The sequence below is a fragment of the Melopsittacus undulatus genome, chromosome 7 (assembly GCF_012275295.1).
Source record: "Melopsittacus undulatus isolate bMelUnd1 chromosome 7, bMelUnd1.mat.Z, whole genome shotgun sequence".
Taxonomy (NCBI): Eukaryota; Metazoa; Chordata; class Aves; order Psittaciformes; family Psittaculidae; genus Melopsittacus; species Melopsittacus undulatus.
In genome coordinates this window covers 52303540-52591897 of record NC_047533.1, presented here as the reverse complement: position 1 = coordinate 52591897, position 288358 = coordinate 52303540, and the positions used below count along the sequence as shown (strand labels likewise).

Genomic DNA, 288358 nt, shown 5'->3' with positions numbered 1-288358 from the left:
CTTGTTATTTCCCTTGTCATTATTATTATTGGTGGTAACGGTAGTGATTTGTGTTATACCTTAGTTACTGGACTACTCTTATCTCAACTCATGGGAGTTACATTCTTTCGATTCTCCTCCCCATCCCTCTGGGAGAGGGGCAAGGAAGCGAGGGGACTGAGAGAGTGGCTGCGTGGTTCTGTCTTTCCAGCTGGGCTTAAACCTTAACAGATGATAGACCAGCTCAGCATCTACAGCCTTCTCCTAGCTCAACTCCCAGTGGCAGGCAAAGGGGCAGTTAGTTTTAACATATTTTGACTGTCAGGGAGATGAGTGCCCAGGTTCAGGCATGCATCTGTCCTTCCAGCCTCCACTCTGGAAGATGGGAAATTCCGTTTCTGTAATTGGATCTGTACCACACCACCTGGCTCTCAGCTCTGTGCACAGCCCACATGCAGTATAGCTCCCAGTAGAATTATAGGCTGCAGGGCTGATCTCAGTTGCCTCTCGCCCAGTGCTCCCACAGATTCTCACCTCACTCTGTTCCTGTCTCTTTGGCCACCTCCTTCTCCCCCCACTGCTCAGAAAGTGGGGAGCACCTTGTAACTCTCATTTGACAGAAGAGAGAAACTTGACCTCAGAAATGCAAGCAGACAAAAGGTTGCTCCCAACCAATAACAAGGTATAACACACTATTTTGGTGAATGGAATTCAAGTGAAGATTACGAGGGAGAGATGACATGACTTACCTGGCTGGAAATTATTTAATTTACTTGCACATTATACTGACATTACTATGAAAGGAACCAATGATTGAAAATAATAAAGAATTGTATTAAATACACCAGGTAAATAGAAACAATGGGATCTCTGATCAACATTGGGAAAATATTAGTAAAGGATACTGATATTTTTTTAATGGAAAAATACTAGAATTTTACTAGAATTAGGAATTTATCGATTATTTAACCTCATTACCACTATGGTGTCCAAGGGAAATAAATTCAAATAATCTGATATGGATTTTTTTGAATATAAATACATCACACAAAATTGGCTAAGGTAAAGAAGTGCAAATGGTAAAACTACTAGTTAAAAATTCAGTTTGAGACACAGCGAATAGGCATAGCTAGTAACAACATTACAGGAAATAATAAGAGATTTCAAGGGTTAGTTTTGACAGCTAAGGTTAATATTGCAGCTACTCCAAGAACTTAATCTACAAATTCTACAGGTTCTAACATCACTGATTATTATCCTCATTTGATAAAATATATGAACTGAAATAATAAAAATTAGGTGTGGGATTTAGTTTCTATTTAAATCAAGGTAAAGTCTCCAGGTGACTTTAAATTAAGCAAGAAATGGAAGTGTTCCACAATAGGTTTAAACAAAACAAGGAATAAACTCCAAACCTTTGAGATAAGCTCTGCTCCCCATTTGTCCCATTTATTTAAAGAGGTAAGTTCTCAGCGAAGCTCTCTGTTTTCAATTTGCCCACAAACATTCATGGAGTTTAGCAGGAGTAGAATCCGGTTCAGCTTCCCAGTCAAACGAGACCCTTTGTATTCTGCCCTGCGCCTGGGACTTGCAGATGCTATTGGAAAACAAACAGAAAAAATAGGTGACTACACTATCATCCATAATGGAGGGCTAAGACATAAAAGAAGCCTAAGCAGCTACCAAAGAAAACAATAAATCTTACTCCAGTCAGCAACAAGGACAGCTTTTCAAAACACTCGTGAGTCAGTGGTCCGTTTTCTTTCACAGTTACATAAACCACAGTGATTTAATCCCATGCCATTAAGTGAAAATCTTTTTATATTTTCCCCTTTTTTTTTCTCCTGAGGGAATGGTAAAAATTAAGTTGTTTTGGTGGATGTTGAGGAATATCCAAGATTTATACCATCTTATTTTTTCATAATCAAAACACGATGATGCTTATCATAGTTAATTAGCAGTATTTAATATTTAATATTTGTTATAAGATTAAAAGCTTTTATTCTAATTTATATTTCCATTTATATTCTGCAACTGTATTAGAAAAAGCCTAACATTCCCCAGTAATTTACTTGTTATCAAGAACTCTCTGTCTTCCACTTGGGGAAAAAATTAGGGAGAATTTTTATGGCTGTGAAAGAATTCTTTCCCAAGTTGACACAACTGATTACCACATCTAGGTCTCACTGTTTTCATCAGTATTTATGAGGTGAAAGACGTTAAGTGAAACTCTAATGTATTTTTACATTCCTACGTTATCATCTTTATGCAGTTTCACTTTAAGTAAAAAAAAACAAGCTGTCTCTCAAGGAGGAGCTGTTGCTATTGGTACACTGCTTGAGGTATTAATTGTGAGTATAGTAAAGGCCTTTTCTTTGTTAGGAATTGTACATCTTGCTCTCACTAACAGTTGTTAAATAAGTGATTTTCAGCTCAAGGAGAGCAAGTGAAAGCAATTTAACTAAGCCAGCTGCTCTATGGTAAAATCCACTCATGTGGCTCAACTATGACAAGGATAAAAATAACTACATCAGTTCTGAATAGTCATGAGACTTGGATCTGAGTTTGGACTTGTCTGAGACAGGACATGATTGGATTTTTATTGGAGGTATAGTGCTGTGGTAAACTGCAGAGGTTTCCCACCTCTCACTACCTGCAAATTAACTTCTCTAGAAAAAGGATGCAGGGGAGGGTTGAAACTCAGAGAACTTGCACCAAAAAAGAAACAGGAAAATCCTGATCTTTTTCTTCTCCAAGCTGAGTGTAACCTTTTTTCTTTTCACGACAGTACAGCAGAGCTGTGTACTTATGATCTTCTTTTGCGGCAAACAAAAGAAGATTTTCAGTGTTTGCCCTCCTCTTGTGTTTGCAATGGGTAATTTAATCCACAAATACAAGCATGTGTGGGTGGGAAAAACTAGTTTGCAAGACTCAAATTGTTACATGTCAGAAATCCAATGGAGTACATATTCTAAAAGCAGATTTACTTTAGACATTAAAGGAAGAAAATACAGTGGGGGGATGTATATAATGTAATGATTAAAAAAGTTGACCAGTAGTGTTAACCATGTTTGAATAATTTAAATAAGTATTACAAATGCAGCACCCCACCTATAAATAAAAAATAGTGGAGTCGTTATTTCATTAGTTGTTTTGTAAGCACTTCAAGGTTGTTTTACCACATGTGGTGAGAAGTGAAATACAGGATTTGGCGAGTATATTTAAATTTCGAGATGGCATTATTGATAGACATATTTTCCCAAGAAAAGGACAAGGAAAAACAGTGAAAAGTTTAAGCAAGAGAAATTCTGCCTGCACGAGTGGTGAAATACAATTCGCATAAATGATGATCAGGCACTGCATTAGGGGCCCAGAGAAGCTGTGGAATCTCCACCCTTGGGTATATTCAAAACTCAGCTAGCCTAGGTGCCAAGCAATTCCCATGTACTTTTAAGTTTGCTCTGGATAGCCTGGGAAGTTAGACTGGAGGCTTAAAAAAATCATAATCTAACAAAGTATGTAAAAAATATTAATTTTTACATTTGGAAGGACAGCTGGAAGTTTCTGACATGCACACACACTGTAATTTCTCAGCCCTATCCAAGAGACTGACAAATTACATTAAATAATAAATGGAAAATATAATTTTTATAGTTGGAAATATATCCATACAAAGTAAAATAATAGCAAAGATAAGTGTGGCAAAAACTGCCCTGGATACCTTAGTTGTCATTACCTAGGTATTTGCATAGAAGTTCAGTATATTGATTCACAGACTAACAAGAATACAGACCTGAGGAAACACGAAGCAGTTTACTAAATTCCAATGTTTTTCATTCATCTGTTCTAATTCACAATTATGATCACAAAAGTCACATGAAAAGACATAACTACTGGCAAGAGAAATCATTTTAAAGTAAAGCCAAGTAAACTAACAGTAAACAAGCTTTCAGATCTTTCCACAGACCCTGAATGAAGTCTTACAAATTTGTCACTGTGTCAAGCAGAAAAAATCTACAGCATGCAAACTCTCATTCCTGTGATTTTCCTAGGAAAGTAGTATTTCAGCAGAAGCACAGAATGGACTCAACCAGAACATCTGCAGAACTTCAGTTCTCAAGATCTTCATCTATATAAAGAAGTGAGTTTTTTAAAGACATTTCAGAAAATCAAGCTGATGGGCTATTTGCTGTTACCAGTAACTGCAATAGACCCAGCTGTAAGCTAAGGGAAACCTTCTGGAGACTGGCGTACTATAATAATATTACAACTCCATCTACCCGAGATGTTTGGAAAAAAAGACAAGCATCATTAGAAATCAGTGGAGACTACTCCTATCACATGGTAAAAGAGCACAAGCTTGAATAGACCAAGTTAAACCCTGTTCAATTCACCCATAAACTGTTTTCCAGACTTCAGATGCCAGAGACTACCATCAGAGTAGGAACTTGCATTTAGAAAGAGCTTTCTTACTTTCAATAATAATTCCACAGCCACAAAAATAAACATGAGCAGGTAAATAGAATGGTTCTGCAATAGCAACCTCAAGCTTCCAAAACCTAAAATGTGTGTGAAAAAAGGAGAGCTGCTAAGTGAATTGATTATTCATTTATATGGCAGTATGTTTTGTTTTGTGACTAATACCTATGTTAACTGTATTATTGAGATGCATGCAGCATTTTCATAACTGTTTACAGATGTAGGTCCAAGATAGACAGACATGTTCTCTTGGCACAAAATATAAATCTGACTTCAGTGAGAACTTTCTCTCCTAGCGCTCTCTTTCATTTTCTATTGGAGATGAAGAGTGATGAATTATTGAAATATTTCATTGGAATTTATATTGACAACCTATATTAAAGGAGGAGAACAAAAAAGAATTAATTTAATCTCAATTTTGACGTTGATTTCCTGAGGAAATCACAAAACCTGCATCAAAATTATAAAGCAAAAAAGAGGGAGCAGTTACACATACTTGATAAATGGTACCATGAAGAGCTCTGTACTTGCAAAGCACAAACAGCCTCTGGCATTAGTGGAAATCAAATGCAGAGATCTTGGTTTCTCTTTTCATTCTACTATCTAGTTGTATAGCAGTACCTAGCAGATGGGTTTCAAATTCCAGCTATGATTGCATGTTAGCTGTTAAAAATTAATTGTAGTGTACATTTTACAGGAGGTAATGAAAAGAGGAGAGGGGGAAGATAAGCTATTTAGAGATCATACCCATGATCAATATTCATGTGACAAATGTTCATCTGAGTTATCTAATACCCTCCATCAAGTTCCTTTGAGAAATAAATCTTTACTTCATATAAACATATGCAAGGTATTTTGAAATGAAACTATTTCCTGTTCCTATGCAAAGAAATTAAAACAGGAAAAAAACATCCTGATTTGACAGCAGGTGTAAGTGGTAAGCGATTTTTCTAATAAGCAAAAAAAGTAGAAGTCAGTGCAGCAGAAGTCAAAATCAGGTTTCTTCAAAAACTATCTGGAAAACTGTTACATGCATGTATGTGTTTTATTACTTTGCTACTTAAGACACTGGATGTCTTATAAATGTACTGCATTAGGAGTCCATAAAAATATTTATCTGTGTTATAGAAGGTGCCAACCCTTGGAGGCCTTAGACAGAAATTTTACTGTCAGCTTTCCAGAATCTTGACACATATGAATACAGCAAACCAAAGGAAAAAGCAACAGCTGAGTTTTCTGTTGCTGGTGTCTCCAAGACAGAGCAGTTTAATGATTCATCATTGAATACTACCTTGCAAAATGTCAGTAAGAGCAGAGATGACTCAATGCACTAGCAGTCCCATAATTCTCCTTTAACTCCCCCCCCCATTAAAATTTTACATCTGCTTGGTGTCTCCTCTCTTACCGCTCCCCCAGGACCCCACAGCCCCAGTCTAAGGGTCTGCAGTCATAGACGTACCAGAGCATAAGTACACCAAAAACTGTGTCCAAGATCACTGAAACTGCAGTAAATATTCTCATTACATTTGTTACAATTTAGAGCTCCAAGTCCACCCCTTTAGAAGTTTTTATTAGGGAAAAGACTTTACTTGCATAGCGATAGCTTCACTCAGCATCCTACTATTCCAACAGTGGGCAACAGCAAACACCTAAGAAAGACTGTAAGAAAGCAAACATTTATTCTTCTTCATATAGTCAATCAGTCACAATTGCTCTGTGGTGCAAGAAATTCATAGAATCGTAGAATGGTTTGGGTTAGAAAGGGCCTTAAAGATCATTGAGTAATCTCTATAAGTTCTGGGGTTTGAGGTAATATTTTTGTGATTAACAGCTCTTTTTCATCTACAAAGCTTTCCAATTGTTTTTCTGCATCCATGTAAACATTGTAAACATTGACCTTTGCAATGCATTGAGGCAGAGCTCTCCAGTTTCACGATACAAAGAAAAATGTCTTTTTTCTTATGTCTTCATAATTTCGTTTTATAGCCCTGATGTACTGAAAGCAAACTAATACTTGAATCACAAGCATTAAAATAATCATTCCCTCTTCATCTTTTCCATGCATTGCTATCATTATTTCCCTTCTGTCTTCCCTTTTCTAGACAGAAAATTCCTAGCCTTTTGCTCATACTTGCTCTCTCTCAGTGCTTGAATGGTCTTTGCATCCCAGACACAGAGTGAGGAGGTCCTATTTGTGTTTCAGCATAGGATCCTTAGTTTAGGTGGTTTGCTCAGAGGAAATCAGGCACAATTTCACTAGTACTCTCTCCTTTTGTTGGAGGTATACCTAGATATGTAACTGTTGGTGGCTTGCTCAAAAAATGTTTCCTGATTAATCAGACACTAGCCTGCAGGCATCTTCAGGGCTTGTCAGTGAATAACTTTACTTGCCATGCAGTGTAAAATGTAACTTTTCTGCACAGACAGGACCAGCATTTATGAGCATCAGATGACCAGTCTAGTGACAAACTTCTTATGATTGTTCCTTTTGTGGAGCTAACATCTTCCGAGACCAGTGGAGAAGGAAATTGCTCAGAATGATGTTTGCTCCTAACCACAAAGGAACTAGGCAATACTAATTTGCAAATAAAGCTCTCCTCTCTACCTTTTTGCAAACCAGCATGCAAGCTTCCCTGCAGGAAGTTCAAACTGAGGAATCCATGCTCATGTACTCAGCAGGACCTACCTCCTAGATGATTCAAAAGCGGCTATCCTAGCAGTGGGAGAGGAAAGAGTCTGACAACTAATGGAAATATTCACTTCCTCTAACAGTTCAGCTTTTGCCAGCCTAAGTATGTTTTCTTATCAATAACAATTTTCAATGAAAAATGCAGCTCACAGTGAATATTCTTTACTACTGGCTAGGTTGAAAAGCTGCAGACGGAATGTACCCATCACATTCAGATGGATCTCTCAGTTCTCTATCACTGATTTGCCCTTGAAAAATCAATTCACTCTGTAAGGGTTTTATTCCAGTTTCCCACTGGATCTTTAATGGACACTTGACAGCTCTTTAGGCATTCAGACATCATTAGAGAAACATCTATACTCCTTTCCACTGTCCCCCAATCTTTCTTCCCTTTTGAATTACCTGACTAGAAATTTATTTTTAGTGTTTTGAAGGATTAGAATCACAGAATCCCAAGGGTTGGAAGGGACCTTGAAAGATCATCTAGTCCAACCCCCCTGCAAGAGCAGGGTAACCTAGAGTACATCACACAGGAACTTGTCCAGGTGGGCCTTGAATATCTCCAACGTAGGAGACTCCACAACCCCCCTGGGCAACCTGTTCCAGTGCTCTGTCACTCTTACAGTAAAGAAGTTCTTCCTGATGTTAATGTGGAACCTTCTATGCACCAGTTTACACCCATTGCCCCTTGTCCTACCGCTGGATATCACTGAAAAAAGCCTAGCTCCATCATCCTGACACCCACCCTTTACATATTTGTAAACACTGATGAGGTCACCCCTCAGTCTCCTCCAAGCTAAAGAGACCCAGCTCCCTCAGCCTCTTGTCATACGGGAGGTGTTCCACTCCCTTCATCATCTTTGTGGCTCTGCGCTGGACTCTTTCAAGCAATTCCCTGTCCTTCCTGAACTGAGGGGCCCAGAACTGGATGCAATATTCCAGATGCGACCTCACCAAGGCACAGTAGAGGGGCAGGAGAACCTCTCTTGACCTACTAACCACACCCTTTCTTATGCACCCTAGGATGCCATTTGCCTTCTTGGCCACAAGGGCACATTGCTGGCTCATGGTCATCCTCCTGTCCACCAGGACCCCCAGGTCCCTTTCCCCTTCACTACTGTCCAGCAGGTCAACCCCCAACCTGTACTGGTACATGGGGTTGTTCTTCCCCAGATGCAAGAATCTACACTTGCCCTGTTGAATTTCATCACGTTTCTCCCTGCCCAATTCTCCAGCCTGTCCAGGTCTCGCTGAATGGCAACACAGCCTTCTGGTGTGTCAGCCACTCCTCCCAGTTTAGTGTCATCAGCGAACTTGCTGAGGGCACACTCAGTTCCCTCATCCAGGTTGTTTATGAAAATATTAAACAGCACATCACAATCTCTACTCCAGCACACAGCAGTAAGGAGATGGTGGGAGTGTAGAATGCCAGATCAGATTAGTGATTACTCTAAACCACCATCCTTTCTCTGTTTAACATCAGATTTTTACCTGTGTGAAACCTTGGAACCTTCCTTGCCTGCAGAGGAATTCTTTCTTCTTTATCTGCTAACTAGAAAGTGATGGTATACCTTAAGCAAAAGCTACCTACAACAAACAAAGAATATTTTCACCCTGAACTCTGTTAGCTTTCCAGTAATGCACTGATTTTCAAATACATGTTTTTCTATGCAGTAGCACTGCAGAGACAGATTTTGGGTAGACCATCTTCTTGGCATACCAGACACCAGAATTTAGGGCTTCCTTGAAACTTCTTCAATTGTCCAAAATTGGAATTTGATCTACACACTTTTCACTCTAGATATTAATTAAATTTAAATTTAAGAGTTTTGTATAGAAAGAGAATATAGGGGTTTCTGATGATTAAGTAATACTACCACTAAGCTATTAAAAATAAGTGAATCTCCTGTTCGAATAAATGCTGACCTAACAGTAGGAAACAGTAAAATTTCTCTCTTAAAACAAAGGTATATGGAGGCAATAGCTGTTTCAACAATACATCCCTTTTAAAAAAATTCAGTCTGGTTGTCATTGAAAATGAAGCAGAGCACAGCCAGTTCTGTTTGACTACCCTATAAAAACTGTTCATCTTTTCAATTTCAAAAAGAAACAGAAGCTTTGCAGACACACAACACAGTTCACACTAAGGAATATGAGATTTTAGTCCAAAACTTATAGTCTATCCATTTGCTCCACTGAGTGCCCCATTTCTATCCCCAGTAACCATTCATTTCAGCTCACTTACTGTTTAGCTCAGTTAATTTCTGTAAAAAAAGGTCATATTCTCTTAAGAAACCAAGAAGACCATTTGCTGGTAAGATCACAAATCTGATTTTAATACATCACAACATTTCAGGAAGGACCACAAGAGTTAACTTAAGAGTTTACCAACTTTATTTTCTTCCCTGAAAGTCCTGGGGACATAATGCCACAAGCTTTCCTTACTGTAGCAATACAGCTGGAATTGATGAAAAATAAAGTTATGAAGTACAACAAAGTAAGGATTGCCTGTGAAATAATTCTGCCAAAGATTACAGGCCTAAGAAGAAATTAGTTCTCCTAGGAAACTGACTACATCAGATGCATCTAAATTTATCTGGAAAGCAGAATGTTCTTTTCATGACAAGAATTCATAGGCATTCATCAGAGTTATGCTATTTTATTAAAAATAAGGTACAGTATCCCTCAAGCAATATCAAGGTCCTATGAACCAGCAGCTTTATTCAAAGTCCAGAAATTTCAATATCTTTATTACCCAAATGTGCACATTGAAGCAAAGCTATCTTTGTTTTATCTACAGCCTCATTCTTCCCAGAAAATTCTGTCCTTTTGTATGAGACCATTTACTGAAAAACAGGTCTCTCACTGTCTTACGAACTCAGTGATCACACCCAGGAACCCCAGTGGTATTTCTTAGGAGGTAAAGGGGAAGATCTGCAATGGTTAGGATCACTTACTAGCTTTAAATAAAATAACAGCTTTAAATATAAAGAGATGCAGTGAGAAAAGTGGACCAACCATAAAATGTCAGATGAAATATCTGCCTGTCTCAGTGTACTGTACTTGGTAATGGTGAGTTGATTCCTAAGGACAAGTAGAAAGAAAATGAGAGGAACATATTTCCCAGAATTGCCTCACAGCTTTCAGTTCTTTGTTTTGAAATTTCCTGAACCACAGTGGGCATCCATTCATAATAGCCCTAGGTCATTTTTTCTTCTATTAATGTATCAAATCAGTATTGAACACCAGCAAACTTTTAGCATCTGCAACAGCTTGCGGCAAGGAATTACATAGATTAGCTCTGTAGTTTGGGAGGTTTTCTTTTTACTTTGTTTATTTTCAACCTGCCATAAGCAATTTCAGTACATACACATCACTGTTAGAGTAGCAATGGAGAATAGTCCTGATGGCTTAGGGTTTTGTCTGCCAGAATTCTTAAACTTCATCCTTCATTCATGCACTCTTGAATTCACTGAACAGATTACTTAAGAGTCTTTGAACCTAAATTATCTAATGTAACAGATACTGGGATAATCTGCTTCCTTAGACAAGGAAATTCCTCTCAATAGATTAATTACTTTGAAATCTCTGTCATTTTTGCAAAACTTTAATTATCTGAAACTGTTCAGTAACCACCATTACATCTACATAATTGAGGTTTAACTGTAATTAGCTGTTGCTCTAACAAGAAGATTGGTTGGAGCAATTAGAGCAGTCTTTCTTGGTTTTGATCTTTACCACTTTTAAATCTTTCCCAATACTAGTAGTATTCACTTGACAATTATTTCCCGGAAGAACAAAGTCAGCTAATTATTTCCATTGTTACTATTTGGTGCTTTTTTCACCTTTTCTCTTGAATCTACATTTAACTTCTAAACTTTCATGGGAAAGTCCATTCCTTTAATCAAGTGAATTAATTACACATACCTCCCAGTGAGTTGCTTTCCTCTAATTTAAAATTTGACTACACAGCTGTGTAACACTACACTGGTCATTTAGTCTATCGTGGTATTTAGGTGAATCACACAGCAGCACTGCTGCCTTAACAATCTAAAGTTAAGCCAGGCAAGACTGTATTTTTAATATAAAATAAATCTCTCTCTGCAAATCTTACTTTGATAAGATAGCCCAATTACCAATATATGGCACATATATTAGCAATATATATATACACACACATATACTGTTTGTATGGAAACTGTACATGCTGGGATAAGCAATTTGGTTTGGGAAAAAAAGGGGAAATCACAGTAGGAAATTGGAGTAAAGAATGTAAGAAAAATAAAAAACTGTTCCAGTCTCAATGGCCTCAGTTCTTGAAGGAAGGATCTGGAAATAACCAAGTACAGAGTTAAAAGCATTGCTGTTTAGTGTACCAGTGTTGGGGTTTAATCCCAGCCAGCCACTAAGTACCACACAGCCGCTCATTCACTCCCCACCCATACCACCCCCGGAATGGGAAGGAGAACTGGGAAAAGAAAAGGTAAAACTCGTGGATTGAGATAAAAACAATTTAATAATGGAAACAAAATAAAATATAACAATACAGGCAGCCCAGGGAGGTTTTGGAGCCTCCCTCTCTGGAGACGTTCAAAACCCGTCTGGATGTGTTCTCGTGCAACCTGCTCTAGGTGGCCCTGCCTTGGCAGGGGTGTTGAACTAGATAATCTCCAGAGATCCCTTCCAACCCTCACGATTCCGTGAATAATACCAATTCAAAATACAAATACAAATGAAAAAAAAACATATAACAAGAAGAGAGAAAGGAATAAAACTCAAGAAAAACAAGTGATGAACAATACAATTGCTTACCACCCACTGATGCCCAGCCAGTCCCCAAGCAGCAATCAGCCCCTTATGGCCAAATTTCCCCAAATATTGGAGTAGAGGAGCACAACAGCATTCCAGATGAAAGTATGTAAAACCCACAAATGAACTACCTGAAAATGGTACATGCAAGAGCATCTAGAAAGGACATGAATGAGCATTTAACTTTGTCACAGTCAAGTGATACACTTAAGTCTTAAATTCATATATCCATCTCTGATCTCAGTGTCTTTGAAATTCCTAAGCTTTGTTACTCCTCTGATAGTTGCTCTGAACTATCCCATCAGTGCTAAACAAAGAAGAGGTCCCTACCTTAAAAGCTTTTGCACAAGTCTCTTTGAGAACATATTATAAGTACATTTTTTTATACATTTCTGCTGCCCTAGATTTTCTTCATTACAGCTGTTTTTCATGTAAGCCTCTTCCTAGTAGCATATGTGAGGTTTTTATATGGCATCACTAAGAGCCTCCTCAGCTATATAATTTACTTTTTTTTTGCCAATATTCACCTTGCAATTTTCTTATAACGTCATACTTTCTTAAAATAACCATTTTATTATCTGCTTCAACTAGTGCAAGCATCTCTCAGTCTAGTACTACCCATAGATTTCATTACACTATTATCAATACCCTCGCTGATTGCTTAAACAAGGAGACATTTAATAAAAGTGTTCCTAATACCAATTTCCAGACAGATTGCTGTTATTCATTGCCTATAACATTCACAGTTCTGGCTAGCTTAAGATATATTACTGCAACCCTATTCAAACTAGTTCAGACTCACTTTCAGCTAAGATTTTATGGGAAAATCAATCCACTTTCAAGCAGCTTATATTTTTGTCTCTACCTTCTCTCTACATTTTATATTTCTATCCAGAAACAATCACATTTCGATTGGCAAGATCAATCCTATTTATAAGAAGAAGATGCATAACAGTGTTTATTTTAATCTACAGAGGTACTATGAAACATACCTATTAATATTTCTCACATGCTGAATCACAGTGAAACTTAATACCACAAAAATGTCTTCCAGAAGCCATAATTTCTATTTAGATTTTGAAAGGTCCTGCCTGACCCTAAAGTTAGACCAACTTAACCAAAAATCAGCCTGAAAGCTGACTTGGTTGAATCATTATATATTAATGGCAAACAGTCTTACGTATCTATTTCAAATAAACTGCAATTTCACATGTATCTCCTAACAAGTAAACTGATCCAAAACAGATTTAAACCACAGTAGGTGTCTCATATGACTTTGAACGCATTTCATTACAATACTTTAAAGTCAATGTAGTTGTAATAAAGTTACAAGCTACTCTTTCTCCTTTCTTTTCTCTGTCCTACATAATTAAATATCTAGGCCTTCCCTTCCTTGAACCATGGGGATTGAAGTTATCATGGCAATGGGGTTTGAACAGTGAGTACAGATCACTTCAGTTACATCTTCTACCCTTATCTCTAACCCTACAACCTACCCCTTAGCCTAGTCCCTTACTATATTTCTCTTCACTAGTCTCTAAAGCAAGCCCCTACCTTGAAAATCCTAAACCCTATCTGCTTGCATTAACCTCCTAACCCAAAACTGTTCGACCACTGGGAGGCAGATGCAGTGCAAGGACTGAGGTCATGGGGAAAAGAGAAATCCCTGCTGCTCCAATTAATTCCTAGCAATGGTGCATACCAACCTTATGCAAAATGCCCTTATTCCCTTCGGATGTATGAACATGGTGTAGGATTCAGGCCACATCTTCCCAAGGTCAGTGAAAGACTTTTCTTACATTACAGTTACAGCAGGATCTTTGCACTTAAATTTCTCGAAATAAAGTGGAGACCTCATAGCAGCCTTCCAGTATCTGAAGGGGGCCTACAGGGATGCTGGTGAGGGACTATTCATTAGGGACTGTAGTGACAGGACAACGGGTAACGGGTTGAAACTTAAGCAGTAGAGGTTTAGATTGAACATAAGGAAGAAATTCTTTACTGTAAGGGTGGTGAGGCACTGGAATGGGTTGCCCAGGGAGGTTGTGAATGCTCCATCCCTGGCGGTGTTCAAGACCAGGCTGGATGAAGTCTTGGGTGATATGGTTTAGTGTGAGGAGTCCCTGCCCATGGCAGGGGGGTTGGAACTAGGTGATCTTAAGGTCCTTTCCAACCCTAACTATTCTATGATTCTATCCAGTTCCCTTAGCCTTCCATCTGTCACATATTTTCTCTACTTATTCCATGTTTAATGGAAAAGAAGGCACGATTGAATTCTGTGTTGCTTCAGTGATTGCACTGCAGAAAAACTGATATGTTTGGGAAACAACTGCTAACCCCACAATGACACATCCATCTTACAGCAATTAAGACAGATGTGGATGAAGTTGTCTGTACCGTAATTTTATACATTAAATTTATAGAGCATTTTTTAAACTGTATTTAGTCTATATAGGATCTGACTTGTGTTGTGAAATGGTGATGAAGCACTAGTTGTTCTTTCCAAACCCATGCATTCGCTTCAGTGCTAAATATACTTTTTTCCCCTTGAAAGGGACTTGAACTTCAAAGCATAATTTCAAAATAGAACTAAGGTAATGAACAATGCAACAGATTGAGGACTGTGTTTCTCCCCCTCTACTCCAGTTTCATGAGACCCAAGCTGGAGTTCTGCATCCAGTTCTGGGGCCCCCAACATAAGAAGGATGTGGACCTGTTGGAGTCCAGAGGAGGCCACAATGATGATCAGAAAGCTGAAGCAACTCTTCTATGAAGACAGGCTGAGAGAGTTGGGCTTGTTCAGCCTGGAGAAGAGAAGGTTCAGGGGAGACCTTAGAGCAATCTTCCAAAATATAAAGGTGGCCTACAAGAAATCTGGAGAGGGACTTTTTATAAGATCAAGTAGTGATAGAACAAGGGGAATGGCTTTAAAATGAAAAAAGGTAGATTTAGATTAAATATTAGGAAAAACCCCTACAGAATTCAAATAAGAAATCCTTTCCCTATTTCTGTGTTTCCCAATTTGTATTTTAAGAGGAAGATACATTTTAAGATGGAGATGAGCACATATTCAGATTAGATATTAGGAAGAAATTCTTCACTGTGAGGATGGTAAGACACTGGAACAGGTTGCCCAGAGAAGTTGTGGCTGCCCCTTCCCTGGAAGTGTTCAAAGTAAGGCTGGATGGGGTTTTGAGCCCTCTGGTGTGGTGGAAAGTATCCCTGCCTATGGCAATGGAGCTGGATCTAGATGATGTTTAAAGCCATTTACAACCCAAACTGTTCTATGAGGCTATGAATTATTGCAAAAATAGCAGTGACTGTGTCATGTAGAAAGATGCTATACAGACACTATGCTCATAGAAAGTAGCAATGTTTTAAAACATGTAAGAACTTGCATGAAAATACACTTTATCTCAATACACAATGTGATCTAGGCAGTGACTTGGACTATTTAATCAGAAAAGTTTGTGCTTTGATGTATTGCAAAGACTTTCTGCAGTATGAAAGCCAGCTAACATTAATAACTACACAGTTTCTATGTATGCTTCAGATATCATATCTTGTTTGTTCAGAACAAGAAGAATAGGAACCTTTTCCTAAACCATAAGGAATCGAATAGAGTGGGTATTATCAGTGTGTGCCTTCAAACAAAATATTAGACCCAGGCTTAATAATGAACAGGTTGTTTAATGCATGAAATTTCTACTTTCTATTGACATTCAGTGAATAAGCAAATAGTGTATCAGTAGGGAGGATGGAAAGAGGAAGAAAATATAGAAGTAATAATAGTAATTTTTCTACAATCCTAAGAAACTTAAAAATTTTAGAATTCCAAGCCAGGCACAATTTATAGCTATGAATCAGATGTAAATTACATATACAACATTGATTGTAGTGGAGATGCTTTGATTCAAAATACTCGAACATCTCATTAAAAGAAAGAAGTCACAAATTTCTATATTTCTTCCATCAGTATCTCACAAAATTCCTTTTTCCTCTGTGAAGATAGACAAAGACACTTTAGGAAGATACTTATGTTAAAGGAGTGATAAATAGAGAGATAAATAAGTCATAGTCAGTCTAAGAAATTCTCAAGACACCATATTCCTGCTGCAAGAGCCATGGTTTAAATTAATAAATACTGCTGTACAATAACCAGATGGTTCTGCAAGAGAAATGAGAAAAATAAATCATTGCACTCTCTAGAGGACTAAGACACCAAATAATTACTCCAATGAATTAGTTAAATTAATGAGTTGTAAGTATGTCCTCCCCTGCCAACTCCACTTGGAAAATCCACCAAATCCTCCTGTTAATGAAGGAGAAGCCCTAAAGAGAAAACTGCAGCAGCACAGCACTATTTCTGCCATAATAACACCCCGTTTTCCTACACCCAGTCCTATTCAAAGACTGACCCCCCTCTGAAAACACTCTGCATTCTAAAATATATATAAATTTTAGGCCTAATCCTACAGACATTCAACAGGTGCATTTGCTAGCTTCAATGTGACATTAATAAAAAAGATTATGCTTGTGCACATGTGCTCGTAGTATTGTGTCCTCGCTAGTGAAATCAGGTCACTTTTATAGCATGTAATGATTAGTCCCAATTTTGAATCTTATGAGAATTGCAGGGGTTGAAAGGTAGAGTTGCAGATGTTTCACAGAACATGGCTTGGGAAAATATGTCATTTTGCTTAAGTTGTGTACTGAAAATCTCTAACATCTCATGATCTCATGATGCAGAACAAAGCCTTGAAATCTGGCAGCATTTGTGACTTGCTACAGATACTTAGGGCCACAAGTCCCACATGCCCCATAGACAAGATAGAATTTGATAACAATTATATCCAGAGATTGTAGCAGGACCATTCAGGTGCATCTAGATGCTCAGGAGAAGGACAGACAAAGTTAATCAGAACTTAAAGGTTAATCAGTCCTTGACCGCCTGGTCATTACAAAAGTCAGTGCCAGTAAGAATTTAGTGTTGGGGTTTTTTTCAGAGCATTACAAGGAGCATCAAAATGCTGAAGCATACTTAGAGTAAAAAGGATGTTGTAAACGGCTCACAAGGAAGTATCAGTTAACACTACCTTTAAATATGCCTTTGGCTATACTTACAGAAGTTCCACAAATTAGTTAGATTTTAACAGCAATATGGAGTATCATCAAAATATTAACATCTACTAGATACTGATCATAGCAGGAATTTTCAATTGCCATAATTACTCAAGCAAAGACCATTAGTGCTGCTTCCTCCCAGCTAAAACATCAGAGCACCTTTTACTCAGCTTCATTTGCTTCAGACTCTAATATGTGCCAGCATCTTAATTAATCTTAATGAATTTATCTTTTGTCCAATTTCAAATTGTTGTTTATTTCCAGAAATTAATGCCATAATCTCAGAATAGCAATGCAGGCAGCTACATATAGCCTGCTAAAGGTAAAGGGGGGGATATTCAAAGGAACTACAAACACAGAAATTTCATTCTTTTACAGTCTCTCTGGGCAATCTGTCAGCTACTCACTCTTTTTCCCCTTTATATCAGGTCAGTTTTAGATCCTAAGATAGTTCTGTTTCTTGAAGTCTTAAAGGCATAAAGATATAATTAGTTTGTTTCATGGACTGATAAACTTGCTTGAATCAAAACTGCAATTTGTTTGAACTCCGGTAAGGAATTTGTTTGAACTTCGGTAAGGCCGAAAAAATTTTCTGTAAAAAACCTTTTTCTCGCTCTGCTGGTGCTTTCTGCTTCAGACACAGCCATGTAAATACATTTTGAACTCTTCCGCAAGTGAAACCTATAGGGAAATTACTCTGTATACAAAATGTTCCAGCCTTGACACTTGCTAGGGTTCACTTGCACTCTTACTTAAAAAAAACCCCTAGTGCAGCTGGAGTCCAGGTCAGAAGCAGAAAAACGGGATTACTGAATAATGGCACTCATTTCTTCTTCCCCTTCTAACATGAAATCATTTCTTCAAAGAATCTTTTTTTATTTCTTTGGTTTGACACCTAAAGTCAAGCCCCAGTAGCAAGAAATGCGTGAAATGTCAGAAATTGCTCCTAGTCTTTCATAGGTTGTCAGAGCAACTGGCTTTTTCACCAAGTACAGCCATGATGAAACAAACTTGTTTTGTTCGCTCAAAACAAAAGATGTGCCATGGAGATATATTTGATATCAGACACAAAAACTGTAGCTTTACTTGCCGAATCATCTCTGAATGCACCCAGAGAGATGTGGGAGTTCAGACTCACTCAGGACAACCAAGCTCTGGATCCTCCACCTTAAAACATCATCAAAACCCCTGACTGAGTAACAAAAGCAGGCCTGTTGGTTTGCAGCTGTTGCAAATACTCCCATCCCTCTCCTGGTCTCATAGGTGGTTCACCTGCACGTAAGTTTCTTGTCAGATGGTACAAGGCAGCAAACATCCCATGAGGAAGAATCTAATGATTCCAAGCTACAAGATTCAGAGCAATCTAAATTCCCCATCTGTGCCAGGTCAGTGAAAATGTCAGTGCTCTGAAAAGGAAGTGCAGAGTTCTTGATACAATTAAAAGACCCTATGAAGATTCAGACTCTCTACAAGACTTTTGCTAAGTTTTGGGTTTGCGGTTACTTTCCACCCCCCAAAGGAGAAAAACACTCTAATGAGAGACAGATGCTGAATGTTTTCCCACTGAATAATGCAGCATTTTAAGTCTCTGTGACTGTATGATATATAATAGGCATACCATAAGTAACACAGGTCTGATAAACTGTATCTTTCATGATGTATTTTTTCTCCATGTTCACTCTAAGCCCTGCCTTTAATTTTGTTGCAGAAATATGCAATAACTTGTTTAATCAACTCTTACCAGCTCTTTTTCTTTCTGTTCAGTCAATTCTGTTCCAGTTCTAAGGAATAAACAATTGAAAAGGTGTATTGCCCAAATATACCAGAACAAATTCTCTTTATGTCTAAGGGTAACCATTCTCTTTCATGACTCCCAACACATATTAAATCATTAGCCCTTTGCATTTGCAACCTCTCCCCTCCCAGGCAACACTCGTTTCTGCTACCTGGAGAACAGAAAGCTCTGCCAAGGCCCTATAGCAGCCCTGTAGACAGCTTAAAGCAGGCCTACAAGAAAGGTGGGACTCTTTATAAGATCAAGTAGTGATAAGACAAAGGGGAATGGCTTCAAACTGAAAGACGGTAGATTTAGGTTAGATATTGGGAAGAAATTTTTCCCTGTGAGGGTGGTGAGACCCTGGCACAGATTGCCCAGAGAAGCTGTGGACACCTCATCCCTGGCAGTGTTCAAGGCCAGGCTCAATAAGGCTTTAAGCAACCTTGTCTAGTGGAAAATGTCCCTGCCCTTGGTAGGAAGACTGGAATTAGATGATGTTTAAGGTCCTCTGTAACCCAAACCATTCTATGATTCTATGGTATTTAATCAGTCATTGAATAAAATACAGAGATGAGCACTGCAGTTATCTATCTGAACACAGATGATTCACAAATGCTCTCACCACTGGTTTTGCTGTTTCTTCAGTCCTTTAGTGGACACTACCCAACTGCAACCCAGTAGTGCCAAGTCCAGAACACCCTTATGATCCAGACATTTAGGAAGTTGGAGACAGATTCGATTTACTACAGCATCCAGTAAGATACAGGATTTCACAGCAGCTGCACACTTTGTAGATGAGAACTCTTATCCAGCTGGCTACTATTTCATCAGCAGTAACAGAAACATGACTGAAAAGCAGAAATTCCCTTACAAAATAGAGGCATTATTTATGATTAACATTGACCCTTAGGATAACACTCTGGGTTGTAGATCCAAGTAGAAAAGAGCATTTCTCTGATGTTCTGTGGGAGTTGTATAATTCTTACAGACACATACATTTCTACATACTTGCCACTTACAGCACTTAAAGTTATGCACTCCCTGCTGTTATTAACAGTTCTCTAGAGCTATATCTATTTTTAACCACAAATCACATTTGCATCTAATGCAAATCACTTTTGTATCATATAGATGCTTTTGCTGACCCTTGAGATAGTGTCATGGAAATGCACAGGATGTCTTCAAAATCCCATGGGTAGTAATTTTTGGATGAGCTACAATAGGAGTGTCATAGTCTAGAGCAGATGAAATAACAACCTCATCTTAACCAATACAAAGAGCACTAGAATTGCAGTAATTTTTGGTATGGAAACTACTTCTAAATCTAGCAAATTTAATATCAAAGTAATATAATTCAAGGCATCATAGAACTTTACAGACAGTCAGTAGACACTCACTTTAAAAAGCTCAATCTATTGCCTTTTTACCTTCAAAAATAAGTAGATAAAATTCAGACACAGATGCATTCATAAATTCAAGTGTCACTACACTAAACTTTCATAGCATCTTAAAAAGAGAAGGGGTAAATCAAATTTAGATACCCTCTGAATGCAAAGAAAAAATGTTCCCATTCAGGGGATATCTGCATTCAATATTTTTTTGAGAATAAAAACCTTAGCTAAGCACCATCATAAGTAGAATAACAAAATATAAAACAAACTGAGCAGGCAGATCTCAGCACCCAGGGAGAGACACTTTTGATGCAGTATTTGCAGAAAAATCCCTAGTGTAAGAAAGAATTCAGTTGATGAATTGTGTTTATGTCATTTAGTTTTTCTCTTCAAAAATTGACAAAATGTGTCACCATCAGACAAAACCAGCTAGTGCAGATGAGCATCTAGTTCATGCAGAGAATAAGATCTCCAGTAGCAGAAGGTATGGCAGTACATAGTGATGTACATATCACATTCTTATTCTAGGAACTACTACAATATTAGCCTCCATACTTTTCTTTGAAAAGAAATCAAAACACATGAAGAGATGGTCCCCACATAGCAGTTTTAATAGAATACACCAGGAATAGTGCTAATGCATTTTCCTGGTAGTCCGGTTTTCCTACTCTCTGTTGACTTCAAAGAACTTTTCGGATAAAAGTATTGAAGAGAAATAGCTGTCCAAGGTCAGTGGACAATCAAATGGTAAGGTTTTCAGTATAACCCTGGGCTCCTAGCTTCATCTTGTTAACAAATTTTGGGACACTCTATTCTAATTACATACTTGTTTCATATGGATATTTTGTCATCTTGTCATGGAATAGAATCATATATTGTTTTAGGTTGGAGGGGACCTTAAAGATCATCTAGTTTCAACCTCCCTGCCATGTCCCTCTTCTCAAACATCATGCTGCTCAGTAGATGCCCGTTTACCTTCCTGGCAGCTCCTATGTTGATCAGAGTTTTCCACTGGAGTTATTCATCACTCCTTGCCTCCAGAGCAGAGCTATGGACCCAACACAGCTTGTTTCTGCTAAAACTAGAAGGAAAACTTATCCTGATCTTTGCCAGAATAGAAGTTGGATACAAATTAAGAAACAGTTACTCTTCTGCTACAGTTCATCCCAAAGGAACTACATGAAAAATGGTAATGAACAGAAAAGAAACTAGGTCATATAATAAAAGTGTACTCATGAGCATAGTAAGGCTCTCAGAAATGAGAAACACAACTGATTAGAATTATTTTTCTTTTCTCTTATACCTCACAGCCATCTTCTAAGCGATCCATATAGTTTTCCACAAGGCTGTGGTGTAGAGTGCCAACAGTTACACAGGACACATCCTTGAATCACTTCCAGGTGCTTTATTAACTCCTTTGTAGCACTGGCAGCTGCCTTTGTATTCTCCTTCGAGGTCCAAGTTTCTTTTTCAAGTCCTTATTTACAAACAACTTTTCAGTCAATCAGCTCAAGGAATGAAAGCTGTGAGAAGCATGTCACTTCAGCTGCAGCAGCAGCATAGAATTGTAGAATAGTTGGGTTGGAAAAGACCTTAAGATCATCTGGTTCTAACCCCCCTGCCATGGGCAGGGACACCTCACTCTAAACCATATCACCCAAGGCTTCATCCAACCTGGTCTTGAACACTGACAGGGATGGAGCATTCACAACTTCCCTGGGCAATCAATTCCAGTGCCTCACCACCCTAACAGTAAAGAAGTTCTTCCTTATATCCAATCTAAACTTCCCCTGTTTAAGTTTTAATCCATTACCCCTTGTCCTATCACTATAGTTCCTAATGAAGAGTCCCTCCCCAGCATCCTTAAAGGTCCCCTTCAGATACTGGAAGGCTGTAACTTTTTTTTTTTTTCTATTGGCCAACAGTGGCAGGGATGGAAATTAATTTAAATCTGGCTTATTTCTTGAACAAAAAAAAAGGGGGGGGGGGGGGGGAAGGGGTATTTTGTTGTTGTTTCCACTTCCATTTGAAGTTTCCAAATCCTGCTTTCAGTATTTGTTGTTAGTTGTGTTTCTCTAAAAAAAATCTTACACACAAACTTCTGCAAGTAATTGTGTTTGCACAGATCCTCACCCCACAAACAAAACACATGCACTTATCTTTGTTGTTGAAATACAGGCTAATTCTAACAATGACTTTCATAACTTGAAACTGTAAGCATGACAAACACGATGAACAGATACCATCATTTCATCACACTGAAGGAAAAGACCTTTATGAAGACCTTCTTCAACTCCCTTTCTCTCTTCAAACTAGGCAATTTTATCAAAAATGTATACAACTGTGTTTGGTTGCTACAGTTGGCAGTTTAGCCTGACTTCATTTAACTTGCTACTGAATACTAAATATTCTTTTCTGTGCTCCGTACTCATTGCTCTTTTCCATTGCCCTCTATTTCTCCCTAATTATGTATCTGTGGAAACAGACACCAAAAATGCAGATCCCATTCGATTCTGTGCTATTTTGTATTTAGCCTGTAATGTTTTGCTTCGAATGCAAGCCACAAACCTTTTCTTCGAATACAAATGTGTCTTCTGGAATCATTCCTCTTGAACATGGATGGGGCCAAAATCACAGAAAAAGCAATCAATGACTGCTAAAACTCTAAGGTTCTGTTATCTTGACTGGACATACAAATTGATAGGTGCTAAACCAGCAAAGCAATTGTTTTATAGAAATTTTGAAAGACTGTATGTTCTCATAAAAGTCCTTTAAAATTGACTGCAATTTCTTATCAACCAACGTTATTTTATAATTAAAATCTGACACCTAAAATCAGTGGTTTTATTTTTATTTCCTGCAATTTCCTGTGGATTAAATGAAGAATATCTGAAAGCCTTACATATTGTCAAGCCTTTTATGGTCCAGAAATCAAGGGGGATTAGTTTTTCTTCCTGGTCTTTGTTTAAGAGAAAACTGAAGTAAAAACCCACACTTTACAAAGCATGAGAGAGAGAAAAATTGATTCAGACATTGCATAGATCGCAGCATTGGTATTTTATCCGTTTCATGTCACTGTATAGAGAAGCGGAGAGAAAGCTGAGGAGAAATAAATAAACTGTATAAGAATCCATCCAAATAAATTTCCTAACAGCATTGCCAGCAGCTTGAATCAACCTGGAAAACACAGATCTTTCTCTCTAGTCTCTCAGTTGTTTTCTAACATGAAGCTGTTCCAGGCAGCAGCACAGAAAATGTGAACAATGGGAAGTCATCTCTTTTGAACTGTCAAAAAGAAGGCCTATGCTGCTGGTTGAGCTGAGTACGAATTACAGAAAATGGCTTCAAAGGCAGTATCAAGACTTATTCAGAAAATGCAGCTTAAAAGGTATTGAGGCTCGGGCTCAGATTTACCACAGGAAGTTGATTATTAGTTCAACCTCTGACTCACAGGCAGCAACTGTCTATACAACAAAGCATGCCAGAGAAACCAAGTGAGATGAGTAACTTCAGACAAGCATGACAGTTGTTACCATGTGCGCACAAAGACTCTTCCGTGTCCCCACTGCTCCCTGTGCAACACATCTGTATCTCTCGTTCAGTCCTGCAAGCTTAACAACACTTCCTGTGCTCACTAATACAGTTGTACTTGAGTGAAACATGCAGATGAGTAGTCTTAATACTCTTCTATGGCAACACCATGAAGGGAAAAGACAGCTAGTGCTCTTGAAACACAAGCCTAAATCACAAATATTTTGCATGGTTTTACCACAGGGTTTAATGAATGCTACTTAACTTTCCTGTTAATGAATGAAGCTAAGAGACATCTGATTGTTGGCACATTTACAAAGGGAAATTAATGCCTTCAAAGAAAACAGAAACAAATTACAAAGCGCAGTAATATATAGCAAACATTAGTGCAAAGGTGTTGTACATAAGGGACTGGTAATGTCAGAGAAGCAGTCTGCTAGCTTTTAGGAGAACAAATACAAGAGATGTGAACACAGCAGTTTTGCACTTCCTGGTGACATCTATCAGAAAGCAGCACATAAGGACATCTTCTTTAAAACTTCTGTAATCCAGCACTGTGATTACAATGCTTATGTACAATTCTGAAACACTAGGGATATGGAGTGATACAGAAAAATACATAATAAGTAATGTCCAACTGGGCTTATACTAGCAATATCTGCTCCAAGCAGTGCAAATAAAATGAATGATTTAAGAACTTAGTATTTTCTTCTTTGCTAAAGTCAGTTTCCTCAAATATTCCACATCATTGTTCATTTTTAGTCACCCATCTCTGTCACTGAGAAAAGTTTTTCAGTACTGGTGTTTGCATTTCAGCACATCTTAAAGGTATCTTAAGCCATGATGCTTCAGATGATTCTGTGTTACAGACTGTTCTGTACTATTACAACTAGTTCAAGAGACAAAGCTCTGTAAGAGTAAGTTTCCATGGCAGTAAATATTTCTCACAAGAGGAACAGCTGAGAAATGGGATTATACATCCTCCATTTGAAAGGCAGTCTGTCTTACCCCATTTGAAAAGATCTCCCTATAAACTACGGTCTTTGCATTCAAACAACATCAAAGGACAAGCAATGAAATTGTGAAAATCATTCTGAATTCTGTTGCTGTCCTAGCCGGCTTGTACATTTCTGAGCACAGCTAATTAGACATCAAGCAAGACTTTATTTGGAGTGAAATTAGCTATTTCTGCTTTCTATTTTTCTCCACTCTCAGCCAGCTAAATATCTTCATTTCGTCATATTTGGGGAAAAAGTTATTGCCATTTTCTTATGGCAAAGGGAATAACCAGCTTCACTAACTTTTATTAAAAGCTTACTTTGACCAATATTAATAAGAGTTTGTGGGGATGACGCTGGAAAGGAGTCCTAAATTAATTCTGCTTCTTTTACAGAGGCTTGCTTTAATCGAGAGTAGCTACACAGTAAGCTCTGTCCTTTGTGCTTCTATACATCCACTAGCTGCTTCTTTGGAGCCAAGTGCCTTTACATTTTCTCATCTCTCCCCTTTCTCTCCAGTCAGCACCAGTCTTTCTGGTTTCTGCAAGGAGCTGACAGTATTTCCTTTAGCAAAGAGGCATTGCACACAAGGTGTTATAAAAGCAGTGATGAACCCTCTCAGACTGCACAATTTATTCATGGACTTTCATATCAGACACTCCAAAAGGAAGGACTAGGATGCATTTCCCCAAGACATAAAAACAGACTAACAAAACCAACACATTTAATCACCCAAAATGCAGCATTCTCTTACTGAAAGTACAATTCTTTACCTCAGTTTAGATATCTTAGAGATTATCTGAATGACTGTCCTCAAACAACTGCTTTACTCACAGCTCAGATACAAACATGGTCTCCCAAGCATTTCCTTCCATGGTTTTGTTACTTTCCACTGGACTAGCTGGGCTGATAAAGTGCTCACTGTTCTCCAACTGCCACTCTAAATCAACATCAAATGCCTTAAACGAATGCCATTATTGAATTGCAAATACTTTCATTCTCCTTAATGATAGTGTCTGTGCTTAACTAAAAAATTACCACTTTTATTAATTTTTGCAAGTAAATAATTTCCATCTTCAACGTTTTCCATTGATTTCCCCAACACCTCTTGCAAAATGTCAGCATTCTTCTTCAATGACAGTATATATTTTATTAGTGTTTGACATCTTATCATTATACCATGTAATTTATTGGTTTCTAAAAAAAGAAATGGTATTGACCTTTAAGAATTAGATGTGACAGACATAAATGTAAACAGCCTCCTGCCTTTCTGAAGCAAATGTTCATTTTCCCCCTTGTGATTTAAGTTGTCTTCAGTTTTCTCTTATGTCAGTGTAATTCTCAGACATTTCATCCCAAGAGAGTGACATTCAGCTATGCAACAAAGGTGTTTCTGGCACAGACTTTATTTTTCAGATACAAGGTAGATTAGAAGATCAGATTAATCATAAGCTTGATTATCATAGATTCATTTAGGTTGAACACCACCTTTAAGATTAAGTCCAGCCATTAACCAGCACTGCCAAGTCCACCACTAAACCACATCCCTAAGCACCACATCTACACATCTTTTAAATACCTCCAGGGGATAATGGCTCAATCCCTTCCCTGGGCAGCATGTTCCAATGCTTGACAACCTTTTCAGTGAAGAAATTTTTCCTAGTATCCAAAATTAAACCTCCCCTATCACAACTTGATGATATTTCCTTTTGCCCCATTGCTTGTTACTTGGGAGACTGGTGTCCACCTCATTACAACCTCCCTTCAGGTAGTTGTAGAGAGTTATAAGGTCCCCCCGAGCCCTCTGTTCTCCAGACTAAACAACCCCAGTTCTCTCAGCCACTCCCCGTAAGACTTGTGCTCTAGACCCTTCACCAGCTTTGTTGTTCTCCTTTGGGTACACTCCAGCTTTTCAAGACTTAACATCACAGAACTGAAGTAAGATCTCCACTGGACCACTTGCTTAATGAAATCAACGGTAAAGATCAACAAGCTTTAAAAAATATATATGTATACAGTGACACCATTCCATGGGAACTGGAGCTATTGCTGGTAGTGATTTATGATAAAACACATTCTAAGAGTATATGATTCCACTAGAGACACAAGATGCAGAGTTTATGCAGCAAAGAATTTATTTCAGCTTTCTGTGATGGGAGATGGTTCCTGGATTAGCTGATTAATTGCATTAACAAAGTTACATGCAAAAAGAAAAAAACCTGTGGGGTGCAGAACATTCTGACAGGGAAGATGTGTGCAAAGGTGACAACATTAGCATATCAATATGGTTTTGTCAGTCATATAAACCTGGAACATTGGGCTGCACTTTGCTTTAAAAAAGATCAATTTGCTCTTCGCAAATAAGAGGTGACAGCAGTGAAAAACACAGTTCACTCCTGCACACTGACGGCACTTGGGGTAAGCGAGATGCAACTGGGTGAAGAAAATCTTCAAGTAAAAATATCAACCTGCTATTTTCTAACCTTAAGGTTTCCAGCTGCCTGTAAAGAGATGGCGGGAGCTGGGTAGCATGCAAAGAAACACAACCTCTAGTGTACAGCCACAAGAAATTTCAGTAGGTATTTGGTCCTGAATCAAGACAAAAACATCAACATAGAGCTTGAGATTGATTTTTTCCCAAGTGGAAATTTTCAAAAGTTTAGTTGTTTTGTTTTTTACTAAATAAAAATTACTTGCTGTGTTTCACAAAAGAAACCACTTTCATAGTCCTCAAGTCAAATGCTTTCATTTGAGATTTGGAGACGTGAGAAGCAACTAGAATCTGTGGTAATGGAGGCCAAATAAAATCCTGCCAATGAAAGACAGGGATCTAAACAAAGCTGCTCTGTATTGACAGATAAAACTTCAATATTTTTAGGTCTCACTATTGATGCCTGACAAAATGTATCATCATACAAGTGTAAATATAACCACAGACAAAAATCAGTGTGATTTTCAGTCCTTGCTCCTCCCACTCTTGCTTGCAAAAAAATTGTTTCAACTTCCAATTATCTTCAGTCCTCTTTTTCAATCTCCTGTTTCCCTGCTACTTATTGATTTGTCTTTTACCCCTTTGTCCTTCCTTTGGATTTCTTCTCTTCAGCTTTCTGTATTTTTGTCCCAAATGGAAGTTGGCTTTAATGTCTGCCCTTGCCTACCAACCCAGCTCCAGCCTCCAATTACCCTTTCCTTCCCACACACTACATCAGTCAAAAACAAGAACACGAGGCAACAACTGCTTAGCAGCAGGGCACACTAGTTCAGCTTTCTGGGATAGCATTATTTCATTAGGGCACTGCTTGAATTCACCTGAAGTACATAAGCCAGACCAGGATCTCCCTATCTTTATCATCCATAAAAGAATATGTATGCTCTATAGGAAGAGTGATGAAGGACTCTTTCTCCACCAGAATAATCTGGAAATAAATCCATTAAATAACACTCTGAACACATTAAGTCAGCCACAAGAAATCAGTTTCTTTAACCTACAAATGCTACCTCTCCACACATTCCTACCACTACAAATCTTACTTGACAAAATTAAATTATTTGGACAATTTAGCAAGGTAACAAACATTTTATCAACACTCACCATCTGTATTGGTTTTAAAAGAGCAAAAGATTTATAAAACAAGCTCAATCCCAAGAGCTTGCTACGTGCATGAGAACAAATTGTTTCCTGATGATAGCCTGAAGGGGATATGTGAGAATTAAAAGATTTATCTTTTTCTCTGCCTGCCTCAGAAAAGCCAAGGAAGACTCATATTTTAATTCTAAATACCCCAGATCTCTGGATTATTTTCATAGTATTTTTCGTAGCTACTTTCTTATTAGAGCCATTGCACTGGGGATGCATATGTGTGTGGAAAAAAAACAGGCTATGAGCCATTTCCTTTGTGGTTTATATAGACAGAAAAGGGTTTTCACATTATTTTTTTTTTCAAAGGTCCAGTAAACCTAGAAAGTATTTTTAATGAGGTTCCTACCTGGTGCCAATCCTAAACAAATGGTAAACTTTAAAGAGAACAATGTTGTTGACAGACTAATACAGTCAGAGAAATTGTCAGATGATCAACTATTATCATTATGGATGCAATAACACATTATGGGTGTAGGTATAGCACCCCAGTTTGGCTTGGCTAGAGTTAATTTTCTTCATAGTAGCTAGTACGGGGCTGACTTGGATCTGTGCTGAAAGCAGTGTTGATAACACAGCAATGTTTTAGCTATTGCTGAGTGGTGCTTACACAGGGTCAAAGCCTTTTTTGCTTGACAAACTGCCCTGCCAGAGAGTAGGCTGAGGGTGCACAAGAAGCTGGGAGGAGACACAGCCAGGACAGCTGACCACAACCCCCAATAACACAGAGTGATATTCCATACCATATGATGTAATACTCAGCAATAAAAGTTGGGAAAGAAGAAAGGAGTAGGGTGGGGATGTCCAGAATGAGAGTATTTGTTTTCCCAACTAACCATTACATGTGATGGAGCCCTGCTCTCCTGGAGGTGGCTGAACACATGCCTTCCAATGGAAAATATGAATGAATCTCTTTGTTTTGCTTTGCTTACACACACAGCTTTTGCTCTATCCATTAAACTGTCTTTACTTCAATCCATGAGTTTTCTCATTTTTTTTCCTCAAATTCTCTCCCTCATCCCACCACAGGGGGAGTGAATGAGCAGTGTGGTTCTTAACTGCCTATGGGGGTTAAACTACGACAAGCCCATAACAGAATGTATATAAGGTTAAGGTAACCTAAAGAAAAGAATAAATGCCAAGTTTCCTCATGAAAAACTGCAATTAATCCTTTCAAGGAGTTCGTGTCAAAAATAAGTCTCAGCTAATGAACAACAAATATGAGACATTGCTACTCAAGTAGTGTGGAAGATACAGCAAAACTAGGATGTGTCGGCAGGAGCTGCATTAGAGGGTAATAGCAACAGTCCTTCCTTAGATGTACCCTCCCACCTAACCACATTAAACAATTTTGCTACCAATATTATATTCAGTTAATGTTCTATGTGCACTTTGTGTTAGGGACTGCAATAAAGAATTAAAAGAGGAAAAAGAATAATAACAGGAAAGATGACTAACCATACTACCCAAGAAAATGTTTTTATAGCACATCCCATTTCATTCTGCCTTTACCTTCTCTCTGCATACGATTATCAGGTAGAAGTACCACTTGGATCAATTCACTTAATTTTTAAAGACAAAAACCTTATAATGTCTTTTCCTCTCAAAGCCCTAGCTGACCAGGAAAGCAAATGAGTACTTTCCACTGAACTGTGCCCTACAAATTACATTTTGACACCAGCACCTCTCTTACCAACTATTCAACTACTTCAATCATAACCTATGCACAGCAGCTAAAAAACAGAGGGCCAGCCTCTGCTCATGACAATGGAAACTAAGTGTATTTAGCTTTTCAGAAGGATCAAAAATTCAAACTGTCAACAGCTGATGAAGTCCTCCTGGTTCTTCATCAGAGTTTTCTCACACAAAATATTTAGTGAATATTATGTATAATTCAGAATATTCTCATTTCTATGTAGTGTTAATTTCTCATTACTCATCCCTAGACCTGCCCATTTTCACTTTATTCTAAAAGTAGCTAACAGTGAAGTTGCACTTCAGCATCATACTCCAGAAGAAAATGTGTCTTTGGCTCTGATTGTCCCCAACCCTCCTGCCCCCTCTTGCTATGATGAAAGGCACATACAGTATTCCTGGCTTTGTCCAACCCCTTTACTAGAACAACCTTACTCACATGCATGTGAAGTTGCCTGCTATCCTAGCGAGTCATTTTCAGTTGGCACCAGGAAGAAGACTTGTGCATTTATAACCAGAAACCAAGTTCAAACTGAATCTTCCAGCTGTGTTTAAGCCACACAAATAAAAATAAACTCAAAATCCAGGCTGACATTACCGTGACAGCAGAACAATGCTAACCAGCACCTATAATAAAGAGGACAATGCTGAGCATCTTTAAATTGCAAAATTCTCCTGCTGTAGCCAAAGCTTTGCATGACTGACTGAAAAACAGGAGCTGTGGAAAACTAAAAACTGCTCCTAAAGGATCCTCTCTTCTAGCTGGCAGCTGGAAGGATGGAGGGAACAAGGTCATTAGGGTAAGCCTAATCAAGCAAGAAAATTGAAAAACAAAAGCAAACTTAGTGCCCTCAGTGCTATAAACAAAAAAATGAAAAAGGAACCATCGAGGACAGATCTTGTGAAACAGAGCTTCTGTACATAACAATGATGCAGCTAGCAATCACGCTAATTAGAGATGCTGTGCAGATTGCTATTTTACTACAGATCCCTACTGGTACACTACTGCTGATATTCTCTGTCTCTCTTTCCCATCCCACACAAAAGAATTTAGTGGAAGAGTGACATCAGTTGAAAACTTCAAGTACACCAGAAGACCTATAGAAGATTAAATCATAGTCTCATAAATAGCTGAGAATAGGGTAATTTCTAAATCTACTTTGTAATCAAGATGCTAAATCAAAAACTTAGCTTCTACTCAGCTCAGAAAGAAAGGTTTTGCTAGAACTGTGAAAAAATAACTTCAAGCTATAGAAAGGAAGAACTACAGACAATCACAGCTACTTTTCTGATCAGACTTTGGATATTTCTTTCACATTTCTCAGTGTGTCTGTGAAGCTTAGAGAACTTCTAATAACAGCAAGTTTAAGCACGGCTGACTGTACAAGCACAAAGGAGCTATCAGTGGAAAGGCAAAAGAAAACAGCAAATAACAGATAATCAGAAAGCAGTCACTCTGAAATTCAGTACAGTCTCAACCAGAGGAAAATGACACTCCTACTGCAAATATGCATAACCTGGAATGGCCAAAAGCTAGCATAAGAAACCACATATCTGTATTGGTTTTAGAAGAAAATGCCAGAATTTTTGCCTTCTACAACCACCTCATTTTTCTATAAGAGACTGAGAAAAGACATAGATCTTTGTCTTTTGTACTACTTTTTTGCATAAGTTTCACCACAGTCAGGTAAGTTTTGCTACTTAGAAGTTATTAACATAAATGCTTTCACTAAAGTTGCTGTGAAACTTATTTGAGGAACTGAATGCTGATGACCTTCAGCTGAACAATCAGTAAGTGTATAATCAATACAAATGTTGACGGAGAAGCACAGCTGACTTCACTGTCCAAGCAGATTTCCTCTCTAGGCGAAAGCCAATTAGTGGCTGCTTAACCTCTTTCCTTAAATAAAATGGTAGCAAGACAGGTGCTAAAGGGTAGGTCAAAATATTTCTTTGCTGCAGTGTTTTTTAAGTAGGAGGATGTGGTTTTGCTCCAATTGATTGCACCAGACTGCTCCTTTAGGGTTTCAATAAGAACGAAAGCCAGAGCACAGACAATTTATTCTAGTAATCACCAAAAGGAATCATAAATGTTCCCTACAGAAGGCTGATACAGTTTCCCATCATTTTGCCTATGCTGGTTAGTGTTCTACTTCTTAAAACTAAACAGCTCCAGATATTCACCCACCTCTTCCAGATTTGAATACCTGCAGCAACACAGCAAATAACATCCAGTTGACTGAGCAAGTGACTAGTGAAAAACCTAAGTTGTTGCTAAAGGACATTATTTTTCTTTTCACACACAGAGGGATGAGGAAAAGCACACTATAAAAAGTTCGCTACAGGAGTGGAATAGTTCCTCAGTCTCCTCAGGGTACCCCTGAAGACAGGACACTTTTGTCACATACTGTGTTGGTGGTCTGGCTGACATACCACAGACTACAAAAAGCTTTCTGATTTTTGTTTAAAGTCTGAAGAACATAATTTACCTATAGCTTTGCCTGTATAAAGTGTTGATTACTACTGACTTCTCACTGTGACTAGGAATGCATTGAGAACAATTTTCCTTGGCAGCACTGTAAAGGATTAGGGAAGGACACACAGGACTGGTTTCTCCAGAGCACCCAGTGTGCAACAACAAGCAGTTTTCCAGGACAGAGAGCTAGATCAAACTTCATTCCTGTGAGAAGAGAAACAAGAAATCAGACTCCTGCTCTCAAAGTCAAAATACAGCCCCTAGTTTGCAGCATCAGGTCAGATTACCACACACTGAACATTTTTCAGGGGAACTCACCACTGAGACAGAATTTACAACACATGACTAGGACACGATTGCGTGAACTGTACAGAGTAAGTAGTTAAAACACAGATCCTTCATGTTTCCATACAGGGTAAGTTACTAGACGTGCTAACAGTATGCTGTTCCTCTACGTTTGCAGTCTGCTGCACTATTGGTAGTACTGTGTGCAAGAAATAAGGTCCCAGCCTAGCCTGGGAATGTGCAAAACACATCAGCTTAGTAACTGAATAGAGTCTGAGGCTCCTAGTTTGGGCACAAGGGTGGAAAAGTATAGGGCACAGGGCTGAGTTTGTGCTTTCTGTCTCACAGCCATATGACAATCTTGAGTGAAGCTCTTAGAGTCAATAGCTGAATGTCCAAGTCTTTGCTATAACTAGACAATTCAGTAGTCCTCACTCACTGGAACACCCATCCGAATCCTTTCAACACTCAGACTCACAGAGATTTTCTTCACCACAGTTAATTCAATTTCTTGGATTTTGTCTCTGATTTAGATCATTTATTACAAGTCAGACTTCTTTGCTCAGGTAAGGGATTATCTCAGTCTATCTCACTGGTCTATTTTAGACAACACTGATATAACAAGAAGCCCTAGCTATTAAGCCTCTGGCCAGCACCCCTGTGATTTTACCAGAGGAGAGCACCTGAATCACTCAACTGCTTAGTCCTTACTACCTTCCCAAAGTCCCCTTCACACACATCCAAAAGACAGAGAAATATATCCCACAGTTTGTTAGAGAGCTAACTTACAGCGTGGTTCAACTCACTCAGCACTACTATTGCTTCTGCTGACTCTGTTTCTTACTATGAGACCTCTTGAGAACAAGGCACAAAGCCTGTTGGGGAAACAGCATGTGAACTACCATTCCCTTCTTCAGATGTGCCCTCAGGGAGAGGATTAAAGATGATGCAGACGGAAGATTTTGGTCTTGAAATGGAACTGTGGGATTAACTCCAGTTTTTCCTGTGATGAGAACCTGTAGCACGTGGGTAGGTTCCACACATGCTATAGCAAAGTGTGGTTTTCAGCAGAGATTCTCAGCCTGGGATGGGCTGCTGCCTGGGATCATGGCAGGTGGTAAGAACTGAGAAGCATACAGAAACAGCCACAGTTGGCATCATTCAAACTAAAAGTGCCATGAAGACCTGACAATTAAAGTGCAGGCACTATTTCCACTGGGTAAATACAGCAGGAAAGAAATGGCACACAAGAATATTTGATTTTTGCATGAAGCCTTTGTTTAAAAAAATGTAGACGTGTCATTGTCAATAGGGGTATTGTATAGCTCCACTCCTGTGATACAGCTGAAATATCTGCTGATGACAAGTAGTAGCTCTAAACTGTTAAAGCATGGAGCAGATCAGCATTAAACCACATTTTCTCCCCAAAGACTGCATCTTATTGAATAACAAAGATTCTTTAGCTGAAATCCCTTGCAATCAGCTCTTGCATAAAACATGCATCCTCAATGCCAGCTGTTGTTAACATGTTAATGAGAAAATTGATTTCTTGCATGTGAAATCATCAGGTGTTACATTTCCTCATGTACCCCCTTCTACCAGCATAAAAATCACCACATATAAAAATATTGTTTGCTCAAAATAATAATAGTATGAAGTGTAGAATTAATGCAAATAACTAAAAAAGAAGTAAAATTCTCTTCTCACCCTAATTTTTTTCAAAGACACAATGAAAACAAACCCTTATCATTTTAGACGTATTTAAGGACATCTATGTTTAGGGCTGCATAGTGTTTCAACAAAAAACAGTGTCTGATGGACATGAAAATGCCTTTACAGGCATGTAAGAAAAAGTCAAATTATAATTTTATAAATGTTTCTTGATGTCGGTTGTGGTTTAAGGTGGGCTTAAACCACAGAAATGTCAATTACATGTTACAGATTGAAAAGTGAAATTGGAGAGTAACAGGATGCATTTATCTATCTGAAAGGAGTCACTATTCCAAACCTGTAGTTAACAGAATGGTTAAAAAGAAAGTGTGTACTAAATAATAGAGAGCAGCAAAAAAAGTAGATCTGAATTCCTCTGGAACTCAGGAAACAGCTTAAACCAAAAGCAGTCTCAGCCCTGGGATATTCAACTAATTAGCCCTGCAAGGACAGGGCAAAAATACTATTTTAAAACTTAACAAAGGCAATATAAAACAAATCTCTCAACATAAACAGGATGAGAATTCATTTTCCCTGTGGTGCTCTCCACAGCTCCTGAAAGTGCCTGCTGCTGTCAATGAATGAAATAAAAGGGGAGGAGGGAGAACAAAGAGGTGCTATCTTACCAGCTGATGAAGCTTATTGCTCCACTCCCTTCATGACGCTGGGAACTCACAAGCCTATAAAATGTGCCTTGGCTCTCAGTCAGCTTTTCTTTCAGCAAAATCAAAAGCAAGAGGTGGCTGTACAGAGGAGCAATAGGATGCTGCTCTACCCAGAGGTTACTCTCCAGTCTCAGCTGGTACAGCATTTCTAACAGTTGAACAGAGTGGCCAAAGCTTTTCCAGCAGGTTTCTCATTCCCACTGCCTGCTGTGCTGCTTCACTTCCTTTTTTCTTTCTTTCTTCTTCTTACCTGTTTGTGGTGATTTCGGTGGGCTGCAAGAGGGGGCTGGGAGAGGCACATCATTTCTGGAACTGAGGAGAGGAACATCCAAGATGACTTCTGTCCCTACAACCAATGGGAACATGAGCATGAGCAGCAGGTGGAACATGAGCCTTGCTGCAGTGGGTGATCCCTGGGGAGAGGAATTGGGAGCATCAGCTGGAAATGCTTCTTCCCCTGTAGCATCCTCAGCAGCCAACTTCTCCAACCAGTTTGTGCAACCCTTTTGGCGCATTGCCCTGTGGTCTCTGGCTTATGGTGGTGTGGTGGCAGTGGCTGTTTTTGGAAATCTCATTGTTATCTGGATTATCCTGGCTCACAAGCGCATGAGAACAGTGACCAATTACTTCCTGGTAAACCTGGCCTTCTCAGATGCCTCCATGGCTGCTTTCAATACTCTCATCAACTTCATCTACGCGCTGCATAGTGAATGGTACTTTGGAGAGGCTTACTGCCGCTTCCACAACTTCTTCCCAATCACAGCTGTCTTCGCCAGCATCTACTCCATGACAGCAATAGCTGTGGACAGGTGAGAAAAGAAAGGAAAAGTCTGGGGGTGAAATGTCGAGTTCAAATTCTCTGCTGAAATAAAAATACAGAGAAAAGGATCATAGAGTAACAAGAGGCAGAGCTCTCAATAGGTCACTGATTGTGCTCCTCTATACTTCTGTAAGTTCTCTCCCTAACACAGTTTTTCTCCCTGTCTTTGGTCTTTCTCCTTTAGCCTTTCATTGTTTTCACTCTCACATTTTCTTTTACATTTCCTCTCTGTTTGACTTCAGTGGCTCTTTGTGCTCCATCTTTTAATACTAATTCAGTAAGAGCAGCCATTGCTCAGGGTTTTGCTTTCCCACCTGTGAAAACAGTATCTGTCCCTCAGTCAATGTCATCTAGTTCATACTGATAAGTAGTTGTAGGGATTGTGTGTGAAAGGAGAGGATTTCAAACTTCCTTCCTCTTTGTATTTTTGCAGCTGGCAGAAGCACTTACCTCCTCCTCAAAAATCACTTCAGACTCTGTTTTTAATAGTTCTTCCTACAGACAGCTCTGAGTTACTTGGTTCCTCTTGATTTTAAATAATGAGACCATTTACATTGCCATCTGTGCATATCCAGAGGTCTGGTAAGAGCATGGTTTCAAAGTGCTTGATTTTTTCCTGATTACTTCCAGCAAAGGAAGCCTCTGTGACTGTGAAAAAAAAACAGGACAGGAAAAAAATTCACCTTTGTGCTCTTGACAATAACAGACTAGGGCAGCTATCGTCTGATTTTGAACAGAGGTGTTTTGATGCACCACATTTCTCAGAAGGTGATGTGAGTCTTCCCTGGGAAATTTCTTTATGATAATTTTCACATTTGCTGTACTGGAGAGGTGACTTACCCCATGCTTTAGAACTCAAATGAATTCCCAGATTTTCATTCAGAAATACAGATCATGTTGTACTTCAGATCTTTTATTCCTTTTAGCAATACAGTCTAATCACTCATAAAATTCTTTCCTACATATCCAAATCACATTTTGCATCTTGCCTGAACTGACTTGGCAAAACTGCAGCACTTTCTGCAGTTGGTAGTTAAGATTAATGGTTATATTAGGTTAAGATTTAGTGATGGTAGTTAAGATTTTTATAAGGTTCAGTCCACCTTCTGAAACGTTATTTCTCATTTCCAGGTGCAAAGATTGGGAAACATGTTATTGTATCTCTTGTCTATGCTGCGGACAAGTTCATAATAATGCTTTTGCGTTGGTCCTTCAGAAAGATAAAAGGTTTTTAAACTGATGTTGAGGATTTAGCTGTTATTGCTGCAGTTACCTGGATGCTCTGAGTAAGGTTTTTCATTCTTCTGGCAAAAACATCCAGAGAGGTGTAGTAATTACCACCTTGAAAGTTCATTAATTTATGCTAGGAAACTGGAAACAAAGATAAACACAGTTCCCTGGGAATCCAAAGGGTGCATTTCCAGAGTAAAGAATAGCTCTGCTCCACACTGACTGAAGTGCAGTGGTCATATACAAATACATTAGAAACGTTTTCCTTGGTTTAGCAATGTGACACACTGACACTCAGAAGTGAGTCAATTATTGCTGTTGCTCACTTTGATCTATTTCTTGTCTGACATTCCCCTGAAAAAATCACGATTTCCACCCCTCCACATCTTCCAAGCTCACCTGCCCCCAGAGGCATATAAAAATCTTCCCTTGGGGAAGCAGTGAGCAATGCCACAGCTGTGCTCAGGAGAGCTCTCTAGTACCAAGGAATGTCTTGTAAAACAAAGGGCAATCTAACCCTCCTTCTCTAGTCAAACTGCTATTCCTTTTCTTTTCATACCAAATCACACCTGATGCATTCAGCACCTTTAACCATTTCCTGCCTACTACTGCAGAACAGTTCTGCAGATTCAAGAGGAAAACTGTGGGTCTAAGTGAATCCCAAAGAAAGTCCTTAGATGTACAGTCTGCTGTATTCCAAGGCACACATCTACTGGGTGGATGTTTTTTAACCTTTGGTTCCCATTTCTGTGAAAGTTCAGCCAGTGCTTCAGACAGGTCCCTGTGCTTTAGTTTTGACCTAGTAAACCCATTCTTAAACATTCATGTTCATCTAGAATGAAAACAAAAACAAACAAAGAAAAAAAAAGCAAAAAAAAAGCCAACAAATTAGGAAAAAAAATCACTGAGGGAACAGAAATGATGGGATTGTAGGAGATGATTTACTAGTGTAATTTGTTAACATCCCAAAACTGAAAACTCATGGGTTGCAACTCCAACTCACTAAAAAGTATGCCATTATATGTTCCATTGATCATTTTAGAACATCCAAACATTCACAAAGTATGAACGAGTCACTGTGATTCTAGACATCACTGAGCGGAGGTCACAGGTAGTACATGTTTCCTTTCACATTATATAGGCCAAACTGTGTGCACTGGGCTGACACTGATTTCCATGGAGTAAGTGGTTCCCGCAGTGGAGTGTGCTATTCTGGAGATGAGGATGAAAGTATCCGAGACTGCTGCATGACCACCTGGTCATTGAACATAGACTCAAATTTATGTGGATTATTCAGTTCTGACCACCCCTTCCTGGTGGTCTTTTTCCTCTGCCTTCTGTTTTTTTTTCCAACAGGCTGTTTGCAGTCTACTGCAGAGATGCCACAGGTAGCTTTAATCAAACTGGCCCAAGTATCAAGCTGTAAAGATTTTACACTACTGCTTCAGAGGCATTTATTCATTCATTCCACCTTCTGTAGCTCATGCTGCACAGTACCACAGTTACACTGCTTCCAGTGCGACAGTTCCTTTAGTTACTTCATGGAGATAAGCTTTTAAAACAGTCTAAGATAAACTGAATAAGAGATAGTTCTGGAACCAATATGCCCTTGCTACTGGTAATTATCTGAAAGGGTCATATGTCTTACCTCTGTCTGTGACTACTTGCTGTGGTACAGTCCTTGGACATATTAAAGGCAGTAACTTAGGCAGAATTTATGCCATCTGGACCTGGCTATTGAAGACCCACTGTCCCTTTCTACCAGTTCTTAACATGCAAAAGAGATAGTTCATGTATGCTGGCTCTTAATTTCCATTCCCAAGATTGCCTCATTATATAACCAGCTGTGTGCATAGGCATAGAAATTCTCTGCAAATATATGATGGTAAAAGTTCAGAGATGCAGGAATATAGCATAAAATAAGATGCCTTCAGTAGAGTACTTAGTGCCTCTTTATGCATTTTTTTCCTGTTTTTTAGCACATCTACAGTGTGACTTTTTCAGTTATTGTTCTATCAGCAATTTCATAAAGATTTCCTTACTTCAACAAATTAACTCCTTGTAAAAGCAACTGCTCTGGAATTATACAAGGTATTCCAACAGTGCCAGTGATTTGCTGCTGATCCTATTTAAATCTTACCACTTCTTTTCTTCCTAGTATGCAAGAAAACTTTTGGTCTTTGAAGAGGCATTGCATATATATTATATTTATTTATACACCAAAGTTATTGAAAAGAGTTACACACATATGCCAGTATTTCATACAAATGCAAATAATATTACATTTATGATACACTAATATTCTGCATTACTGCAAAACAGCCTATATGGCTTACTGCTGCTCAGAATGGATCAATATAATAACATCAAAAAACACATAAAATCTTTTTTTTTTAACAAATTATTATGAAAGAATCAAATGATGGATTTAACCTAATTCTTTCTAAAGTTCAGATTCTGCCAAATGCTACCCACCTTAGTCCTATACTTCACAAAATTTCCAGCCCATTTTTCAGTTCAGCTACTTGCAGAGTCAGGGTTATTGCAGTAGAATGATAAAATAAAGTCCAATATTAAGAACTAAGAGAATTTCACTTTCATGCACTTTTTTTAGTCACAGAACTTTCCTCACATGCTGTGTTGATGTAAACTCTGGAATTGTTACAGTTTTCTGCCATTAATACTGAAAGTTCAATAATTAACTTCAAATCACGACGTTATCTAAGTAAATCATTTTTTAAAACTTAATCATGTGCCAGAGTCCAATTATGATTTCAATAATAACTTAATCTTTTCCCCCATTTTCTGGTCCTTCTGATAGAATGATTTTTTTTTACCTCCAGGCAGATACAGGACTTTATTCTGTACTTGTCTAGTCCAATAGAGCTGTTATGAAACTTTCTACTTGTATTTATTCCAGAGAACTATGTCTGCAACTCTGTTTTTAAAAGTTATTCAAATTAGAGCTAAAAGACAGATATATAAGCACTCTTACCTCTGATATCTTAGTCAGCTCACTTAAGTATGGCTACACAGAATCACATTGCTGACATGGATAACATGTTGATATCAGGATGGATGTTTTTAAAAATTTTATTTAAAAATTGAATAATCAATTTGCAGCACAATGAGATTCCGAATCAAACAGCCACAGGCCCAGCTTTCTCCTTCCCAACACCCCTACACTCACTTTGCTGGACACCAGACTCACAATCCCATTAACCTTCACTAATGAAAGATTATATAATTAGAGAATCTCCATGTTTCAGAATATGATTGATTCTTGTAATTAGCAGTCTCTGTTTCCTTTTGGTTGCCCTCCTCCTTTCTTCTTAATAACCTTCCTCATGCTTTTATATTTTCCCATTTTTAAACAAAACACTACCACAGCACCTACTGGGGGCTTTTACTGTTTCTGCAGAGATGCTAAAAGCAGTCATAATAAAGAGAATATTCAAAGAACAGTAACATTTAAGCCTGACCATAGCCACTGTTAAGGATGAACTCAAAAGCTCCATGTTTACTTTGGGCTTCCTCTTAAAGATGTTCCGTAAAGCAGTCATTAATGTTGATGAAGAATATATTTTATGTCTGCACAGAAACCACTGATATCTTCTGTTATTATTGTATTGCCTGCTATCAGAGCCTAATTTCTTTCAGCATGTCATCATTATTACCATGAATCAACTGAGTGTATAATCTTGAAGTTGATTTTTTCAGTCAAGTACGGAGTTTCAAATCATACAATTCTATATTATTCCTTAATACATTTGTTTTACTTGACTTGATTTTAAACTATATTTAACATTCAGTTTTCTGCTTGCACAATCTCCTTTTTATGAACCTTGGTATTACAGTGTTAACTTTCCTCCTACCAAGTTTCTGGTATGCCTATTACACCAATATCCTTGTTCAAAACTTGTCATTCTAATTTCCCACCTGATTTCTTAGACTTCTAATATGTCTACAGAAGCCTACGTATACTGGGTCAGTTTTCTATTTTTCTGTGACATTGTTCAGTTACAGATGGCTGTTAATCCCTCTATACACTCTTTAGGCTCCTGCATAAGTAGTATAATACAAGCTTGTAAAAAAAGCAGTTAAAAGGCATAGGCATGTGGTTTCAATTTATTAAATTCATCATATGCACACACTCAGATCCTCAAAATATCACTTAGGCTCTTCATTCTCTTCAAGTGTATGCTGCACGAGCAGTTATTAATGTCATAAAGTAGTACCTCAAGCCCTGTGAATGAATCTGTTACTGAAATTTTCAAGTAGGCAATTGGGCCGTTGAAAAATGGATTATTTTCCCCGTAGAATACATTTTGATATCTTTCTCTGCATGAGTTCCTGTTCCTGGAACAAATTGCTCAAGGCTTTCATGTCCCATAAAGATTTTAAACTGACACTCCTGCCAAACTATGCATGACCATCTTTAATCTAGAATAACATTATCTGAATTGGGAGTTACCTGTTCTGTCTGCTCAGAAACACTGAAGTATAGGGAAACGTGTAATTGAAAAAATGATCTCAAATATGTCTGGCAGGTTAGGATATGGAGGTCTATGACCTACCCTAGGTCATAGGGTAGAGGCATCAGCAAAAAAACCCACAAAAGATATACACCAGTACTTGCAATCTTGTATATGTGCTTTGTACCAAGTGTTTTGTGCTTGGCTCATCAGTGAAAAGAGGTTGAAGCAATGGCAGGCAGGAAACCTGCATTGCTCCACCAGCTGCTATCCCCTGCACAGTGGTGAGCCCAGATGGAACTGCAGCCTTTGGCCCTTCTCTCATTCCCCTTCCCTCAAATTCTCCTGTCTCAAAATAAATGGTTTCCATGTAAATGAGATAATTTGCACTGAAAACTGGAGCAAGATAGGTATTAGCAGAGGAAAAACAAAAACAAAAAGCTAGGTAAGTTTCTTTTTAGGTTTCTTGTGCTTTATAGGGTATTTTGCCCAGAGAGAACTCCTCAAATCTGAGAATATTTTCATCTGAAGAAATGGATGAAGGGAGCTTCTGTAAACTCACTGTCCTTTTTTTTTTACAGGATGCCATTTTATTGTTAGTTAGTTTTACCTGCCTCTGGTGTCCCATAACTACACAAAACACTACCTGCCCTACTCCAGACTAAAGCTCAATACAGCTTTTTTTCTAAAGTAATGGATGACTTCATAATCATAACTTAATGAATCAGCCTTGGTCACTGTGCACTATGAAGGGAAAAATGCAAAGTATGGTTTTAAAATTATTGCTATTATATTATTACCTTGCCAGTCAAACTACAGAATTCAAATAGAAAATCCTTTCCCTATTTCTCTGTTTTCTAATTTGTATTTTAAGATAGAGATATATTTTAAGATGAAGATGGGGGTAGATTCAAATTAGATATTAGGAAGAAATTCACTGTGAGGGTGGTGAGGTACTTGCACAGGTTGCCCAGAGAAGGTGTGGATGCCCCATCCCTGGAAGTGCTCAAGGCCAGGTTGGATGGGGCTTTGAGTAACCTGGTCTGATGGGAAGTGTCCCTGCCCATGGCAGTGGGGTTGGAACTAGGTGAGCTTTAATGTCCCTTCCAACACAAACCCTTCCATAAGTCTATGAAGCACATCATATTTCTGAATTCCAGTATCTAGGCTGCCCTCTGAAAATTACTAGTCCCCAGAACGAGAGATAAAATGTTGAACAGGAGAGCATGAAGGGTTCAAATATCAAGAGGTGAAACATAAAGGACTCTACGCCTTGGGGGTCTAAAATGATTTTGTAGGTTTGACAATTCTCTTTCTTTCTGAGAAAAGAGGTGAAATAGTTTCTGCAGAACATCCTGATGCAATGACTACAAGATTCAGGCTGTGAGAGACACAGGAAAAATAATTCATTTGCTGCTGTGGTACAAACTTCTAATAATCAAGATAAAACAGATAATCTTTTTGTAGTCTGCAGTACTTTTCAAGGTTAGTCAAGGGTTGGGTATTTTCAGGTTTGGGGTTGATTGGTTTGTTTTAATATTATTGTGTATATGCCTGTATTTCTGACTGATTCACCAGCCAGGAGAGAAATTTCCTTCATCCACATATTTGTGTTTACCTAAACTAAAATTATTGAAAATAACTGCAGAAACAAGAAGGAAACCACTCAGATGACAGTGCCAAAAATATAGGCAATCACAGAGCAGAGTGAGTTGTAGTCTGTGCTCTGGAATTAAACAAGGTATTCCAACAGTGACAGTGAGTAGCTGCTAATCCTATTCACATTTTAGTAGTGTCTGTGTGGATAGAGATGGTTTCACAGACACTGCATTGATATTGGTCATTGATAGCCAAGATAGATCATATTCAAAGAGTAGTAGGAGGAGGAAAAGCCCTTCTATTGGGAAGTCAGAGCATTACTTTGAGACAGACCAAAGAAAATGTTATCCCTTTTCTATTAATATGCATGGGTATTGAAAACATTGTATAAAATCAATTACATATTTACAAAAAATTTAGCCCGTTATCAGTTACCAAAATGTTCCTCAATTAGAAAGCATTGCACTGCTTATGAGAACTCAGCTGTACTGAAGAATTTCAATATTCCTGTTTCAAGGCTTTTGTTAGGAGGTACCCAAAAGCAAGGCCTTGGAGGCTAGTCTTGATTTCAGAAAAGCTGCACTGTTATCTCTGCTCAGAGCAGGACAGCCATTCACCAAGAACAGCATATGTGCCACTAGAAAAATCAAGGCCAAGTTATCCTTCTGGAACATTGCCCATTGATCTCTCATATGTACAATGTGTTTATCTATCATGCTGTCCTACACTCTTCCTTCAAGCGGTCAGTTTTAAGGTGATCACGGAGTAACAGCAACACTGTTCACCGTAGATCCTTCTAGCCACCAAAACGAGTCTTATTCAACAGTCCTACAAAAATGCCATAACCCCTCTTCCTGAAGAGAATGTCAGTCTAAATAAATTAACACAGACCATTCCCACAAGAAAAGATGGAACCTTGTACTAGTTAGTAGAAGATAAAGTTTAAAGAATGCCAAAGTTAAAGATTTGGTTTTCACCATACAAAAAATGTCTCTAAAATCTCACAGTTCATTCCATCCTCTTCAGCCTACTGTATCTATCTTATAGAAACCTTTTGTAGGATTTTTCCACAACAATGTTTTAAATAAGGGCAGGGAAACAGCAATTTCCCTACCCATGTTTCTTAATTACCGGTTGATTCCAAATACAAAGTTTCAAAACCAGCTTCTGTTTTGAGGGAATAACAGCATCTGTGCATTCCCAAAGGAAGTGCACTCTGCTTTCTGCTGTTGATGAGCCACTTATAAGCAAGCATTATGATTCTCTCTCAGTCTCTTCCTTCGTCAAGTCCTAATTTCCTGTTACAGTCTGGGGCTGAATTGATTACCTTTTCCCCCATTTTAGTTTATAAACACACTGTAAACAGGTGAAACAAACCACTTAGAATGATTAAAGTGTTCCAACTTTGTCTCCAGATGGGCATTTATAGGATCCAATTTTGAACATCATTTTTGTTGTAAAATGTCTTACATATTTTTGCTACAATTTTCTAAATAATGTGTTAAGAAGAGAATTTTTTCCTGCCTGTATTAGTCAGTGTATGCTGTTTCACAAAAAGAGAAATCAGGATTTTTTTAAAAATCTTTTCTACTGTCAGGACCATAATATGTAAACTTCAGAAGCTTTTATAGGACCAGTTATTTGCCTTTTATGTTATTTGTAAACTGTAACAGAGCTACATGCTGTCATCATAACTACTGTCTTAAACAGTTTACCAATGTTATTCAAATGAGGACTGTCTCTATTATCGTCTCAGAAAAAAACAGATTTTCTTGATTTGATGAGCCCAAGAAACAAGTAATAAACAGTAAATTGCAGACTGAGGAGTTCTGAAGGAAACTAGATCTATTCTGACACAGGCAGGTAAGAAAACAGTCTTGAAGGAAAGAATGTTGCAGCAAGCACACCATGATCCACTGCCATTACATCTTGCAGCCTGACTGATACCTCATTAAGTTCACTAGAAAGATTATCGCTGACTTTGGCAGTAATAAGCTAGGGACAAAAGATTAACAAAATACAAAGCTGGAAGAAAAACAGTGACAGTGAATCACAAGAAACAAAATAATGTGCTAATGATCCTTGTGATGAAACTAAAGTGCTGCCTGAAAAGGCTTTAGAGTAATGCATAGAACATGGTGCAAATGTTGAATAATCCACACTCTTGCAAGTGTCGGTTTGAATCTCTACCTAGAATCACAGAATCATAGAATAGTTAGGGTTGGAAGGGACCTTAAGATCACCTAGTTCCAACCCCCCACCATGGGCAAGGATGCCTCACAGAAGGTCATGTTGCCCAAGGTTCTGTCCAACCTGGCCTTGAACACTGCCAGGGATAGAGCAACCTGCACATATTTACATTTCTAAATTTCTAAATGTGCGTATTTCATTTTATAATTATTTTCCAAGTGTTAATCTTTATGCTGGATGGGGTGATGCTGGCTTCTACTTTTTATGATAAAGAAGCATAATGAGTAAATTCTTTTTAGTCATTACACTTTAGAATGAGTATTGATGTTTTACTGTGTGGAACAAGCTATCTGTGGCATTATCAGCAGCTCCCACTGGAGTAAGGAAGCATTAGAGATTCAATCCTGAAATCAAATGACTTCAGTGAGAGTTCACAGTGCTTTGTTCAGCAGAGTCCCATTTCTCCAGATGGTGACTGACTGAACAGTAAACACCCAAAGACTGCAAAGTCAAGTGGCACAGTACCCCACTGAATAATGTTTGTGTGGCTACAGAACGCTTTTCCGTGGTGTAACAAATCTTCAGTTGCTTGTAACCATTATAAATCCTCCTTCAGCTCAAATGCCTACCATCTTTTAGAGTGCTTAGAGTAAGAGGTGTAGGGAGGTCCAAGGTCTGTGTATAAATATCACAGAACACAGTAAACATACAAGGGCCTCAGCACTGCCACTTTCACTGACTTTATGTCTGCTTTCTTTGCTTCTATTAATTTCTCATTATTCTTGTTTAATTTCAATTCCTATTTTTGCATTTGGCAAACTGTTTCCCAGTCTCAATTCTTCTGCTCCGTATCCTGTATCTCATCATTCTCCCCTTCATTCCTGGCCTACTCACACAATCCTTTTTTTTCTACAACATGTTCAGCACCATTTAGCACACAATTCAGACAGCATGTCTGCTGCCCCCCCTTGTGACTGGCATTTTGCCATACAAAATCTATTAAAGGATATCAAACAGATTAAGGAAATGAGCCCTAATGACAGAGCTACACCATGAAAAATTACAGACAGTTGTCAGCTGTAGGTAATTGGAATATACAGGGGCAATATCCTGTATCATACATACATATTACCCCATACTTAACCTCCTCACCTCACTAATTTTTCTGAGCAACACCTACACATGGAACTTCTAGCCTGTGCTGGCAAGAGCTTTCATTCCTGATGGAAACATCCTGGCCAAAATGGACAGATATCAAAGACAAGGGCCAACTGGAAAAAATTGCTACTGCTCCTTCAGGTTAAGCCTAAAGAGACAAGCAAACAACTTACCAGCCTTAGGTACCAGTAATGGCAAGATGACTTTTCCAGCAAACAAAATCATAGTCAGGAGTAGGTCTGCCTCCTTTGCAAGTGACAATTAACAGTGCAGGAAGGATTCAATTCTCTTCTAAGCTTCTTTTGAGTGCAAAGATTAACAACCACAAACAGCTCAGCCATGGAGGTGTTTTTTAACCTGCAGCTGAGAGTCATTCCGCATTTCCACTGTCCTTAATTATGGCAGTGATGGCTTCTCTAGGAAATTGCTACCAAACTTAGATGACAAATTTGAGTGTTACAACTGCAGCTATGAAGCGGTATTGTACTATGTGAATTTAGCAATTTTGTTTTCAAGAAAAGCCACTTAGTTAGATACTTCATTGTAATCGTTAGTGAACTGGCACATCAGAATAAATTAAGTCTCTTAGCAAAGGCTTGGTAATAGAGAGTTGCCAAAGCTTTCTGATCAGCTAAGTTTTTCCTGCACAAAGGAATTACTGAGGAAGAGGTCAAGGCTTCTCCACTTCCTCCCCATTGGTTTGCTGGAATGACTGACTGCTATGTTTTTGCAATCTATCTTGTGCAAAAGCTGGACTGTTGGCTTATCACTCAAATTTCAGCAAGTAAGACAAGTAGCCTGCTTTTCATCTGATCCTTGTATTTGACTTACTCAGGCAGCCAATAGTTAAAAATTTCCATCAGTACAGCTGTAGGAGTCATTTCACACAAACAACCCACATTTTTAAAGGGCAGTTACCAGACAGGAAGATAAACCAACGGAATTTTATCTTAGCCAAAGGGAATTGCTGCTGGTGCCTATTGGGAATAAGAATAATGTGACTGTAATAGAAATCTGACAACAGCACATAAAAGAATGTGAAGAAAACTAGCAATTGAAAGGAATCATACTAGGCTAGAAGAAGGTGCCTTAGGAGTCCCACAGGCACGTGAAAATGATGAATTATGGGTTATCACATACTACAGGTAAAGATCATTTGCCATTTTGGACAGCATCAAGCAGCCAACACTCAAGCTAGCTCAATTGAAAGACATGACTCATGACTACCAACTTATATTCATTACCAAGTTGCATTTGTTTTTTTGGAGGAGAAGCAAACTAGCGGATAGAAGGCACCTATCCAGCTAGAGTTTATATTCATGAGATCTGCTGCTTTCTCAGGCCAAGACGCCCAGCACTCAAAACTATGCCATAGTTAATATATAATACCGACAGTACTGATTTAGCTGTAAAAAAATTCCAACTAACCAACCAAACAAAAAAGCAGGTAAAGGAGAAGGGAACTAATTACACTGTGGTTAAAAATACCAAAGTGTAGTAAAAGCAATGGAAAATTAATAGTTATTTTAGATTACTATTTCTGCCAGCATTTGGATGCTTTAAGATATTAGCACAGTTCTCATGTCTATTAGAGGTTGAGAATCTCTAAGATGGTAGATGTTGGGTTTATCACATATTTGGTGGTTAACTAAAATGGAATTATTTTTGATAAACCAAATATGTTTTCTGCAATTACTTATCTCTCAATATGAAATGTCAAAAAAGTAGGAATATCCTGAATTAGATTTGTTTTCCATAGCAGGTAAACATGGATGTAGAGATTACTTGTACAAATTTTTATCAGGAGTGTTATCTTATAAATATTATAGCTATTGTCTTGTAGCTAATGTCTGTACAGAAAAATCCTGGGTAAGTCTGTCTAGAACACTGTGTGCACTGTAACAATTAGGACATGTTGCACCCTCCTTCATTTTAAATGACTGCTACTCTTCAGATTGCAGCAGAACACAACTTACTCATCCTCAAAAAGGATTAATTAAAATCACTGGTAGCTTTTCCATTGATTTCAAAGGATTTCAATTCAAATCCTGCATGGATTTGGAAACACAGACCCAAGCAGTAATCTAGCAGTGTAAGAAGGTTTCTCATAATCTAAAGCCAAGGTACAAGATGAGAACACAAAAAGTAAAAATTGTGAATGGCTTTGGAATCTTTTGTCTATGAATGTTGATATGACAAACACAGACAAGAAAAATACTTATCACATATTGTGTCACTTTGCAATAATATCTGCTAATTTATACTTAACTTGCCTACAAAATAATTCATTCTCTGTGAGTGTAAATTAAGCTGATTGTATAACTTCTAAGCCCCACAGCAACAACTAAATTCTCAACAATGGCACAAAATCTACAAAACCTAATAACACAAAGTGCTTTTTTTGCTTTTTTTCCTACAGTCCTGCCATAAAATGGCTATTACTGCCTATGTAATTTTCCATACAGAAAATAGTCCCGAATTCATCCTGATCCATCTTTATATGAGGTAGAAATGCAGGGAAGGAGTAGATGACAAGCCATAGTACAACTTTTACTTACTGCAATTCCTTTATAAGGTATAAATGACACAAGGAGGGCAGCAATACTGGAAATTTCTGGGAATATTTTCTCTGCACATGTAGGCTGGAACAGGTGTGGTTTGTCTTTCTAACTGTATTTAAAACCTGTAACAGACAGGGACAGGGGCAGTTACCAGGCATGGAGACTGAAGGACATTTATAATCACTGGCATACTCCAATAATCTCATCAAAGATGATCAGATAACTGGACATGTAGTGTGAAAGAGAGTGAAAGTGTACAGACCGTAATGATTGTTTGGCAACGAGTTTGCTTCTTCCAGAATTAGTACTAATTCCCATGGCTGATGATAAAATGTTGAAACTGATCCAGACATTTTCCTAGAAATTTGGCAAATTCTCATTGGAAATTATTTTCTTGTTGGTAAAACATTCAAGCTGGTTTTCATACTCACCCCAGTTTCCTACTTGCTTCAGGTGTTTTCATAATAATATAGCAAACAAAATAAAACAAAACAAAACCAGAAGGAAACACAGAGAATAATATTTTGTTAGTTTCCTTCTGACCTCCCTGGTTATTCCTGAGCTGCTTCTAATTCATTGCTATTCTAATTCTGATTTTAGAAAAGCAATGGCTTGGAAACACAGTGTAGAATATCAATGTTACCAATGACTGCAGAAGGGCAGATCTTCATTCAGATTTAGTTTCCAGAATAAACACAGATTCACTGAATACTTCCATGGAAATTTCTTGATTTAAATTGCTGATCCATTAACAGCTACATTAACTCACAGTCAGCATGGAATCAATCACGAATAAAAGGATTTTTTAATGTACTCTGGGAGCCCCCTGGATCTGAAGCAAAATATTAATGTAAAAACCATTTTCTTGTGTTGTTTTGGAAAACATTAGGATGTCAGATTAAAGAATATGTAGTTAGTTATTTAGTGTGCTTTATAAAGTAACAGAATATGGGCACAAATATAGCCAAAATCATCCTAGTTTTATGGAAGTATAAAAATTTCTTTAAATGTAATTCTGGCTGATACTTATCCGTATTCCCCTAATACTGGAGGAAATTTTGAATAGTGCTACCATTTAATTAACATAATTAATTATTCTGTAAGTCATTATTTGGTCATTGTTATATAAAACAAAATTATGTAATCAGGGAAGTTGGGGAATAGTATCTTAATTCAGTGCTTAGCCAAGAAATCAAAGCAGTAGTCTTGCTAAGAAAAATGTGAAAATGCAATACGGAGTATATAACATACAAAATTTCTCTCTTATTCCTTGCATATATAACAGAGATTGAAAGACAGAAAACAAGATCTGTTTTTCTTTTACTGTCTCGTTGCCTTCCTGATACCCTTTTTCCTAAGCTTTTAAACTGTAATTAGAGTAAAATTTTAAATTAATTTTTGCATGTTCTTCTAAAATTGCCAAACATGGATTGCCCATACAATTATAGAGCTGCAAAAAGAATGCTATCCTACCTGAGATCACAGGAACTGAGAAGGCACGGGAGATGTTTTAATGCTTTATATATCTATTTCTCTTGGTGCTTTTCTCATTTCTACATTACCCAAGGAAATGCTCATATGGCTCCTCTCTCCATCTCTGTATGAATTAGTTGCAGTCGGGGGCTCTTTGGCAAATGTTCCAAAATCAGTCTGTGTTTACTGAAATGGATGCATGTGGACTTATCAAGTTCCTGTAGCTTTTCAACAGATGACTAACAATCCTGACAGCTTGACTGTAAATTTTTTAATTAGAGATAAACCCTGTATTATAGCAGAGTAACAGAGGATCCAGCTGTATTGTTGCTTTTCAATCAGGTTGTGTAATAACAGGATTAACTCTTTGAGAGTTGCTCTGCTGGTATACATTTGCTTAACCAGGTGTCCCACAGCTTTAAAATAAAATTCTATGAACATTCTTCCAGCCTTCATAGGGGCTGAAAAACTCACAAAGTACAATGCCATCAGAAATCCAGGAAGACAAATATCTCTGCTTTTATCCTTCTCCCAACCCTAAGTTTTGGCTGATTCTAGATACATCCTGATCTCTGAAGGTTTCTTATACACAGGTTTTTGCTTTCTTTTACAGATACATGGCCATTATTGACCCCTTGAAACCTAGGCTCTCTGCAACTGCTACCAAGGTGGTCATTGGGAGCATATGGACTTTGGCTTTCCTGTTGGCCTTTCCACAGTGCCTATACTCCATAACCAAGGTGATGCCTGGGAGAACTCTTTGCTATGTAGCGTGGCCTGGTGGTCCAAAACAGCACTTTACGTAAGCTTTTGTTCTTTTAAACTTGTGCATGGTGGTGTCTACACTTGCAATGAACTTGGCAAAAGTTGTAGAGTATCATGCAGATACTCTGCATGCAGAATAACTAATAGAATTGATCACTGAAAAATGTAGAACAAGTTTTAGAATGTAGAAAGATAGAATATTGTAAGTGATAAGTGGAACACATTTATTCTCTTCCACTTCTATGTGTTCTTCATCCCATGCTTCATGTTTACCATCACTGCTTTACTTAAGATGGCTACTTCTACACAGACAGAAATAGTCAGAAATGGGGATAGAGTAAGCAATTCAAAGCAACCTTCCTTTTCATCCTAGATAGGAAAAAAAGTATTTCCAGCCTCTCCTTGTCATAATCAGATTTTTTTTCCTCTGGATCTCTTTGTGAGAGGGCTGGATTTCCCCACTTTGTTCTGTTACATTATCACAATTACTTATCTTGGATAGCAGTCCAAGTAAGAAAACTGTAAAACCTGTAACTGGTTCCAGTTTCTGAAAGTGTAGAGTAACAGTTAAATTGAATCTATCCTATTTTACTTCTGGCAGAATTATGAATAAGTGGTTACCTAGCCATAGAAACACTCTGCCCTTTCATGTCATTACTGCCATTTAAGATGAACTCTGTGTTCAAGGCTGAAAGCCTGTGTGATCATCCAGAATCAAATTTTACTTTTTGCCCTCTTTCAGGCAAGTGAAAGGGCCCACCCAGGTCACATATATAATTTGTATCGCTTTAGGAGGAACCTACAAATCTTTCTCTTTAGGGCAGGAAGATCACTCTCAGTGACGGCTGGGGATTCTTCACTGTTCATTCACTAGGATTTTATCTGAGGATGGCATTCAACCAGGAAGCAAGAGCAGTTACCTTTTTTCCCCTAGTGCTTATATCAGCAGAGATGACTATGTTGCACATAAGCAGCAGATATTTCCTATGTGCAACAGATCTGCTATATGAAATACTGTCCTTTCTTTTCTGGGATAGAGTTAATCTTTTTTCTAGTAGCTGGAGCAGCGCTGTGTCTCAGCTCTAGTCTGAGAGCAATGCTGATAAAACACCTATATTTTAGCTGTTGCTAACTAGTACTTACCATCATCAAGGACTTTTCAGTCTCTCATGCTCTGCCAGTGAGGAGGGGCACAAGAAGCTGGAAGGAAGCAGAGACAGGACACCTGACCCAAACTAGCCAAACAGGTATTCCATACCACAGCACTTCATGCCCAGTGTATAAACTGGGTGAGTTGGCCAGAAGTGAGTGAGTGGCTTGTGTAGTTAAACCAGCTGTGGTTAAACCACAACAAGTACGTTGAATAACACAGAGCCTTTGCATAAGTATACCATTTAGATACTCATTTTCCTCTTTCATTTATGGTCCAGAGTGCAAAATGCCTAACTTGTCCTTAGGATACTTGACTGTGCAATAATTAAAAATCACTTCAGCTAGTTATGGACAAACATACCTTATTTTTCAGTCACTGATCATGATAACTTTAGAGTCCTTCTTAATTTATGATAGTGCAAATTCAAAATCAGTTCTAGAAACCCCATCAAGCTCTTGCATTAAAATGTAAACGAGTTTGCAGTGTAATTCAAGACTTTCACAAAGACAGTGAAAACACCAGTGACTAGCTGGTCAATATAAAACATGCTTTGTGCTACAGTAGCACTCTTGTTTTCTAGCAGCCCAATCCATTGGTATAGCTTCTCCGAAAGCACTTATCAGCTTTATGGTTTTTATTGCAGGTATCATGTTATTGTGATTGTCCTGGTCTACTGCTTTCCACTGCTTGTCATGGGCATCACTTATTCCATAGTGGGAATTACTCTCTGGGGAGGAGAAATACCAGGCGACACATCCAACAAATATCACGAGCAGCTCAAAGCTAAGAGAAAGGTACTGTTCCATTAAAACTCATTAAGTGAACCCTGATAAAATCATCTGTGATTGTGTTGCAAAGTATCACAGTATATACCTTCAGAAACACCAAGTCACTTGAAATAGAGTAATGAGAGGTCTACTTTTATAAAAAAAAATATTAAGTTTGACAAATTGCCTTCCGTGTTCATTAGCTGGTGGGTTTTTTTGTAACCTTTGTTCACCATTAAGTAAAGGTTTGATTTTAATATTTTATTCCACATATAGCAGCATATACTGTGTCTGATATGTGGAAACTAAGCCCAAATATTCAGTCTTTACAGAGCCAAAATACTGAGTTTTGAACAATGGACTAGTGAACCTGTAGCTCATTTTTAGCCAGAGTCTCATCCTACTGAAAGGAAAGTGAATCTTGCTGTAATTTTTAGTAGATTAAGGCCCATTCAGCTTTGAGATGAGTGCTGACTGGCCTGCTTATATTAGATATTTTAGGTTTTAAATCAATAACCTTTGGTGGGAAATAGAAATTATTTTTAACCAGTTACTTTCTTTCAATATTTTTCACTGTAAGTCTTACCTAATCTAACAAGACTGTGGATTGCTTATGAACTGATTATTTGACTATTTCCAGTTCAGTTTTCATGATGTTACAGTGCCATTAAAGTTTCTTTCTTACAATGTTCTTTTTCTTAAAATAACTTTCTTCTTTATTAAGATGGCCGCTGTGGTTTTTATTCCTGACAATTTTTCATACTAAAATGCATTTAACCTTTCATATTTGAAAAATTGCTATGTGAACATGGACTTCTAACTCACAATGATGAACACGTTTTCTGTTGCTCGGTTTGCTTCCTCACACTGAATATGTTTGAACACTGGTGTAGGCTAAGACGCTGTAGCAATAGCAGATTTCAGCATATTGGGTTCTGAAACAAGAGGGATCTTCTACAAATACTGGAAGACACTGATGTTTTCATTTCTTACAGGACACTGTCAGCCAAATTAAAGTGTTTTTAACCCACATATTACATAGAAAAAGTTGTTACGGCAGAGGATGTATGAAGGGAAAGATTAGGATCATTTCTCATTCATACAACTTCAGATTCATAAGAGATAAGTGCAAAATCTTTATGGCGAGTTTCAGTTGTCAGAATGGTAGACATGCCTAGACAGCTTTGCAGTATGATGTGCAATGCCTCCTATGAAACCAAAGGTGTTATTTATTTTCGCTTTTACATAGCTCTTTTTAAGAGGACAATATGCTAGCCTCTCTTAAGTAAAATGCAGTTGGACTAGAATTATCACCACTATTGCTTTCTAACACCTTAAAGATTTTTAAGAATGTGAACAGATAGAAGATAATGAAAAATCAGCATGACTTTTCATGTGCTTTACATATTTGTCTCAAAATTAACTTATTGACCAATTTCCAGAAATGCTAAAGCATGTTAAGAGATCAGCATTTTCTCTTTAACATAATACATAGAAGTCCAACATTATTGTTACAGTCTTTGCCATGCCTGTTGTCACTTACCTGAAAGTGTATTTTCAAAGTTACAAAATTACCTTTCCTAAAGAGCATAAGCAGGAAAACATTTCACTCATCCACTAAGTGTGCTATCACCAATACTGTCCTTCCAGTCAGTGAAGAACTGGCAAGAGACAGGGAGTAGCATCCTTAATTAAAGGATGAGAGTACTGGAATGCATGCCTTCAACACATGGAACAAGGGGATTAAATTATGGGCAGATATATTGTAACTGCATCAGTGACTTTATTGGTAGAGCTCCATGACAGCTCTTGAGTTCCACTGCTGTGCTCTCCAGCAGGATTTATGAAATACCTGGTATTTGGAAAGATGATAGACTGCAATCCAAATAAAGCTATCATCCTGCCTGCCTCTGATAATAGAGCTATTGCTTTTCCTTTATTCAAACAAAGAAATCATCTGGGGTTTTTTGTTATTTAGCATGCAGATATCAAGACATATGGAAAGTCTGTGCACTTGTAATGAAGGAGAAATATAAAATAGCTGACTGTATGTTTCATCTTATGCAATGACACAGTACAGAGGATGTTTGGTTAGGATTGTTTGAAATGGTATTTAATGTTAGAGAAGGTAGTGAACGGGAGAAAAGAAGAAACAATATTTGCCAATAGAAGATTTGAAGCTTGAGAAAGTTGTTAGTAGTTTGATAGACAGTCTCATTACTCCTGATGTGTGACTCCATATGCACCCTGCATGCTTCTGAGATCAACATCAAAGAGGAGAGGATTCAAAGAGTTTCACCATACACACTACAGGTTGGGCAACACAAAGTCATACTTCATATCTTTAAGGGTCAAAGACTTGAAATTTTTAGAGATTCACGACTGCCAGAGACTAATGCCAATACTTTTTTATTTTTTGTGAAAGATCAAACATCCCGGGAACTGACCCACTTAAAGTTGCTTGACATCAGTCTTTTGAACTTCTGAACTTTCACTGCATGTGGGGACTTTGCAGGTATTACCCCTTCTTCTTAAAGCTCCTGGCATGAGGCTCACTGATGTCCAGCTGAACATCATTTATTTTTCTTCAGTTCTAATTTTCAATTATAGTTTCAATACTGTCATATTTGACTAAAGTATCCATAGGTGGTTTATAACATTACCATCAGATTTTACTAGGCCATAGTGTTCTCTATATTCACTGCAAATAATTAGACTTGCTCACAGATGTTGTCTCCACCTTCTCTTTTTTTTAACATCTAATCTGTTCCAACCCCTCTTCCAACTTTACTTAGCCTGTAAGATGGAATAATCATGTACTGTAAATAAAATCAATAAGTTATTGTTGTCTTTGTCAAGAGATGCAGTTCTGATACAACTGTTTTCTGAAACGTACATATGTTCTGAAACAGCATGCACATGCCATTGCCTTGTCCCAAAATGGAGAATACAGAAGAACAAAAAATACTCTTTCAAATTCTATTTCTTTTCTTTACAGTTCCCCTTACCTCTATTAACTTTATGATAATAGATCACTGTGCACCTTTTTCAGCAATTTTCATTCCTCCATGCATAAGCTTCTGTCTGCATTTGTTGCTTCTGCTAACACAGCTTGAGGTGTCATTTCAATTTCTTACTGTGATAATGATTTATTAAAGGCCAAATTTTTCTAATGTCAAAATAGTTTTTCAAATTTTCTTGTAATTGGTACTGAAAAAACCCTGTATATTTTCTAGTGACTCACAGTATTACAGGACTCACTAAGGAGATGGTCAAGGTTTACCAGCTTAAGTACATAAGGAAATTTTCAAAGTTTTATATATATATATATTTTTTTTACAGCAGAAGTAGACATTCCATATTGATTTGCAGTCAAATGCATCTATCTAATCCATTAATGTATGTTAGTATATGCAACACAGTGGAGGAGAAAAAGTAGATAACTTTAGATTTCCATCTGAAAAGAAAATACTATTCAAAACAATATGGGACTGTAGGAATAATGATATCATGGGAGCTACTTTTGAATATGAATTTGAAATACCACACACTGTGAGAAGCCAACTCAAGTAAGACAGCAGGACACGCTTTTCCAAGTCAGGGTCAGAACAGCCATATGTAAATTCAAAAATCACTCAAAATTACTGTGTGAAAAAAGCTTTTACTAGATAAACAGAAATATCCAGGAGAACTCTTTCAGAACCACAAGTATTACAAAAAGGCATCCAAACAATTTTAAATAATTTTCTGAAATACTTACATAAAACATTTCCCTTCTTTCACAAATTATGGAAGTAAGCAACGGGACAGGATGTGAGCAAATGGTCTCTCTAAGAACTGCTGCATGAACACTTCACATGTAGCTACTTACATGTATTTTCTCTTAATGTTATCTTATTCCCAGCACAAGGACCAGCATTCCAATCTCCAATAACTTACATATGCTATATTCCATTTTCAAAATGGCATTATGGAGTCAAACTGTTCAATATAACGGAAAGTCAGTATAGCTTGACTATCCTAAATTCCATTAAAAACACAAGCTGCAATCAACTACTCTACATACGTTTGTACTACAGACTTCAAGGGACAGCCAGATCTTCACAGCTGACACCCTAGTCTATACTGAATCCCCACCTATGTATGTATTTTAAAAGTCAGACAGTAATAAACATAGCATTTTTTGGCCTTTATTCAGGTAATGGTCTACCAAGGCTGCACATCTAAATATACACTTCTCCATGTTATGTATGCATAGAGAACCAAACCCTGGAGCACACAGAAACAGGGGGAAAGCATCTGATTTGCAGTTCATCCAGATCAGCCATGTAACAGCAGACTATGGAAGAGACTTACATTGTCACAGACCTTGCTCACCACTTGACTATGCATGGCGTATGAATATTTCCACCTTGTAGATTCATTTGTGCTTGTGCTTCAGGGACAAAAATGACTGCTGTGGTGATGTAGGAGCACTTTGCTTACATACTGACAAGATGCCCACTCCAGAACTGTGCAAACATACACAGAGGCACATGTGATCCCCTCAGGAAGGTACCCCTTCCCTTTGATTTGGGGAATTAAGCCTTATTTTGTTAGTCCTTAGTTCGGCAAATCCCAGATTTTTTTTTCTAAGTATGCTCTTGCTTAGGACAGTGTAAAACAATCCCTAAAGCTAGCTCAGTACCAATCCAGCAGTTTCTATCTCATCTGTGATACATTAAATGAGGACAGTCTCAAGACTGTCACTGTCGGAGCTGTGTTCCATGCACCATTAGAAAAGCATCACTTTAAAAAGCCAGTAGCTGAGACTGCTCATGAAAAATGTCACTATTGTTTTGATCTGGGGGGGATCCCACATTTTAGCATTTGTAAGACAGCAATCTGATTCAAAGCTGCTCCATACTAGAACAGAATACCTTTTTCAGCATTACAGCTTAAATAACAAAGTAAGTGATTGTGGATTCGCTCTGTAGCAAGGGATTATGCAAACTGAAATGAAAAGTAGTTTCTTTATCCTAAGCAACTGAGAAAAAGAAAGTATAAGTTGGAAGAATAACATTATTTGTTGAGCATTGGAATTGATAAGTACCTTACATGACTGAAAGACTTCCAAGCTGTTTAACACTTTCTCATTCTAAATGTGCATCTCTTTCAGCTGTTAAGAATCTTTCAGCCATTAAGAATCTATCTTTTCTCTGGGCTAAAATAGCACAGAAAATCCTTGAGCTTGTCAAAATTATATGAAAACCTGCAGCACTTGGCATCTTAGAAATCAGTCCTTTCTCCATACTAGTAGAGACCTTTGAATCTTAATTTTCTTGCAAAAGATTGTTTACTCCAAATAAGCATTGTAGAGAAGCAGAAGACATAGTGATGTTTCCCTTCACTCTAGTGTTTAGTGTACAAGTACCATGTATGTCCCAGGATTGGGAAGTGGATTTACTGATTGCATCCTTACAACGGAAGAATGCTTCTTACTCAGGAAGGGTTTGAAGGAATGGGCAAGACTACAAAGCACATAAATCAATTTTTTTATAGACATCATTTTTCTTAGACATAGGCAGAAGTACATCAATATCAGCAGAACAGGGTGATGAAAATAAAACCACTTTGATTTTCCATCATATTCCAACTATAGCCTCAAGACCCACCTAAAGGTTGCATGACTGAGAGACTCAGTACAACTCATTTTAACCAAAGTCCCAGAACAGAGGAAAAACTCTTTCCTCTGCCTATGCTGCCCGTAATACACAAAAGGAGGTTGAGCAGAACAGCACAGGAAAATGGTGCCATTGGGATACTGACAGATGATGTTCACTGTAATAATAAATTTTTGAAAACTCCATGGTAAAATGATGGCAGAAACAGAGTTAGACATTAAGCACTACTGAATTCAGTCATTTTCTGGTTTGCTTGCTTTAAAAATATTTCCTAACCCCCAAAAGCAAACCCTTATTAATGAATTCTATGCAACACAGAGGATTGAAAAATGATGATATCTCAAAAAAGAAAACAGAACAGGGTTACTAAAAAGATATAAAATCAAAGAACTTTGTATTGTCAGAGCTACAGGTCTATGCACTCTACCCCGCATGAAAAAAAAAAACAAAACAAAGCAAAACAAAACCAAAAACCATTGAGGCGCTTTTTTAAACTCTGCAGCTGAGCAAGCAGTTATGCAGCAAGAGTCATTGGAGACTTTTGTGTGAAATATCACAGTGTACTGGCAAAAGACAATAAGGCTTCTGCAGCAAATTTGTACTTGGGCTTTTTCACTTATTTTCCCTGTGCCCTAATTGAGCCTAATAATTTACTGGCATTCACACATCAGGATTTATACCAAGTAAAATAAAGGTGCCCTGGGTTTATAGACCTTGAAGGAAATTTCTGTTCATGGTTATTGATATCATCCAGAAATGAAACTTAATGGAAAGATTAGAGGTACAGACAAGAATTGCAAGAACTGTAAGGTATGGCGTTGCACAGTAAGTGTGCCTGTCTCTGAAAGAGGAAAGGAAATTGGGAATAATCTTCCTCCTTTTTATATTCCTGTTATCCTTCTTTTCCTCTATTTCTGCCAACATATATTCATTCTTAGTGGATGAAACAAAGACAGACTAGTGCTTTTTCATTCCAATCATTACTTCTGTGGATAACTTCAAATTTAATTGTAACTGCCCTGTGTTTCAAATGATTTTATGCCACACAGACTTGTGACATCACACATATTTTTCTAATATCAGTGAGTGCATTGTACTTTCTGCAACCTTTTTTGCTGAAAAAATAGTGCTTTTTTCTTCCAGAAAAATACACTTTATACCTTCAATGCTACAGAACTGATGGACAGGGGTAGAGCAGCTAATGTCATCTACCTCGGCTTGTGTAAAGCATTCGACACTGTCCCACACAACATCCTTATCTCTGAATTGGAGAGACATCAATTTGATAGATGGACCACTTGGTGGATAAAGAACTGGCTGGATGGCCGCACGCAAAGAGTTGTGGTCAATGGCTCAATGTCCGGCTGGAAACCAGTAACAAGTGGTGTCCCCCAAGGTTCGGTGTTGGGACCGGTCTTGTTCAACACCTTTGTCGCTGACATGGACAGTGGTATTGAGTGCGCCCTCAGCAAGTTTGCCAATGACACCAAGCTGTGTGGTTCGGTTGATACGCTGGAGGGAAGGAATGCCATCCAGAGGGACCTTGACACATTTGTGAGGTGGGCTGATGCCAACCTCATGAAGTTTAACCATGCCAAGTGCAAGGTCCTACACCTGGGTCAGAGCAATCCCAGGCACAGCTACAGGTTGGGCAAAATGGAAATTCATGGTAGTCCTGCGGAGAAGGACTTGGGGGTGTTGGTCAATGACAAAATGAACATGAGCCAGATTCAGTGTGCGCTTACAGCCCAGAAAGCCAACCGTATCCTGGGCTGCATCAAAAAGAGCGTGACCAGCAGGTTGAAGGAGGTGATCCTGCCCCTCTACTCTACTCTTGTGAGACCTCACCTGGAGAATTGTGTGCAGTTCTGGTGTCCTCAACATAAAAAGGACATGGAACTGTTGGAATAAGTCCAGAGGAGGCCACAAGGATGATCAGGGGACTGGAGCACCTTCCGTATGAAGATAGGCTGAGAAAGTTGGGTCTGTTCAGCCTGGAGAAGGCTGCGTGGAGACCTCATAGCAGCCTTCCAGTATCTGAAGGAGGCCTATAAGAATGCTGAGGATGGACTATTCATTAGAGACTGTAGTGATAGGACAAGGGGTGATGGGTTAAAACTTAAACAGAGGAAGTTTAGATTGGATCTAAGGAAGAAGTTCTTTACTGTAAGGGTGGTGAGGTACTGGAATGGGTTGCCCAGGGAGGCTGTGAATGCTCCATCCCTGGTGGTGTTCAAGGCCAGGTTGGGCAGAGCCTTGGGTAATATGATTTAGAGTGAGGTGTCCCTGCCCGTGGCAGGGGGGTTGGAACTTGATGATCTTGAGGTCCTTTCCAACCTTAACTATTCTATGATTCTATATTACCGTTCACTTCAGTGAAACTAAGACAGATAAATTCTTATCTGAGAGAAAAATTATAGCTCAAATGTTTAGTTATTTTTTGTTATTTATGAAAAACACCTGTAAAAGTAATGATTAAGAAAGCAGTGTGCTTCACTGTCTGTCATGCCAGTGACCTGTTACTTCACAAATCAAATGAAACACTGATGGCCATCTAATGTCATATTTTGCTTGTTGTCTAGTTTAACTATTTGCTTCAGGAATTTCTGCTTTCTGGATGATGGTGACGTTATATTTAATCATGGATTTCTAGACAAACAGCATAAGCAAATTTCATGCTGATCGCAACGTTTTTAAAGATGAGTGTTTTCTTTAAAATGAAAAAGTAGCCTCTCAGAAAAAGATGTGATTTTTGTGAGGGTGATTTGGCATTTTTTATTTCAAAACTTAATTAAAAAAAAGTTAAAACATTTAAAATAAGAATTGAATTGTCTGAAATTTTGACAAAAAGAAAAAAATTGTTAAGGATTTTCTTTGTGTCATACTGTAGTTATTTTGGGATTTCTGTTTCCCCGAAGAAAACCTGAAATATTTAGTAGTAATTTAACCTAAAACTTAGTTCATTTTGTGTTTTAATTTTTGAATGCAGCAGTTGAAATAAAAAAGCTATTATTTGTATAGGCTGTGAAGGTTTATTAGCTTTAGGAGACCTTTAACTAGGCTTTTCAAGTACTACTTGTCCTACCCTTCAGTATAACACAGAAAGCTAGCCAAAAGGAATTTGGATGTAGGAAAGAGACAAGCAACTTTCTTTTGAAAATGTAGTTAACAAAATTTAGTATGCCGAACTGGCAACCTGCTCTCTCACTGTGATTTCTACCAGTTCTAGGGCATGACTGGCACAGTATTCAACCAGATTAAACTGCATTTATTGCTGGAAAGCTCTTACTGTTTTAGTTCCCAAGCACTGCATGGATGAAACGTGCACTGTAAATATGGATTTCTGTGATTACACTTTGAAAACTTCCAGACAAAAATCCTTCTATTTAGTATCTATGATATTCCAGTGATAAATAATTGTAGGAATAATTTCACACTCACAGCTGGTACTTCAAGACTTGCTAATTAGATATGAAGACAAGTAATTAGACTTTCAGGCATTCTGAAATTACAAAAATCCTTAATGATGTTGAAGTAATACTTATCATTCCTGGCAGGTATAAAAACACAGCAACAAATACACTTGTAAGTCAATGGACAGAGAGCTTAAGTATTGTGGTATAACTATGGAGTTAAGTCTTCTACCCATACAATGTATGCAAGGCACAGGTGTAAATCCCAGCAGAAGAACCATGGAAGCTATGTCCAAAGGAGTAGAAAAGACATGCCATTGAATGATCCACTGTGATTTGCCAGCATTTTTTCATGGTATCATTTCAGCTACAGAATTTAATCCAGAAATGTCTATTCACATACAGTCACAACTTCTTCTTTACCCCCCAAAAAACTATTATATAAAGTCCTATGTACATCTATATATGTCTAGATATAGACATACAGACATACACTCAGCAAAGGTGAAACTGATATTATGTTTTGGCGTGTTGCCTTTCCTTATAATCTTCCTTCTGCAACGATTTACAGTTAACTGATGAAAAGTACTTTAGAAGAACTAAATATCAATAATGTTGGGGTTTGTGTGAACAGATGCCCCTTTTGCATTTTCAAGTGATGATACGTAGCAGTAAGTATTCTCTTGTACAGTACAGACCCAGCCAGCAGGAAAGCTTGTAAACTGGTGCCAGATATTAAGTGAAAAGTTGCTTTATGTTTCCCACAGGAAGATGTAATATGGATGCACCATAAAATTTATATGTAAAATATGTAAAATTATTTAATTATGTTACTTGAAATTTTATAAAAATATCAACCTAAGACATGTAGGTATGGCAAATGTCATCTTTTTTTCCTTTTTTTCCATTTTTTCCTGGCAAAACTACAAGCAGTAGGAAACAGTACCTTGTGCAGAGAAATAAAAACAAAACAGCTATTGATAGCAATCCCTATTGCTCTCCAGTATTGACAGTACAAATGAAAAAGAGACATCCCAGCACAGATCTGTCATTTCTGGTTTCATTTTACTCACAAAACAAACAAAAAGTCTGTTGTGTAAATGTGTGACATATTGGTTGAAAATGGCAGATAAGCTAGTATTTGGCATAGCTGAAGAGGGAAAGACAGGAGTGAAAGTTTTATGTGACTTGGAATTTCTTGTGTTTCAAGCACAAAACAGAGCTCCTTTTGATTTGTGCTTAATGGAAACTACGATAGCTAACAGATGTTACAATGCCTGCAGAAAACAACAAATAACAATTGCCAGCCAAGGAAACTGCTACCTCTGAAATTAAAATGGATACTGCAGTTGCTCATTTCCTACAACCTTGTATTTACTCAAATCACATCTAATAAATGGGGATAAGCCATATACTTGCAGACAACAACACCAAAAAATATCAGGGTCAATAAAGGCCAAAATGAGGTGTCCCAAAAACCCTGTAACCTTATCTCATGGTTAGGTATACAGAATAAAGTAGTATTTTAGATGCCAAATACAAGTAAGGGAATACATTTTCTTGGAAGAATCAATACAAATGAAGTTATGAGAAATTTTCATGTTATTTTTCTTAGGAAAAGGAGGATCTCCAGCTAAGGAAAAAAAAAAGAAAGAAAGAAAATAAAAAGAAATTTAGGAGAGTCAGATTAAAAGGGAAAATTATGTAAAAGCATATTCATTCTTTGCTTTAACTAACTTTAATCAAATGCAAGAAAATCATTAATGGATGTTGAAATGCTAGTCCAAATAAAACAAAATCTAATGTATATTATTAAATAGCATTATTATATCCTTCTTTCAGGTGGTAAAAATGATGATTGTGGTTGTGCTGACATTTGCCATCTGCTGGCTGCCGTACCACATTTACTTCATAGTTACTGGAATCTACCAACAATTAAATCGATGGAAATACATTCAGCAAATCTATTTGGCCAGCTTTTGGCTCGCCATGAGCTCTACAATGTACAATCCCATTATCTACTGCTGTCTTAATAAGAGGTAAGAGCTGGTTATGAAACAGTTGGTATGCATAACTTTAACGAGAATATAAATGGTTTAAGTGGGATAAAAGACAAAAAAATAATTTACTTGAATAATTTTCAGTGAGTGTGTGTCATGGTTTAAACCAAGTCCACACACAGCTCGTTCACTCACTCCCCCGCCTTCGCTCCCCTAACTCCCGGAGAGTTAGGAAGGAGAATCCAAAGAATGTAGCCCCCACGGGTTGAAATAAGAACAGTTTAATAGCTAAGGTATAACACAAATCACTACTACTACAAATAATAACTATAAAGCAAACAACAAGTGAAGAGAATACAACACCTCACCAGCCACCCACCCATAACTCACCCCACCCTGCCAAACCGAGCACCGACCGATACCTCCTCCATCCCCCCAGAGCTCCCGCCCTTCTGGGTTTCTCCCGGTTACATCCTGGGTATGACGTGCTATGGTATGGAATACCTCTTTGGCTAGCCTGGGTCAGGTGTCCTGTCTCTCCTTCCTCTTGGCCTCCCCTCCTCCCTGGCAGAGCATGAGCTCAGAAAAGTCATTGGACAAACATCTGAGTAGTAACTCAAAACATGCTTGCTATCAGCAACCATTCCCAGCCCAAAAGTCAAAACACAGCACTGCACCAGCTACCAAGAAGGAGAAAAAATGACTGCTACTGCTGAACCCAGGACAGAAAACAAAGCACAAGAAAACCCCTGTCCTTTAGTTTTTTACTTGAGATGAACCCCAAGAACCAAATGTCCAGTTCCAGTAGTTACATTAGTCTAATTTCAGAGCAAAATTCAGTATTCAGAAACCAACCCTTAATGTTTCCATATGCAAAATTTAAAATCTATAGCAGTTTAATAAATTTTGCTTGCAAAACATTAAAATAAAGAAGACAACCATTAGTGATATACAGTGGAATCTGTATGTTCACTAACTAATCATAGCCACAAATTTGTTTTGCAGTACTGGAAGAGTATAATATAAAACGTGGTTTACTGTGTATTTTAATGCTTCACCATTAGATGTCTACTGAGCTCTGAGGTCTGTAACAGGCAACTAAAACAAATATTACCTCATACTGAATTACAGTACTGTTTGATAGAAACACATTTTGCTCTGAATTTCAAAGGCATTGCTGTTGAGTTTGGTGAGATACTTGGCAGTTTGAGACTATTGGATTGCCAAATGAACTCATGCTTTTCATTTCAGCTTGTAGGACCGGGATCTAAACAAATGTCACCCTAGCCATATTATTTTTCAGTATTACTTCTCATAATGGAGTCAGAGTTTAATTCAGTATTGAATAATTTAAACACTATTAGAAATCTCTTTTGAATGAACAGCCAGTGTCAAGTTTAATTGCTGACAAGTTTTACACCAATTTTGTTGAATATTTATAAAACCCCACTAAGGATCATGCAATACCTGTGAAAAGAAGGAGTCTAACTGAAAATGAAGTGACCAAATCCTGCCAAGCTTTTATTGATGGAAAAACACTGGAGTTTGCCTCCTTGATCAGAATAGCTTAAAATGCCTAACATTCATTGTCTTAAAATGTCAAGGTAATGCTCAATTTCATACAATCATCTTCTCCTTTTGATGATTACAGCTGTTTAAAGAAGATAAAAAGTTCTAGTATGCCAGAATGATACCCTAACTCAAATGGCAAATTTTCTATTAACTTCAACAGAAACCAGAATTCTCTGGATGTCCAATGTCTGCAAAATCAAAGGCGAGGAAAGATCATGCCTCATGTTTTCTCGGTTACTACCATAAAACCCTTAAAACGTTGTCATTTTGTTCAAAAGCTTTTTATGCTGAATCATAAAAGATGTTATTCAGAAAAAAATGAATGTCTCATATGGCTTGTATTGACACTTGTACTTTAGTACAACTTGTGTTTTACTACAAAACTAAACATCTGGATGAAAGAATATAATCAACAAATATTTCATAATTTTGAGATACATTAAAGGTCATCTTGTACAGAATGTAATGCAAGGAGGAAATACTGGTGAAAGTTTTCTTATAATTAAGCTCAATATTGAAATCAAGAACCTATTCATGCAGCAGGAAAATACAGTCTGTTGTTGGGAGTCAGATCAGTTCGTGCAGTATTGTTAACTCTGCTGGATCTAATATGAGACAGAGTTACAACACCTATCCCCAGCTTCATCTTCCAGGCTAATTGGGGTATTATGTATCTAGAGAAAGAGGGCATTATTTCAAGATGAAGAAAAAACATGCCCTGAATAAGAAAGAAAAGGTGAGACAAAAAATAATAAAGTCTAAAGATGTTTAGGTTTTACAGTTTCCTTCACTAAACCCATCTCCATCAGAGTTTCTTTCAGTGTTTTGTTCAAATTCCATAATCCCATCTGAACAGAGAAATCCTAAATAGCAAGTTACCTGCTCGTTTGTCACCATGTGACAGCTCTGTGACAAACCTGAAAAAAAATAAGAGGAAGAAAGTTATTTCTGTGAGATTATTCGAATTTCACTGAAAACAATCTAAATTTTTTATCTGTAGTCATCACTGTGGTAGCTTTACCATTGCTCCAAAAAGCTTATAGGCACAATAAACAACACAGCTGATCATTGAAACGGAAATGAGAGAAGCAAGACAAAGTGAGAAAGTCTGATGAGTTTTAGGTCTAGGTGAAAAGGTGCTTTTTTGGAAGTTACACGTAAATATACAGCAAATTGCTTATCTAACATTTAACTTCTATTCTGGAAACGCATACACACAAAAAGTAGCAGTAGTCCTTATAGTAAATATGTCCCTCTGAATTGAAAGAACACTATTTGGATATTGCAAGCACTAATGTGCTAAACCCTCAAAATTCCCATTTGTACATTGTTCACGTTCAGGTTTCAACTTTCTATGATCTTGTTTGGTTATTACAAATAATTTTCCAAATATGTGATATGAACAATTAGTCATTACATCATTCCCATTTAAGCACCTCTGTTAGAAAGGGAAACACAGAAGGGATATTGGAATCTGGAAGCTGGGATTGTATTTTACAGAAAAGAATACTGTAAAGTTTCTTGCTGAAAGTAATGAAAATACAGGTGCAGATTTCTTCACAGCTCAAATCAAAACAATTTCTGTGAAGACAGTGCTATGAAAGCTGGTGCTTGCTAATTTAGGAACAGACAAAGGAAGGGAAATTTGAGTACAAGGAAAACACCAATGTTAAAATGTAGGGAAAGTATATTGGAATTCCAAAATGGAAAGGAGCTGTTACCGCTAGCTTTTTATACCTCACCCAGACTTTAGTCAAGGAAAATCCCACTAAGCTCACCACCAAGAGGATTAGGCACAAGATTGTTAGCCAAGTCAGTGTCCTATCAGCACAATACATATTTTCAGATGAAGGCTTGTGCCTGGCTCACAACATAGGCTTTCACCAAACATCTTTCCTCCCAGGTTCCGAGCTGGCTTCAAACAAGCTTTCCGTTGGTGCCCCTTCATTGAGATGTCCAGCTATGACGAGCTAGAGCTCAATGCAGCTAGATTTCATCCCACCCAGCAAAGTAGCCTATATGCTGTGTCTAGAATGGAGTCCAGCATGACAATGGTGTTTGACACCAGTGATGGAGACAACACCCATGCCAGCCGTAAGAAAAGAGCAGCTCCAAAGGACACAAGTTTCAATGGCTGTTCACGGAAGAATTCCAAGACTGTCTCCACAGCTGCAAGTCTCATCAGTTCACTGCACACATCAGCAGATGATTATTCCTGAGCATTTCATGGTGACAGCTGCTAGAAGGGCAGCACTGGACAATGCTTTCCTACTTCGGGACTAGATATTCATGCCACAGGAAAGCAAACATAATTCTACTGACAAAACCTAGCTATAAATACAGTGAGATTTTTTCAGCATCACTTTTCTGCTTTGGAGAGAAGGAGGAACTTGAATACATATGTATGCATCAGTTTGAAAACATACGCTTATACACGGTAATGTTGGTAGCAATTACCTGAAACAAGCCAATGGCATAACATACATTGTTTCAAATGTATCTGACCTGTGGCATTTATGTTTCTCTTACTGTAATGTAACAGACTCCTTATTAAAGCTGAAATGCATCATGGTTTCTACTGAGTTTATTCATCCCACACAAGATTACATGAGATCTGATAAAATATTTCTTTATAATGAAGACATAATGAGCCCCAAGTCTATTCTTTATTTTTTGTTTTATAATTAAGCCCTATTCCCAGGCAAATAAAGAAAAGGGCATTCACATGAACAAAGTTCAGCTCTGTCTGCAACAGGAAAATTTTTCAAATATAGATGAAAAATTTCTTTTTTTTAAAGCAGAAAATCTCTAAGGGACTAAGTTAAAGTCTACCCAAGTTTCTATATTAGTGAATATTAGATTCCAATGGAAGGTGTGCTTCCAGGAGGATTCATTGCTTAGATGAATGTCTTGCATCTTAGTGATAAGTTATATAAGTACTAAGAACTTTCTCTAATGACCCTAACAGGACCTTTGTGATTGACTTTAGAAAAGGCAAAAGATTTTAAACTGGACATTCACATATAAGCAAAATACCACTGTGGCAATAAGCTCTTCTCTGCAGAAGATACAGTAACATATTTCACTATGAAACACCTTTGCCAGCAAAAAAAATATATGGGCTGTTTTCCAAAATTTTCCATGTAAATTTATCTTCTGCCTGCATTTGAAAATATGTTGGGCATTTTTACACAGACACTTTCGCACCCAATTTAGGGAAAAACTACAATTACTGTTGCAAAGAAAGCTGAATTTACTACAAAAGTGACCAGAGAGCAGCCTTTGTTCCAGATATATGGCTATGTCAGTTGCATCAATCAGCTGGTTGTTTGAATGCTTGTTCTCAGTTAATAAAAACTGAAGCAAAAGTGTGTCTTCCTGAGATGGCCAGACAAGCACAGATGAGTGTATACATGACTTGGTCCAAGACAGTATCAAAGCTGAGCAACTAACAAAGAAGTTTGAACAGAGAAAGGCTTGAACTGGGCTTAGCTCACCTTCTTTCCCAGCAACAGGCAATGCCCAGCATTGTGAGCATATGTTATGAGACTAGTAACAATAGTCATGTTTGTATTGTGATTCATCTGTATAGTCAATTGCTATATTCTGCTAAGTATAATTTGAATTTGTACTGTGATTTCAGTGCCCTGCTGTATCACTCGGCTGTATCAAAACCCTGTGCAAGATGAAACATCCTCAAATGAGTAAATCTAGAATTTAACATTGAACTCTCCATGTGTGAAATAACCAAAGAACCTGGTCATAGAGTATTGTACTCTGTTAAGAATGTATCATGATTCCAGACTCACAGTTTTCCTGTCCAAGTCCTGATCTTAAATTCTCTGAAGCAAAGAGCTCTATTCATCAACGGCTTTACTTTTAAATTTAAAATCTTCACAGGTGTTTAACAACTCTGCTGAGAAGATTCAGGATAGCCACACCAAAAAAAAATAATGAACCTAGGCATATTAACCTGATGGTGATGTATTACAAACATGTGCTGTTAATTTCTTTGTCTGCTCATGTACAACTTTTGAGGAACACATATGTATAGTTGTTACATAAACTGTCTTTTCTAACTATGGCTATTACAAAATCAGTGTTGATAAACGTCAATACATGAATGCATGTTTGAACAATATGATTGTAATGAGATGAATTTACTGTTTCTAAATGTAGAGCATGACTCTTTAAAAGCTATATAAAAATATATATCACAAATATACAAAACATGCTTGTTTTGTATATACAAAACATGATACTTGGTTGACAAATATTGAGGAAACAATAGCAGCTTCTTCACATCTATGCCTTTAACTAGTGAAACAATTTCACTTCACTAAGTATTTTTGGATACTACCTCCTAGAGAAATGATCTATTGATAATCTCACAGTACATTGTGGTGTAGTGGTCTCAAAAACACCCTTAACATTCCTGTAGTTCTCCTCTGAAGTTATAGGATATTCCTGTACAACAAATGAAGAAATCTGTGCTTTTAATCACAGCATTGCTTTAGCAAAACATTATGATGATACACGGAGCAAATCCATCCCTCTGTCTCACCCTCAAAAAGCAGGAGTGGTTACAGTTAAACAAGTAGCCTCTAAAATGTTTATCTGATTAAAAGACCTCATGGCTCCCTGAACTGCCATTTTGCTATGATGTTCCCTTGATATAGGTAGGACAGGTTTAACTTTCACGTCTCCACAGATAGGATGTTCAGTGTAAGTTTTCACTGGCATTCCCCTGAGATTGGCTAAAGTTTTAAAAAAAAGGGGGGGGGGCTAAATATGACTACATTTAAACACAGATATTCAAAAGGTGGCTACATTAAACACAGCAGTAAACAAGAACCTCCTATTTCATAGAATCATAGAATAGTAAAGGTTGGAAAGGAACTTAAGATCATCTAGTTCCACCCCCCCTGCCATGGGCAGGGACACCTCACACTAAACCATGTCACCCAAGGCTTCGTCCAACCTGGCCTTGAACACCACCAGGGATGGAGCATTCACAACTTCCCTGAGCAACCCATTCCAATGCCTCACCACCCTTACAGTAAAGAATTTCTTCCTTAGATCCAATCTAAACTTCCCCTTTTGAAGTTTGAACCCGCTACCCCTTGTCCTATCACTATAGTCCCTAATGAATAGTTCATCCCCAGCATCCTTACAGGCCCCCTTCAGATACTGGAAGGCTGCTATGAGGTCTCCACGCAGCCTTCTCTTCTCCAGGCTGAACAGACCCAACTTTCTCAGCCTGTCTTCATACGGAAGGTGCTCCAGTCCCCTGATCATCCTCGTGGCCCTCCTCTGGACTTGTTCTAACAGTTCCATGTCCTTTGAATGCTGAGGACACCAGAACTGCACACAATACTCCAAGTGAGGTCTCACGAGAGCAGAGTAGAGGGGCAGGATCACCTCCTTCAACCTGCTGGTCACACTATTTCACCAATATAAGTTTCAAAACACAGATCTTCAAAACTCATTTAATTAATAGAGATTTATAACACCTTTGTCTCAAGTCTTCCATATAAAAGCATGATGTTGAGAGGAAAACTGAACTCAGAGTTTGGAGTAAGCTTAGGATGCTCATACAAGATGCATTCAGTAGATTGCAGCCTGTGGCTGCTTGTCAGGAATCCCTTCACATCCTCCCTTCCAGTGCAAGTCTTATTATCAAGGTTGTGAGGCACTGGCAGGACTGCATGGCATGAGCTATTTGTGGCATTTTTATGTCTGGCTACTAAATGTGACAATTGAGGTAGTTCGTTGACCAATACTAACATACATTTACAAAAATAACATTCAAAAAGAGCTAGTGTAGAAAAGGAGAGCAACACACAAGTTTTTAGAAGTTGCCTTTTTATCTAGATAAAAACAGTCAGATATTTTGGATGTAAATATTTCTTCTTTAATAACAGTGAATTCCTTTTGCAGCAGTAAATAAGAACATCTTATTTCACCAATACAAATTTAAAAACCTGAAAGGCTGTTCTCTCTAAGAACCATGGGGTTTATAAAAACACTTTTTCCTGTTGCATTTATATCAAGAGTTCTGAAGATGCCTTAGCTCATGTAGAAATTTAAACCTGCTGTATAGCTTCCCCTAGATCAAAATGAGTTTTAAACTTAGAGTCCCCATTCATATGTGCTGTTTGTACATATAGTTACAAATGATGCAGGTGATAGTGCTTAGGATACACCACTGTTTACAAATGCTGTGTGAGTTCCTTGTATTAAATAATGCATTCAGTTCAATTTAAATCCTCCTGTTCATGAGCAGGTTCAAGTGATTCTGCATTAGTTATTCAAAATGATTTGTGAGTGCAGTCAGAGATAATTCTTCATCAGTCAATGAGCAGTTGCTGTGGGTATTTAAATTCAGATTGTTTCAGATAGTTTAATATATCACATGGTATACAGTTACTGGCTAATTGGTTTCATCTTTCTAACTATAAAACTGAAATGTGCATATTGGATTACAACTGGAATCACTTTTCCCAAAGCAAATGGTTACATTTACAAATACCAAACCTGCCTGTTATGAGTATTCTGTAACACAGCCTCTGGAATCACTATTTCTGAGTTTCCCAGCAGTAAGTTTTTCACTGCAATATCTGTGATGCAAACAAAAAGGGACACCAGGGCCAGCCACATGAATAATATTTCCAAAGCACACTTACTTTGAAAATTCATGTGTCCCAGCCTGCTTCAAATTTATGTTTTAGATTAAAAAACTGATCATTTAATCAATAGACATTCACCAACAGAAAGCTACAAATCTGTTAACACTTGAAATAGCAGCTCTTCTATACCACTGCCTACAAATTCATATACAAATGAAAGTGACAACAGATCAAGTCTGTAGATCTTGTAGATGTATAGTACTAGATGTAGTCTTGTAGACGTATACTTTCTGTGTGTAGTATACACATGAAGACTTCAGGCAAGCTCCTTCCTGAGTGCAAGGGAAAACTTCCTGCAGAGCATCTCCAGATTGACAGAAGTTCTGCCAGATGAGGTCTGACAAGCTAAGGACAGGGAAAGGTTCCAGCATCAAAGAACTCCACAGAGTACCCCAGCCAGCAGCTCTTTCCAGTCTGCGATACTGAAATATACCTCCTGGACATTAACTAAAAAATTTAAGGCAACCAGCCACACTTTGAAGATCTCTACAGTAGGGAACGAAGGAAGCTCTGTATTCAGAAGTGTGTTAATATGTTCACAGTGTTCATTCATTTGGTTTGAGTTTGGAAACTTAAAAACACTTATGCAAAGATATTACCAATGAGATAGGTAAGGCTACCCACTTGGAGAAGTTCTCCTGGAGTTTGACATCCACAAGGCAGAAAGGAAGTGATCTTCACTTTTCCTCCCATAACCTGCATCCCAGCACCCTCGGGGCTACTAACCGATGATACTGCTGTTAGCCAACCAACTAGTATGTATGGGGCAGCAGGACCAGTACTGGCAGAGGAAAAAGACAACAAGCCGAACAGCGTGTCCCTGGGTCCAAAATTAATTTTCACAGCTTGTTAGACATGTAACTCCCTTAAAACTAACAGGATGTTAGTGGGTATAGTTATATCTATTCATTGTGAACTAGTATTGCATAAACCAGACTTTATTTCTCCCCACAGCAGACATTTATAAGTCTTTTTCCCCAATAGATCCTGTGGTTCCTCAATAGTTTTCCCATATTAATCTAAGATTCTGGCTCCTAATCCCCTCCTTCTGGTCTGAATCTGAGGCAAAACACAGGTGGGACTGAGGGAACCAAAGTTTTCTCAGTAGGAACCCTCTGAAGTAGCCTCCATTTAGCACAAAATTTAGCTCAGCTTGCTCTGTGTCAGTCTCTCACATAGTCTGATTAGAGCTCCCTGCCTTCTGGCAAAGCTGAATGGTTTCAGGAGACTGTAGATGTTCCCTCATCACAAAAGAGATCAGGCCTCAAAATACTCTGGTGCCACTAGTCAAACATCTTAGCCCCTCCTCACAAGCACAGATCAGGCATCACAGAAAGATGAATTAAGCTTTCACCAAAGAAACTACAGGCCATCAGTCAGAGGATGTTGTGCATTTGACTTCTCAGTCACCATGGCAGCTTATCAAACTGCACATAAAAATGGGTAACTAGTGGCAATACCTATGATCAGCTTGGCTATAGGTTGCAATGACATTTATAGCTGCGTAACATTGTCCAAGGAAGGGATCTAACTGCTTTACATCCCAAAGAAGAAAGAGTAGTATCTCCCACCGGGATAGCAAATTTAACAACTTGTCCTGGGTCCAGCAGTAGCAGTCATTTTTCTCCTTCTTGGTAGCTGGTGCAGTGCTGTGTTTTGACTTTCGGGCTGGGAATGGTTGCTGATAGCAAGTATGTTTTGAATTACTGCTCAAATGTTTGGTTTGTCCAAGGCCTTTTCTGAGCTCATGCTCTGCCAGGGAGGAGGGGAGGCCAAGAGGAAGGAGAGACAGGACACCTGACCCAGGCTAGCCAAAGAGGTATTCCATACCATAGCACATCATGCCCAGGATGTAACCGGGAGAGACCCAGAAGGGCGGGAGCTCTGGGGGGATGGAGGAGGTATCGGTCGGTGCTCGGTTTGGCAGGGTGGGGTGAGTTATGGGTGGGTGGCTGGTGAGGTGTTGTATTCTCTTCACTTGTTATTGGCTTTATCATTATTGTTTGTAGTAGTAGTAGCAGTAGTGATTTATGCTATACCTTAGCTATTAAACTGTGCTTATCTCAACCCGTGGGGGCTACATTCTTTGGCTTCTCCTTCCTAACTCTCCGGGAGTTGGGGGAGCGAGGGGGGGGAGTGAGTGAACGAGCTGTGTGTGGACTTGGTTTAAACCACGACACAACTATTCAGGTAAATGATTTGAAAAGACATAATTTGAAGTGTAGTTTTGCAGCTTACTCTTCTATTCTGCATTCTCTTGGGTTAATTGTGCTGGCACCTTCTATACCTTGTACGGTATATAAAAAGTATCATCAAACAGCTAAGGCATACGTATGTGAAGTTTGACTCTGTCCCTGAAAGGCTAAAAAATGATTGAGTAGCAAACCACCATAATGCATTTTGTCTTTGGAAAAAAAAAGTCTCTGTCACTCAGAGTAGCTAAAGATTAATTAAAATACAACAACCTGAGATCAGTATTTGTCTCTTCCAGTAGAAAAGGTTGTCAGTAACACTTTTTCAATAGCATTTAAGTAAACAAGGTTGGATGGGTCAATCTGGTCTAGTGGAAATGCCTCCCATGGCAGGGGAATTGGAGTTAGATGGTCTTTAAGGTCCTTTCCAACCCAAACCATTCTCTGATTCTATGAAACAGTATAAAAAATAATCACAGAGTATCAAGAACTATATCTCAACCCTGGAAAAATATGTGGGAATGAAAAAACAGCTGAATATCAATTAATTTCCTGAAAAAAAATCTTATTTGAACATGCTAAATATCTGACCAAATTGTCCAGCTTCAGAGTCCAGATTTAGTAGAGTTGTAAGTGATTTAGACTGATAAACAGAATTTATCAGAGTTCCACTAATACTTTTTCCAAATCTGGAAAAATAATTGTCCTAGTTCTTATGTGTTGTTTGATTGGTTATCTGAACACTGACTTCACAAACCACAGAATGTTTTGAATTCTGGCACAAATTGTAAGTCTGAAAGATTATATCAGGAGCACGTTTTCATGACCACATCATGCAAACAACAACCCACGACAAACATCAAACACTGAGTTGTTGAATTGGGTTGAAAACAACAGTGTGCGATTATGTATAAATGGGAAATGTTTCCAAATAAACGTTTTGCTTCTTTTGGTTTGTTTTTTTTTAAAGCATGAACAACTGAAGAAAACAGAAAATTACTACCAAACAAATCCAACAGACTAATAAAGAGCTTCTAATGTGTTCTTTTAAGGTATTTCCTTTTCAAACAGTCTAAGCACTGGTACCCTGTATTCCCAAGTAACAGGGTGGCTGACGAGGAAATTATCTTTCATTGTCTGTAAGCAAGGCTGGCTGTCCTACAAGGCTAACATGATTAAGTTATGACAGTTTTCATGCATGCAAAGAAGAGATGTCTTTCTAAAAGACATCTCAAAGATCTAACTTTCCACCTGGCCAGATCCCTCTTGCAGATGACACTATGTCACACAGTACAACACTGGGATCAACTCGAAGTCTCCCTGCTACAGATTTATACAAGGCATAATGTCACATGTCAGCTCAGAAGGATTTAACCAATTTGCTATATAACCTGACTATGTGTGCTCCATTATTTATTATTTTTTTAAATATTGGTATAAGTACATTCCAGACATGATGAGCATCAGTGTATCAGCTACCCTGCTATTAGAGGCTATATAAAAGCTAGTGAAAATACAAAAATAACTTACAATATATTCAGTTTCTGACTACATGCCCATAGGCATGAATCAAAAGGTTGAGTTGTGAGTGAAAGCCAGCAAATGAAAGGGCACTTATAGTTCACAACAACAGAAGTTTTTTTTTTAAAACTATTACATTTACATTTAACATTTACATTTTAGACCCCCTTGGCCCTGCCTGTTCCAAAGGAGATGGTTAAACTCCTCACACACCCTACCCATCTCCACTTGTCCTGCCATAACAAGATCTTTGGGCAACCTCTCATTTTTTCAACTCAAAAGCAACCTGACCCTGAGGCCATGAGAGAGTCACAATACAACCTGACAGGTTTCCCAGTGTGGCTGCGCCTCTGCAAGCTCTGACACAGAGCACTCTACAACTCATCTTGATGAAGACCTAGAAACCCGAATGAGACAGCAGTAATAGGTTCTAACTCTAATCACTTTCTACTAGATAATTCCATTTGCCTTGCCTGCCACAGTGACATACCAAGGTATGTGTTACATAGAAATTCTTTGAAATAGAACAAATAATCCACATATACACACACAGGTTCTGAGAAAGGAGAAAAACCTTGAACTAAATCTGTGAGTTCCACCTCTAGAAAAGAACTTTCCCAATGTGCCTTGACCTCACAGTGGTAGCTTTAGGGCCCATTCACACAGCTGAGATCCGTGCAAGAATTTGAGAGTTTGCAACAATCAGAGTACTGTCAGGACAGCCACCAAAAGACAGAACCTGGGCTAAAGCCCCCCACACCTTGAGACTCAATCCCCACCTGTAGAAAACTGCCGAGATATTAGGCAAGAATATTTCACTGACTCAAGGAAAAATTTTAAACAAGTACACTTTTGTATGTCTTTATGTATATGTGCACATGTATAAATTGTTATAGCAACTGTAGTAAATTCTATTAACTAACTTTATAAGATCCACCTTAAAACTTCTGCTACATCATACTTATAACTATTTCGATGAATGCTGTTGACCAAATCTGAGACTAAGACTAGATCCAGCAGCACATAGGCTTCATCAATTTAGAAAGCAAGGGGGTCTATTCTGAACATCTTGACTCAACAGGATGATTTCATTATTCGCTATATTTCATCCATTAAATATAAATAATTGCCCTAGTTTGAGACTAAGATTGGATTCAGCCATACCTAGGCTACAACAGGAGTCCAGAAAGTAAGGGTGTCCAGTACGAATCTCGTGACTCAACAGGATGGTCTCCCTTACCCTTTGTGCCTTCAGTCTGTTTCAATCATCTTTAGCTCAATTTTACCTCAATTTTCTTTCATATTCCTCATCCATATAAAAAGTAATAGAGTTAACCTTGCCATCTAATTCTGTTAAGTTGTGCCTTTATAAATCATATTAAAACTGCTCTGGCTAATAGCTTTGAATGGTCCTTCTTTGAGTGACCCTAAACTACTAATTTCACAACAATGATCTTCAGCCCAAAATGCATGTTTCTGTTCTACTGAGAAATTTGGCTTGGAGACTAATAACTGCAGAAGGTCCTTTATTCTTCTGAGTCCTCTGAGGAGGAGATACAGGAGCTTGCAGGTCATGTACCAAAACCTTCAGGAGCCTGTGGCTTTAGAGGTAATTGAAAACAGAAACCAAATTTAATTCCTCTTACCCAGGTCATCATGTGTTTCTGGATATATTAGGACAGGCCTTGATGTTTTAATTGACAAAGCATTGTTAGCATTACTTCTATATTTCCAATCACTGCCAGAATAATTAGGAGTTAAGGTCAAACACTAAATTAACTTTGTCATATCAAGGCTGCGAACCCTGCAAGGCTCAAAGCTCTTGTCTGAAAGTAAGGGTAGAGAAAAATGGAATAGAATAGATAGGAATAAGAAGCTATATTTCCCTGCCAGGCATTAATTCGAAATTTTGGAAAGCGTTGCAACTGGAGGTGTTGGGGAACACCAAAAGTAGCAAGTCTAACATACTGTTCAGGCTACAGAGCAAGGAGCCTGGACATTGACATGCTGCAGAGTGAGAAAACATGAAGTAAAGAACCAGACTGCACCACAGCTGACCCTCAGCTGGAGCTACTTTTTGTCTCCCTGGAAGAGACCCAGCAAGCATACTGTTCAAAGACCTTTAAAAAAATAAGTAAAAGTGAGAAAAGGGATAGAAAAGAATATGAAAATAAAAGGGTATTAATCTAGCTTACACTGAGAGAAAGCAGTCAGCCTCTAAGCTACAGAAATCATTAGATGTATGTTCTTAAAGCTCAGCATTTTCCTCGATGAACATACCAGAAAAGCTTTTAATGGGAAATAGATGGGATCTGGAGGGTGGGAGCTATGTATCAGGACCAAAGTTAACTTCTTTCAAATTGCTTTCCCACAAATGCCAATAAAGTGTAGGCGGGGGAAGGTTGGGTTTGGTTTTTTTTAATGCCCCCTCCAGGTCATCTATGGCCTTAAGTATCCACACATGTCTGTATCCTTCTAAAATGGAAAAGCAATAGGAACCCCAAAAATGCTGAACAGAGGTACTTCTTTTTGTATATCAAACTGTGTGCCTGCAGAAGACACTGGGTAAACACGACACTGACAACTGTGTAAGGAACTGGTACGTCTCATCACATAGATGGTAGTATGATAAAATAAATACTTGTTTTATAATCATAATACAAGCATCATATTTAATTTTCTTACATTAGTAGCATAATGCTGCATAATGCTTACTATGTAGCAAGACTCACTGTGCTACATACCTCATAGAGCAGAAAACAAAAGCTCCTGTTTCAAAGAGCTTACAATTTAAATATAATACAAGAAATGATGGCAGATCAAAATAGGTTTGATTAGAAAAGGCTTTCAAAATGTCTCCTGGCTCTCTCCTTGGAAAAGTACAATGCCTTTCTTTCCCTTGCAAGGTTAACATTGAATCACAAGACGATCTGTGAGAAAGTATCTGGGACCAAGTACCATATTCCTTTCACTTGCATGCAACAAAGTTAATTAAATTACACAGGGTTCACTCTGCTGTAACTGAGAAAATATACTCAAGAGATTTTCATTATTGTTTCATTTGTATTCACTCAGGTAGAAAGAAGAAAACATAAAGCATTATTTTTCTTAGTTTTGCTCCTGCAACATCCTTTTACACAAAGATTAAAAATTTGTTAAAATTACAGAGCTACAAATGACAAGAGTTTTTGAAAGAGACAAAAGAAGAAAGCACTGCTAAAGAGAGTTTAGGTATTTCCACTTAGCTATTCAGATGATTTAATTTACTGATTGTAAGAGGAAAGACTTTTCCTGATGTGCAACAGTGGGTGTTTGTAGAGAAATTTTATAACTATTAGAAATGTAACAGCCAGGGTTTGTTCTCAAAACCTTGTGACATTTCGAAAGTTAGATGTGCATTAAGGAATCAAATCCTTAGCTGTGGGTCTTGGCTACTGATAGAAATATTTTGGCTTTACTTCATCCTGCCTAAGCCCCTTGGAACTACTAGCTCTTAATGCACTTGTTACCTTTTTGACAGGGATTTTATGACTTTCTCAAGTGATTTTTGTTCTACAACTGTCTATTTTTATCCTTCACTATGTATTAATGCCAGCATCATACATGGAAATATTGACTATGAGGCAACACAGACACAATCCTAATATTTCATAATCAGAAAACCTGCTTCTTAACTGCATTAAAGAATTTATAACAGGCAAAATCACTTACATAGAAAAAAATAATTCAAAAAGTTGAATGGATACACAAGCAAGAGATCTGCTTTTTATATACTTTGAAAGTTATTAATATGTATTATTCTGCAATTGGCCTACAATGTTTTGAGTTTAGGATGCCATTGATGTTATTAAGAAGATACAGACTTTCTCAAAGTAACCCTGATACCACAGCTGACATGGGAGGGCACTTCAGTGGGCTGAGTGATGTGAACTTCCTTTAGCTGAACTTAACAGAAATCCTCACCATTACAGTTGGAACTCCCTAGCCCCTCCTCAACTGAGAAACCAAAGGCTGAAACAAACAATCTAAACCATCATGCAGTCTCTGGATTTGAGCCATTTAGTTCATACCAAGGAAGGTCTTTTCACACTACAGAAGAGCTTTGTTCTCTGAAGTACTGAGAAGCTTCGATTCCTGACAAAGTCAAGGGTGATGCTTGAAAAGTTATGATCTTCAAGTGTTATAAATTGTGACTTTATGAGATGAAGATGAAAAGAAAATATTTCAGACCAATCTACTTTTACCTCTATTTTGCAAATATGGGGCAAATGCACAGAAAGCAAGCTATCACCTCCATGGCTTGGCTATAGACGGGAAAGTCATAATATAGTTGCTTTAAGCTCTGTAAACAGGTTCCAGATCCATGTGTCAGAAAATGGATTCAAGGAACCATCCTTTATCCTCATCTACACAAATGCTCCTTTGTAAAAATATCTAAATAGAAAGGGGGCTGAGTGAGAGCTTCTATTTAAATATATACTAAAGCCTAAAAAATGGCTTGCCTGGAGGACCATAATATAACTGGAACATTCTGTTTCAGAGGAAGAAAAAATAAATACCATATGTGATAAAACCACTATCACCACAGTAACACAGATAAACAAGTCATCTAATGCTACAAACTGGAACAGTACTCCTGTCTGAAGCATGTGAGCCTTTCTAATTTGTCTTATCAGATAGCCATGAAAGCCTCATGAAAGTAAAGTACATCTTTTTAGAGACAGCAAAAGAAATTGATTTAACAATAAAATACCCATTGAAAACCACCGGTCAGATTATCCATTAAGATTAATGTTCTTAGCTTCTCTGGGATGGAAAGGATGAGCTTCTGAAATAGGCTTATTATTTTCAAAGCAACACTTTGGGGCCATTAAGAAAATCAGTGATTTTAATGATGGAGAAATCTATTATTTCAAAGAGTATGAAAAGGTCAGAGAAGTATAAGTAGGTGGTAAGAAGACTACACTACTCAGAAACCTTTCGGATTTTTATTCCAGCTTCCATTGACCTAAGTCATCAATCAAAAATGTTGGCAAGATGAAAACCCCTTCCTTCAAAAAATATTTTAAAAGTGCTTAGCCAAAAAGAAAAGCCTCACTTGCTACCATTGAATATTTTAGTATTTCTTATAAAATATAAAAATTTCTAAAATAAAACTAACTTTGAGCAAAGAAAATTTTACATTTTACAACATAAATACCTATTTTACACATTTCAAAACTTATTTTCAACATTTCAAAATTTGAATATTTAGGAGAAATTGGTTTTCTCAAAATATTTGCCATAAAACTTCTGACCTCTAACTGAAGGAAGAAAGAAAAAAATTAATCTGAAATTCCTGTAACATCTAAAATTTCAACTGATTATATAAATTCAGCTTCTTCACCTCTTCAACTGCTTAAAGCTCTCCTTAATTAAAAATTATTATTTTTCAAGAGGCACTTTACCTATATCATATGGAAGCATAGAGTTGTGAAGTTCATTAGTAGAAAGAAAACTAGAAGAACTTCACTTTCAAACAGGAAAGCTGTAAGTATCTGAAAAGCTTGCATGAAGGAAAGTCTGCACTAGAAAGTATCGTAAGGGGATTGACTGAACTGAAATAAAATCATATTAATTTTTGCATAACATGATCTTACATAATAAAATCTGAGCTATTTTGTGGCGGGGAGGAGGGAATACACCTCCCTATTCCTACTCAGGATTGATGTGGATGGTTTTATTATGCATGTTCCTGAGGTCTCTGTTCCCCCTTATGTGAGCAGTTTAATGCTACCAATTAGCACTATTAGTATATTGTGGGGTTTGTGAAATTTAGTGTCATTCCGGTGTAAGAGAAGACAATTTTTGGGTGAGGCCATACTGAAGTGTGTCTTGTGGCTTCCAGGCCCTGGGTGGCAGGATGCCCTTCATCTGCCATGTCCCTCTGTATTTCATAGTATTTTTATAAGACAAAGTATATAGATGGTAACTTAGATGGTTTTCAGGAAGTTTTTCTACTCCTCAACTGAGAAACCAAAGGCTGAAACAAACAATCAGATTCCTAATCTGCATTTTAGTTTTATTTTAATCCCAGCTTTCTCTCAAGATCACAGATAGGAAAGAGCAAAACAAGATGTCCCATACCTATGTCTGCACCTGAAAGTGTTTGAGCAGCTAACCAAATAATAATGTCTTTAAAAATCAGGAACATATAAGTACATGTAATGGAAACCATTATATCACACAAGACAAGGCAGAAAACTATCTTAATCAGAATGCAAAACTTAGGAAAGCAGGCTAGTACAATGCACATTCTCTGGATAACTTGGGTACTGAAATGGGTGAATCACAGACACAAAAGGAAAAAGCTCTCCAACAAAAGTATCACTGGAAATTATTCTTAGGCAAATATCTTACAAAATGCACACATACCATCATTACAAGAAGTACAGAAATCACTCACTTCCCCATGTACCCAAGAGTCATTTAACACCTGTATGTCAGGGACATACTCCTCTATCTAATCAACATCAGAGAAACCACTTATTCAGCCTTTGCTATTCCCTTGTGATTGCTAGTGTTCACCATTAAGGCCATGCATTATTTCACAACCAAACAAAAGCCAAAGTCATCATCATTAAAGAATATTATGTAGCGGAACATCTTACAATTACAATGCAACCAAAAGAACAAGAAAAAACATAGCATCAAATCACAAACCAGCTTAGAGAAGTACAAAATACAAGCAGTCAGAGACCTAGACTCCTCATGTTTTTAAGAAAGCTTCAACTCATCTACTAGCATCTACATCTTACTAGAAGAACATCTTCCTTCTTCCCACTACCACCAAAATATTTTAGCCTCAGTAAATCTGGGACAAAAGTTAAGAACAATTTATAAAAGCTGATCCCTTTCTCCTTTGGAGCTGGTGCAACATATGGAATCTTTAAACTAGTGTTCTAAGTTAAAATTACCTTCCTCAGGCAAATGCAACAGTTTCATAGGGTTTCAAGCAGAAAGTTCAGTAACACCCATTAGAAGTTTTGATAAAAGTTTTGTTGTAGCAAGTAAATTACTTTCCCATAGCATTTGATTAAAGTAGAACAGGAAACATCAAAACTCAGAGACTTCTTCTGAAGTGTACGTTACTTTCACAGGCATCTCTAGGCTTAAGCATACAAGATGAAAGACAAAAAAATCTGACACACATTGATTCACAGAGCAAAAGGAAATACAAACCTTGTAGGTGAGGTGGAGTGTCGTGATCAACTCAGCTACTCGTTCACCCTCTGCACTTCGTCCCTCTACCAAATAAATGCTGTCATGCTCCACGGGAAAGTATACATTGTCAGGCTCCCTAGCAGTTACAGACACTGCAATGCACTACAGGTGACCACAGTGCTGGTTTTCTAACACAGAAATATGTTCAAATCAGGTAAAAAAAAAATCCTTAATAATCTCTTTTTCAATTCAGTTCTATCCAATCTGGTTGTATTGGTTCACTACATTTTTCTTTTTTGATATGTAAGCTACAAACAAAATCGAAATGTAATAAGGACTTTTCACACATACTATATCAAAATGAAAAAAGCAGAATTAATATAATGATTAAGTCATTGATTCATGGAAATATATTAATTATAGAGCCGCTACATCTCCCAGCTGATAGCTCTGCTAGGAAAAAAGGGGGGGAAAAAAAGTTTTTACAACTTGTTTTATAATATTTTTCCTATCATACTTTAAAAAAATTAGAACCAGCAGTTTCCTGCATTTGCCTTTGGAAATTCTTGATGCCCATGAATCTGTTTGTCAGAAGATCTTTTCCATTAGTAAAAAAGTTGCCTTTTCTTAAATTGAATAAAACTGATCTTAGCTATAACCCATTCTGTTCCATTTACGTAAGACCTTTTAGTGACTAATCCTACTCCAATTCATATTTACCACCTCCTAAAATAATTTCCACTAGGTTATTATATTTTGCTTCTTTTTAAACTCAGTACTGTTTATTTGTCTCTTGCCTACTTCTAGCATCACCTTCTAGCTCCAGTTAAGAGATGTAATTAAATATGTAGTTGTAAGTCAAGATGAAGCTTGCACAGGAAGAATAGACAGTTACTTTGCTGTTCTATCTTATGACACTTCCAAGGAAAACACAGATTTTCCTTGGCTTTTTAAGTTGGTCTATTTCATTACACCTTATATTTATACAGATATTCATAGGCTTTTACAGCAACAGGCCTTCCTAAAAACAGAAATTCAGATTTTAAATGTGCGTTTTCTATTTGAATATCAAATAACTAACTTTCAGGTTTCTTCTTATTGTTTAATTTTACTTTTCTCCTCATGTATTTGTAAAGATCCTTACTCTCTCTAGGTTCTTTGTGCAACAGCAAATCACTGTCTAAGTTTGCTTGGCACTACCAAGTTAAAGAAAGCAAAAAAGTAATGGAGCATGAACAATTCTATGTACTGCTCTTCTGAGGCATGATCATTTGCTAGAGAAGTAGTCATAGCACAGTCTCTAAAACAGACAAGAATGCATGACAAAAAATATTGCAATAATTTAGTGTTCCTAAGACAGTCAGCCAAACATGGACACCCCTTCACCTTCTTTAAGTGTCCACCATTCATGGGGCATTCAGTTTTGCAGAACTCATGATAGGGAAGTCTGTCATTATACAGATTGCTTTGAAGGGAATGAAGCTGTCTGATGTCCTTAAATGCTTAGGAACTTGTGTGAAATATACTATGAGTCAGGGTGTCTTGCAAACTTATTGTATCAATTACTTATTTCTGGTTTTTTAATTAATCTCTTAAGTTTAATTTTAATTCCTATAAAAATGCATATCCATGTAATTGGTTATTTTCTAAAAAGCTGAAAATGCCTTTGCAAATTCACAAATAAACTGTGTTCACAGTGATAAAGGTATTTTATAATCAAACATGGCACAGATTATTAGATACGTCATCAAGCTGTTATTATTTTGCAACAGATGAACCAAACATTAGCAGATTTGACAATGATTTACTCACTGAGATGTCTTTAATTATTAATGTGATAGATTTCAAGCTGTCATCAATGGCTGCTAAACCATTCAGAAATCAGCATCAGGCACTGAACTTCAAAGTGAGTCCTGCTGTTCAATGATTACCACCTCTGGAAAATTTCTATTTTTAGATACTAAACTTACCATCAGTTTAACATAACTTGCAGCAACTGAAAGCTTTTCCTGAGTTCCTAATTTCATTACTTCCTAGACAGAGGCTAGAGTAAACATGCACTATTGTAAAAAGCAGAAACTAAAATACCAGTGTCCAGGACTGTCATTCTCTTGTGATAAAAAAAATTTGAAGTAAATTAACATTGCAGAGCAATGCAGAGGTACTACTGCATCAGTACACACCAAGCTGTGTGGTGCAGTCAACATGCTGGAGGGAAGGGATGTGATCTAGAGGGAGCTTGACAGGCTCAAGAGGTGGAGCAGCACAAACTTCATGAAGTTCAACAAGGCCAAGTGCAAGGTCCTGCACATGGGTCAGGGCAATCCCAAGCACACTACAAGCTGGGAGGAGACTGGAATGAGAGCAGCCCTGAGAAGGACTTGGGATGTTGGCTGACAAGAAGCCCATTATGAGCTGTCAGTGTGTACTCGCAGCCCAGCAAGCCAACTGTACTATGGCCTGCATCAAAAGGAGCATGGACAGCATGCTCAGGGAGGTGATCCTAACCCTCTACTTTGCTCTCGTGAGACCCCACCTGGAGTACTGAATCCATTTCTGGGACCCCACCACAAGAGTGATGTGGGCCTGCTCAGGTGAGTCCACTGGCCACTAATAGGATCAGATCACTGAAGCATCTCTTCCATGAAGACAGGCTGAGAGAGTTGGGCTTATTCAGCCTGCAGAAGAGAAGGTTCAGGGGAGATCCTGTAGCAGTCTTCCAATACCAAAATGGGGCCTACAGGAAATCTGGAGAGGGAATTTTTACAAGGGCATATAGTGACAGGACAAGAGGGAATTGCTTTAAGCTGGCAAAGAGAAGATTTAAATTACACATTAGTTAAAAATTCATCACTGTGAGGGTGGGGAGATACCGGAACAGGTTGTCCAGAGAAGCTGTGGATGCCCTGTCCCTGAAAGTGTCCAAGGCCAGGCTGGATGGGGCATTGAACAACCTGGTCTAACGGAAGGCGTCCCTGACTGTGAGTCAGGTAGCCTGGAACTATATGATCTTTAAGGTCCCTTCCAAAAGTAACTGCATGTGTAAAGCCCTACCTGGTTTGCTACCAGGTGCAACTATTAACTCTCCGTTCAGCACCTGGCCTCCACAGGGCTTATACATCTGCAAGAACATTGTATGAAGAAAAGTTAACAGGTTTAGAGCACAGGCAGAACTACATTGAGATCAAGAACTACAGATCAGAAACTAGCAGTGGAGAAAAGGGTAAAACAGTTTGAGAAATGGGACTGAAATGGATATCACTGGTGAATGGTACCACATGAGGCAGTGTCTCATATATATACAGCAACTTCACATGCCACTTGGCTTCTCAAATTTTACCTTATTTACTTTTCTCAAAAAGCAGTTTGGAAACTGGTGACACTTCTGACTTCCTTTGAACAAACTTATTTGACATATTAGAGCAGTGAACTGAGCCTGTGCCCTTGTCTTAGGCTTTCATTTCTTTACAAAACCTCAGGAACTACTATACTTGGCCTATTCCATGTATTCTGCCTATATTTTTCTTCTGTGCTTTACAGCTTAGTCTCTGGATTAGAGAGCCTAGAGAACCACAGAGTTCTTTTACCTCCTATATTTTGATAGAAGTAATTACACTGCAGAATAATGCATGCTGAAAGAGTAAATACTGGTATACTGGTATATCATTGTTCTGAATTAATACAGACATTATAGCAAAGACAGCTGCTCATCAATTTTTCTGGAAACAGATTCTCAAAGAAAAACAGCAAATAAATTCCTTTAGATGTCTCCTGCATAATGCACAGGAGAAAATGCTATAAAGTATCTCCATGAGAATAAATTATTTCAATAACTTAAGGCCACTTTTTTGGGAAAATACATTTTCATGGACTAAAAGAGGAGCAAGCTCATTCTTGTTCTTGTTCCAGAATTTCCATGTACATAACAGTTTAAAAACAGAACAAATACATTAACTTGAGGAAAGTTTCTCCAGGACATGCTATTTTCCAAGCACAGCGGTAAAAAGGCAGAATTTCATTGCAATATTTTATCATTTAAATGACAAAAAAATCAGAACCTCCACCAGGCTGTTGAGAGGTATAGCTTGAAATATTTAAGTCAAATTGATGTAAAAAATTACATCTGCCTTTAGACTCATCATAGCACAGAACAAAGGGCTAGGGGTTTCTCACAAATTCTACATATACAGAAACTTCACTAACAAAATCCTTTTGATTTCACCAGTTGCTACATCAAGTGTTTCAGAAAAGGGACTAAAGGGTAATTGCAAAAAGAAAACCCACACAGATCTTTTTGCTATGGATTACAGAAAAGCTACTGGCAACAAATCTGACAAAATTTCACATGAAGTAATTGAATATAGCAAAAAATAACTGAAAAGAAAGATGCACCTTAAGAAGATGCCCCATAGTATTATATATGGTTAGTGAGATTAGTTTTCTGTCTGCATGCTGCAATACTAAAAAGTCCTCCTCTGAGTGATTCTTTTAATATGCTGTTCCCCTTTGTTCTTTTCATCAGTAGAAGAGATTGAAGTTACAAAAGAAAGTTTCATATCTATCTTACCCATAAATCATTTTATCTCTCTGTACACCACACAAGGAGGGTAAATATGAAACCACTGCTACAACAGAAATTAAGTTTAATATTGCAGTTACTTCTTTGGAGCCACTGTAGCAATGATAGAACACTGCTACCTAGTCTCCAGCACTGGGTGGGGCTACCTGGTGAGGGGTCTTCATGAATTAATATCCTGTCAGCACTAGCTCTACCTTCAGCTTCCATTCATATCCATGTAAAGAACATGTCAGAATAGACAGTGCTTTGACCCAGACCCTTTTCTGGTGTATATGACCAATCATATTCTTAATTTAGAAGGGCTCTACTGCTTTACAGTAAGAGTGATTTTAGCCTTTTTGCTTTAAACAATATTAAAGTATTGTTCAAAGTCTGAGAATAGTGACAGTTGCAAAGGAAAGTCTCCTATGTCAGTTCTCCCTCTTTCAGTGACTGCAGCAGGACTAGGAGCAAGCCCTAGCTTCCATAAGCTGCTTCCTGACCCACAGCCTTTTCTCCGAGCATTCTCTAACATCAGCCATCAATGGAAGACCATGCTTTCTTCATCAGACTCAGCCTGGCTGCAAAATACAGGCATCTGCAGGCATGTTTGGGATGAATTCCACAGTACAGACATCCAGCACTTGTTTAAATAGAAATTAAACAGATGGTTAAACATGACAGTTTTGGATGTGCTCACAGATGTATTTGGATACATTAGCAGATCATAGTTTACAGGTGTCATACACACATGTACATATTATTGATGAATTATGGACTTGAAATATTTCTAATTTTACCTCCATTTTTTCCAGTATCACATTTAAGGTATTTGGCATCATATAGTGTGATAATATATCAACTATTACTTCTCTTCATGTCTGTGTTTGCCTCTTAGCATTGATTTCTCTCACAACATGGAACTTGACACATTGTTTGCTTTGTTGTGTGCTTGTTTTTAGTTGGGCACAACAGATTTCAGATAAACTTTGAGAAGAAAACCACTGAACTTTCATATCAGTTCCTGTTATAAATGACTGGTTTTATCTTTCTTCAAAGTGTTTGAACTCTAAGTGAATTCATTAAAACATTTTAAAACCACTGAATTAGCCTACAGATTTTCTAAATGTCATTAATATTTAGATCATAATTAGTAATACAATTTTAAAATATATATTATACCCTGCTAAGATAATCTAAGTACTAAGACACATAAACAAGTTATCATGAAACAGAAACTTGCCATGTGTCAGATGGTCCATCTAGACCTTATCTGCCTCTGTGCATCTATTGGGCATACAGTAAAATAATTTGAGGTAGATTTTTCTGCAATGAAAAAATGCTGGAGGACTCCATGGGTGATCCCTACAACCTATTTTAAATGTGAAGTTAAAAAGTATACCACTGTACAAGACTAGCTGTCCTAGCAATTTTCTAAAGAGAAAATACAATTAATTCAATTTTATTCAATCCAATAGCTCCAGTAAAGACCAGACTTTATTCATAAAGCCTCATTCTTATTAATTCTTGTTTGAATTTTAGACCAATACTTTTCCTTCTGTTTGATGTATCTTCTTTGTTTTCCTGAGACAACTGAGATTTGATACTTTTTCTGAAGGCCATTAAGACAGACTTGATGTTAGGAATAGTAATTATTCTTATTTAGGGATTAAAGACTACTACTGCTAAGAAGCTGCTGCTAGGTCCCCTGTTCTCCTTTGCTCTTTAGCACAATACCTAGAACACTTGCATCTTACACTACTATCGCAAGGTTTTACTGGTCAGTGCTTGAATGCATAGGTACATGATGCATAAGTGTTTTTACTTTAATCGGGAGTGTGCTTTTGAAACAAGTCTTTTAGTCATGCCACTCCTACCAGCCAACACTTTGGATCACACCCCAAATGTCTTAGTTTTATCTCCCAGAGGAGATTAACCTAAAGACACACTAAAGACTAGCAGATATTCTACCAGCAAAATTAGATTAGACATACTGCAAGGAAACCCCCTCCTCCTTAAAAACAAAGCAGGAAAATCAGGTCCTCAGCAGTGTGTCTCTGCAAATCTCCCACTAATGCAGACATAAGCAATGTCTGCTGAATGGCAGTCTACTTCTTGAAAGCAGCGACCAATATTACCTTAAATTTCTTTCGCTTCCAGAAAATTGTCTATCATCCGACATTTCCATAAATTATGCAACCAAAAATAATTAGGGTAGAAATTAACATACAGACAGATTGGAGATAAATCCAGTTGCTTTTAGGCAGAACCGTTGTAATACTCCTGAAAAAGGATTATTGAACAGTCCTTTCAAACTTCTGACTGTGTAATATTGCATTATGGCAACTCCTGCACTGCGTAAGTACATCTTACTGCAGTTTTACATGGTCTTGAGGTGTTTATGAAATCTAGAAAGGCGGGTGACAAGCAAAGTATAGTCCGGCAGGATTGTAAAGATAGTAGCCTGACAGTCAACTTTATGGTGGAAAGCAGGAAAGGGTTCATATTGCTACAGACAAGTAAGGTTGAGCAGAAGTTACAATGAAAAGGATATCCAAGATGAGTATCTGTTAAGAAAAAGTAGACTTCAGAGTGGCTGCAGCATAGTACTTTAAAAATATTTTACCAATCTGACAAATAATGCCAGGCATTCAGGCACATGAGCCCTAACATCGTTCCTGAAAAATAGATTTTAAAAAACCCAAGTAATGAACTTGTTTGTCTGCTACATAAGAGTTAAGTGCTGGTTTTCAGTCAGGGATGAATTCCATTCCTCAAAATGTAATTCTTCTAACATGCAATACTTTGTTATATTGTGCTGATCTCTACTTAATTTTTAATAATAAAATGACAAAACAAGTAATTTACAGAGATTTTACATGTACTTGTGCTAGGTACAGACATTTTGCTGTAACATGATCTGGTATTTGGCTCACATAATAAATTTATGATGGCGTTACAACAGGTGTCAATTACAATAAAATCAAATGTTGCAGTATTAGTGAAAGCAAACTTCCTTTTAGAAGGAAAAGAATGTCCTTACTACTATTGATTTTTTTTCATTTCATACCTGAAGATTGTGACCTGATTTTAAAAAATCATAATAAATTCTCTGTATATTGAAGTATTTCGGAGCCTCACTCATGTCATTCATTCAGTACATGTTACAGTACCAGAATACTGTTTACAGTAGCAAACTCGGAGAGAGATAGAGAGAGAGAGAAGGAGCTCTACAGAGGTCTTTTTTCTGCATGGAGAATGGCTGAGGAAACAACTGCATTTCCAGAATGATGCCACACCACAGGTTTCTTCAATGCAAGGCTGGATGGAAAGATTCACAAACAAAATACCCTATTCCATGACAACTTTAGGGGAACTCGACACTAAAAGAGGGAGTGAAAGTTTTCCCTTGGCTTGGCTAATGAAAATTCATGATTTGCAATCTAAGAGACCATCTTTTTGTGACACTTGTTTACAACTGCATGTAGTGATAAAAATAGCTAAAGGCTAGACCAAATAGAAGAACGGGGTGGTTATGCTGTGTGCCTAAGCCACAATTCTCCTCACAGGAAAATTCTGTAACAGAGTTTCTACATACTGCCTCCCACTCACAGGTGTTTGATGAAGGAACGTGCAATGCAAGGCACTTTGAATTGACAAATAAATTCAAACCCCCCTTTTCCATTTATTTTAAGATTATCTGAAGTACTAAAAGAGACTAGCTTTGCCATTCACACATACATATTTTGTAATTCTTACTCATTGTGTCACATTTAAAATGAGATTGTCCAACTGACTGAGCAGGAACAACATTCTCTAGATTTTGTCAGCTTCCCATCTCAATCAGTATATGACAAAAAATAACAATAACCACCTGTGAAGAAAGTGTTACCCTCAGAATCACAGAAGATGAGCAATCAGTTGTAAAGAATTTCTTTGCAACTGAACATATCTTTTTCTGAGGTTTATTTTCAGCTTGAAATCACACAAAATAATACAGTCTGCCTCTAACTGGAAGAGATCAGATGTACTAATGCATGCAAAAATTAGCACAGTTTGATTTATTCCTGTGTACCAGAAAACAACAAACTCACATGGTTCTAAATAGTTATTCTGCCACTGGGACAAACAACTATTAGTAAGGGTGCTTTCTTCAAATCTGCAAACCTATAAATATATTTATCGTACTATTAAACAGCAGGTGACGTTGAGCTCTAAAGTTTGAGCCTGTCATTAAATACCTCCTGCTTGCACTTCCTCTCATCTTCTGCAAGAGATATCACCTTGCAGATCAAAACAGACCTAGAAGAAGACCTTCTCTCTTACAAGCTCATCTGCTTCCCATGCTCCAAGGAAGCATTTATTAGAACAAAACACAAAAGAGAACCATAAGGCCAACACTATTATTCTTTTTAATTTACCAATGCCTCTAGCTTCTGGGATTTTACAAAATTCAGTCTTGCCTATCTGCAAATAGCAGATATTAAACTAGCTATGTATGTCATCCATGCAGGAAGTTTCCTGACAACATGCTTGCTGCTTTCACAGTATCTCCATAAGTTGCAGAGCCTTCTAAAAGCTGATTGATTTTAGAGGAAACTGAAGGCAGAATAGAAGTATCTTAAAAAGTGTTTATTTGGGATTTCATAGCCACAGATTTTTATTTGCTTTAAAACTACCTCAGTGTTCATTCATCTCCTGTGAAGGACTGAACTGGTGACAGACAAATCTGATTCGCCATAGCACTTACATGATACTGAAGATCAAGAGAACCACACGCTTTACATTAAATGAGTAAGGTGGGTTAGGATAGACATGTCCCACATCTGGGAAATGTGTAGCATCACAGTGGCATTCTTACATAGACATTAACAAATCACAGGAAATTCAGACTCTAAGAACCACTTGCTTCCCTCACAGTCCCTGCAGGAGGTTCATCTTTGTGTCTGTTCAGTTGGAAATACGTCCACCTCCATAGCCAGGTGATCTCCCAAACCTTACAGCTAAGTACCCACTGTTACCAGACAATATTTGAACTTCAGTAAATTAGAGACCATCTTCAATTAACATAATCTCATTACCAATAAAAACATTGCTGCATTACTTTAAGAAATAACAAAGAAGCAGCTTTGTGGACAAACCTTTTTCAGGATTCTGTGAGTATGCAATCTGGCCACAAAACAAAAGAAAATGTCTAAAGTTTGTAAAACATTTGGTACAGCAACGTAAACAGCACAATCTCCAACATGTAGTGCACTAAATCTCCAGCAACTATCCACTGACGTATAATCAAACCAATATAATGACTATCTATTCCACACAATATAAATTTTTACTTTAAAAAAGCCTGTTGTTACACTGCATTAACAGTAATTATAGACACAAAGTAAAAGTACTTCTATGTCCTATTAAGGACTCTGTCCACATTAAGACTGCATCTTCCCAAATAGCTTCCCCCACATTCCCAAACATTATGTCTTTATTTAACAATGGACATCTGTATTTGGGCACTGAGGCATTCACTGTTCATCTGTACTGATGGAAAAACATCCATCAATATTTGTGAGAACATTACTATCAGCCTCTCCACCAGCAGTAAACCATTGCTGTTGACAACAGCCATATGATATTAGCTTCCAGAAGACAATTTCAATTGTTTTCCCTTCATACAACTTAGACTTTTGGAAACAAAGAATTTCCTAACCAGACAACCTTGAGATAAGTATAATATTTTCTGAAAATTATATTTAGCATTTTCTCTTCTTTTTCTCTTCTGTGACAGGCACAGCAGCTACTCCAAATACAGTGACATGCATTACAGCTCCTACAACTCCAGCAACATGTACTTCGGTTGCTCTAACACCAGCAACTGGCACTGCAGATACTCCAACCCCAGCAACAGCCACTGCAGGTACTCCAACTCCAGACACAGGCATTGAAGCTGCTACAAACACAGAGACAAACACTGCAGATACTCCAACTCCAGCAACAGGCACAGCAGCTGCTTCAACCCCAGCAACTGGCACTGCAGCTACTCCAACTCCAGTGAAAACCACTGCAACTATGCCAACTCCAGCAAAAACCACTGCAACTATGCAGTGGTTTTTAACCACTATGCAGTGGTTTTAACTCCAGCATATAGCACTGCAGCTACTCCAACTACAGCAACAGGCACTCTGGCTATTACAACTCCACTGACAGGTACTGACGCTTCCACAACCCCAGCAACAAACACTAGAGATACTCCACCTCGAGTGACAGGCACTGCAGCTACTATAACCACAGCAACAGGCCCTGCCCTCAGTGACAGCCACTGCGGCTACTCCAACTCCAGTGACTGGCACTGCAGCTTATCGAACCCCACCAACAGGCACTGAAGCTACTCCAACTCCAGCAACTGGCAGTGCAGCTACTCCAAATCCAGGGACAGACACTGTAGCTACTCCAACCCCAGCAACAGGCACTGCAGCTACTCCAGCTCCAGTAACTGGCAATGCAGCTTCTCGAGCCAAAGTGACAGACACTGCAGCTACTCCAACCTCAAGTGACAGGCACTGCAGCTACTCCAACCCCAGCAACAGGCACTGCAGCTACTCCAACTTCAGCAACAAGCACTGCAGCTACTCCAACCCCAACAACAGGCACTGCAGCTTCTCGAGCTCCAGCAAAGGGCACTCCAGCAACTCCAGCTCCATCAACAGGCACTGCAGCTACTCCAACCCGAGTGACAGACACTGCACCTACTCCAACCTCAGCGACATGCATTGGAGCTACTCCAACTCCAGCGACAGACATTGCAGCTACTCCAACTCCAGTGACAGGCACTGCAGCTTCTAGAACTCCAACAACAGTCACTTCAGCTACACCAACCCCATCAACTGACACTACAGCTACTCCAACCCCAGCAATAGGCACTGCAGCTACTCCAAACTCAAGCGATAGGCACTGCAGCTACTCCAACCCCAGTGACTGGCACTGCAGCTTCCCGAACCGCAGCGACAGGCCCTCCAGCTACTCCAACTCCAGTGACAGGCACTGTAGGTACTCCAACCCCATTAACTGGTACTGCAGCTATTTCAACCTCAGCATCAGGCACTGCAGCTACTCAAATCACAGCAACAGGCACTGCAGCTGCTCCAGCTTCAGTGACAGGTACTACAGCTACTCCAACCTACTACCTACTCCAAGCTACTTCAGAGACAGGCACTGCAGCTATTCGAACTCCAGCAAGAGATACTGCAGCTACTCCAACCCCACTGACTTGCACTCCAGCTACTCCAACTCCAGTTACAGGCATTGCAGCTACTCCAACCCATGTGACAAGCACTGCGGCTACTCCAACTTCATCAACAGGCACTGCAGCTCCTGCAACCCCAGCGACAGGCACTGCAGCTACTCCAACTCCAGTTACATTCACTGCAGCAGCCCCAACTCCAGCAACAGGCACTGCGGCCACTACACACAAGTCATGTGGCAGAAACTGGTATGAAGTACACCATCATCATACGCGAACAGACTGGAAATACTGGAGAAATGTAGAGGCACCAGTGGTGTATGAATTCTTTTGCCAACTTCAGCAACAATCACAGCTTTCGAACTCTTCTATTCACATGTAGGTCAAACCCGCAACATAAAAATACCTTGTCAATATTGAAGATGGATGTAAGAAAAACAATAACTCAGGAGGCATCCTGGAGAAAATGCACCATATTATTATGCACTAAAACTATTGCTCACTCAACTTAAGCTACTCTCTTTACTATCAGAAGATCTAGCACATTTCATCCTCCATTGTAATGGAAGATGGTCTCAAATACCAGAACTTCAAATCTAGAGTTTCCAAAGTATTCTGAGAACAAATGATATGAATGTAAGGACAAGGTACATTTCCTTTGTTTGTGTTTTCAAATGCCTCCACCGTGCTCTCTACAGAGATTCAAATAATTGATTAACTGACTTTTCTGAAGAGAAATCTCTACATATATCTGGTAAACACAACACTTTTCACATCATGTTGGATTTACAATGTCATTTTAAAAATGCTAAGACAGTAATGGGTGCAGAACTTAAAGCAAGAATGTAGAATATTTCTACTGCATTTTTATATTAAAATAAATGCACAGATTTTTCATGTGATATTTCTATTTGAAGCAGACATTTTATATTCTTGCTGTTGCTTTAATTTAAAAAGTAAAATCGTATTCAGAAAAGAGGTTAAAACAATATTAGAAAACAAATCACGTTAAGAGGGCATAGCTTTACAAAGTATGTTACAGTTATGGAAATTCAGCCTGATACTCCAGCTCTTCGTCCCCAAAGAAAGTAAAGAAAGCAGCAGTTTAAAATTATGTCATAGGTGAGAGGGCACATTAATGTAACTTCTGCAGAGCTGCTCCTCACTGCTGGGTGAAAAAGTACTGCGGCAGATTCTACTTGGAAAGCTTTTATTACATTTGCAATATTCTGTCAGTATTTGTTACCTGTGTATTCCACTGTGCTGAGTGCCAGTTTCCAGAACTTCTAAAAAAAGAGGATTCCCATGGATTTCTAATCTTGTTTATTGAATAACAAACCCCAAGGACTTTCACATGGCATTTACTGCAGTGAATAAAGTATCCTTCCCAAAAACCTAAGCAATTTTTCAAATCTATAGTCTACAGAATTTTGAGGAATGTTTGACTAAGATTTAGCCCTCAAAAACTATGAATATTAAGCCAGGTTTCTTTATTCAGTCATAAAAAAAAACCACACAACAAAACTACAATATTTCTTTTCTTAGCCTTCAGCAGCCTCGTATGCAAAGATCTCTGGAGCTCACCTGAACAAGGAGGCCTTGTCACCACTATGGCATTGGCCGTTTTTCAGTAAATTTGGCTCTGAAGAAGAAAATCATTAGATTGTTTCTACAATCCTAATTAGAAAAGAGACTTAAGCTATCTATTGTGTTAAATGAAATATTTGACAGTACATTTGTCTTTTACTAGCTTATGCACTTATTTGACACTATTCCTGACACATACTAATGTAAATTCTCAGATAAATTTCTTCAGTAGTTTCAATTGAGAACATTTCAATTATTAGTTTATGCAACCTCCCCTATTTCTGATATGATCATTATCTTATATGACCAGACTTAATGTTCATATAGCATACAGATGTAATATGACAAGTCTTTATAGGGAATGCATTATGCCCTGAGTTAAGTCCAAATAAAATTCATTAATTCCACCTGCTAAAGATGTTTTCTGTTCATTCTGGCAATGAAGGTTTTAAATAATCATTCTCTGAATTATTTTTGTTGTGTGACAGGCATGTTATCAATACCAAGTGATGAACAGAAAATTATGGTCTATGTTGACTCATTTTTTCGTGACAAATTCACAGAGACTTGTCCTGAGTTCTAGGAATTACTTAAATACTAGTTTATAGAAAAGAGCAAATAAAATTCAAGTTTTCAAGTCAATGATAACGCATTAATTTGAAGATTATTCTTTGCTTTTTGGAGGGAATGTTCATGGTGATATTGCTGGGGGGAAGTTACACTAATAAGCCAATATATTACCCATACTAATTTTAAGGCTTGAACCTTGTGGACAATTTTTTGTATTTGCCCATTTGCTTCTGCAGTAGCCAGATCACCTGTCTTAAGTTATTTTAGCCCTGTTTCATGCTTGAGAAAACAGAAACTACCACATATTTAAATAAATAAATAAATACTCTATCCTATTTCATTCCCAGATTGATTTTGCATCCTCAAAGACAAAATAAACTTCTAAATCTCCCAAAGTAATACGAAATAGATCCGAGTTCAAATTTCAGACACAAAGGAGAAAAAGCAGTAACAGTTGTATCTCCTTTCATAAGGTCCGTTATTATAGTTAGCTTGAATTTTCAATTTGCATATTCTAACAGAATGTGTCAAGATAAAGGCAAGACTGGTTCTAGTCCTTGATCAATTGCTATTGACGGATGCAAAGCCAATAGGAAAAAGGCTGAAAATAAAAAGTGAACTCACAACAGTTTCACAAAAAAGCCCACCTCTTTGCTGACATTCATGAGAAGAGTCTGCTGAGAAGTTATTTTGTTACTAGTGTATATTTCAACAGGCAAACTACTTTCTTGTCTTTGCTGTCGAAGAAACCTACAAACAAAAATTAAAAGGGAATGTAGGGATCAAAGCCAGTGCCATGCAGATAGTAGTGCAGGAAAAGGAATACTGGCAAGCACTCAGTAGACATAACTGCCTAAACAGTGGCCCTCTAGGATCCATTTAAACCCCTGTTAATGGCAACAGGGTTGCAGTTAGATCAATGTACTACTTTCTAGTGCTGCAGATTTTTTTTTTTTCACCTCCCTGTATTTGCCAGGCATTCAAGACAGTAGAGTGTGCTAGTCTACATTAAACTTGGTGTTACTATCAGAGGTAGGAAACTAAACACTACCTCCTTGGTCATCCAGGACTCTCTGGATAACAGCTGTCTTGCACTCCACTCCTCCATTCTTTTTATCCAAATATACACATGAAAAAAAACTTCATTCAAGTGTCCCTGCAGAAGCAGCAAGAAATAGTTCAGATGCACTTCCATTTGGTATAGAAACTATATTAATAGAATTCATTTTCTGATACCACAGGTGTGATGTGGAGGGAACATTTATCAGACAGGAATTTGTTTTAAGCCTGAAAGGTCATATTTGGAAAGAACTCGGTGACTTTGAACTTATACATCTTCCTCTCTGCCTTCTCTTTGCAAAGGCTGTTTTCCTTCAGTCATATCAGTAGTCTTTGAAAAGTCAGTATAGGGGGCTTGGGGTTGGTTTGTTTTTTGTTGGGTTTTTTTTTTAATTTAGCAACTTTAGACTTGTTTTTAGATTATTAACTTTGTTAGGAGTTTTTAGGCTTTGTGTTATCTTTCACCATTGTGGCTGAATTTTAATTTTGAAAGAGTTTTCTATGAAGTTATTTTTCAATAAAATCCTACTCAATGCCTTTGACATGCGTAAGTTCTGTACTAATTTAAATAGCACATACAGCACTTATCTTCTGTTCAGATCTACACACAGACACTAATACAAACCTTTAGCTATAGAGACATTAAATATAGTTTATATACTAAGCTTTCTTTGTATTTACAGAGGCAGTTAGATGAATTTTCACAGATTAAGTTTATTACATATTGTCACAATAGCTCCTAATGAATTTCAGGCAGGGAGGAGGGCAGGATATGACATAGTAAATAGATATTAAGACACAAAGCTTTGTTTTAAACAAGCATTCAAATTTGAACACTAATGACAAGCCTCTTGGCTTCTAAGGATTTCACTAACAGGGTTGCAAACAATGGTGTCCCAGCACCCACTCTTTGTAGATCAGGTAACAAACAAAAGGTCTATCTATCCTTTCACAACTATTTCAGGCAAGGGTCAATGAAGACATGACCCCAGATATCATCACATGAGATGACAAATGAAGACTTATTTACAATTGTGCATCTGTTATGAACTCTCAAGAACAGTGGATTATTCATAAGTCTCTCACTTAAACACTAACTCAAGCTTTTTCTTCATCATAAACCATGAAAGTAAGAAATGTTATTTCCCTGGTGCTTTATTTGGAGTGCTGGAAGAAAACACTCCTTAGCTATATTATAAGTCTGCAATCTGATCAATCCTCTACTTTCCTGTAAGTTAGTAGCAATTAAAAAGTCATATTGATACTAAAGTCTGGCAAATCTGAGGCTATAAATCAGCATTTCGTATCATGCAGCTATTACTGAATAGTTTACAGATTCCACCAGAGCATGTTACACCAGTGACTCACATTTTGAAGATCTATGCATTATCACAAGGATTATACAGTTGTTTAAATAAAACCTGTTTATTACAAAATACCCACTTATGTGCCATAGGATGTAATACTTTGTTTAGCAATAACTATTTTGTCCTTTTTTTTTCCCTCTCCCCAGACAATTCTGCACTCAAGCACTTCTTTACTTCAGCTGGAATAGACAGCTGTTCTTAATGCACAACAGAACTATGCTATTTTCAACACATGGACAAGCTTCCAACCCTCTCTTCACGCCCCAAAAAGAAAAGCACCTTCATAGGCATGTGTGAAATTTCTCCTAGACACAATGTCACTCAAACTGCCTCAAAGGAGAAAAATTATGCCCATAATGTCAATAACCATGAGAAGGAAAGGAAAATTAAGCTTTCTTGAGACAGTACAAATGATGAAAAAAGTTATTTGAATGTTCCCAAAAATCTTAACAGCAACAACAAAAAAAAGTGTTAGAGAGAGACTGAGAAGTGGATCATGGTCTTCTAACCCCCAAAACAACAAAAATGTTAAAGTTAGGTAAAAAGCATGCATATTTCCCTTGTTTTTTCAAAATAGTTCAAGAATATTAACCAGAAGTGGACTTTCAAGTTTTAATGCTAGGAAAATACATGTGCTACAGCTTTTTCTGCATTAAAAAAGAAATGGGCAAATAGATACAGAGAAACAAACCAGCAGAAAAAACTTGTTAGAATCATTGTGCTTGTACTTGGTGCCATGCTGGCGCATTTAAGGATTTGGGGTTTTTTCACTTTAAAGTAAATACTAATAGTAGTTTGAAATTAGATCAAGACTAAGTGAATATTCAGAACTCAGGCAAAATTCTTACCACAGAATGCTCAGGTGTGAGAAATACCAGCACTTCTCTCATTTTAATTTCATATTCTTCTAAATCACTTATCTTTTATAGATGTCCTACCTCAAACTGTCAGCACCGTATTACAGCAATAACAAAGTGACTTATAGCTGACCTGTTATCTCTGAAGTTCCAGAATGACACAGAAGCGCTGAAAAATGGAAGTTATTATATCCAACCCTCTTATGTGAGAACAGATCAGACTTCTACAAATTATCTATTAATTCTTTCTTTTTTTTCAATAAACCAATCATCATCTTATTTATCTGTTCATAAATCAGTTCATGACTGTTTAGCATTTTTTGAGTATATGAGGAAAAGGTCAATTGAGTAATAATAGGAAAAATTATTTAAAATATGTATCACACATGGCACAAAACTGGTTGGTTGAAGAAGATAAGCAGCAACTGGGTAAAAATACAGTTTTTTCATTTTTAAAGGAGGAATTAATCTATAGATGCAAAAGGCAGAAAACCGTATTTCAACTCTGAATCAAAATGACAAATCTGTATTATCTCTGTGTTGATAACAACTTTGACTACTGAATTTTAGGTATTTAAATAGCATCTTAATATAACGTAACTTCAATCATACCTTGTGCTGTTGACATGAGCAGTTCTCTGCACAACAGCATAACAAACACAATACAACTTCATTTTGCAAGGATTTTTCTAGGTGCCTAGTCACAATTTGTTTCTCTTTTTGACATGTAATTCTTTATAGGTTACATGAAATGCATTTGAGAAAAAGTTAGGTGCCATAAGTTCACATGGTTTAAAAAACTAAAGTTATATTAGGAACAAGCCCAGACTAAAATAATACTTTTTGTTTAAATTTTCATGCACATATTCATCTGATCAGTTTCCCTAATGCTCAATATATACAGAGAGAGAGACAGAGAGGTAACTCGAAGAAATTTCTCTGACACTCTCAGAAAGGGCTTTACTTGTGAAAACCATTATTTTGCAAACTTGGCATACAACAGCAATGTTCCTGCATGACTGTATTTGCCAGGCCTTTAGCTGCCTTATTACCCAGCTGGACCTTTTGGATGGTAGAACTTTATGGTTTTCCTAAAGAGTTAATTACTGTGGTACTGCTAATTGAATTACCAAATCCCCAGGCATTCCACAAAACTGGTCTGTTTTCACCACTGTATTCAATTAACCCTCTAATAATATCTTCTATATGGATTATTATTATTTCTATTTTGCAATTCCCTGTATTATCTTACTTTACCATCCCATTCCAATAATTTTTCACCCTATTATCAGTACTGGTACTAGTGCTGTCATTTATAAACACAAGAGAAATAAAATTAATTCTCGGTCTCCCACTGAGACTGCTGCTTATTTTCCAGTGTTAATTACCAGTTTGTCGTTTCAAAGACATCTTTAGGAGATGACAGTCATGACTGTGACTTGCTATAGAAATAAGTTGTCTAGAAGTTTATCACAACTGAATTCTGCACTTTATGCAAGTATAACCAGTTGAAATTAATAATTAGCTCTTCATGCACAGAAACACAGTTAGAGCTTAAGAGAAGGCAAAGCCAAAAAAGCAAACCTTAGCTCTCACCACAAACCATGAAATGTAACATCACACAGTTTTTTTGAATGAGCATTGGTATCCTGTAACACTAGTGCTTCAAGGCTACCTATTATATTACTACTTTCAAGTAGCTTCTCCATTCCCCCAAAATTAAGTGTTCTAGCCCTTAAGTACCAGGTCAAATTGCAATATTATGCTGTTTGTGTCTTCAAACTGAAGTTCACACAGAATGTACATTGCATTGGAGTCTTTTGTCCGATTGCTCTCCAGAGCAATATTCATGCTAATTTTAAGTGTAAAGCCTGAATTTTCTGTTAGAACAAAAGTCACAAAAGGTAATACCCTCTCCACTAAGTAATCTGCAATTAGTCCAAACATAATCAGTGTCTCTATTAAAAGATTCTAATCAAATATACCAGACATTGTGCCATTATATTTCAATAGAACATTAGTTCCATCAAGATATTTACTTATACTTCTTTGGAGAAGAGATTCAGAGCAGCCCTGCAGAGAAGGACTTGGGGGTGTTGGTCAATGAGAAAATAACATGAGCCGGCTTCAGTGTGTGCTCGCAGCCCAGAAAGCCAACCGTATCCTGGGCTGCATCAAAAGGAGCGTGACCAGCAGGTCAAAGGAGGTGATCCTGCCCCTCTACTCTGCTCACGTGAGACCTCACTTGGAGTATTGTGTGCAGTTCTGGTGTCCTCAACATAAAAAGGACATGGAACTGTTGGAACAAGTCCAGAGGAGGGCCACGAGGATAATCAGGGGACTGGAGCACTTCCCAAATGAAGACAGGCTGAGAAAGTTGGGGCTGTTCTGCCTGGAGAAGAGAAGGCTGCATGGAGACCTCATAGCAGCCTTCCAGTATCTGAAGTGGGGCTATAAGGGTGCTGGAGAGGGACTATGCGTTAGGGACTGTAGTGATAGGACAAGGGGTAACAGGTTAAAACTTAAACAGCAGAAGTTTAGATTGGATATAAGGAAGAAATTCTTTACTGTTAGGGTGGTGAGGCACTGGAATGGGTTGCCCAGGGAGGCTGTGAATGCTCCATCCCTGGCAATGTTCAAGGCCAGGTTGGACAGAGCCTTGGGTGACATGGTTTAGTGGGAGGTGTCCCTGCCCATAGCAGGGGGTTTGGAACTGGACGATCTTAAGGTCCTTTCCAACCTTAACTATTCTATGATTCTATACACAACATGCAGAAATAAACATAGGCCAAGCTGCTAGACCTATCATTGACAGAATGATTGCTTCAATTATCAGTTTAGTCCACAGGCCACATAGCTTCTGGCTAAAAGTTTGTTTTCACTACATCTCTGTGTCTGTAATTTAATCCAGTCAGTATTTATTGCTACACTTCCACTGGGAAAATTAGCTTACACTACATCAACAAAATTTGTAGAGAGTCAGTTTATTAAAATAGACTGGGACTGGAGTTAGTAAATTGTCTTGCAACATTTCCCACAAAATACTACTCTGCAGTGCAGAAGAGAAGTCTTCTTTACCTTTAATTACTAGTTCATGGGGTTAAATTGCTACCTGCTTTTTCTGTTTGCCTGTCCATTAGGAGAAAGCATATCTTCTTCACTCAAATGAAGTCAACAACATGACTGTCAGCATTACAACACTCCTATATAGTTAGTGTGCAGCAGCAGTCCACCAACCTTCAGAATTTCTTGTTACCATTTGGAAAGTCTTTGAGCACCTTGGCACTCCAGAAACAGGTGCATTTGAGCTTTCTCCTCATATACGGTTTTGCGCATATTGACACCAATAATTTAATGGACTCTGTATCAAGACAGACTGTGATATGCCCAGAAGATAACAGGACCTTGAGGAAGAAAATTGCATACACAGGTTAAGAGGGACACAAGTCTGTGATTTAAACTTCCTCTATTGCTTCAGACTTGCTTTCTGTCTTAAAGTCACTTCAGATTTTATCCAGGATTCACTGCAATATTTAAAAGCTAAAATTCAAACATGAAAGTGAAATGCTTCAGAGAACTAAAGACAGCCAAGACAAACAGAAATCATTCCATACACAGCTTTGATCTTTGTCACACTGAAATTCACTTGCCCTGTGCACACAGAAATCCATGTGAGGTAAGCAGAAGAGCTTACCCTCCAAAAGACAGCTTCGTGTCATCAGCTTGAACTATAGCAAAGAATCCCATCTCCTTTCCCTCAGTCTTGTCACGCACTCAGGGTCCTGAATGGCTGAATGACCCTCATCCAACAGAGGAACAGTCTCCTCCTCTTGTCTTTCAGAATCTAGTTCAAACATCTTCAAGGCATAGTTTGTTAGTGCTAATATAATAATCTATGGAGAATGCACAGTAATTTAAAAGCTACCCTCATACATGTACATTCTCAAAAATAAGTGTTATACAGCAATTTCTCCTTCTCTTGAAGCTTATTCCAATATCAAATTCTATAGGGATTTGCAAACTTCTTATTGAGTGTGCGTATTTGTGAGCATCTATATTTTTCTACCTCTTACAAAGTTTTTAACCAAGATTAAACTTTTCATCAAATATCTAGACAGAGAGGGGTCCCTGGCTATTTAGGTAATCAATATTAATGGAAGAAACATATTTAAAATACAATGAGAATCTGTCTCATTTCCTGTTGTTTGTCATATATACATTCTCCCACATCACCAGCAGTGGGAGAGACTAAACATATCAGGGAGTGAAAACTGTTCATATCTTTGTCAATGTATAAATGCAGAATGCATTATTTTAATATTTTTAATAGAACAATATGCATTATCTAAAGAAAATTCTGAGTCTTATATGCATTCTAATGCAAACACAGGAAATTGCAATTAGAGCCTGTGAAAAACTGTACATGGACAAATAACAGTATGGTTCCTATAAAGAATTCATAATGCTATGTGTCAATTCTGCAATTATTTATGCACAGCCATAACTCAAAGAACACTGACTGAATAATAATTCCAACATCTGTTTCTGCAATCAAACCCAAAGTATTTGATGACAGACAACAAGTTGCTATACCATCCAGCGAGGGAAAAATTATTTCCCAATCTTTTCTGAACTGAAGCACATTAATAAAATCACCTTTAAAACACTTTCATGATTATTTCCCAAGAGACCACAAAGTATCCATGTACCCAGAGTTTGATTTAGAAGGATTCTACTAGCTAGCACTCTTCCAAATGCAATCACAGAATTCTCTAGCATAGAAGCTAATTATACAAAATATTGGTAATTGTGACCCTTATGCTACTGATTGTCAAAAGGAGTTCTACTTAATTTATATTTTACTGGAACCTCATGCTCACATGAGCAATGAAGGAACAAAGACAACTTGTTACAACTGTGACTATGAAAAGAGAACCAAAGCACCCCCAGTTACTCAGCCAAAGGCAAGCTCTGCTTTCCAAGACATGATACTTCATGGGGAATTTGTTTGCTGACACTGTAAACACAGTCAAGTCTTTCCAGTACTACAGCCTCTGTGTGTTGCATTTGATGTTCTGATGTTAAAGTCTATCAGACCTTATAATGAAGAAAGGGCTTTCCAGAGGAATCTTTTTGTACTGCCTTTTTTTTTTGTAGGTATTTTTTGAGCTGCCACCTTCTTTGAACAGAAGTCTATGATAACGCAGTAATTAGCATAACAGTATAATTAGTAATAATAGTATAAGTTCTTGCTAAGAACCACCAAAGTATTCACTGTGTGATCCCTCCTGATTAAACAAACCAACTAAACAGAAAGATCCTCCTTTTCTGTAGTGATTTCCATCAGGAAATTCCAGCCTCAACAATGACAGATGTGTCACAATGTAAAGAGTCTCTGCAGCTATGGACTTTAGTGACTTTAACAAGAAAATCATTAATCAGACTATTTATTGCTCTATTTACAGACAGCCAAAAAATAATGTAATCACTACTCTGCAGAGCAGGCTTTTTCAGCAAGACCATTTTAGTGCTAGCATGGTCACATCATAACAACTATGGCCAGTCAATTTCCATAACTTTTTAAATGCATAAATTCTTTAGCACCTTTCATGGGGAATTGTGTCAGTGGATTGATTCTGTGCCTGATGATGTCTGAAACAACTCACAAAATTCTATAGTATGCAATTACCCAGCAGGCTCCATATACAGAAACTACATGCTTACTTCTGTGCTACAGGTTGGTTTATATTGTCAGTCACAAGGGTTTCAATTTAAGCTAATTCATCCCTTCTTCCTCCAACATTTCATCACCAACCCCATACCCATCACCTGCTTTACCCTTTCAAAATAGAGTTTACACAAAGCCCTAAGTCAACCTATCATGTTTAGGTATTTCCCTGCTTTCCCTGTGTCATGGTTTAAAACTAAGGTATAACACAAATCGCTACTGCTACCACAAATAATAATAATGATAGAGGAAATAAACAAGGGAAGAGAATACAATACCACCCACCAAAATGAGCCCGACCCTGAAAGAGAGAGCGAGCCCTTCCGGAAAACTCCCAGTTACCTCCCTGGGCATGACGTGCTATGGTATGGAATACCTCTTTGGTTAGTTTGGATCAGGTGTCCTGTCTCTGCATCCTCCCGGCCTCCCCTCCTCCCTGGCAGAGCATGAGACTCACAAAGTCCTTGACCAGAGTAAACATTTGAGCAGTAACTAAAAACATAGGTGCTATCAGCACCATTCCCAGGCCAAAAGTCAAAACACAGCACTGCACCAGCTACCAAGGAGAAAAAATGACTGCTACTGCTGAACTCAGGACACACTGTTCTCTCCCAAGTCAGGATCCTCAATTGTGCAAAGCCATTTGCTATGATTTTATCCAAATTAATTCAAAATACCTTTTTTTTTGTCCCACTAAACACACAACAGAAATACCCAAAAAAATAAGACTTCCAGACTTTCATTTTCAAGTGTGACACATTTGAAATACAAGCTAACGCAATTTCTATTGCAAGACAAAGCTAGTTTGTGTACATAAGGACCCATCAAAGATTTTTTTTATCTTTTTTATACTATAGTTGCTTTTTGCATACATTAGTCTGCTACTCTTCCAGTATTTACAAATTACCTCTTTTCAATAAAAGTAAATGAAAGAAAGATAAGGAATCAGGGATGGAGCACTATCAAACATATGAAGACAGTATTTTAAGGGCACGTTTTTTGTACAAAATAAGAGAACAGTGAAAGGCAAACAGCTTGCTTCAGAGTTGTTAAGTGCCTTGACAACACAACACACTAGGTCTCCCCTTTGTCTTCTAGCTCCTTGTTTAGCAACTCCAACCTACAGACGGATACAGAAACACATCAATGTGCAGTGTGATCACTGTAGGACTGCTCTGGTCAGTAAAGAGTATCCTAGAGCCATGACTTCATGACTCTGATGCTTCTGAACTCAAAAGAGCTTTGCCCTTTCTCACAGCCTGTCCTGCACCACGATCTACAGTTGAGTGAATCCAGTCTATGTATTACTGGGAAGATAATTAAGCACAATTCTATGCTTATCCAAACGTTGCTGTGACTGACAGGCTTGTATACATCAGACACAGGGCTGAGATCTTCCAGTGCCTGTGGTTAAAAGCCAACAGATGTACTAGCAGCACGCCAGTGTAATTCTGTTGAGGACAGCATTATTATGTACAGAGCATGGAATTTTAGGGCACTCAGCCTAGCTTTCTGAGGGAAAACAGATCCTGACTAAGGATCTGTTGATGAAAGAACAGAAAGTCATGGGAGCCCATTCTCATACACTTTCTAGCCTCAAACTGGAAAAATCTTTATGCATTTAAATAGAAACATCTTCAGCTCAAAGTATAAAAACATGCCAAAATATGCTGAGGAGAATGGAAAGAGAAAGCAGAACGTGAACTATGTTAAAATAATTACACCCAAAATCATCAAAAGCATGATCTTTTCATAACACAGCAAAATTTACCACATAAAAATAGTTTGGCTTTTTTTTCCAAAGGATGCGCTTGAAAGCTTTTGAAATTAAACATGTTTACAGATAAAAAGTGTCAGAAAGCCAAAGCAGAAGGGTTATAAAAGACTAGCAGAGTAAAGCTATATATGTATGCAATGGAGTAAAGTTTTACTAAGTACAGCTAATGGAATCTCATTAATTTATCTCACAATATTATGATTTTTGCAGTAGGGAAACAGAAACCCCTACCAGGTCTGCTTGTTTCACAGAACTCCTTGTTCAGTTCAGAATAGTTTTCTATTGCTAGTTAATTACTCCATCCAAAAATTTTCCAGAAATGTTAAATTCTCAAGATAGTCCCTCTCTTCCAGGAAGACAAGAAAGCAAGAACTGTGGTAATTAGTTATATTCCATGACATTTTATTGCACTTAAAATTAATGCCTTGCAAGTTAAAATACCTTAACTGCCAGAAAATCAGACCAAGGTCAGCTCCAATTTTTGCCTGCTATCCAACCTCTCTTAGTGTGAGCAATTAGAAACAGTTAAGAGTTCTATCCTTTCTCACTAAGTTAATGAGAGATTATACAAAGCCACAAAAATTGTAACTGAAAAATACTCCAGTACTAACATTGCTAATTAATCACAAAGACCTACATAAAACTTTATGTGTAAGCATTTTATATTATTTTATGGATAAACATTTTATGTATTAACATTGTTTTATCCATGAATGAATACAAATAAATACATCAAATATATATCCATATAGCTGCCTATTGGTACACCACATCACTAATATACCACTATGCACACTATTCAGCGCATACTCTGGAACAACCAACGCAAAGTTCCAACCAAGTATCTGCCATAATCTGATTGCTGTATTGATCAAGCTGAATTGAAGCTTGAAAATGTGACGGAAAAATTTAACTGCTAGTTTTCAAACTTTTGAGTTTCTTGCATATTTGTTAAAGTCCTGTTTATTAAAGATGTGTTAGGTAGTCACTCAAACATGGCAATGAAATATGCAAAAAAACCCTGAGCATCAGAGTAGATGAACCCTGCTTTGACATACCAAGAGTCAAGCAGCCGGCTCTAGCTTAGGAGACATCTTGCAAAGGAATAATCATTTGCTTTTATTTAGTTCAAAGCCTGATAAGTTTGATAAATAGCTGATGCAATTTCCATTTCTAACACAAAGTAAAGCTAAATTGGAAAAATCAAAAGCCAATTTTGCGCATTAACTTTATGTTCAGGCTTCAAAGTATAATACAATCTGAAGCTGACAGTGCTTATTTGACATACTTTTAATGTGTCCAGGGGAGCACAGAAAGATAAATCAGTATATTGATTTTTCAATGTGTTAGATACCTGTCTGCTCCTAAGAACTTAGTTTCATGTGGCATTTTAGCAGCTTGAAAGCAGTGAACTGTTCTCCTATCCTTCTGTATCCCAGGTTACCCAACAAAGACAACATGCAGTTAAAGATTACTAACTTTCCATGAGCCTGGATCAAAGCTTACAAAAGTTTCACAATATCTTAGTGCAGACTCCACAGAGAAGTCTCTAGGAAGCCAGAAAACAGCAATAAAATTGTTTTCCTAAGTCCCTGATAGTCAAGCACATCAGCACTTGAAGGAACAGAGGATGCAGTAAGTTAAACTTGGTGGGTAAGGAGAAATATCCGAGCCAGTTCAAAACAGCTACTGACATCCCCCCTGCTTTCAGTGGCATGCAATGACATTTTTAAGAACCAGAGCTGTCATACCAATCAGATTTTGGTAAAAGGCATTCACAGCTGCTTTCTAAAGGATTTAGCTCAAGGTTCTCAAGACCCTTTCTCACAGGCTCTTTCATATTACACTTCTAAGTTTATATACTGATCCATACTCATTAACAGGAGGGATGAGAAAGCAGCTAGTATGTAATCACCAGCACTAACTTGCAACACTGCTATGTTTCTAGGCAACCTAGTGCCATCAATACAGTTTAGTGACACTTTTTACCCTGTGTGAAGTCCAAAGCCATACAGGTATGTGAAAGCAGCAAGCAACAGAATACATTTGTTTTACTCAGTTATGTGTATAGATAGGAGCAAAACAAAATACTGACAAATTAACAGGGCTCTAGTCTACAGACAAAAAGGACCTGTTTTGGGTTTGCATGTGTTCTTTTGATAAATTGTATATCTAAATTTGCAGATTTGATCAAACATCCTACCAGCTTTACGCAAGGTAATTTGTCAAGTACAGAACCTGAAAGCTGGCGGGAGATAAAAGCACACTAGCATTATTTGGTATTTTACTGCTCTACTGAGAAAACTCATTTGGTATCTTCCTTAATCACTGGGTCTCTTCAGGAGACTAATCCTGGAAAACAAAACATTCCTTTTCAGAGTTTGGTGGAGGTGGGAAACAGAGGGCAGAGACTGGATGATAGGCATGTTACTTAGCAAGGGTTTTTTACCCTAAGGTCCAGCAATAACCAGATCCTAGTTTGCTAGTGATGAGGAAATTGTGGATACTTTTTTCTTCCCTTTCTCTTCCCCAGGATGTTATGTCAATAATTTACATGCTATAAATATGTAACTGTCAAGTAATTTGAGGAAATCTTATCTACTCTTTCTAGGATGTTGATTGAACTGTCCACTGGTGAGGCTTTTATAGCATCAACATTTGTGACATCCAACCAGACAGTAAGCAAATGCTGCCATTGGTGTACGTTATTTAGAAGCTGGGTGAAGGACAGAGCTTCCAACATTCATTTAGTTTTAGACTTGCTTTTAAGTTACAAAACTCATTCAGCCACATTTTTAAATCAAGAACCAGATTTAATTTTCTACAGATATTCACCATGCTTAGGGATTCAAATCTTCCATATAAATAAAGATCAAGATTTGCTACCCTAAATACACTTTCACATAAAGTAAATGGGCAGAGCCAAACGTCAGAGAAACACAGAACACTGAATACAGTGAAGTTATGAGTGGGCAGTACGGGCAAACATTCTAATTGGCTAAAAATCCAGACTTAATTAAAACAGTATATGAAAACTAAAAGGCTGCTATACAGCTCATAGCAAGCCCAGAATTCACCCATGTAACTAAACCCTGTTATATTTTTTGTTGAGTATATTAACTGAAAATTGAATACTTCAGACAGGCTGATTTGTGCTGTTTGAATTTTGGGAGTCATACAAGTTATTCACTATGTTGAATTATTTTTCACTCTATCCCCCAAAGTCATTAGCAGAAAAACATTTCAAGAAAGAATTTAAAAGGTCCTTTTTAGAGATGAAATTAAAGTTTCATCCACACAAGTATTTGATAAATAGAAAGTAATGAACTATTATTTAACTTCATCACAAGTGTCAGAGGCTTAAAATAACAATGTTTAATTAAGCTGATGTGTGCCCCAAGTCTTCTCCCAGGAAGCTGGTGAATCACACCAGATCTCCTTTATTGTCAAATATATTCACAAAATTATCTGAACACATCTGTTAAAAATAGAAGAATGGTACAAAGTCTCCTGCTGTTAATTCAGATTGATTACTTGTTAAACATATTTAATTGAAGCAGAAGGGAGGTTAATGGATGTTTACATTAGGATACATAAAATAATGGAGAAAAAGCAGTTGTGGCATTTAATAACAAGGTGAGGGACTGTTTGAACAGCAAAGTTTAAACATTTCAAATAAAATACATGAAATGACTGTAAGAAAACTAACGGTTCCCTTTAATTGTTTTATACCTGTGTACCTACTGATTGAACAGATTTTGGTGCTTGAATAATATAAGCCAGGCATGGTGGACACTTTATTATTTCTGATAGGTAAATTATATTCTCCCATCACTGAACAATGACTGCTTCTAAACCCTTATCACTTCACTTTACTGCCTGTATACTAGACAAAATTCACACTTCTGAAAGTACGGTGCATCTACCTAGACAAAATGTTTTCTACAAATTTTGCCTCCTGTATACATTGTCCTTACCTTGAATCTCAGAGCCAGAAGGAATCTAGCCAGCTTAAAGAGTGTGAACCTGAAATGATAGAGCCAGACTAGGTCTTTTTCAATGTTTTAAACTAACCATGATTTTGCCTTTTAAACAACTCTGCAACTTCCTGGGCTAGGCCTCAGAAGCCTACCAGGAAAATCTCTCTTGTAACTGTTATTTATCCAGAAAGCCCTGATTCAGGAAATCCATTTTAGGAACAGAGCTATTGCTACTGCACCTCCAACCTCTTTCACGAATGGTACCTCCACAAGTGAAATTATTATCACCTTTAATTGTTGAAATTTAGGCATGGTGTTTTTCTGTATTTGGGGATATTATTAGCCAAATCTGTCTTCCTTTCCTGAAAGATAATCAACTTGTTGATTAGTAAAAACATCCATCAGCTTCACACTTTAATTCTATCTGCTCATCTCCAAACTCTTGTTCCTTCACTTTGGAATTAAAACAGGTAGAGGAAGTTGGAAGAGGAAAAGATAGCAAGACAGCATCAAGAAATATCAAGAAACAAACACCACAAGAGAGATTTTCAGCTATCAAAAGCATGTAGTTTCACAGACTGCAGAAGAACTGTTCCGATTAAAACCAGTCAAGAATAGCCTTATAATTACAATTTCATCCATTTAGAAAGTCAGTATAATAACTACATCTGTCCCTCTCATCATCTTTATCCAATATAAAAAATAGAAATTCTTTACAGTAACAAATGGGGTTCACTTAAACACAGTATATTCAAACAGTGACACATTCAGAAGTGGGTTGTTGTTTTTTTTTGCTACAAAATTTCTCTTTGTCTTGTAATTCAGACAGTAACTTCTGTATAATTAAACTAGAATGAAAATTGGCAAGCCATCAGAATGACTTTTCTGTTAGCACAGGATCAAAACACTAAAAATCTCAAACAAATGCAAAGCTAATTTGTGACTTTATTGCATTTGTTACAGGAGGAGAAGAGAGATAAGACTCAATAACTTAGTTCTCCCTAGCAGGAAATTCATTAATAATCTTTCATTCCTCTCCTCACCCACACCAGGTGAATGAGTTAATTTGCTCAGAGCTCATAGACTCTGTGAGCTCTCAAAGTCATTGAAAAGCAAGTTCCATTTTCAGGAGGAAGAGCTGGAATAGAAGATAAATGATAAGTAAATGAAATTATTGCACATACTTAGAGGAAATGAACAGTGTATCAGCTGCTTATGCAGGATACACCTATGTGCCAGCTTCAAAAAAAAAACCCAAAAAACCTACCATCACAACTGAAAAAGGGAACAAATAAGACCTAGGAAAGTAACAAAACTTCTGGAAGAGATCCATAATTTCAGGAAATACATTGTTTCTGAGAAGTAACTCAAAAATCTACATTTTTATATACCTGGCAACTTTTACCATTACTGTTTCTTGATTCCTATTAAATTTGGATTTCTGTGTTTTCATAATACAGACTGAAACCTTGTAAGAATCTTAATCCTAAGAAATCTAAAACTCAAAAATTAATACCTTTATTTAAAAACATTTTTTCCTCCCCATTTTTGTTGCACCTTAGTGTTAAGCAAATTAAGAGAAAGGCAAAATAAACTGGACCTGATTTTTTTAAGGCAATCTCACAATAAGCTAGTAGTTTTATTACCATATTTAATTATTCAAAGTTAACTTTCTGATCACAAAATTATTGAATAAATATGCAGAGCAAAAGGTTGATTAAGAATACATGGCAAAAATTGCTGAATTAATCATCAGAGATCAATACAAGGCCTATATATCATTTAAATGACATCAAACTCTGGATTATGTACTAAAGGAAGTTTGGAGTCAGAGCTATTCCAAGATCTTAGGCTGAGAAAATACCTCTTTTATAATGGGTACTAAATTCACAGACCTAGTAATGAAACCAACTGGATTATATTTTAATATCCATAGCCAGAAGAATGTTAACAAGATGTGTCTTTATGCTCAGGGAAGCAAATCCAAAGTCAATGGTACATAATTAAACCTGTTTGTTAGCTCAGAATTCCAAAGCCATGATACTCTTTTGAATACCAGTAATGAACCAACTAAACCTATTCACCCAAGTTTTTGATGTTTGTTTCAAAGCAGTAAAGCCATACATCACAACACTGAATAGTGTTTATTAAATCTCAGCCTAAAATACAAATTACCATGAGTTCTCAAAGAGAGTGGAAATGCCACATGAGTAAGAATATTAAGCTGGATAATATTTTTCCTGTTATGATTTATTTTTAATCTATAAATACACTACCTTGTAAGTGTAAGAGGCTTGGGCAATTTTTTTTTGTTCATTAAAACTTGAAGCATTATTGCTTCACAATTATTTATATCTCTGCAAAAAGTGTTTAGGGTTTTTTTAATATATAAAGTTAGTATGTCCTTCCCCAGAATATCATTAATGAAAACCCATAATGCAGATTCCTAACAGACAGGAGTTTGAGCCATAACTGTCTGACCAAGGTACAGCGAATTTCATTGGTTAACTCCACAACAGAATTTGGCCCTCTGAATAAAATCAAAATCATGGTCACTTCAGGAAGAAAACCACTATCTGATTAATAGATGGTGTTTAGACCTGGATTATTTAAAGAGAAATTTCAAGCTCTACTGAAAATTATTTTAATACCCTGACTTTTTGTTCCCCATGTTTTCTTCTTACAGTTATTAATGTATTCTGGAAAACTACTCTTTGGCTGTGAAGCATTAGCTCTAACTGTTTTCATCTTTTCATTGACTGTACTGAAATCTCAAGGAATCACTCATGTCTGTGCTCCAAGATCATGGGTTTGCTTTATAAAAGAGGAGGAAAGAAAACAAACAAACAACTAGGAAAAAAGGTAGCAGAATTTTGTAGTCTCCTCAGACAGAGTCAGTTCCTTTATTCAAGATGCAGCGGAATATAATTTCAGTCTTAGCCTGAAGGAAGTTGAATTTAGGCCTTTCACCTCCAGAGTTCCACATAGGCTGGTATAAAGGGTATATGCTCCTACCAGCTGTTCTTTAGAAAACAAGACCTACTTGTTTCTTTGGACAGTGAGTGAAGAGAGGGGAATTTGCTTTCTCTTTCAGGAGAAGATCTACAAATTTGGACTCTGAAATAGATAATAGTGAGTCCCTTTCAGTTCTGAGAAGGGTGACTAAAACCTGAAGAGATGCACAATTTATAGCATATCATATTTCATAACATATTCATAGCGTATCATGACATTCCACCTCATTCCATTAAGCAGTCTGCTCAATGCATGGACTGTCATGTCTTTTTAACTTCCAAACATTTTACCTTATGCATTTAAGCCTAAGCATCGAAGAGTTCTCAGTTTCCCTCCAGACAGCTAAAAATAAAATGCTATAGCCCTTGAGCTTTACATACTTAAAGGCACTTTTAAAGATACTCTTACAGTTTCTTACATGGGCACAATATTTTTTCATATTTTGAAAAAGTAATACAAATAAATTTATGTTTTAATATGGATGCTTTGAACACTTATTAACATTGACAGCTAAAGAAGCCATTTACATCAACAAAACAGAAGAGGGAAGCAAGTTTCAAATGCAGGTGAGCAAAACATTGTTCACAATGGTTAGACAGATACTTGGCTAAGAAAACACAGACTAACAGAATCTATTCTACTACCAAAATTCACAGCATATTTTCTATGAAAAACTTAATATGTAAAACAGGATGGAAACTGTTGCACAAAAAAATATAGTGATATAGCAAACTTACTAATATAAATATGTGGAAACCTATCTAAGGCACACTTCATAAATACTCCTCTTTACTTCACCTAAATATAGTGATTTGATTGCTGATGCAAATTTTTGCCTTGTTTTTGTTATGCTTTTCATAGATAGAAAAAAAACGTGGAGACTAAGTGACCAAGCAAAAACAGAATCCTTAGCCAAAATAATATAAAGGAAAACAAAGGAGAGTAATCCTAGAATAAGGCCGTTTAAAGGAATTTTTACATCTCTGGAAAAAGGAAATGGGACAGTTATCTGCAACAGATGAGACTGAACCTAAGAGTCCAATAACAATGAAGCTTCATTCCGCGCCCCCTTCCCTCCCCTCGCCCCTTATGCTTTGAGTATTATTTCAAATGAAGAATGCAATCTGCATTATGAAGTCAGTAGACATAAATTAAACACAGTGTTTCTGAGCACACTGCTATCTTCAAACAAGTCAATTATTACATATCACACAATCAAAATAGCATAATGTAGGACAACTTGCTTGGACATTGTTGAATAAACATGGCATGAAAACTTCTGGTTTTTAAGACTGATACTCAGTGGCATGGATTTTCTAACATGACTGCAGTATAAACATAGATTTTTGAGCAGAATCTCCTACTTTTTGAGTCTAACATGGCAAGTTCCTCCTGTAAAGAATTTAAGTGTGAACCTACATGTATGACTAATCCTAGTGAAATACTGAAACTTCTTCTGTATATCCCTAAGTTACACAAAAACTCCTAGCTATTTCCAGAGTCCCTAATGAAAACAATGCTATCTACACTTCTGAAGAATTTTGATTTTGTGATATTTATTTTCTAAGTATTAGATACATAGCAAAGGAGATTCTCATTTAGTCCTTCTAATCATTTGGAAGGACTGAGTGTCAGGCTTGATTCTCTATTTCCTCATGTTTTGTATAGTTTTGTAAACCACTACTCAAGCATTATACCCTGTTTTACACTGCTGCTGCAGACTAGAGCATTTACCACAATAGGCTAAAAAATAATCAAATCCATTCTCTCCACAGCAAGAAATGTTATAAAATACACAGCTAAGGAAAAAAAATAGTAACTGACTGAAATTTATAATGCTTTTGAAGTGATTGCACTTGCTCAGCTTCATATAGGAATAATAGCATTACATTTAATCATTGTAAATTGAATGAAGCATCTAGTAAATATAAAAGTTTGTATCACTCAGAAACGCAATATAGGCTACAGATCTGTAAAGTGAAAATTGAACCTCCCTTTTATTAATTACAATCTTTGCTCCATTTTAACTGCCACTTAAATAATAACATAAGTAAAATCCACAAGAATTTCTACATTGAACAAAACCTCTCCTCCCTTTAACCCCTTATCCTCCAAGAAAGCAGCACTTCAGAAGCAGTGAAAAAAAAAAAAAAAAAACCAAGCCTGTAAGATTTACCAAGACTGTAATGAGCCAGAGAAAATGAGGGTGTTTGAAGCTCATTCCACCACACTACCGCCACTAGTGGTATCACTATTGCAGCAATCAAAGATTCTAAACTATTGCTGTTTTTTCCACAGTTGGAACATCACAGTCATCAAGATCCATACAGCTCTGAGCAGTGAATTTAGGGATCTTCAACATGAACCACTGAAACAGGTTCAATGAAAATAGTACACAAACACATAATTATGTGTAGTGAGAGGAGAAAAGAGAAGGCACTATCCCACACACACATTCAGATTTCAATGTGTAACAGTTGACAAAAAAATGGAACAGAAGCCTGCATAGATACAAAACAGGCTCACATGAACTCTTTATCGCAGCTGTAACGTGCTAGCCAGGATCATCAATGCTTTTTTATTTCACTCTATCAAGTGTCACAGCACAAGGCCTCTGAAATCCACAGTTGTGATGTAACAGGCTTGTAGGAAATCGATAGTTCTGACCAACACCACAAAGAACCTATGCTGATACTGGTTAAACACAGCCTGTATTTAAAAGATGCACAGCTGCACCAGAAACCACTCATCATGATGTTCACTGCAATTTCTAGTCAGTCACAGTGTTCAAAAAGAGAAATACCATCACCTTCAGTGACAGAAATCATCATCATAAAGACATTGCATTCCAGTATCTGAAAAAATATCAACTTCAATTTCCTGCAATTCTCCTGATAAAAATCTTCACCACGTTGCTCTAATAACACAGTTTGAACAAAAGCTTTGTTTAAAATATAGCTTTCGCACTTGGATTATCAGGGGATGTAAAATTTTTACTGCCTTTGAATTTTGCTGGTCCAGATCAGCATTGCTGCCACTGCAAAGTTACATAGTTATATGTCTACTGAACATTATCCTGCAACTCAAGGTGATTTTTTGAACTCGGAGGACATAAAATACAGAATTCACACTTCAGGATGCAAACTCACGCTTGGCCTTAACCACAGCAGCTCTCTGCTGTAAGTCAGGCCTAAAATAAGTTTGTCTCACAGCATATAACCTGGTCTATGTCAAAAAATTATAATGAAGTGACAAAGAACCTAACCCTACTTTCACTGAAGTAAGTAGCAAAACTCTGACTTCAATAAGTGTAAAAGCCAGCACTAGTTCTCCAGAAATTATTATTATTCTCTTCAGAGAACCATATGCATTTCCTATCAGCCCCCTGCAGAAGGATGACGGTCTCTCAGCTTTCCAATAATACTGGCTCACAAAGAAACATCTCAGACTGCCAGCACTAATCTAACATCTATGACCACCTGAGGGATACACTTTGACTTCAGCATACAAACTGAAGAAGATAAAAAGAATCCAACCTTATAGAGGAAGAAAGAGGCATACCAGCAGTAATGACTCACTGATAACCTTGTAACTACCAAAAGTCACTGCCATATTTTGCAGAGATTTTTTAGGAGCATCTATTCATAATAGATGATTATAGTATAACAAAGATAACTGCACTAGGGGAGGTTTAGGTTGGATATTAGGAAAAATTTCTTCACCAAAAGGGTGATCAGGCATTGGAACAGGCTGCCCAGGGAAGTGGTGGAATCACCATCCTTGGAAGTGTTCAAAAACTGTGTAGATGAGGCCCCCAGTGATAAGGTTTAGTGGTGTCTTTGCACCCCTGGGGTAATAGTTAGACTGATGATCTTCATGGTCTTTTCCAACCTAGTTGATTCTGTAATTCCTCTCTGGACAATAAACACCTAAGATTCACCGAATATTTGCTTTTATGCATACAAGCAGTTAAATATTTAGTAGGAAATTGCTATTAGAAATTACATGAAAAGAAGAACTTCAATCAAATGGAAAACTATATGTTGAAAGTGATGCAGAAATACATTTAGATCCTCTCTGTGTTAAAAACGAAAAAAAAAAGGGGGGGAGAAAAAACTGTGTGGCTTTTTTGGAAGTGCAAGAGAAATGAATGTCACTGGTATCTGAACAGAAAAAAATATATTAAAAAGTAGTTATTTAGTTAACAGTCTTTCCATGAGAATTAACAAAGGTAACAAGACAGAACCTGTGCTTTTCAAGTACCTTTCCTCTTAAAGTCTTTTAGAAGCAGTCAGGGCAAGCATTAAGTACTTAATTCATAGATACAGCGTGAAGAAAAAGCTAGCAACCATCCTCATATGCTCAGGCATAATATGCAGTCTAAGACCTATGCCACACCAAATCAAATATCTATCAGTCTTGCCTTCCTCTTAAGTACCAGCCACTTGCCAGAAGAAGCTCCACACAGAAAGCAATAGCCTCTTATTCCTACTGGGATTCAGTTAAAGTTGCCTTGCCAGCTAAAGAGTATCATGACCTCAGCAGTTACAGGTGCTAATTACTGGTCTGGTGATGAAGGCATTCTTTAGGAAGACACACATGGAACATGAATCTGAGCTTCCCAATTCAATAGTTGTTTGCATAAAAATCAACAGAGCACAGAAGTATTACCAGTTGAAATGGGAAGCTCTATTCAGATTGCCTGTCATTTCCTTCCCAGTGTAAGCATGTTCAAAATTCTCCAATGAAACTGTATAGAAATGAAACAGATGACCTGTTCTACATGCAACACCTTTGGATCTCCACTTGGAAATCAGCAAGAGGCAAGAGTTCTAAATATATAAATATATATATCCTCCTTTGGAAAGAGAAAACATTAATACTTTAGTCACTGTTCAGCTAATTAACCCATGCTACTGACAGTGTTCATGAGAGTAAGATTCTGCAGCAGTATTGCATATATCCATTTCCTATTTTTCTTTATCAAAAAGAGATCATCACAGCACCTTGTTGAAACATTCTTTTGCAGAGGTGTGTTTTGTCCTGAACCATTGTGTTTTACGTGTGTCCTAGCTTACATAATTGCAACATAGGTGTCTCTAGTTTTCTTTGTTGAACAAGATTGAAAAAATAAAGCAGTTGCCCTTTCTTGAGCAGCTGCTTCACAGAACATCACTGGCAGAAAGACAACTTAATTCCATACCATTTTCATAGAAGAGAATTACTAAACAAACCAAGCTTTTCCTCCAAATATGAAATATGGGTATCAAATGAAAAGGAATTTACAAGCAATTTGCAAGTACTGTACCGCCCTCTGCAGTCAATGTGTAAGTGCTGCAAATACATCTGCAAGAAAGACTTGCACACGTTCCTTGCAAAGATCAGTAGGACAATAATAAAACCTTCACCAGTTGAAAGCCAACAGAAGTAACATTTGTATGATATTGATTTACTTGTTAGAAACATAGTAACAGAATACATAATCTTTTTAATTCTTCATATAAATGTCCTGTCTAGTAAAGGATGTGGAAATGTATGTTCTGCTTCTGTTTCAGAATGGATCAGATTCCTCAGTGATACTTCTGGCACTTTTGGAACTTCACAGTTTGTAATGTCCCATATGAGAATGTTTTCCGGTTACTTCTAGTAAATATCCAAAATAAACTGCTTTTGTTAAGTTACATTAACTGATCTATCAATGACAAAGAAGTATATTTTACAGTTGAGCAGCATCTTTTCTCCCTTCTTAGAAACCTTATCCCAAAGGCACTACCACTGTCACCTATGGGCTCAGACTCAGAAAGTGGCAAGTCTGTCTTGGATCTAGCTGGCATTGGCTCTATCAGACCCGGGGAAACTTCTAGCATCTTCTCACAGAAACTACCCCTGTAGGTCCCCCACTACCCAAACCTTGCAATGCGAAACTTCTTCACGCAGACACTCTAAGACAGCATTATCTTCCCTGTTAAACGGACAGAGAACACTTGACAGTAGCATGGCCACCTGTAGGTATTTGCTAAAATGCAACTCCTTAAAATGCCTTTGTTTGTTTGTTTTAAAGCTCACCTGCTCTATAAATTTGTTTCATAACTTCCTTGTTGAATACTAGGTATGTGTTTAACTGTAAACGTTCTTCATTGACTTAATTAAGAGCAATTAAGGAGAGCAAATTTTACACATATGATAAGTCCTCTGGATATTAACACAACTTCAAATATCCAAGTAGCACGTAACACATGATAAGACTACAAAAGAATACAACAGTGTGTTACCATATTTCTATAAAACAAATCTGTAAGAAAATTAATAGAAATTAGCAGGTTCTTCCTCTGTAATATGACAGCTGTCCTTCACATTTTAGTGTTTTAATACCGTTGCAAACAGAAGTCACTCAAATTAAAGCCTAACACTGATATTACTGTATGACAAAACTTCTCCTTCAGAACACCTTTCATTCCAACTTCATTTACATCTGCTTTTTTAACTTGGATCTGGGAATACAATTTTTTTAAGTAATTATCAGGTTTTACAGTATTTTTTCTTCTCATAAAAGCTTTGTACCTTATGGCGACACTGTGATACATCACCACTAACACGTGGAAGATTAAACTGCACTTTCTACTGCACACCATGAAAGCAACGAAAGTAAATAAACATCACTTATTCCTTTATAAACCCAAAATTAAGCTTTTGAGGATGCACTCTTCTGCTGTCACTGGGCAACTGAACGACTCTTGTGCCACAAACATTCAAGATGGCGCACTAACAGCACCTCGTGGATGGGAGGTCGAGGTGACAGGGAACAAGCAGGGCTTGAAAACCCCTCTAGAAAGAGCTTTAACAGCTCGGACTGTGCCTGGGAAAAGCGAGCCCGGGAGGAGAGCCCCCAGGCTCTGCGGGCATGTCTCCCACAGCGACAGGCCCTCCGGGGCGCCTCTGACCTCCTGCCCGGCGCTGAGGAAAGCTGAGGGAGGGTCGGTGGCCCCTCAGAAATACGCTCTTTCGCCCGCTAACTGCTGTGCCTCAGCGTGCGGCGACAAGAAGAGAACACCATCGGGCCTACCAGCTAACAGCGGATGACAGGAGGCATTCCCAACGCACGGGGAAACGGCGCGGCAACTCCCAGTATCGGACCATCCCATCCGCCCCGCTCCGACGGGCGTCCTAAGCAACCGCGACCGGTTTACCTTAGCGACGCCCCGCCCCGCGGGCAACAGCCGTTTCTGCGCGACAAGTGGAGTTGACCGCGGCCGAGGGGCTGTTGCGTGCCCCAGGCTCGACCCGTACGCTGCTGGACCAGGCCATGGCCGAGCCTCCGGAGGAACCCTCGCGGCAGGCTGTTCCGCAGCCACATGAGCCTTACAGTCTTTATCAGCCAGGATACAGTCCGTACGATGATCAGATACCCGATCCCACACAGCAAATGCTGGCAATTCAGAATGCAAAAGCCTTTTTACTGAAGAGCAGCACATCATCTGGCCTGAACTTGTAAGTCTGAAAGAGAGACTCAACTGAAACGGGTAGGAAGTATGAGTGGAGAGAAAAGTAGTGTTGGTAAAAGGGCAAAGGGTTATATGTTAAGAAGGGGAGGGATAGCAGGGGGTACATATAGCATGGACTATAAATGCAGTAATTCCTACTATGTGACATTTCTGTGTATTCAACATCTTTCAGAATCAAAATTCCTAAGAGAATCTGTAGAGTTCGAAGGTTTTGATTAAGAGCAAATTTAAATTCAGCTCCAGAGGCAGGTGCAGTATATACCAAAAATGAAAGATGGGACTACTCCTATTATATTATAGTCAGGCCAGTTTCAAGTCTAAATTCCCATAATGCTCCATGTTCCACTCTCATCTGACTATTCCAACAATTTCCCCAAAGCTCCAGGTGATTAGCTTCTACTTTCAATCTTAAAAATAAAATATTCTAAGACTTTTGTATAGTAGGCTGATAATATTTACATTTATATGACAGATATGATCATCTTGCTAATATGCTAACAAAGATCCTGGATGAACAGCCCACAAATGTAGTAGACATAATTGAGAATATCAGCAGGGATGTGAAATGGACTCAGTTTCGGAAAAAAATGGACACTCTTCGAGATGAACATGAGATTCTTCCAACATTTGAAGCTGCAGAAAAGCGTAAAGCTTTGTTCCTCAAGGCAAATGGAGAAGAAGAAATAGAAGAAGATGAGATAGTGAGTTATTATCAGAGAAAAATACATACCATATATACCAGGGAATGAATGGGAGGAAGGCGGGAAGGGAAAGGAGGAAGGGAGGAAGTTCTGGTCTCCTTTTGTAGTATTGCCTCTCACAGTTGTATACATAATTGCAGCCACAGTACCATGTACCCTCTTCATAGCTGAGCTGGTCCCATGTCTAAGTGTGAAAAAGAAAACCCATCTGGTTACTTAGTTGGGTCTTTTTCCTGTAGTAAGTCTAATACCCTGAACCTTGAAAACCATAGATGTTCTAGAGAGGAACAGAAAGTAAAGTTTACATTATCTCCCACATGCCAGTTCAGCATGGAATATTGCATCTAATTTCTTTACCTAAAGTGACCATAATTCTGGTACTCCAGTTTGAGAATATTGTGCACAGCTGCTACTGTAAAATAGAGAATGGAGAATTTTGTGATCCTTCCAGCACCAGCTGTGATTCCAGTCTGTCCTTCTCCAACTAAAAAAAAAATATTATGGTTGTAATGAAGGACGACTAGAATTGAAAGGCCACTTCTTACAACAGGGGATTTTTCAGCATGCAGTTGCTTACATGCAGAAGCATTTGTATACAATAAAAAATTGAATTCATTCTTAAAAAAAAACAAGGGAAACTAATCAACAAAATATTGATCTTCACATGAAGTTACCACTATATACTCAAATGAATTACCATCACAGAATACAAACAGTAACAACATCAAAACAGTCTTTCATCTTTTCTGTAGCCTATTACTTATTTTACAGTAAGCTTATACAATGGTAAAAATGGAACATGTAGGGCATTTCAGAAAGGAATTTTGAATTTTTCATACTCTGGTCTATCTTGCTTTGGTGTAAGAAACCTGGAAAGGCTGAAGAAATTCCACACGAAGCTAACTTTACTTATTCCAAATTTGAAGACTTCTACTTGTTCTAGTTGTTCTAGTGAACAACTTAAACTATCTTTGTGTGATACAGTCACCTACCCACATGAAAAGAGAGCAGGGTGAGAAAGTGAATGGAAATAATGAAATCATTATTGGCCTAGTTTTCCTTCTACTGAAGAAAGCTGGAGTCTTATAAAGGGCCTTAGTAAGAGTGAGCAGGTGCCAGTATTTTAAAAAATTTAAACCGTATGTCAAGGTTTTCAAAAGAACAATATTCACTCCAGATAGATATTGCTGGTCTGGTGTCTAAATATATAAAATATATATTATACTTTCCCCAAATGAATCTGTGACAAACACAAGGAAAAACAATAACACTGTTTGCAGGCATCAAGGCCTCTTACATAGTGGACATGCCGCATCACTGAAGTCCTTTGCAGATCCTATGTAGGAATTCCTACTTGCCTTATTTTGCAGCAATTAGAAATTTGAAATCTTGTATTCTAAAAGCTGAAGCTCATCTGTATTCTTTTTTACGTTTAAAATGGCATTTAAGGTTGGTTTTTTTTTAATTATAGTGGAAGATGTAGTGAATTAATGTCTGTGAAGCACCTTGAGAGTATAAGTGGCGCTACAGGAAAGTGAAGTGTAACATTCAGTGGATAAACTGTTGATTTTTCAAATAGATAACTATACTCTTCTTCAGTTCTAACTCCAGATCTTCCTTCCCAGGGAGAGACCAGTCTACCTAATGTGATGGAAACAGCCTTTTATTTTGAACAGGCTGGAATAGGCTTGAGCAAAGATGAATCCTATCACATATTCCTTGCTCTTAAAAAACTAATTAGTGTTCAGCCAGTGCCCCAGACCTGTCGCTTCTGGGGAAAAATTTTGGGTCTGGAGATGAACTATATTATAGCTGAAGTACAGTACGATGAGGGGGCAGAAGAGGAGGAAACAGAAGAGGAAGAAGCTATTGAGGAAGAAGGTATGACTGAGTTCGAAGATGAAGAGGAGGAAAAAGAAAAAGATGAACCACCAAAGTCCACATATAAGCCCCCACCTACAATCCCAAAAGAAGAAAATGGAACTGGGGCTAATAAATATGTCTACTTTGTTTGTAATGAGCCAGGCAATCCCTGGGTGAAGTTGCCTCCAGTGACACCAGCCCAGATTGTCTGTGCCAGGAAAATCAAGAAGTTCTTCACTGGTAGACTGGATGCTCCCATCGTGAGCTTTCCTCCTTTCCCTGGAAATGAGGCCAATTACCTGCGTGCACAGATAGCTCGGATCTCAGCAGGAACCCAGATCTCTCCAATTGGATTTTACCACTTTTCAGAAGAGGAAGGAGACGAAGACGAGGAAGGAGGAAGAGATACATATGAAGAAAACCCTGATTATGAGCCTATTCCTGTGGCTGAAATGGTGGATTCTCTTTCTAGCTGGGTACACCATGTACAGAGTATTCTAACGCAGGTATGTTCAGGAATAGTTCATTCACACTGTGGTGTTCATAGGGTTTCAGAAGGCAAACACACTCCTCACCTGCACATTTGAACTATTCACCAGAAATGGTATTGGACTAAAATATTTTTTTTAAAGAAAATACCTTTGATGTAGTATATAACATGTTGCACATATTTACATTTAGCATCTATTTTTATGTATATATACTTAAGAAGCTTCTAGGTGTGTTCTTGAGATCAAAATCTACCTTTAGATAACAATATGAAATTAAGCCTTGATAGATAACAATAACTTCTGGTGATACATATTAGGTTTTCCCTTTTGAAGTCCTTACTTGACAAAAATGTTTTAAATTCTCTGTTCTTGGGTAGGATGCTAAAACGCAGGCAGTTTATGATTGTATGCTAAATGGAACTTACTTGATGTTTTCTTTTGGTTTAGTTTTCATTGCTTATTTTCTGCTGTGAAACATACGAATTAAACATGCAAATAAAAGCCAGCTGATACCAGGCTAGTGCTGGAAAGAGGTATTACTAATTTGATTACCATTGCGAGGTAAATTGCTGGCCAGTCTACCAATTCAAGAATGCTAGTGTGAAATAACAGCAAATAGTAGGAAAGAAGGTTTAAAATTATTACCAGAAAAACAATAGCTGTAGAAGAAAAAATAAATACATGCATTAGAATCTTACGATAACATTTTGTTATGTTCCTCTGACTAGTAGCTAGATAACAAGGCAAACTTTAAAAAGAAGTGTCAAAGTTCTTAAGCCTCTTAGTTTGCAATAACTGGTAATGTAGCAGGATATAAACCAAATGGGCAAGAAACTAAGACTACAACATAGCAAAAACTGATTGCAGGTATACGATCATTCTGGAATAGTGAACATGAATGAGGGAGAAATGAGGGATATAGGGAACACTCTGCCAAGAGGATGCAATATTCTGCTAACAATATACCAGTGTTGGAATATATATACTTCTTTTCTTCTCCCCCTCCCTTAACTATGAGTGCTTGTGTCTGAGCAAATTGTTTTAACTGGCTTGCATTCTTTGAATGACTGATATATGTATTTATTATTTTTTCATATCAATTACAGGGTCGCTGTGTTTGGCTTAATCCTCTTCAAAAATCAGAGGAAGAAGAAGTAGAAGAAGAAGATGAGGAGAATGCAGACGAGCCGGATGATGTACAGCAAGAAATAGGACCACCTCTTCTCACTCCACTCTCTGAAGATGAAGGTATTCTTCATGGAATATGAAGTTTGTGATGGAGAGCAACTAGGAATGTTGTCATTTAGGTAGTAAATATTTGAAGTTACAGGACTGACACTTCATGGAGAAATACAGTTTGCCCCTTGAGGGTAAGCACATTCTTTTACAAAATTGATTAAAAGCAAAATGGCTATCAGTATTGACATTAAAACTGAAATAATTGGGTTTACTAGTTAACAATCTGGTTGTGAATAAAGGGAACAAGTACTCCACACTTGTCAAGCTACTGCGAGTTCAAGACAGTTCAGTACATTGAGTACAGGCAGCTCTTTTTCCATCATCTTTTTAGGTGAAAAAGTGTGTGTGTATGTGTAAATAAATAAATATATGTGTACACATGTGTGTAGATACACAAATAAGAATTTAGATCCTGTAGCATATTACTGCAGTAAATCATGGAAACATGGAAAGCTGAGTATTAGATTACATCAACAGTAAATTAATTTCTTACTCTCCATTTGTTGATCAAGGTGTAATATAATTTATCCGTAAGTTATGAAAAAGTCATTAACAAAAGACTGCTACTGAATTGCAGAAGCATGATCTTTTCTATAAGTTAGTAATCCATTGTACTACCTACCCAAACATTCAAACAGCCTGTTTCTATACAGCACCTATGTTTATTGTTTCAGACTTCCAGCTCTTCTAACATGCAAATTAATATAACCCTTGCATGAATTCTGTGAAAGTCTTGTAGCTCAGTCTTAAATATTTTGTAGAGGCGTCAATTTATTCATAGACTGTGTGTTTGGCTGCCTCCAGGAATTCAAAACATCCCTGCTTGGACAGGTCAGACTTCTACAAACCTGATCCCAGAGTACGCTGTTGCAGTCCTCCAGTCTAACCGATGGCCTGGAGCATATGCCTTTGCGTCTGGCAAGTGAGTAGCTACTTGGTATGGTCACAACACAAACTGTATATGCTAAACATAGACACCTGTCTAATGAAGCCAAAGCTACTTTATTATTAATTCATTGACTGAATTCTAAGTATTCCAGAGACTGGTGGGGAAGGCAACTTAAATATGCACAGCAACAGTGAATATGTATTTAAGACTGAACTGAATAATTGTTGGAAAGGCTAGGATGCAGTTAATGGATGTAAGTGTCCAGCTAGCACAGCCCTCGATTCAAAACCTTATACTTGAGTCTCTGGTACTTTTTATAAAAACAGCTACATTCTGTGGTTCTAATGTTTGCTTGTGGTGCAGTCATGACCTCCACATGCTTTTAAATGGGTGCTGGAGCTGGTGTCGCGAACACTGCTATGTTACCAATGTGGAGTTGTGCAGTGCAGCAAAGTGATATACACCCTTCATCATTTTAGCATTTAGAGATTTTTAAGTGAAACATGTATTAATCAACAGTCACAGCAGTTAAAAAAGGAGGTGCTGTCTTTTAAATACTCCTGTTACAGAATAGCTGCACTAGGGTGACTTTTTGCAGAGCATGGAAGCCTGACAATACCTCCACTGATTTTTTTTTGTCAGGGGTAGAATGTGTCACCTTTAACTTTTCTTTCTCAGGAAATTCGATAACATCTACTTTGGCTGGGGTCACAAATACAGCCCAGAGAACCACAATCCCACCCTACCGCCACCAGTGCAAGCAGAATACGTCAGCGGGCCAGAAATCATGGAGACAAGTGACCCCACTCTGGAAGAGGAGCTGGCTTTCAAGGCTGCACAGGAAGCAGCCTTATCTGCAGCTGAGGAGGAGGAGAAGGAAGAATCTGAGGACGATGAAGAGGAGGATGAAGATTATTAAGATACGGGAGGGAAAGTTTTTTTTTAACAGTTTAAACTTGAATAGTAATTTAATAAATTAGTCATTAATTAGTTGATGCTAAAAGCGTGTTCTGTATTCTGGAGGCTCTCCCTTGAGCCACCTTCCCCTTGATCTTACTTCAACCAAAAAAAAAGAAATAAACTTAATTTCCCAACAGTGTCACTTACACGTGTGAACGTGTATTATTTAAGTTCAGTAAATAGCGTATTAACCAACCGGCGCACATCACGGACCGCCGTGCAAACCATTGCCGCCCTGGCCGGCACCACCTCAGGCCGCCCTGCGGGGGGAAGCGTTTCCCCAAGCCATCCCTCGGAAGCTGTTGGCTGTGGTACGCTCCGCCGCAGCGTCTGTCCCGCGAGGGCCAATAGGAAGCGGCTGCGGTAGAGGTTTAAACTGTGCGGCGGTTAAGTCGCTTCGTTACTGCACTGAGTGCCGGCGCTCGGGAGAGGAGTGGTGGTTTCTCTGTCGCTCCACAGAGGTCCCGGCGATGGCGGACGAGGGAGCTGTGACGGTCTGTGTGCGTGTGCGGCCGCTTATCGCCAGGTGAGGCCTTGTCCGGGCGATAGGGCCGCACTTGATTCCCAGCCTGAGGGGAGACTGTAGTGCTGCATGAGGCCTCCATGTCCCTCGGGTTCCCCCGCGTTGCGGCTCCTCCATCGCCTTCAGCAGGTCTCCCGGGAGTGCAGCTGCAGCCTTGCGAAAAGGGGAGGTGGGGGCGAAGTGTGGTGTTCCTCCCCGAGGAAGAAGGGGAAAGACAGAACAGGCAGGGCTGTCGGAGCTTTGGGTGGGTGGTGATCGCAGAAAAGTGGTGCACCCGCCGGGTAGGAGTAGAGCCCTCAGGTAACGGAATATTTATTTGCTTTAGGGAAAATGCCTTAGAAGATAAAGTGTCACTCCACTGGAAAAGTGAAAATAATACTATTTCAGAAGTGAATGGGACAAAAGTATTCAGTTATGGTAAGAATATGAAAGCAGTTACTTTGGTGTTTACATGGACTTCTGTTACTGTGCCACTTGAATGTATTAAGTTTAATGATGCTGGCTTTTTGCAATGTCTATCAACTTTTTTTATTTTGCAATTTTAAAGAAGTGCCATCTGGGCAAGTAGGATTTCTGGTTTTGTTAGTAACAGGAAAATGCTTTTAAAAGCAGCTTCCTGATGGAACCCTGGTTCGTGCTGTAGAGTGGCTTTGAAACACATGAGCTGTGTTTGTTTCATATGAATTCCAGTTACAAATGGACTAGACTAGGACTAGTCCAGAGCATTTAGGGAGAAAGGCCTTTGGGACCCCAGGATGCAGAAGTGTATAGTGTGGATGCTAGGTTGTCATAACTACCTCACTTTGAGTCTCTTCCTACTGATCCACTCTACCCTTCATCAGGGATATTAGTAATAGGACCGGGGTGATGGGCCTTCAACAAGGGAAGTTCAGGTTAGATGTAAAGAAGAAGTTCTTTACTGTGAGGGTGGTGAGGCACTGGCACAGGTTGCCCAAAGAAGTGGTAAATGCTCCATCCCTGGCAGTGTTCAAGGCCAGCTTTGGACAGAGCCTTGGGTGACATGGTTTAGTGTGAGGCATTGCTGTCTGTGTCAGGGGGTTGGAAGTAGATGACCTTAAGGTCCTTTCCAACCCAAATCATTCTGTGAATGTAGCTACTGCAGGGATTTTTGCCAAAATACAGATTTAATAAAATCATGCTCCAGGCTAGGAGTTTAACAATTAGCCTGTCTTGTCAGGCTTACAATTCTCATAGATAAACTAGCTGTAACATTATTTTAGGATTAAATGGGATGGCTATTTAACTATGTCTGTCATTTTTAAGGGTTTGTTTTTGACTTGTCTGTTCATCATATCTTTTTTTATTCCAAGCTTAATATTTTTGTAAGAAAAAAAAAGCCTGCATTAGAAGTGTTGCAGTTTATGTTTGAGTCCTCCTATAAACAGTCTGATGCTTATTTATTGAATCTGAAGTCAGCAATACTAAGTAAGATGGCAGCTTGGTTTTGACTTGCAATACAACGTATTCATATGCTTGATGTTTTGGGATTTTGTTTTGTTTTTTTTTTTAAGATCGTGTGTTTCACTCAAGTGACAGCACTGAGCAGTTATATGAAGGTGTAGCTGTTCCAATTATACAGTCAGCTGTGCAAGGGTATAATGGTAAGTTTTAAAACTGTGTTCAGTTCCTGATTTTAATATATTTCATGGTTAATTAGTTAAATTTAATAATCTGTTCTAGGCACAATTTTTGCTTATGGACAGACAGCTTCAGGGAAGACATACACAATGATGGGAAATGAAGATTCTGTAGGCATTATTCCTAAGGCAATTCAACATGTTTTCAAAGTTATCTGTGAGGTGAGTAATTCCATTACATTGAAGTGGCTGGAAGGACTAGTAATATTTGTAATGGTTATGTAAAAGTTAATTTCAGTATCGAGCTTGTGAAGGATATGGATTTACATTGGCCTATATATTGCAGTTGCTTTGTTAACCTGGCAAAGATGAGTAGTTAAAAAAAAATTATAATGGGACTCTCTTAGTTGGAATCAAATCAGAACAAAACACAGCTGGGTTGTTAAATTTGTAAATGTCATGGTTTAAGCCCAGCTAGTAACTCAGAGACATACAGCTGTCTGCATACTCCCCACCTTCCTGTGCTCTCCAGGACAGATGGGGAGGAGAACTGAAGGAATGTAAATCCCATGGGTTGAGATAAGAACAGCTGAGTAACTAAAGTATAATACAAAACCACTACTACCACTAATAATAAGGGAAATAACAAGGGGGGGGGGGGGGGGGAATATAAACCTAAAAAGGGAAAGAAAATATCCAACAATAAGTGCAAGTGATGCACAATGCAGTTGCTCACCACCTGATAACCAGCCTGACCTGAGCAGCAATCTGCCCTTCCTGGTGACTCCCCCCAGTTTACATACTAGACATGATGTGCTGTGGTATGGAATACCCCTTTGGCTTGTTTGGGTCAGGTGTCCTGTCTCTGCTCCTTCCTGTCTTCTTGTGCCCCTCCTCACTGGCATAGTGTCCTGGGTTCAGCAGTAGCCATCATTTTTTTCTCCTTGGTAGCTGGTGCAGTGCTGTGTTTTGACTTCCAGGCTGGGAACAGTGCTGATAACAAGTATGTTTTGAGTTACTGCTCAAATGTTTGGTTTGTCCAAGGACTTTCTGAGCCTCATGCTCTGCCAGGGAGGAGGGGAGGCTGGGAGGAAGCAGAGACAGGACACCTGATCCAAGCTAGCCGAAGAGGTATTCCATACCACAGCATGTCATGCCTAGGATGTAACTGAGGGTGATCCAGAAGGGCTAGTGCTCTGGGGGTTGGAGGAGGTATTGGTCGATGCTCGGTCGGGCAGGGTGGGGTGAGTTATGGGTCAGCGGCTGGTGAGGTGTCGTATTCCCTTCACTTGTTATTTCTTTTGTCATTATTATTATTATTGGTGGTAGCAGTAGTGATCTGTGTTATACCTTAGTTATTAAACTGTTCTTATCTCAACCCGTGAGAGCTACATTCTTTGGGTTCTCCTTCCTAACTCTCTGGGAGTTGGGGGAGCAAGGAGGGGGAGTGAGTGCACGGGCTGTGCGGCTTGGTTTAAACCATGACACATAGCATGAGAGTCTGAAAAGTCCTTGATTAGGGTAAGCATTACTTAACACACCAGTGTTTTAACTGTTGCTATCAGCATTGATTTTGGACTAAAGATGAAACATAGCACTGCACCAGCTACTAAGAAGAAGAAAAGTAACTGTTACAGCTGCACCCAGGACAAAAGACTAGGTATACATAAAAGAAAGGGCCTAAGGCGAAGGAAATTAGATATGGAAAGGGCATTTAAGCAAGATAACTGTCACCCTTCTAGTAGAACATTTACTTTTTATAATCTACAAAATGTGATATACCATTTATCCAGTCGCAAAGAGGTGGAATGGAATAAAACTGATTTTGCATTGATGCTAATGTGCATGTGGAATGATATCCAAACATATACCTTAAAGGTAAGAATATTTGCATTAAAAGGTGATTGTTAGTTAGCCTGTTTGGGGTTTTCGTTTGTTTGGTTTGGGTTTTTTTTTTAATTCTTTATTTTTTCTTTTAACATCAGATTCCAAATAGAGAATTCTTGCTAAGGGTTTCTTACATGGAAATCTACAATGAAACCATTACAGATTTGCTTTGTGATAAAAGGAAAAAGAAGCCTCTGGGAATTCGTGAGGATGTTAGTGTAAGTGCATATAATGTAGTATAAGTATGGTATGTACTTGGAGTAAAAGTAGTTTAAAACAAAAACCTTCAGAGGTGTGTAAAACTTGTTTGTGTCAGATTGTGTAATTGTTATCTTCAGAATTAGTAGGACACTTGATTTAGTAGAACAACGGTGAATTTGGGCTTACTGTTCTTGGTTTCTCTATAACTGTTTGCAAAAGTAGACTTAATCCCTTAAGTTTTTCAGGAGTATACTATAAAATCACAAAATGGTTTAGGTTGGAAAGGACCTTAAGGTCATCTACTTCCAACCCCCCTGACATGGGCAGCAGTGCCTCACACTAAAGCCTTCACCCAACACTCTGTCCAATCTGTCCTTGAACACTGCCAGGGATGGAGCATTTACCACTTCTTTGGGCAACCTGTGCCAGTGTCTCACCACCGTCACAGTAAAGAACTTCTTCCTGCAGCAAATTATAAAATCTGGTGGTCTGGGGAGGCAGGGAGTGTTTTCGCTTTGGGGATTTTTAGGTCTTCCAGTGTCCTGAATGGTCAATACTTTTGGAATTTGGAAGAAGGGAGATTTTTCAGTTGTGTGATTATGGCCTTATAACATTTACTGAGGAAACATACTTCTGGTTTCCCTCAGAAAATTACCAGAAGGGTGTTTCTCTTAGGAGTTGAATGTTTAGGAAGCTTTCTAGATCTTTGTTTGATTCTTGTCCCTAAAGGGGCTACAGTTTTGATAAAGGTGTAAACTTGCCCTATCCCCTGTGACCAGAGTAAAGACATTCAACTAATAATGCTTCCTTAAAAGGAAGCAAACTGAAATAAACACCATAATAATTGCTGGTGATCTTAATATATTGAAGTGAGTTTTAGAGTTCAGTAGAATTTATTACTGTGTTTTTTCTTAAGAGGAATACATATGTAGAAGATCTCATCGAAGAGGTGGTGGTTGCTCCAGAACAAGTAATGGAATGGATCAGAAAAGGAGAAAGTAAGTTGCTTAGCCAATGTCAGCTGATATCTTAGAAAAGCATTGATGAACTGGGTATATGTAGAATCATAGAGGATCTCTTTGAGATTATATTCAGAGATCAGTGTTGTCAGATAGGTTTGGAATTGTGCTTTTTGTCCATTATCTCCAGTGTATCAGGATGTAAGCAGCAATATTGTTATTTTTTGACAGAAAATCGCCATTACGGAGAAACAAAAATGAATGAACACAGCAGCCGTTCTCACACTATCTTCAGAATGGTAAAAACTGTTTCATTATTAGGAGGGGTGTTAATATTTTTCAAGTGGCTTAAACTTTATTGCACCATCATCTTCTAGATCATTGAAAGCAGAGAACGAAGTGACCTTGCAAATGCAAACTGTGATGGAGCAGTGATGGTATCCCATTTGGTAAGCAGTATTCCAAGAAGTTATTTAATGGGCATTAACTTATTAAGTAGGCAATTTACCATAGCTGCATTTTTGAGAAAATAATACTGCTTTATGACATTACAAGCACACTTTGTTGTTAACTTTAAGCAGACATTTCTTAAGTAGAAATCATGTTTTTGATTTGTGTAAAGGGAGACTCATGGGGTGTTATCTAGAGGCTATGTTCCCACCAAAGGGAATTGTGATATGGGAATATTTCCTAGACAATTCATGCTGGACAGGGGGATGTTATTCCTTTCCCAGGAGCATAAGGAGCTATTGTTGGAGTGCTCTTGCCTTTGTTAAATACAGCTTCTGACCATTGATGAGCCCAGTGGAAGAACCTGTAAAGTGGATAACCTCAAAGTTTCTTTTCTCCTCAGACTTAGTGGTTAAAAGAACATATGGCCTATAGCTGCAATGGCCAGAAGATTAATTTTATTTTTTTTCCCAAAAATAGCTCCACTTAGCACTAATCTCTTTGGATTTGAATAATAAAATTATGCTTTATTACTGATATATGAAATAGCCTAAACTGGGAGGAGTATACTGCTTATCTCTGGAGTGTTTTGGTTTCTGAAGCCTTCTCTATACAGTTCCCTTGGTTCTTAGGGAAGCCAAATCAGATGATTGGAGGAATGAAATCAAAATGAAAGCATTTGAGCTTGCTAGAATCTGCATGAGCACTCTTATTTAGCATTGGGAATAGCATTAAGTCAATCAAATGTGTTGTAGAAATAGCTTTCTGTTCTGGCTTCATGTAGAAAAGCTCTGGGATCTGAATGTAAACACTGCATGCAGTATCTCAGCAATTTACTGCCCACTTCTGTTTGTTTTTTCTCACTGCAGTGCATGGGATCTGTTCTTACACCACGCTCTGCTCTGTCTCTCTTCCAACTGACTTTATAGTAACCTCTACTAACAGCAGAGAGAGAGGTTGAAGGTTTTTTTGGCCTTTTTGGTTTGTTTGGTGGAGTTAGGAAAGGATTTTACCCTTCTGAAACAGAAACCAATTAAAGTGAGGAGTACATGCTCAGGCAAATCTTTATGGGATGTTATAAAGATCTAATTGACTTTAAACTAGATTTTGGAGGCATTTCATCTGTTATTGAATTTCTCCTTTCCTTATCTCCACAATGACAGGCAAGGAGAGATGTACAGCTGATTCAGGACAGGGTGCTAGATAATAATTTCTAGTCTCTCTTTCTCATGAAAGATTGGACCAGAGGATCTGTGATTCTATGAAGCTTTCTATGGCTTGAGTTTGTAGTTAACACTTCTGTATTAAGCAACTGTATTTATCTTTTTGTCGCTGGAGTGGGGGGAATTGCACTGCAAGACTGGAAAACTGTCAGGTATAATAGAATTAACACAAACTCCTTCCATGCCCTTATGTACCTTGAAAGTTCTAGTTGGTATGTATTTAGTAGCTTTGGATTGCTTCCAGTAATGACAGGCCTCTTTCTTTTTTCTAAGTGTAACTTCAGTTTTTGAAATTCGTAACAAAGATTTACAGTTATGAGGATCTAAAACTAAATTGCCTCAGAATTAACCTGTGAAATACTTATTGAATTTGCAGAACTTGGTAGATCTGGCAGGAAGTGAAAGAGCTAGTCAAACAGGATCTGAAGGTGAGTGTTAAATGGGGCTCTTTTGAAGACCTCTTCTGCTTACCCTTGTGAGCTTGACTGTTAACAATGACAGCATAAAGCCGCACAAAGATGCGTTTATCAGAAGAAAATTATCTGAGAGAACACAAGTTAATATTCTCTTGCAAGAAATAATTAACCCAAAAAATTTTATCTAAGGCTGGTTTTTTTTATACTTACACATGTTAATACAGGTATTTGCAAAACTTAAACAGGAAACAAAATTAAAGTTCTTATGGCCCCAGCTACTTACTACACAAGAAGTATTAACATTTGGGAAAGATTGTTGTCTTATTCTAATGCACTTCAGCTATTATAAAGGATTTGATACTGGCTGCTTCTGGGCCATAGTGCATTGTGGCACTTGAGATTTAGCACTTGGATAACCCTTTTAAGCCTAAAGCTTGACAGGTTGAAAACGTATCTATCTTTTAAATAAAGTATAAAAAAACCCTGCTGTGTGATACCTAGGTGTCCGACTGAAAGAAGGCTGCAATATAAACCGGAGCTTGTTCATTCTGGGCCAAGTAATCAAAAAACTTTGTGATGACCCTTCTGGGTAAGCACTTGTGTTTGTATTGCTGTTTTAATATAAGTAGCTAACGAAATGAGAAATTAAAATCCTTTATGTGTAATCCTGGTTTATGCAGGTAATTATTTCAAATAACCCATTATCTCTAGAAAAGATAATTACTGTGTTTCTTTCTATGAAAAAATAGTTGTTTTTTTTTCTCTTTCATCAGCTTCATAAATTACAGAGACAGCAAATTGACTCGAATTCTGCAGAACTCCCTTGGAGGAAATGCAAAGACGGTCATTATTTGTACAATTACTCCTGTTTCTTTGGATGAAACTCTCAGTACTCTTCAGGTAAAACTTATCACCTCTACTGTTATTCAGACTCAGGGCTTCATTGTAGACAGGTTGAACAGGTGGAAGATGTAATCTGCTGGATTGTAGTCACTTGAATCTTCTAAAGGTTCTGTGTGGACTTGGAACTTGAAATGTTTGTTTTGTATACAGCATCTTTTCCTAGTTGTCATCTTGTGCTAGGTTGTCTTACTACAGCTTTCTGGCAGTTGATTTCTCTTCTGGGCAAGAGAATCTCTGTTTTCTCATTCACCTTTTCCAAACACAGTTAGAAGTGCAAGTCTTTACTAACACAAGATGTTAGGCAGATCCTACAGGAAAGGACCTATACAATTACCTACAGTAATTGACCTATTCATGAATCATTTAGGTAGGATTGTCTGTCTTTTTGATGGCCTTTTGAGCTTTTTATTAGATAAAAAAACTTTGTATATTTTTGCTTAATTGTTAGGCCTCACTTTTTAGGTATTAATGTCAAGCAAAGAGAGCTTTCTTTTTCAAAGCTTAGAATAAATAAAAAAAGTAAATGTAAATATTTAATATTATATTAATATAAGTGTCCTTTATTTATATGTTTCTCATTATTAGAGAAACTGTCCTCTTAATTCTATTGGGAACTGAGACACAGCAAGTCTGATATATTTGTTCTTTTAACTATTGCCCATAATATCCCTCCAGTTTGCGAATACGGCCAAAAGAATGAAGAATACTCCCAAAGTCAATGAAGTGCTTAATGATGATGCCCTCCTGAAGAGATATCGCAAAGAAATTCTGGATTTGAAAAAGCAGCTGGAAGAAGTATGTAATAAATGTATTAGTCTGTCCTTAGTACTGATAGCTATTTTAAAACATTGTATTTTAAAACTAAACCAGTTAAATTTGGAGTGATAGGTAAACTGGTTTGAGTTGTCTGTCATTTTAATTTAGAGAATAGAAATTGAAAAGACAGTGTGAATTTTAGAACAACTGATGATGAGAGTCAACATATCTTTGTGAAATCTAACACTGACTGAGAACTAATTAAATTGCTTTAGTATTGCCACAGATCAAAAGGAATAATTAATTGCAATATAAGAAGTTACTGTATGTCAGTTAAAGATTCCAACTTAATTCATGTTTTTCCCTGTTACTGATGTTTAGCTTTAATTTGAGTTGCAGGATGTTGCAACTGTCTAACACCATGGGCAAAACAGGTGTCATGCATAGACACAACTATTTATAAAATCAGCAATAGTAACTTCCCACCAAACAGTGCTCTCATGTGGTCATCTTTTGCAAAAAACTGTGTAGTTGAGCAATCTTGCAAATATTGTTTAGAGCATAGATCATAAAAGATGAAGGAAAATCACAAAAAAACGTACTGGTTTGGTGAATTAGATTGTCAAAATATTATTACACATTGTCATATAATTACAGATTTAAAAATAGCTGTAGAAAAAGCTTAAGGAAAAATAACTCTCCTCTTATACCACAAGTAAGTTCTTCTTAAAAATAAGCTTGCACCTAGAAGTGTTTATTGTCTTCTGTACTCAGGTATTCTCCTCATTACCTACTATATTAGAAGAGTTTGGGAAATCCCATATGACCTTTGAATTACCCTATTGTTAGCTTAAAATAAAAATAACCTAGCTACTATAATGTAGTTCTTTTATAACAGCATAGATTTTCAGTACGTCACATTTTAAGATAAGACATGCATTAGAATAGTTTACTATTATTTGACAGTTGAATGATAGTTCTCTACCTTTAGGCTTCTGGCCCCATGAGAAGGTCATCTTAAACTATGTTGTGCTTGAAAGAATTGGGGTTTTTTTTGTTGTTGTTGTCCTTAGAAAATCTCAGGTTTGTATTATTTTCTGAAGTTTGACCTCTTTTAATACTAAGTCTACAGGTAAATTGTTAGTTTCATTGTTAAAAATAGCTCTTCCAAACTTAAAAGAATGTGTGTAGTTTTGTTTAAGTGTTAGTAATTGTGTATCTTCTGTAGGAGTACTTTTGGCTTTTAAGATACCAGTTTGATTAATAATCTTTTTATGGAAGGTGTCTTCGAAGACTCAAATTCATGCAATGGAAAAAGACCAGTTGGCCCAGCTGTTGGAAGAAAAAAACTCTCTTCAAAAAGTACAGGAAGATAGGATAAGAAACTTAACTGAGATGCTGGTGACTTCTGCCTCCTTTTCCTCAAAAGAAAAGACTAAAGTAAGCACCTGTTCTAGATTTTATTTACCTGAAATACTATGCAAAAAGTAGCATTAAATATGTAGTTGTATTGACAATGAAGAATAAGTTTGATATTAAATTTTTACATAATTTTCCTTATTTTTAAATTAGTAACTTTTTAAAGTCACTGCTGAGTATCAGTTCAATGTTGCCTTGCAGTGAACAGACTATAGATTGTTTTTTGCAGTTTCTTAAAAATTAAACTACAGAATAGATTGCAAGCAACAATCTAGTTAGCTGCTGCTACTGTTATAGAACTAGGCTGATGCAACATCTGTTCTCTAAACGCCTTGTATCACTTTTCTGTAAATATTTTTTTTTAAAGGCCAAGAGAAAGAGAAGAGTTACTTGGGCTCCTGGTAAAATAAACCAGGCAAATGTGAGCTATTTTGAAGACTTTGAAAAAACAAGGCTGAGTGAAACAAAAAAAGTTAAAATGTCTGTGTCATCACTAACAGACATGGAGGATTGTAAGTATCTTCAGGAAAAAATAAGGAAACTTTGCAAAGCAGCTTTGAAGTGAGAAATAATACCTTTTTAATAAATGAGTTAAAAAGCAGATTTGTATTATTAGCAACTTAAAGCTGCATTTAGTTGCCATTATACTGCTGAAATCGCTTTGTAACTCTTAAAACTGGGCTCACGTTTAGCCCATAAGGAAACCTATCAGCCAGCAAAGAATGCTGCCTAAAAGGGAGCTTGTTTTAGCACAATACTGGTAGTTCTTGCCTGGGATTAATTGGGAGCATGAGTCTTGCTATTCCAGATGAAATAATTTCCAAAGGGAGTAAGTCTGATAGCACCCTCTCCCCCTTCTGGATATTGAGCTTTTTTTAATTTCTTAAAACCGAGAGTAACAGGTGTGAGGTAAAAGCATCTACAACTATTCCTGCCATGCAGTAGTCAAAGTTGTTCTTTAACACAGGCTGTCCATCTAAACCACATTCTCTCCCCAGGAGAGGGTTTTTCTATATGAAGTGGTGGTGCTTTTTAAACCTTGCAGGATACTGTTGAGTGGTTCTTTCCTTGACAACAAAATATTTTCCCTAGTCTGTAATTAAGTAGATATACTGCATTTGGTTTAGTAGTCATTAACTTATTTTAAAGTGGTCAGCATAAGTATGTACTGGACTTCAGTTGTGTTCCCTTTCATAAGGGAAAGTTAAGAGATTCATGAGTCCTGTGCAGTGTGCTACATCTTTGCCATTGAATGATTGTTTCCAATCTGGTAAAATTCATGGATAAATTATTGATGTCCAGTTTAAAATCTACTGCTGTATTATTTTTTAATACATCTTCTTTTTCAGCTTTGTTAGAGAATTCTGTACATGACAACCAATATCTAATGGCTCCTGATCAAATTTCAGATGTAGAATGGACTGCTGGACCTAACATGAATTGGGTAATGTAATATGTTTCGATTGTCTAATACATTGTATGCATATGACATACTTCCCAGTCAGATCAGCCTTACTCTTCTATAGAACATCAATATTCTTCTGTATGTCTGAAGAATTATAACTGGTTAGAAAGTCTCTTGGTCATCTCTGAAGCTGGGGAATGGTTCTATGATTGCATAGTTTTGTGGCAAATGATCCAGTAAGCATTGGTATTTATTTAAACAGGACTACCCATGAAAAGACAAGTGACAAAGAATACTAAACTTGCTCGATCTCATAGATCAGTTAACTGAGAGCAATTCTTTTTCTAGACTCAGAGACACTTTGAAGAATCTGTAGAGCTCTGTGAAGCATTAGCACTGGAAAAGGTAAGTCTGTTCTGTGTTGTCTAGAAATAAGACTGATTAATTCCAACAACTTCTAAAGTTTCTTGTGCTTCTTCAGGATGTTGCTTTAAATGAGATCAATATCCTGCAAGCTAACTTTAACAACCTAGTATTGGAAAATGAGCAGTTAAAATCAGAAATAAATGAATTGAAGGAGAAACTCAAGGAAAAAGTAGAACTGGATGAATTTGAAGCACTGGAAAACCAAACACAGAAAGTTCATGAGGTAAGGTGCATTGAAATAGAGGTAAGAATTCCTCTGTGCTCAAATGTTTTCTAGAGTTTATTCAGTGTACATATCTTGGATCTTGATTTACAGATGGTGTTTATACCTACATTCAGCAATAGAATAAGCGAAGACAGGGCTCAAACTGTATTTACTCAGAGTGTAAAATTCAGACTTAAATTTTTTTAAAGTTTCTAACTGAAGCCTGGTTAAACACATTTGTGTGTGCGTACATATCAATTGTTTTCATATGTGTATGGTCTGAATTTCACTCAATTTCTGTAGAAGACAGTTGTTTTGCTGCATATAAATGTTTTGGAACTGATCTGAAGTTACTGTACTGTTGCTAAACCATACTTCACATTTTGTGTGGCAAACATCTTGGTTTACAATCAAAGATAGCTCTGGCTTTTGGTAATCCTTTGAACTATGTGGGTATTGACTTCTAACATTGTTTAATTTTGTAATGAAAACAATAAAAATTATAGTGAGAATAGTAATGTCTGTGAAAAATTGAAACATTGAATTTTCTGCCAGGAAGCCAGAGAAAATAAAGCTACCTACTGGATGACTTCCAGGAAACACTGAAATACTTTCAGTTCCCTTCACATTGTAGTGTTCTTAGCGGAGAAGTTCCTTGTCTGTCCAAGTGTTTTATGCTCTGATTCTGTAACCTAAAATGTCTTACTTGTTAAGTTTTAGCTGCACAAGGACTAGACTGTGAAATTAGTCATAGAAAAAACCAACAGCAAAACCACACCAAAAAACCCCAACCCAACCAGTCAAAACTGTCAGACCAGCTTGAGGTATTGAGGCATGGATATATTAATCTGTTTCTTTCCTGATGCCTTCTCTGCAGATTACATGTACATACAAGTCTGTTCAATTTCCTCTGAATATGAAACTAAGTTTGAAGCTGAAGTTACATTGTTTTGCACTGTTGACTCAGGTTACAATCTAGTAAAATCATCTCCAGCTTTCATTGTGTTCCCTACAAATATTCATGGATCTTAAACAAAATGGATCCATAATAGATATTTTGATCTAGCTTGTACTTAAGATTCTTTTTAGAAGACCCTCTGTATGGTAGACTAATTGTGTTATCTTCCTTATCTGCAAAGATTCATTAAACATTTGTTGATACCTATGCAGCAAATTAATCACAGCAATACTGAAAGGTCACATATTTCACTAAAAACATTAGCTAAAATCCATCAATTTAAATCACCACAGATACATGTAAATTATGATTCTGAATGATGACATTGATTTCTGACAGTAGTATTGTACCATATATTCTAAAACAATTCCCTGGTTTAAAGATTACATATTGGGTTTTCTTCTCACTGTATTCTGAACTGCATAAAAATACTCACAGGTGTGTGCTTGTTTTAAAATTTTTTTTCACTGATCTTGGAATTACAGATTGCGTTTTCACCTTGCCCATGCTTGTGACTTGTAGATGTGTGCTTATGGTAGAGCTTCTCTAAAGAAGACCAAAAGAAAGGAGTTCCTCAATTTTACACATGCTTTTCTATCCAGTCTTCTACTTTGCCTCCTTTCAGGGGATGGCACTGAATGGTTTTGTGCCTTGCTTTACCTGAGGTTTAGCACCTGCTCATTTTCTTAGTGAGCAATTTAAATCACAAATATCTGCACTGTGGCATAAAAAGCTGCTTAACATTACTAGAATTTCAAGTGTTACAGCTGTACAATTTCTGCATTGATTCACTCTTGCTTCTCAAGCTGTTACAGATTAAAATGCACTTGAATCCTTTTTGATACGAGGAAGCTGAAACAGAGCTTTGCATCTTGTCTATCTGAAAGAATGCATACCAGCTTGCTTTGTAACTGTTTAAATGGATATGCATGTGTATATATGATTTGCCTACTATTAGAAAACACAAGACAGACCTTGCTTATTTTCGTGGTGTTGGCAAATAAAACTAATGGTGTGGGTGCTTACTAACATTCTCTGCAATTTTGCTTCCATTTGCTCCACAGATGCAACTAATGCATGAAAATACCAAGTTAAAGAGTCTAGTTTCAAATGCTGAAGTGTACAATGAGGAACTTGAGGTGAGCCTGTCCATGAATTTACATGCAATAAGACTTGTATGAAATGTGCTTGGTTAGTTTATTTTTTAAACACTGTGTCTGCTGAGGACAACCTAGGAATCAGTGGGCTTTGGTTAGTCTTACCAGCCATATGAGGGATATGTCTAAAACCCATGAATGCTTACTATGAACAAAGCATTTCTTTGTTAAATTCTTATCTGAAAAACCAAACTGGGCACTAGAATCTTTCTTCTGCTTTTCTTTTTCTCCAACTTTTAGGCAGAAATTAAGTCCAAATCGGAACTGCTGGAAGAAAGAGATAACAAAATAAATGCATTACAAAAGCGTGTGGAAGAATTACAAAAAGCAGGAGCAGAAAAGGACACATGTTTTTCAGTGGTAAATTTGAGTTTTCTGGGTTGAGAGGTGGTTTTGGTTTTGTTGAAGGTGGGTTAATTTGGGTGTAACCTTAGATATAATTAAAATCTGCTTCCCTATACATCAGGAAAACTTTTTACACAGCTAAAAATGCTAATTACTACATTATCATACAGTTGTATTCTGGTGAAATAAAGCTATGGGAAATTCTGCTCTTTATCCCATCTCAAATGAGCCTGCTACTGTTCCTTTTAGAGTAAACTTCCCACGTTTTCTAAACCTGTATTTACATTTTAAATGCATTATAATGAGCACCTTTGCTTTATTATGTCGGTATATTTTTTGATATGTGTGTTTTTGTTTTTCAGGAAGATTCTGATAAGCTAACAGAGGAAATCCAGCAGCTGAAAAAATCTCTCTTAGATAGTGAAAGCGTAGCCTTGGATGCCAAAAGAGAATCTGCTTTTCTCAGAACTGAAAACTTGGAGCTGAAGGAAAAGATGGCAAGTACTACTTAAACAGCATTTATAGCTGTACAAAATGCTGTTAATGGCCTATCTGCTCCCAGACTGGTAAAGAAGGCAACCAATAAAGACCAAATGTTATAGAATATTTAGAGAAAGCAAAGAACTCATGGTTCAAGTAATGTTTTTATTATGGAATTCATGGAAAATGGGTCTTCAGAAGAAAGGTAAAAAGAAAATACAGACTTATTCCACAGGAGTAGGTGGTTAGCTTTTGGTGTACTGAAAGAGTACAAATGAACAGACTTCAGAGACTTACTGGGACATAAGACTCCAAATCTAATTTTACCATTAGGGTAAAATAAAAAAAGAGAAAGAAATACGAAGTCTGAGAAGTATGACTTGAAGACTTGCTTTGAGGAAGTAAAGACAAAATTGTAGACATAATTATGACCCTGACCTCTGAAATAAGGCATGTTTTTCTATAAGACTCTTGACAAGAATGTAGTTGTTAAATTGTGGCTTATTCTACCATAAATATCAAGGCCAGAGTTGTTCAAGGTGACAACAGGAAATGTAACAGGTGCAGTATTTAAATGTTAAACAGGTTGACTTTCATTTTGTGTATGAATTGCATTTTTTTTTCTTAAAGAATGAACTTTCAAAGAATTACAAGCAAATGCAGAAGGATGTTGAATTCTATCAAAGCCAAATAGAAGCAGGAAAAGCCAGCTACAAAAAAATGCAAGCTGACTTTCAGAAAGAGCTGCAGTCTGTATTTCAAGAAAACACCAGGCTAACTTTGTTGATGGAGGGTAAAGTTCCAAAAGGTACTATTCTAGTTGGTGCCTTTATTCTTCTCCCCTCTCTTCCCTTTTTTCTGCAATGGCAGGGGAATAGATAAGACTTTAACTTGTCTTTTCAAATACCTGGAGCTTCTGTCGGTATGAGAATACTGAGTATCTGGTGTTGCCAGCACATTGTAACTGCTTTAGCAGTTTCTTGAACTATTTGGAAAACATCAACTTAATGCTTTTTATTTTGCATAAAGACAGTCAAGTTAATAAGGGTTGTCAGGGAGAATCTGAAATAGACTGGATGACAACCTAACAACTGTGACGGAATTCAAGCCAGTGGTTTCATCTTTCAATTGCTGGCCAATGTAAAACACCCTTTCCTAGAATTGTATCAATATGATGTCCAGAATGCATTATGAACTTTGACTTTTAAACATGCTTTTCTTCTCTTGCACTCTTACTAATCTCAACTTGTTAATTCTCTAGATCTGTGCTCTCTTCAGGAGGTAGAAAAAAAGGCAGCTGACTTAAAAGGAGAACTAGAAGAAGCATTGAAAGAGAATGTCCTTTTACAAAAACAAGTAAATGAGCTATCAGAATTTCGGTATCTACCAAATACTGTTGAGATACAGCAGAAAGAGGTAAACAGTCTTTTTCCTTGTTTTTATAGTGTACTTGGCTGGTAACATATCAATGGATACCTACTGGGTATAAAGATTTAAAGCTAAAAGTTGTCTTGAATCAGATAACTGAGGTTTTGTAACTAAGCTGAGTAAACTGTTCCTCAGGCATTTAATATTTTCAGCTGGGAATAAATTCAAAATCACATGTTTAGTCATGAAGTCCACTATAATTAATCAGAAATTTCTAGTCCAGCATTTGCTTGCCTACTTACCATGGTTACCACTGATAACTGTGTATATGTATAATGGTGTTTGATCCTGGTTTCCTGATCTAAAACTGAATTTTTGTCTAACTGGGCAAAGGAAAAATTTCAAGAGCTATTAGGAGAAATGCTACTGGAGAAGCAAGGGATTTAGCTTGGAAATCCTGGGAAACTTTTAAGGAAACTTGTGGTTTACTGGTGAGTCAAGGCTTGGTAGACGAAGTTTGCTCTACATGTCTTAGAAAATGTTTGCAAATGTATTAAGTTTCTCTATCCTTAAAGACCTGCTACTAAGTATGTGCAAGGAAAATTATCCAGGGCAAGTAATCTCACAAACTCATGAATGCTTTGCAGAATGTTCCAAACATTTCCAGTGGTCTTCCAATGTTGAACAAAGCTTAATTACATGTTAACAGCTTTCTTCATGATACAGAGTTTATAAAGTATTAATACATATGAATATTCAGCCAGGAGTATCAGTCCAGACCTAGCTCCAACACAGGAAAAGTACTTAGAGCACCTAAACAGCTGGAGGAGAGGTTTCAAGGCTTTGGCAGGGGCTTATCTGTCCTGCTTCTCTTTGAAGGATAGTTTGTGAGGCAGCTCCCTCCCAGTAGAACAAAACCCAATATACAGTGCTGTGTGTTTGCCTGTGCTTTATTTTGTATATCTGCACATGTACATATTTTTATTTTGCAGCTATGACAAAAATTGACTTAGAAATGCTATTTAATATTATTTTTCTGTTGGCAGATTCTTGAGAAATGTGAGGAGGTACGCGTATTAAAATTGGAAAGAGAAAAGTTGCTCTCCGAAGTAGCTGATAATGAAATTAGACTTAAACATATGACTGAAGAAATTGGAAAATCAAAAGATGATCTAGCAGCTGCACAACTTAAATATGTAAAGTCTGATCAGGAATACGTAGCACTTAAACAGCTCCATGAAGAACTAGAGCAAAAATACGCAGCTGCATCAGAAAACAATAAACACATGGAGCTCCAAATAGACACTTTATCTAAAGAAGCACAAGAGTCTAAAGTAACCTTGGATGAAGTGAAATTAGAGGTCAGTGTCACCTTGCTCGGTTTTACAGATTAAGACATGAGGAATCTGTTAATGGTATAAAAAAACCCGAACTTTGGAGAAGTAGTCTTGAAGCTATAAATAACATTAGAATGTAAATTACTCTAGCATGAGTGGGTATTACTTACTCTATGCCTGGTGTGTATAAGGTTGCAGGATTATGCAGCTCAGTGGTCTCTTTCTTCCTAGGCAAAAAAAGTATATGTTCTATGTTCTCCTTCTTTATTTCACCTTTTTATTTCTTCTTTTCCTGTTCTTAAATTATATCTTTATGCAATATTTTTTCAGATACGCTGCTACGGCTATCTAAAGTCATAGAAACAAAGGTTCCTCATCAGGAACTGGAGTCCATTTAGAACAGACCAAAATAAACTGAGGAACATCCTTACATAAAATGGCAATTAGAAGGAGAGGGAGGGGGAACAAAACCCAAAACTTTAAGGAAAAAAGGGAACTGTATATAGAAACAGGATGCATATTTTGACAAGGCTTTGGCACTGATATGGCTGTCATATTCCAGCTATGGATTTGATAATTCCTAAGCTATACTACTTTGTGCATGGTGTTATGTTTTAGCAAGACTTCTGTTGTTAAACATTTGTTTATGTGATTTCTCTCTGTGTAATGTAGGCAAGAATATAAGCAGTGAACTTAACTTGCCTGTTGAAAGCTAGCATCTCTCACCCTTTCTATGCTAATATAAGATTCTGTGAGGACATGTACACATTATGCAGTTTTGCGCTACAATGAAAGTATATTCGCTCTTCCTTTGCAAACTAAAGCTCTCTAGAAAAATGAAGGAACTGGAAGAAAAGACAGTGGAGCACAAGCAGCTTCTTGAGGTAAAAGAAGATTTCATTCAGACTCAGCAGAAGTTGAATAAAATGGAGCAATTAAAAGAGCAAGAAAAGATTATGGAGTTGAAACTGAAAGCCAGGGACTCAGAGATCCAGGCAGTTCTTCAGCAGCTTGCTGCATGTCAGGAGGAAATAAAAGTTCTAACCCAGGAAAGAGATGACTTGAAGCAAAAAAAGGAGTCTCTCCAAGCTGAGGCATACCAACTCAAAGAGGATATCAAGGACACTGTTTCAATGGTAGGAATTCTGCCTTTATAGAAATCAACCATACGTGTTAAGGGGAAGAGTGTAAGAACAAGTATAAACTATACTGAAATATGTTGGGAAGTTATTTTTTGCATGGTTTGCTGTTTGTGTTTTTTAACCAGTGTGCTTATTAATGTTGAAAAATATTTGTTTTTCTTTTCTGGATTTTTTTTTTCCTTAAAGAACATTCTGGCACATGAGGAACTGAGAAATACACAGAGTGTTCTCAAGGAGTCCCAGGACACTGTCAAGAATCTGGAAAAAACTGTTTCTGAAAAACAGGCTCAAATTCTGAGTGTCGAAGAGGCACTAGGGAAAACCATTAAAGAACTTGAAATACAGGTAAGATATCAATTCAAAGTATAAACTATACTGAACTGTGTTGGGAAGTTAGATTTGCGTGATTTGCTGTTTGTGTTTTTTAACCAGTGTGCTTACTAATGTTGAAAAATATTTAATTTTTTTCTTTTTTTTTTCCCCTGTTCTTAAAGAGCACTCTGGCACATGAAGAACTGAAAAATACACAGAGTGTTCTTAAGGAGTCCCAGGACACTGTCAAGAAACTGGAAAAAACTGTTTCTGAAAAACAGGCTCAAATTCTGAGTGTCGAAGAGGCACTAGGGAAAACCATTAAAGAACTTGAAATACAGGTAAGACACTAATTCAAAATAAAAATGCTTTTAATATGTTTTCTAATATTAAAACCAAACTCAGTCTGCCTATAGTCTCTTATGCTTGTCCTTCAGAAAATTTCTAGAGCTTTGGAAAGTGGACAATAAATTAATACTGTCTGATCCAAATCTTTACCAATTGCTAATCAATTTCTGTAGGGCTTCAAGCTGTAATGTATACTCTAATAAATCTTTGTTTAAGAAGCGTGCCCCATGGTTGTTCCTTTCATTGGTTGCATTAGATGACAAATGGAAAAAGATGAAGATTATGTAGGGTAGGAATAAGGCTAATGGTTTATAATGCTCAGTCCCAATGAGAAGTGTAACACATGATTGTAAATGGCATCTCTGTTCCCAATACACAGCAGAAGGCTGATCCACCTCGTTTTGTGCCTGTTTGTTCAAAAACTGACGAAGAAGGGTGCTGAGAATATTGTGTGTTAAACAGTTGCTGTAGTAGCACAGTTTCTCTGGTGGGAGAATCTGTAGTATGTGAGAATGTTTTTCCTGAAGTATATCAGCTGCCAGGCCCAGTAAATCAATGGTTATAAATTCAGCATTTGTATGCTTTGGAACAGATGCATAAAAATAATCCAATAGGTGTTTCTTCTTTGGTTGCTTCCCCTCAGACTTTTTCCAGATAAAATCTGCCCAACATGGCAGAAGAAGACCGGTCAAAGGTTAGCACTTGGAACAAACTGACAAAGGCAAAAGACCTAGTCCTGAAGTTTTTCTAGATTAGTTACAGTGATTTGTTAAAAATAGTGTAGTAAAGTATATTAGACATTTGCATTTAATTTTGGTTTTGAATTGATGGAAATACTGTTTTTGCACATTTTTTGTAGATATCACAAATGACAGAAGAAATAAAAATCATCACATCAGAGAGAGACCAGCTTGCTAAGGAAAAATTTGTAAATAACCATAGAGAAAGTGATGAGCTTCAGGTGCAAAAGGAACAAACACTCACAGAAAATAATTCACTGCAGGATAAACTGGACAGTTTACATCAGAAACAAGAAGGAGAAGTAACTTTGGTAATTATGTTAAAGCTGCAGTGGTTACTGATGCTTACTTAGACATCAGCTTGAGTGAAAATAACTTGCAAAACAAAACTGGAGAAAGGGTCCTGCTACTTGACTACAGGCCATTAACACTAGTATTGTTTGTTTGGAATGTATCCCACCTATATTGTTTTGTTTGGACAGCTAGTAGTAGAAAGACAAATGCTTTTGTAAATTCCGTTTCAGCTTGATACGGAATGGTGATATTCTGAGTTGATCTGCACAGATGTAGCTCCGTAAGTAGTTAAAACTAAAATTAAATAGCTAAACTAAAAATTGCTCACCTAGAAAAAGTGGTTCTGCTTTTCCAAAGCATAGCTAGACCTGACTGTTTTCCAGGTAGTGAAAGGGATACTGCAGCCAACCTTTTCTGCAGTTGGGTATGATGATTGTATATGTTATGTATGTGCATAAAGTGTTTGTACATAGTACACTTTGAAGAAAATGAAGTAGGTGTGTATTTTAGTGTGTATGGGAGAGTAGACAAATGTCAAGAAAATAATTGGTTTGGCACCATTATCTACTAGTAAGACAAAAACTGATTAGGGCTCTGTAGCTTGTGGGGGGGGGGGTGTTGGGGTTTTTGTTTTGGGTTTGGAGGGTTTTCTTGTGTTTTCTTCTTCTGCCTACCTCTTGCCCCCAGGCTTAAACTATAGCCATGAAATTCTATTTCTGGTTAACTTGTTTCAGAAATTCTTATTTCAAATGTGTGCTTTTATTTCTCATTTCAAGAACCTGGAATTGTGTGTTGAATTCAGTCGAATCTTATTATTCTGGAAGAAGAATCTCAGACATTGCTTCTGCTCATTTTACATGATCCACCTGTCAAGGGCGAGAGGTGTTTTCGCTTTAAAACTACTTCCCCAAATGTGTTGACTTCTATCTCTCTATAAAATAGATACCACAGATTGAAGAAAAACCTATTGAGCAAGAATTGTTTCTTCTGAGAGAAGAGCTGAGACAGGCACAAAAGAAATTGCATGAAATGGAGGAAGCAAAAGCTGATGAATGTCCAAGAGAATCTGAACAAATGGGGAGAACAGATTTGAATCCAAAAGTGCATGAGTGTCAGGAGCTGAGCATTCTGTCAGAAAGAGATAATCTTAAAATGCAACTGGAGAATCTCCAAAATGAGAGTGACCAACTAAGAGAAACTATACTGCAGATGACTAGTAGGGTAAGATAAATAGTCCTATTCCTTGAGGATAATAGCCTTAGTAAACTTCAGTCTTAAATTTTGGAAGTGTTGTTCTGGTTTTAATGTACTTTTAACTGTGTTGTGTCCAAAGAATTCAGAAATGAAGGAAGAATTGAGATGCGCTCAAAACTCTCTTGCGGAGTTGAAAGAAAGTCTTTCAGAGAAAGAAAATCAACTCTTGAAAGCACAAGAGGTGTTGAAGGAAACAACCGATGAACTCCAGCAGAAGGTCAGATGCAGTTTTGTCAAATAAACTACAATTCTCCCAGGATTGGTAACACATGTCCTCTGCAGGCCACAGTTTTTAGAGGTTTGGTAAAGGCAATAATGAAACACAATTAAAAGTTTTTTCCCTTCTTTCCCTGCACCCCCTGCCTGCACTGTGCTGCTTCTCAAAAGGATCTCATAAAAACAGAGGCAGTGAAAAGATCATCAACTGCAATTTGACTTGCAAGCTACAGCCTTTTACTTATTACTAAGCATGCGTTAATGCTGAATGACAGAATACTCTTACCAGTACTGGCCTTTTGACCTCAATGCATTTTCCAAGTCTTAAACTCTTTAAATTCTCATACTGTATTACGTATGTAATTCTGAAGGTACTTGAGCAACTAAAAGGCAGTTTAGCTTATTCTTTGATTTGCTGCAGTATTATAAACTTCTTATCTACTTATTATTTTCATGCCTGAAACTATTAGGCTTGATTTTCACAAGCATTAATGTTTATCTGCTGTGGATACAGCATTGGAGTAATTTTTATGGAATTGTAATATAAACATGTTCACTTTTATCTACCAGTGAAAAGTGAGACAGAAGCACTGAAATTTTATTGACTTAAGCACAATTTACATTTTCCTATGTTTACTGTAGCAGTTATCTAATGGAGGTGTCTTCTGTAATCCAGTTATAATAGCTCTATGTACAGACAGTGCTTGTGAAATACAATCCAGTAACACTTCTTAAATTAGAACCTGATTACTAGAACAACAAAATTTAACAAATTAGTTTAGAGAAAAGAAAATCCAAAACCCAGATGAGTAGCATTCTATCTGCCAAATTACTTCTATCCATGCTAGAGATTATTAAATGTATTAATATTGTTTCTTTGTTCTTTAAGCTCACTGAAGTAACTGGACACCTGAGTAGTGTTTCTTCAGAATATGACAAGCTACAGGCAGAAAAAGAACAAATTGAAAGAACAATGAATGAACATTTCTCTCAGCAGCTTGAGAAAATCAATCAGGAGAAAGATGAGCTGCAAAAAATAGCAGAGGCTTGTAAAGCTGAAAGAGATCAGCTAGAAGCTGACTGCTGGAAAAGCAAGGAGAGAGTATGTATAAAATTTCTTAATAGAATAACATTCTAAAGGCAGGTTGTACCACTCTAAATTTTGGTTGTGAAACCTTCTGTTATTTGGTATCTGTTTCTCTTCACTTTTTCATAGCGGCAGTAAGCTAAACTTAGTTTACTAATCCAATCTGGATTTTGGAATCTCTGATTTTCAGTCCCCCCTTATTCTCTCCCTGACCTTTGGTCATTGTGCCACTGTGGGCTTAGGCACAGTTGTCTGCCACCTGCTGGACAAACACCCCAGAAATTTCTGCTTCATCTACAGTCTCTCTGGATTTAGCACTAAATAGTAGAGATAATTCAGGTTTACTGATATCTATAGGCTTAATTCTCCTACCACTTCAATTCATTCTGTATTGAAGAGAGAGAAACCGATTAATAATCCTATTTCTCCTTCCTGATGCCTTATTTCCTGGCAAATTAGGAACTGACTTCAGTATTCCAAGTATTTGCATGAAAAGTATGCTTATGTTGACATGCTTTTCAGAAAAATTCATTCAGATATGTAGTTAACAAAAATGAATATGTTGATTTCTAAAGTTAGAAGGAAGTCTGGTAAATATCTTTTTCCCTAAGAGAAACTCTGCAAATAATTTTAAGAAACATAAAAGCTTTTGGACTATTTTAGAAAACCTCAAGTAAAACCACTGATCTTTTAAGTATATATAGACTTAACTAATGTAAAAAAGTATCAGCAAGCTTGGATTATCAAATCTTTAATTTTACATCTTGCTACTAAACAGTTGGACAAATTGTTTGTGTAACTGTTTGGCAGGCTTTGCTTAGTGAAAGGAAATGCTTTCAAGGACAGAACTTGTACTCAGACTAACGCAGGGTGATTTTTGTGCAAATGTTTTGACTTGTATGAAATAATGAATGCTTTGATGTGTGAGAGGTAGATTCACATGCTGTCTCATAACTTTAATGTTGGTTTTGTTGCTTTATTTTTATTCCAGATTCTTGAAACTGAAAAAGAATTGAAGTGGCAGCAAGAACTCCTCAGCAATGAGAAGACAAAAGCTGAAGAAAGGGAAGAATATTTGTCAAAGATTCAGAGGCGGTCAGAGATTGTGGAGGACTGCCTAACAAGCAAGGTTAGGAGCTCTGGTTTTAGTAGCTGTTCTGTCTTCTGATGTTATATCACAGATATACTAAACTTTTGCTTAAGACTAATTTTTTTTTTGTCAGTATATGATTTTCATGGTTGCTAAACAAGCATAAACATGGGCAAGGGACTTCCTACAAGTTTTAGTGATAGACATAGCATCCTCCACTTCTCGGCCTCATAACCAGATCAGTTGGTCAATCCTTTAGATGGACATCAGTTTACCCAATGTGTGCAGGCTTGAGACATTTATTCTGACTTCAAAAGGCACACTGTAGACAGTACTAACCTAACTGGGTTTGGAATCCTTGGTGCTTTGCATACTTTTAAACTATGTTATTCAGAAAGTCTTGCACTTTCTTGCCAGTTCAGTCTCGTTACAATTTTCACTTCTTTGCTTTTCACCTTTCAAGCTCTTCCTTTGACTGTAGATCAGAGTAATCAAGGATTGCTTACATTAGCAAGTATGCTCTATTATTCATTAGAGCAAATAGGCAATTCTATTGCCCTTCTATAAAGCTGATCTTCTATTATTTTTTTCTTTATTTTATTCTTTTCTTTGGGGCTATGTGCTGACTGCCTACTTGTTTCCTCTTGCTTTACTGAAAACCAAAGTTGACTAGAGTTCTTGGTGTCATGCTATTCCTTTCCTTTTTAGTTTCTTTTTCTGAACAATTAGAACACAAATTATTTTTAAGCTTTGCTTGCTGTTAGTATGAATGATTTTTGGATAATTGGATAATTATTACTGGATATTACTGGGTTATTGGAAATTGTGCTCTTTGACACAATTGATGAGTACTTCAAAGGACAGCATGACACAATTGATGAGTACTTCAAAGGACAGCATACAGACCGGGACCAAATTGTAATTCTTGGTTGTTTTTTTTTCTTCACCTTTTACTATAGCTTCAACAGTTAACTGAGGTGCTAAATAACGTATCATGTGAAAAAGACCAGTTACTGGCTGAAAAGTCTAGTCACTCTTCCCAACTTAAAGAGGAAATCTCAGTAATTAATCAAGAAAAAGAAGAGCTACAAAAACATCTTCAGGATGTCAGGTCTGAGCGGGACCAGCTCAAGGAAGAATTGCAAAAAAATTCTGAGAAGGTAGGTGTTGGAAGTTGCATACCTCTTATTTATAACTTCTCTTCTTGAATGGTACTTAAATATTTGTATTTTTATTATTATTTTAGTGTGCTGAAACAAATGCAAAACTGGAATGTGCTCTAGACCAACTGAAGCAGAGAAACCTGAATGATATGTCTGTTCAGGTGGACCTGGATAATGCAGAGCAGATGGCTGAAGACAGACTGAAGGAAATGAACTTCAAAATTGTGGTAAACTTGCTTCTCTGCTTATTTTAAGGATGCACGTAGAATCAGAAACTTAATACTATTTGTTCTGGAGCATAAACCTTGCTTCTGTGCATAATGTATAAAACTGTTTGCTTATCCTGCTAAGATGCCACAAACCATGGGTTCAGATGATTTGCTGTTGCTGTTCCGTGACTATGCACCTCATTCTAAGAATGCTAAATTGAACTTCTTAGTTGAGGCATCTCACTTGATTTGTTACTGCCCAGCCACCCAATGAAAATACCTACTCATGTAGCAGTGCTTCATCATTTTCTTTTTGCAAAATCCCTCCCAAATCCTCCCTTCAAAAATAACATTCCCATCAAAAATAAATTGGTTTCACATAAATAAATTTAATTAAATGGCTTCTTTCCAAAACACAGGAAGATCGTATAATTCATCAGAGCGTTTGTTTAGTTAACTCTCCTGAGCATGCGTTCTCACAGATGTGAAAGTACTCTTAACCTACTGAAAGCCAAAATAAACTGGGATTTATAAATACTTGTGAAACACATTAAAGTGGAGTACTTTGTATTACAGTTCTGTAAATGTGTGCGGCAGATTAGGGCATTATTCTGTATATGCTAGAAAAGCCCTGGGTGTGTCTTCAGTGTAACATCAAAAGTGATAAAGGACCAAATTGCAAAAATTGGTTGTGTAGCTTTCTCCACATTTTCTATCCTACATCAGCAGTAGGGAGCTAATACTGAGGGAAGTAAACATTAGTTGAACTCTTCATGGTGCTGTCCCCTTCTGACTTCTGTAATAGGTTAAGATCTTGTCTGCTTTTTATGCAGTCTTCTGATCTTATCCCACGTGTCCAACAAGAGCAAGTACAAATGTTAGTTCCACTGTTTTGTGTTGTTTTCTTTTTTTTTTTACAGTGGGGTGAAGAGTTCCACTGGTGAATCCTGATTCTTTCAACTTAAGAACCAAAGATGCAAGCAGTATGCCTAGGAAGTTTTGTATTTTAAAATATATAACCTAGCTTCATATGTGATAATTGAATTGTAGTTTGCTGGGAGTGCTTTGAAGCCTATTGACCAATTCATACTGCAGAGGCTAGTCCTGGAATCTGATCGTTTATTTTAAGCTTCTGTTTAAAGCTAATCACTCTTTACTTTACTATGAATGAATCTGTTTTATTTAGGAGCTTCTTGAGAAATTCCCAGCTATGGCGCAGAGGTATGAATGTCTGTCTACAGTGTCACTTAATCTAAAGAACGCACTGAATAGTCAGAAGGCAGTGATAGCTGCGATAGAGACTCAGCTTTCATCGGAGCAGAGTAAACAAGTCAAAATACTTCAAACTATAAATGAGAAAATAAACAGAAATCTCCAGAGTTTATTGAACAAAGTGAAGGTACCAACTTAAAATGCCTTATATTGCTTTGGTTTGTTTTTTTTTTTAATATACTTTACTTAATTTATTTTATTTATTTATTTAATATACTTTACTTTTAATATACTATACTTTTAATATACTTTAGCTTTGATTATTTAATTCTTTTTTTATGCATATTTTGGAGAAAGTAAATTGATGGTAAATGCTTTACAATCCTGGAAAATTGGAACTATTTAGGTAATAAACCTCAGGTTTTGTTTGTAGTTCAGCTGTTTTGCAGAGTAATTTATTAATATTAATCTATTTTGAGTGGGAAAAGAAATTTTCTTCTTTATGTAATAGATCAAATCATGGACACTTAAGTAGGTGGTGCATGTCTTTTTCCCCTCACAATGAAGAATGCTTTGGAGATGCATTTTTTACTCTGCAAGACTATCCAAGTAGTTTAAGTTCTATAGCCTTGCAGACCTTCCACAATTTGTAGTCCAGTGGAGAAAAAGATTCCATTTATCAAAGTTAAGGGCAATTGGAAAAGTATTCCTGTTATCATATGCAGAAGTACAGTAAACAAGGTTTTTTTTCTTTTTATTTGCCATCAAATGCTAAGGGATTTGGGGGGGAGGGGAGCAGTGGGGATATGATGATCCACAGGTCTGGGGAGAGGGCAAGGTTCATGTCCAGTGTACAAAAACACTGGACATGATCTCAAGAGTCAGTCATCTCTATATAGCCAGTAGCAAACAACTCTTCCAAAGAACCTTATTTCTTAACTTTAGGTTTTGATTATTTTTTTTTCCCCCTCCAATAGATGCTTTTTAACTTTTACGGTTAAAGCTATTTAAGTAGCAATCTCACCTAGAATGAAGCTTTAAATCAGCACAGTGATATTATTCTTGTAGATCATCTGCACCTTTCATAACTCTTAAGAGGAAATAAATACAACAAAGAATAACTCACTTGGCTTTTCAACGTCTAGATTCATGGAAGGCTCTCTAGCACATTTCAGACTTTCTGGCCTCTTTAGGAGTCCACAAAAAATGGCATCATTTAGAAATGCTGGCCCAGCTAAAATTCTTAAATGACACTGCTATTCAGCTCATGTGAACTCGACTTGCTTGGTCAGGCTTTAGTTGTGCTGGGCACCTATGGACTAGGAAAGTAAATAGATTGAATTATGGAATTTTACCTGGATGTGAGTACCATTTTAAAGCATACTCACTGATACATCCTGTGCTTCTCCAACAGTTCCTGTTTAGTCGTGTTTGCTCAAAGAAAAGAGACTATTATGCTACTGTTAACAAATACGAAATGGAATTGCTTGAGGAAAAGAGAAAACAAGATCAGCTACAAGCTCAGATTCAGTACCTAAGAAAGACCTATTTCAAGCAGAATGAAGTGTCTTCTCAAGAGTTAAACATCAGTGAAGTGCTGCAGAGTTTACACTTGGAGGCAGAGGTAGTATCTGAAATAATTTTCAGACAAACACTTGCATATTTCAAGGCATGGGGTAATGTGGTGGTGCTAATCTAATAGTATTGCTTTTATCTGTTGAGACTTAAGGGGGGGATTGAAATTTGTAGTTTCTATGCTACTAATTCTATAATTTGAACTTTCTATAAAGTTTTCTCAAGAATAACAAAATTAAATGAGGCTATAAAGTAGTGGGAATGTGATATACTCATTTGCCCTGTAAAATACATACTACCCCAACACCAAGGCTACTTATAAAACAATAAAACACTAACATGCATATTTATTCCCCTTCCCACCTGCCCCAGGAATGTAGATGGCTGACTCATTTTCCCAGTATAACTTAAGTATAGCAGAATTCCTTTTATGTGATAATTGGATGCTAAAACAGACTTTCTGCAACTAGTGATGCCCAAAAGGGCAAAATGTACATTTAGACATGTAGTTACAAAGCAATATTTAACCTTGAGGTTTTTTTTTTCTCTTTGTAAAGAGTATTTTCAAAGATGTGTCAGAAATGGAAAGTGAACTTCTCTGCATAGAGGCAGAGTTACAGCAGGAAGAAAGTGATAGAAAAGAAACAGCACAGTTTTGGGAAGCTTGTTCAGGAGCTCACTGTGATGCTGAGGAACTTGAAAAAGAGTTAAGGAAAGATAATGAAAGACTTTCACAAGTCATTAACTTCTGGAATCCTAAAGTAAAGGTAATGTTTAATCTAATTTATTGTGTCTAAGCACTCTGTAAATGCCTCTAATGCGATTGAAAACAAACAAAAATGCTATTTAAAGATTATTCATTATCATCAGCACTCTACTGTATCATACTTTACTGTAAGATGTAGGAATACTCTAAAGATTTTTAAGTACTTCTTTCCTAATGTATTCAAGATTGAAAATTTTCATTGTGAAAGATTTTCTAGGTGATAAATACGTGGAGGAGGTATGTTTGTGTTAGACTGAATTCTGGAAGCTGTAGGTTCATAATCATTATATAACTGCTTATGGAACTTGGCAGCTTGGCCTTCCTTTCTCTCCTCTTACCTTCTTACCTCTTGTCCCCTTTGAAAAAAGTGTTTTACAGGGTTAAGTGCATAATGAATCATGAGATTTTATCTTTTTGGTCAAATGCATTGAACACTTCTCAAAGAAACAGGTTATGGGAGGGAATCCACTACTTTCTGAGTTAGATGTAGGGAAGTTTTTCTAACAAGTGCATCCTGGAAGTTCCTGGCCTATTAATACTACTAAAAGGAATAGTACAGATCTCAAGTATGAAAAGCTTACTATCCTTCTTCCCCTAGTGCTGTGACCCTGTTCTGCCCTGTTAAGTTTAGCATATTTGAAAGCTGCTTCTTGTAGAGATTAGCCAGTCTTGAGTTCTTCAGGGATTTCCCAATGTTGCCAGGCTTTTTGGAAGAATTTCCTGACATACATATTTTATGGAGCAAAGCTTCCACCAAACAAATCTAGTAGTGTTGTCATTTCCTGACAATGTGAAGTTTTATTTTGTCTGGTGTGTTAAACATATGTTAAACATACGGGTTTCTAGAATAGTCCAATGTGTATATTTTTTCTCAAATGGTTTCACTTACTTTAGTCAATAGATACATTCTAACAAAAACTTAGTGAATAACTGTGTGTGTGCTTCTGCTAGTCTTTCCAGTATTGTTTTGTTTCTGTAATATGCATTTGAGTTAATGCAGAAATACATTTCTAATATAAATGTATTTTTATATTATATAAAATATAATTTTGTAGTGCTTTGTCTTCTCTGTTGACCCTTCCTGCTTTCAACTCGTTTGGAAATGAAACCAGTACTTTGAGTGTTAGTGATGCATTTCTGATAGCAACCATCTGCAAATGGGGTGCTGAAACAAGAGTGTGACACTAATAGAAGCCAAGAAACTTCATATTTCTACACCTAATTCTAGCTGATTCAAAAATAATTTAAAATTTATCAGTATGACACTGTTCTATTTTCAGATACTCCTTCAACTTTCATCAGAGCTGGATGCCAGAACTGCCAGTTACTGTCGAAATGCTGATCTTGAATCAAAACAGAGAAAAGAGAAAAGTGGAGAATTGCTTCAGGAACTAAACACTCTTAAAGAACAACTGGCCCCTGGTGGCTCTGCCAGTCAAGCATTAGAAGAAGAAAACTGCAGGCTTCATAACAAGTTACGGACTGCACAACAAGATGTGAAGGTAGTGTTATTTGTTTCTAAGGAAAGCTTATTAGATGCTTATTTTCTAAGTGAGAGTATATCAGGCTGAAAAAAAAAAATCCATGCCACAACATACCAGCCCAGAGTGCACTTTAGTTTTGTAGCTTTTTTTATTCCCAAAGTGCAAGTTTGAGCTCTCGCCTGTCATGTGTCTTAATTACCTTTTTTCTGTACACAAATATCACTTTAGGAATCGTCATGAAATGTTCCTGAATGCTTTTGATGTATTGATTTTAATAGTGTGATACTCTTGATGCTTCCTTTGAGTATATAGTACTCACTATGTCAAACAGGAAGCTGGAGGATAATTCTGTTCTGGGATTTTCTCATTTTCTTTCAGTCCTACTTTTTGTCACACTTACCCTGGTTTGAAGCACTTATTTTTTTTTCTTGTCAGACTTGACTGTTTCAGAATACTACAAGGTGGCACAAAACCGTGAGGTAGACACCAAGAGTTGTCATAGAGCCTGTAGTGTTGGATGTTCTTGTGTGGTTTGGGTTTTCCTTTTATTAAGAGTATGGCCGTGTGCTGTTACTGTTATATCCTTTCGTATAACTACTCATAACTGATTGATATATTCTAATAGGCTATGGAAGTAAAAATTCAGGAATTGGAAAATGTAATAAAAGAAGTAGGAAAAAATCTTGAAGAGAAAGATGACACTATAAACAAGTTACAAGCACAGATAAGAATTAAGATGGAGACAAGTGAGCTCACCCAACTGCAAGACAAACTGAATGAGATGGAGAAGTGCCTCAAAACTGCCTTGACAGAGAATCAGAGCCTTCAGGTATGAGCAAAATGCTTCACTCTTCTCATTCTCATCTGATCTTGGAGAGAGAGCCTGCTTGAGAACAGCTGTAGATGAAATGTAGCTCTCTCAAGTCAGTTTGGTTTGTATGGCATTCTTAGAGTAAAACACTATTTGCCAGTTTCACACTCTACCAGTGCAGCTTTCAGAGGCAAAACTTACAACCCATAGTCCTGGGCTCAGCAATATTAGAAGCACTTACATGATGCATTTCTGAAACATTCTTAAAGTTTTATTTTGAAACTGAAGCATGAGCTGTTTTTTCTATGTAATATGGTTGCATACTAGTTCAAAACTCCCTGACTTAGATGTGCAAACAAGTCAAACTTGCTATAGTATCATTGCATGTAATACACTAGAGTTAGGATACCAGCTAATACTATAGTGCTTGTTGGTAATGTGGGCATTCTTACTCCAAAATAACTTCCAGCTCCCAGTCTTGTCCTGCAGAATCTAACAGTAAAGATACAAGGTAAGCAACGCTTAAACTCATTGCTAAGAAACAGACCTTTCTTAACACTTAATCTTTTCTTTTCAGGCAAAATTAGATAAAGGTGCTGAGTTGTATAAAGAAGAAATTGATAATCTCAAAACACAATTGGTAAAATGTGATATGGAAAGAATGAAACAATCCAAATCTTTTGATACAAAGTAAGTTCAGCTTTTACCTTATTATAGTTCTCCACTCTTTAGCTCTTAGCTCCTACTTTTCCATTTATTTTTTTCGACAGAATAAGAAGTGAGCATTCAGCTTTGTGTCCTAGGTTTTTGCTGTAGCTGGATTCCAGAGAAATAAAAAACATATGCATCTTGGGTTGATTATAAAACTCATACCCTGTATGCACACCAAAATATCAACCAACCCACGTTCAGCCATAAATGAGATAACTTTTCTGATAAAAGGTGAGGGAAAAGCAGTAATTGAAATCACTCTTAAGTCACTGGAGTGAATGGATGCACAGAGAATTCTAGTCCAGTTTGTTTCCTGCACTCTACCTAAAATCTGACAACCAGGTTTATATAGTTTTACCTGTAATAACTTTGTTTTGTATTTGATAGCACATAGTAGCTCTCTTGCAACTGTGACTATTAAACTAAGAATTTTTTTTCTCCCTTCTTGCCTCATATAGACTTGCTAATTATAAAGCTCTTGCAGAACACCAAGAACAACAGGTAACAAAGCTGAAAGAAGAACTTAGAAGAGCACATCAACAGCATGATGCTACTGGTAAATTCAAAACAAATATAAGGAGCTCTATGTTAAACACTAAGTTTTAAGGTTATATGGTTGAAGACCAGATTGAGATGTAGGTGTTTTGCTTCAAAAGGTATAAGAAGGATTGGGTGCATTGGAAGATGAGGTGGAAAGTAAAATGTTAGCTGCACATACAGAATCATTAGGGCTAGAAGAGATCATCTAGTCCAGCCCTCCTGCCAAGGCAGGGCCACCTAGAGCAGGTTACACAGGAACACATCCAGGTGGGTTTTGAATATCTCCAGAAAGGGAGACACCACAACCTCCCTGGGCTGCCTGTTCCAGTGTTCTGCCACCCTCAACATGGGGAAGTTCTATCTCATGTTGAGGTGAAACTTCTTGTGTTTTACTTTATGGCTATTACTCATCATCCTGTCACTGGGCACCACTGAGAAGAGTATGGCACAATCTTCCTGGCATGGGCCTTTTAGATACTTAATGCATTAATGAGATCCCCTCTCTATTTAGTCTTTATACTAAACAGGTCCCAGCATATTTGCCATTTTTTTCCTTGAGTTCACATGTGAATAGCTAATTCTTATCATAATTATTACATATTTGAAACTATAACTATTTTCACTCCAAATGACCCAGTGAATATTCTCTTAATTTTCTCAGTATCTCCCTGGCAGTGTCAGTAGTGGGGGGGGGAGGAGAGGAGGTGGTGGTTTACAAAACAAAAAAAACACCTATTGTAATGGCACTTGTAATAGAGTGAGGTTTTACATGTAAGACCATAGGAAGAAGTAGGCTAAAAAAAAACCTATTGACTGTCCAAATAATGCATATATCTGTATAAAACTGATTCCTAGTGGTACCAGAAAATGAAGCTCCTCAGCAATCCCAAACGCCTATTACTTGTGGTGGTGGCAGTGGTATTGTGCAGAGCACACAAATACTGATTCTAAAATCTGAAAGAGTGAGACTACAGAAAGAGAACTCACACCTGACGAAACAACTTGACATTCTACAAAGGTACGCATAAAGCTGATCAACATGTCGAATTATTTCTTGCTATTTAACTGTGTATGTCATCAGCATCTCTTTCTGGGAGGCCTATAGAAATGAGCAATTACTATTAATGTAAGATTTTCTAGATACTTTCACATCAAACTTATATTTAAAGCTAGTGACTTTCTGCTTATGTATCTTTATGGCGTTGACCTTGGTTTTGTGTTTTATTAATCTCTTAGATGCTAGAAGATATACTTAAATTGTATGTTAGAAAATTTTTTAGCTTAGAAAATAAATTGCCTCTGAAAGCAAGATGACACAGATGCGGTGTCGCATTGCGGTGTGTGTGGTATGTCATCTGAAAATACAGGAACTGTCTCTTGAGGGTTTCCTTTTCCTTATATAAAGGAACTACTTTAATTTTTTCTTAATTAAATGCTGGGGTGTGTTTTCTTTCTATATTTCAGTAATGAGCTTCAACTGAAAGAGGAAGTTAGAAAATGGAAAGAAAGAGCATTAAAGAAAGAGAAACTCTCCAGAGAAAATGCTCGAGAGATGATACCGAGTTCCCCAAAGAAGACAGTGTCATCTTCCCTTAAAGAGCAAATGCCTTCACCTGCCAAGGAGCCCATTTCTCAGGAGGCTATGACTGCAGATGCAGGGAAGACTCTACTACCAACTTCTGCAACAAATTTCTTTGATAATTCCAGCTTGGGTATACTTACAGGTGTGTGACACAGTGATAGTGTCCTGTAAAGGTTTGGAGGGGTAAAATATAAGGGGTGGTCTGTGAGGTGAGGGTGGTAAATACTCTGTACTTCCTATATTCTGACCTTAAGTTTGCATGGTAACACAATTTTCCCGAGTGGTTAGTCAGCTGACAATTGTAAGGCTGACCAGCTGGAGCCATGAAGCTTACGTATGTTCTACAGAACCTAAATACTTAAGTGAACTCTTTGCCCCATGAACATTATACAATCTTTTTTCTTTTGTTGCAAATCTTTCATTTCTTTTGTTTTTTTTTTCTTTTGTTAGAAGTTTTTATGACTGACTTTTTAATTAGCAGAATATCATTACATCATACACATATAATTACAGCATTGTGAATGCTCCATCCCTAGGTTGGAAAGAGCCTTGGGTGACATGGTTTAGTGTGAGGTGTCCCTGCCCATGGCAGGGGGGGTTGGAACTAGATGATCTTAAGGTCCTTTCCAACACTAACTATTCTATGATTCTGTGATTCTATGATTACCAGATAGCTGATGCTCTGCACTGTTTTGCTTTTTAACTTTACATTGGTTAAACAGACTTATGGCAAAACTGAATTTACCTGCTGGTTAATGTTTTTTCTAAACTTCAAGATCATAGACTTCAGTCTCTGTTGCGTCTGTCTGCCTGGCTTCAGCTGCAGTAATAGCTGTCTCAGTAACTTCTGTTCCTTAGGCCTGCTCAAGATTTCTTACATCTAAGTCTCCTAATGATCTATACTAGCATATTAATGCTACTGCCCTCATCATTGCACTTGCTTCTAAAGACCTCTAGCAGACATGTTGTAAAGTTAACCAGTTTTCAAGGTACTAATGGCAGACTTCCAGAAAGAATATAACTTATTGTAGTTCCTTGTGGTACTGTTACCAAGCTCCTCAGAGGCAAGCTTTGACAGAGGACATTTGAAACACTGGTCAGGATTGAATTGCTGTATTCTTACTGCTTGTCTGATTAGGAAAGTTTAAGTGTTACTTTAACATTCTTGTTTTCTGTTATAGGTACACAGCCTGTGGGAAAAGAGCTCCCAGAAGAACATCTTAAACACTGGTTTGGAACTTCAGAGAAAGACAAAGCCCCTGACTGTATTGCCCAATAAAGGTGTTTTGTTGTAAGCTGGCTTTGCTGTCGCTACAGCCAGAACCTGCATATATGAAAAAGACTTACATCAGGTCAAAAGCAATCAGCTTCTCAAATTGTGAGAAAAACACTGGCATGCAGATCCCTTGCTATCTTGGAGCTGCTACTTCCCATGATTGGAAAAGCAGTTATGTTGCCCACAAACTGCTGATCTGATGATGTTCTGCTTTGGTGACTTGTCTTTCTTGGATAGCAAAGAAAGAAAAGCTAATGTATTGAAGAAAAGGAAACGGGAATGGAACATTAATCTACTATGAAACTTCTCAGTCTTAATTCTATCATTCCTAAACCAGCCCTCTTCTGCGTGGGCTCAGAGTGCTGTTGAGTTGGAAAGAGCTGTGCTTTTTGTTTCTCAGCATACAGTTTTTATACCATGCTTTCTCTAAGTCCACAGAAACTGCATTTTCACCACAATTTTAACCTATCTGGACATTCCAACTGAACTCACTAATTTTCTGTTTATAGGGCACAATCAAGGGTTCCTTTTAAACACCTTACAGTATTTCTAAGCTCATCCAGTTATGGTACCAAGAATGACTTTATACTTTGCATCTTCTTTCAAAATACTGTTAATGCCTACCTGAAATTGCTATTGGAATTCTTTTAATAGTAAGCAGTGGACCTGACATTTCTCTGCTATTCCATGAATTGAAAATAAACTGAATAGTGATCAGGGCTGCAAGACACACTATTTTAACAGCCTGCTTATCTGCATTGTGAGGTCTACTTTTTGTATGTTTAGTATAATATTTGTTTTGACAATAAAATGTTAAATATTTTAAAATATTTTTGCTGGTCACTTTTGCTATGATCTAAGGGTGTTTGATTACAATATGCAGTGTGTAAGAATTCTCTTTTTATAGTAATCACATAATTTCCATCACTATCTTGCTGCTTGTCTTGTGCCATCTAACTTTCTGCAATAATTACTTTGCGTGGAAATTTACTGTTGCATGACTCCCACTGGTGTTTATTTTTTTTTAGTCTGTCAGGAAAAGTTTGGGGTCTAAAAGACAGTTCTTCCTCACATGTCCTCCTTTGCCAACTAAATAGGAATTTGGCACTCAACTGAAGCTCAATGCTGCTTAAGAACAAAATAATCATAATATGAGAGTCAGATTTAGGGAAGATACATGTATCAAAGTCATAATCCTTATTTTATATGACAAGCTTTTGATGCAAGTGTCTAAGTACTTGGTTTTGGGTTACCCAAACTGATAAGCAAATGGTTACACTGACATGTTTCCTGGCATGCAGCAGTTACGGTCATTGCGAGAGTTGCATGGGGATTATTTATGTGATGGAGGTCTTTAAGAGGTACCTAAACAACCAGCTATCTTTTGTCCTGAATAGCTGAAAACTATACCAACTATTGTAACTACTGAGAAATTGTAAGCATTTATCTCAGTCTTTGAGCTGAAATGTATTTTGGGAAGCTTTAAGGATATTGCTAGCCAAAACTACCCTACTGTTACTGTGTTCAGCACTCAACTGTCTCCTTTCCTACCCACAGCCATGGGTATGTAGGATCAGTTGATTTCCTGACAGGGATATGTGTGAAGTGCTGATGCTTTCATGGTGGTCTTTAGTTTGTTTGTTTTGAGGTAGCGTGGTTGGGGGTTGGATTTTTTTCTTTTTTTTTTTCTTTTTTTTTTTTTTTGCTTTGTTTGGTTTTTTTTTTGTCAATTTCCACCACGATTGAAAGGTATGTCTGTTACCAGATTTTTTTTTCTCTTTAATCATTTCATCTTGGTGCTTTAATAAATGAGCTAAGCTAACATTTTCCCTTTTGGAAGGGAGAAACAATGTGCGTATACATACATCTACCTTTCTTATACACAATTACAGGGGCAGTTCTGTTTTAAAAACTATCATAATTTAGCAGAAAGACAAGACAGACTTAACACAAGTAATGTTATCCCAGTTTAGCCACAGAAGTAGCTTTTCCGAAGCAAATGTGCCTTACTCCAAACTCTTCATGAAACATCAATAAAGTATTGTCCTAGTTTGGAATTAGGTAGCTTATATGGCTTAAAGGGGAAAAAACATGCCTCTGGCCTGCTTTAGTGGGAATCCTGTGGGTTTCTTTAATTCCTTAGGGCGAATGGATGGTGAATGCTGGTGCTCCTTTTTTTTGTCCTTTCTTCTGTAGGAATAAAACCACAGCATTCAGGCTCGAGGTTCGGTAGGTGGCAGCATCTCAACTTTTCAACAGGAAATTACGTTCTAGAGAAATTCACCACTTAGACTACAACTCCCAGTAAGCACAGCAGAAAAGACACTGCACTTCATTTTGTACAAAGGTCAGCAAATCTAACACGCTGATTGCGCTCGCTTGGTGAGTGACTATTAACATTTATTTTTAAATGCCTCATAGAATCAGCAAATGTTCATGAAAAGTGATTGTTACATTGGAAAATCTATTTCTTGTGCGTGCTTCTTTGAAAAATATTTATTGTGCATGTTTGTGAGGCTGAAAAATGCATCTATATAGTGTATTGTGCTTACAAAGTGTTAAGGTGATTTACAGAAGTAGTTGACCTGATCAGTTTTTGTTGCCTGTTTTCTGCTGAAAAGATATATGTGACAAAAAGACCTCTAAAAGCTTCTTCTGCGTGCAGGTAGCATATAAGGGCTGGGTAGCGGGGGGAGGAAATAATGCAGTGGTTTCTGTTAGAAGCATCTAGAAGTTTCCCAGGTGTCCAACAGAGCTAAAGCCAGCCAGATCAGAGACTTGACCAGCTGCTGGCTAGGGCCGAGCCCATCAGTGATTATGGTAGCATCTCTAGGATAACGTGTTTAAAAAGTGGGGAAAAGTTGTTGCACAGGAGCAATTGCAGCCAGAAAAGAGTGGAAGGAACAGCTCTGCAAACACCCAGGTCAGTGCAGAAGGAGGGGAAGGTACTCCTGGTGCTAGAGCAGAGGTTCCCCTGCAGCCCATGGAGGTCCATGGTGGAGCTGGATACCCAACTGCAGCCCAGGGAGGACCGCATGCCAGAGCAGAGGGATGCCCAAAAGATGCTGTAGCCTCATGGAAAATGATTTGGAGAAAACTCCATGAACAAACTTGCCAACAAAGTTTTTAAGCTGACAAGCAGGTATTCTTTATTGCAGCACTGAGAGACACGGGGAATAGCTCCTCCTAACGCATGTCTCCCCTACTGCTGCACAAGCCGTCCTTATACAGTCCCTGGGCATACGTACATATTGATGAGGCTACATATGGATTACATTATTTTCCAGAAAGTTCCCCCCATGCGCACAAAATTGTGGTGGTGGTCTCTGAGGGTTGTTTACTTCTTCCAACAATCTTCATCACTTCTGGCAGCCTTTGAAGCACGCTCAGTAGATGCTTTTACCAGCTTAATTGGTTCATTAGTACCACAGACATAATAATCCTCCTGTCTTCCTACTTATCATTTAGTTTAACCATACCCCATCCTGAACACCTGCCATTCCCAGATACTCCTTATCCTTGCATCCTGTTCTTTGAGCCTGTTTTTCTTACATTCATTTTGTACTAAGGTCATAGGGCCTAAAACTATGTCGCCTATAACATTTTATCTTATACGAGGATTCTCAGTATGTTGTCTAGCTGTACTCTGCTTTTTTGTTTTTTCTGTGTATCATACACCTCAGTAATTTTCCACTGCTACTGTTACAAAGCCATCAAACTTAACATTACTTAAAACTAATTCTAAAGGTTTATATATTCCATTTTGTAATTTTGTGGGCCCCCCCCTTGTCTCAGAAGCCTGTGCTGGAGCACAGTCCCGACACTAACTGTGGCTCATGGAGAGAGGAGCCCAGGCTGGAGCAGGTTTGGTGCAGGACTGGTGACCCTGCAGGGGACCCACACTGGAGGAACCTGTTCATGAAGGACTGCACACATGTAAGGGACCCACGCTGCAGCAGTTTTTGAAGAACTGCAACCTGTGGGAAGGACTCGTGTTGGAGAAATTGGTTGGTCTTGATACATAAGCTGTAACTGCCTTAAAACCATCCAATCTTTTGATTTATATATTACAATAGAAAGAATTTTTCCATTCAGTTTCTTCAGAAATCTGATTTGTTGAATCTATAACCTTCAGGGGAACACTGGTTTTGCTGCAACTTTTATAGGGAAAAGGTGCTGAGAAAATAGAATTTCTGTGCAAAATCAGATAAATTAATACTTTGGTTTAAGTTACAGGACACTGAATTTGACTTTGCAATCTGAGCCACGGTTTAGATTTGAGCATCTCTAGATGACAGTGTTGTCTGCTAATTTAGGAGAGATTATGGTATCTTTATCTTCTCAGTGAAGTACTTGGTATGATGGATTCATGTATATTTTTTAAGATTTTAGGTTCTTGGGATGCTTTTCTACATTCATAGCTACATAAACAACTTTTGCTCAGTGGGTTAAAAGTGCAGAAAGTTTTGCTTATTGATAACCCAATTAGCAAATACCAGATACTGCACTCTGACTGAAACACAATGGCTTCACTCTGAAACATCCTGCTCAGTAGTTTGTCCCTTACATAACAGAAAATCCACAGGAGGGAGAAGATTGCATTCGCTTTTAGTTATTTGTCTGCAGCTTTACATGCTGGTTTTCTTTAAACATGCCACACATTTCAAAGTGTGTGCCTGGGAAGAAGATAGGAGGGCAACGTTTTGCCTTGTGGCTGCTACGCACTGAGTAAGGTAGGACGTCCTAGAGGTTCCCTGTTGCCTGTCCTAAGCATGCTCAGTAGTCCCCTGAGAGCAAGGAAGATGAGAAGGGCAAGAGAAGACAGAGCTTTATCATTTTCCCCTCCCCTCTGCCTTGTTGGAGCTGGGAATTTGCAGTGCTGGAAGTTTCCTGAGACAATTCAGAGCCAACACCAAGGCACAGGGTATTGTGTGGAATTTAGTGCAATCTAGGAAGTTGATGAGCTTAAGAGGAGCAGAAGGCAGACCTGCTTTCTAAGAACACAATAGACAATGGAAACACAAGAGTATGAACTGCTGTGCTTCTGTTTCACCTTAACTTTTTCTTTTTTTTTCTGTTTAAGGCAAAACAAAGTCTGGTTTCTGCTATAAAAAAGCTTGGCTTTTGAGCTCAGATACCTTCTGATATTTTTTTAGCTTCTTACTATATTAAAAAACTAAACCAAAACAAAGATTGAGGCAGCCTCCTCTCAGCACCCTGGGTGACTCAGGGTCATACTGCAGCAAAACAGGACAGTCTGTGAAGCAATTTGATGTCAGAGGTACTCAGAATCATGTCTAGATTTTGGAATGCATTTGCATTTGATTCCCTGGGAATGGTTTTGGCTCATCTTTTTGTTAAAGATTCTGTGACATCTTCTGTCTGCACAGATCAGCAGCATGGGCCGGCTCAATGGGAAGGTCATACTGCTGTCAGCAGCAGCACAGGGGATTGGACGAGCAGCTGCTATAGTAAGTTGGAGAATGTTTGTTCTTCTGTACCTAAACTAGGTCTCTAATGCTAGCTTGTCCAGAGGCAGCCGCACCAAACAAGTTCTTGAATTCATAAACTGTAGATGAAGCCAGAACGCTTCATTGAAAAAATCAGGGAATAATAGAGTCATTGTACTACATCCATTGTGCTGTTTGAATTTCTGAAAGTCTGAGGCTCCAAGTGGTGCCATCAGGCAAGGATAAGGGTAAAATTCAAGAACAGCTGCAACTGCTTTTTTAACAATACACAGCTGGTAATGTATGTACCTTTAATCCTATATCTCTGCTGCTTTGCTCTGGAAGAAGATAAGGATAGGAGGAATATTTCCTCTTAGACCCTATGGTAAAACAATGATATTTTATTTACATTAATCATTGACATAACTGAATCTTACATGATACCAACTGCACAGCTACAATGTTGTTCACCATGAGCAACTGTGAGAAATAATTTAGAATTCAATTACTTGAACAGAATTCAACATATGTATTAACTTTCTGGCTACCTTTTAATTCCTTTTGACCAGTTCTTCCCCTGCCATTTCATTCTTCCATAGCAGATAGAGAAGCTAGTGCGGTTATCTCAGTATCTCCATATTGTAATCAACAAGCCGGGAAAAGCTCTCATAAGAAGGATTTCTGCCAATCCTAGTTAGTTTCGTATGCATGCAGTTAAGAATGCAAGAGACTGCTAATCTGGGCACTTATATTAAAACACTTAGTCCAAAGGAAGAGATAATTGTAAATTTGTAAATACCCAACAAGCATGGAAGGAAGACCATTTTTGTTAAATGCCACTGTCCTTTTAAGCTGCACTTGAGATGCTTATTTTGAAGATTAGGGCCTATAGTCTGAGATATCATAATAATTTTGACGCAGAGGTTACTTTGTTAGCATAGCTGTCAATTTATCAGTCATCACAGTGCAGAGAAAGTAGGCTTTGAGGGGAGCTTCAAGTGCCAAAGAAAGTCATGTTTGTTTTAATACTGCTCTATTCCAACGGTTTGGTTGCAAAGTATTTTCATAAAGGTTCTATATGGCCATTTCTTCTTATGATTTGCGCCTTTATCTGTCAAATCCCATTTAAATCCAAGACAGACAATTCTAGCCCTACCTGTTTGTAACAGGCTTACTAGTGTTCGTGCAGTTAACAAGGGTAATAACAGTGCCAGTTGTCTTAGTCTGGTTACTGTTATTATACTGTATTTGTAGATTCCATAAGGAAAATATGTTAACTCTTGTCTTGTATCACATGCAGTTACTTAGTTGTCCCCAAGATGTGTGGTAATTGATGCCCATCACTCCCCAACATGCCCTAAATTAAAAGTGAGAGATAGCTGCCTTCAGCCAACTTTGATTCAAGCCAAAAAGGAAAGGAGGAAGAAGCAGAATTTATTTCTGGTAAGATCTGGAATATCTAAATATAAACTGTTTCTCTTGTATTCTTTAGGCTTTTGCAAAAGAAGGAGCCAAAGTCATTGCTACAGACATCAATGAGCCTAAGCTACAAGAGTTGGAGAAATATCCAGGTAAATGACCTATAGTAGTTGTTGGCTCAGCTCTTGCCAGTTTTGGTGTAGAATGGCTAAAATCTAACTTGAAGATAGGGCAAACTTCAAAAGACCAGGAAAAAAAAGAAAAAAAGGAAAATATCCAGACTAATTCTGTAGGTATTGGCATTGCTTTATTCTGTGACGTGGAATGGCAGAGATTCAGCATGTAACATGCTGCAATATCAGCATATTAGAGTATTCAAGGCATGCGAAATAACTTGAGTTTTTTGTGTCACAGAAGCAGCTAATTTCTGCTTCCCAGAGTGGCACCCATTTCAGTTATCTTTTGAGATCACTAGGCTAATTGTCAGACATAGCACTCTAAATGGCACAGAATGCTTTTCACTCATCGCAAGAGCTAACATCCAGCTATACAAAAAGTAAATTTAGTGTCTTGCATTTCCATGGCACATAGTTACAAAGGAACACATTGAGAGGATAGCTGCCTACTAGAGTTTACTATGTCTTCAGAAACTAACCCCACAACACTAGGTAAGCCTGTTACATTTGCACAAATGTTCAGGCCTTAAGATGACTTTCCTACTGATGTCACAGGAACATACTGCAAGGAGTAATTTTGCATAGCTGTGTTTCTTAATCATAAGAGACACAAGTGTGCACCATCATATAAAAATAATTCTTTAGTCTTGAAATAAAAAGTAAGACTTGGATGTATTTTACAACTGAAAATTCTTCCAACTCATTTTGATGGAATTAATTGGATTTAAGGAATTCCTGTTATAGGGTGACAGTCAAATATGCAAAAGCACTTTTCTCTAGCACAGCTTTTAGGGTGACCGTTGATCTCTATTGACTGGAGCTCACCACAAGCAATCCCTTTGTAACTCTTTGGGAACTTCAGGACTTTTCCAGCTTTATTCTGTGGGTGTTTAGAAAAGTGTTAAGTTTCAACTGGGTGTTTTTTTCCTTCTGCTGTTGTGGTCACAAGAAGTAATTTTCCATGTACTCAGAGCCACTTCCATCCTTTTGACATACGATTAGTTGTAGTTAAGCTGTAATTCATCAAGGCTTGGCACATTGTGCTCTTTGAATTTTATCCAGGAGAGGTAATTCCGGTGCTGATGTAAATCATCAGCCTGTAGTCTTAATTGCATCCTTATACATAAATCTCTTCAAAAGTGTCTGTATCATTTAACTAAGGCATATAAAACCTGTTCAAGGATTTGTCAGTTTGGCTTCAGAAGAAAGAGGGTTTTGTCAATTTCAGATCAAATTCTCCTATAATTTAGATATCACTCAGATGCTTTACAAACAGCTTTATGTCTAGAATCATGTATGCTGGATGAGACCTCTGGGGCCATAAATGCTTTGCCTGCACTGTCCTTACAGTCCTGCCTATTGCTCAAAGTAGCTGTGGTTAGAGCAGGTTGCTCAGGGCTGTGTTGAGTCAAGTTCTGAACATCTCCAAGGATGGAATTTCGTCAGCAACCTCTGCAGGCCCCTGTTCCGGTGCAACTGCCTTTACGGTTTTAAAATAATAATGATATTTTAAAACACACAAGAAAAAAACCTCCAAACAAACAGAGGCCCACAGCAGAAAGATGAAAGTCAACAGAAAGAAGTTGGAATATGGGGAAGTCCGACTGAATATAAGGTGTTTGGTTGTTGTGGATTTTGGTGGTGATGTTTGGAGGTTTTTTCTTACGTGTTTTTAAATACATGGACATGGAAGTTTGTTATGATTATACAGGTTCTGTAATCATTCAGTTTAAGAGTATAGTGGAATTCAAGCTTACTGGAAATGTTTTTACGGTAAATGATGTTAGCTTGTCTGCTTGTGTGATGCTGTTACAACAAATTGAATCAGTTGATCTTTCTTTAATTCCCTTCTGAAATTTTAGGAAGCATGACCTGCTGTCCATTGCTGTCCTGACTGAACCACTGCATTAACCTAATGATTAAATGCAGCTCTCAGTCAGTGAGTCTCCATGTTGTGGTGCACCACTGAGGGGGACTTCTCCCTGTCAAGACACTGCCTTAAATAGTGGGTGCAATTCTCAGTAGTTCAGAAAAATAAACCGATGATCCTTAGTCAAATACAGTGAAGCAAATACCATATTTTTCTAGGCATTCAAATACGTGTTCTGGATGTCACCAAAAAGGAGCAGATAGAAAATCTGGCCAAGGAGATTGAAAAGATTGACGTCCTCTGTAACATTGCAGGGTAACAAGCTTCTATTTGATCCTACCTTTTTTTTTCCAGTTTTTCCTGTCTTCCAGAAGTACTTCCTTTTACTTAAATGCGTTTTATTTCTTTTGCTTTAATTCACCTTATGCCTTACAGACAAATTTTCATGTGTTTTCATCAAACCTGAACTTCTCATGTGTAGCCATGTTACCCAGGCCAAGACAGAATGGCTCTTGGATTTGTTGTGTTTTCCACACTCTGTGGGTGCCCAGCACTGATGGCTTTGGCCCTCCCAGCACAACAGTGAGCAAAGATGAGGGTCTGCTAGTGCTCTGCTTTTCTTTGGTTTTGTTTTGTCCCTACTGCCAAGCATTTCTTTGCACATATTGAGTCTGCCCTGTGTTCCTCATACTCTTCAGAAGAAATACACTGTTGCTTGTTTTCTTTACAAGAGCTCTAGTCCCTCCTTTCAGGGTTGGAAGAGTTACCTACTGCAAAATTATATGGGGAAATGTGCATTAAAAGCCACAGAATTGTAAACCACAGACTAATCCGGTTCATTAACTTATTCTAGGTTTGTTCATCATGGAACCATTCTGGACTGTGAGGATCAAGACTGGAACTTCACTATGAACCTCAATGTTCGCAGCATGTATCTGATGATCAAGACATTCCTTCCTAAGGTAACGATTGCTTGACTGTGACTTGTTAGTCTCTGCTGCATTGCATTTAAAGTGTGAGAGGTCTAAATTGTTGCCACTGTGACAGCATGGGATTTGAGATAAAAATGCTAGTATGCAGCTTCTAAAACACTCTTAGCACTGTATAATTCTTCAAGCAGACAACCTGTCTAAAGGATGTGGTAGAGAAGATACATTCAGGGGCTTGCAGTATGTAATATGTAACTAAAATCCTTCAAATGCAAAGCTGCAAGGGAGCCATTGCAATACAGTGCTACCACATTCTACTATAGCACACAGCTGCACAAAATAATTGTAAATAATGTATAGTAACATGAATTTTATGGAACTCTGGAAACTATCTTGTGAAGCGATTCAGTGCCACTGATGGCAACATGCAGGTTATATCAGAACAGTGTAGCAGCATGAGGACACTTGTTGACATAATAACTAGGTTTGGGACTACAGAAACTTGTGAACTGCATAAGGAGTTTATATTCCTGTAAATGCAAAGGCCAGATGTGGAAGCTGTGACCATGTCTGGATGGTGATTACTCTTTTCAATCTTGTTCCAGTCCTTTTTGTTTGGTTTGGTTTTTGGTTTGTTGTTTTATAGGGTTTTTTAAGCTGATGCCTATTTTCAAGTTTTCTATATAACAGCTGTAGGCATCTTGGGTTTGGGATGCCTAAAAAGGTTATAACTTAAAGAAATCTAGCTGCAAATCAAAGATGCTAAAGCTTTGATTTAGTCTTCTGCAAAAGTAATGTTTGAATGGGATCTGTGAGTAACTGCATTGGTAGATGGCGTAAGCAGAGTTATTACATTTTGTAGCTTACTGTGGTGACAAAAGGACAATGATTCCAAGGTGGCTATCACAGGAAAAAAAAGTCCTTTTCTGTCATAGTCTTAACTCCTGAGACGACTGAGAATTTAGTGTGAACTTCAGGTTCTGCTTTACTACTTCAGTCAGTAGATTAAAAGAGATAAGCACCCATTTGTGCCGATTAAGCTTTGCTACGCTGTTTATCCATTGCATGTAGGGCTGTTCCATGGATTGTTATGGGCTATTGTGCTGGATCTGCAGAGGGCAAAACAGTCTGCATTTGAATGACTTACATATTCTCTTGCAGATGCTCAAACAGAAATCTGGAAATATTATAAATATGTCTTCTGTGGCATCCAGCATTAAAGGTCAGTATCTTGCTAGAGTTCCTTATATAAATCTCAGAAATTATGGGACTGCAAAATAAACCTTGCACAACTTTGAAATGAGAGAGCACTGCCAGTCCTGAGGAGGGATACAGTTAAAGAAAAAAAAAAAAGAGCACACATCAACTCATACGTACCCACAAGGACATGGATGGCAAATTGCAGAAACATTAAGATGCTTGCTTCTGAGCTTTTGAATCTGTACTGAATGTTTCATAGTACCTTTTCTACCAGTTTGTATTAAATAAAAAGGAACTGCTTCCAGTGACACCTTGCTACATATATTCTTCAGAGAAACAATGAAGAAATGACAGTTACATCAGCACTGTAGCTATTCTTCTCAAGGAAGGCTGTTCCAAAATCTTTGCTTTGTTAGCTTTCTTGACTACTCCCCAAACTTACACTACTGAAAGGTCTTTGCTCTCATGTGTGCCTGCATAGAATTCTGGCAGTCAGCATTTTTGTTAGCCTGTCCTTACAGAGAGACTACAGGTGCTACAGGAAATGCTGGGACCCAGCACCAGGTGCATATTGAACAAACTTGGTTCTCTTTTTCTTTCTTTAACATGTTTCTACACTGCCTTCACACTGACCTTCTGTTAGGAGTTGTGAACAGATGTGTATATAGTACTTCAAAGGCAGCAGTTATTGGTCTAACAAAGTCTGTGGCTGCTGATTTCATTGAACAAGGCATCAGATGCAACTGCATATGTCCTGGTAAGTATTCATACATTATTCTGTAAACTAGGAGCAGATTCTAGAAGGCCCTATTTACTTTGACATTATTAACAAAGAATACACTTGCAAGTGGCAACTAAAGTTACCAACAACATAAAGGTGCAGGACCTGCTTGAAACATTTGAGATTTAAAATACAAAAGTCGTTACTTTTTTAGTTAAGTTGTATATTTAGTCTGTTAACCCAGCACATGCACATTATATATGCATTGCACACTACTTGAATGTTTATTTTCAAATATATACTCTAGGAAGATAGGAGCAGGCAAGGGCTAGCTAGCAGGCTAGCTGTTGTTTAACCATCTGAAAAGTATTGAATCCAGTTCTCAAAGTCCTGCCTTCTCTTGAAATTTAGAATCCTATGCCACATTTACTGTTTTGCAGTCCTGAATTGTATTACAAAGGTATACGTAAGTGTTAAGACATACAGATAGAATCATGGAATAGTGAGGGTTGGAAAAGACCTTAAGATTCCAAACCCCTGCCATGGGCAGGGATGCTCACACTAGACCATGCTACCCAAGGCTCTGTCCAAACTGGCCTTGAACACTGCCAGGGATGAAGCGTTCATCACTTCTTTAGGCAACCTGTTCCAGTGCCTCACCACCCTCACAGTAAAGAGCTTCTTCCTTATATCTAACCTGAACTTTCCCTGTTGAAGTTTAAACCCATTATCCCTTGTCTATCACTACAGTCCCTGATGAAGGGTCCTTCTCTGGCACCTGTGTAGGCCCCCTTCAGATACTGGAAGGCTGCTATGAGGTCTCCATGCAGCCTTCTCTTCTTCAGGCTGAACAGCCCCAACTTTCTCAGCCTGTCTTCATATGGGAGGTGCTCCAGCCTCCGATCATCCTTGTTGCCAGTTGGCTGAATAGATCCTGTGGATGACTGGTTCTCAAGAGAACCACTGAACAGCATTTTTTTCATGATTGCTGATGAAGATAATTTTTAATACTGAATTTTAAATTTTGCATAGGAACTGTTGACACTCCATCTCTGCAGGAAAGAATCCAAGCTCGGCCTAACCCAGAACAGGTGTGTACCTACATTTAACTCCCTTTAAATATAAATATGCAGCAGTACTTTGCCCATTTTCAGGAATGTTCCCTATTTCAGAGTACCAATGTTAACATAGCAGCAGTGTCTCCTTTGATAGTTTGGTCAGTTTGTACTCAAGACAAAGGTCTTAATGCCTCAGAAGGTTACTACTGCTTAATGAATACAGAGGGTCTGTCATCTGTGGAAGCATTTGCAACCATTGGTTACAGTGTCTGGTGCAAAGGTAGAAGATATTTTCTACTGGGGCATGTGGCAGCCACAGACTAGTGCAAAACCGTGATAGAAAGGGCATCCTGGCTATGCATGTCAAAATTGTTTGGAATGCTTACCCATACTGACTAGATAACTGTGAGCCCTCATTCAAAAGGCTTGGGAATATCTACCACCAAAGAAAGAAATGACTTACACTGGCTTTACTCTGGAACCAGAGATTTAGGTCCAGTCTCCTACTGTTTTTAAATCTGAAATTCATACCAGTGTTAATATGCTTTGTCTAGCATAAATGTCCTACTGAGTGTACTAAAAGAATTTGTGTCTTATGGCTTACTGCCTGTACTGCTATACATGTCATATTAGATTAAAATAATTGGTTTTCATTTTTGATATACCAAATGCTCCTGTGCATATAGGCATTGAAAGATTTTCTAGCCAGACAGAGGACTGGTAGGATGGCTACTGCTGAAGAAGTGGCCCATCTCTTTGTGTACTTGGCCTCTGATGAAGTAAGTATGAACAATAAAATTTCCTGTCACAGAATCCTGTGGTACTTTGCTGTTTCACAATAGAGAGAAGTTGTTTTAGGAGGATTTACATTGTCTTTAAGATGGATTATTACAAAAAAAACAAACAACAAAACAAAAGACTAAGATATTTTACTGAGTTCAACCTGTAATGCAAGAAGTACTCTGAATGTTGACAGTGATTGATAAGGCATTAGGTGTTTGGTACTTTAGCCTGATGGTTTGATGCCATCCAAGGAAATTGACTGACCCCAAATCATCCTGAATGATACTAGAAATGGGCTTGTCTGCTTTTCCACATTTGTACATGGCTAGATCATGTTTTAAGGAGGTAGATTAGTAATCATCACTTACTTTCACTATTCAAAGAGCGTTGAACTGCTCACCATTTTAGCTAAAAGGGCTAATGCTCAGAGTGAATTTACCCTTTCAGCATAAGAAAAACCACAGACTCACTAAAGTTGTTATACACCAAACTCTTAATGACCACCACAAGTACTACCAATGTTAATGAGCATGTATCAAGGTAATTTGGGGTGCTATAAATTTAATATGAATCTAAAGCTGGGCTGGATTCATCTGGGCTTGTCCAGCAGTCCCACTGACTATAACACAGTATTTTAACGGAATTAACACTGTCTTAATGTTGCTATCTCTCAGTAATCTGTTTCCCATTTTCATCTTGGTTTTATTGTGCCTGTAAAGCTACTAATTTTTTTAGTCTGGTCATAGGGTTTTCAACCATACCTAGACAGAATTACATTTTTCCAATATATTCAATATGCTTCAGTACTGACATACAGAAGAATGCCAACAGCTTAGTTGCTTACCTCACAATCTGCCTGATTTAACTTTTCAGTTAGGTGTCCTTATAATTATTGGCTGACCTGATCAGATTCTTCCAAGCTAAAGAGCTAATTACATCATAGTGTGATGTATTATTCTTGCAGATAAAACATCTATAGTCTAGTTCATGTGAATATTGCTTCTAATAATACTTTTGATACACTCCCCCAAGTTAGCCAAAAGGCTTCCATTTCTAAGTTTGTTTGTATTCTATTTATTCAGGTATTTTTGTAAAACAAAACAAAAAAATGCCTGTATAAAAGGAATGCCAGGCTGGGTTGTTTTTTTTCTTTAAATTAAAAGAAAAAAGGTTTTCCTGTAATCAATAGCCATGAAAAGTTAGTTAAAATTGTTACTTGTTATGTAATTTCAGTCTGCCTATGTGACCGGTAATGAACTAATCATTGATGGAGGATGGAGCTTGTGATTGACCCTACTTGCAAATGGAAATTCGTACCACAAAATGCAAAAAGTGAGGATTGTGTTTCTTGGATAAGATAGTTGGCAGAGATTTAGATCACCCATATGATGTCCTTCAAAACAAATTTGGTACATTTTTACTGTGAGGTGTTCTCTTTACCAATTCACTTTTCCCTAAATAGTGAATACTGGAGAAAAATATGCTTCATGTAGCTTCAATTTCTGGTAACTCCAAGAGTATGAGAGAATAGCAATTTAGCATGTAAGATTTCAGAAGGCAAAGAATATTATTAAAGGTACAAAATCTGAATTATGCTTTAAGCAAATCTGAGCAAAAGTAATTAAATACTACCTTTATTATCTGAGCAAAAGTAATTAAATACTACCTTTATTATCATCCTGCAAAGTACCTGGAAGCTAAGCATTCACAATTAGATTTCCTACTAGCATTGACAGACTGTCCTGAGAAAACAGGGCAACTAGTATTAAATCATCCAAACTGATCCTGAATTAAGTGTGGTTTAAATAGAAGAAGCAGAAATAATGACAAATTTGAAGATATGAACATTTGAATAATTTTGTTACTGGTAATAAATGTTTCTGTATTAGAAAACATACTAATTGCAAATTTCACTTGAAAGCAGATTCTGTCTTGCAAATTACAAATTAAGTTCTTTCTGCTCTGTACTATCATTAGGAAAATGGTTTACAACTGTAACAGCTGTAGAGAAGCACTCTGAATTGTTGAAAAGAATGTCCAGTGCCTGACAACACTTACAGATCCAAAGTGGTCAGTGCGAGACAGTCAAACACTGTGGATATGTGGTATATGGGTGCACAAAACTTCCTGTGTATACAGCAGAGGGTTGGTGTAGATGCACAGCTGGTTTGTGCAACTGCCATGTCCATTTCCCACATCCTGGGTAAGTTAGGTTTTTGAAATCTGGAAAAGCAGTAGCACAAAAAGCAGGATTGGCTTGTTGATTGGCCCCTTTGTGAAGTTTGGGAGGGATTTTTGTTTAAGCACATAACTGCTTCATGAAGACCATGATGTTTTCTTGAAGTAGAAATAATGGAGAGGAGCCTGCTCTAAAGCTTAAGGCTAAAGCTTGCAAAATGTAGAAAACATTAAAATCATGTGTAGTTCTGCAATCACTTACAAAGCACATTAACTAGTACAGAAGAGGTCCTAGTGGGAGAAATGGAGACCAGAACTGTTTCATTAGTGGTATAGATCACTCCTAAATTGGTCTTGGATGTATCATTACTATATTTTGTTTTTATCCTTACATGCACACAGAGTACTATGCAAGGACATCACTCTGGTAGGCATGGATGAGGTTATATGTGTGAGAATTATGCTTACATACACAGGTGGATCTCCATCAATATGCTTAGACTTCTGGCACACAAGCAAAAGGAGTGGATTTTACAGCTTTAGATAGAGCAGATATATTCCTCTTCAAAAAGATGTACTGATATGGGACAAATGTTGTCAAATCCTTATGCTAGGTGCTAGGCTTTGTATTCTATTGTTTGATTGTTAAATATCAGTATAGTTCATGGTAAAACACAAGCCTATTTCTCTGAAAAGGACTGTTTCTACAAGAGTTTGTGTATGTTTTTATTGTGATAGCACATGGTAGCTTTGATTTATGAATCAGAAACCTATTAACAGAAAGTCTCATACTCTGGGGAAAAAAAGCCATAAATCCTGACCCAGAGATCTAAGGCACTCAATAACCTGAATTCCAAAACTATTTGTTTTGCTAATATACTATTAAAATGGCCATGAATGACATAGGCTGGCCGTCTATAAATAAGGTTACCTTAATAGACATTGCATGCAGCCCCATTTATCTAGTTTGTGAATGAAGCTGTATGTAATTTCATATATATTCATATATTTTAAATACATATATACATGTTGGAGGAATTAAAGAATAAGTGTACTGAGTGTGATTAATCAGTAATCAGAAAGCACAGGAGGAAACGTTGAATATTTTGTGCATGTTTCTGTAACTGCCATGTTTTTTAAAATTACCGTTTAAGATTTTCAGTATTAGCTGAAACATTAATAAAAATTATTTGATTTCAAAGATGATTGGACATGTCTAGCTAAAATCAGACTTATTATTTTAATATCGTAAGTAAATGCAACTTTTACAAATGAGACAGTATCATGGATAGTGGCTTCCTTGGACTCATTTTTTGCTTAACTTTCACCCTTAATCATGGTTGGAGCATTCTGATCTTGTGTACTTTGTTTAGGGGGGGGTTGAGTACCTGATGTTTCAAAAAAAGACCCCGGCAGCCAAGCAGGATTGAGCTGAGGCAGAAATCCAAAGTTATCCAAACTGGTTCCACTAATGTTCACTGACATAAATTCAAATGTTGTTAAGTTCAGGTTGGCAGGGTACCATTTCAATGGTTTTGGGGTTCCATATGAAGGCCAAAGTCCCTCCTCTACAGTAGGTGTTTTCAGACTTACCTTGAAAAGAGAATCTTCCCATTGCAGTAACACAGGAAACTTGCATTGTGTATTCTGAAAATATAATTAAGAATCTTAGAGAAAATTCATTATACTTGTTGCATATTGAACTTTATTAACATTTCTAAGTTCACTGGTGACTCTAACACACAGATGCTACTCAGGAAATGCTGTTTTTGTCAAAGAATTCCTTCAACAAAAGGAGATGCCATTTTCTTTTTATGTTGCAGTAAAAGCACAGGGATACAGATTTTCAGTGGTAGTGGAAAAGCTGGTAGACCAGGAAAAAAAGGAAAATGGGTGGAGATAGCTGCCATTTGCCGTACTAGGAAAGTTCTTCGTGGATATGTTAACAGCTACAACGCTGAAATGCATCCAGCAGATTTGCTGGAATTATTAAAGGAGAAGGCTTCTTAATGCCCTTGTGACCTCTTAATTCCCTGGTCTGTTTTAATGCAAATAGGTAATTATTTTTTTTTTCCTTCCACGACAGTGATAATAGAGGAATTTTTTTACTTTTCAGATTGTAGGTCTTTTGGGAAGGGTGAGGGGGGAAGAGACTTCCCTGATTCAGAGTCCTTCTGGAACATTTTAATTGATCAAAACCCAGCGCTTCTTTCTCTCAGTGGGCTTCAGTCTGTGTAATACTACTAGGAGCAAAAATAGCAGCATGTTGCATTTGAATCTCCTTTCACATAAACCACAGAATCATAGAATGTTTTGGGTTAGAAGGGACCCTAAAGCTCACCCACGTCCAATCCCCCTCTGTCATGGGCAGGGGCACCTTCCACTAGACCAGGTTGCTCAAAGCCCCTTCCAGCCTGGCCTTGTTCACTGCCAGGGATGGGGCAGCCACAGCTTCTAAGGACAATCTGTGCCAGGGTCTCACCACCCTCACAGTGAAGAGCTTTTTGCTAGTATCTCATCTAAATCTATGCAGTGTAGCTTGCAAAATGAGGTTGTGAGAGCAGGTCTGTCTCATTTCCTCACATGCAGGTACAGATGAGGTGCTTTATGCTCATTTAAGGAGAAATACTTGAGTTTCTTGATGTTGGTTTGCCTTGTGGTTTTGTTTTTGTTTTTGTTTTTTTTCTCCTGCCTTCCCCAGTGCAATTTTTTCTGCATGTACCCAGAGTAGAATCATCTAGAGATCCTTACCCTTCCTTTGCACCTCAGCTCCAGCTGCAGCACTGTGGTCTGGGTCAGAAGACTGTGGCTTCTGCCACGGGAAAGGCAATGTTGAACACAACCTTTTTAATGCGTGCAGCTTGCAGGGAAATTGCATGTGAAGCAGAGGCTATGCCTGACACACAGATCTACTTCTTTCTCATCCGTTGTCCTCCGGGACGCTGTGGGCTCAGGAGACAGCAGCTCACAGCGCCAACGTGCACGAAGGCGCCAGACGGAGGCTTTGCCTGCGGCCTAGTGAAGCCGCGGCGTTGGAGGAGGGCCTGTGGCTCCAAGAGCAGCAGGGAGGAGGAGCCGGAGCCGCCACAAGCGTGCTGCTGCTGGCGAGGAGCGGGATACCGCCACACCGCCCCGGCGCTGCGGGACCAGCCCTGACAGAGCTGCACGGCGAGCGGCCCCTTCCCTGGCATCCCGCCATTACACGGGGAAGTCCTCTGCCCCGCTGCATCGCCACCGCTGCGGCTGGAGGCGGCAGGAGGCGTAAGGTTTGGGGCTGTGAAGGGAGGCGGGAAGGAGGGTGTATCAGATGTATCCCTTACCTCGTTGTGGGAGATGGTGTGTGGTTTGGGTTTCTCTTGTTTGGTATTATTATTGTTATTGTTATTGTTGTTATTATTATTATTATTAATGTTAGTTACTCTGACAGTATTTGTGGTATTTTACTTGTATCCTTGTCTGTACTGTGTGTACAAAGCAGAAGAATGTTGAGTTTGTTCAGCCTGATGAAGACTCCTGGGAGACCTTATTGTGGCCTTTCAGTACTTAAAAGGGGCCTATAAAAGAGCTGGGGAGAGACTTTTTAGCCTGTTGTGACAGGATGAGGTGTAATGGTTTTAAACTAAAAGAGGGGAGATTGAAGCTGAATGTGAGGAAGAAATTCTTTACGACTGTGGTAAAACACTGCCACAGGTTGCCCAGAGCTGTGGTGGATGCAGCATCTCTGGAGACATTCAAGGCCAGGCTGGATGTGGGTCTGGGCAACCTGATCTAGCTCATTGTAGTGGGGGCTGGACTGGATGACCTTTGAAGGGCCCTTCCAACCCTGTTATATGATTCTATTATAAGTCACCAGAGCAATAGAGCTAATAATACAGCCATCCATATGTGGCCCCTAACAGCTATTTCTTCAGTTCTCCCTCTCTTTCTTCCTCCTTACCCATTAAAAACAATAAAATGAAAAGCTCTAATATAAAACTTTCTGGTTTCAAAATAAGGAAAGTATATTTTACAGGGAGGTACTAAAATAAGCCTCTTACTGGCTGGTTTCCATGGTACAGACCTTAATCTTCTGGTATGAATTCTGCTCCAAGATTTCTCAATCACTGATTTTTGTCTGGGGGGGGAGTTTCAAAAACAAAATAAACCCACAGAAACCACAAAACAAACCACAACCAAATACCATGAACACCAAACCCCACGACTACTAGCTACTCACTGTGGTCTCATTAATCCAACTGGCTGTTACTTGAAAGTAGCAGTATCAAGAACCTAAGAGGCTAAAGATGTGGTGCAAAACAGTCAAGGATAGCGCATACACTGTCAGACTCCTCATTCACATCGTGAAACTATTCCTGCTAAGTGGAACATCCAATATCCTTGCTTAGTCAAATACGCTACTCTGAACTATGCATTTAGGACCTGAAGCTGTTGAGGTGGACTTGGGTTTCTCAGAAGTATTAATGTGTTTTCTCTCAACAAGTATGTGATCTCAAGAACTGGGATGCTGGCCATACACAGCTGGATGGAAAGCAATATCCTTCTGTCCCTTACCCACATACTCTTCAGAATGACAAAATTAAGTACATATACCCTGAGGAAGTGGTAGGTGGAAAGAAGGAGGTAGGCATTAGAATGTTGCTCATACTTTCTATTTCAGTTAGTATACTGGTATTCATGGATTTCCAGCCCCAATAAAAGGATTAACAATCCCTACGGGGGGGTCCTGTGGGCTGTGATATCACTTCATTAAAAAAAACTTCAAGACCACAACTGTTTGGTTCCACAAGAAGTAATTAAAAATATTTAAAAGTACTGGAGTTGGAACAAATTAATATTTTACATTTAAAAAGGAAAGAAAAAACTATTACCTTAGACGACATGGAAAATGCCCTAATGTACTCTTCCTCTGTGCCTTGGCCATGTCTCAAGCCAATTTAATATCAGAACAGCTCAAACAGAACCACCCCGGTGTTACAATAGCCTCTGTCTTTGCTCATGGCACCAATTGTTCTGAAATATGAAGCATGTAATTATAAACTGAAGGCTTGATAATTGTGAGAATTGGCTCTCTGGCTTGCTCCCAGCAATCTAGCAAGGAAGGAATTTCTTGACTCAAAAGTTCTGCTTAACTTGAGCAGTGTTTCCTTGGCCAGAGCAATGTAAAAGACTTCCAAAAAATGCCATTAGCACTGAAATGTAGTTAGAGAATATATGCACACCTTTACTATCTGTGACTTTTCCTTACCTGCACCTATGAAACTGCAGTAAACATTCACACAAAAGCAATTCTGACACACAGAATAGTGCACCACCATATCTGTTGTTAGCATCTATGGGACAAGAAATAGATCACAGAATCCCAAGGGTTGGAAGGGACCTTGAAAGATCATCTAGTCCAAACCTGAGTAAGTACAATGACCAGTTACCCACAAACAACTCAGATCTTATCTCGTACTCTTAGAAGCATCTCCATAGGATATAAGCAGTAAGAAAGAGCCATGTTTTATTAGCTTCATCTGGTTATAGAGTGCAAGTTGTGCATAGTTCTGGTCTTCATTCAAAGAGGCATCTTCTCCTTAGGTATACAGTGAGCATGTTTCTGAATAATCACATCTAACAGAAGCATGTTCTTGAAAATTCCCCTGAAAATCAAGCTGGATCTGGTCAGGTTTAAGTTACAGAAAAAATGTCCCCTCGTGTATGTGCTTTAGAAACTACAGTTGTTGCTCTTAGCTTTAGGAAATGGATGCTTGCACTGCCATGCACACAGAGACTGACACTTTCAGAACTAATGGTCGTGGTATGTGGAGTTGACAGCAAATAACCTTTATGTTGCACTGATAGGAGGTACAAATGTATATACATATATATGTGTGTATATATATATATACATAACAGCCATTCTTTCAAGGAGGAAATAACAGGTTAGCACAGGTCACTAGGATTCTACAACTCAGACTTTTTAATTCAGTTTTTTTAGCGCTTGACTTTGTATCCTTAATACTGTTCTGTTAGTTCCTGTCTTGTTTTTACATATAGCATACACAGGCATGCAAAAAACATTAAATTCCAAATGCCTGAGCTGTGGGGAAGGAGGCAAAATCACTGAGAAGCCTTCGATCTGGAAAATAAGGTTATGTGCTTCTCTCTAACATTTCTATCTTTATTGCTTTCCTTAGGTTTGTAACAATGGTGAAGGAGGATACAGTAAAAGACAATGAAGATTTTGAGCCATCAGTATATGAGAGAAATGGCATGATTCCCTTGCATGAGCAAAGTGAGGTAATTAATTTAGGGTCTCAAAGTACAATTTCACTCAGAGGGAACCTTCCTTTTCCTTTCCTTTTTCTTTCTACACCTATTAAAATCCCTACATTGGAAGGGAACACAGAGAGAAACCTTCTCAGCAGGAATTTGTTACAATTAACAAATGTTCATGATTTTTAAGTCTGTGGTATGTTGGATTGCTGGAAATCAATGCTTGCAGTTTCAGCTTTAAGTGGAAAATGCATCAGCTTATATTTTACAATCAGCTATTTAAGAGAATTTTGTGGACTTAAAATTGCTTCTTTGCTTTCAAATTGTGCCTATCAGTCCACTTGCTGAAAGTTGTTTCTTCATGTCTTCCTTATCTAAGAAAAATAAACACCTCCCTCAATTTTAAACTTCTATATGCATAATTCTAGTATTCTTGGAAACTTCTAACTTTAAAAAATATTTGCTGTAAATGCAAGTAAGAATAAAGTTCTTAACTTAAAAGGCACATATAGTATTGACTGTAAAGATAACTACTGTATGGTGTGTCTTTATACACACTGGTAGCTGATGATCACAGGGTAGATAAACAAGTAAATGCTGAAAGCTCACAAGATTTGTGTTCCAACTGTGACTCTGACTAAGGGAGATATATATATCTAGAGACAGAGAGAAAAGACAGAAAAAAATTAGTTGGAAATATGGAACTATTACTGGAGGAGGGCCAAACCACAGTATAGGCAAGAACTCCATGTCCATGCTATGACAGTGAGATGACATGAAGGTGAATAATCACAGGAGAAGGCAGATGATTAACTTGTCAAAATAAGGACCCTAAAATGAAGTGAGACACATATCCAAAAATGGTCAAAAAGCACTTTGGCTATGAAGATGGATAAATAGATGAATCAGTATAAGAGAACAGCTTCAAGGAAACATTCTTCAAGGAAATAACTCCTAGGGTAGTATTTCTCCATCTCTACCTTGACTTACCAGCGTGACACTTCCAGCAATGGATCATGTAAGTAATGCTTGCACTGAACAGCTGTTCTGTTTCTTTCATCTCTAATCATAAGTAGTTTTTTTTTATTTTGGTTTAAGGCTTTGCAACAGAAATTATTTAGGAGTTATATTAAAGACACTGTCTCACTGGAATGATGCTTATGGTTAACTATACTGTGAAATCTAGCCTGGAAGTGGAACCTTATCAAATTGTTTAAAATATTAACAAATATTTAGCTTGTATACAAGACAACCTGAACCTGGCCTGTTAATATCATTTCTTCATCAAATATGAGCAGCTGCTATTTGTACGGGGACAGGAGTCCTGTCAGTTGCAGATAAAAAGGCAAATGTCCCAGTCTTTCACATGCAGTTCTTTTTGCCACGCAAATCACATCACCAAAAATCACAAAAATACTACAAATTTGGACCATTCCTATGGCGAGAGTTAAAACTCTGTGGTACATTGGATTGCTGGAAATTAGTGGCTGCAATTTCAGCTTGAAGTGGAACTAATTAACTAGTGTTGTAATCTGTAGACAGTGTGGAATTCATGCATCATAGCTGATTTCAGGTCTTGTACACTGCTTCAGGTATACACAGTGATGTTTCTGAGGGAGTCTCATTCTTTTCCTTCAGGAGGGACCAGCAGTAGATGCCAAAGGTACTGCTGGGAATATACAAACAGAAGAAACTGCTCTCTTGAATCACTGTGCTGAGCAACCTCTGGAACCAAAGTCAGGGTCTTCAATACCTGCAAGAACATGGAGCCAAATATTTACATGTCCTCCTCAAGGTTTACTGTCCCAAACAGTGACAAATGGTATGTCCCAGAGTCTAGTTAAAACAAAAAATGACAAATGAAATAATAATTTCTCTGTATGTGATAATATTTGTCCCTTGTCCTTGAAAATAACAAAGGGAAATAGCTATGTTTTACATATTGTACTTTTGTTTCAATGTTTTAACAGAAAAAAAAAACAAATCAGGTGAAACAAAGGTTTGAATGTATATTTTTTCTTCCTCCATTGTCTCTTGTGTGTTTAGCATGGCAGGTGTGTTTTTGCATTGGAAGTTGTTTTAATCAGAAGAAAGACCTCCTAATTCTCATCTTGTTAGTTTGTTTTGGTGTGGGAGCATTAGGATGGTTATAAACACAGTAGGATTTTTGTCATACTAGATGGCTTTTTATTGAATTAAGGCAACAAATATGAGACCTGGTGGAGATAACTTCTTTTGTTCCTTAATACTATAGGTGTGTAAAGCCAAGAATCCTCCTAACTACATGGCAAACTGACCCATTCTGTTTAAGATGTGCCCTACACTGAAGGCTCACAGAAGAGAATGCCTGGATTAACAAGTTATTTAAGACTTTTCCTAACAAAAGACACTTCCTTCTTATTGCAGTTTTGAAGTAGCCGAAGACATGCAAAGGCAAGATAAGTTAGTGAAAGTCTTTGCTTTAAGTTCAGGACCTGTTAAGTGCTTTCCACAGTGGCCTCAATGCTCACTCAGTACTTTCTGGTCCCTAATGATGTTCCTGATACCATTTTTTAAAGTATCTTAGCATCTATATAATCAGAATATCAGTTTAGGGAGCATCAAAGATGAATTAATCATATTGCTGATTAAGCTAACTTTTAAGGTAAGTGATTTTACTTTTGAAAGTCAGGGTACTGTTTTCATTTGTAGGAAAACAAAAGTGGTCTAATAGCAAACAAAGTCATCCCTGAGAAGTTACTAAATATGAATATTTGTTTTGTTCCAGTTGCAATCGTGGTCCTGGTTTGGGCTGTGGTTTGGTCCATCACTGGGGCCGAGTGTCTCCCAGGTGGCAATCTATTTGGAATTCTGTTTCTTTATTTTTTTGCTGTTATCGGAGGGAAAATTTTTGGATTCATCAAAATACAAACTCTACCCCCTCTCCCTGCTCTTCTGGGTAAGATATTCTTCCTTCATTTCTTGCTACCTGTTTGAGTGGTTTAAACTGTCAAGTAGCATTCTCATGGTAGGTATGTTTGGATTGGGAATAAACAAACTGTGTCACACTCAAAATCTGTAGCTTTTCCAAGTGACTTTTATCTGGTCTTCTCTGAGAAGGTGCAAAATTCCCCAATCTGTCTCAGATGAAATTGCCTGTATGTTACTAAGGCTCTCTTTTTAATTCTTTGGGAACCAGAGAACTATATATCTACAGAGTCTAAGATTATTTTCCTTCAGTCTCCTCTGTCACAGTTACTTAAAATTTGGGTTTAATGTTACCAAAAAGGATTCTTAATTTAGACCTGCTGTTATGGTAATTAATTCATGAGGAAATTATTGCTGAGCAGTTTCACATGTATCTTGCATAATTAAAGCGTTTTCCAAAGAAAACACTACAAGAATTCACTAGTACTGGTAGTCCAAAGCAATTCCTTTCTCCTTCCTTTATCTCAAGATAACTGAAACCTGAGAAAATAAAACTGACCACAAGGAGTAATTCTTCTGAAGAGAGTTTTTTTGAATCAATCATTTTTTTCATATACACATCTCATTTTACATAAAAATACAAAATAGAAAATTATGTTAATTCTGGCATCATCAGAACCTTTTCAGACTCCCTTCCTAAAGGAAGTTTTGGTTAGATCAGTACAACATTGTAAAGTGCTGCGATGTCAATGAAGCTGAAAAATGAAGCTCCAGGTTCTTTTCAGCAGTTGTATACCACCCCCTTACAGTGTTTAGTGCATAAACGAGTAAAGCTGTTAACAGACAGTAAAATTTCATGGCACAGTAGGCTACAGATACCTGCCTGCAGTGCACAGGTGAGATTTTATAACCTGCATAGCTGGTGTTGTCCTTCACACAGTAGCACTGCTTACAGAAGTGCTCGATAGCATCATATACAGCTGTGTCCAGGCAGCATGTGTGTTCTTGCACTGCTTAGTTTCATGAGTGAGAATAAATTCAGATGAGAGGGAGGGAAGTTTGCATGTTGCATATCTGCCTGCAATGACATGAATACAGAATGTAACACACAGGGATTCTGCCCTTTCTTGGTAAACAAAGAGGAAAAAAAGGTAAAACAAAAAAAAAAAGATCTGACCATTTGGATTCTGCTTTTTTCTTTTTTTAAATTAAATCTGCATCTAAAAATTATGAGTTGAGCATGAAACTGCTTGTCAGACAGGTAATCCTGAGCAACAGAAACTTAAACACATGACAGCACACGTCTGTTGAGTTCCTTAGGACAGAGTTCATCATTCAGATCCCTAGTCTTTGAGGAAAAATGAAGAAATCTGTAAGTCAGAGGAAAAGATAGACAATGTCTTTGAATACTCTTTTTCACACTGGTAATACAAGTCTTGTACTCTTACCTACCTTAAATCCACTTCTGCTCGGTGCAGCTGAGTGTAATGTGGATGGCTGAGCACTTAAGCACATTATAGTGAGCCTCTGTCTCAGGAAGAAATGGAGTGAAATTGCTACTGAAACAATCACCTAGTATTACACATGGCAGGGAGGTTTCTGTAACAGGCAACATGGAGCAGAGAAGTGAAGATATCCATTGGGGTGGGGTTTTTTGATTTGTTGGGTAGATTTCTAGATCAGGGTAGCTCCAGTGATTTGGACCTCATGCAAACATTGCAAAGAGCATGTGATCATTATGCTGGCCTGATATAATTGTCATGAGGCACATTACTTATGCCATTTTTTTTTCCTGGGAAGTGGTAGAAAGAACAATGTCCAAACATTTAGTATGTTCCAGGACAAATCAAATCTACAGCCAAGGCTCACACCAAGCTGGGACCAACCTGAGCAGAGTTTACTTTTAATCTTTTTTTTTTTGTTTCCTGTTTCTTTATATGGCTAATACAAGTTTATGACACAAAAATGTATGTTTGAATCATCAGAACCTACACGAATCTCTGCAGATCTACATTTCAAGTCCAACTTCCCTGTACTTTTCTGTATCCTTCCAGAACCACAGTTCCAGTAGCTTTGCAGAAAGTCTCTGATTAGGTAGCTTTGCTAATATTTGCAAAAGGTTGGATCTTGTAAGTAGCTGAAGATAAGACCAAGTTCCTGATTTTTTTCCCCCTCTTTGCAGGGGAAATTTCTGAGCTAAATACACAGTATTAGACATTCTTCTTCTTTTCAAGTTAAAACAAGCTAAGAAGAAGAATGTCTTTAAGGATGCAGAGGGGTCTTTGCTTATGGCAAGAATGACCTGTACCTGGTGAACAAAGCTGAATTCTCTTGACTCACACTAAAGCTATGTGTCAGCATCCTGTGGATTTATGAATTGGTGATCTGGTGTGTTCTTAGGCCATTTTCATTACTTTAAATGTGTCTCTTTCTTTCCATGCGTTAGTCCCCATTGTTAAAACATGGTTAATAATTCAGAACATTGTTTTTTCATCTCTCATAAATACATAATATGGTGTCTATTTTTAGAATGCTATGCAAGCTTTTCTTGTGCAATAAAACCAAATAATTTGACAGGCACTTACTTGCTTTCATTTAAGGGATGCTACTTGCTGGTTTCCTGATCCGAAATACATGGTTCATTAGTGACATCGTCCAGATAAATCTGCACTGGTCGGCAGCGCTGAGGAATATTGCTCTTTCAATTATCTTGACCCGAGCAGGACTCGGCCTAGATCCAAAGGTATGGCAACAGGTGTTTGTGTGAAGCAATGTATACAACAGCCCTCAAAAAAAATGTTAATAATTGGTTCTGTTAAAAATATTGAACTGTTAAGTCTTAAAGGATCTCCAAATTAGATCACAGAATGATAGCATGGGTTGGATTGGAAGGAACTTTAAAGCGCATCCAATTCCAACCCCCTGCCATGGTCAGGGACACCTTCTGCTGAACCAGGTGGCTCAAAGCCCCATCCAACCTGGCCTGGGACACTGACAGGGATGGGGGAACCACAGCTTCTCTGGGCAACCTGTTACATTGTCTCATTAGCCTCACAGTAAATAACAGAAAGCATAGTTTTTATCGTATAGTATGTGTGTTAATATTGGCAGTTGGGTTTGTGAAGCAGGCAAGCAATCAAAAAGCTACCTGAAGAAAACTGATTTTATGACCATTTTTCCTCTTGCCTTAAACAAATTTCCTGAATTTTGTGACCAGACCATCTTGAGGACATGTACCCCCTGGTTTGTCAGGAAGAGTTTGCGCTCCTGACAAACTAAAGCAAGTAACAGAAGGGATCCCCAATCCTTGAAAAAGAATGTTGCTTTTGATTTGGTTTTGACACAAATAAAAGAAAACCCAGTCAACTAAGACATCCAAACTTGTGGGGCTTTTTTTACTTCTTTATTTCTTTTTAATGCAAATTTTAATGCATTTTAATGCAAATACATTACTGGCAAACCTGAGTCCTGCTGCACTACAGAAACAATGCTTCACATCACAATTAGGGCTTTTTGTTCACAATGAAGTCCATAATGCTCCTGTGAACAAAAAAATAGTCTTCCTCTGCACACCATGAAACGTGACATCCCGTAAATTAATGAAGGTGAGGTTTTGCTTAATCAAAATCAGCTGGCTGAAATAAAGCTGTACCATTTTGGTCCCTACCATTTAAGTTTAAGGGGCCACTTGGAAGTTTATAGGAAACTTAGGTCAAGTACAGCTACTTCAGAACAACTAAAATGATTTTACTTAACCAAGGAAGACTTGGGAATCGCCAATGCTTCAGATATTTAAGAAAACAGGGTGTTGTCATTCTTGAAAAATACCTGGTTTCCTAGATTACAATTGTCTCTTTTCCTAAGACATTGAAGCTTGTATGAGCATCTTGTTACACACAGCTTGGATGCCCAGTTCTGGGAGATAGCTTTTCTTTATATTCCATGACAACTTTTTTTCTTTTTGCCAAGGGAGCTTCATCTTTGACTCATTTTTCTCCCATGTGGCAATCGAAGCTCTGGAGCAATGCTTTGATGCAGTTACAATTGCTCCTGGTGTAATTGAAGCTGTGAAGACAAAGATGTCGGTTGCTCTGGTAATTCTCAGCCTTAATTATGCTGGTAAAAAGTGTAATTCACTGAATTTCCCCCCGTCACCCCCACATGTCAAAATTAGGGACCCATCCTAGCAGAGTTATGTTTGTGACTAACTTTAAAAGGCAGCTGTTACATGTAAATACTCTGGTTTAGAGAAATTTTGTAATAGAAGTTGCTGAGCCAAATGGGACTTAATATGCTCTGGGTATCAAGTGTAAGACAGCTGGAAGAAATGCTTGGCTGCTTGTGCTAAGTGTATGTGGTTCTGCAACTTCTCATGACTTACTGATGGGGGAAAATTATGTTTTTTTGGGGGATGCTTGTGCAACTTGTGGGATTGTAGCAAATTCTGCTCTGGATGGAGCAAATGGCCTCAAGTAACTGTGGGTAAGTCGGCTATGTTGAGGGTACACTTTTCAAATGGATCCCTGTCCAGCCTCTCACATTTAGCTTGCTCTGCACAAGAAGCCAAACTGAATTTTCTACCCCTCCTTCCTGTGACATGCAGGAACCTTGATAGCCCTAGATTCAGTGGGTTTCACTGCCACACTTGGCATTTTATATCCAAATCCAGTTGCACTTGAGCCTGTCTCAGGCTTAGGCCATGTAAAGCTGTCACATCCTGTACTGCAGCTCAGAGAGGATTCTTTTCATAAACCGTATCAGATTGTATATTAATTTCCTCTCTGTTAAGACAAGGAAGGGTACTGACACTAATGTCTGAATGTGTTTGTGTATTGCAGGCTCTTAAGAAGCTCAAAGCAGTCTGTTTACGGCTTTCCTTTGGACCATGCATCTCAGAAACATGCACAGCTGCTGTTTTTGCCTACTTGCTCATGCATTTGCCATGGCAGTGGGGATTTATTTTAGGGTAACGTACTCTCTTTTCTCCTGTATGACAAATGTGTCTGTTTTCATGCTGTGGTTAAATGATCCAAGTGCAGTTAGTTCTCTGCCCCAAAAGGAGACCTCAGTTTAATGCCAGTTAGTTAGAAAGCTGTGCTTAGTCCCCATGGTTGTTTGCTTACCATTCATGCCTGGCTCTGTGGGTAATTTAAAGGTCACATTTCCAGGCTGTGGATGAGTACTTGCATCATTAATCTTCTGTGTCTGTGATCTGAGCACTTGAAGAAGGCTGGTGTGACCACTGAGTCTTCAACCACAACACAGAGGGCTTCTAGGGACAGAAGATGATACCACAATTTGGAGAATTTGCATGCCGGAATTCAGAATTTCCTTGTAGAGAAATGGACTTAGGACAGTCTTCCTGTCACAAGTCAAGGATAAGGATATGGCATGTTATATTCTGGAGCAATATCCTTAAAGAGGAAACCTTTTCCATCTGTTTCTGTCTAAACTGGTAGAATAGCTCCAGATGCATATACTGGAGCAAGATGGATGAACTCCTCCTGTGCCACACACTGATTTTTATGAGAAGGAACTGGGCTACTGAGTCATAAGCACGTCTAGACTAGGTTCCTAAATTGGACAATTAAGGCATATATCAGGGAGCACAACTGGTCTGTGGTGTAGACTCAAGTCTTAGAGCCCTTTATTTTTAAGACTATTGAGTTGGGCAGGAAGAAAGAGCTGATTGCAAATGTGTGTAGAAATACCCCTGCTTGTAATTAGCAGGGAAAGGTAAGGAAAATACCTTAAGTAAATATTTGTTTGTTTATGCTTTAAAAGAATTGGGGTCAGAGCATTCTGAGGTTTTTCAGTTCAGTGCTTTCTTTCTAAGAGAGGCTGAACCTGTGTATTTTCAGTTTTGTTCTAGGTGCAGTCTCCCCTGCTGTGGTGGTTCCCTCAATGCTGATTTTACAAGCTGGGGGATATGGGGTGGAAAAAGGTGTCCCAACTTTGCTAATGGCAGCTGGCAGCATTGATGACATTCTGGCTATCACAGGCTTCAACACTTGCCTTGGAATGGCTTTCTCTTCTGGTATGCTGGTTAATCTGTGTGTGGTGAAATCCAGACCAAACAGTGATGTTTTTCAGAACATGTGCTCTGTTATAACTGACTGGTTTGTAAACTAATGACATCTCCTTATAAAGTTCATGTATGGACTTGAATGTTGAGAGGGAAATGACTCATGATCAAAAGTCCTGATATAACATTGTCTGCTCTGAGTTGTGGGTCACAACAGTTTTCAGAGAACATTTTTCCCTCTCTGCTGCCTTAGCTGCCAAGTCTTGTCCTGCATTCCCAACATAATGCTTTCAAATACCCCTGGGTTTGGCAGTGTTCTTGGAGTGGCTTTTTCTCTAGGTTCTTTCTTGGCATGAACTTCCAGAGAGAGAAAGATGCACTATCCAGTTCTTTCAGGGCCATATGTTCCATCCTGAACTCCTTTGCCCCAAGTAATTTAAAGCAGACACTGCCCTGGAATGACCCTCATAGATGTACAGTGTGATTTGTGCATGAAAAGTCTATGTATAGCTTACTGAACTCATTTTTCTTTTACCAAATAGGTTCTACTCTGTACAATGTTCTCCGTGGGGTACTGGAGGTTGCTGTTGGCATAGCAGCTGGGGGGATTCTGGGAATGTTTGTTCGATACTTCCCAAGCCACGATCAGGTAAAAAAACAGTAAAAAACTCTTAATGAAATAGAGACTCTTTGATAAGGGTTAATGTTCTTAACTTAGTAATTTCCAAGCTTCACATGAAGCTGGTTCTGGGGAAAGCTGTCTACAGCGCTAACAGCTTTCAGGTTGCAAAGCCTATCTATCAAGTGAGGATGTGTGTTACAGTTAACTATTTACTGCACCAGTAACAATCTCATAGTCCTTCCCAGTGGAGACTTTGGAGCTGAGCTTGCCACCCTGCTCTCACTGTAGGTGGTGGAATTGTCCACACATAAAGGAGAAAGGGTCCAATACCCATTTCAGACAGTAAAATAATCATCAATTACATTGATGTGTGACACATATACTTTTGTAAGTGCAGGCCTCTTTCCAGTAGGCCTAAGATTAAAAATGAGTAAAGCGGACAGACTGTAGGCATTAAGTGATGGGGCATACAAGTAGTGCTAGTTAGAATGTGCTACTTTCAATGAAAATCAAGCCTGTCTAAAATGATAGATAAATTTACTATCAAGGGGCAATTAAGCAAATAGAAAATTGTGGAAGAAAGTAGATATGTTCTAGACTACCTAATCTCAATTTGCAAAGCATCTGTTGCCCTCAGTGGGACCAGATTTTCTTCTTATCAAATACCGTAAGAAGATACAGAAACTAAACAGATAAATAGAAGTGAGCAACAACAGAAGAGATATGTCTCCTGCAAGACTGGATCAAACCCATCTAGTGTCAAGGGTTTCACCTCTCCTTGGATAAATCGTTCTAGTACCTGAACACACAGGTAGAAAATCCTGTTATCACAGAGTTGAAGCAGGGCTGTTAGAATAGAGAATCATATTCCTTGTGATACAAAAAGCTTACTGGCATGAGACTTTGGATGGGCAGAGGATAGAAAACATTACATTTAAAATTTTTAAAATTGTTAGGAATTAATGTAAAAAACAAAACAAACAAACCCTCTCACTCCAGTAGTTCACATCTTACTTGAAAACTTTGATTCTTTTACAGGGGTTAATGACAATTTCTATTTTCAAATTGTTCCCTTCAAAATCATCAGCAGACACCTTTTCCCTCCATTTCTAAAAGAAATTTACTTTTTTTGTTTGTCTCTTTCTTTGGCTGCAGGTGTTTCTGGCGTGGAAGAGATCGTATTTTGTACTTGGGCTGTCCATGTTTGCTGTTTTTGGCAGCATCTACTTTGGCTTCCCTGGATCAGGAGGGCTCTGCACATTAGTCTTAGCTTTTGTTGCAGGTGTTGGATGGTCTGAGGAAAAGGTAAATGTTTACATAAAGAAGCGTACCATAGCAAAACCTTTTTGTGTATACAGCCTGACAAGAGTTTGAATTTCTGTCAGGGGTGATAATGATATATTTATGAAGCTTTAGGAGGGGTACGGATTAAAGAAAAAAGCATTCTACATTTATTTTGGATGTCTTTAATATCTACCATGACAGAAAGTTATGTGAATATATATCAATACAGAGCCTAATATACTCAGAGAAATGCTCACAGACTTGTTGTAGACATATTAAGCCATTTAAAGGAGATTTAGTTGTCAACATGCTTGACTAGGAATCCAAAGCTTTATGTCCCAGCTCTGGGAGTCTGTAACCTTACACAGTCACTTTATGGTAAGATTTACAAACAGGTGTCCAAAATACAATTGTGTGCATGGCCTGAATACCCTGAGGTTTTGTTACACATAGTTTTGGGGTAGTGAAATGGAAACCAGTAATCTTCTCTCCTCTTTCCCAAATTTCAGCCAGTGTATTCCAGATAAAAAAGAGCAGGGTACCCACAATAAAGGGTGATAAAAGGCCACATAAAAAAACATACAAAAGACTGCTTTTTAGCTACTTTTTCTTAGCTACTACGCCTGCTTCCTTTTATCTTTGCTGCCACACTGCATTTCTTTACTTCTCACTGTATGTCTCACTGCCTCTTTTTGCATCTACACTTAATGTTTTGAGGGCATCTTTCTCTCTACAGCTGTAGCCTTGAGACATGCAGTAGGAGAAGGGCAGAAGAAGAGAAAGGGGATCAGATATAGCAGAGCCTATGTTCTTATCCCGATGTAGACCCTGAGTTCAGCAAGATCTCAAGGTTTGTTAAAACAATGAAAAAGAAACCATGGTTTCTATTTGGAAGTATTACCTTGTTGTCCAAGTTTAAAAGAAGAAAAACTCATCTTGGGACTTAACTACTTAAGGACATTAGAACTGATAAAGCTCTCTATTGGAAAGCTTTTAAATCATTTCAGAAAGAAGGACCTTCTGTAGTCTATAAATGCTTAGTTTAAATTATTTTGATCAGTGAATGAAGCTTTCTGTCCTTCAGGATGTTATTTTTGAATGCCTTAGCTCTTTTCTATCAGGTACAGTCAGAGATTCCAAGGTTTTCCTGCTGAGCTTCTTATCACCTCCTACTTCATCCTACATCCTCCTCCTTCCATCATCCATGGTGGAAGTCACTTGGCAAATACTGTCCATGGAGAACAAGGAACATATTACCTATTGGTGGAACAGTTAAGTGGACAGTAAAAAGACTGAAAGGATGCCAACATCTGTAAAGAGGTTTTGTGTTTGTTTTGTTATTTTTTAAAAAAGGGTGAGGTGACAAGGTGAAATGAGGCAAATAAAGAAAACTGTTTAGGAGTCTGTGCATTTCCACCTTGTTCTCTCCAAGGTTACAGAAGTTTCTGTGTTACAGTCTTCTACCATTCTGTTGACTGAAGAACAGGAAGACTCCTGTTTATCCTGGCAGCATTTTTAGGAAAATTGTTAGATGTAAAATTCAAATGCAAGGAGAAAAGACAGCATTGCCCTTACACAATACATCACACTGGAAAGTTCAACTTTTTACTGGTATGGGATTTCAGACTTGCTCGGTCTCATTTTGCTCCTGTTCACGTGGAAACAGGCCTTTGAGTGCAGCACAAGCAGAGTTAGGTCTTGACAGAAATTTAGAGGGTCTGACTGTGCTCAGATACAAATGGAAGGACACATTTAAGCATACAATTCCCAAAGGCTCCGCAACTTCATGGCAAAGCTGTTCACATTACAATGTCTCCCTGAATACTGAAACCACCTGTGCTTTTTTATTTTCTGCTCTGTCACTCTTCAAATATCAATGACTTTTATTTCTCTTTTTGAGATAATAAGCATTTATTTACTGGCAGAACTACACACTCTGACCTTCAAAAGGTACGCAACAGATTTTGAATCTTTTACTATTAGCTCAAAGAAGAAACAATTCTGGACAAACTTTATGATACATTTTCACTTTGATTAATTAAATCTTGTGTCTACTTGGCCATATTTTTTGTGAATTTATGTGTTATTTTTGTTTTCATTCCAGAAAGAAGTTGAAAAAATTGTTGCTGTTGCATGGAATATCTTTCAACCTTTTCTTTTTGGTTTAATTGGTGCAGAAGTATCTGTTACATCTCTTAGGCCTGAAACTGTTGGTAAGATCATCCAATAATTATCCAGCTTTCATTACTGGCTTCCAAAGAATATCTATAAGGAAATCTAAAGCCAAGCAGATCATAGCTGACCCAAAAAAAAAAAATCAACCAAAAATGAAAGTCAACCCCACTTTACAGCTATGGTTTTAGGAGCCTTATTCCTCTCAGGCACCTATGCACAAAAGTACTGAGAAGTGTTTGTCTTCGTTGCAGGACTCTGTGTTGCTACATTGGCCATTGCCCTCGTTGTGCGAATCATAGCAACGTTCCTGATGGTGTGTTTTGCTGGGTTTAATTTCAAGGAGAAAATATTTATCTCATTGGCATGGATTCCCAAGGCCACTGTCCAGGTAAGCAGTTCAACATCACCTTCCTTAGCAAACCTCCTCATAACTAGCACAGTAGTAAACAGGGAGAGGATCAGGCTCAGAGTGTAGATATAGACAGTTCACATTCTAAACCACTGTAAGTCGGCTTGAAAAGTCCACGGACAGCCTTCTATATGAAGGTTTTTTGCTTGCATCCTGGGTTGTACTCTTAATAAATGACAGCAAATTGTACATATAGGAAATGTAACTATTTCTCAGCTATTGCACATTGCCTTTACCTACAGGTTCTAAGAACTTTTAAAACAAAAGCGCTTCCCTCTTATACATGAAATGTCTGCAGGAACAGTCACATCAAGAGGCTTAGAGTGGGTTTTCAGTTTGTGATTGGGAGTAGTCTGACAGCCATATGGCTAGAGAAGCCTCAGGCTGGCTGCATTCTTTCTTTATTTCAGTGATTGTGAAGTTATATAGGTGTCACCTAAATAGCATGATTAACTGCAGACAAAAGTTAGTATTCCAAACAGGGAAGGATTATTGCAAGATTTGCAAACTATACTTTCAGAAGCTGCTGCTAGTTGACTTTGTCAGGATGCGTTCTGCAACGCAGAATACACTGGTCCATTTCATTAATCACAAATCCTCCAGAAAGGTAGGTAAGAGGACAGCTAAACAATGTTCTTCATGGGAGGGAACCATCCAGATAAACTGATTAGCTTAGAAAATTCAAAGTGTATCCAAGCAAAAATTGTTCTCATAGGTATAACATTTACTTTTCTATTTACTGTTTAGAAATGAATGGATTGAACGTCCTACAAATGTCAAATTTATGCTAAATATTGACTGATGATTAGTCTCCTTTTTTACCTCTTTCAGTGCTAACGGCAACTTGTTCCATTTCACCAATGTTTTCTTTCCTGCAGGCTGCAATAGGCTCTCTCGCCTTGGATACAGCAAGAAGTCACCAGGATGAGCAACTGGAAAAGTATGGAATGGATGTACTGACAGTAGCTTTCTTGGCTATCTTAATCACTGCTCCAATTGGAGCTCTGGTTATTGGTTTGGCAGGGCCCAGACTTTTACAGAAGGCTCAGACAAATAGCAAGGAGGATGAGGAAGGTGCTGTGGTTGGAGAAGAAGCAGAGGCCTGTGAGCCTTCGTAGGATGGACATCTACAGGAATATGGCCCTTCAGCCCTTACGCTTCGGTTGAGTAAACACAGGATGTCTGTAACCTTTCTGGAGGAAACCAAACCAAGTATCAGTTATGTCTGCTATTTTGAAAGCAGCCCTGGCAGAGTTTTATGAAGTACTTTTATGTGTTGATGGTACCCTAAGAGATAAAATAGCTGAACATACAGTGAATGGGCTGGCCAGGCAGTGAGTCACTGAGAAGTTAGCAGTCAACAAGTTACTTGAAATAGGTGGGTGTGAGGCCAGGAAGAGCATCAGAATTGTTCAGGCATGGAGCTGGAGTTACGAGGTGGAATATGAACAGGAGAAATTGGAGATCAATGTGAATAACTTCTTGATGGTTGAAACCGGGCCGTGAGATATCAAGTTCAACTGCTCAAAGAATGGAACTTGAATGAGAGACTGCTGGCATACAGTGAATGAATCCTGCCATGGGTTGGTGGTTCCCTCTTCTTCCTCATTCAGATTCCAAAACTTGCCTTCTCCTATTGCTGTTCTTCAGCTCATGTACTCCTTTGTGCCTTCAAAGGACTGTCAGCTCTGGTCATAGTAAGAAACAGCAAGTGGTACTTATGTGCTGAAAGAGACAGTTGGGTCCCTCATGGGCTGTTGTAATGAAGGTGTTGCTGGTGCTAGTAGAAAACAGGACTGAGCTTGAAAATGGCATGAGGGTTGTGGGGAGTCTGTAAGGACTGGGAGAGAGTTGTATGGGATTGAGATGGCTGCTTCTTCACCTACGTTCCTCAGTCTTCACACAACATGATGTCAAGGGAGGGAAAGCCAGCTCTTCAGCCACTGAAAGTGTCTATGTTCTGGTACTGGCCACTGTAGGACAGAGGGAAGAGTTCTTCTCAGGTGGGGTTAGCTGACAGGGCAAGGCCAAGATGGCAATGAGTTGTCACTTTCTTCCTCAGTTCCTTTTATGGAATTTAGTGATAGCAGCAGACCTCAAATCAAGATTACTAGGTCAGCTGGGATCTCCTATTTCTTTGTCCTAAATGAATACTCATCTGGCTGAGAAAATGCCATGATCCGGCCCCTCTCACATCTGCTTTTGGACAATTACAGCAAAGAAAACCAAGTATTTGCTAGAAATACAGCCAGTGGTGCTCGCATTTCCAAGAGGCGGTTTGCTGGATTGATTGTGGAGAGTAGAGGCCTCTAAGACTTCCCAGGGTATTTTTTACCTAAGACTGATGCAGAAAACTGATACACTTTAAATGGCCTTAAAAATGCAGTGTTGAGAGGAATGGGTCAAAGTGAAAGGAACTTCATTCTCACCTACCTTCAGAAAGGCTGATGTGTGAAGGCAGGTGTCATGGGGAAGCTGTATTAACACCACAGTGCTAGCACTCCCAGCATACTCCCAGCTCCTATGGGTCTTTCAGAAAAACAAGTTTCTCTGTGAGGCTGTGGATCACAGTAATGACTGACAACAATCATGTTAAGTATCTTGCCAAAACATTTCACCAGGGGGAGCAAAAAGCTCAAATACGGTATTCTTCAGTGTATTTAATACAGATGTCTCCTGCAGACTCAGCTGCAATACAGTACACATCTGATTTTCCCATTCTCAGAATAATTTCTTTTCTCCTTGACTGTTCTAAAGCCAGAAGTAAACCTCCTCTGTTGATTGAAATCCTGCTCATGCTCTTAACTGTGATAGTGGTTAGGGTTTTGTATTGACAGGTACCAGCAGATCTTTCTCACTCTATGTTTTGTACAAGTAACTAGCTCCAAGTAGGTCATTCCCACCTCCATTCTCAGGCATAGAATCAGCACAGCATCGCTCAGACACTGCAGGTTTGCATGGAATCACAGAATAGTTTGTATTTGAAAGGACCTCAAAGATCATCTAGTTCCAACCCCCTGGGGTTTTTTTAGCAAGAATGCTAGATAGTGCCTGTATTCAAGGTGCCTCCATGCAGATATCTGCACTACAGCCAGAGCTGAACTGAACTCATTTTACAGGCTACTGTGCAGAATATATTTGATGTGTCTAGATCATTTTGGCATTAGTAAGAAAGAATTAATTCTGTTTTAGCTTTTATAATTTTAATATGCAACACAAAAACATTCTTTCAAAAGAAAACTACCTAAAACTATTATTTGCAGAGTGCTCATGTATGCCTCTGTATACAGATTAACTGCACCTCAGCAAGTGTGGCTTGGTATATGCCTTCGCCTCCAAGCCAAAAAGAAAGCCTCCTGAGAACTATTTTATCACTGTGCAATTCCAGCACAATGATAAAACCAGGAAATTCTTTGAGAAGTTCTCACCAAACAGTTGTCAAGAACATTGACATTTTTTCACCATATATGCTGCTGTTCTCTCTGCTTCCTTGGGGAATGTACAATCTTCAGTTCAGTTCATGTTTGTCCCCCTGATCAGAAAAGAAGATGCTTTCAAACTATGCATTGATGAGCGGTTAGGGTGCTGTGCTGGGTGGTTATTTTATCAGCCACTGACTTCTGTGCCTGCTCTGCCTACTTTGCATGGCTAACAGAGGTGCCCTGTTTCTTAAACAGGGGTAGTTTAAATAGGAGTTTATTTTCTTTGAAATCATGGCTGTAAACCTAACTGATGAGGGAATATGGTGTTCAGTTCATCAGTGACTGTGTATAAAATTATTTTACTTCAGTAGAACTTATAGGAGTAAAAGCTTTGTATAGTTCACTTTTCCATAAAATTTCATAAAAAGGGATCACTATGCCAAATTTGGAGTCTGTTCAATAGCACGAGTATGATGTGTAAGGATTACAGCCCTTTAAATTTAAACACACCTTTACCATGCAAGCAAACCTCTGACAGATGATAGCCTCTAATACTTGCTCACCATCATAACAGCATCTCATAAACTGGATTTATCGTGCTTCCTTCACCTCACCGCACTCTCAATTTATTCATTAGCTCACTCCCACCATTCCGAGTGCTTGAATAGCTATACCAATGAAAAGTGATCATCTCTAATCTAAACAAAATTGAATCAATTCTCATTGCCTTGCCATTGTGTGTGGATGTTTCTCACAAGACTCCTTTCCCCCAGCTTTTATTAAATCTTCAGAAAGAATCAGAATCAGGTTGAAGCTATTACCCAGACCTGCAGATCTAAAATGAAAAGCATTAATGCTTTGTAACGCTCCCCTCCTTACCTTCCAGAAAGGAATAAAACACCTGCATCTTGTCACGAAAAGAAATGATCCTGAGATGGGTTTTTTAAATAACTGTGATGACAATTTCAGCTGGTTTTAAACAGCAGCTACCTTAGAGACATACAATTTCACTTGCTATCAGACATTGTGTGGGTGAAGTCATGACATTTAACACCCTTTCCTTTTTAACAAAATGCCACAAAATAATTCATGAATAATGCATGAATTCAAGCCAGTAGAATCTTTATGCCATGCCAGTCTCTTATTTGCAGGAAATAAAATTAGAGTATAATGTGTAATAAACTATAACCAGAGCAGTCCCACTGTCACACAGACATAATCACTGACATAATGTGGGAGAGCACTGAGCACAGGGTGTGTGCAGTTCCAGGAGATTTACAAGAACCCCTGCAGCAGAAGGGTCTGATGGCACATTGCATTCCTGGCAGCCAGCAGCGGGCAGTTACACCACACAGCATATGGGACAAAACAGAAATTGGCCATCTACAAGCAGGGAGTCTCACAAGCTGGGGATGCAGTGATAATGTAATTATCATCACTACTTTCTCTTCTTCAGCCAAACTGGTGTTTAAGGGAATTTAGACTGAAATCTAAACTTAACTGTGAAACACTTATGGTGCAATACAGCCACAAAAGAATGAATGATACAGTTTCTGCATTTTGGTTTTTAAATAAAGGGAGTGCAAGAGATCAAATTTTGTGCCAGCCACCCTTCAATTACATTTACTTTGTCTAGTAGTTGCCACAAGTCAGGCACCTCTCCCTAAATGTATTTGGTGTGCAACTTTATTTGTAGTCTATTATAAGTACTGTTCAAATTCATCATCCAAACATCAGTGTTCTTGTAAAAGGGCATGTCATAACATGCGAAGTTCAGCTTCCCCTGACTGTGCATCAAGACTTAGTCTACTGCCTCAGGGCTGGCCTTAATTAGCATCCAGGGAAAATTTATCCCTTTGTGTGGAGCTTTCAAATCAGATTAGAAAAGTCATCCAGTGGCAAGACATGACCAAGCACATCCCAGCTGGTAACTGATTCAACTCTCAGTCACCAGTGAGATATAGGGCTCCGCACACACTTCAGTTCTTAGCTAGCTATCCCCATAGACTTTAGGTAGATAATTTGAAACTTAGTAAATTCTTTTGAAATTTTCTACAGAAAATTCTGCAGCTGTGAGTGCCAGTAGTACCTTGACAGATTCTGAAATGTGAGGAAATGGTCATTTACCTTACTTGGGACCTTCACTTTATTATCTTGTAGGAATTACTGAAATGTCCTTCCTACAAAGGAACTATGACTGAATGATGCTATTGCAAGGCTACAAATGTGTTCCATTCCCCTCCAGGCATAAGCAAAACTAAATAACCCTGCTTGGTCCATAGCCACAGCTGTAGATAGTTTAGCAGAAATCTCATATAACAGCAAGCAAGGAGAAGTTAATTACATTATCAAACCATGCTAGAGATGGAGTCAAGAGGTTAAACCTTAATGCTGTCTTTCACCTTTTACAGGACCTTTGTGGGAGAAACAAAACCAATTTTGCAGTATTGCTTACTCTATAACAGGGTTTGTGTGAGTAGAACAGAAATGAGAATAGGACTTATGTATGTAGTTTAATTCTCAGATTTTGGAAGAAATCAAACTAATTGAATGAAAAGCATCCTGATAAAAGCTGCAAGCACAAACAAGCCTGTATGTAACAGCCTGTTACAACAGGCTGTGGATTTTAAAGCCTGGAGAAAAAACAAAACAAGACCAAAACAAAACATCTAGACCCAGGACTTTGCATTTCACAGTAATTTCTTCTCCAAGCCCAAGAACTGGGACCTAGTATTCAATATTATGAATTTTTAAATGGAGACTGACTGTAAGACACTTGCAACATTACAGATTTTCCTCTATTGTAAATATTGTATCCTAATACAAAGTTTATGGTTTGCTTGTCCATTACAGGCAAGACCACCAAGCATTTGAAGATTTTACTGTGGTTCTATTACATGCTTTGCAAAAGCAGACAACATACTATCACATCCTAATCTGCCATCCCTTGCTGCAAACTTCTTCTTCCTAGAACTACAATTACAAATGCAGGAGAAATTATTTACCTTAGTTCTACTGCTGCTGTGTGAGCCATTACGTGAAAACTGCTTCCTGACTTACTTGTTTCAGCTCTGTGGTGACCAGCTTTGGCAATGGCACAATACTCTGCGGCTTCCCACCTGCCTATCAATAGGTCAAATGACATGCTGTTTAGGAACAGTTGAAATGTGCCTTAGTACAACTGACTAAAATTGTAGCATGGAGAAAATTTTTATTTTTAAACTGAGGGATACAGTCTTTCATCAGCAAATAAAGCACTTTAGAAGAATTAATCTAGCAGATAGATAACCAGCAATTATTTACCTGCATCTGAAATTAAGCCATACCATGGCAAAGGTTCTGACTTGTCCAAATAATCTTTCTGAATAGGTAACAAGAACACAGCTCAGCTCTGCGTTCTTGGTTGTCATTTAACAAATTCCTCCCATGAAATTCTCCGCTACAAAAAGTAGCAGCTACAGTGCAAGTGAACTTGTAAGAAGCAAATCTGGTTATCCCTAGAGTAACTCATGAATGATCAACTCAGGTGCTCAACATAAGCAGAAAACATTAGTGGCTGACCTGCTGAATAGTTCAGTTTATTTGATCTGGAATTGCAGCACTCCACCTAGTAGCCTGTATGAGACTTACCAGCTGGGGGTGAGGGTGTGTGTTTGTCTGAGGTAGGCTGCTTTGCATGAGATTAACAAAGTGCTCACTTCAACACTGCACAGACCAGACCTTCACCTAGCATAAGTTAACAGTGCTATGCTGCCTGCCTGAACATCTATTCACAAAGGAGGAATTTAGTATCTTTTTCCCTCTCAAATGTAAGTGCACTTAAATCTGTTCCTGTAAAGCAGAATAAAACATGGTTTCCCAGCAGAACAAAATCAATAGTACTTGGAAATAGCAACAGTTTTAGGATTACATATTCATACAAAAAAGGCTTAATTGTAGGAAGTAATTTTATTTACAGGTATAGTTACTTTACAGTTTTACAAAGCAGACATAATTCTTCTCAGAATAAAGTATCAAACCAGTGACAAACTTAGCACTGTCTAAATAGTTTATTCCAAAAAAGTAATCTACAGCAATCATTAGACTAAGTCATACCAATCACATAATAAAATGCTGTCCCTTGCAACTACAACAGTATAAAAAGACTTTTTAATCAGTCATTATCTAGTGGATTAAGCATCTGCTATACTTCTTTCTTCTTGAGTATTAGTGGACCTACATTATCTCCTGTTAATTCATTGTGCTTGTTGTGGGAGCCATCACAGACAGGGAACTGGAAGAAAACATACATGAGGAATTAGCATAACTCTGCAAAAACTGCATGGGGATTTTTATACTTCTTCCTATGCAAAGAGCACTTTAACAATGTCACTAGTTCCTGCTACTACATCCTGTTTCAATATCAAATTCCCTATCTCCTAAGACATGGGACACATTACACTGCTAAGAGGTAACTAAGTTTGTGAGGTCCTAAAATAGCTGTTCATAGATACAACATTAGGGATAAAGCCTTTTTGCATGAAAGGACAGCAAGCAAAGCAGTCATCACAGTCACAAATGGCTTAAGGTTCATTGTGGAGCTAGTAAAAGTGCTCTTGATAGATTTAATAATTTGCAACCAGAAGATACTAGTTTAAGGAAAGCTGAAGTAACTGCTGAAGTTACTTCAGTAGTGATTAGTCTGAAGCAAGAATAGTTGAGACGGTTTCTTAGGTCCAGAGCAGACTTTTTTGTTAAAACAAGAAAGCATTCAGTCCAGAGAGAACAAAACCAGGGTGCAGTCAGCACACTGAAAAGAAGTTGAGGCTCAGTGAAAAATGTTCATGTACATCTAGTTGATTTGGGGGACATGGACTACCCCAACCAGTCACCTACTGGCATCTCTGGACCAGATGGGGTTATGTTCTCCCTCACCAACACATGTCCAGCCTTACTTTCATTCTACTATGAACAACTTTCTATGCATTGTTTTTGCAAAACAGTTATCTTCCAATTACTTGCAATGTATTTCCAGACATTAAATAAGGGTTGTTTGTTTTCAATCTACTCACAGGTGGTCACTGTGTAAGCATTTCATAGAAAACCCTACTGTGTTTCTTACAAGTTTCTACAGTTTCTTTCTGCATGTAGACAGGTTTACAGTGGAGAAAAAAATAAGAATTGTATCATTCTCATAACTCCACCACTGAAGCACTGACAGAAATACCCAAGTTTCAATCTCTAATGATACTGTAGCACAAAGTGTCTTACCGTCTTAGAACGCCAACACCTGCAGTAAGCTTTAGTGAGGCACAGATCTTCAATGTTTATTTCATTCACTACTTTTGGATTTTCCTTCTGGATCTTCAGGTTAATCAAGCTGTCCTTCTGCTGTTTCTTCTTGGGGAGGAACGGGCGAATAGCGAGGTAACCGAGCAAGGCCAGCACGCCAAGGAAAGGCAACAACCGCAGCCATTCTGCAACTAAAGACAGGTGGAACTTAGACAGGCTCTTCACACCACTTCAGTATGGTGCAGCATCAGCTACTCTCAGATGACTGAGGCTTAGGGTAGGGAATGGAACTGCTCAGTCAGCAAGGCTCTGAGGGCAAACCAGACTGTGGATAAGTCTGAAGAAAGACAGACCCAGGTGAAAACCTGAGCTTTACTGTAGCCAAGGTAAAAAGCTGACTCCTAGAATTTCATCTTAAGTTTAACACTGTAGAAGATGACTCAATGGAAACAAATAAATTGAAAACAAAAGGCATACTCAAATGATGAGCCCTAAAATTACAGGGGTTCTGCTCACTAGCAAACTGGGCATGATCACATGCAGTAAGTACATGAAATGCCACTATCTTAACATTCTGTGTATGAAGAATATCAGCATATTTTATAATTCAATTTTCAATTGGAGGGGTTTGATATTTTTTGTTTTTCTTAGATTTTTAGCTTCTTGAAGCTTTCCTCATTTGTTGCAAGGTTTGTTTTTTAAACTTTTGGAAGAAATTATAGAGATTACTCAATAAACACTAGCAAAACCTTCACCTGTCTTTTAGGTTTTATTTTTCAGAGCTCTGTTTGCTCAGGGATCTGCAACCAATTTCTACAATACACAGAGAAAGTGTCCTGGGATCAGGTAAGGCAAGCCACAGAAAGTTGCTTTCTGCCAAGATGAGGAGCTTCCTGTAAGAAAAGGTAAGACATTCAGTATCCTCTGCAGACTAGCTGCCTTCCACATTATTATAAATCTTCCAGACATACTGGTGAGAAGAGTTACTGGACTTCGTAATTCATCACCACCTCACTTAAGATCTATATATATTGAAGGTGGATCCACTTTTCCAGCAAAACATGTTGTGACAACTCTCCAGAGTAATTCATGTACCATGGTGCAATAAAGGAGAGAGCATTTTTCTAAATTTCTGGAGAATACATTGAATTCAATGCACCACAACTGTATAAATGATAAAGGCACTGCAAGAACTTTCAGTAGTCTTTCCATATCTGCACTTACAGTGGTCCCTATGCACAACAATCAACAAAATTTGCTGTTACTGCAACAGACTAATCCTTCTCTCTTTCCTCAGTTCCTCCAACAAGTGGTAAGCCCTAAATAATTAAACAATTAACACTGAGATGCTTAAGCTTTTTCAGTTACAAAGTACTGAGTTTCCTGGACGGTAGTGCCTGTTTGTCTCTCCTATCATTACTGTTCCAGAAGACCATGTCAGCAGGAATCCAAGTGTGTTTTCTGACCTTACGTGAAGGATTGACTTGGAACTTACTTTAGAAGAGAGGAAAAACACTTGGTCACTGAAAAAAATTCCCAAATTGAGTACCTAACTTGACTGCTGGCAAACAGGTGGGTTTCTAAAAAGCTACTCTGAACTCCAAAGACAGAACAGACACTCTAACAGGCATAGCATAACCAGAAGCAGGGCATTTACCAAGTGTGTGATGAATACAACTGGGCTAAAACTGACACACAAAAAGGAAAACATCTCGCATCACAATTAAGCATCACTAACAGAGACCAGCAACTACACAGCAAGTGACATCTCAATACAGCTTGAAACTCATTGATATGACACCAAAATCAAAACAGTAGTCATGTCTATGAGAGGCTCATAACCAGTTAGGTTCATTCAAATGAAACAGGAATATGAAAGCTATAACCTCCTAGAAAGGGAATTAGAAACAAACAGGAATAAGAAGGATATTCTTTATCATGGTTATTATTTAATATTTGTATTATGCCAACTGTTGAAAATGAGTTTTGTCCTCACTAGCCATTAATTTCTTTACATGTTTCTAACGTGGGAGTTTCTGGAAAGCCCCCAATTACACCAATGTGTGCACTAAACTTAAAACTGACTTGTTATTGCCAAGACTGACAGAAACTCGTACTTGTTATTGAAAAATCAACGTGACTGTGCTTCTAGGGCACGAGAGACAAGATACTGCTGCAGAGTTAAAAAGTCACAGATCTTTGGACTGCATGGACAGGGATAGGGAATAAAGCTTCATGCAAACTAATGCAATGGTATCTTTCTACAACTGTAAGCTGCTCTGTGTTTTTGAAGCCATTCACACCTTTCTGAAGCAGATGTAAGGCAATTCACAATTTTCACAGTTGATAACTCAGAATTCAGCAGTTACAGTGATTCTGGAAATTCCTTATCCGTTCTACTGCGTAGGAAGAGGCAGTTTTTGGAACCAGAAATGGAGAGCAGGGTATCAAAGAGGTTGGTCTTCAAACTTGACTTTTGTTAGACAGAGACTAATCCCAAGGTTAAGTCCTGGGAAGTGTCAGGAACATCACTAGAACAATTCCAAGAAGCTGAAGCCACAGACCATAGGTCATTTATATTTTCCAGGAGAGGTTTTCTTAATTTTAGTCCATCAGTAGCAAGTCCAAAAAAATAAACACATACACTGTGAACAGAAAGGGACCGGCCAGCCACTGACAGTCAAATCAAAGCAAGTGGTCTAGGCTTGTCTTTCACCAGCTACTCATTTGGTATCTTTCACTCCGATTTATGTTTTAGCCAATTCCTGTGGAAATGATCACAGAATGAAGACCCAAAAGCAGCTTTTTACAGTAACAGCTCAACTGCAAGCCAACCTTTTAACAAGTATTAGTTACCAGTCAAAATGAAGACTGGAACTGTGACTGTATGTCTCGAAGCTGACGAAATTCCTCACTTAATTACATTATCCTCAGAAATAATAATAACTGTTTTCTGTTGTTTGCTTGGGTCTCTTAAGGGTGTTCTCATGGCTACACAAAACTAAACACAAAGGGTTCCACACACCACTTCACTATGCCTATTAGATTATGAAGGTATAGAAGTCCTTTTAGTGACAGCACACTAAATAAATAAAAAGCCAAAAACTATGGGTAGGTTAGCAAGCCACTCTGCAAATGACAATTTCATGATTCAAATGGGTTCTGCAGACTCTGTTATCATGGTTTCCCTCAGTACAGTAAAAGATGATCTACAAAACTGTCCTCTTCTTGCCTGGCAGCTTGTAACATTAAAGTCCCCCTTAACATGTAGGCCACATGTAAGACAGCCCACACAGGACCATCATGGTTATGGAAAGAGGCATAACACCAAGATTCTTACATAAACCCTGAAATTATGACCACATGCTAGTTTAAGGTGAACGTCTATGCTGTTTTAATGACATGTACTAGGATAAAAAGCAACACCAGCATGAGACAACACTGTTCATTTCAGTGAACTTGAGAAGGGAAGGGTAAAGCAGCTATGACAAGAAATTGAAAGAGGGTTCTGAGCAACAGCAGGGTGACAATTTAGATATCCACTTTCAAAACCGAGGTCAAACATTCTTTCCTTCCTCTCTCATTGCTTTTCCCTTCAAGAGTTTTGCACTGGATGTTAACAGTCTCCCTCTCTCCAAGCAAGCAATTTTCCATTCTGATTTGTTGAGATTACAACAGACAATAGGTGTCTCAAGATTTTTGTCAGCACACTATACAATATCCTACACATGAAAGGATTTTCCCTGCACTTTTGGTCTGTTGTTTCAACAGCTAATGCACTACATGAACTGAAGTGACACCAGCTGGGAAGCTAATGAAGGTCTATAGAAGCAATAAAAGAGCTAACAAGCAAAGGACTGCACTGCTCCAGATTTGGGTTCTCGCTTGCCTTTGCAAATAAGGTCTACGCTAGCAAGTGTTTTATGGTGCTGGTCCCTAGTAGTCTCATCAGTAGACACCACCAAAGGACAAAACTGATGCACTTTCAATGTTTTAAAATCAATACTATTTCTCACTTTCCAAAATGAAGAAAAATGCATGACATGGTTGATATGCCATTTGCCAAAGAACATGCCCCTCTGTAATATGTAGTAGTAAACACAAAAGAGAATATTAATCAATTAGTCAAATTGTCTGCAGTATTGGTAATTCAATAGATGGGAGCCTGTAAATTGCTGCTGCACAGTTAACTCCCAGAATTGGAAATCCCCTGCTTTTAAAGGCTTATGACTTTAGGACAGGACAAAGCAGACCACAACAATACAGAAGAACCAACACTTGCTAAAGCAATCTGGTTTTCTCAGATCAGACTTTAGACTGATGGCAGCTCTGAGTGCAGGTAAGCACAAGACCCTTCCAATAAGCAATGAGGTTTCAATGATTTTCAGTAACTTACGCACTAAGAGGGAATCACTTATTAATTTAGGTGCCTAGGATATGGCATCCTGTGATTCCTTTTTGAAAAGCCTTGCCATGTTGCACTTACCCTATGCCATAACTTTAAGCACCTTGTACATGTTTGCTGTTTTTTCCTCCATTTTCATTCATATCCACCCTAAGGGGAAAATATATAAGCATGACAGTAGATATTAGCCTAGTCTGACTATTGAAAAAAAATAAAAAAGTGTAAAAATGTTGTATAATTAAAAATACATAGCCATAGAGACATGACTTTTCAATTTTCAGAGTGTTTATCACAAAACCAGCCAAAGAAACCACTTAAAACTAGAGGCAGTGGATTTTTTTTTTCTTTTACAGGTATGCTTCTTAAATCCACCAGGTTTCAAAGCAATTTCTGACTTGTTTCCTTCTTTTGCCTTTGTTTAATATTTTCGGGATTAGCATTTCATATGTTTGGTCTCCACCTAAGGTTTCAGTTTTGTCTCTTATCCTCCCTCCAGATTCAAAGCAGTATCTGTCAATGGGATAAATAATATGACAACAAACTAGTTCTCCCCCACTGGTAACTGTATTACAACAAGAAAAGTTCTGACCAGAGGCTTAAAGAATTAACTATATTTACTACTATGTAGTGTGAATAAATACAGAGGCTGCACAAATAATCCTGTTACAGAAATGTATGTTTGGACAAGAGAAGCAAGAAGAAATTAAACTCAAGCTTAACAAATTTTAAGTACAACTTGTGGTTAAAAGGACAATGACTTAAGTGGAAAACTGTGAAAAGCTAGGAATATGAGAAGCTCCATCATTCTGTAGCTTACTGTATCCCCTTCCTCCCAGCTTTGTAGCAGCTCAATTTCTATATTGGGTAAATATAATTAACAGCATGCTCTGATGAGAGAGTAGTTGTAGGGAAAGAAGAACAGTTCATTTAAATCAGGTCTTCGTGTCGTGGGAAAGATAATGAGACTTTAAGTTTACAAGCAGCATGAACATGCTGGAAAAGTACCCAAACCTGGTTTTAAATAAATTGTGCCTGTTCTACATTGAATCACTTTCCAGCACTATTTAAGTCATATTATCTTGTTGCTGCAAGATAAACAACTACAGTTGATTCTGCACTTTGAAGACTTTTTCTGTTTCCTGAGAGTTTCTGTTAGAACATTCCTCTTGTTCATTATCACCCAACTAATTTTGTCACTGGACACTACTTGAGGTTCTGCTTGTATTACCACAGATAGCTCCAGTTTGCAAAGCACTGAACACAAAGAATTTGCTAGTATTTCATAGAATCATAGAACGGTTTGGATTACAAGGACCTTAAAGCTCACCGAGACCCAAGCCCTGTGCCATGGGCACAGACACCTTCCACTAGAACGGGCTGTTCAAACTCCAATCCAACCTGGCCTTGAATACTGCCAGGGACGTGGCAACCACAGCTTCTTTGGGCAAGCTGTGCCAGTGCCTCATCACCCTCATAGTAGTTCTTTCTTGTGTGATAGTAGTGATTGTGGGAAGTAGTTCTTTCACTGTGTGACAAGGCTATGTGTATGTAACAGGTCCCAGAAACAAGTTTTTTTGGTTTTCCTATCAAGTATAGATGAGCTCTGTAGCCTTTTAAGCAAATGAAAAGACAGGGGTTTAGGCCTTCAGCTAAAAATCCCATTTTCCTTGTGTGCACAGCCTCAGACTTGCTGGTACTTGCACAGAGAGGAGAGTACAGTGCAAAGAAGTCTGGCCCGAGGAGCCTGGTATGTTTTACTTTACCACTACATTTTACTCTGACGGTTATGATCTCTACCTCTTAAGATACCTTAAACGTCCTTACGGATAATTTTCCTGCTCAAACAGTTTAACATTTAGGCTCCCCCTTTCTGCAACAGATTAACGGTTCAGCACGGCCGGGAAAAAGCGAGCAATGCCCGGAGCCAGAAATGGAAGTCGCAGTCCGACACGGGACAACCCCGGGGCATGTGCCGCCAACCCAAGCAGACGCAGGGCTCCGGGCATGAACCGCATCGCCCACCCCGGCGCCACCGTGCTCCCCACACCAGCCGCGGGGCCAGAGGAGCGGGAAGGAGGTCCGGGCCCCGCCGCTCCCCGCACCTACCTGTGAGGCGGAGGAAGCCGCCGACGCTCTCGGGTAGAGGCAGGCTCTTGAGGTACGCGGGCAGCTGCACCTTGATGATACGGGCTAAGCTCTCCAGCACCATAGCGGCGATCACTGCTCAGGAGATACCGCTCTACGGCTACCAACTGCCCCGCCGCGGCAGCAAGCGTGCTGCACGCAATGCTCCCTCCGCGCATGCGCCGGAGCGGCGCCAGAGCTACAGCCGTTTCCCCTTGCTCCGGCAGCATTTCCGGCGGGCTCCGCGGGGAGAGCGTCACAGCCGGAAGGGGCGGTGACGGTAGCACCAGAGCCCGGTAGGCAGTGAGGGGGCCGGGCCAGGGTAGGGAAGCGGAGCGTGGGGTGGGGTCGAGTGGGGCAGGCGGGGCGGGATCGCGAGCGTTGTGAGCCATCGTATTGCCTCCGGGAGTACGCTGCCCCTCTGAGGGGAGCAGCTTGCAGGTGTGTGGTGCTGTCCGGCCTGGTGCCGCTGGAAGGTACAGCTAGGGAGGTGAGGGAGTGCGGCTTTAATAACGTGCGGCTTAAGTTTCATAGGCTTTGTGTAATGTGTCGTTATCCTGTTGTGTTTCATGTCGACGGGCTTAAAAATATGGAAGGACTGAAAGTTTTTTCTTCATGTGGATGGTGTTTTTCATATGGTTATGATTAACTCTTTTGAGGTGGGATAATGTAAGTACTGAGAGGATTAATATTACACAAAGAAGCCCATCTGCCCCATGTTTGGCAGTAGTTTGTGCAGAACAAGCTCTATCTTTGAGCACTTTAGTTAGTTGTATTGAATTTTATGTCAAGGAGACTGGTTGTTTTGGCATACAAAATTGCCTGTGTAGCCAGGAGAAAAAAAATAGAAGTATGTATCCATTCCAGATCAATTTAGATAATCCAGCCAGACCTGAAGACACTTGCATTAGTCCTTTGGTCACGAGTACAACACCATTTGGTTCAAGATTTTTTCCTACTGTGTGTAATCCATCAGGTGCTAATAGCATATAGCACAGAGCATGACTATGTTCAGGAAAGCTGAAGAAGTGCAGTCTTTCTAGAAGACACATTTCCTTCCTTATGTGATTTTGACAGGAGCATAGCTGTCCTTCAGTGTATGGAAACTGTGCCACATCTTCCCCTATCAACCGTGCACTTTCCCTGCCATCCCAGAATTAAGAAGTTTGGTGATAAGTTAATAGGGTTCAGCAAAGCAATAAAAAAATAACATAGGTATTTATTGAGTCAGATGAACTCACTGGTTTGTCCTTGGATAAATCTACTCACAGCCATGTTTGCCATGTATTGATTAAGATAGTCAGGCAGTGCTAGATCTCTTTTGCTAGTTTGCTTTAATGACTGATTCAGGACAATCTTTACCAAAAGTTAAAATCACCATAACAAACTGAGGCAAAAACTCCAAATACTGAAAGCTGGATTTGAGACAAAGAAATCCACTTTGTTTGTGCTTCTTGCCTGAATAATACTGTGACCTTACATTAACATTTCCTGATGAATCATCTTATTTAGCTAGCAAGAATATTCCTGTGATCTCAGAGTATCTTAGTTCCCTACCTCACCTAAGTTTATCCATGTAATGACTATGTCTGATGTCCTAAGATGATTCCTTCTGGTGTAGGCAAATGCCTGCTATTAGACAAGATAATGAAAGAGCAAAATGCTCAAAATGCAGAATAATCACTCTGTAAAGATTACACATCAGATATCATGATGTAACCTTGTTTGTGAAACTTACTGAAGGAAGGATATATATGGCTGAAGATATATAAGGTAAATCCTGCAGGTCTGAATCTATTTCACGTTAAAGTTGTGAGCCTGTGTCCTTGCCACCTCCTCCCTTTCTTCTGCTGTTTCAGCCTTCTCTGGGCGCTAGCCATGATACTGGGAGCACAGCTGACATATCACTGAAGCTCCTGAGCCCCACTGTGCTGCCTTTGATCAGTGCTCCACTCAGCACACTGCTAGGCAATCTGCACAAGTTGCAGAGAGGAGCCATTCTCACTGTGCCTCGCCTGTCTGCACAGGTATCAGTTTACATGACCCATGAATGGTTTCCATATATGAAAGGCTAAAGTCGTAAATAATGGAAAACCTATAAAGAAAATGAAGCCTGACTGAGGTTGTTAACTTTAGGGGAGGCAAAAGACAGTATTCTGAGAAACAGTTTCAACTGGGGCATAGCAGATGTGTGTTCACTGTCCAGCTTGGCTGCATACTTCCTGTTTCACTTAAGGGGGAAAATGTCAGCTGCAGGCTTACTCAGTTCTGCAGAAAAGAACAGTGTTTTACACAGTGGTCCCATCTTCAGGGACCCTGTTATGGGGTCAGGTCAACATCAGGAGGTTTACCAAGCAGGTGTGACATCTTCCTCCTGTTACACGCATTTAACACCTTATGTGGACATTCTTATTCCACAGGCAGATTGCTTCTTCAGGATTTTATCAGCATCCTTTTCAACTTTGCCTCAAATCTCATTACTGTTGTGTATCTGTAAAGTTTTCTACCTTTTTGGGGGGAGAGTAATATGCAGCAATTCATTCTTGCATATTTAGATTCAGTTTGGAAGCTGTTAAAAAGTAGAAATTGCCTCTGTTTCATGCTAAATTTGTCAACTGAAACTCTGGTATCATGTAGGATATACAGAAGTCATTGTGATAAAAATAACAGCACAAAACCCCCAAGCATCAATACTTAAACAAAACCTAGGTCATCAATACTGGAATAGCATTATTACTTTCAGCCATAAGTATCCTCTATCACTGGGATTTTTCATCTAGCAAGAAAAACTCCAGATGAGATGGAGCATGGAGTCCACATGTAGAGACCTACAGATGTGCATAGTGCTAGCTCGCATCTTTTGCATGGAAGTCCCAAAGCACAGCCCAAAAGAGGACCAGCCCAATTACCTTACTACTACACATGCTTTGACAAGAATGGTAGAAAAGCTTGTGGTGCAGATGCAGATCATGCTTGACAGAATAAATTCATGTCACTATAACACATCTGAACTGGTCCAGCTTGCAGTAGAATGGCTGGTCCTGGTCCAGCAGATGGAGCATAGGTGAAAAAAAGGTGGTTGTGTTCCTCCTTATAACCCTTCAAAAATTGCTTGATTTTCCCATGCCTTTAATTCAGCTGTAAAATGAGATAATACTACTCTGTTTGGAACACTAAGATTTTGCAGAGGAAAAGAACATTTATAAATTATATTTATTTTATTTTACCAAGTACACCCAGTAAGGACAAAAGATTAAAGGTTCTGAGGTAGCAGATGCACAGTCTTTCCATCTCTAAAGCAAGCCTAAATAGCATAATAATTTGCTCAGCACTCTTTCATGGTAATGAGGTTTTCTATCAACAGGACATCTTATATTCCTAAAACCAATTTCTTGGAATTGGCACTACCACATTCCATGCTGAGTGCCTGGAATAATCTCTGCAGCAGACAAAAAGTACTGTTGTCAACTAAAACTATCCTGTCACCAGAGGGCTGGTTTGTGTAATCAGCAAACACAAGCTTCTAGGAAGAAGCTAGCTCTCTGTATTTGATTCAGTTCACAATGGACTTTGATTTGCTGCGCTCCCTGCTGTATGCAAAGATCTCCATCTCTTCCAGTTCCCCAAAAGTAAGCAAAATCATTGCACCCCAGAAGGGCTGTAGGAACTGTGATTCATGCATGTGATAGCTCCATCTACATCAGTTAGTTATGCAGCACTTTCAACATCTAACTGTAAAATAATTGAATCTCAAAAAAAGGAGTCTTGCTTAAAAACATAAACCTTAAGACTGTATATATAAGGTTACTTTCCTCTTTTTTATGCTTAAACAAGTTGCAGTTGCATTGCGTGAAGGTTAAAGTTTCATTTCTTATTTTTACATCCAGAAGCTTAATTGCTTTTGGAAGAAAGTGGAGATTATCATGCCTTTACTTAACTCTGAGACCTGGCACCTTAGGTGACTTCTGCTGGTGTTTATTGAAAATATCTAGTGTTCTGTGGTAGGCAAAGTATTTGAGAGAAAAATTAGTAAAGGAAACAAATCACACTTATACTACATAAAAAATGACCCTATTAATTCTATTATAATTTTCATATTACAAAATGACTACTAATTTTGTCATATGAAATTTGAATGTTGGAATTAGATGATCTTTAAGGTCCCTTCCAACCCAAACCATTCTTACTCCATTGATATTACCTTCTAATCTAAAGAATGTCCAGGAATTTTAGAATGTAACTGTTACATTTTGAAAGCAGGTGCTGTGGTAATTACTTAAGTAACTGTAGTGTCCTACTAATATAATGTATAATTGTTGAATTCCCTGTGTTTTAGAATGCTTTTGATTGCACAGATTGTAGTAAATTAATTTGTGGAAAACAGTGAAAACAGGAATGTAAAGCAAAATGGCATGATTTCTAAGAATTGGATCAAGTTCCGACATGGCAACTTTGTATGACAGAACAGAGCAGTAAACACAGGTTTTATTTATTCAAGAAAAATGCCATGCTTTGGTCTCTCAGCAACTGGTTTAAGTGTAAATTAAAATAGTACATTTTCATTATTTTTTCTGACTACTACTGCCAGGAAGTGGGAAATGTTACACAAGTGGTGTGTGGAACAAAGTTGAGGAACTTCCCAACTCAAGAAAGAGCAGGTGTATTCAGTGCTAAATTCCGAGATACCCCAGATAAAATTCAGTTGCTTTATACTTACATTGTATGCTTTCTCCAGGCTGGAACTTTTTATGCAATGGTTAGCACTGGTCCACAGTAGTGGTGTCTACAGCTACTGTATTTGCAGAAATATCACAAACTGTGAATATTCACTTGGTTACACTCAGTTACTGATTTGAACTGCCTTTATTTAAAGCATAGAAAGTAACAAATTGTGTGACATGAAGCTATTGTAAGTAACATCAGTCAACTAACAGCAACAAGCACACAGTAAATGTAATATTGCAGTGAGTTTTAAATTTTGACCCACTGCATGAATCATCCAGTCTTATAGAATTATAGGATGGTTAGGGTTGGAAAGGACCTTAAGATCACCTAGTTCCAACCCCCCTGCCATGGGCATCACACCTCCCACTAGGTATCAAGGCCATGTCAGCCTATCCTTGAACACTGCCAGGGATGAGGCATTCACAGCATCCTTGGGCAGCCTGTTCCAGTGCCTCACCACCCTCACAGTAAAGATTTTCTTCCTTATAACTAATTTAAATGTCTCCAATATGTACTGCTTATTAGGATCCAGACTGATCTGATCGCTGGTCACATACAGACTTGAACAGATTTCGAACTTAACTGGCTTCCAGGGAGTTGCTAATTCACAACAGTTTTACTCAGATCAGAACAAGTATCCTTAGGGTTCACTAATGTGTTCATAGAAGGCCAGATACATTACTGATTTGTGTCAGGTTCTGCCTGGTTTGTCGCAATAAAGCAGGCTGCAAAATCACCAGATTGTCCCCTGAGAGGAAGCCACAGTGATGGAAAACAGATACATCCTCCCCTACGATAAAGGACCTATGGAGGACAAAGCTGACAAAATCTAGGAAGTACACACTGCTAAATGAGCATACGTGAAATAAAACCACTACCAAAACACCACAAGCTGCTCTCTTATGATGGGAATTCCAGGGGAAAGAAGCTATTCATATGTCAATATATTCTCAGCAGAAGACCACCTACCATTCCGTTTTCAGCTGCATTGATCTTTGCTGTCAGTATGACTGTATATCCTTGACCAGGCAACTAAGGGTATATTTGTTCCCTTAGTACTTTAATCGCTTGGTGTAATAGCTGTCACTGAAGGCTGTTTCCTTCATTTTGGAAGGCAAAGGTGAGAATGCCACAAGACTAAGTCCTGTGACGCAATGTGCATTCATTGGCAGGGGCTAATTATAGCACAGAATAACTACCAGCTTCCTCTGCCAAGGACAGAGTACATGATCTCTGCAATATGACTGCACTCTGCTCTTAAGTTCTTCCTGTGTCACGACACTACTGACACCGCAGCAAAACAGCAGTTTGTCATTCCTTCCCAGGCTGCTCTGTAACAAGTGATGTGGAGATATCTGAGCCTGTCTCTCCTCTTTTCAAGGTTAGACAGTTGTGGCATTGACAATAATGCACAGTTCTTCTCTGTCATAAGAGCAAAAAAAGAACAAACTCAACCTCCCCAAATCACAATGCCTCTTGAACTTCAGAAAACAAACATATATATAATGTATGGAGAGGAAAGCAGGGAAAAAGTGGCTATCTTGATTCCAAGGCAATGACATGGAATAGTACTACAGCAGGTAAACAAGGTTAATATAGCCTCTTTAATGCCTAGCTTAGTAATGCTTTTTATTTTCTATTTTTTCCAGGCACTCCTTGTCCTCTGGACTGCAGATTAACTATAGCACAGCGCACTTCCAGACCTAGGTAGTTGGCTAGTCGCTAGAAGATGCGTAAGTTACTTCCTCACTTTGCTTTTCAAAGACATTGCCAGAATTTTATAGAAATTCTGTACTTCACACCAGTACAGGCAGCTGGAAGGTCTGGAAATACTTCTTTGAAATCAGTTTCTTTTTTCCCTTTGAATCATCAGAGAAACCAACCAGCACAAAAAGTAGGATATAAACACAGCACCTCAAAGCTTATGAAGCTTACTTTACCAGAAATGTAAGCCTAATGACTATGAAAGGTGAAAATTATATTAAAAATAAATACATGGTAATTAAGAGGCATTCATCGGCATGCTAGGGGAGTGCTTTTGGAAACCAGTAAAAGATCCTAGTCATTTACTGAAAATAAGTGTTGTCATAGATGTCTATACTTAATTTATTAGGATGCTTGAGAATGTTTTAACCTGCTTCACCAAGAGGAATTTATTTTTATAATTTTTTCTTTTTTTACACTTTTATGTGAGTTATTTTGACAGCTCCAGGGCTAGAAATGTTGTCATTATTGAGAAAATGAGTATGGTAGAAGTGGGTGCCACACATAGTCCTTCAAATTGCCTGTCCAATATGATCTGATACTGTCAAATATCCCAGATGATATAAGGGTAGGTGTATAAATTAGTTTCCAAGTTCCTGAGTCCTCCCTGCCTAATTGCAGCAGTGTTTGTTTTTCTAATATGGGAGCTAAACTGAGATCGTAAAATCATTTAATATAGGCAACAAATAGGAAGGAAGGACTAAGACATTATCTTTTTTTTTTTTGCTGTTAACTTGGATTTGAATTGCTATTACGAGAAGAGTAGCACCTTGGATCCCACTGTCCTTAAGCCAGTGTTTTTCAGTTGGTTTTCTTTTTCAAGATGAAAATTGCAAAAAAAAAAAAAAAGTTGCAGTCCTCATTGTCTTTATAAAACTGAATTGATACCTGCTTGTAAAAGTGACAAATGTATATAATATTTCTTGAAAGGCTGAAAAGCATGCTGACCTTGAGGAACAAAAGTCACCAGGAGCACAGAAGGGAGGTTGCCTTTGCTTTATAATTTGCACAATTTTCAACAAGTTGCCAACACCTGCCTGTGATTCATGACTACTGTGTGTGTCACGACCCACTCTTTCAGCAACACTGCCCTGATCCATCCCCCTAACCATAATGATGAACAGTAATAACTGGCTAATTCCAGTATTGGTGATTTACAGTCATCAACAGTATTTCCCAAATTACAACATGACAGCAAACAAGAGTAATATTCCTTCTAAGAGATATATTTGCCTGTAATGACCTGAATACTTGAGGTCTAAGTGAGCTCTTGGACATCTTTTGGTTAACTGGGACATACCAAAAACTGGAAAGATCAGCCAAATCTTTAAAGATGAGTTTGTTCAAAAGGACAAAAAGAAAAGTAAAATGACTGCTAGTACCACATGATGATAGCTAGTTAAAGGCATTGTCTAAATGCACAGCATGTACTCCTGCCAATTCAAAGACAAACAAAATAAAAAAAACCCTGAAATATTTGTGGACATTCTTATTTACTTAATTCTGTATTTTAAATTAATTCAATAGAGTGTCAAGCAATTAAACCACAGCAATCTACAACACTGTAATAATTTCCCCAGGGAAACAACATTATATAAAACAGGGAGGAGAGGGGAGAGAATGTTTTACAAGGAAAAAAAAGCCTCAAAATGAAGTGACAGAATCAGCTTGCTACCTTTGCTGAACTGTCATATTTATGTAGCTACAAATATGTGAAGGATTCACCAACAGGACTGCCTCAGAAGAGGGAATAGCCAAGATGTGTACCTTGCTGTGGGCTATTTGGGATGTTAGTGGTTCAAAGGGCTCCTAACCCAGAGAGGGTCGCTGTCCCAGGTCTTCTGGAAACACTGGCCAATCTCTGTAGGGAAACCTCCCAAGACAAAAGGTGGCTGTAAAATACTTCAATATAAGGTACCCCATCAGTGTCTTGATTATCTGAGGCTAACTATTTCCCTATACTACTAATAAAACAATGGAAATTGTTTTTAGCATGCAGCAGGCCACGTGCAAGGAAGCCTACGCTTCAATCAGTGCAGCATGTTGTGAAGTCTGAGCAGCCTTGCCTATACTAGGGAGCCTGTAAAATATGTTAGATATCCTTACCAACTTTAATCCTTAACATTTTATCTGGGTTAGCAACTTCTAAAGTGTACTAGGTACACTGGTCAAATAATTTGTTGAACCTATGACTCCTCAAAGGTTGAGTACATTTGTATCCTGGATCAAGCATTGGAGGAGCAACTGAATCTGGATGGTCCAAATCTGACTAGTAATCAGTTATGTCAAAGTAATAAAAACAGATGTATCTTGAAAGTGCTTCACGGAGTCCTTTGATGTGTCCTTTAGTAAACACAATAGGCCAAATTAAGTACTGCTGAAAACTGCTGTAAGAGCTTGGTCATTTTCAGTAACAGTGTAACTCCTACAGACTTAGTATGCAGTCTGAACACAGCCTGGGGGGTCAAAAAACAGGTATAACAAGGAAAAGCAACCACCTCTAAAGGGATGGGTGAAAGTAGGTCACCATTAAACACCTTTTTGAAGAGAACTCCAACGGATGTACCCTGGCCCACCAAAACTGATACAACTCTGGTTTGTTACAGAGAGGGGTTCCACCTGCTGAATTCAGCCCGTGTTATCTTATTTTAGCAACTGTGATTAATTATGCTGCCCTTCACAACCCTATTTTAAGATGCTATTTTGCCGCGTATGTTTAAATTATCTGTGTTTATTCAGGAATGTAAAGAATTCATGTGAAAGAAGAAAACAAAGACAGTAACTGCACGCCAACAAAAGTTTTCGTTTTTCAAAGTTGGCACTGCAATTATGCTGTGCACATGCTCATCTGACTTTCATGCTTCAATATCCATAGAGCTGAATCAGCACAGAAAATGAACATTCTTGTTGACGCAAACTGCTGCTGACTTGAAAGGAATATCTTTTTCATTTAGATCAAATGGCAGTTTTGCTGGGAAAAAAATGAATACTCTGTATGAATAGTAATAAATATCCTGCAGCAGTTTTCAGAGATTTTGTTGTTTAGGCCTGTGAAAATAGCATCATGCATTTTATGTTGTCAAAACTTTCTTCTTGTCAAATACTTCTTATTTTCTGTAAGGATCTCAAGAGCAAAATCTTCTCTAACTGAAAGAACACTATGCTGTCACTGAGGCTAAACAGTGAAGTGCCAGACAAAATCCTGACGACTGGAAGATTTTGTTGGGAACTTTTGTCTGCTGATGTCAATGTAAGTTACTGAAATATTTTACATCCTTGCGAAATCCCACGTGACCTCGTGCAAGCTGCAGAACCTTAGCATTATGCAACAAAGCACTCAAGCTTTTCACTGAGACTCATACGTGGACGTAAACATTAGATCTTACAACTCCCTACATAAAGTAGCAACCCTAAAATGGATTAATGCAGGGACTTGGTGTCTTGCCCCATGACCTAGCAGTGAAACAAGAGCACAACTGTACAAAACAAACATGTGGAATAGCTTATTAATTATTTCAGAATGTCAGAGAAGCTCTTGAAAAAACTATGGAATTGCCAAGTTAGAATATTGAGACAAAGTTACTTTTTACCTAATATTCCTTAGAAAGCTAACTACTACCCAACATACTGACACTGGGCTGGACTTCAGATGCAAAAGGGTTTTGCTACCTCTTCTTCTTAACAGGAGTGATATGGCCCCAGTGTAAAAGCCAGGGAACTGAGCACACAGTACAAAGGCTGTAACTATGATCTTGCTGTCCTTGAAAGGGAGAAGCCCCAGCTACACAGGAAGGGCTGCTGGTCTTTCGTATTTAAAGCACAGATAGGTGAAACTCAATGACATCCCTAAACCTGTTTTTTTCTTCCACTGTCATGTAATGGCATGTGTGTTAGCAAATTCAGCTTTTTTATTTCTTGTGTTAAAAAAACTAATGGAACAGTCTTATCAGCTTTCTTCTGTGATCTGTTTGTGGTCTGCACTGAATCAAAAGGGCCCCCAACAGGGTGAGTTTTGGCCAGATTAAAGAGGGATTTGACTGCAAACTTGATTTATGATAATTAAAGGAAAAACAAGTTGGACAGGATGCTAAAATTTGAGGCCTGGTAATACACGCAAACGGGGGGAAGTTGTTGTTGTTCATCTTCTTGGCACTTTGCTTTCCAGCAGCAGAAGCTGTTGTTTTGTCTCCTCCAAACAAGAACTAATGATCTACTGGATGGACTAGTAAGAGTGCCTTGCTTTTGCTGAAGTAATTTTTTTTCCTTAGGTAAAAAGGAGTTGTTTGTTTTTTTTGACACACTTTGCATCTTGTTTCTCTCTTTCCTCTGTTTTTAAAGCATCCTGTATGGAATGCTGCTTGGTGTCCAGGGTGCTTGGTTGCTCTAGCTGTTTTGAAGACAGGTCGAGTAGCATGCTCAGAATGTAAAAAAGGCTGCTCTGGTGCAAGTGGAAGTGAAAAACTGACATTCATGTGCGAGCATACTACACTAACCTTCAAACTAAGGCTGGTCTGCTCCTCCCTCAAGCCCCCTTGAAGCTGAAGTGCTATGACAACATATCAAGGCAATCTCCACTCATGCTTGCTCTGCTGGACCATCACAAAGCAGCTGAAATGTACTAGCCAATTCAACCTTTGGAGGTTATTGGCCAAGTGGCTGCACAGGACTCTGTAATGCCATACTTGATAAAGAAAACAAAATTTAAGGAGGCAGGTCAAGTGAGCTGGTCTGTTCTCAGTATTTCTGTGCAAACTGTTTCTTACCGTGCCACACATATACTGAGCTATTTCACAGAATAAACCACTGAACATCTAACCCAACTTTACTACTGTATGAGGATTAGCATGCTAATATCTCTCTTCAGCCACTTCTGAGGATTAGCTTCAAAAATCAAATTAAAATGAGGCAAACCCAAATAGACTGGGTAGTTCCACAATAAGGTGCAATGCTCATATTCAGTAACCATCATCTGTGCCTCTTGCATCTAATATTATTGTGTGCAAGTAGCATTATAGTACACCTGCTGTGTGTGGTAAAGGTGAGAAACTCTGTGTATGGCCCATCAGTATATTAAAGTCACTAAGCCTTAATTGCCTGGGTATTCCTGCTGAAGTAAAAGATCTGTTTGAGTTTGTTTATTTTCAAACACCGAGGGGGAAATACATGATTGTTACATCGCCTTTTTGAGGAAAAAAGAAGCAAGGGCAAACAGCAGAATGTTACCCAAGCAGGACTGTGTGCTGTGACTTGCAGAAGTGGACACAGAACTGTGAGCGTGCATCTTGTTTTTCACTCCTACACAAGTCAGTATGTTTTGGTTTTTTTCTCAAGTACATTTAAAGGTAAATGTTTAAATTGATGGATTTGGTTTAAAAGAAACAACTAGTGAATGTAATAGTGTTTGTCTAAAAAGGTACCCTAGACCAAAATGTGCAAACCCAGTTCTGAGCAATGGCTAGAAACAAGAGCTATCCCAATACATTTTAAATTCTCTTTGGAGTCAAATGCTAATATAAGATACTGCTTTTAACATGTAACTGTTTAAAGGCACACAAACAGAACTTGATTTACCAGATTAACAATTCCTGTTGTCTAAAATTAGCAGGGAAAATTACATACTGTCAACAGTATGTTTGGGCTGTTCTGCATTGCTTTGCATGGCATCCCAAGCCAAATCAAAACTTTTTAGTAGTCATATTAAGAGGTTGTTAATCTCAAATAATAATTAAAAATGTAGAACTAGAATACTGTTAAGTAACTAAATCTCCTGAGATGACAAACAAAAATAAAAAAGTTCAGGAAGTCTGTAACCAGTTTACAAGGCAGAGGAATATGTCAGTGACAGAGACACACTGTTGGTCTGGAGCAGTTTAACAGCAGTTGCAACCTAAAGCAGGCAAGGAACAGCAAGGTGATTTTCAGCAATACGCTTGATTAAGATGATAAGAACATTAACGGATAGTTTGGGACTACTGTTCCCAAATATGGCACTCAGTGTGCAACTAAAATAATGAGCAGAAAATTAAGACAAGGAAGTACAAGGAATGGTTTAGGTGATCACAGAAAGATAACTGGACATTGTTAGTACATGGCATTGCTTTCTTTCCCACCTTTACATGATATGGATGCTCAAAAACTGTGACAGTCTTACTACAGTGCTTTTTGTAAAATAAAGCATTGCTCCCCTAATTCACTGCTGGCTGCTCTCAAGCTTCATACTGAAAACACTGTTATACAATCAGGTTTTCTGAACACGCTGCCTTTGCCAAACAAACAATAATTACCATCCTAGATAGCAAGAAAACTTAACAGTAGTGCAATAAAGGCACTATAATGAATGCAAACTGTTCAGTGCAGTCGATGTAGCTAATTACATATCAATGTTCCCTGGACAGCAAATGCCATGTTTATTAACACGATGTATCTTATCCCCTTGTTGCAGCAGAAGGGCAACCTGGCATCTATTCTCTGCCTGTTATGTTACAAAAGAAGAGGGGGGTTCCTTTCCCCTGTACACATGTACACACCCATACCTAAAGCTGCACAATTTATTACCGTGAGAAAAGAGCCTAGCAGAGAACAGTTTTAAGTAACACCTGGTGACCCTGGCCCCTGCACTGGCAGTCTGTTGTTGTATGTTCCCTTTGGTCATCTTTCTCCCCAGACCGAGAAACTGGGTATGGTTTACTTGTCTGTGCCGGTATACTCTCTTAAACCAAAGCGTCCAGGCCCATTACCATCAGGCCAAGCCTGCGCTCCTCTCCGATACTGCCGCTGCCTCAGGCCAGAGCAGGCCTTTTGCTGCAGCACCGGCACTGTACCGATGGCTGCAAACCCCGTGGCTTCAGAGCTCCGCCGAGGCGCACCGCCGAGCCACAGCGGCGGGGCTACGAAGATACCGGCGTTTCTTCTCTCGAGGCCAATGAACGCCTGAGCCTCGCTCTTTGCCGCGCCGCTGCAGCAGTCCCTTCCAGCCGCCACACGGACACCGAGTCTGGGGAGGGAGCAGGGCCCGCAGCCGGCGGCTCCAACACCTAGCACAGTACAGGTGATGCTCGGCTCCCAGCACGGTCCGACCGGGGACAGGCCGCGAACAAGCCAACTCCTCCCAGTGCCACCCACCGGCACTGCTGAAGGCGTCGGCTAATGCGCGGAGGGATACCGCGCTAACGCATCACCGCACAGATGTAGGTCCGGCAGCTGCCGCCATTTCGTGGGGGGGAGGTTTGGCCTGTCGTCAGCGGAGCGCGCCGCCTAGCCCAGGTATCCGCAGCGGCACCGGCGGGCAGCGCTGCTCCAGCGGCGGCAAGAAGCGCCACGGCAGAACCGCTGCCCTGGCCCAGGAGACCGTGGGCCACCCCAGAACCTTCCTGTCCCTGCCCCGCCCTCCCGCTAAGAACCGGCGCCTACCGCTCGCGAGATCACCCCCAACCTGAGCGGAGCTAGGCCACAGCACGCACTGCCGGCGCATGCGCCTGGCCCACCCGGCGGCGGCCGGGCCGCTCCGCCCCTTTTCCCTGCCCCGGGGGGGGCCGTTGGCGGCGGCGTGTCTCGCCCTGCTCCGCCTCTCCGCGGCTCCGCCTCGCCTTCCCGTGGTGTCTGGGCCTGGCGGGCGGCGGCTGTGCTGGATTCTCTCGTCCTCTTTTTTCTCGGGCGGGCGGCGCCTCTTCTCGCTTCTCCTCTTCCATCCCACACGCCCGTCTTCCTCCCGTTTGTGGCGAAGGTGGTGGGGCAGCGCGGAGGGAGGCGCGCTCCTCGGTAGTCACTCCAGCGCACGGCCTCGGCGCCCGCAGAGCTCTGAGCGGCTGCACGGCTCCGGTCGGGCGCCCCCCTCGGCTGTTTCCGGGGGAAGGAAAAGCTCAGCTGCCCCCTCCCCCTCTCCGCCTTCCTCCCCCTCCTCCTCCTCGCTTGCTCCCTCCCTCCCGGCCCCCCCTCGGCGCGAGCGGAGCGCGGAGTCACCGCGGCGCACAGACGGGCCCGGCGGCGGCACTCGCACACAATGGCGCTGAAACGCATCAACAAGGTGAGCGCGGCGGCTCCTCCTCCGCCTGCCCCCGCCACCCTCCTCCCCCCGTCGGGCTTGTTTCTTTTTTTTCTTTTTTTCTTTAATTTTTATTTTCCGTTTTTCCTTCTCCTTTCCCTTTCTCCGCCTGGGAGGAGAGGGGCACGGCTTCGGGGAAGGGGGGTGGTGTCCGCCGGGAGAAAAGGGGAGAGGCAGGAGGCCGGCGGAGCAAGACCGGGTAGCGGCCAGATCTTTCTGGCAAGGCCGCGGCCCGGCTGAGGCGGTGAGGCCGCCTTCTCCCGGCCTAGGCCCGGGGCCTCGGAGGTCGGCCAGGGCCCAGAGGAAGGGAGTGGGGGGGACTCGGTTGAGAGCGGGGCGCGGCTCGATTGAGGCCGGGGTGCAGGAGGCGCCGCTCCCGGGGACGCTCAAATGTCAGCGCAACCTGGAGCCTCCCAGGCTCGGCGGTGTCGTCTCCGCCACTGTCCCTCCGCTGTCGGCCGGCCCAGATGGTGCCGGTACGGTTGTGCCGTACCGAAACGGAGAGGGTTTCGGTCCGATCGCGGCCCTCCCTGGGGCAGGCAGTCGGCCACTCGGGCCGGTCTCTCACCGCTGGCGTGCAACTTCTTTCCCGCATTGTAAGATGGCGGCGGGTTCGCCTAGTTGTGGCTCTTTCCGGGATCTCTCGCTTTCTGCGATAACATGACACACACACACCACGCACGTCCGCGCTCTTGCCGGCTCCGGAGCGGCTGCCGCCGTGCCATCCTCTCCCCGGGTTCCCCCCTCCGCTCCGGGTCCGCCTCGGCCCTCCACCCGCCGGGGATCGCCGGCCTCCTCGCCTCGCCCCCCGCGCCGAGCGGGAGCGCGCTCCGCGCCGCCGCCTCCCCGTTGCACAATCGGAGCCGGGTGGAGTAACTTCGCGGCTAACTCGGAAAAAATGCCGAGGTGATGAAAGTTTTCTTTTTGTTGGGCTTTTCGATTGTTGGTTTTGGTTGGTTTTTGCCTTGGTTGGGTTCCCCCCTTATTTTTTTTCTTTTGGGGGGTAGTGGGGGTGGGTTTTCTGTTTTTTGTTCTTTTTTCAAACCTCTTCCAAGGAAGAAGGCTCCCGAAGTGAGGCTGCACTTGAGGCAGCTTTTAGGGTTTCTCGGAGGCAGCGCTTCGGGTTCGGGAGTCGCTGAGATGTAATTGCAAACGCCATGGAAGCGCAGTGGCGTTACCGGGAAGTCGCTGTTGATCTGTGCTCCTTCGCGAGCTACGTGGAGCACTTACGTATTTCAAGAGCTGAGAGGAGTTTTTTGGACATCTCGTAGCCTGCCAAGATGGCAGAAAGTCAGTGTGTCTTAAAATCGGTGAACTACCGTACACAAAACACCTTTTAGAGGCACTGTATGAAGTTTGCCGTCTATTAGCCTTACTGTACTTTTACATCACTTTGGCAGTGCTCGTGGGCACATTTTAGTCAAAAAGAGGTTATTTATGATTTATTAGTGAAAGAATGGTTCTGCCATCCCTGAAAATTTTTTATCTATTCTGGATTAGTGCTAGCTAAGGGAATTGTCTTTGAATTCTGGCTGTGTTCTCACAAGAATTTCAAAACAATTCCTTTTGAATCTGCCTTCAGAACTTGTTCCCCTGTATTAGCGGATGATATCACTTAAGTTGAAACACAGCTAGGATACTCCCTGGTATGCTTTGTCATCAACTCATGCTTATGAAACACACTCAGGCGCTGCAGGTAAGAATTTATTGTCAAACATGAACTGAGTCAAACCCCCACTTAGGTAGTCATCTGGTGGTCAGAACCTTAAAGCGATTCAGCATGGCTCTTGAATCAGTAAGTCACCTCTTCGACTTTAATGCCTTGGCCTTTTGTGTACAGTGTCTTGTCCTTGCAGCAGTGTACTTACTGGTCCTTACACTCTACAGTACCGTGTAGTATGAAGCTTCTTTCTTTGCCCAGTGCTAGAGTTTAGAATTGATGGGATGCTTAGGTTAGGGTTTTTTCTTGTTTGTTTTAGTTTGGGTTGTTTTTTTGTTGTTATGGGTTTTGTTTTGTTGGGTTTTTTTCTTTTTTGGAGGTGCTATTTTTAATCAGTTTACATTGTTACAAGGTACACTTCGACTTCATATATGGCTTACAGTTTTGATTTTGTATTTGCCAACCTGGAGAGTGACATTTTGCTAAACTGAAACCACTGCTTGCAAGTTGCTTTCTTCCCAAGCATGGTTTCCAATGCGAGTGTTTACTGAGGCTGAAATCCAAAAATAGCAGGACCAACTTTGCAACAAGACGGTTGTGAATTTAGACTTTAATCCTGCGAACCGCTAAGAGACGGGATCCCCTGTCTTCCAGTCATAAGGTCACAAATCAGACCTTGAAACTCTCCACTTCCTTGTAGTACGCTGTTGGCACTAGATCACAACAGGCTAAAGAGAGATCAGGACCTCAGAACTTTGTAATCACACACAGCTGATTTAGTCTGACTTGTGGTATTACCTGTCAGGACTAGAATTTGTTGTGTCCTGCAGCAGATGACATCCTAAATGCATCAGTGAAGGTTTTTTCAGTCTGTTTGGCTGACTCCCTCTTTGTTAAATGTACATATCAAGCAAACCAAAGTTTTTTTATTATACTGTGCAAATCAAGACTTTCAGACTGTGTTAGTGTGTGTAAATTTAATCTGAAGTATGTTACACGTTCAGGATGCATCAACTCCTACTTAACACATAACTGGCAAATTCTACTTTTGGCTTGCAAATGAAAGCACATGAGTATTTGTGTGTTATGTATTGGGTTATCTACTTCTGGAACATGCTTTCTAAAGCACTCTCCAGACTGAAGTAGTTGTCAGGTACATAGCCATTCCCACAGAGGTTATGTTATGCTGGAGTTCATGGTCAGATATGTGCCATCTGCTCTGAGGACAGCCTGCATTTGATTGGCAGAACTCTGCTTTTATTTGTACAGCTTGCTTTGTACAAGAGTGGCAGTTGTTTTATTATAACAAGCAACTGCTTTTGCCATGGAATAATGTGAACCTACATCTTAACTGTTTCCTGAGGGTAAAATTTTTTCCCCAACTTTTTTTTCCCCCCATTTTTCAACAAATTCATGTTGATTTATGAGCTCGTATCTAAGTGCTTGACACATGCTTGTGGCATGTGGTATTGGTCTGAAGTGTCTAGTGGTACCTGCTAAATGCACATCCTGTAATTGCTGCAGCATTTTGGCACTTCCGCTTCAAATGATGATGATGATCTGGTAGCAGGGAAACATTTATGTAGGAGTACAGAATTGGGAATGCGTAAAGTTGAGAAAATGTGGGGATATTACATCATTGATGCACATCCATTTTATCACTGCTGTATGCATCCATTAGAGTGAGGTAGTATAAAAGGCCTGAGTGGTGGTTTTGATAGGCTAAAAGTAGAATTAATACAGGATATTAATTGAATTAATATAGGAGGTGTATACATGAAATGTCTCATCTGAAAATCCTTAAAAAAACTTGTGCCAACTATGCTTTATGTCCATTTGGTAAGCAACCTGGCATCTTAATGTCAGGATGTTTAATAGAAAATCTTAGGTGAAGTTGGCATCTGGGAAGCTAAAGGCTGAAGGTGGCAAAGCCATTTATTGAAATTTTAGTTTATATTGAAGGCTTCCATTGACCATGGTGGAGAATAACTATTTTCCTCAACGCTGTGGCCTCCAGTGCTACGCCTACCTCTATAGTTAATTGCAGCTTTAACCCCATTCCTGCAGATGTTCATAGTCAGAAATGCTGCTAACCCTGGTGCTAACTATAATATTTTTTTGAGATTGGATGTAATATGCAGCAATGGAGGCAACATGGAATTTTTTATTAGTTTAAACAAAGATGTAGCTTTTGTAAAGATGATTTAATTAAAGTGTTCTAGAGCTTGCTTATTACTTTTGTTTTAAACTGCTACTTCTTTCCTTTAAGCTTAGTATGAAACTAAAAAAAAACCCCAATAAACTAGAAAAGCTGCTCAAGATTACGGTTTTTTTCTCTGGATGAAACCTACAATACTTTATTTTCACAGAGTCTTGGGTTTAGTTTGCTGGGCTTACTGAAAATAGTTCAATAACTTGAAGTTACATGATTGATCTTATGCATTGAATAAATATTTGGAAGTAAGACTGGAATTGTCTGTTCAGGGGCTCAAAGTTAATCTCAACTAGCTAATGAAGTACATTTCATGAGCTTAGTAAAAATGCTTTAAACCTTTGTGAATACTCTATGTATTGAATTTCCTGTTTTACTTAAGTTACTTCACCTTAATTATCCAAGGGTAGATCAAGTCTTGCCTCAAGTAGACACTGCAGTGCAGCTATGGCACTCACTGGTTAGAAGGGTCATGTTGAGCCAGAAGGCAGTGGTTGATTTGTTTAAAATGTCAGTGATGGAGTTTGGGAAGCACTAGTATCAAAGAACCTTCAGCCTTGTTTAAAATACAGGGCAAAATTATTCAGCATCAGATGAAAGCTGTCATCACTTAAATTCTGTTTAAGGTTTAGCTTATCCAAATAGTCACAAGTGATGTTTATACTATGAAATGAGTATCAATAAAATAGAAGTATTGCTTCTTAATTGGGTAGTTTTGATACTCATATTCAAGTCCAGCATTTACTGTTACGGTCTTGGATGTGTTCTAAGAACTGGTTATTTTTAATGGGAGGAAAATTGATGCATCCTTAGCTAGAAAGTTTGGACTGCAATAGCTTAAGATTTCTCCTGTTAATTGGGCACTAGGCATGTGAAGCAAGTTCCCAGTCAGCATAGATCTTTAAATATGTGCATTGGAATGGGGAGAGAAGGGGATTCTAATCTCACTTAAGTAATTTGCAGAACTTCAGAGATCAATATTCCATTAGATGGGTGCTTCTTGCAAACCTTAACAAAAACAGACCTCTCCAGTATGTTAAGGATTTGGGTGGGATAATATACAGGGTAGAAGGTTGTCCAGTCAACGTTTTCTTTATGACCATTCCAGCTTTTAAAGATCCACTTCTGAAAGTAAGCCGCTGCTCTTGCTATTATTCCCTGTGTGACTTTCTTCTACAGAAGAGCTGATGTAGAGCTCCATAGAATGAGCTCCCTTCAACAGCCTCACCAGTCTGTAACCAGCTCTGGAGCACTAATGCCTTTCTTTGTGCACACACATCAATGGAGGAGGGAAGGGGGGAGGATGTAAACAGCTGTAAGTAGCAGCTGTTGGATACAGAGCAGTGAACAGTCTCTTGCCAAAGACATCTCTGTCCCTTGTGGAGGCCACCTCTAGCATGGCTTCATTCCTACCTGAGAAGATTTTCTATGTATCCATTGGGGTTGAACTGTTGAAGGATAAAAAAGGGTGGAGGTTCTTGACCTTGTTTGAGATGTCAAGTGACATCTGATAAGGAGTGGAAAAAGACAGAGCTTTTGTGTAATTCAGATTAGGGCATTGATACACAATCTCCAGTAAATCTTTGTTGCAGATATTAAGGTTTTGCCACTTTTAACTGTCTGCCCCGTGGTTTTTGCATAGATCCCTCCCCTGTACATCAGAGCTGGCAGATGGGTGTGTGTGTTCTGCACTTCAGCAATAGGTCTGGTATTTCATTATAAGCTGACTTTTGTTGATAGTTTAGGCTATGATGTTGTAGCTTACATAGAAAAGGCTGAGTGACAGGCATGCGTTTTCTCCTGTGACTGATTTGATGAAGTAACCTGCCAGAAAAAAGAAATTAGTGTGAGAAGCCAAAGGAGAAGTGGGAATGTAGATATGATTGCAGTCAGCAGTGCATTTTGTATGTACTTTTTTTTTGTGAAGTTGGCTTTACCAGAGGAGTCTTAAAAACTGTGTTGCATTCCTCATGCTGGACAGTTTTGTCCTGAATCTAAATTTAACACCTCTAACTCAAGTACAGGAGCTTTTATAAAAAACCTTTTACTTCAGTGGGCAGTTCATGGGGCAGTGATCTGAATTGAATGTGGTAGGTAGTGTCGGGGAAGCCTTGCAACAAAAAAATAGTTAAAATTACATTCACAAGCTTAAATTGGTGTTTATGCCTTTGGCAGCCCTTCATAAAACACTTAGATGTAGATGAGAATTAACACTGAAAAATGAGCCAAATAGGATTGCAGGATGCAGGACTGAAAATTAAAGAGATAGAGGGAATTCTTATGTATTTAGACATTGTTCAGAGCCTTCTGACCAACAGTAAACTTTAGAATTAAAATTCTGAGTACAGGAAGCCTTTGTTCTGAACCTCATCCCTTTGAGATGCACGATATGATAGACATATTAAAGATCTCCTGCAGTTTTTTCCAGTGTAATTGTAATGTTTTTTTACTCTGGTTTTAAGCAAGCAAGATGGGAGGATTGCAGACTGCTTTGCAAATGTTAGGGCCTAGTGAGAAAAGGAGACAAATGTTTAATCCCTTCCACAAGCATCTGGACACCAGAGTTGCAAACTAAACTGCACACAGATGCTAAAGTGCTTTAGGTTTTTCCAGTGGAGGGCATGAGGATTATGTTAGGTGCTCAGTGAGCTTTAAAGTAAACTTTCTCTGTAAACTGGGTGCGTTGGCCATCACTTCCTTGAGCTCTTTCAGGTTTCTAGTAAGTGTGTGTCCTGCTGTTGTGCAATAAATGTTGGGAAACATTTGCTGGCCTATTTGAATAAAAATGCCAGATAAGTCTCTAAATCAGAAAACTGCAAAATTTGTTTTTCCTTTGAGCCTTAGATTTAATTTCTTTTTTGAATAATGTAGAATCTCCTGAACAGCAGTTTACCAGATGAGCAGTGGCTCCCTTCCATTCCCCTAATTCAGACTGTGGTCTGTTCATAAATACAATTTTAAACACTTTTTCTTAATTATATATATATATAATTTTAAAGACTTGTAGAAATCAGTGTTGTCTAGATAGCCATGGTAGAACTCAACTGTAAGAGCAGCTGCACTCCAGAAACAGGCTTTGTGTGTTTCCTGGGGGCTTTTTATGCTCTCTTGGCTCAGTGTGAGCTGGTTTTGTGTGTAACTACCTAATCCTATAGACAGGCCTTAGTTTTGTATCTCTACCACTAGCTGTTCAAAACACAGAACCATTACAAAGGGTAATTATGTACAATAGCATAATATGGTGGGGTCGCTGTTCAATTGTAGATAAGCTGGTATAATCATTCCCATGTAGTTGTGTTCATAGACTGTACCCCTATGATATATTGCAGTAGCGTTCACATGCATCTTTAGATTAGCATAGCATAAAGCATGGACTGGTAAAGACAAGCTGGCTTTTTAAAGAGGAGAAATGCTTTTCACTTTTTGAAAAGGAGAGATGAGAGTTCACTCGGTTAAATAATTAAATTTCAGAGTAACATATCAGAGTACATCTAAAAATGACTTCACCACACTGATTACAGATGTGTTATTTGTTAGAATATTAATTTGGTAACACTTTGTTATATGGTTTTCCTTTCCATATATTTCTTTGTGAACGTGGAGAGTTCTTATACTTCTATTCAGAAAATGCAGACTTACCAAGGTTAAGTTATAAAGGCTGCATGTGATTTTTACAAAAACCTTGTCCTTTAATTCTTCCAGTCCCCAAAATTGTTGTTTGTGGAGACTTGGCAAACTCTAGAAGGCCTCTGTCACATGGGGTCCAGGGCAGTGCACAGAGGTGCTACTTCTGGTTGATGTGTCAAGTACTGGTGGTTGGGGTTCCACTGCATGTTACTGTGTCCTTGACAAACTGTGGGCAGCCTGTAGGCAGGCTATCAGCATAACACTGCCAAACTCAAGCATCTAATGAGTGTTAGTTAATCTAGCATTTGTGTGAAATTGTCTATCACAATGCCAAAATCTCATTCCTGAGTTGTAGTCATCAGGCCAGAGTGCCTTACTTTGAATATAAACTTCTTTCAAAGTACATCACTTCACATTTGTCTATACAGAGTTTACTGTTCCTTTGTTTTTCTTTGTTTTCCTTTTGTTTTGTTCAGCTAGATGCATCTTGCAGTTTCTCTTGTGTCTTGGGTGATAGAACCAAAGATCATTGTGATTCTTGCAGGGAAAATCTCCATGTGAACAGTATGCTTAGTTTCAGGGTCCAGTATTCAAAAGCTTGGAAAAGTCAGGATTGAAATACCTGGGTATTGAATGCATAGGTGGTTAAGTAGTGCTTCACTTTTTCTTTCAACATACTTCAGTCAGTGTGTACAGCCCTTATCCTGCACTGAGCATGTGTTTTTAATAGCCCTGTTAATTTCAGGGAATTGTATTTGTCATAATGCCTCGAAATTGATGCGTGTAAAGCAGTCAGATTTTCTTGAGTAAGACTGTTGTTGTGGGGTTTGATTACTCTGGGGGGGGAACATGCCATACCTTTCATTTCAGAGCATAAATATAGGTGTGTAGTTGTCATCCTTTTTGTGCTGAATGTCTTTAATGAGTGACCAGGAAAATGAAGCTTATAACTGACCTCCCTTTCCAGTTGGATCTGTCCAGCTGCAGAGGTGAACTCTGCAAAAGGTTGGAATAAAACAGAAAAACATTTTAGCTGTGGTAACTCTGAAATTTGCTGAAAACCATTACCTACATTGTACACCTTCCAAATTTCAGAACAGAGAAGAGCTGTAGACAGTAGTCTTATTCACAAAGGGCTTGTGTACTGAAAGGTAGGTTCGTTGAAAAGATATCATGCAGTCATCTGAGTAGCTGTATCACTGTCCAAGCACATGCAGTAACTAACAGTTGCACAGCAGTGTGGCGTTTCCTTCCTTGAGAGGCCTAAAACATGAATATTTCCAGGTTTTCTTTTAATATACAATTATGATATTGTTGCTAGATATTGTACAAACAGTATGCAGTCTGTAGCCTGAGAAGTCCAGTACTAAAGGCTTGAGAAAGGAGAACTGTGAAAAGTAGAACGAGCAGAATTATCAAGATGGGGACAGTCACAACTGTTACATTCCTGGTCATGTTTTTGGTTTCTTAAAAACTGTCCTGTGCTTTTTGGCCCTTGCTGTTTTCTTTGAGTGCCCTTCAATGTGTTTTCTCTGCATGTTTGCTCTAGTGTCTTTGTAAGTGACAGGAACCTACATATTTCAGAATTGTGCACTGTCATGCACTGTTTTTTCCTTTTAATAAATGTTATCCAAAAGACCAGCTTGTTTGATAGTTTTCTGCTATTTACACTTGTCTTGTGATGTGTATCATGCCATTGCTTCCTTATTCAGCTTAAAAAATCCATATTTAGTCTTCTTTAAGACTGTTATGTTCTGTGTCCAGGAGTAATTAATTTTCAGGCTGAAATGAATGTTGCAAATGCAGGTGTGTGGGATGAGGCAGTAGTTCTTTGCTGGTTGACACTTAATCTTCAAACAGGCTTAAATGTTCTTTCCCTCCCTTTATAGCTGCTTTCGATCCTTCTTTTCTAAAGCTGTTTTCATCTGTGAGCTAATGAGCAAGACTAATGCGGTGATGAATTTTTGGATGCTTAGAGTTGGAAATACTCTGTTCGACACAATATCAAACAAGGACTCTAATAAGTGTTGATATTTGCTTGGCTTAAGTGTTCTTTATTTACTTTAATTTGAATTTATGATTTTATTGGTTTAACCTTTCCTGCCCTCCAAAGCAGAACTTAAAGCAAATCAACCCCGTTTTTTCTATTATGCTTTCCTGATTACAAACCAGAAAGCTGCAGTAAATGATTTTAACATAATTCTGTTACAAATCAATATTAAATTTAACTCCGAGTTTATGCCTGTGGAGGAAAATCTGAAGCTCTGGTGGGAGTGATCTTCTGCCACTCTGTATTTAAGTCAGCTGCTACTAGCATTAAAAATGAGCCCAGGCTATTTCCAGCCTAAACTAGAAAAATGTAGCGGTAGTGCCACAGCGAGTATGAATGCTGACAAATGGGAAGGAAGGGAGCTGACGCAGATGCTGTTCTATTTGGTACCTTGAAAGAGGCAGTTTGGTAGGCAGCAGGCTGTCATTTCTTACTGAATTTGCTGAGACCTAAAAACATCTGTGAGAAAAGCAACTAGTTCCTGTAAACATTTTCCTTCACTGTCTTGCTCATGCATATTTGGGTGAGATATCCTTTGTAATTTTTCAAATTTTTTTCTTCCTTTAAATGACTTCTGTAATCTTCTAAATAGCTGCTAGGAAGGAGTTGTTAGAGAGTTTTTAGCAGCTTTTCTGTAAAAAAAAAAAAAAGACACTTTTGTAGCTTATAATAGTATTTTATTCCTGCATTCACACTCAGGTCAATGTTTTGGATCATCATTAGAATGGCTAGGGTTGGAAAGGACCTTAAGGTCATCTAGTTCCAACTCCCCTGCCATGGGCAGGGACACCTCACACCTAGACCATTTTGCTCAAGGCTCTGTCCAAGGTGACCTTGACTGACGGGGGAGCGTTTACCCCACTTCTCTGGGCAGCCGGTTCTAGTGCCCCACCACCCTCGCTTGAGGCATAAGCAATGTTTTCTGTTAGTTATTATATTTATGAAAAGCAAGCAGATTAGTTAGCTTTTATAAACATTTTTGTTTCTTGAAAATACTGGTTTAAGGTTTTTTGTTTGCTTTTTGATGAATCTGTAGAGAAAGAGAAGAGAGAAGATTAAGAATGGAACTGTTTCACTAATAAAACTACATCTTTCTGCTACAGACTATGTGAAACTGGCAGAAAACCCTGGTGCTGAACTTGTGTTAAAGCAGGTCTGTCTGCTGCGGTGGTGGGTACTGTTGTTGTATTTCCAAATTGTTGGAAAATCATCTCTCAGTTTTCCACAACTGCTGCAAAACTGTATGTGTGTTGCTTCCTGTATATGCTGCATTGCCATTGTCCTGTAACAGTAGCATTGATGCTTACTCCTTAAAGAGTGTTCAGATCTGTAACAGCTGAGTGACTAATCATCCTTGTGGAGAGATAGGAACTGTCACAACTTTATATTTGGAAACTGGGACACAGAAATGGTGATCTGCTGGAGCTATACCGGAAACCTCTGGCAGTGCCAGAGACTACTAGTCACGGTTGTAATTCAAGACTAATCCTTTCCGATAGGCATATAACACATCACTCTAAACCAAATTTGGCTTTCTGTTTCCATGCAAAGTCGTTGGAAGCTGCTGCTTGGGAATTATCTTTTTTCCTCAGGCCACCTGTAAAGTGAAAAACTATAGGAGCTGACCCAAAGGAAGTGTGGGTTCTGCTTTGAGGAGGTTTTAAGACAGCCTGGGATGCAACACGGTGTACCTCTTAGTAAAGGAAGGCACTACGGAAACTGAATGTAAACAAACAAAAAAAGTAAAGTAGAAGTAAACAAAAAAAGAAGTATTTCAGCAGAAGGAGTATTAGAAGCATAAAGCCCTTATATATTGAAACTTTACAGAATACTTAAATTCTACAATTCTAGTTAATCTCTGTAAAATGAAACTAAGCAGGGTTTTTACCTTCTTGGTGAGAAACGGGGGAAAGCAGGGGAACAGTTGAACTGCTTTCTTAAAAATTGCTGTCTCTAATTGACTCATGGAAATGGTGAAGCTTGGTTTTGATGTCAGGAGTTTTTCAGATTAAATATTTCCCCGTTGCAGAGCAGCTGCTCTTGATGGCTGGGCTGAGAAGGCAGGAAGGGTGCTGTGCGCTTCTGCTGCTGAGTGGGAGGCTTTAAAAAAATAACAATTAAAAAAAAAAGAGCTCCTCCCTTCCCCTGAATGAAATGCTTCAACTGTGCTCTGAATATCACAGCCCATGTGCCTCTGCTTGTTTAGTTGACAGTTTTTCCAGTTTGCCTGTTGGATTCAGCACAGTTGTAGCTTTTAGAAGAAGGCACTTTTAAAAGTTACACAGAGAGAACTTTTTGCTCCCTTGTTGCAAAAACCTCCCTCCTTTTAGGTAGCTGTGAAGTGTCACAGGCTTACCAAGGAGGTGAAATAGGCCTGGTGTTCTTGTAAGCAGGCAGAACTTGCCGCGTTTGTTTCACATTTGGGTGAGTTCTTCCACAGCACTCCACACTGTGCTAAATCAAATAGCTTTACTCCAAACGTTGTTTTTTCTGACCGTAGTACCTAAGAGAAGCCTTACTTCTTGTAACTTGGGTAAATTACTTGCTCTGTAGTTGAAATGTGATGTATTATGTTCCTAACCTTATCTGTGTTTGACCTGCTTGGAACTGCATCAAATTAGGGCTGTATGGGTTTTTCACAGAAGTGTTTTGGGCCAGACAACACTTCAGTCCTTTAGCTTACAAAAATTACTGCTTGTTTGTTCTCTAGAACAGTTCAGGTGGTTAAAAGGGGTAATTCTGGTCATGTATTTTGAAATTACTAGAGACCGAAATGTTAAAACTCCCAGTTTCAGCTTGTAAATTATTATTAATTTACTGAAGCAGGGGTCTGCACATATTTTTCAACAGAACTTATTAAATTTAATGTTAGTTTTACATTTGCAGTCCTACTTATGTTTACTTTTTTCCAGTTGAATTTACTTATCTAGTTGAATTAGAGAGACACTCTAATTTTCCTGTTGAGTTAACGTACTTTATCAAGTGCTGATTTCTTGTTTCTTTGAAGACAGTAGTACCTTTTGAAAAGCTCTCTAGTCTAATGCACATACTTCTAACAGTCTGCTTTATGCCAGTCTTTTCTTGTCCTAATACTACAAATTTTTGTAATTTTCGTAAAATGTATGAAGAGCCTTTTCATGGTTCTTGGTTCCTGTGATAGTCCTTAAAAAACAGGATCTGTTCTTGCCTGATTAAATCAAATAATTCAGTAATAACTACACAGGTGCATTAAAATAGTAATGTTTGTGCCTTTGCTTATTGTATTGCTACAGTTTATTTTAAGGGACAAAATATCCTTCTTTTTACTCTTAGTTTTTGGAGATGATTGCTCATTCTTAGAACTGGATAGTATATTTGGATGAAAAATAAGCCTGATTAAAAAAACTTTCTGTATTTCTTAAATGGGGGGAACCAAAGCACAAACCCCCCAAAATATTAAGAGCTTTCTGTGCGAAGGTTATTTTACATTTATTACTTGGATTTGCATGGGTAATGTAAATTGACATAGCAGTCCCTTCCAGAGGGTGCTGAACAACATATGGACCTAGTAAGTGATATTTTATGGCAGAAATAAGTCTGTCACGGGGACCCTCAGTAATAACTGTGGAGTGTAGAGAAATGTACTATAAATGGATTTACTGTGTTCATCTGGAAAGAGCTGTTGCCCACGCTTCCAAATAAAAGCAGCAGTGAAATGAACTGTAATATTAACTTCATTCTGCCATTGCTTATCAAAACTGATAAAATTTCATTTTACATAACAGTATGGTTACTACATAACCAGGGCAAAACTGAAGTTTTTTTTTTATATTTGGGAGTAGGGTTTCTTGGAGCATATGGATGTCTGCATGTTGAAGTAGTGTTATTCTCTGTGTTTGCAGCAGTTGTTATCTTACAAAGAGCGAGGTATCTTGCATCACAGAGAACTTAATTTTATTAATATTTTTTTCCTCTCATGTTGGTTTACACATACTAGATTTTTATCAAGTGCAGAATTTGTGAAACTTAAAGGATGTACGTTAGGATATTACCAGGCAAAATAGCTGTCCGCTCCGAATGTGTGTGTGTTTCCAGCATAATAGATATGCCTGGGTTTCTTAAATGTCTGACAGAGTAATGGAAAGTTCTTGTTTTAATTACTTGTGTAGACTTGTAGCAAAATAACTTGCATGCAGCTTAATATATGGGAGAGGGACTGAAGGTTTTCCTTTTTTCTCATGACTTCTAGATACCGTGACAAGTGCAGTTTTATAGAAGTTCCTGAAGCCAGTTTTAGATTCAAAAGAGAGCAGGGGAGAGGGAAAATACCTGTTACGTACTTCCAACTGAAAGTATAATTTTAAAGACACTGTCCACACAAGTAACTTATAGAGCATTTAAACAAATTAGTGCTGAGCTGCTTTGATTCATCCCAGTAAAAAAAAAAATGCAGGTATTTTGCCTGATTCCAACACTTGTCATCCTTTTTCATTTTTCTGTCTGCTTAACTCTATGCAAGATGCATCTCTGCTGGAGGTAGTGGGGAAAATGAAACTGAATTTGTGTTGTGTGGTTTGTTGGTTTTGGGTTGGTTTTTTTTTTTGCTTTCTATTCTAAGCTTTATTATCAGATATTACATGCACAGTGCTTTCTTCCGTGAAGACTCATCAACAGCTTTCTCTCTTCCCACCTCTAGCTAAAACTGAATCCTTGAAAATCCTTTATCAGAAAGTGGTTAGCCTTTGCCCACTTCAGGTTCTGTGTCCTGTCCGCTCTCCTTCTGTCCCTTCCTCAGTAGGAGTGTCTTCATGGTAGTGATACTTATTTGGAAAAGCATAGTCCTGGTAGCTGTTTGTCTTCTTAGCTGGTTTTGGTGGTGGTTTTCTTTTGTAAAGACAATTTTGATACTGATCCAGTGGTTCCAATAGCTGTTACTGTTCATTCTTCTGTGCTTGTGTATGGCAAAACTGTTAAGGGTTTTTGCTGGATATGAAGTGTAAATGACAGTTCATTCGCGTTTCTTCTCTGAATGGTGTGTTTATTCTTTTTTATTTTTTTTCTAAAGGAACTTAGTGACTTAGCTCGAGATCCTCCAGCACAGTGTTCTGCAGGGCCTGTTGGAGATGACAGTAAGTAACCCTAAGTTCTGTGTTTTGCTGTGCTAACTCAAAACATATCATGCATAGATAATAATGCAGAGTTTTTCTTTTGTAGTGTTTCATTGGCAAGCCACAATTATGGGACCTGTAAGTATTCTAATTCTTGTGACATAATATTAAACAAGAGTTCTTGTTCAGGAGGAAAGTGGGGGGTTTTGTTTTGCTTTTAATTCTAGAGGTATTCCTTACAGGAAATGAAGAGGGGATCAGCCTGATGATACTTCCTTATGGAATGTCTTATGAGGACATTTCTTTCAGCTGAAATGATCTCTGAAGCAGTGTTAGGCATTATCAATATCTAGGAATTTTGTTAGCATTTAAATTTTTCTAAAAGTTGAATCTAGCATGAACTGTGTACTAGAGCTGGTCCTAGTGTCAGGAATTAGTTAGGAAGCCTTTGTTTTGGATCTTAGAACAGGGAATCCTTATTTGATCTGGTGTCGTGCACTGAGATCTTAAATGCTTTTAGGATTAGAAGGGGAGAAGTCACTGAAATGTGATCCAGCTGTTACTGGAGGAAAAAAGTCTCTCTTAAATGTTCAACAAGCATCTCAAACCTGAATGTGACCTTTTTCTTGCTAGAATAAAGCAAGCAAATGTTTTCCTTACTGAAACCTTAACTTGCAAACACTTGACATCTGGAGTTCTCAGGGCTGGTTGTCTGTGTTTAGGAAACAAAACCTTGTGTAATTTGAGAAGACAAGTATTGAATGCCAGTAGATCTGCAGCCACAATATGGTGCTTCTGGTGAGGCCACAAAGTAGGAATTAAATATTAGTGATGCTGAACTGCCATGACTTAAATATAGTTACAAATGTGGTTTTACGAAGTAGCTATGGAAAATGTGCTTGTTAGAGGTTCACCTGACTGGAAAAGTGGCTTTTCATTCCAAAGTCCTTGGTCCTCATTGATTGCAGCTAGGTGCCTCAAAATGATGAAGTTGTTTAATAGCTGTATTCATGCTTAAATAGCAAGGAATATTCTGCACTATACTGAGTATGATTTTATGTGGCTGATGTCTGCGTGGACATAAGGTATTAAACATCAGTTGAATTTAAATTGGGATCATTATGTTTAGCTTCTCCTTCTGGTTTAATAAGGTACAGCTCCTTTTTACCCATGTGCTTTTTGTGCTGTCAGAAGGTCTGTGTTCCTGTTTCAAGGTTGGGCAGTATCCTGACAGAAGTGTGGCGTTAGTTCTAGTGCTCCTGTGGTGTGGCAATCATCTGGCCTTCTACCTCTGCAATAGGATATTACACAGGCTGTGATTTTCATAAATGTAGGAGAGCTTGTGTTGGCTCAACTCATTCTGAGATGGGTTTGTGTAATTGCTAAAAATGTATTCCTGGAAAATGCCCAGTAAAAGGGTTGCTCTCTGGTTGCTTCAGGCCTCACATAGTATCTGTTGACCAAATACAAGAGTTTGCATCTCGATTGCTAGGTTTTCAACAGTGATGAGGTAGGGTATATGTGTTTTCAGGTTTTAGTACCTTGTCTTGTGTAGCAGAATTTTGTTTTCTGGTATTTAACTAAGATGTGGTTATCTTCGTATGTTGGTGAAATTTTCTTGCAATTAATATGAAAATTCAGTTTGCAAATAATTCAGAAGTGTCTGTGTATCTCATTTATTTTCCCCAGTCCTGAATCTAGAAGTAAAAGCCTTATAGGCTTCAGGTTAAGCAGTGGAATAGAAGAGTTAACTCTATTTCAGAAATTTAGTTATAGTTTTAAGTAAAATTTCTTACATACTTCTTTTTGTAACTAGTAACTCACACAATTCCTGTTTAGCCCCTCCATTTATTCTCTATTTATTTTCAACTTCTTTACCTCCACATGTTGCTTTACTGCTAATAGTTAACACCTGAATGAATTACCCCATGATTGTTTCCTTGGAGCAGGGAATAAGCACCCAAACAAACTTGATTATGGTGAATTTCTGAATGCAGAAAGGGAGGAAGAATTTACTTTAATCTTGATTTTTTTTTTAATTGATGGTGCTGGTAGGACAGCTTTTTTCTTATGTTTTGGGTTTGTTTTTTTGTTTTGCAAGGAGCAGAGTTAGCTGTGTATTCATTCATAGGTTTTCTGCAGGACTGAGCACTGCCTGAGCCAAGGACAAAACTTAGGAGGGAATAGGAGGCCTTAGAGCTGTCCATGACCACTGAAAGCTGGATAGCCACAACACAGAGCTTGAGGTTTTTGAACCTGAGAGGACACCCACTCTCTTAACATACCTCCCAGAGCCATTTGGATGCTTTTCCCAAGTTGTCCTGAGGGAATTGTCAGAGAAGCTGTTTTCTATGAATTAGCTCAGCGAAGTCCATGTGGAAAGTGACCTGTATGTGTTCTGTATCATTTACCTTAGGAGGTAGTAATTGAATTTTAATTGTCTCTCTTGGTAGGTAAGAGAGAGAGGTCAGATTTTTAAATAAATTTCCTGTTCTTTAATTTATTTATAAATAACATCTTGAGTGATACTTAGTTTTAAAGATGGTAATAGGAGAATTATTTGTTTGCTTTGACAGAATGACAGTCCATATCAGGGTGGTGTATTCTTCTTGACAATTCACTTTCCTACAGACTACCCTTTCAAACCACCTAAGGTAAGTGTTGCTTTCTCAGTTGTGAAGTTAGCATTCTTTAAAGAACCAAGTACAGGACAGAATTGTCAGATCTCTGTTGCAGTATTGTCCAGTTCTCACTTCTTGTGATGCATTCCTCTATATTAGATGACTAGGTCCCTCTCTGACTACCCCAAGAATGGGCATGTATTTAGGAGGAAATTTGTATGTGTGAATTTTGAATGTCTTGAAACGATGTTTGGTTTTATTTCTGTGGGGTTTTTTTTCTTATTTGGTACAAAACTCATTAGCTTTATATTACTGTAATAGAATTACTGATGAAGGAACTGTCAAGTATTACAGTGTAGCTGTTTGGGTTGGTCTATAGGAATGTGACATTATGGATAGGGATGAAAGTGCTGAGTGCCTAAAATCAGTGAAGATGGTATTTGTTAGAATTTGGCAGTAATTGTGAAATATACTTAAATTTATCAAATGCTAGCACTGTCTTCTAATTTTCAGTCAATGTGAAAGTGTGCACTTGGAGCGGCCGCAGTGTTTGGAGTTCTTTAGCTCTGTGATAGTAGTGTTACTGTTGTTCAGACACTGCTGTTGGTTGTCTTCATCATGATGCAGGCACCTGTGATTCAAACAGGGAAAGGGCAAGTATGAGGCTGTGTTTTAAATAGTGCCTGATGGCTGGAACTAGTGAGAGGTTGTGGCTTGGGTGCATTTCAATGAATTTGGTGCAGTTTAACTGCATAATCCTTTTGTTTTAGAGTAAGCGAAGTTGACTGATGACTAATGGCTTGACTGGGAAGAAAGTGGGATGTCATTATCATCACAGACTGAAACACTCTTATTTTTCTTCTTTTTTTTCTTCTTGTTGCAGGTTGCATTTACGACAAGAATCTATCATCCAAATATTAACAGTAATGGCAGCATTTGTCTTGATATTCTAAGATCACAGTGGTCTCCTGCTTTAACTATTTCTAAAGGTAACTTTCATGAAGGAGAAATGTTTCCATCTTGTGTTGAATATTGTGCTTTTAGCTTTGATTGTTTTGAGTTCTTACCCATCTCTTAATTTCCCTTACTTGTTCTAGACTGTTTTGCCAATTTGGTAATGATACCTCAATGTGTTTTTCATGGGTATTTGGGGTTTTCTCTTAACACCTTCTGCTGCATGGCTGTTGAAGGCCTTGTCTGGCCACTTCCTTGCTTCAGTATTCTTAGCAGAGCTTACTGGCTTAGTCCCAGAGGAATCTGTCAGTGTTGGGATTGAAACAGGCTTGTGGTGGTACATTCGAGTTAAGGCTGGGAAACTGTTTGCAGCTATCCATGTAGATGCACACTTGCATATGAAAGGCATTTTAGTATTGAAATCTGCATAGTTTTTTGACTGAGTTGGTCCAGAATTACATGCAGGGTTATATTGGCATATCTTTGTGGTAGAATGAGTGAAAAATCTGTTACTGATACACATTCCTTTCTGCCACTGTGCACTGGCATTGTATTACATCATGAGCTAAGCTTACTGATTCTCCTTCAGGGTAAGTTGACATGCTGCAATAGAAGCTTTGTAGTTTTCCTCGTTTTACTGTAGTAAATAAGAGTTAATATTCAGATACTTTCACTACGATCAAATTTTGGTTTGCCTCAAAGCCACTGGTCACTGTGGCTTCAAAAGATCCATCAAAGTGATCCTTTGTTTATAGAACTTGTAATTCCTGTCTGTCCAAGGAATTGGTTTACAATTTGAATGTGGATTCTGTATGCTGTCACTATTGTTTTTCTTTCAAAGCTGCTGTGAGAGCAGAGGATAGTCATCATATCTGCCTACAACAGTGTTACTCCTTTACTTTACAACGTTCATGTAGTTTTATCAGTGCGGAGCAGAGTATTGCTACCTTACATAAACTAGGGAAAGAATTCAGTCTGATTTGAAAATAAATAATAATTTAAAAAAATTCCGGGTTTAGTGACTAAAAGCACGGAATGTGCTGGTCGTCAGAATACATAATGACATGATTTTGCTGGCTGCTATGTTGCGTCATAGTGCAGGGACAACAGTGCTGTTCTTGTGTGCTTACTGACAGCTCTAAGTATTGGGAAATAGGAAACAAATAGTTCTTACAAACTTTTAGTCATTCTGGGCTTTTTATGTGTATTACAAATTTTGGCCTCGTATCAGGAAAAGGCTTTTTGGGTTCTGTCCTGCGCTGACAGTATGTTAATGCAAAGATCTGTGCTCCATGGTTTCTGAGGTTGCTACTCCTGGTTTGCTCCTGAAAATTCAGTTCATTCTTTATTTTTTGTTACAGTTCTCTTATCCATTTGTTCACTGTTATGTGATCCAAATCCAGATGACCCACTAGTGCCAGAGATTGCACGTATCTATAAAACAGACAGAGACAAGTAAGTACAGAGGCACAGAGTTTGTGTAAGACTTTGAAAGAGGGCATTGTCACACAGCAATTGTTGAGTGAGCCTTTTGTGAAAATCTGGGATGGAGAGAACTTGCGTGTCAAAGGAGTACCTGTTCTTGGTAGTGCGTAATTTAAAACCAACGGGGCTTAGTATCTTTGAAGTTGTGGGTTTTCTCACATGTGTGGCAGTATGTCAAAGCATGTATTGCCCAGTTTTTTTTATTACCATGCATAAACAGACCATAGTCAGATCTTCATACTGAGGAAAAGATAGCTTTGATATTCTGCTGCTTTCTTTTGGTAACAGCTTGCTGCCTCATTGTGGTGTTCCCTTTGGAAAAAGGCTTTGTAACTTTTCGTGTCTGTGTTAAAACAGCTTTTTTTTTTATTTATGTGGTTTTAACAGTTTCCACAGATAGAATTATATGAAGTAGATTGTTTTTTATATAAAATATTAATGCTAAATATACTTGTCCAATTAGGTACAATAGGTTAGCAAGAGAGTGGACAGAGAAATACGCTATGCTGTAGGGTAAGAATATGTGCACATTACGGTGCATTTAACAAAATGGAAACTTGTCAGCACTTGGGTGCTGCATGCTCTAAGGCACTGGATTAACTAACAGATAATTGATGCACCAGTTATATTGAACTTGTATATTTAACAGCTTGATCTGTGGTTAGTGTGAAATGTATTGCCTAGCCACTATTTCTCACAGATATGCTCTTGCATGGCCAAAAAGAGAAAAAATAGTATGAAATAATTACCAAGTTTTGAGACAGCTTGGCAACCTGTTCTGATAAGTATTTGCCCAGATTTTGTCAGAATGTCATTAAAAGTGATGCCCTGTAGCAGGACCTCTTGCATAGACATGAGTGAATTTAGACAATCTAAACTTTAACTTTTTGTTCTTCAGCAGCATCTGTCTTCCACATACAAGCTAGGAAAACGTATGGGGATTATGTTCTGCTTGTATAGTTGAAAATTAACTTCTTACTGACAAGCATGGAGTTAAGTATAAACTAATTGTGAGCTCAATTCCTCCGGAATTAGTGTAGTTAAATATTCTTTTAATGTCCTTTTCAAAATTGCTTGAGCAATATACTCATGTGGAAAGAGACTATTAAGTATGAAGAAATGCTTAGTGTTGTTACTCTCTAAAATGGGAAATTTGACGTTCTGTATCCAGTGACATTATTAACCAAGTAATCTTTACTTATGGCATGTGATACTCTGTAAGCTTTACCTAAGGACAATATTTAAACAAAATGCTCTCCTTGCCTCTCCCACCCCAGGTAGTCTCTATTCCTTCCCCTTCAGCAGTTTTTCACAACAGATTTCTAGCAGATGGGCTTGTCTTGAATTTAGTGTTTCATGTAGATGAGAGGATATCCAAGTTACTTCAGGGAGGGATTTTCCATTTTTTCAGTTCCAAGTGTATCTTAGTGTGAAGGGAATGGGGAGATGGGTATAAAGTGATATGTAATCATGGACTGTTTAGGAAGTTAATTTTCATGCTGACACCAGTTCCTGTTTTTGTTCGCAGGTACAACAGAATATCTCGGGAATGGACTCAGAAGTATGCCATGTGATGCTACCTTAAAGTCAGAATAACCTGCATTATAGCTGGAATAAACTTTAAATTACTGTTCCTTTTTTGATTTTCTTATCCGGCTGCTCCCCTATCAGACCTCATCTTTTTTATTTTTTTGTTTACCTCCTTCCATTCATGCACATGCTCATCTGAGAAGACTTTAGTTCTTCCAGCTTTGGACAATAACTGCTTTTAGAATCTGTAAAGTAGTTACACAAGAACAGTTGCCCAAGATTCAGATTTTTTTTTTAATGGAGCATGTGTATTATGTGGCCAATGTCTTCATTCTAACTTGGTTATGAGATTAAAAACAAACATTCCTCACTGCTCTAACAGATACTGAAGATATCACCTGCAGGGGGGAGGGGAGATGGATGTTCATTTTTCTCTCATCAAAGAAGTAACATTGCTGTAGCAACATCCATCTTGTTCCAAACCTTACAGTGTTAGAGAACTGAGGTTTTATTATATGCTTTTGCTCATAACTGATGTGTCTGGAGAATTGGTACTGAATCTATAGCATCAGCAGAACAGAAAATGTGATGTATCTTATGCATGTCAATAAAGGAATGACCAGTTCTTGTTTTACAGAGAATGGAAATTGGAAGTCAAACATCCCTTGTATTCCAAAAATAGGGTCTAAGAACATTTTTGTAATTCATTTAAATTTTGTTAGGAGGCTTGGAGCTATTAGTTAATCTGTCTTCCAGAACACTGTTTAATATAAGCACTGAATAAATGATGCAAGTTGTCAATGGATGAGCGATCAACTAATAGCTCTACTAGTAACTGATTTATTTTCTTCAATAAAGTTGCATAAACCAATGAGTTAGCTGCCTGGATTAATCAATATGGGAAACAAAATCTTTTGTAAAAGCAAAGCTGGTTTTTGTATATACTGTTGGGATTTGCCTCATTGTTTAACATCAAATAATGATGTAAAGTTCAATAGAGTAAATCTTTTGCCATTTTCAGTTACAATGCTCAGTCTGTTGCAGGTTGACACATTGATCAGCCTGATGTATGCAGAATTAATAAGCTAACATAGTAGTGTAGCCTTAGTAGTGTGCTACACTTGGTGCTGGGAGCCCAGCGTTCAAGGATGGACTTGGGACCCAGCAGATCAGAAGTGGTGTATTGTGGAGATACTTCCTGATGCACCTGTGTTTGCTGACTGAGAACCTTTTTCTTCACCTTGTACACTTGACAGCTGAAAGATCTTAATGTGGGAGTAATGATGAGGCAAAAAATATAAAATAAAGTACTGTTTTGATGTGGGAATTGTCATGAGGCTGTGTTGAAGTGACTTTACTATGTGGGATGTTCGTTACCATTGAAAAGGACTTGTTCAGCCATGCTGCCATTTACATTGATGACTATTTTAATGCAACAGACACTTTCTTCATGTCAGGTGACTAAACGTGAATAAAGACTCATTGCTGTTGGATTTTTGTTCTACAAGAAACATTGTCTTGTGCCATTAGTTTATCTTTGCAGCAACAAGGGCATTATTGAACACCTGGCTCTCCTCTTTCCTGCCCTCTTTCTTCATATTTTCCCTTGTTTGGTTATTTTTTGTCTCCATTCTTAAGATCCATAGCTTCATTTTCTCTAGTCCTGTACTATCACTTTATTGTGCGTCTGTGACTTCGCACTGGCACCACTTTTGCACTGCTTATAGTTATGTACATTCTGATTCCTTGTCCCCAGATGGATGTGGAAAGTTAGATGTAAAATAAATGTTAAACCTTAATTTTTATAAAAATTTGAACATGTAGTTTGGCCATGGTTTGTTCTGGTTCTAAACTATGAAAGTGAACTTATTTTAAAGTCTAGTTGGCTTGAAATTTAGAAACCTGGGCTCTCTTTTAACAGTGCATGCCTCACTGAAATGACATTCTGAAATTTGTTGATGAAGTTGCAGTCCATGCAGTATTTCTGCTTTGCTAACCAAAGATTTTTTGCTTACATCAGTAGCATTACAACTGAGGTAAAAGTTTATATTTCTAAGCTTGCAAACATGTTGCTCTCTCTGTTTGGCAGTTGTGTTCGTTTGATGCTTATTTGTCTTAGTGTCATAGCCACTGAAATCACATGATCAACTAGAAAAATGTTTTGTGAGATACAAGGCACCAGGCTTTATAAAACTCAAGGAAGTGTGGATGAGCCAGGGTCAGGGAAGAAGTTAGTGTAGGAGGTTACATGGAATTTGGAAACCTTGTTTGGACCACTCTGTTCTCTTCTGCATCCGTAGTGGTCCTTCTGTGATAATTTTCTGTAATTAGAAAGTATGTGTTTTGATGAAAGTACAATGGGTGAATTGTAGATGTTATATATGCATTGCCTTAGGTCACACTGAGACTGAAGATCTCTGTGAAATAGGAAATGGCAGGTGTTTTGTCCTTGAAGTAGTCTCAGTAGTGTCTTCTGCAGGCTTCCTGTGGAGGTTATATTTGGGCTTGCTTTTCAAGTAGGGGAGCAAGGGAGGTGTTTAACCATGAGCTAATAAGGAGATACCAAAAGAACCTTAGCATTTCCCAAAACAGCTTTATTAGTGGTCACCTCGGTGAGTGATCTATGTACCAAAACTGCAGATAGTCTAAAAAGTACGTAGTACTTGCACTTGGAGGAGGAAAAAAGACTTTCAGGTTGAACTTCATGTGAAAAATGAAGGGTTTGGAAAACATTGGAGTGATTTACCCTGACAAGCTCTGTTAAAAATACTTATTTCAGGATGATAAATGCAATAATGGCTTCAGAATAGAGAGGCCAGCTCCATCCTTGTTCAATTCCAAGTCTTGAATTGAGCAAGGGTTTTTTAACAGCTTTTATTTGAGAGTATTTCTGGAGAACGAAGTGTCAAACCAAGGCACTTTGACTCAACAGCATGTAACAAGGAAAGAAACTTGTACTTCAAGGCTGTTTCTGGAATTATATTTTCAAAGAGCTTTTGCTGTGTTCAAATGGGGTTTGAATTTGCCAGCACAGTTCTAGTCAGCTTATTCAAATTTCACTTGGAAAACTTTTAGTTGTTTTAAGCACATTTTGGAGCCTTTTTAGGATGTAGTGTTGCTTAGAGTTGTTTTTTTCTTTTCCTGTCTGCTGATGCACACAGCATCTTCTGTGTTGGTTAAAAAATTAGTATAAACACATCTTTGTGTGTGTGTAGAAACATCCTACTCAGTTGCACTCTTTGTGGTTTTTATATAAAGGCTATAGATGCTGACTGTCTGAAGTCTGGCTTTAAGCAGACCACAACAGTAAGGTCTGATTGCTATGGAGGCATGGAACTACAGTCTGGCAAATGATTAAGAGAACTAGTTAGAGGTGTGCAGATATACTATCCTGGCTCTGTTAGATTTGATAATTGCATATGCAAAAAGGAATCTGCATTAACAGATAATGTAATGGTTTAAGCATTCACAGCCAGAAATGTTCTGAGTAAGTTTTTATAAAGTATAAGCTTTTTTATAAGATAACATTTATATTGTATTCTTTTCTGCAGCCTCTGCTCAATTGTTCTATTTTATTTCAAACCCTTCTCTGTTACAAAAAATAGTGTTTTACAGCATTGTCATCTGAAGCAGATACCATAGATCCATCAGATATGGCTAGTGACTCAGAAGAAATCTTCAGTCTGCAAGTCCCTAATAAAATTTAAAGCTTAGCAGAAGTTAAAATTCTGAAATTTGAAATCTGAAGATTTCTTGCTGTGTTTGAAGTTGTCAAAAAATAAATCTAAATTCAGTTTCTTTCCCTGGTTTGTGTTTTATGCAATAAAACTAGGCCAAGACAAGGTAAATAATCCAGTAAAGGATAAGAAGGTATTCAAGTTATTTCACTAAAATAGGCTCTACTAATTCCTTCAAGCTTAAAAACCAAAAACCTGCCACTCTGGAATAATTTGCTTGATGCTCTTCAGTTCTTGGTGTCATTGAATGGATACTATTTTACCCCGTGCCTTCCACATAAATATACAATAGGCAGAAATTGGCAGTTAGATTTGAATCTCTGTAGGCAATTGTTGCATAAATATGCAAAGGTAGTTGGAATGATGGCTGAAATATTACATGTTGGCAACAGTGCAGGACCAATGTAGAGAAAGCATGGTAATATAGGACACAAACCTGGGTAATTGTGTAGGAGAGAGAGAAGGCACAGAAGGTAAAGAGTGGCTGCTCATGTTATTGTGAAAATGCACTGCTGTCAATTCATGCAGTCTATAGGTTAAAACCAGCCAGCTTCAAACTAATCTAGAATAAGGTTATATGATAAATTGGGATTTAGGTGTCCAGATTAGCCTGTCAAATAGCGGTTCAGAAGAAGCCTCAGGAAGAGCAATTCAGTGTAGACAAATGTGCTTTTGGGGGTATGTATGGAACAAGCCAGTGCCCATAAATTGAGTCTTGCCATTCTCCTCTGTAGATGCTGCACTAATTCTGGTCTTCTGTGTCATTTGGAAGCAAGCACTCAGTCCTCTGCCGGGGTGGTTCAAAGATGCCAGCTATTTTTGTGCTGCATGGGTGACATGATTTTTTTGAATATCTGTTGGTTGTGGAGGGAGAGTTTAGCTTCCAGGTGAGCAGCAGTAATTGCTGTAATTGTTTAGAGCAGCTGTCTGTCTCAATTAGGTTAGAAGAGGTGACAAATGTCATCTTTACAGTGATGGGTGCCAAAAATGAAACAGTGAATTTGATAGGACAGTTCTGTGTAAAGAAGTAATTGACTTTTTTTTTTTTTAAGGGTGTTTGGTACACATCCCTGTTTGCTCAGAATAGCTTTCTTTGTTTTGTTTTGTTTTTTTTTTTTTTCTTTTTCTGATGAGAATTCAGTACCTTCTTCAAACAGTGAAGAGTTTTAGTTTGTGAGGGGAGGAAGTTTCATCAGGAGACATAGTGTTGATATGTGTTGGTTTAGCCTTTAACTGAATCTGAGTCTGGGGTTGTACCTGACTGTGGGAGAGTAGACTACGCCTTAAATGTCTGCTGTTGAGATTGAAGCTCTGTACTTAAGGATCCTTGGCTTTGCAAATCATCTAGGTAATTCTGCCTTTTGTCTCAACTTTATTCATCTTTGTATTAACCGTACATTGTCCTACTGCAGAGTTCCATGCCTCTATGTCTGCCTCTGTGAGAAGTTTGTTAAAGTCTTGCATATCTTAAGCATGTCTGTCTGGTCTAATTAACATGTGCCTTCCCAAACTTAGAAGTACAAATTTTACCTTTTGTCTTTTTTGTTCCGCTTCTGTATTACCTGTGTTCTTCCACTGCACCCTTCAGTTCTTCTCTTTACTGTGAAGCCCAGTGAGGATTTCATTCATCAAAAAATGTCAGGATATTTCTATTAGAACCCACTGATACTGATCTCTGAGAGGTTTGGAATTGAAAAGCCAGAGAACAAACCATGTAGAAATAGATAAGCCAGGTCAATTAAAATAGGGGGGTGTGAGAAATGCAATATTTGGAGAAAGGCTTTCTTGCTTCAGTGGTGCTATAATGAGAAAATCTTGATGCAGAAGCTTATGAAGACACTGTGCCATCGGTGTGTATTAAGCCACTGTGTGATTTTGCAAATCTCCTGTTACATGTGGGAGAAATAAGTACAAGCCTTCCAAAAGAGAATGAAAGTGGCTTTGCATAAGCTTATTTTGCAAGCTATTATGGTATTTTTTAATGTAGTAGTAACACTATAAAACCTTCAAGATGCAATAATTCTATATAGTTGGGGTGCTTAAATAGTTCACTTTACATAAATAATGAAGGAAATTTTATACACTTGGCAGATGGAAGTTTGATATTGGTAACTAGTAGTGCTGTAAAAAGCAGTACAAAGTTTCCCATTGTTTGTCTAAGAGAAGCTAACTGAAATGTGTAAGTGTCCTTCAATACCAATTTTAGTAGTATAAAGATCCTTTGGTTTGGGAGTTCACAGTTTGCTTGAAATGAGTTCCAAGTTCAGTGACAAGCTGCCATGGGATAAGTGCAGATACGGAGTTTAAGCGGTGTAAGAGGTAGAACTTCCTTGTGTAAATTAATCATAACCCCCTGTTTCTATGGTTGACTGTAACTAACTTGCTCTTAATGTTTTTACAGTTTGAGTTTTATTTCATGAGGATACCTCTATAATGATTTATGTTTCCTGAGAATCCATTCCAAGTTCAGTGAAAGCTGTACTTCAAGGTATCCTCATCAGACAATCAAAAGCAACTGAATTAGAACAGAGGTAGGTAGGTGACTGTTACTTAATTCAGCTAGGCTTTTTTTCACTAATACTTCATATGTGCTGCACTTCACACTCAGAATTGTTCAGTGCAAAAAAATTAATTTTTGTAATCTTTTTAAAGTAGAAAGAAGTAAAAATGCATTCTGTTTGTATTAACTATGAATGGTGTGAGCAAACTGAAGTTTTAAGAAGGTGCAGTTAACCCTGAGGTTATATTTTGCACATAATATTCTTTCTGGTACTGATATGGCAGATGTAGAAAAATATTCCAACTTTTCAGAAGGAAAACATGAAAAGGCAGGCTTGTGGAAAGGCATTGATTGGTTACCTTAAAAATTCTGGATGCAAAACTACTTCCTTGAAACAGCTTTTCCTTAAATGTGGCTGATGTGGCATCTTATGGCCACACATGCATTATGCTGTGCTTTACAGGAAAAAAAGGAAGATGAAAAGAGAAGCTGCTGTTTGCTGCTTAACTGAAGCTAGAACATAAGGCAGGAGACGTACAGAAAACGGTTGTAGTTGACCAGTCAGCCCTCTTGACCTCGTTTTCCTTCCCATGGCCACCCAGCAAAGTTTATCTGCACCTTAAGAGACCTTCACTTCTTTTTATGTGTTTCTAGCACATATTATGTACCTTGCTAGATAGGGCTCTTTTTTCTGCCTTCCCTGATCTGGTGGGGAATCTCTTTTATGTAAGCTAGCTAGGCAGGACCTGGGGACTCCTAAATGCTTCTAATTTATGAACCACTGATTTATGCTATTGCTAGGGCAAGCGACCCTTCTTGAGATACAAAGCATGAAGAAAGGGGGAAGGGGTAACTTAGCAAATATTTTTTTTTTCTCTATTAATTATTGTAGTGGTTCTTGTTGGGAGGAGAGCTTGTAAAAATACTGAGGGGAAAAATGGATTAAGAAACTAAGTTTTCAGGTTAGTGAGTATAGATGAAACAACTCCTGTGTGTTAGAAATAGAAATGTAGGGTGCAGACACAGTGACAGAGTGTGAAGGGGAAGACTTCAGTGTTGTTAGTCTCTTGAGTTTTTAAAGTTACCATGTAGCATATGCTGACACATACATCATGAATAATTTAGGGTGTGGACAGGGAAGAGGGCAGCCAGCTGTACCTTCTGAGGCAGCTGTAGCTAACTGATAAGCTCTTCCAAAAGAATTGCGCTAGGAGGAAGTAGCAGTAATCATAGTTTGTGGTTACAATATTATGGGTCATTGCCGGGAAGCTGGAAGGATAAACAGTGGATTAGCATCCTTGGTATTGAGAGAACACAACAAAGAAAAGAGGTCTTGAAAACGATCCAAGTTCAGATTGCCACCAAGATGTTCACTGAGCAATGAGTGACTATTTCCAGTCATGCAGTGGCTTCCTCATGTCAGTGTTAAGCTGTCCACGGTGAACTGTCCAAGCAGGAGATGGCAGAAGGAAGCTAAGTTGTACCCTTCTGTCCTCCAACTAAAGCTTCATGTCTGTGACCAAGTATGGAGGATTCCAAGGTGAATAATAAGGGAAAAAATGTTGTTTGTCAACTTGCTATGCATATTGAACTACATTAAACTAAATCACCTAAATTAATTTTTGAATCAGTTTTAAGTATTTTTTTGGTGTGACTGAAACTCCTCAGGGCCTAGTTCCAGGCCTTTAAAACTGTATTTGTCAATATGACCACTGCTGACAAACTGTATTCAAAAAATGCTGAGAGAATCAACATACTAGAACCTTTATTGACAGATAGGTTTTCAAGATGATTCTGCATCTTAAACCTTTTAAGTGCTTAATAACCTCTTGGCATCATGACAGCTTCCTGTGGTGAAGAAACCCTTTTAACAGAGCACCATACCTCTGGAAATGATTGTTTGCTGAATGCTGTTCATTTTGCTAGTATGTAAAAAGTGCCAGAAACTTAGGTGGTTGTTCACTCTTTAACTTGATTAAAACTTTTTAAATACTTTCAGAATATTGTGGTGCTTCTGTGAAGCATTCTATAGACAAGTATGCTGAATATTTATATACAAAGTGTTAAATGTGTAGCTTTCTTCCTTTCAGTAGATCTGTACCAGTTCAGGCTAGCTAAAGATCTTCATGCTTACTGAAACCATCTTAGAGGATCCCAGGCAGTGGGAGCAGTGAGCTCTTTTATCTTTTAGACTTTCTTACAGGTTGCCATTGCCTTTGTGCTTATCTAGTCCTAGTGGGTAGAAAACAGAGCTCTTCCATGGAACTGTGACACTTTTAGCAGCTATCAAAGGTATAGACAGTAATTTGAGCTCCACATTATTTGGATCCACTGAAAATCTAGCTGTAAACAAAATGAGTGTGAGTAGTATCTTAATATAGCTGGTCCCTGAAGAGGCTGATGTCCTTCTTTCTGGAGAACTAAGCTGAGGAGACAATGTTCTTTCCCGATTTCTAAGGCTCTTTGTAATGTTTTTAGCCATAGACCTCCTGCCTGCCTTCCCTTCTTCCAGTGCAAGTATCAAAATACTAAAAGTCTAGTACCAAACCAAGAAATTTGTAGTCTGACAATAAATGAGTATGACAGGACATGAGAAAATGGGATGAAGCTACTCCAGGGGAAGTTCACATTAGGCATTAGAAAAAGTTTCTTCATGGAGAGGGTGATTGGTCACTGGAACAGGCTCCTCAGGGAAGTGATCACAGCACCAATTCTGTCAGAGTTGTGGGAGCATCTGGACAACACTTTTGGTCATACGGTTTAGTTTTAGTTAGCCTTGTAAGGAGCAGGGAGTTGGACTTAATGATCCTTATGGGTCCCTTCCAGCTTGAAGTATTCTACGATCCTTCTAGTACTTAATTATCTTTGTTTGCTGCAGCAGGCTTTCCTTTCTGTTACAAAGAGAACTGAACACATAATGCTGTTTTGTTTGGGTTTTTTTTACAGATAGGAATGTATAAAGTATTTTTAGTGCTATTCATGTACTAAGTCATTTTGGAAAATAAAAAAATAATAATAGAGCCCCTATTAAAGTACATCTGCCTGATGAATATGCATGAGTCAGTTTCTGTAACTGTTACTCCCAAGACATTTGCTCCAGTGCAGTAAGCAATGTGGTGCATGTAGCATCCTGTACTGTGAGAGGACGTAGTACCCATTATGTAGGGGGTTTGCACTGGAATTATTCAGACAAGTGAAGATTTTTTTCATATGTAGGAAGGTTCTTGGCTTATGCTGTTGCATAAGTGGGGCTTTAGTTGATTCACTGGGGACTTAATTGATTAAGAATTCTGGCAATTCTTGTAGGAGCTGAAATAATCATTAATCTCTCAGGAGGAAAAAAAAGTGTCTCCTGAGTACCCACAGTTTTCAGTAGAGTCATTGTGAATATTCCCTGATGCTTGCATTAGGGTCACTTTTGCAGAAATGACTGCACACCTTTTGTTCCTAGTGCTGGAGCCAGGTTACCCCCACTAAAGGTCTGAGAAACAGAGGTCCAGACCTGCCCCAGTGGTTTGTCTGGGGTGACTGAGCTAGAAAAAGACATCCAGCTCCCAGCTATTTTGGCAACTCCAACTCCATTAAGTTTACTCGTTCAATTTATCAGCTATAAATTTTTGTTGACATTTTCACAATACCTGCGTGGAAAACAGTCATTAAAACAGTAGGCTGGATGTGTCTCATATTTAGTGTAATCTGCTTGGTATGTCCTGCACTCAGCTGGCAAATCACCAAGAGAAGTACAGGCTCAGGGAAGCCTCTCAAACTTCTGGCATGGGAAAAACAGTTTGTTACTTCTGATACCCATCTTTTGAGGGATTTAATTGGGGGTGTTTAGGGACAAGTCATACATTGCATTGTGGCCACAGATGACTGTCTAGTTTTGGACCTTTAAGAAAGGTTAAACAAGGTGATTCATAATGTCTCTGTATGTACTACTGATTTCCTGTAAATGCCAGAGAATCAGTTTTGACTCTAGACTAATGTTTCAAGTAAGTTTTAATGGGAGTTCACAGGGAGCTTGGACAGCACCACACCTTGCTTTAAGAGGGTGTTGCTGCTCATGAGGGAAGGTAAAGGACAATGGTCAGTGTTATACAACAGATTTTACAATCCTAATCCTTACAGATTAGGATTGTTTCAGAATTGTTTATAAATTGAAGGGAGTTAAAGCTATGGTAATTGCACCTTCTAAAGAACTTGTCTTCAAAATAAAAATACTGTATACCTATTTTTTCCTTTTTCCCCTCCATATAGTGTTTGTCTAGAGCAGTAATTTCCCTTCCACAGACTTATTTTTAATTAGTCATGACTGTTAGTGTTGAGTAATTTTGTTTGCTGAGTAAATCCCCTTGCAATGACCTATAGATATTACAATAATTATGAAAGAAACTTTAGGCCTACCACTTAGACTGTCATTTTGTATTTTGCTTATGATAATGGAGTACAATGTTCTCTTCTAGTGATGTATTAATAGTGTCCTCATCTAAAAGCAATGTTAATTTAGTTCCTCATTTTATTTTCAACATCCTTTTTGGACGGAATTCAAGATAAATACTGAATAATGTCTGAAAAGCATTCCTTCTGTCTGTCCTTTACACATTCATAGCTGGAGGGCTCCCTGCACCATATTGCCTTTGTGACAGCCCAGGGAGTAACTATTTTGCATAGCAGTTCTGTTTTGCAGAGGCAGTTACGAAACAGAGGACAGGCGTTACATTGAGGAGCTGTAGGGCTTTCACAGGCATGCTGTACTGTCTTAAGGTATTGCAGTCGTAGAACACCAGTCCATTTTGACACCAGTATTTATACAACGTGGTCTGCATGGTTACTGCTGCATCTGTGCAGAACTCCCAAAAGTAGATGATCCTTTCGTTGGTCTTCATTTTTGACTCATGGTGGTGGTCATACCTGCAGTGGTGTGCAGTTACCAAGAGAAAGTAAGCCCCGATACAAACTGGTGTGAACACACATCCGTGTTTTGCTTCAGAGGTGGTAACCTTCAGCAGAAGAATGGTACTGGGTGGACAGGTGGGGGCAGTAATATCTTAAAGTACTGCACCCAACTCTGCGAAGACTTGTTTAAAACCTTTGCATGAACTTATCGGACAAGAATGACAGCAGCCTGTCCCGATGATGGAGACTGCATAGCAATTGGAAACAAAAGAACCCAGGGTTAACATGTCACAATTTGGGCAGCTTCAATGGAACTACTATATTTATTCTAATAGAACCAAAGGCATGTTTTTTCCCTTCAGCTTTTTGTCTTAGTTGATTAAAAAAAAAACACCTGCTTGCAGTATTGTAAAGTAAGAATTGTAGTAAACTCCTAAATTTGTGACAATTCAGAAAGCAATTTAATATGATACACAGTAAAAGAAAGCCACACAAAAGATGTTGTGTTGTGTCTTAAGATTTAAAAAGATAAAGCCACAGCCTTTAATACTCCTGAATCTTTAAACATTAAAAATGTCATTTTTTTAAAAATACCCTCAAAAAAACCCAAAACCAAGCCCTAAACTGGGGACATGAAAATGAAACATGGTTTAACTTAATTATAAGCCTTGAACAAGGAAACAGCATGTTCTAAGAATACTTAATGACAGCATTGTTGAGGGTTGTCTTTGTGTGTGTTGCTCCAGTCAGTCTTCAGCAGAAAAAATAAAAGGCAAAGAAAACACGGAAGTACAGTAAACATCTTGAAATGCAGCTTCCTTCTTACGGGAAGCTACCACATGACTTGCTGAAAAAGATTTAAAAAACCAAAAAAAACCCCAAACAAACAAAACACCCCACCAAAAAAAAAAAAAACCAAACAGAAAAATAACCCAAACAAACAAACTAAAAGAACCCAAACCAAACAAAAAAAAAAAAACAAACCAAAGAAAACCCAAACCAGCAAAAACCAAAACCCAGTTTTTAGTTGTTATTTGGTAACATTAAAAATTCTCTGAAAATCTGCTTCTTGAGAAATAATATGTCTCAAGCACCACCTTATCCTGACAGATAAGGACAGAAACAGAACAAGGCTTTTGACTATTTGTGTATAATGATCTTGTAGTCTGAACTATAAAAGGTGAGAATATTATTAATTTTGACTGTATTCTGCAACATGCAAAGCCAGTTCAGGTAACTCAAATCTACAATGACAAGCCTTTCTCACCAATCTCACTAAAAGATAGCTGGGAGTTGAACTGAAATGGGACCTGCATTTCAGTCAATATATTGAATGTGGGTTACTCAGTCTTAAAAATACACAGAGAGGAACTGTTCCAACAGCTAAATTTCAGCACAGCCTTTGCTGTCACACAGTATGGGTCTCAGCCATCCCTTTTTGAAGCTGGCAGCAGAAATTTTTCAGAGCAACAATCAGCTGCTGATTCTCTCCTCTTGGACCAGTGTTTCTCAGAAATGTGCCCCCCTGTGCTCTCAGGGGACAAAAAAATCACCTGTGGTTACATCATGTACTTTTTCTTTGTATGGCAGATGAATAGAAGGACTGGCATTTTTATGTTGTATTGAAACGAAGGGTTGTCAACTCAAAAAGGTTTGGATAAAAAATGTAAAGGCATGTCCAGTAATGTTTAAAGATGTATCTAGGGTGGATTCTTATAGTGTGCTGAATTAGGTGTGTGAAAGCTGGGAGCTAAGACAGGAGCTCTGGTATCCCTGTTCTTCGGTTCACTCTTGCACTCTGTGCAGCATACCAGGAGCAGAGCAGCATGTTTCTGTGTCACTCACACTTTATTCTTACGAGATTTAGTGTATTAATTGCATATATATTATTAAAGTAAATAACTCTTTAGCATCCCAAGATGCTCTGTGTATTCTTTCCTCCTTTAGTTTTACAGTCAATCATAGATAATAAGAAAACATAAGGGCAAAAATGGAAAACTGAATAAAGCCCTGCAGTTAATTGGAGTTTCTTGGAATACTATTGCTTTGTTTCTATACATAATCATATGTATGCACCTACGTGCAGTTAGTAGTTTGTTTTCTTTGTATGCACAGTGACCTGACTCTTCTGTTAAAAGGAAAAAAAAAAGGAACAGGAAGATAAATAAGTGACACTATCAGTAGCATTACTTCTTTAAAGGAGCTTGGAAGATTATTTGGTTCTAAAGCATAGATTTCTCACTTAAGTGCATTCTGAGACAGTAAACTACTGGCCTGGCCAAGATTCTGACCTGGTTTATAAATGAAGTAAAAATGATACAAATCCAAATAGAACATTCATTAAATCCACTATATGTTAAAAATAAACAACAAAAAAAGCCCCCACCACAAACAAAAGCCAAACTAAATCCACCTCAAAATGCCACAAATGATAAGCTAAAAAGTCATGGAGGGGCTGCGAAAATGAGCATTTTCAATTTTATGTTGAGCTGTATGAGGGAGTAGTCAGCTGTGTCCAAGAAAAGCAAACTAATTGCTTTCTAATCTGCTCATAATTGAACAGGCATTACAGCAAACCCAGTCCTGAAAGTTCATGGCCTTCTGTGCTGTCACAACCTTCGGAAGGTACGTGGGCTAGTCACGATTGCGAGAGTGTTTGAAGTCTGAGTGCTTATCTGTATTGTGAAATGAGGCTGAGTGGATTGCACGGCTGTTTTCTACTTGCTGCACAGCTCCAGCTGGAGGAGCAGATAGATGAAGTCCAACCATGCCATGGTGTGAAACATCGCTTGTTCACGGAGGTGACCTAGGCCCATCTGCACCAGGGCTCAGTGGAAACACAGCATAAAGTAAGGTGTCTGGCTACCCCTAAAAGATGAGTTCAGGACACTGATTTCCTTTCACTCTTTCCACTGAGCCATATAAGAACTTGTTAAATCCTGGGTTTGGGCTGTCAATTAAGAGATTAAGCTAGCAAGGGCATGGAGGAAAGCAAGTGTGGTCAGAAACCATGCTTGAGGTTGTTTCTTTGGAGCTGACCCTTCTGCTCCTTTGCAGATGAACATACTAAATGTTTATAAACCAAATCCACAGCAACAGTGTTAGCACTGCTCTCTGAGAAACAGGAGTACTTTTTTAACATGTTTGTGATGTTTGCTCTGCGTTTATGTGCCTAATTTTATGAGAAAGAGGAGGTGGAAGACAAGGCCATATAAAATCTCATGACCTGAGGGAGCCAGCACTGAAAATACCTGTTGCAGTGTTGTTACAGCTCTTCCTTATTTCTCCACTTCACTGCACTTTTCTAGAGATCGAGTATATTTGCTACGTGTAAAAGATCTGTAACCTTATCCTGCTTTTGTTATCAATGTTCCAATGTACTGCCTCTTAGAGAAAACAAGAACACACTTTCTTCTGTCTGTCTGTCTGCCGCTGTTAATGTGCATGCCCTCCTCAGCAAGCTCCTCTGTCCTGGAGCTGCCCCAGCTTGCCTGACCCGTGGGTTGTGCCCACAGCCGTCGTTGGCCGGGGAGAGAGCGGGAGCGCTGCCCTGCCCTCGCCTGCTGCCGGGACGGGCCGAGGCGGGCTGCGCTCCGCAGCTCTCTGGCTGGCGGGAACCCTCTGAGGAGCCGTACCAGTTCCTTCTCAACACCGCCATCCTTGCTTCCCCAGCAGCAGCAGCACCGTTAACGGGCGGCGGGAGGAGGTGCCAGCCTGCGCCACCCTCAACGGCCGTAACGGTCCGAAGCACCGCCCCAGCTCTCTGACGACGTGTCCGGTTGTTGCACAGACCGGTTGGCCGCGTCCCTGTCCTCCCGTTCTCACACCACCCCCGTCTCTCAGTGTCTCCGCTGGCCATGGCGGTGAGGCGGCTGCGGCGCGGGGCCGCCGTTCCACCCGCGCCGGCCTTTCGCTCCTCCCAGCCACCATGCTCGCTGCCTGTGCGGCGGGCGGCCGCCGCCGAGGGCCGAGCCGCGTTGCTGCTCTTGTTGCTGGTGGCGGTTGGGGGCCCAGCCGGCGTCTCGGCCGCGGGCGGCCCAGAGGTGCACAGCCTGCGGGGGAGCTGGCGGCTGAGCAACGGGAACGGTTCAGTGGTGCTCCGAGGGGAGGTGCCGGGCTGCGTGCACACCGCCCTGCACCGCGCGGGCCTCATCCAGGTACGGTACGGCACAGCTCGCCCGGCTTCCCCCCGCCCTCGGCGGCGTCCCGCGACTGGGGCGCGGTGGGGAGAGACAGACCGGAGGAGAAACTTCGCACACGCCGTTCCGCTCCGAAGTGAGCAGCCTGCCACACAGGAAATGAACAGCCCCGCACTGGGATCTCCAGGCGTGGGATCTACAGAAGCATGGTTGGGGCAACCTCCTCACCGCTGTTCTGTTCCAGCAGCTGCCTCAGCTGCTCTAGGTTTTGCTTAGCACAGCTGGTGCAGCAGCCGGATTTAGTTTCATCCACCTCTCCATTATCAAAGGGTTTGGTGGCCGCAGATTCCTCAGGTGGATAACTGGAAGTTATCCGTGGCAGAGCAGTCCCAGATAGGGCCAGGGATAAAAATGCAAGTGCTCTGCAGTATATGGAGATTCTGCTGTTTTGACGCTGAACCGAGGTGCTGACACCAGGTTTCTACAATATTGTCACAACATGTAAGTCATATTTAGCTACAGTACTGCCTCAAAAGAATTAAAAGTTAAACCAATCCTGTTGAAGTTTGACTTCTTGTTGCAAGAAGTCTGGGGATTTCAAGCTTTTCAGTCCATTAAAATCCCTTTTAACACTTGCAGAGCACATCAGAACAGTTGAGATTGTATACTCTCATGCTGCCTAAGAGAAGTATATTCTGAAACATGAGTATAAAACTTACATTTGAAAGACTGTTTCCTGCTTCAACACTTCTAAGAAGCTTTGCTGCTTCTCTTTGCTATTGCCTCTTATTTTTGAAAACACAGTGACAACTTTCTGGGACAAATTATCAAAGCTGCAGTTGTCGATTGGTAGCAAAGTACTGTGATACCAGCCAGCATCAGCTGCTTGTCACTCAGACCTGACAAAAAACAGGGCACCAACAGAGTCATTGTTAAAATAAGATGCCTTTTTAAAAGGAATATATGGAAAGCAAAATATATATCTGGAACAAGGAAAAGAAATAAAAAATAGTGGTTCACAAAACCATCTATAAAAATGAGAAATACACCTCTGTTTTAGAAAATGTGAAGTACTGTCATATGTTGCCTGAGTATATCAGGCATATCTAAATATTGTATTTTTTGTGCATTCAATCTTGCATTTCTTGTTCAGCATTTACTCGAAAAATACATTCTGGATGCATGCATTTTAATTATTATTATTATTGTTATTCAGATTATTTTCCTGCTCTGCTCTGACTAAAGTTAGAGAGCTGAAAGGAGAAAGTGACACCACTTTGGGCAGGATAATTTTAGCATTATTGTGTTGGTACAGGTTGGGAATCCCAATGCTAATAATAGATTCCAGAGAGTGTCATTGGCAGATAAATAGTCAACATTGGAAAGTTAAATACACTAAGAAGGGATAAGCTGAGCCATGAGGGCCTGTTGTTTCAACATTTGCATGCTCAGTGACACAACATTTTGAACATATACAATTCAGGTTTTAATACGGCTTTTTTAAGTTTTAAACAGTGCAGTGGGCAGGTTGACTATATATGGAAGGTCAGTGAAGAGAATTGTGCCAGTGTTTCCCATCCAGCAGTTCCTAAGAAAAACTGAACATCTCAGATGTGGGCTGTTCTGGAAGGCGTTACTGTAAGAATTGTGAATTGACCAGTGCACTGACTCAGGCACATAAGATAATGATGTAATGAAAGACTCACGCTTAACTACTCACATTAAGTACTCATATGAAATGAGGAAACGTGATTGCTAATTTAGCTATGCTGGTTTAAACTGACTTGTCATTTTAGTCATTTTAAGCAGTAGTCAGAGAGTTGGAAATGAGGCTGTGATCATGAACTCTCGTGTCTGGGCAGAATCACAAGCCTGCAAGAGGCGGGAAAGCTTAGTCAGCCTGCTGGCCAGCAGCATGGGGTTTGCTAATAGGTAGATGGGTGCTTGGCTAATTAAATTGATGATGGTTGTTTGTGGACACGTACAGCATGTTTACATGAATACAAGTATGAATTTGCTCCAAACGCTGATATGTCCGGATATGAACCTGCTGTTGTTTGGAAACTGGTGCTAAGTTGGTGGTATTAGAATTAGTATGCTCTGTCAAGGAGCTGAGGTAACCAAAATACCTGACTAGCATGGTTGCTTTAGCTCTGAACTGGACCTGGCTGGTAGATGGCTAGTTCAAGCTCAGGATGAGCTAACTTGTTTCTATGAATAGATGTGTTCAGGTAGCTAAAGATTGATTTAAACCCATTCTTACTCAGTTTAGCAAAGTCCAGTTTACAGAAAAGAACTGTTCACGCAAGTATTTTCACCAGGATAACTCAATTGTTATAAAACCACATTTTTGTTTAAAAGATAGAATGGAGAGCATACCAAAATACAGGAACAGCATCAGCAGATTTCTAATCTATTTCAGGTAGTGTTAAATGTAATCAATGCCTATCACCATAGTTGTAGCATTCCGCAAAGCAGCAAACCTGAGTTTTTTGGAGGGTGTCAGTGATGTAATTTGTTATTCCAGTGTGTGGCTTCATGCTGCAAAGTGTGGCTGAGCTGCTTGTCCTGAGGTTTCCTCATTGCGGTGAAAATGCTTATGATCAAATGTTTCCAAATGCAGCTGCCTGAAATTGTATTCCTATATACAAAAGCATTCATACAGCCTGAATCTTAGAAGCATAGAGGTTGCTCTGTTTCTTCAGTGCTCATTATTTCTGGAAATCAGCCTTTTTTGGGTCTGTGTCAAACGCAGAATTAGTTTGATTGTAGTTGCCTAAATACAACAGCTTTGGTTTGGATTTTTTTTTTTTTGTTTTCATTTGCTCCTTTTGCTTTTTGCCATGGAGCGTGGGATTTTTATTCATCCTACTGAAAATGTCACTAGACGAGCAATCCAAAAGCTTACAGCTCATGATCAAAAGCGAAGATTGGTCTGAAAAGCTGTACCAGGAAATAGGAGAACAAAGCTGGTGGGAACTAAATTATTCTGGATAGCAAGACCCACATGTTCAGCAACCTTATGAAATCTGTGCACTGTTTTTCTGTGTGATTTGCAAATGGCAAATAGCAAATAGCACTGCATCCTTTGCTTCTGTATCCTTGTGAATTTTTAATGAGTTAGCACCCAAATCGAAAATTCAAAACAAAATAGGAGGGTCTACTCCAACAATGTAGCTTAGTGAGCATCTCACAAATGAGGGGAAGGAGAGGAGCAAGAATAAGCTGCCAGATATTAAGCCTGAAAAATGTGACTTAGATTGCAAGAGTCGGCTGCAAGCAACTTAGTTATGAGTGTGTGGTTCATCTCAAATTTAGGTCAATGCACAAACTGGTTTTTGCCCAGGGATGATCTGATTGCATGTCTGTAGCATTACTTCAACCTGCTGTGCAGGACATAGCTTTGAATTGGAAGTCATCTCTCTGACACCAAGGGTTCACTTCTCATCTGTCTAGCTTTTATTCTAGAGATGTCTTTACTCTTTGGCTTCTAAAATAGATGTTGGATGGCCACATATTTCTGAATGCACCAAATGCATGTGTCCTAGAAAATGCTCTTAGGGAAGATATTTTTGAGTTTCCTACAGAAGTATTATTTCTTTCCATGTTCACCAATGTAGTTCAAATGGTGGATTAAATATGATAAAAGCTCTAAGGGCAGGAGATGGTATCAGAGTATGTGTTCAGCTGGGGCTTTTTTAGTAACATTTCATTAACACTCCATGGCTCTTAATACCTTTTACATGTAAAATTTAAAAGACATGAGAAATGTACATAATCAAGAGTAACAGTCACCTGAAAAAAGTTAGTGCAAAGCTCAGGTGTAAGCAAAGACATTTTACAAACTTGCAGTAAATCCATGGCTGACCCTAAATCTCGGGAAAGAGGACATTTGCACAAACCATTTTGTCTGAAGATTTAGCTTTTATCTATTGCCAGCATAGTATTTTCTTTCAGGCACTGTTGTGAGAAGCAATATGTATCAGCAGTAACTTGTGCATTAAGTCTTTGTGCTAGACATAGTTGTCCCCTCACAGGTACTGGCCAAGTACTGCATGATGCCATTTCTTCTGGTAGGTGACTCCTATGAAATTTCAGTTCTGATGAATACAGCTATTGTAGCTATATTTTCTCATCTGCCAGCTGTTTGCTTTCCTGCAGAAAGGCTGTTTTGTCTTGTTAGCTTGTCACTTTGATTTGTAAAGAACTAGTAGGGGAGTCTGCAACTGTGATGCTAATATAGGGGCTGGAAAACACTGCAGGTTTTGCCTACAACAAGTACATGCACTTGATGCAGAAGGTTACAGTGGTCTTGGTCATATTTGGATGTTAAAATATATTAGAAGAGACAGAAGCTTATGTATTGCAAGTGATATTTCTGCAGTTTTGGAAAGTAGTGTATATTTCATAACTTGTTTTGCATTTGTATAAAATATACTGTTGCTTATTTTCTGACACTTCATAGAACACACAGAACTTCATCATGACTTAGATTTTTCAGAGAAAGCCAGGTAACAATTGCATTGGGTATTGTATAGTTCTAACATGGTAAATTACATTCATTGATGAGATAGTTGATTAAGATAAATATATTATTTTCTGTTAAAGCATATGTGCTCTCTTGAGTTGTATGAACATATTGTGGAATGGTTCAAAAGCCTTATATATACATTAAAGGGCACTCGGGTTTATCTTTTGAAAGCTTGTGAATTTAAAATAGATAAAAGTTATAGTACCCTGTTAAATGCAACAGAGTATTTGAAGAATATTAAGCGAGAGCTATTAATATCTTGTTGATTAACTCTTTAGTAGTATTTGTCTGTCTTCAACTGTAACACATCTTGATGTTGTAAAACATCAGTTTACTGCTTTGCTACAGTAACTACTGACAATGAATTAGTGTAGGATGTATTTCCAAAACTCATGTTCTGCAAATACAGTCCATTTGTCACTACTGTTAGCTCAGCTTGACTTCCAGCTGGAAATATGTAAACCTGGGCTTGCTGAAAGTTATATAAATGTCCTGACTGCTATTGTTTGAGATATCAAGGAGTGCATGGATATAGATGCTCAACTATTTAGCTTCTGGTCTGAAGTTGGCAATAGCAAAATCACTAAGTTGTAAATCATGAAACATCAAGTTTCATTTTGGTAATCTAATACATCAGCAGGATTTTCTTATGCTATACATAATAACATATCAGCAGAGTTGATTTCTGAGAGAAAAGCATGCATGTCAGTTTCAAATTAGATCATAACAAAAGTAGGATAAGGCAAAGGAATCTGGTTTTTTCTCCCTTTATTGCATTTCATTTTACTACACGCTGGTCTTCTGCTTGGATCCCACTGGCTCTGCCTAGTGTCATTTAGGTAAGTGCCTGTGCTATGCTGCCCTGGTTGCGTGGGGACCTGAAGCCCAGGAACAGCTTGCTCCCTTGGGCTTTGGGCATCACTTCTGATGTGTTCATGTCTCATCCATTTCCTGCTTAATGGGAGAAGCTCTAAGCTTATATGACTGTACATTTTCAGTATCCCCTTAAAATCATTGCAAGGAGGAGTTTCCATCTGGCTGCTTAGCAGTGCATTCAGTTTAGTGCTGCCAGTGCTTTTGAAGTCCTGCTGATGTCCTATTACCTGAACTGGAAATTGCTTCCTTCTGATGATCTGTAGCAGAGCTTTTTACCTCATTTTAACAGGTGATTTGCTGCTAGCTTATAGCATTGAGGCTGGGAGCAGGGAGAAAAAAGGCAGGGAGCTTGAGTGGTTCAGAATTTCCCCCCAAATTGCAGGGAGCAGAAAAAATGTGAGGTTGTCATGTTTGGTAGGATCTAAAAATAGATGAAGTTGACTCCACCCCTTCATGACTTGCTTCCAGGAACATGTTGAGCTGTTGAGCTAATGAATGTGAAGTGTATTTAATACTTGTGCAGTCTATTTCCTACCATCTCTCAAATTCTCCCAGTGCTCTTAAGAGTTTTAAAATGGCCTTTTTCATCCAGTTTTCTGAACTGAGCCTTTAATTTTTATGTGAGCTCATTTAATATGGGATGAAATTCTGTTTCAGGTAGATCCGAACAATTTGACTTCTCCATAGAAGGTGCATAGATGCACCTTTCAGCACTCAAAATACTCAACTTTAATAATGAAAAAGTCAATTATCTTGCCCGTGTATTCGAGAAGTTATTTTCCTTTCTTACAGGACTTTGTGGTGGTCATACATTTTTCCTGAGCCTTGAGAATTGCCTTTAAAGCATTGCTTGAACATTGCTACATAAGTGCATAAATTGCTACAAGCAACATTTTTCATGGTTAAAATGATTAACCACTATTAGCGTTTAACAGCTTTTCTGTGTAATATGTAAGCTGTATAAGCTGTTATATAGCAATGCTGTGTAATATGTAAGCTGTATAAGCTGTTAGGTTATATATAAGGGTACACAGAACTAGGAGCTTCCCACCTAAAAGGGTGGATGCCTATGAGGAAGAAACAGTATTCATGCAAGTCAAAAGGGGTTAATTAGCACTTTCTATGACACATATTTTATCAGTCAGTGTATCTCTTGAAGTTGGAAGGCTTTAGACTAATACAGAAGAAGAAAGCCCCTTCAGGAAAAGGGATCTGCAGTGAGCTCTGAGGAAACTTAAACAAACAGCTCCCTTTGTAAACTGCTGTAAGAGCCCATCTGATGATGTAATTTCTGCCTCTGATGAAACATTCCTACATGTCGCTCTGCTGCTAGACAACCAGTTTTGTGTTCTTCAGAGGTCAGCTTTTTCTTCATTAACATCTTGGTATTCATGCTTTTGTGGGAGAAACAGCGTAGGTTTCTTTTATGCAGGGTCTTGATCTTCGCTGAGGAGCTGATGTCAGTTTGACTGCCAACCAAATTGGCTTTGGCTTTACAGTCTGCTGTTGATAGTGCATTTGCAACTTACATCTTGTGCCTTTTAAATATTTCACACATGCAGTGGCAATGATTGAAATTGAACGTGCACATTTTCCAAAGCGTGACCTAGAATAAAATAGTATACAAAGTTAAAGCAAAACAGTTGTTAAAAATGTGCTTTTTAAGAATATATTGTTGGTTTTCACCGTCTCCTACATTTGATGCTTGCTTGTCATTGTCTTGATACAGTAATTGTAACAGAGTTTCTTTTGTAAGCCTAAATTTTGCATTTGAATATGCATTTATTAGTCTTAAATATTGCATGTTAATACAAGTCTGAGATATATTCCCTAAAACGTTTTCATATAAAAGTAACGGTATCTTAAAATTCAGTAATTGTTCTGTTAAGCTTATGGTGGCTTAAATTCCAGAGAATACACTGTATTACCAATGCAGAGGCCATGGTTGTACTGAGGTGACAAGCCCTTTCCTTCTTTACTCTTATTCCCTCATAGTAAGAAATTTGATTGAAAGAGCATAGCATGTAGAAGCAAGCTGACAACTTTCCCTCTGTGTGGGCTCAAGGACTGAAGATTTCATTGCTATGGGTCTCCAGAAAGGATTGTGCTGCTGATGACAGTCACTTGCATGTTATGATTTTGCTCTGCCATGTAAATAGGTTTGTGTTTATATTACAGAGACTGGCCCTGTTAGTTATAAAACAAATATGAGATACAAAACAATGTTTTCCAGAAGATAACAACTTCAGAAGTGTCATTACTATCTATATTGAACCCTGAAATGGGGAGAAAAATTGAGCTTCAGCAAGAAGGAAAAAAACCAACCAACCAAAAAACAGGGCAGATTTTCTTCAGTGTGAATCTGGATATTCAGGGCAGCTAGTTAGCTGTGCTGGTACAGTACAACACTTGAATCAAAGAAAATGTTAATGCAGCTATTCTCTCTCTTAGCTGGGTTTGAGTCATGTAGTTGATAGATCATGTAGATCATTGAGTCATGTAGAAGAGATTGGTCTTTGTTTTGGGAAAGCAGTTCAGCTGTGCAGCTGCTGGAAAGAATTGAACAGAAGTGTCAGTCACTGACCCAGATACCTGCACTCTGAACTGGCTGACATGGGGATGTAACACTGTACCTTTTTGCTGCCTTTGTAAGAGGTGCAAGGCCATGAGTTGTCAGGTGCACATAACTGATCCCTTCAGCCTAAATGAGGTATACTGTGACCCCCTGCTAGTGTAATAAATACAGCATGAAGCAAAAACTGCCTTTTATTCTTCGTGGGTAGTATGATTAAAGGCAAATAACACATTTGGTATAAATGCAGCATTATTCTCAAAAGTAGTTGTTTAATTTTATACGCCAAACCAAATCATGTTGCTTTTCCCTTTCTTCCTTTCCTCTTCCCTTACTTTCTTTCTCCTTCCAAATAGACCAGTGTCATTCAGCCTTACGACATCAAGACTAGTTGACAGAATATTTTCAGTTGTTTTAAACTGTAGAGATTTTTTCACTTCTGTGAGGCCTAAAATGCTGTTTCTTTGCCTCTTAAAATCCTATTAGTCTTACTTTATCATTATGAGGGCGATCGTGTGTCTCTTCCTCTCATTAAGTTACAAGCTGTCTTGATTTTTTCTTTCATTTTCAACCCAATCATTTCTTATGTAAAACCAATGATTATAGCAAATAAGCTTTCCTTTGTCATAGTATTTCAAAGGTGAAAATCAGGACTAACAAGGTGATTTTGCATTTGCAGACTGAAATAAGAAGTGCTCATATAATAGATATTATGATGCATTTCATGTAGTAACACTGTTACTAAATAAGTGTTGTAATTTTTTTTTTTGGTCTGTTATTAGGATCCATACTATAGATTTAATGACGTGATGTACAGGTGGATCTCGCTGGATAACTGGACTTACAGCAGGACATTCAAAACTCCTTTTGACTTCAGGTGAGTAGTAAAGATATGTCTAAGATAGTTCTGGGTCATCTTTCTTGCAGAACTAATCCATCAGCTCAAAAGCTGCTTTGTATCTAATAAAACAAATTATGCAATAATGTGCAGCTGAAAAGCTGTTGCTAAAGAACACTTCAGTAGTTGCTTTTTCTTGTGGGTTTGTTTTGTTGCTTTTTCTTTTCAATTGTTAAAAGTTATTTATGAATTGCCAACTGAGGAAGGATGATACTTGGGCTAATTGGAAGTTAGCCCATCTGATCTGGTGGGTATGTGAACATGCTATAGTGCAGACTTGATCCATTTCAGTTGTTATCTTAATTTGACTATTTAAAGAAATAATATAGCCACACTAAGTCAACTGTTTTTGGAGGTACTGGAGGCAACTGCTGCGAAAGATAATGGTGATATGCATTTTTGTATTTTCTGTCTCCTGTTTGTTGTCAACTCTATGTATTCTAACAGGTTTTTATGCATTTGTTATCTTCTGTAGAAAGTGGCAGAAAGTGAATTTGGTTTTTGAGGGAGTGGATACAGTAGCACAGATCCTGATTAATAATGTCACTCTTGGGAGAACAGACAATATGTTCAACAGATACGTGAGTAATGTGTTTTTTTCTGAAGGTAGTTCTATTTTTTCTTCAAACCCCTTTTGTGCTGAGCACTTTCAGTGCATTCAAGCACACATAAAAATAGGTGCTTAGACACAGAACCTGTTGACCTGAGGACTGCATGTGTAATCTGATAACTGTTAGAACAAGAAATATAGTTACCTTTCCAGTAGTAACAAGGTCAGATCTAGAAGTGAATGTGCCTTGTTCTAAATGAGTGGCCCCATGCAAGAGGATTAGTTCAGCTAGTAATATGTCTTGCTTCTTGTCACAGCTCCAAGAAAACATGAACTTAAATCTGTTATATTAGCTGTAAATCTGCTAATTGGTATTAGAGTGGTTTGCATGTGAATACTGAAATGAAAATGCACACATTATAAAGCCTTTGTGTTTCCATGCCATTTTTTATATAGGGGGTTTGATTTTCTAATATTGGGCTTTTGATAACATTGCCTTGCATTTTTGAGCTTAGCTTATGTAAGCATGGGAGTTCTCATCATGTGGCAAAACCAAACTAATACAAATTAATTTTATAGCTTTAAAATACAAAATTACTTAGGTACTAGTGTAAGGGATAATCCTTGCTTTTAAAAGAATCAAAAAGGAAAAGCTAAAGGAAGAATGTTAATGGAATACTGAAATAATGTTAGTGGAGTAACTGAATTATAGAAGCAATTTGGTATCTTCATATCTCAGCATTTACCATTTTGGCAGGTTTTATTGCAGAGGTACTGGCCTGAGACATGAGAGCTAGATTCTGCCACCTGGGTGTGTGTGACCTGGATCAAATAATTTAGTTTCTCCGTGCTGTTTTACCATCAGGAAAATAAAAAATTTCATAGAACCTTTATGAAATTGCAATTATTCACTATTTGGAGAGATTGCCAGTAGCAGGCTCTGTAGAATTGGGAAGGGATATTATTTTGCCCGTATCTCTGCAACTTCATTCAGTCTCAGATTATAACAGTTCATGAAGTGGCCTTCCCTGTAAAACCAGAATGTACTGTATTAGATTGAGTCTAGGATTACTGTGACCCAGACTTTTGCTTTGTCCACCTGTTCTACATGGCAACAACATCTTCAGTAAGGATTCTGTGAAGGCCCTGTATGGGGGATGTTGTTTGCTTTGTAATTTTCTGCTGTATGCTACAGTGATGCTAGCTGGCCTGCTTACAGGTTGGAAAAAATCTCCAGGACTTGGTTTGTCACAAGTGAATGCTGTGAAGAAGAAATGTATATTAGCCATTTGAGTCATATTATCTTGATAGCACAGGGTAGTTATGAAAGTAAACGTTTATCCTTCTATCCAGTCACATAGAAGGGGATTTTGTGACCCATTGAGGAAGCCCACAGATGCTTCATATGATGCTGGCATAGAACCTGTATCTGTACATATTTTTGGGGGGTGAGAGTGCAGGTGGCATGAAATACAGCTTTGCAGCATTCAAGCAAAAGGCAGCTCAGTGCTTTGTGGTAGGTAAACTACCAGCACTGTGTGAGTTGGAAGGACTCCTGTGTAGACCAGCTTTCTGAGTTTGAACAAGGTGTCTTTCTAAAGATGCAGATGAGTTCTGAGTGAGAAAGGGAGGGTAAAGATTCTCTTGCTGTCCTTACTCTTCAGGCACTTCCGTGTGCAAGCAGAGTGCTGCAGCCTGCAATGAAGGCTCAGAATGGGGAAAGTGGTTTGCCCAGAAACATCTTGTATCCAGAATGTTACTGTGTATTTTTTCAGTTTAAGGAGTAGCTTTTCTTTTCCTTCAAAACCAGAGCAGTTTGAGACTGTACTTCAAATGCCGTTGAATAATATATATATGGTATTAAAATCCCATTTTAACAGTGATTATAAATCTCACAAACAAATGTCAGCACTGCAATGATTCTATTCTGTTTTCTTGACCTAGAGCTTTGATATTACCAGTGTGATCAAGGAGGTCAATTTTATTGAAGTCTGTTTCTTATCAGCCATTTCCTATGCAGCAGAGCAGAACAGATGTCACAAAGGATACAGCATCCCCCCAGCGTGCCCTCCACCTGTGCAGAAAGGAGAGTGCCACGCTAATTTCATCAGAAAGGTAGGGACAGAATTGTTTGTCTGTGGCTTCAGGCTTGGAAAGAGGAATGCACCATGTGCTGTCCTAACAGATGTATTCTGAAACTTGCAATGTCATTTTATAGGTAGGGGATATTTTTCATTGCAGCCTCCTTCTCTTGTCCCCTAGAAACCTGTAATCTAGCATGGCGGTAATACAAGAGGCATAAGAAGGCCAGGCTTCATATCTGGATGATAAGAATGTTTAAAAGACTGTTTTTGTCAAAGAGTCAGAAAGGACACTTGCTCCTAAGGGAGCAAGCAGGATAGCACTGAGAAATGTGTAATTATTACATTCTGATCCACTGGGTGGGTTTAGCAATGTATGCTGACAATAGGATTCACTGTTACAAATACCAGTGTATATTGCCAAGGCTGTAAAAGTCTCAGCCAAGAAGCTTTGTGAGTATTTGCTATTTCTCATGTACTGTGCTATTTATACTGGTCAGCTCTGGCATGTCACAAGAAGTGTTACCTAACAGAAGACTTGTTCTCATAATAAGATGAAAACAGTGTTGAGAATTGTGACTTACAAGGACATTTTCAGTGAAAAGAACAATGTAATATGTAAGCTCAGAAACTGATTTAAGTCCTTACTTCATTCCTGTTAAAACTTAATCACAGCAAACTATCACTTGAGTAGCATCTCATGTATTTCTGATAGCTTCGCAGCAGCTAGAGACAATAGCTTGGTGATCTTATTTTGGGATTTCTCTTTTTGGGTGTTTTTGCGTGTTTGTTTCCACTTAAATGCCTTTCTTGTTAATTATTTTTGATCTTTTTATTGAAGTCCTTTTAAAGCCTCTTCAGAAAAATTACTAGAGTCTTATTAATCTAAACTCAGATGCAACTTCCTTTAAAATTTGGTAATGGAAAGAGGGACACCATATTGTCCTGGGAAAATCTTTCAGGATTAAGAGGTTGTCTTTATTACTTCTTGCTGCTGCTTTTATTTTTACTGTGTATTAAAAAGTTGATTAATTCTTCTGAGTCCATCGTATTTCTTAGAAATCACTTCAGGAAAGAGCTTGGAAGGAAGAAGGCACTTAAATAGCTGTAGTCTTATATATAGAGCATAAATGGCCAGGAATGATTTTATGCTTTACTGAACTATACTTTTAAGTTTGTAAGAAAGTATCCTAGCACTTTTCCTCAAAGGATTTGTTTGGCTGTACTTGAAAGCTGCTCCAGACATTTCCAGAAACATTTTTATGTTTCTGGAGCATAATGCCAAGTATATGGCAACAACAGCAGTGATGTCACATTTTTAAAAGTAATCAAACATACTAGGACATTGCTAAAGTAAGCTGGCTGCTTACCATCTTAAAGTAATTGAGAGCTATTCACATGTTTGAAATTCAGTATTAAGTGCAGTCAGTGTATCTAAATCTAAATAGGAATTTCTGGCAAAACTCAAGCCTTTCACTGGTAATGTGCTTCAGTGATACAAGCATATCATTCCTTCGACTACTATTTCTGATAGCAGTCTCTGCAATATTATTAGTGAAACCTGACAACTTGTTGGTGATTCATTTGTTTAGTTTTTATAAAGGGAAAATTACTTTCAATCTGACTTGTTTTCTAAGAATGTGTTGTCCCTGTTTTTGCACTTGAAATAGGTACAGTGCTTGCTTCCTGGAAGGCTCTTTTGCAACATGATAGGCAGGCAGGCTGGCTTCAGCAATGCAAGGGATAGGCCAGACTTGTGCAATGTGGTTTGCCAAAATTAGTATGTCTTGGCTGTAAGTTATTAGTCTCTAAATTTAGAACTGTAGGTCACTGTACAAGACTTTAAGGAAATCTGTAGTATCTGCTCTGGGGGCTGGGGCTCTGTGGAGCTCGGAGGGCAGCTGAATAGATGTCTTCAAGGGATTTGTTAACTAGAGGTCTGACCAGGTTTGAAAACAGCTAAATGGAAAGCAGTGTAGATGCTTCTGTGCCTGAGCAGCATTTTATAATTCTGACATTCTGATGTTAGAACCAGAACAAAACTATTTCTCAACCATGTTTTTGTTCCCTTTGTTTTTGTATGAAAGAATCATAAAAAGGGGAGAAAAAGTGAACATGACTGAACTACACAAACGCACTAGACGTACACATTTCTTCCTTTGAGCTAATCTGCAGTGTTAAACTAAAAATAGGAAATAAAGTATTTCAAGTATACCCACAATTTTTAATTTAATATTGTTCTTTTAGAATACCCTAACATTTATAACCATCAGTTCTCTGCTTACTTTGTCTTTTATGTATACACTTAAATACTGGCATTGCAAATTAAGGTAGTTCAGAGCTGAATTGTGAGTAACCTGGGGTTTGTTGTTTGTTTTTTGATCTGTACTTTTTTTTTTTTTTTTAAGTGGTGGTCTAGGTGGTGTTTTGTTATCTCAGTAATACAAAATTTCACTATACATGGATGTTTAATGTAAAATTTTATGGTTGATATAGGTAGTAGTAACAGAGTTTTGGTCAAGAAATAAGAGTAAAATACTGCAGGCTTTCCTGGGTTTGTGGAAATTGGAAAAATTCTTTCAGTGCATAGCAGTATTTTATTTCTAGATAGCAAATAATTTTTGCTGCTGGCACAACATCAATGTCTATGTGAAAAATAGGTAATTGTAACATTATAAATTCTGTATTTCAGGAGCAGTGTTCATTTAGTTGGGACTGGGGCCCTTCTTTTCCCACTCAAGGAATCTGGAAAGATGTTAGGATTGAGGCTTATAACCATTATCACTTGGTTTACTTTTCTTTGACTTCTCTCTTTGGTAAGTCTACTTTGTTGCTACTTTTTATTGTTGTTTCACCTTTGGAATAGGAACCACTTTATTGTTAAGCTCAATTAACTGCAGTTTAGGGAAGATTCTATTGTTTTATCATGATTTTGCATGCAGTTCTTCCCATGGCACACCCTTTTAGGACCTGACACAGTACTTCAGTAAAAACAATAGTGATTAAAAATGTTAGAATTCAGAATGTTTTTATGCTTAAGGATCCCTGAATAACTGCAGAAATATATGCAGTACAGCTGAGTCTAGGCCCTGTTCTCCTGTTTTGTAAATAATTTTTTTTGTCATGAGTTTTCACCAAGACTCCCAATAAATACATCTCACATTTAAAACAAAGGCAAAGCTGCTATGGGAATTTAGCTTTGTGTTGGGAAGCAAATGCACAGTGAACAGAGTTTCAAGAGCACAGAATTTTCAGGACACAACATGAAGTCTGAGAGAGAAATGTAGTGGTGCTATACAAGGATAATTTGTTAAGGCTGCAATTTGAGAGGATAGTCTCCTGTGTTCCTGCTACCTAACTTACCAAACCGGTTTCCTCCCTTCATGTGCGTGGTCTTTGATTTTCACCTCCTTTATCCTGAAGATTATTGCTGCTGAGTAAAAGTATGTAATTTTCTGTTGAAACTTTCTGTAAGCAGTAATATGCCCCATTGCAGACCACCCACATACTTTCTTTCACTGCGTGTTGAGCCCAGTTGTCAGTGGAGTAAAGGCTAGCACATGAGTCTTCTGCAGTGGGTTGAATTTCAGCCCTTGGGAACATAGTTGTTTTGTATGAATAAAAGAGGAAGACGTCACTCCCTGGCTACTTTAAAAGCTTCCTGAAATAGCTGCAGGTCTTAGCTAGAATTAACGTGACTGGAATTTCCATGGAAAGCCCCAGCACAGACTCTGTGTGCTCCCTAAAATTAAGTTACAGTAAAAATCTTTTCTGGTCCCTCCCACATTCCCACAACTCCACCTTCTGGTAGGTAAAATCTTACTCTCTGGGTAAGTGGAGAGAGCAAACCTCTTTCATTCAGCAGAGAGAGAGTGGTTTGGAATCAGAGCTTATTAGTATTCAAATATAACATTTGAAAAGTAAAGAGTAAACGAATAGCTTGAATTTAAGCTGCCTATGCAGTAATACTGCTCATCAGATTTGGTGTCATATCCCTTTGACCACTGAATCTATAAAACATTAATTGTTCATGATTTCTCTGCCTAGACCCTGCAGTTCATGTAGTTAAGAGTGGGCTGGAATTTCTATCTGCACTTGGAAGGCAGGGAAAACCCACTGTAATGGCTGACCATTGTGGGGTGGGTGTTTCTTTTTTAACCCCTTCAACATTTCAGAAAATTAGTCTTCCCTGGGTAATGCTGAATGGAATATAAACTTGGGAGCACGTTCACTGCTATTCATTCTATGAACAGTGAAAATCACACCAGAGATGAATGAAATTCTTTGCTTTTGGAGGGAGCGATCTTTCTCTCCTACGTGATGAGGCCCTCAGTGACATGGTTTAGTGGTGGCCTTGGCAGTGCTGGGGTAATGGTTGGACTTGATCTTAAAGATCTTCTCCAATCTAGTTGATTGTATGATTCTATACAAAGGAGAGCTAGAATATATACATGAAAAGAGAAAGTAAGTGATTAATACAAAATGTATCTTAGTTCTAGTTTTCCTTGTTTTCTGTTTGATTTACTTTTGTTTAGATGTTAATCTGTAATATTTGAAGTATGGGAGTAGCCAAGCTATGTACATAGATAGGCAATTTAATTGCTGAAGTTAATGGGAAATTTACACATTAATCTTGAGTACCTTGACCCTGGCTTGCCTGATTCAGTATGTTCTGTAAAGGGGATGACAGTCTAAGGTAACTGTAGAGAGCTCTTGGGGAAGTCATTAACTTGTTTCCTCTACCACACTCCAGTGGCAAAAGGGACATAAAGATATAGCCCATCAGGTCTAGACACAATGGGCCCAATTTATCCCTAGCATAACTCCATTCATTTTGTCTAGTGACTCTGGGATGAATTCAGCTCATTTTCTGTTAATACTGTTTTTGTTTCATCAACAAAAGTGATTGTACTGCCTTGTGATTACAATCTTTCCCAAAGAGTACCATGTTCATATGAGTGCTGACTGAAAGCAAATGTAATGTCTATGAGAGTTGGTGGGAAAAAGCTCCTTCCTATTGAAGTGACTAGTGTCATGGTCTCTGACTTGTACAGAACTCTGAAAAAGCCCTGGATGGCTTTCAAATGAAAAGAGAATGTTATAAAACATAAATCATAGTGTGTAGTTCTCTTCTGAGTTGGCAAATGTAAACACGTATCAAATGCACTAAACAAAAAGATTAACCTTGTAGGTCTGAATCAAACACAGCCTGAAAATTGTTAAATTTAATCTGAGGTGTTTGAATTGTTTGTTTGATGAGAGATCATCTTAACTGGTGGGAATATAAGCACAGTTCCTAAATTCCCATTTTTTTTCTTCCCTGTCAGTAAAGAGTACTCAGAAGTGGCATCTTGAAATCGAGGCTATTTTTGATGTAGTCAGCTCCAAGCCAATTGTGGGTCTTGTAATTGTGAACATTCCCAAATTGCAAACACAGCAAACATTCAATGTGACGCTTCAACCTGGAGAAGGCAGCATTGTGCTGCTTGTAAACATCAACAAGGTAAGGAGGGGTATGTAGAAGGCTAGCCGACTGCAAAAAGTTTCCCCTGGTTTCCAAAGTATCATTCTGTCTCCATGCCAGTTAGGCCTCCCTCCCTTTCCTTACTGTGTTCCTGACATTAGAAACAGGTCTGTTTATCCCTTACAAGATAGAAGAACAGTTCTTTTCCTCTCTAAAAGTTGGTGTCTGTGGGCTGTGCAGCTTAGTGTCAAAAAGATGACGAAACCTTTTCCTTACTGCAAAACAAAAAGATCAGATCATCACCAGCCACTGTTAAATTAGCTGTTTAGGTAGATTACCTTTGGATACTCTGTGTCACTTCACTTAACTGGCAGCAGGTATCTTGTCTCTCATGCTATTGTTTACTGGACTGACTGGGAGTAGAATATACTATGAAACACATGGTTCTCAAGAGGAAACATTTTTCAAACCTCTTAGTAGATGCTCTTTCAAGTAAATAAAATAAAAGAGGCCTATGAAGAACTTGTCTAGCAGTAGGGTTGGTGGAAATCTTGTGGAGTAGTACTTCTTTACATTGAATTGTAGTCTCTTGGGTAGACAAAACTGAGGAGGAACTTTAGAGCAATAAAGGATGCTCTAATGAGGAGAGAACTTAATTGAAAAAATTAATTTGGCATACACACTAGTGATGAAAGAGGAAAAAATTTGTCTGCTTGCTTTCAGACAGTGTTGAGAAACTATCTAATGGCAGACCAGCATGATTTAACTTCTATAGAATTTGTTTTGTTTGTGGGTTTGGGTTTGTTTTTTTTGAAACTTGAGTTTTATTAGATATGATTAAGAAAAGGTATGTAAGCTTGAGAGATTAAGAAGATCAGTGTGTCTGTTCTAGCTGACAAATAGGTAGCTGTCTTGAATTAGGCAGTGATCCCAGTGTGGTAAAAAGAAGCATGAATTTTTCTTGGCTTCTTGCTCAGAGAGCAGGGCCCTATCAGAGCTGACTGTGCAGAACTGAACCTGACAGCAGCAGGCCCAGGCCAGTGGGCAGGGTGGGAGCCCTGGCAGGCACAGTGGCAGTAGCCACAGCTGCTGCTGGAGCCAACAGCATAATGGGAGTTGCCATCTGCTTCACTGTTACATGGCACAGTTAGATTTGTGGGTGAGCAATGTGCTGTGAGCAGGAATTTGGGGCTTCTGACAATTCTGGCTGTTAAAAACTGAGGGTCTGCCCTCAAACCTTTGTATATTTTATTGGCTTTACTGATTTTCTCCATTGCTGTGTATCTCTGTGTTTGTTTCCCCAGTTTGAATGCATTATGCATGTGTTCTCAAGTTCTCTTATCAGTTGTCTGAGTGGAGAAGTTCAAGAAAAGCAGGGTATTTATGTTTTAGTATGAACATTCAGTGACTTGTGTACTTATGTACTTTATTTTGACATGAAAGCGTATAAGCATACAAACATGATTTTTGTTACTGTTGTAATCTGATATGCAAGTTGCATGAGCAATTGCAAATACCCAGTTTCATTTAAAACAATCATTAGTCTCTGTTTAGCCTTTTCAGGGGTTACATTAAGCAGGCACTGCAATGTGAAACTTCAAAAAAATATTTTGGTTTATTTATTTGTCCCATCCTCAACCTCAGAAGAAATCTGTCAGTGGAGTGTGACTGCAAGTTTGTGAGGAAGTACTTCCTTCAGAGCAGAGGCAACAGTGATTTTTTATTCTTTCTACACAAAAGGCTTTGCTGCATGAATTCACATCAGCTGATTTTGTGAGAAGATCTGCAGTGTGGTCTCATGATGAGAGAGATAGCCTAACAGAGCCTTACTCCGTACAACAGACTTGTGTGGTGCTTATTAAATAATGAGATCTTACTAGAAATGTATTCCTTATTCTAGTTGTGATCTTACTGCAGATTGTGTTGTGAAATCAGTAGGTGTTTGAGTGGTATCACCCGAGATGTGTAGCAGTCTTCCTGCAGTTGCCACGCAAAGTGCTGTGTTGTCAACATGACAACGTTTTGCTTATAAGCTAATGGTGAGCATGGGGATGACATCATTAGTGGCCAATGAGACACTCCAGCCGTGCCAGGCAGCTGCAAACGCTCCCTTGCTGTCGAGGCACACACTGATTTTGTGCTTCCATTTGTATCTGTGCAACACAGAGATTAGTACTTTTGTACAGGCAGTTATGATAATTCTGCATCAGGGAAGCTGAAATGTTAGTAGATACATTAATGATTGTGTCCAGTTATGGCTACAGTGAAACATATTGTTGGGCTGCTCTGTGGCCTCATTTTATGTGAAAAGATTGAGGCACTCCTTACATGGCTCTATTCAGTGCTGATCCCTCCATTGTTTGGTTGCATGCATTATTGCTTTCTTTCCACGGTTTTTGGGTTGTGCATTCAGCTGGCAAATGTTGGCAAAAGGACTGAGCAGCTGAACTAGGGGGCTGGGATGAAGATGTAAATATTAGTCTGTGCTAGAAAAATGAGAAAAATAATTCTGTCATCCTAGAGGTAGGGGTTTTTTATGTTTGTAAAAATTATTGAGTACTAATGATGTGATTAGGAAGCATAGAGAAAAAACAGAAAACACTGAAAATAATGAATTTTGTCTTAAAAGCTTGATATAAGCAGTCAGCATGGTCACACATTAGCAAAGTCACAATTGAAAAGCATCCCCTCAGTATGTTGAGTGTTGAAATGGTAAAAGGGGCTCCTCAATGAGAGGAGGGATATGATACAGAGGCTAGTGAACAATAAGTGCTTCTGACACAGATATCGCTTTAAATAATTTTCACCTCAGAGCTGCAGCTGGAGAGATCATAGTTACCATGGCTCAGCTGAGGCACAAAAAACTCATTAGAGCTGTGGCAATTCAAAGATATCTGAGCCCCTGGAGTATTTTCTGCTTCTTTTTATACATGTTGCTCTGATTTTCTCTCTTGTACATTCAAGAGTTTTGCAGTGGAGGCTTGGTGGCCAAATGGACATGGAAAGCAAACTGGATACAACATGACAACAACTTTCATCATGGAGGCAGGATACCAGATTGAGAGATTTTCAAAGGTGAGCCTTTCAGCTTGATTACAGCTGGCATTGAACTGCTAGTGTTAGGACATCTGCTCTGCATGGCAGGTATCGAGAGCTCTTGAATATTTTGCTGGATTGTAATATGTATGTGAAAATGCTAATGAGAAACAAGAGGGTTTTTAATGTCACAATGTATGTTTATGTGTTTTATGGTAGCTTTGGCTTATATGGATGCCTTTCCTTACCTTCAGACTGGAAGATGGCTTAGTTAGTCAGAAACCTCAGAAAGGAAAAAATGTTTACTGCTTTTCTGTCTATGAAAAGAAACACTTTTAAACTTTATATATTGTGCTGATGGTTTTGTATCGTACACTAAAAACCTTTTTAGATGTCTATAGAGTATGTGAAGGTTTATTACTGAGGGTTTTTTTTGTTAATTCAATTTAGAAAAAAAATAACCCTCTGGATAAACACATTACTAAAAAGCTAACATACTTTAATTTGTTAGAATGTGATAGATGTGCTTCAGGTTTAAGGAGAGGTAACATCTTAAATAAGACTATGATGTTGAGGGATATTTGCCAGAGGGCTCCCGCAACACACTGGCTGTATAATTATCTAATTCTTTTTACTAAGAATCTGAAAGAGGTAATTCTCAATTTTGCAAAGAAAGAAAACCCCACCATACGAATTAGAATAGGCTACTTATGCCATCAGCATGTGTAAACAACGAAGTTTCCACATTTATTAGGTAGTTCTGTCGTGTATATTGCTACTGTTCACCAAGCATCTAAACTACTATTATAACATTTGTTCATGTGAAAAATATTATGAAAAGCAGTAGCTTCTGGAGGTTCTGGTCTTTATAGGGCTAGCCCTTCATTTGATTATGAGGTCATAATAATAATTCTTTGTTATTATTAGCAATTTAATAAAAAAAATTATAAACCCTAAATAAACATTGCATATTATGCTTGGAAAAACTGGTTGTAGGAAATATGGCTATAAAGCCTGTAAAAAGGAAAATTCTGTTATTACTGTGTGAAAATTGCACAATGATACGTAAACTCTTTGATTCCACTTGGGTAGTTGTGTCATGGTATTTCATAGAACCATGTGGTATACGATTGTAGGGACTTCATGCTCTACAAAATTTATTCACAAGCTTCTGTATTTCTCCATAAGGAGAAAGAGGATTAAAAAAAAACCCTAATGTGCCACATAGTGGGCATTATAAATTAACCATCAAGTGAAGTTTTTATAGATTCATAATGTAAAGTCTAGTCTTCCTTTATATGTTCTGTGAAGCTCTGTCTTGGTTTCTGACAGACACACACACCCCTACCACCTCTGCTCCATGCCCTGAGCTGTATGAGTGGGAAAAGGCAGTTTTTTCATGTTCTGGTACAATTCCCTCTTATGTCAGCAGGGCTGAATAGCAACATTCACATGACTTAATAAGAACTTTGAGTAGCTCAGAAAATAAAATAATGGGTAAATGTTTTTGAAGCTATTGTTCTGTTGTCAGTTCTGTTGTTCACCTAGTACTGTATTCAGGTGTAATACATTCCCCAGCCCTCTTTTTAAAAAGAAAAAAAGTAGGGATGAGATATTTCACAGGTTGGTTGTCTCCATATCAGTATCTACCTAACTTTGGATAGGCAGAACCTAGAAGACAAGAACTATATATGTCAAAACACAGTTTGGGTTTATGTCAGATTTGGCTACCCTTAGCTTGA

General features: G+C 38.4%; 8 protein-coding genes and 1 long non-coding RNA gene across 23 annotated transcripts in view; 8 read left to right on the top strand and 1 right to left on the bottom strand.

Moving 5' to 3' along the window:
- Positions 1-35293: 35293 nt before the first annotated feature.
- Positions 35294-68303, top strand: TACR3 (tachykinin receptor 3). Its single transcript, XM_005148646.3, has 5 exons — positions 35294-36054; positions 51365-51553; positions 53313-53463; positions 64355-64551; positions 67988-68303. The coding sequence occupies exons 1-5, from the start codon at positions 35579-35581 to the stop codon at positions 68301-68303; spliced, it is 1329 nt and encodes a 442-aa protein (XP_005148703.2). The 5' UTR covers positions 35294-35578.
- A 54421-nt stretch (positions 68304-122724) lies between these two features.
- On the top strand, positions 122725-129025 carry LOC101869706 (radial spoke head protein 4 homolog A). Its single transcript, XM_005148697.2, has 6 exons — positions 122725-122909; positions 123396-123624; positions 125250-125993; positions 127085-127226; positions 128022-128139; positions 128785-129025. Exons 1-6 carry the CDS (start codon positions 122725-122727, stop codon positions 129023-129025), a joined length of 1659 nt encoding a protein of 552 aa, XP_005148754.1.
- A 511-nt stretch (positions 129026-129536) lies between these two features.
- Positions 129537-165724, top strand: CENPE (centromere protein E). Its single transcript, XM_034065015.1, has 41 exons — positions 129537-129592; positions 129915-130006; positions 131122-131211; positions 131291-131409; positions 133173-133292; positions 134192-134273; positions 134466-134533; positions 134612-134683; positions 136284-136335; positions 136825-136912; positions 137097-137223; positions 137902-138021; positions 139264-139422; positions 139769-139913; positions 140751-140845; positions 141155-141211; positions 141288-141455; positions 143793-143912; positions 144260-144394; positions 145008-145185; positions 145639-145793; positions 146792-147106; positions 147907-148218; positions 148411-148569; positions 149744-149935; positions 150861-151139; positions 151252-151389; positions 152278-152490; positions 153467-153604; positions 154525-154725; positions 154812-154955; positions 156124-156336; positions 157564-157773; positions 158282-158491; positions 159771-159992; positions 160600-160803; positions 161363-161475; positions 161955-162052; positions 162892-163054; positions 163501-163760; positions 164800-165724. The coding sequence occupies exons 1-41, from the start codon at positions 129537-129539 to the stop codon at positions 164895-164897; spliced, it is 6180 nt and encodes a 2059-aa protein (XP_033920906.1). The 3' UTR covers positions 164898-165724.
- A 1486-nt stretch (positions 165725-167210) lies between these two features.
- On the top strand, positions 167211-181884 carry BDH2 (3-hydroxybutyrate dehydrogenase 2). Its single transcript, XM_005148647.3, has 10 exons — positions 167211-167276; positions 170285-170365; positions 171837-171915; positions 174028-174124; positions 174663-174771; positions 175900-175960; positions 176582-176695; positions 177692-177750; positions 178404-178496; positions 179734-181884. The coding sequence occupies exons 2-10, from the start codon at positions 170294-170296 to the stop codon at positions 179785-179787; spliced, it is 738 nt and encodes a 245-aa protein (XP_005148704.1). The 5' UTR covers positions 167211-167276; positions 170285-170293; the 3' UTR covers positions 179788-181884.
- A 1844-nt stretch (positions 181885-183728) lies between these two features.
- Positions 183729-205375, top strand: SLC9B2 (solute carrier family 9 member B2). The gene is made up of 12 exons (XM_031048497.2): positions 183729-183939; positions 186858-186960; positions 188575-188758; positions 189704-189874; positions 192444-192586; positions 194682-194809; positions 195705-195880; positions 196411-196517; positions 197646-197795; positions 199879-199987; positions 200201-200337; positions 201237-205375. Exons 2-12 carry the CDS (start codon positions 186868-186870, stop codon positions 201474-201476), a joined length of 1638 nt encoding a protein of 545 aa, XP_030904357.2. The 5' UTR covers positions 183729-183939; positions 186858-186867; the 3' UTR covers positions 201477-205375.
- Positions 205376-207709: 2334 nt separating this feature from the next.
- On the bottom strand, positions 207710-215791 carry CISD2 (CDGSH iron sulfur domain 2). Its single transcript, XM_005148648.3, has 3 exons — positions 215563-215791; positions 209031-209242; positions 207710-208053 (listed from the first exon to the last, which is right to left on the bottom strand). Exons 1-3 carry the CDS (start codon positions 215663-215665, stop codon positions 207964-207966), a joined length of 405 nt encoding a protein of 134 aa, XP_005148705.1. The 5' UTR covers positions 215666-215791; the 3' UTR covers positions 207710-207963.
- A 156-nt stretch (positions 215792-215947) lies between these two features.
- On the top strand, positions 215948-227159 carry LOC115946424 (uncharacterized). 4 transcript variants are annotated; one of them, XR_004080499.2, is made up of 4 exons: positions 215948-216070; positions 221955-222038; positions 223000-225319; positions 226408-227159. It is a non-coding gene; the product is annotated as an uncharacterized lncRNA (long non-coding RNA). The 4 variants fall into 4 exon arrangements; XR_004080498.2 differs by having other exon boundaries at positions 226235-227159; XR_004080497.2 differs by having other exon boundaries at positions 223000-227159.
- A 2491-nt stretch (positions 227160-229650) lies between these two features.
- On the top strand, positions 229651-252847 carry UBE2D3 (ubiquitin conjugating enzyme E2 D3). Of its 2 annotated transcripts, none has more exons than XM_005148650.4 (7): positions 229651-230092; positions 244704-244767; positions 244853-244884; positions 247323-247400; positions 248251-248356; positions 249683-249776; positions 251335-252847. In XM_005148650.4, the coding sequence occupies exons 1-7, from the start codon at positions 230069-230071 to the stop codon at positions 251378-251380; spliced, it is 444 nt and encodes a 147-aa protein (XP_005148707.1). In that variant the 5' UTR covers positions 229651-230068; the 3' UTR covers positions 251381-252847. The 2 variants fall into 2 exon arrangements, with proteins under 2 accessions (XP_005148707.1, XP_030904364.1); XM_031048504.2 differs by lacking the exon at positions 229651-230092 and adding an exon at positions 230880-231016.
- A 13602-nt stretch (positions 252848-266449) lies between these two features.
- The window catches only part of MANBA (mannosidase beta), a 56984-nt gene continuing 35075 nt past the window's right edge, over positions 266450-288358 (top strand). For 9 of the 11 annotated variants that reach the window (XM_031048606.2, XM_031048601.2, XM_031048607.2 and 6 more), the window contains exons 1-7: positions 266501-266626; positions 275370-275464; positions 275961-276066; positions 277980-278150; positions 280809-280932; positions 283444-283619; positions 286545-286655. In XM_031048606.2, the coding sequence (XP_030904466.2) occupies positions 275397-275464; positions 275961-276066; positions 277980-278150; positions 280809-280932; positions 283444-283619; positions 286545-286655 (756 nt within the window). In that variant the 5' untranslated portion in view covers positions 266501-266626; positions 275370-275396. Of the gene's footprint in view, positions 266627-275369; positions 275465-275932; positions 276067-277979; positions 278151-280808; positions 280933-283443; positions 283620-286544; positions 286656-288358 lie in introns of those variants that run through there. The other 2 variants (XM_013128929.3, XM_031048609.2) reach the window with 2 other exon arrangements.

What these genes read in the sequence shown, in the direction of transcription:
- TACR3 (XM_005148646.3), top strand. Translation starts at nt 35,579, where the DNA reads ATGACTTCTGTCCCTACAACCAATGGGAACATGAGCATGAGCAGCAGG. An exon ending in ACAGCAATAGCTGTGGACAG is followed by an intron (nt 36,055 to 51,364) that starts GTGAGAAAAGAA and finishes TTTCTTTTACAG; the next exon opens with ATACATGGCCATTATTGACC. An exon ending in AGCTCAAAGCTAAGAGAAAG is followed by an intron (nt 53,464 to 64,354) that starts GTACTGTTCCAT and finishes TCCTTCTTTCAG; the next exon opens with GTGGTAAAAATGATGATTGT.
- CISD2 (XM_005148648.3), bottom strand. Translation starts at nt 215,665, where the DNA reads ATGGTGCTGGAGAGCTTAGCCCGTATCATCAAGGTGCAGCTGCCCGCG. An exon ending in CGGCTTCCTCCGCCTCACAG is followed by an intron (nt 209,243 to 215,562) that starts GTAGGTGCGGGG and finishes ACCTGTCTTTAG; the next exon opens with TTGCAGAATGGCTGCGGTTG. An exon ending in GGTGTTGGCGTTCTAAGACG is followed by an intron (nt 208,054 to 209,030) that starts GTAAGACACTTT and finishes GTTTTCTTCCAG; the next exon opens with TTCCCTGTCTGTGATGGCTC.
- UBE2D3 (XM_005148650.4), top strand. Translation starts at nt 230,069, where the DNA reads ATGGCGCTGAAACGCATCAACAAG. An exon ending in ACCCTTTCAAACCACCTAAG is followed by an intron (nt 247,401 to 248,250) that starts GTAAGTGTTGCT and finishes TTCTTGTTGCAG; the next exon opens with GTTGCATTTACGACAAGAAT. An exon ending in TGCTTTAACTATTTCTAAAG is followed by an intron (nt 248,357 to 249,682) that starts GTAACTTTCATG and finishes TTTTTGTTACAG; the next exon opens with TTCTCTTATCCATTTGTTCA.
- LOC101869706 (XM_005148697.2), top strand. Translation starts at nt 122,725, where the DNA reads ATGGCCGAGCCTCCGGAGGAACCCTCGCGGCAGGCTGTTCCGCAGCCA. An exon ending in AAATAGAAGAAGATGAGATA is followed by an intron (nt 123,625 to 125,249) that starts GTGAGTTATTAT and finishes CTTCCTTCCCAG; the next exon opens with GGAGAGACCAGTCTACCTAA. An exon ending in TCCACTCTCTGAAGATGAAG is followed by an intron (nt 127,227 to 128,021) that starts GTATTCTTCATG and finishes GGCTGCCTCCAG; the next exon opens with GAATTCAAAACATCCCTGCT.
- CENPE (XM_034065015.1), top strand. Translation starts at nt 129,537, where the DNA reads ATGGCGGACGAGGGAGCTGTGACGGTCTGTGTGCGTGTGCGGCCGCTT. An exon ending in TCAAGGACACTGTTTCAATG is followed by an intron (nt 148,219 to 148,410) that starts GTAGGAATTCTG and finishes TTTTCCTTAAAG; the next exon opens with AACATTCTGGCACATGAGGA. An exon ending in TCCAAATCTTTTGATACAAA is followed by an intron (nt 161,476 to 161,954) that starts GTAAGTTCAGCT and finishes TGCCTCATATAG; the next exon opens with ACTTGCTAATTATAAAGCTC.
- SLC9B2 (XM_031048497.2), top strand. Translation starts at nt 186,868, where the DNA reads ATGGTGAAGGAGGATACAGTAAAAGACAATGAAGATTTTGAGCCATCA. An exon ending in CCTTGCATGAGCAAAGTGAG is followed by an intron (nt 186,961 to 188,574) that starts GTAATTAATTTA and finishes CTTTTCCTTCAG; the next exon opens with GAGGGACCAGCAGTAGATGC. An exon ending in TCTTAGGCCTGAAACTGTTG is followed by an intron (nt 199,988 to 200,200) that starts GTAAGATCATCC and finishes TCTTCGTTGCAG; the next exon opens with GACTCTGTGTTGCTACATTG.
- BDH2 (XM_005148647.3), top strand. Translation starts at nt 170,294, where the DNA reads ATGGGCCGGCTCAATGGGAAGGTCATACTGCTGTCAGCAGCAGCACAG. An exon ending in TTGGACGAGCAGCTGCTATA is followed by an intron (nt 170,366 to 171,836) that starts GTAAGTTGGAGA and finishes TGTATTCTTTAG; the next exon opens with GCTTTTGCAAAAGAAGGAGC. An exon ending in TGTGGCATCCAGCATTAAAG is followed by an intron (nt 175,961 to 176,581) that starts GTCAGTATCTTG and finishes ACCTTCTGTTAG; the next exon opens with GAGTTGTGAACAGATGTGTA.